The sequence below is a fragment of the Castor canadensis genome, chromosome 13, assembly GCF_047511655.1.
Source record: "Castor canadensis chromosome 13, mCasCan1.hap1v2, whole genome shotgun sequence".
Lineage (NCBI taxonomy): Eukaryota > Metazoa > Chordata > Mammalia > Rodentia > Castoridae > Castor > Castor canadensis.
Window position 1 is genome coordinate 70,191,544 of NC_133398.1, and position 263,834 is coordinate 70,455,377.

At 41.6% G+C, this 263,834-nt stretch overlaps 1 protein-coding gene across 3 annotated transcripts; it reads right to left on the bottom strand.

The window, feature by feature from the left end:
* Positions 1-39,205: 39,205 nt before the first annotated feature.
* Kank1 (KN motif and ankyrin repeat domains 1) lies at positions 39,206-243,468 on the bottom strand. 3 transcript variants are annotated; one of them, XM_074051971.1, is made up of 13 exons: positions 243,384-243,468; positions 163,154-163,279; positions 97,861-97,980; positions 64,684-67,359; positions 52,015-52,212; positions 51,287-51,395; positions 49,952-50,194; positions 48,504-48,591; positions 45,503-45,722; positions 43,269-43,411; positions 42,490-42,690; positions 40,616-40,714; positions 39,206-40,141 (listed from the first exon to the last, which is right to left on the bottom strand). In XM_074051971.1, exons 3-13 carry the CDS (start codon positions 97,895-97,897, stop codon positions 40,079-40,081), a joined length of 4,077 nt encoding a protein of 1,358 aa, XP_073908072.1. In that variant the 5' UTR covers positions 97,898-97,980; positions 163,154-163,279; positions 243,384-243,468; the 3' UTR covers positions 39,206-40,078. The 3 variants fall into 3 exon arrangements, with proteins under 3 accessions (XP_073908072.1, XP_073908073.1, XP_073908075.1); XM_074051972.1 differs by lacking the exon at positions 243,384-243,468 and adding an exon at positions 197,426-197,581; XM_074051974.1 differs by lacking the exon at positions 49,952-50,194.
* Between the last annotated feature and the right edge of the window lie 20,366 nt (positions 243,469-263,834).

The window sequence follows — 263,834 nt, forward strand, 5'->3', positions numbered from 1 at the left end:
GGCTGATTTTGTGTCACTTTGGCTAAGCCATAGTACCCACTTGTTTTTGTTGCTGTTGTTTGTTTGTTTTGTTTATAGATAGGATCTCACTGTGTTTCGGAGGCTGGTCTTGAACTTCTGAGTTCAAGTGGTCCTCCCACTTCAGCCTCCCAAAAAGCTGAGATTACAAGTGTGTATCACCATGCCCAGCTGCTCAGTTGTTTCATCCAACACTTGTCTAGTTGTTATGGTGAAGATATTTTGAAGATATAATTAATACAGCTTAAGTAGGTTACTACTAATAACATATCAATTAGTTGAAGACCTCTTAAGAGCAAAAACAAGTTTTTCAGAGAAGAATGGATTCTGTCTAAAGGCTGTAACATAGAAATTCTGCTTTGACCTGGGTGTAGCAGGACACATCTGTAATCCCAACATTTGGGAGGCTAGGGTGGAAGGATGGTGAGTTCAAGGCTAGCCCGAGCTATGTGCAAGATCCTATCTCAAAGAAAGAAAGAGAGAAAAAAAGAAAGAAAGAAAGAAGAAAGAAAGGAAGGAAGGAAGGGAGAAAGGAAAGAAGGGAGGAAGGAAAGGAGGGAGGGAAATAGGGAGGGGAGGAGTCATTCCTTAATTTCCAGCCTGTCACTTGCCCTACAAATTTCATGCTTTCTTATACCCACAAGTTACTTTAGCTAATTCTAATTCCTTAAACTCTCCCCCCCCACATGGTATGTGCAAATAGATGGATATATATGTATGTATGTTTACATATATAAAATCACTGTCTAAAATCATCTTGGATTACAAGGAAGAAAACAGAACTGAGTCTCTCTTGTGGCAGCCATTCTGCTGCCTGCTTTGACCCTAGCACAGTAGTGAGGTGATGTCATCACCTCTGCTTCCTGGATGAGGAAACTGTTAAAGTAAAATTTGCCCAAAGTGACAGAGCTGGAGCTGTGAATTGACAGAATTGACTCAACATCCCCGGCATTGAACTCCTTTGGTGGCCTACCCAGGCTCCCTGATGACAGAAGAAGAGGTTTCAGCCAGGCCTCATGAAACACTGGGATAGGACTCACTCCCTGATAGAGAGTCCATGACTGCTAGTGTTTACTGAATGCTTGCCTGACATTGCGAAGAGCGTTTTGTAACAGCCCTGAGAAGCATCTACTATTACTGTTCACCTTTTATAAATTAGTAGGCTCTGATTATTAAGTGTTCCCTGCTTAAGTCACAGAGCGATTACTCCTGCTCCTCTCTGTCCCCACCATGTGCCCAGGCTGGAAGCAGTGCAGAGACATCTTCCTCTGCAGTTGTTCCAGTGTCTAGGCAAAGTTGAACCTTGGGGAATGCTCCCTCTGCCAGTCCCCTTCTCCCTGCCACCTCCTGTCCCATCTTTACACACCCTTGGCCCTAATCCTCCCTATAATGCTGGTTGTCAACACAGAATACCTGGACACACAACCTAAGCCCCGTAAAACGGAATGGTGGGACTTTAGCAGGTGGGGAGAATTTCAGCAGGCCAGTGAGGTGTTGGGAGGCACTCACAGGCAGTGGCTGGCTCCCTTGGCTGGGGATGGAGGAGAATTTAACAAAGGTACAATTCACAGAGGTAGGAGGAGGGTGCGGTGTGGGGAAACACACTGGGGCTAGTGCCCCAAGGAGCAACTCCCCCCACCCCTTACCATGCCTGAAGAAGGAAGAGAGGAAGAGCTTTGAAGAAGTCCACCTGGCAGAGGCTGTGGTTCAGCAGACACCTGCAACAAAACTCTGGCCACCCAACAGGGAAATAAATCTCCTCCCATGCCCTTAGCTCCTCACCCTCCCATTTGTTAGGCACCACCCAGTGTCCACACCCAAGATATAGGTGCAGTCCATGGAAGGCAGATTAGCTAGGGCTTGGGGAGGAGTGCTGCAGCCCAGCGTAGCGGCCCTCTGTCATAGGTGAGCACAGGGCCAGTGATAAATGAGGTGCACAGTTCTCACTGAGTAGCTGGTAGAATAACGACAAAGGCCATGAAGGTAGGCTGCCTGGTTTGAAGACTAGCCTGCTACCTTGGTGACTTGGACAAGTGGCTTTCCTGTTCTGTGCCATGCCCTAAGGACAAGAGTAAATTCTCACAGCAGGGCATGAGGAGGATGTCAGCTCTAGCACCTGAACAAAGGCTGGCTGAATTCGCATCAGCCTATGACCTCCAAGTAAAAAGCAAGGTGTGTGTGTGGTGGGGTCACAACGGGCCCCAGGTACTTACACTGTCAGGGAGAGACAGACAGCCCAGGCTTTACAATGCAAGGTAACATGAGCTGTCAACTGGGAAGGACTTTCCAAAGGGAGAGTGATCTTGCACCTGGGCAGGTCAGGTAAGGGGTTTGCAGAGGAGGAGCCTTGAGCAAGGTCTTATGGAATGAGTTGATTCACAGAAGGTCCTCTCTACTAATTAAACCAGAACTTGTGTCCAGCCCACAGCAGGTAAACTGTTCCAGGCCTTTAAGGGAGGAAGGAAGTCCAGCTGGGGATTAAAATGACTGGTGTGTCATCACCTGGAAATTAGGGCTGAAGCAGTGCAACAAGAATCCAGTAGGTGGCATGAATGGGCCAGTAATTGGGAGGGAGTTCCATCTGTCAACGTTTTTGATTTATAGAGGTTCTTTGTTTTTTTTTTTTTTTCCTTTTCAACCCTTCCCCTCCCTTATTTAACTACAAAACCAGGGGAATCTTTACCAAATGGCTCATTCAGCATTCAAACACATCGTCATTTTTTTTTCTTATCCCCATAGAATTTTCTGGTCCAAATTCATGGATTCCACACATTTATTTCTATGTATACCAACTGTCCATTTTATGAACTATATGCTGTTCATTTCACCAATATAGTGACTAGCATCTTTGTGATTGTGATTTACCGAGGTTAGATTCTTTTAAATCAAGGCAAACCATTTACATTGATACAGCTAAGCATTTCCCAAGAAGCTTGAATACCTTGCAAGTATAAGCTCATGTGTCTTAGTCCATTTTGCTGCTATAACAAAATTCCATGGAGTAATTTATAAATAATAGCAATACTCACAGTTCTGGATCTTGTGAAGACCAAGGCCAAGGCAGTGGCAGGTTGTGCGTCCCATAAGGGCCTTCTAACTGTGTCCTACACAGCAGAAGACAGAAGAGAACAGAGCCATGCTCCCCAGCCTTTTTATAAGGGCCCCGATCCCATCCATGAGGCTCTGCCCTCATAACTTACTCACCTCCCAAAGGCCTCGCCTCTTAATACTTCCCACTAGTGATGAAGTTCCAACACATGAACTTGGGGGGCTATCCAGACATAGCGCCATGGCATTTACAGAAAGTCTGGTTCATGTTGAGATGAAGCATCCAAACCCAATTTTCACTATATTGCTTTCCAAAAGAAAGGTAAAAATGGAGTACACCTGAGTGACTTAATATGATCAATGTATCTCTGAATTAGATGCAAAATTTCAAGAGGCAGATTCAGGAGTGCTGTCTTTGGGACTCTATAGAGTTAATTTACTAAGGGAACAAACTGTAAATTTACTGTAGTTTGGAAGAGGACTATCCTTGGCAGTACTGGGGTTTGAACTCAGGGCCTCACACTTGCGAGGTAGACCTCTACCATTTGAACCACTCTACCAGTTGGAATAGGATTGTCCTTTTCATGTTTGGGTGGGCATTGAGAAGGTTAACAATTTCTTCTTTTTTTCTCATTATAGAAAGGAATAATATTATAGAAAGCATAAAATATTTTAAACTAAAGAAAAAATCATCCTTAAACCCAGCATCTCTGTGATAAGAGCTGGCAATGTGATATATTGCCTTTCTTTTCCTTATGCATTTTCATTCATTTGTAGAGTAGATATTAACTGTCTAATTTTCATTCTGGGAGCTGAAGATCCAAAAGCAAATGATAAATAAGAGTTCTTGATATCATAAACAAGAGAACAATTCAATGAACAAATGAAATAAGGCAAATTCCAGCCATTCCCTGCAGGATGGAGGAAATTGAACAAGGTATAAAGAGGCATGGGAGTTCTCATTCTTATATCAGGTGCTCAGGGATAGCCTCCTGGGGACATTGGTGTTGGCCATGACTTAAAGTGCTGGGAAGGATATAGTGTGTGACAAGAGGAGGAAGGGCATTCCAGGCAGAAGGAAGAGTCATGCAGAAGGCCAGATGGGCAAATAAGCTGGGTGCATTCCTGGGTGGCAGGGGAGAAGGTGGCTGTGGCCCTGAGAGTCAGGCAGAGGGCTGGATGCTTCGAGCCTGGGCAAGGGCGTAGGACTTTCTTCTGTTAATCATTGTATACAAATTTGTAAGAACACATTTATCATTCTGCTTTTTTCCCCCTTGACATTGTTAACACACTCGTGTCATTGCATATAGTTCAAAGCCATCATTTAAAATCAACACATACCATTCCATCAAGTAGATCCTCAGTAATTTACTTAGCCATTTTCCCCATGAAAGGCATCTCCTCTTAAAAATATCTCCAAGTGGTAATGTGCCTCACCTTATCTGCAATTTTTTCAGTCCCTTGGTCAACGATGAGTGGTCCAAAATGAATGAGTAGACAATTCCAGAAATAAACAATTCATAAGTTTTAAATTATTTGTCATTCTCAGGGTAGAGATAAAATCTCACACCTTTCCATTCTGTCCCAGCTGGGTCATGAATCATTCCTTTGGCCAGTGTATCCACACTGTATATGCTACCTATCCATCAGTCATGTAGTAGCTATCTGGGTCATCAGATTGTCTGTTGCAGGAAAGAGTAAGGGGGTTTCTGCAGCCACCCATATTCCATTAGGTGATTAAAAGGATGCTGATACCTGGTATGGTGGTGCCTGCCTAGAGTCTCATCTACTTAGGAGGCTGAGGCAGGAGGCTTGCAAGCTTGAGGCCAAAATGGGCCATTTGGTGAGACCATGTCTCAAAATAAAATTAAAAAGAAAAAGGGATGGGGTGTAGTTCAGTGCCTAGCATGGGCAGTACTCTGGCTTCAATCTCCCATACTGCAAAAATAAATAGATAGATAGATAGATAAATGAATAGATGGATGGATGAATGAATGAATGAAGAAAGAAAGAAAGACCCCAAACCAACAATGCTGCTATGGTACTAGGTTTCTGGGGGAAGATTGTTTCTTTTTGTGATCCCATGAACATGACTAGAACAATTTTATTGGGAAGCTTACTTTGTGACCTTTTGGAAGAACTTGGTTTTAATATAACTATCCCATCCTGTGAAAGAGCCAACCCCCGTCTTCAGAATTTACCTATGCATTTATGGTGTGCTTTGATTTAGTTGTTATTTCTGTCCGTGGTCACCTCGGGTCTGCTTAACCCCGTGACTGCTGTGTCAAAGAGCCTGCAGGATCAAATGTGCCCTTCAGAGAAGTGGGGTGCTTGGATATTTAGGGTCACTCACTGTGCCACTATGGGCGCAGGACGCCTGCAGAAACAGCTGTCTGTCTCAGCAGCTGGCAGCAACTAATTTACATTTTTGGATCTGCCTCTATTTTCTGACCAGTTTGCATTTTATTATAATATGAATTCTCCTCTGTGCTCTTTGCTCTTAGATTTCTAGTACTAGAAAAGACTTTAGAGATTATCCTAAATCCTTCATTTTTACACATAAGAAAACTGAATGTAGAGAAGTGACTCACCCAAGGTCATTCACCTGGTTGGTATTTAGATTTTTTTTTAAGCAAAAACAGACGTTTTGTCTTTATTGAAGGCCATGTTCCTCCAGGCAGATTTCAATGAGCCACCCAACCAGTTCTCCCCTGAAATAAAGAAAACATCTGTATGGGTTGGATTGTATCCTGTAAGAATTTACGTTTTGAAGCCTTAACCTCCAGTGCCTCTGAATGTGGTCTTATTCGGGAGTGGGGTCCTTGCAGGTGAAGTTAGTTAAGTCAATGTCATACAGGAGTAGGTGGACTCCTAGCTTAATATGCCTGACATTCTCAGAAAGAAGGGCAGACCAGCCAGGCCTGTGATGCACACCTATAACACCAGTTACTCCAGAGGCAGAGGCAGGAGAATCAAGAGTTCAAGGCCAGCCCAAGCAAAGTTACGGAGATCCTATCAAAAAAAACAAAATGCAGACGAAAAGGTTGGATTGTGGTTCAAGTGGTAGAGCACTTACCTACCCACATTCCTGGGTTCGATCCCCAGTACTACAAATAAATAAGTAAATAAATACATAAATAAATAAATGGGTAAATTTGGACACAGGCACACACAGAGGAAGAACGCCATGCGAGGATGAAAGCAGAGATCAGGTGATGGTCTATAAGCCAAGGTACAGCAAAAATTGCTAGTAAACACCAGCAGCTGGGAGAGAGCTGGAGCAACCCTTCTACCACTGTCCTCAAAAGGAACCAACCCTGCCTAAGCCTTAGTTTCCAGAGCTGTGAGGCAAGCATTTCTGGGGTTTGGGCCACCCAGTTTGTACACAACGATAGCAAGCTAATACAACATCCCATGCTTGTTGGGTATACACTGGATTAGAGAGTCCCAAAACAGAACCCCCACTAAGCCCAGAAATACACATATAATGCTGGGTGCTCCAGGCTCACGTCTGTTATCCTAGCCACTAAGGAGGCAGAGATCAAGAGGACTGTGGTTTGAAGCCAGCCCCAAGGACATAGTTCTTGAGACCCTATCTCAACAACAACAATAACAAAATCACAAAAAAGGGCACCACTTATCAAAGCCAATGGGGCTTCTGGAGAGTTGAATGTGTGGCTTTGTCTAACCATGGAGTGTCATAGACAGCCATGCTAGCCCATGTAATGCTCCCAGAAGGAGCTGGGGATGGAATTAAAGGATCCTGGTCTTTGTAGTTTTAGAGGGTTTTCTTTCTTCTTGACATCTTTGTAGTATAATGCATGGCAGTTATTTTTAATTTTGTTCCTTTTTTGTCTTGAGAGCTGTACCCTTATATTATGGGAAAAGCGATATTCCTGTTCAATTCTTTTGGAAGTTGTAGCTTCTTTTCTCTGTCCCTAGCCCATCTGTCTGAAGCCCTGCACGCCAGTGAGCAGTGATGGTATGGAGGGAGGTGAAAGGCAGTGAGCAAGGGGGACCTTCTTCAGTCCCCTGTGGCCCGATCACATGAGGAAGGATGACAGCAACATCCTGAAGAGCAGTAGACTGGCTGAGCTTGTTGGGTAGACACGACCAGCTTTCCCTCCCCAAAAGTTTGACAAGGAGGTGACCCTTTGGGGTGACTGATTCTTGGTTTCACTCAACAGTGAGAGTACAAAGTCTCAGCACAAAAATCAAGTCAGAATAACCTTTCGAAGCTTTTGCCCTATTAAAGACTACTTACCTGAGCTGGCAGGTAAAATTATGGCCTAAAGACGAAAACATGTAGACTGCAGGTGAAAGAATTAGAAATTAGATTTGTCGTTCAAGCAGAGAGCCCTTTGCCTGTCGGTGCTGTTGAGGGCACCTTCAAAGATCTTGGGCCAAGGGCACGGACGAGCTGGAAAGAGGCAAACTTTCCCCATGTTTCAGCATGGGTTCCCCCCTGGCCAGAAGAGCACAGGAGGGGGCAGCTTCGCTGAAAGTGCCCTGTTCCTTTGTGTATTAGTATTTTTTTCTTTAGGTGGCTCTAATCAGGATTCTTGTTGTCAGCCAGTCTCAGGTTCTGGTTTCTGGGATGCCTTTGCATTTTGAAAAGGAAGGAAAAGGGCAAGAATTACAAAAAGGCAGGTCAGAACCAAGTCATCTGGAAAACTCTGCCATATCACTCTGTTCCAACGGCCTCTGGAAGTGAAAATAATGGAACCAGTGACGTTGAATACCGAGCCACTCTGCATGACTCATTAAACTGCCATTTCCAACACTTTTGCCTCATGCTGTAAGAACGATAGAACCCTTTAACAATCTATACACTTAGATTCCTTTCTATCTGAAAAGCGTGCACTCAGACATGAGCACAGACATCAGTTGAAACATGGGACAGTTGTAATGGAGCTAAATTTGAGAAGCCACCAAAGCGTGACTTAGGTAGCCCGGCCTGTTAAATCAAGATATGCAATTAATTGCTACTCTTTTATTTATTATCTTTAATCCCTCATTGGATACAGTTCACTTGCTACTTCCTGGGAAGAGGCCACGGGCATAGGCAGGAATGAATAATTATGAAGCAATTGCTTTGTTGTTACAAACCTGGGCTCAGATGTAAATTCTAATCACTTCTTTTTTCCCAGGACAGCACTCTCTGAACTCAGAAGGGCGTTCATTTTCCCCTCCTTCTACCGCTGGTGGGCAGAAAGTCAGGCTTGTCCAGATCTTGGAGGTCACCAGTGTTTTTCTTGCCCTCACTAAGGAATTGGCATGTTCCCCCAGGGACTCATTGACGCCCTCCAGGCTCCTTAGTCACTTTTCTTATATTACAAGTAAAACTTGCCTTGGTGAGCCAGGCCTTACAGCTCTCTCACCCCACCTTTGACCTGCCACTTTCATTCCTGCTTCTCTCTCCAGGTCGCAAGCTCTCTGTAGATAAGGACTCTCTCTTTGAACTGCCCATGGGTTTGAGCAGAGCCAGGCTGGATTTCACGGCCACCAGGAAACCATTTTCCTTCCTGCTTAATCAGTAGCTTCCTCCATTGTTGGGATGTTGCCTAAAAGTCATTCTTTGTCTTTGTTCCCTGATAAAACATGTATTGTATTTTTTTTTGGCAGCACTGGGATTTGAACTCAGGGCTTCATGCTTGCCGGGTAAATGCTCTACCACTTGAGCCACTCCAGCAGCATTTTTTGTGTTGGTAATTTTTTAGGTAAGGTCTTTACGCCCAGGCCAGCCTGGACCTCAATCCTCCTATTTATGCTTCCCTTGAAGCTGGGATGACAGACACATGCCACAGCACCCAGCATTTTCTTAGTTGAGATAGCGTCTCTAAACTGTCTGACCGGATTGGCCTCAAACTGCAGTCCTCCAGATTTCCACCTCCTGAGCAAGGATCATGGGTTTCAGCTACTGAGCCTGGTCCACGCATATAGTATTTTTGTGGCAAGTTCGATGAAGTCAGCCTCAACTGTCTTTTGCAGGTATCTTGAATAAGTTTATACAATCTTAGTCTGAGAAGAGGCTGTGTAGGGGAGTAAGGAGAAGTGAGACAGGGCTGGGGGTAGACATCAGTGTTGGGGGAAGAGCACACATACTAGAAAGACCCAGACCATGGAAGAACAACTGTGGACCTCTCCAATATGGTATATTGGGAGAAAAGAATTAGAATAGATTGTAACACTTATGTCTCAAGATGCCTTTTAATTGAAAAACACACGATTCCTAATTATGAAAGTAATTGCTACTTCTTATAGAAGGCCTCATAAGGCACCTGCACACCCATGTTTATTGCGGCACTATTCACAATAGCCAAGTGATGGAAACAGCCAAGATGCCCCACCACTGACGAATGGATTAAGAAAATGTGGGGAGATTCCAAGATGGCGGCTAGAGGTAGGAAGCAGAAAGCGACCCTCCTATAGTGAAATCTTGGAGAGATGCTGGAGACACACTCTGCAGGCATAATCACCAGGAAAAGGCATAACTTTGACCCCTCCACATCTCCAGCCGGTGCAGAGAATCTCCACTTCACGTTAAACGGAGAAACGAGGAGGGCCCCCGGGGCGCCAGTGGCTGGTGCCCAGACAGCTTGGGAAGACGCGGACCAGGTGAGCTTTGCGGTACCGCGGTAGCCCCACAGACAAGCCTGGGCCAGAGCAGCATAGCCCCCTGGACACACTGACCTCCACCCGGGAAAAAAAAAAAGAGAAACTGAGTAATAAGCAATAAGAACAGTTAAGACACGCTGGAAAGAGGGTGGGGCGCCCTGAGCGCTGAAGATTGGGGGAAGGGAATCCTTCCCGGGACTGTAAATAAACAAGCCGGGCAGGCCGGAGAGGCTCTGGTGGGAGCAGGGCGCGCCCAGCAACCAGGAGCGGGGAAGCTTGTGAGAAGAGGGAAGACCCACTTCCCACGTGAACTGGAAACAAACATGGCGGCCGGCAGGAGCAGCAGCACCGCCCAGTAAGCAGGATCAGGAAAGCTGCTGAAAGTGGCAGTGGGAGGAAAACTTCAGAGGAGAGGGGCTCCCACATGAACTGTAAATAAACACGCAGGCCTGACAACGCGGGGCAGTGTCACCTTTCCCAGTGCTTGGAAAGGGGAAAGCATGTAGCAGAGGCTCCCGCACAGGAGAACTCTGAGCAAACAAAGCCTGTGGGACCAGGTGAGTGCTAGCCCACCCCAGAGATCTGCATAAATAACACCGCCAGCTACAGGCTGAGAGCAGCAGGCAGGCAAGCCACAGTTGCAGATACCACTCTCAGAACTGCCTCCAGATGCTTTTTTTTCTTTTTCTCCCTACCTTTGATGAGAGAACAACCGAATTGCATCTGCAAGCTGAAAAACTTACTGAAACTGTATTGCATTTGAACTGGGGACACTTGGTGGGGCTTGTGTGTGTGTGTGTGTGTGTGTGTGTGTGTGTGTGAGTGTGTAGTTTTGTTCTACTTTATGCATACCCTTTGATGAGACAACTACAGAACAACATCTGAGGCACCAACTCCAGGACTGGAGATTGAGACAGACACTCAAATTATTAAGACTGAAACTGCATTGCATATAAACTTGGAAGTTTTTTGGGTTTTTTTTTTAATTTTCTATTTTCCATTTTATTTTAATTCATTTTTATATATAGATATTACTTTCATTTACTTATTTTTTATTTTTTTATCTTTGATTTTCAATCCTCTCTCTGTCTCTCTAATGTCTGTTCAGCTTACTGTCGATTAGTACACTAACACTCCCTGTTTATACCTTTGAAACTCTCTTGTCTGATACCTTGTTCTGCATTCTCCCTCTTGTCTGTATATTTGTTTTCCCCTTTTCTTTAACTTCTTGCTTTCCATCTCAGCTCACTCTTCCATTCTAAATACTACCATTGTTATTATTACAAGCTAGAAAATACTTAATTACACACAGTACAGGGACAGTAACAACACCAAGGACAATGACGGGAAGACAGAAAAAACAGGGAAACCAGTTTCCCCACAGCAAAAAATTAGTACAGGAACCAGAGGGGAATGAAGAGAACAGAAACTCAGAGCCAGACTCCAACAAAATGAAGATAAACTATGCCAAAGGACCCAATGAAGCCCACAAGAATAATTTAAAAGAAGACATACTACAAGTACTCAATGAGAATTTTATAGAGATGATACTGGATAGGGTCAACCAAAATGTACAGGAGACACTCAAGAAATTCCAAGGCAATAAAAATAGAGAATTTGAAAAAGCAAAAGAAGAAATAAAGGAAACCATAGAAGCACTGTATAAACACCAAAGTGAAAGAGAGAACACAATGAATAAATGGATAAATGAACTCAGGACAAAAATAGACAACAATAAAGAAGAAAACAGCCAGGATATGGAAAACCTCAGAAAAAAGAACGAAACAGAACTGCAAAACTAAATGGAAGGCCAATCCAGCAGAATAGAACAAACAGAAGACAGAATCTCAGAACTTGAAGATGAAATGGTAATTAAAGGAAAAACCGAAGAACTATTAATTAAACAACTCAAGACATGTGAAAAGAAAATGCAAGAACTCATTGACTCCATCAAAAGACCAAACTTGAGAATCATGGGCATCGAAGAAGGAGAAGAGGTGCAAGCGAAAGGAATGCGTAATATATTCAACAAAATAATAACAGAAAATTTCCCAAATCTAGAGAAAGATATTCCCATACAGATGCAAGAGGCCTCCAGGACACCAAACAGACCAGATCAAAATAGAACTACTCCACAACATATCATCATTAAAACAACAAGTTCAGAAACTAAGGAAAGAATATTGAAGGCTGTAAGAGAGAAAAAACAAGTAACATACAAAGGTAAACCCATCAAAATCACAGCAGACTTCTCAACAGAAACATTAAAAGCAAGAAGAGTGTGGGGTGAGATCTTCCGGGCACTGAATGAAAATAACTTCAACCCCAGGATACTCTACCCAGCAAAGCTATCATTCAAAATAGATGGAGCAATAAAAGTCTTCCATGATAACTAAAACAATATGTGACCACAAAGCCACCATTACAAAAGATTCTGCAAGGGATCCTGCACACAGAAAGTGACACTCAACTTAACCATGAAAAGGCAGGCAGCACCAAACCACAGGATAAGAAAAAGCAAGATAGTAGAGAGTAACATCAAGTTAGGTACACACAATCAAACCTTCAAATAACTAAGACAACTAAATGGCAGGAATCACCACATACCTATCAGTACTAACACTTAATGTTAATGGACTTAATTCACCCATCAAAAGACACCATTTGACAAAATGGATTAAAAAAGAAGATCCAACAATTTGTTGCTTACAGGAGATTCATCTCACCGACAGAAATAAGCATATGCTTAGGATGAAAGGCTGGAAGAAGATTTACCAAGCCAATGGCCCCCGAAAACAAGCAGGAGTAGCAATACTTATCTCTGACAAAGTAGACTTCAAACCTACATTGATCAAACGAGATAAAGAAGGACATTCCATACTAATAAAAGGGGAAATAGACCAAAAGGAAATAATAATCATCAATCTGTACGCACCCAATGTCAACGCACCCAATTTCATCAAACATACCCTGAAAGACCTAAAAGCATATATAAATGCCAACACAGTGGTTGTGGGAGACTTTAGCACCCCATTATCATCAATAGATAGGTCATCCAAACAAAAACTCAATAAAGAAATCCAAGATCTAAAATATGCAATAGATCAAGTGGACCTAGTAAATGTCTACAGAACATTTCATCCAACCTCTACACAATATACATTCTTCTCAGCAGCCCATGGAACCTTCTCCAAAATAGATCATATCCTAGGGCACAAAGCAAGCCTCAACAAATATAAGAAAATAGAAATAATACCGTGCATACTATCTGACCACAATGCAGTAAAAGTAGAACTCAACAACAAAAGTAAAGACAAAAAACATGCAAACAGCTGGAAACTAAATAACTCATTACTTAATGAAGAGTGGATCATAGATGCAATAAAAGAGGAAATTAAAAAGTTCCTGGAAGTCAATGAAAATGAAAACACAACCTACCAGAACCTATGGGACACAGCTAAGGCAGTCTTGAGAGGAAAGTTTATAGCCATGAGTGCATATATTAAAAAGATTGAAAGATCCCAAATCAATGACCTAATGATACATCTCAAACTCCTAGAAAAACAAGAACAAGCAAATCCCAAAACAAATAGAAGGAGAGAAATAATAAAAATAAGAGCTGAAATCAACGAAATAGAAACCAAAAAAACCATACAAAGAATTAATGAAACAAAAAGTTGGTTCTTTGAAAAAATAGACAAGATCGATAGACCCCTGGCAAACCTGACTAAAATGAGGAGAGAAAAAACCCAAATTAGTAGAATTAGGAATGCAAAAGGGGAGATAACAACAAACACCATGGAAGTCCAGGAAATCATCAGAGACTACTTTGAGAACCTAGATTCAAATAAATTTGAAAATCTAAAAGAAATGGACAGATTTCTAGATACATATGATCATCCAAAACTGAACCAAGAGGAAATTAATCACCTGAATAGACCTATGACACAAAATGAAATTGAAGCAGCAATCAAGAGTCTCCCCAAAAAGAAAAGTCCAGGACCTGATGGATTCTCTGCTGAATTCTATCAGACCTTTAAAGAAGAACTGATACCAACCCTCCTTAAACTGTTCCATGAAATAGAAAGGGAAGGAAAACTGCCAAACACATTTTATGAAGCCAGTATTACACTTATCCCAAAACCAGGCAAAGACACCTCCAAAAAGGAGAACTATAGGCCAATCTCCTTAATGAACATTGATGCAAAAATCCTCAACAAAATAATGGCAAACCGAATTCAGCAACACATCAAAAAGATTATTCACCACGACCAAGTAGGCTTCATCCCAGGGATGCAGGGGTGGTTCAACATACGAAAATCAATAAACGTAATAAACCACATTAACAGAAGCAAAGACAAAAACCACTTGATCATCTCAATAGATGCAGAAAAAGCCTTTGATAAGATCCAACATCATTTCATGATAAAAGCTCTAAGAAAACCAGGAATAGAAGGAAAGTACCTCAACATTATAAAAGCTATATATGACAAACCTACAGCCAGCATTATACTTAACGGAGAAAAACTAAAACCGTTCCCTCTAAAATCAGGAACCAGACAAGGATGCCCACTATCTCCACTCCTATTCAACATAGTACTGGAATTCCTAGCCAGAGCAATTAGGCAAGAAGAAGGAATAAAAGGAAAACAAATAGGTAAAGAAACTGTCAAAATATCCCTATTTGCAGACGACATGATCCTATACCTTAAAGACCCAAAAAACTCTACTCAAAAGCTCTTAGACACCATCAATAGCTATAGCAAGGTAGCAGGATATAAAATCAACATAGAAAAATCATTAGCATTTCTATACACTAACAATGAGCAAACGGAAAAAGAATGTATGAAAACAATTCCATTTACAATAGCCTCAAACAAAATCAAATACCTAGGTGTAAACCTAACAAAAGATGTGAAAGACCTCTACAAGGAAAACTATACACTTCTGAAGAAAGAGATTGAGGAAGACTATAGAAAGTGGAGAGATCTCCTGTCGGAGACAAGGCTCCCTTTGTGAGCCATTCTGTCTTGACCTTGCCCACGGTTGTTTGTCCCAACTTCTCCATCTCCAGCACAAGATGGCGCCGTCCCTGCTTCTCTTCCGGGAGTTTACCTTGCCGCCGGCACGAACGTGCACCCTATCAGAATTCCTATAGCAGAACCAGCCAACCAGCCTGCACCTCGTCGTACCCCTCACTCCCTCAGCACATAAATACCCCTGTGTGAACAATAAAATTTTGCAGCTTGATCAGAACTCCTGTCTTGCTGTCTCCTTCGTGTCTCTTGTCCCTTCATTCTTCCCCTTCTAGGTTCGCTACCCACGCTGATGTGTCCTGCAGGACAGGACAATCTCCCATGCTCATGGATTGGTAGAATCAACATAGTAAAAATGTCGATACTCCCCAAAGTAATCTACATGTTTAATGCAATTCCCATCAAAATTCCAATGACATTCATTAAAGAGATTGAAAAATCTACTGTGAAATTTATATGGAAACACAAGAGGCCACGAATAGCCAAGGCAATACTCAGTCAAAAGAACTATGCAGGAGGTATCACAATACCTGACTTCAAACTATATTACAAAGCAGTAGCAATAAAAACAGCATGGTACTGGCACAAAAACAGACATGAAGACCAGTGGAACAGAATAGAGGATCCAGATATGAAGCCACACAACTATGAGCAACTTATCTTTGACAAAGGAACTAAAAATATACGATGGAGAAATAGCAGCCTCTTCAACAAAAACTGCTGGGAAAACTGGTTAGCAGTCTGCAAAAAACTGAAACTAGATCCATGTATATCACCCTATACCAAGATTAACTCAAAATGGATCAAGGATCTTAATATCAGACCCCAAACTCTTAAGTTGATACAAGAAAGAGTAGGAAATACTCTGAAGTTAGTAGGTATAGGTAAGAACTTTCTCAATGAAACCCCAGCAGCACAGCAACTAAGAGATAGCATAGACAAATGGGACCTCATAAAACTAAAAAGCTTCTGTTCATCAAAAGAAATGGTCTCTAAACTGAAGAGAACACCCACAGAGTGGGAAAAAATATTTGCCAATTATACATCAGACAAAGGACTGATAACCAGAATATACAGGGAACTTAAAAAACTAAATTCTCCCAAAACTAATGAACCAATAAAGAAATGGGCATGTGAACTAAACAGAACTTTCTCAAAAGAAGAAATTCAAATGGCCAGAAAACACATGAAAAAATGCTCACCATCTCTAGCAATAAAGGAAATGCAAATTAAAACCACACTAAGATTCCACCTCACCCCTGTTAGAATAGCCATCATCAGCAACACCACCAACAACAGGTGTTGGCGAGGATGCGGGGAAAAAGGAACCCTCTTACACTGTTGGTGGGAATGTAGACTAGTCCAACCACTCTGGAAAAAAATTTGGAGGCTACTTAAAAAGCTAGACATCGATCTACCATTTGATCCAGCAATACCACTCTTGGGGATATACCCAAAAGACTGTTACTCCAGAGGCACCTGCACATCCATGTTTATTGTGGCACTATTCACAATAGCCAAGTTATGGAAACAGCCAAGATGCCCCACCACTGACGAATGGATTAAGAAAATGTGGTATCTATACACAATGGAATTTTATGCAGCCATGAAGAAGAACAAAATGTTATCATTCGCTGGTAAATGGATACAATTGGAGAACATCATTCTGAATGAGGTTAGCCTGGCCCAAAAGACCAAAAATCGTATGTTCTCCCTCATATGTGGACATTAGATCAAGGGCAAACACAACAAGGGGATTGGACTTTGAGCACATGATAAAAGCTTTAGCACACAAGGGAGGGGTGAGGATAGGTAAGACACCTAAAAAACTAGCTAGCATTTGTTGCCCTTAACGCAGAGAAACTAAAGCAGATACCTTAAAGCAACTGAGGCCAATAGGAAAAGGGGAACAGGTACTAGAGAAAAGGTTAGTTCAAGAAGAATTAACCTAGAAGGTAACACCCACACACAGGAAATCAATGTGAGTCAACGCCCTATATAGCTATCCTTATCTCAACCAGCAAAAACCCTTGTTCCTTCCTATTATTGCTTATACTCTCTCTACAACAAAATTAGAAATAAGGGCAAAATAGTTTCTGCTTGGTATTGAGGGGGGTGAGAGGGAGGGGGCGGAGTGGGTGGTAAGGGAGGGGGTGGGGGCAGGGGGGAGAAATGAACCAAGCCTTGTATGCACATATGAATAATAAAAGAAAAATGAAAAAAAAAATAAAAAATAAATAAAACATCCAGGTCATTCTCTCTGGAGAGCCTGAGTAGACTCACAGCTGGGGAGGAGGCATCTCACCTGCAGGAGTTTGTGAGGGCCAGAAGGATGATTGCTGCCTCCAGGCCACTTCAGAAAGCAGAGACTGGCTCCTGCCACAAGGAGGAGATAGGTCTGGTGTCTTCTCTATAAAGTGCTCATCACTTCAAAAACCCAAAACATATCAATCAACCAACTACACCATAGCCTGAAGGAATCTAAGCCTTTAAAAAGAGTCTTTTTATTGTTTTTCATAGGTAGGTTTGAATTATCCTAATTAACTTTTTTTTTCCTATAGTACTGGGGTTTGAACTAGGGCCTTGCACTTACTAGGCAGACGTTCTACCACTCAAGCCACACTGCTAACCTTTTTGCCTTAGATTAGACTTCAGATAAGGTCTTGCAACTTTTGCCTGGGGCTCCCTTGGACTGCGATCCTCCTACCTCTGTGCCTCCCACATAGCTGGGAAAACATGCCTGGCTTGTTGGTTAATCCTGGCCTTTTGTGCTTTTTAGAATGTGAATATTGATACAGTGTTTCCTCACATATTATAAATGTACATTCCTTAAAATACAAAGAGCAAAATACAGAGAGAATCAGACCTTGTCCACACCCAGATGCTCGGGAGCCAGTGTGTACTCCAAGGAGCAGAGCGCCCAGGTCTGGGACACAGGCACAGAGGTGGCCTAGCTCACAAGGTGGGGGGAGGGGGGTCTCTACAACCTAATTCTCAGAGACTTTCTGGCCCTGTATTGGGTAAGGATCAATAGAGAGCAGCCTGTTGGGATTTCTGTGGGAGTGTCAAGAGGTCCTGTGTGGAGAACTACCTAAGTCTTGTCCCAAAGTAACTGCTCAACTCTCACCAGCACCCAAGGCTGGCCAGAGACTGAGGGAAAGGGACACTCAGGAGAGAAAACTAACTGCCACTGATGACATGCCCCCACCTCCCAGACACAAAGACCATCACTATCCTGAATTGACTAGTGTTCTGCTCAATGTTCACAAGGAACTTCCAAATGTGACCTTGTTTGGAAATGGAGTCTTTGGGTACATAACTAGTCTAATTAAGGTGACATCAAATTAGAGCTCCAACCCAATGCTTGGTGTCTTTGTAAGAAAAGGGAAGTGTGGATGTGGACACAGAGATGAGAAAGCCAGGTGACAACCCAGACACAGACAGAAGATGGCTGTATGAAGACAGAAGCCGAGGCCGGAGCAATGCAGCCACTAGCCAAGAAATTCAGGACTGCTGGCAACCACCAGAAGCTAGAAGAGGCAAGGAAGGACCCTGCCCTAGAGCTTCAAAGTCAGCATGGCCCTATCATCACCTTGGTTTCAGACTTCCAATCTCTAGAACTGTGAGATGATCATCTTTTTAAAATGACCAGTTTATGGTGGTTTGTTACAGCAGCCCTAGAAAACTCATACAGTCACTTGGTAGACCTCACTGCATGGAGTCTGCCTTATCCTGTCTTCAGCAAAATTCTCCCACTTTCTTAGAAATTTTAGCATGACTGAGATTAGGAAAAAAAAAGACTTTAAGGTTTTAAAAAATAGGCTATAGCTCATATCAGGTTAGTGGGCATGGGAGCTGACAGGACTACAATAGAAAATGCATCAGTTACCCGTGGACTTGGGAGTTCTGCAGCAGGAGCAGTGTCTACAGCTGCTTTCCCTGTGCAGGCGGGGGTGGGGGTGGGGCAATGGACAAGAGTAGCACCAGGCACTTCTTGGGCCATTTCTGTATGCCACATGCTCATCATCAGAAAGTGAGACGCCAGCACCCACAACGGTAGTACCCAGGTGCCAGATACACCTGCTTTCCCAATGTAGGCCCTGTGCCCAACCAGCAGGGCACGAGTGATGGGCCAGGGAGTGACTCACTCCTCATAGCATCCTAGCTGGGCATCGATCCCTTGTGCCGTCTGTTCCTCCATTTGCTCACCACATGTCTACTGAGTACCTGCTCATGGTGACATCGCATCTGGAATGAGATCTTCTGAAAGCAAGGTGGGCTGGCTGAATGAGAGGCAGGGCTGGAGGAATCCAATGATGGAGAATGGGACGACAGACTTGCCAATTGCGTGATGGTAACTGGGGGGTGGAAAGCCAAGCGCTTCTCCTGTTTGAAAAATCAGTCACGTGTAAGGCCTCAGCTGCTCAGTTTCCCTGGCGGGGAAGAAGTACATCCGTCCATCCAGGAAGCTGGCTGCTTCCTTTGGGGCTCTGAGAAGGTCTTAGCTGCCTCCTGATGACTGTTTCTCTTTGAATTCTGTGGCTGATTCCCATGCTGTGGCCGAGGGAGGAGCTAGGGTGACCTTGGAGACGGTGTTGCTGTCTGTCTGGGTCGAGACGGAGGTGGGACTGATGTGTCTACCTTGCTTCATTCCTTTGGGGGTAGTGATGGAGCCATTACCATTCCCAATGTCTGATATTGTCATAATATCCTCCTCTCCCCACCTTTCCCACCCCAGCAGAAGGCTTTAAAATCACAAGGTAAAATGCTATAAAATGTTTCTGCCTCAGGCTTAGACCAATAAGCTATTATACCCGAGTGCTGCAGGTGGGCTTCTAATGGTCCTTTTCCCTAGGCAAGGCTGCCAGGTCTGGATTCCATGCTAGATGAGAGTCGTCAGCACCAAACACAGTTGTGGAAACAGTGTCGGCCTTCCCTCTGTGTCTGAGCTCCGTGCAAATCATCATAGACGACAGTGCTTGATGGAGAGGCGAAGCCCTCCAGCCATCAGCACCCAGCCTAGCTCCAGCTGTGCAGGCCTAAGAGGCCCTCTCCCTACTCTGTGCCACCACAGGCTCTGTTCTCTTAATGTCCTCTTCTGTCTGCTCCAGGCTCTTATCGCACCAGTCACAGCATTTCATTTGCCTTCTTTCTTTCTTTTTCGTTTTGGCCTATAAATGTAATCATATCTCTCCTAAACTAAACAAAATAAATCAAAACAACAATAAACTACTCTTCTTTGATCCTTCATCCCTCTCCTCCACTCGTGTCCCCTCCTGTGTTCACTGGAGATGGATGGAGCTGATTTAGGGTCTCAGCGCTGTAGCTGGGCTACCAGCAGGGAATGACACCTACGGAAATGGCACTCGCTTTGTGTTGGGCACAGTGCAGAGGGATTTGCATGTTTCATCCCTTCTGCTCTCAAGGCAATAGGTTTTATAAAAATAAAAACCTTAAGCAGAGTTACTTGCTTAAGGTCACTGAGCTCAACCAATTTGAGACCTGTGCTCTTTGCCCCAAAGCCATTTAAGCCATGTGGCCTCTCTTTGAGTAAGATATAGTCTCCCTGTAAGTAGCCATTCTGGAAACTTCCCAGCACCTCTACATATAAGCGCTGATCTTGGCCAGAAGCCCTCAGCTTCCATTTCATCTATAAAGTGTGATTAGAAAAAAGAACAGTAATTACCAAGGGGGTGGGGCAGGAGAAGGAGAGGAATTGGACAGTGGACACCACAATACAGATAGGTAGGAGGAGTAAGTTCCTGAGTTCCACAGCTCAGTTTGGTGGCTCCAGTTTTAGCAGCCTCTGTCACATGAAGAGCTAGAAGGAAGGTTTGAAGGCTCCATACAGAAAGAAATGACAAATATAAAATGATTAATGATACAAGGACCTGATTTGGTCCTTACACATCCTGTTGAGCTATCACAGTGTACCCAGCAATATGTACGACTGCTAATGTGTCAGTTGGAAAGAAAACTGCAGACGCTAATACTCCTGGCTTCTTAGAGCTGTTGTTGAATGAGTAAAATGATGCCGGAGTGATGAGCAGGTGCTGAAAATGTTTAAGTGCAAATTGATATTGGTCTGCAAATGAGCGTTAATTCATTGTCACTGAGTCGGGTGTGTTCAGCTCAGTTTTGTGGCTTCAAGGTCCTGAGGCTTGCTCCGTGCTAAGTGCTGAGCAAAAGTGACCTCAAAAGAGCAGGTTTTCTGAGACTAGGAGTTCTAGGCCAGAGGTCCAACTCTAGGGATCCCACATGGGAGGTCTGGTCACACCTCAGGGTACTAAGTAATGGGAGGGGCGGAGACCTGTTATGTGGCACAGGCCCTCTGTGGCGAGAGGCAAAGCTAGCCCTTTGCCCCTCCTCAGGGTGCAGACACAAGCTTTGTGCTTAGAGGAAGAGCTGGGGCTGGGTCAGAGGTATGCATCTTTTTAAACCGTCTCTGCCACAGGTGTGGTCCGGTGGTTTTCAGGATGGTCAGGAAAGGATTGGTTAAAGGAATGGTGGTGCTGTCTGAGGGGCAGTTTTGTCTCTTGTCACAGATATTATTGATCAGTCCTGTCCTTCCTGGATTCCAAGATGGCTGCAAGGTGACTGCTCAGAGAGGGAGGCAAGGAGGCCAAGCTTTTTATGCTGCTTCCAAGTAACTTGTGGGCCCAAGTAAGGATCCAGTGCTTTTTAGCAAAAGCAGTTTCTAAGTACTTCCTATATTCCCTCTCCCTACAGAGATGCCTGGAGGATAACTGAGGCCACAGAGATGAGAACAGAGCTGAGATTTACTTGATGTTTTTCATGTTTCTGCTACTAAATGCATCCTGCAAACCAATTACAAACACATATAGACTCCAAATGGTACCCTCGAGAGTGGCTATGGTGGACTGACCATGCTCTTGGGTTCAGTCTTGGAAATAGTCCATTTCTGCAGGTGCTATGACTCTTTGGCCTTAAGCCTGCAAATAACACTGTAATCCAATGGGGTGTAGAAAGAATCGACATACTAGTGCCACAGAGGAGAGGCTCATCTGCCCACCAATACCAGTCTTAGTAGTGACTTGAAAGTTGCCCAGTGACCTGGCTCTAGCTCCCCTCAGCTGAGGTTCCAGCTTAGTACTACTCACACAAGATCCTGGAGGGGCACTTGCCCATGTCTTACAACCAAAGAATTATCCATCTATGAGAACCTCCTTGATCAACTTTCTAACCTCTCCCACAACAGATCCTGAGGACCCCAGTCTCACCTCTAGCATCTCTTGCTGCAGTTGGGGAATGATCCTGCCCGTTTAGAGAACAATGGGGAGACATGTATATCCGGGCACTGGGATGGGCCCACAGCCTCTGCCTCATGCTGAATCCTGAAGGAGCCCAGTCTCAGCCCCAGCCTCTCATGCTATAGTCAGGGAACTTTCCCACTTGTGCAGGAAGTGACTGGGAAATGTGCACCTATCTGGGTCCCTGGGGCAGGCTCACCAGCCTCTGCCACCAAGATCCTGGAGGGAACCCAATCAGTTCTAGCTTCCCTTCTTGCATTTGGGGAACTGTGAGACAAACCTGTTTGGGACACAGGGACAGGCTTTTATGCTCAGATCTCCAGTGAGCTTTTCTACACAGCCCAGGTAGTCTCCTCACATCTTCCCTAGGTACATCAGGCCAGGGTACTGCACAACCTTGGGGGACTTGCAAGGCTCATGGCAAACCTGGGCTTAAATCATTCTCTACTGCTGAAACGGCTGCAATGGGTATGGGCTGAAAGAGCCTAAGTTCCTTAGAAATTCTGGACACAAGTTTCTTAGACTTCTCTACTAAAGAAGGATGGGTACAAGTGTTGCCATAGTGTGAAGACTGGAAAACCTAATTCTTCTATGAGCAGACATCAATGCACATCCACAAGCATGAAGAACAAACAAGGAAATAGGACCTCACTAAAATTAAGGTGCCAGTGACCGACTGCCCCTAAAGGGATGGAGGTATGCCATCTGTCAGACAGAGAATTTAAAGTACCTGTTTTAAGAAATCTCAGCAAATCCCAAGAAAGGACAGAGAAACAATTCAGAATTTATCACAGAAATTAAACCGAGATTGAAGTGAAAAAACAAACAAACACGTAGGTCCTAGAAGAAAAGCATAACAAACAAAATAAAATACATTTGTTTGGGGATAAAGGGAACTAGAAAAGATAGCGTATGCTTGATATATTGAAATATTCTTGCTTTAAAATAGTTTTCACCTGCTTCTTCTTGATACTCTTCAACCTCCCCATTCATTCTGAACTTTGGTACTTCTATTGCCTGTTCTTAGATGGTCCAGCAGGGTGAAGGTTTAGCAGGAGCGGGAAGAGCTGTAATTTGTAATGAGATAGGAGCCATTGGTGGGTTCTTACCAGGGGAGTGACATGATCTGACTCCGGGTTTTACAGTCTCTCTGGGTAAGGCCCAGAATCACAGGGTACCATAGACAAGAGGGATGGCTTGGTCTATGGAAAGAGTGGGGAGGTGGTGACAAGTACCTACACAGATTTGGGCTATAGTGAAAGATGAGACAATGGAATTGACTGGTGACTCAGTCCTGAGGGATAGGGAAAGAGAAGGGGGTAACTCCTAGCTGGCCTAGAATGATAGTCTTTCTATTTAAAATATATACATGTGTACTTGTATTTTAAAAATATGAAGTATTCTACATAAGTGCATTTTTATACATCTTTATAAGTAGAGACATACACATTTTTATGAAGAAAGAGAGAAAGAGTCAGACCGAGACAGATGGACATAGTCAAAATTGTTAACAGTTGTTTTTCTTGGATAGTTGAGAGGCAGTCAAGGTAAAGAAAGGGAGTGCCTTTCTTTTTTTGGTTTTTGACCTATTTTGCTATCTGTTTAATTATTATTATTGTTTAAATAGATTATTATTAAATTATCTATTCAATTATTTTTCAATGACCATGTATTAATTTACCCAGGATGATATACACAAAGCTGTTAGCAATGGTAATGTCTAGATGGTGAGGATAAAACTTTTTCATATTTGTGTTAAGTAATTGTATTAGCTATCTATTGTTAATAACGACCACCACAGACTTAGTGGTATAAACAACACACACTTACTATTCTGCATTTTCTGCAGGTCTGGGCACCGCTGAGCTGTAGCGGTTACAAAGCTGCCATTCAGACAATGACTGGAGCTGTGGTCTCATGTGGGCTCGAGTGGGGAAGGATCCACTTCCTTGCTCACATGGCTATTAGCAGCAATGAGTGTTGTGTGGGTTGTCAGACTGAAGTCTTCAGTTTCTTGTTGGCCAGAGGTCACTGTCAATTGGTTATCATGTACATCTTCCCAGCATGACCTCTTGCTTCCTCAGAACCCAGGGAGGGGAGTCTCCTCACAAGAGTCATTTGGATGTAACATGATCACAAAAGTGGCAGTCTTTCATCTTTGTCATATTGTACAGAAGCAAGTCCCAGGGCCCATCCACACTTGGGTAGGGCCATCAAAATGGTAGGAATACCCAGAAGCTCTAATGATAGGAGATATAGAGTTTGTCTTCCACATTTATGTTCTGATAACACTTTATAGTGTACATGTAGCCTGTATAATAATGTACTATTTTGAAAATATTGTATTGAGTTTAAAAAATGTTTAAAACAGGAAATATCTGTTTATAAATGGCCATACAAGGGTTAATTTCTTTGCCAAAAGAATTTCCTAACAGGCACAGTGGCTCAAACCTATAATCCTAGCTACTTGGGAGGTGGAAATCTGGAAGGATGGTGGTTTGAGGCCAATCCAAGCAAGACGTTCTCAAGATCATGTCTTAGTCAGTGGCTGGATGAGGTGGTACATGCCTGTCATCTCAGCTAGTCAGGGAAGCACAAACAGAAGGATCACAGACCAGGCTGGCCTGGGCATACAGTGAGACCTTATGTCAAAAATAACCAATCCAAAAAGAGCTAGTGGAGTGGCTCAAATGGTAGAGCCCTTTCCTAGCAAGTTGAGACCCTGAGTTCAATCCCCAGTACTGCCAAAAAAAAAAAAAAAAATCTTAAGCAGGGCTGATGTTATATACCTGTAGTCCTAGTACCTGGGGTACTTGGGAGACTAAGGGAGGAGGAGGATGAGAGCCCATGAATTGCCAACATGAACAAAATAGCAAGTACCATCTAATTATGCTTCCTAAGGTGAAGTGTGTTCAATAATACTAACAGAAAAGACAGGACACACAGGACTGGGAGTGTAGCTCAGTGGTAGAGCCCTTACCTAACATGTAAGGTCCTGGGTTCAATCCCTGGCACCACATGCGTGCACACACACACTTCTTACAAAAAGCCCCCTGGGCATACTTCAAATAGGTGGTGAGGGGTCATCAAGGATTAAAGAAGAGAGGAAAACTTACTCCTTGCTGATGGGGCTGTGTCTGAAAGACTCTCTTGTCCTGATAATCTTCACAGGCTATCTTCAAGAGCACTTCCTCTGGAGCCTGTCCATAGCTCTGTAGCTATGGTGCTAGAGAGGAGAACAGCAACCAGGATGTGGAAAACGGGGTTCTAGCTTATAGCTAATTATTCCTATAACTGTCAGCAAGGAATGTAACCTTTCTAGGCTTCAGTTTTCTTATATTTAAGTAGGGATGAAAGTGGTACTTGTATCATTTTCTTTGGAGCCAGATGGGTGGTATGAATCAATTCATAACTACTTAGCTTTCTAGAAGTTCCAAGTCTAGAGTCTCTAGGACCTCATTCTGGGCCTCAGAGGGATTCTTCCATCCACAGCCTGTTGTCATTGCTACTTGGTTCAGGACTTCCTGTGGTGTAGCAAACTTCCCCCACAGAATGTCGATACTGTTCACAAGGACCAAGTCCTGCTTGGTCCCCCGAATGCACAGTTGTCTGGACTAGGGCTGGCCTCAAACCCAGCTGGGCCAATTAGTTTCTAGCCTTTGTGAATTTGGGCCTGGGACTGTAAGAGCAACTCAAAGACAGCCTCACCCTTAGCAACACCATCGTGTTTCTCACCTCCCTGGGCTCCTCAGAGAAGGGGACATAGGCATTGTGAAGCAAGTTGGACCAATGGCCCTAAGCTTCCTACCAAAACTTTTAGGTTGGCCATGTCACTCCATCTTTCCTTTGTCCATGAAGTGCTCCTTAATTTACCATGTGTGACACTTTATGGTGTTCCATTTACTTTTTACGACATGACACTCACTTGGCTTTCTAGGAGTTCGATGGTCAGGAGTCTAGAGGCGGGGGTTGGCATCACCCACATTCTACAGACCTAGAAGCTAAGGCTTGACACACTCAAGTCACTTGCCCAAAGTCTGAGCTGGTGATTCAAGGGAAATTAGGAGGCTGAGTCACTGTCTGTCTGGAACCTGGTGGTGCTTGTTCTCAATCACAGCCTTGAGGTTGGTTGAATGGTGAGGGTGGTGGCCACCTGGTGACAGGGAAGGAAGACTCCATGTTGCTCAGACAGTGGAATACTGAGGAGAATGCAGTATCCAGGTGTGGACACTAGGTGGCAGGGTACCATAGGGTAGATAGCTTCCCCCTGGCCAAGATCTGCCTCCTGTGTTCCTTGAGTCTTGCTTTCTGCATTCTTTAACATTAAGAAATGTTATGTCCTAGGGCTGGCAGAGTGGCTCAAGTGGTAGAGCACCTGAGGCCCTGAGTTCAAACCCCAGTACCACCAAAAAAAAAAGGGAAAAGATTTAGCTACAAGAAATGTTATGTCCTACTGGAAATCTTGAATTCTTTGATGTTAACACGAAGATAGGTGCAACTATTAAGTAGTTACCCAAATTCTAAAGGTTTCATATTTTATGGCAAGACCTAAAGGGGAAATAAAGACTGAAAAGTCAGTGTGTGTGGGGGGGGGAAGGCAGTGATATAGAACTACTGAAAAAGACAAGGATTCCATAAGATTGCTTTTCTTTTTTTAAAGAAAAGAATTTAAGAGGTTTTTTTTTAAAGAGATTCATTTAAACAATGATTCTTGCATATTAAATTTAGAAACATTTAATGATAAATTTCATTTAATTTTCATCCAGTATTTGAAAGAAATAAGACCTTTTAAAATTCACTTTTCCTTACTTTTTCTTCCAATTATGGAAAGGGAAGTTTATATGATCTCATTTTATAGGCGAGGAGTCCACTTCAATGAGGTTTTATCTTGGCACTATAGTATTTTAGAATACTATAGTATTTACTTTAATATTGAGACTTAAAGTCGTGTTGTGTTTCTGTAACTTTAGGCAAAACCAGGCTCGTCTCTTGACGTTGCCCACGGAGGGGATGAAGTGAGGGCTGGAGCTTGATTTGGTGTAGTTGCTCCAGGAAAACCCTCTTTCAACCCTCACCTCACTTTAACATGAAGCAGGGACTGTGTACTAGCCTAGAAGGGGTTTTTGCCTTTTCCAAAGAGTTCTGGAACTTGCTTTCAGAATGAAGCACCCCTCACTTTAACTTCATGAAGTCTGAAGCCTTCTGTTTTGCACGCCATGGTGGCTGGTTATTTAGACTTCCTTACTGAGAGGAAACACTTAGCAGAACTAGCTAAGGTCGAGCTTTTGGTCTGAGGAATGAGGCCAAAGCCATCCCACAGCTGTGCCAAGGCTTTCCTGTCCTGCAAGTCTGAGCCAGGCATGGGAGGCTGGTGTCTGGCTGTTTAGTCTCTTCTTAAACTGGAGGTAGGCTCCATGTTGCTTGCCTTCTCCCACATGTTGGGAGGAATGTATTGTCCTGGTCATCCTGCTGCTTCACCCCCACCCCCACCTGCGCTGACAAGGGTAGGACATCGGTTCTAACCGGGACCAAGCCTCCCTGGATCATGAAGATGCAGCGCTTGGCAAGGAAAGCAGCACTTGATGTTCACAAGTGAGAGAACCTTTGGACTGGACCACCTCCACTGGCTTTCCTGGGCCTCCAGCCCAGATGGCAGATTGTGGGACTTCCCGGCCTCAGCAGTCACAGAAGCCAATCCCCCACTATGCTTTGCCATATGTCCTGTTGGTTCTGCTTCTCTGGGGAACCCTGACTAATGGGGGTAGGGAATCGCAGAGTACATACAGAGCTAAGAGTGGAAGTTGTTCAATAGGGCACCAGAGAACAGTCTGGAACGGTGCAATTGGCGAGAAAGACAGTTCCCTGTCCTTGACTCACCCCTCCCTTGTGCGTGTATCACACTGGTTTCTGTGGCCCCATACTTCTGATATACAAGACTTTGATTAATAACTGGTGGGTAAGGTTAGCAACAGCTAGACACGTGAGGTGGCATTATATTTGGGCCTGGTCTTGCAGCCCGAGGCGTCCCCAAAGGGAAGGGCAGACACAAGCGAGTGTGGCACTTCGGAAGGGCACCTTGAGGGAGGCTTATCAAAGCCGCAGCCCAGGGTATGGCCGCAGGTAGATAAGTTCTGTTGACCGATCAGCTGATGTCCTTAGACTTGGTGGCTAAAACCCATGACCTAGGGAACCCAACAGCCACACTGCAAGGACACAGAGTCCCTGGGAGCCCAGCCTTTCTAATAATATCTTTTCTCCACAGAGTGTGGACATTAAGCATCCTTGTTTGTTTGACTGGGGCCACCAAGCCTCCCTCCTATGCCCACTCCTTAGGATGAGAGTGACATCCCGCCAGCTCGCTTTCCCACATGTAACAGGCTTGGGGGAAACAGCTGTGGCTTCTCAGTGGCTTTGGTTGTAGAAGTTTCTGTCTCTTGTCATCGAGTCCCATGAAGTAAATATGGCTAGGGCAGGGTTCTCGAAGCTTGTGTGAAACTTCTGGACTTCACACATTGCTGGCTGAGCCCTAACTTATAGTGACCATGGTGGGCTGGAGTGTGGGACTCAGTGACATTGTGCTTTGAGAGCAAGCTCCCCCAGCTTCAGACCATGTCCTTAATTAAGCAGTGTCTAGAATGTGTCAGGGAACCCAGGTGGTTGGAGATTCTCACTGCCCCGCAGCCCCTCCATCTTCATGGACAGAGCAGGCCGGCTCACAAGCCGGGTGGAACATGGTGCTGTGGATGTTTGTGTAACAGTCAGGTAGAACTCAACTTGCAATCTCTTCCCTGGGAAAAAAAACTTGTCTTCCTGAATTAATTTCTGACAAAGGACACTTTGGTTGACACTTCCTGTCTGGAATTTAAGTCATGTGTCTGGAATTTGAAGAAATTAAGGTTGCTTTGGTGAAGAATGCTGTTCTTTCTAGAAGAGGGGCAGAGATGGAAGGTGATGAGGTGTCAGGACTGTGGAACCTGATAGCCTGGCTTGGTTACTTTCTAGTTGTATGACCTTGGGCAAGTTGCTTGATGTCTCTATGCGCCTGTTTCCTCATCTTTGAAAAGGAATGATAATAGCGTCTGTGTCCCATATGGTGAGGGGAGAGTGGGCTAACGTGTTAAGAGCTATAACCGTGCTTGGCATGTGGCTAGTGTTATATAAGGGGATTTGATTATCTTTCACCATTAAAGCCAGAGCAGAATGTGAAATAAAAGGATGTCTAGGCAAGACAGGTACTCAGCAGCTTGCAGAAGTGACAAAATGTCTTGGCGCAGGAAGTGTGGCCCCTCTAAATCAGGCTTCCCACTAAGGAGCCGGGTAACTCTGAGCCTGTCAGAGCTTCGGCCCCCTCATTTTAAAGTAGAGTGGTGATAACAATTCGTGTATCCACCAGTAAGTGATTAGATAAGCAAAATGTGGCATAACTATACAAAGGAGTGTTATTTGGCCATAAAAAGTTATGAAGCTCTGCTGGATATGATGGTACACACCTGTAATCCCAGCCATTTTGCAGATGGAGAATCTCGAGTTCAAGGATGGTCCTGGCAAAGTTGGCCAGACCCTATTTCAAAAGGAAAATACAAACAAAAGAGTTGGGGGCATGGCTTTAATGGTAGAGTGCACAAAGGTCTGGAATCGAACTCCAAAAGTATGCAAAGAAAAAAATGAAGTTCTGACATGTTATGACATGGTTGAACTTTAAAAGCATTATGGTAAGTGAAATAAACCAGCTCCAAGGATGACTGTCACATGATTCCACTCCTGGTAGGAATCCAGAGTAGGCAAAAGCATAGAGACAAAAAGTAGAATCGAGGGCTGGCAGAGTGGCTCAAGTGGTCGATCGCCTGCCTAGCCTGTGTGAGGCCCTGAGTTCAAATCCCAGTACCACCACATCACCACCAAAAAAAAGAAAAACTAGAATGGAGGCTACCAAGCCTGGGGGAGGGGAAATGGATGGCTACTGCTTTGCTTCGTAGTCACGAGTTTAGGCAAGGAAAATGTCCTGGACGTGGATAGTGGTGAAGGTTATAGGACTCTGAGAGAACTTAGTTCCATCATTAGGTAGTGATAACATAAAACACTTTAAACTTCTACCCTGCTCACTATAAGGAAGGCCTTTGACTTGCGACTCACAGCACACACACACACACACACACACAGAGTTTTGTGAGGCGGTGCTGACCGTTGCTGTGTGCTGTGTTTCAGATTTGTTCAGTTTTGATAAACTCTGCGGCTGCATTGTGCAATGTCATGGGATGTCCGTCGTGGCCGCTAGGGGGAGCTGGTGGTCAGGCTGCACCCAGGAATCAATGGGCTGGATGGGGTTTGTTAGAGGTACAGTGTCTGCTCACAACCACTCACTCTCTCACACCCACTGACAGGCCCCTGCGGAGGGACTATGGTGCTCGTTCTCTTTAGTTAGCTGAACACACCTGTACGTAGTTAATTTGGTTTGAAGTATTCAAGTTGTTTCAAAATGTTTAATAAAGTATTTCTAAGAAACATGTACAAGCAGGGTGCATTGACTCACATCTCTAATCCTAGCTAGTCAGGAGGATGAGAGCAGAAGGACTACGGTTCCAGGCCAGTTTGGGCAAAAAGATAGTTTGCTGCGTTTGAGAGGATGGTGCCCCACACAGGGAAGGGCGCAGAACCTGTCCGGTGAGGTGCAACCTGTGTGTAGCTCGCTCAAGTCTCAGGGTGGCTGTCTCAGCAAATAAGTTGGGTGTGGTGGTGTGTGCCTACCATCTCAGCTGCAAAGGGAGCTGTAAACAGGAGGATCTCGGTCCACACTGGCCAACATAAAAACATGAGATCCTAAAGCAAGAAGGGCTGTGGGTGTGGCTGAAGTGGTAGAGCACCTGCCTAGCAAGCGTGAGGCCCTGAGTTCAAATCCCAGTACTGCCCCTCCGAAAATTACAGAACTTTTGAGTGAAAAATCCCCACATATTTTTTTAAAACACAGTAATAAAACATGATTGAGGAGGAATTGAGTGATCACATCCTGCTGTGAGGAATGGGAAACAGCAGTTGATGTGGTTAGATAACCTTTTCCTGGCTCAGTGTCCCCTGGGGGTGCAGCTCTAAATGCGTTCTTGTGTATTAGCCCTTGGGTTTTTGGCTCAGTGCTTGGAGACTCTTCTTCCAGGAGGGTGGAATTTGTCTTTTTCTTTTTTGCACAATGGCCCTTCTGAAGTGTGACTGGCCACCCTGTGACTTGAGTGAGCTACGCCCAGGTTGCCCCTCACCAGACAGGTTCTGTGCCCTCGCCTGTGTGGGGCACCATCCTCTCAAACTCAGCAAAGGTGGCTGGTTTTGCTGGCCATTTTGGGTGTTGGGAAAATGAGGCACCTAGACGAGTCCAAGAAGTCAGAGAGCCTGACCATTGTGATGTGGAAACCACGCACGAGAAGAAGACCTCTTCGCATGCAAAGCCAGCCATGCTGAGGACACCCTGCCTGCCCGGGGCTTGCTTCCTGAAGCAGATGTGAGACGTCACCTGCATTGGCCCAAGAGCACCTCAATGTTTGTCTAGTGAGAAGCCATGGGCCATCAGGTGTTTCAACCTTTCTTTGTGAGGGCAGGGGTCAGATCAGAGGCTGTTCAACCACACCATCTTCAGAGAGTGTTTGGGAATCGATGTAAGCCTGTCCTTGTTCTGTGGCCTCTGTGTGTTCCCTTAAGGCTGTTTCTCATGCTTGACCAAATCCTGCCTGCAGTGTGCTGAGCAGGCCAGAAGGGTTAAACGGCCCTTGGCAATGAGAATTCCTTTAACTTCCTCAGCAAGTGGTAAAGCTCTCTTCTCTCTAGCTTTGCCACCCACTTCAACATTCACTCACCCCAGCCTGGCCCAACCAGTGCCCAGCCCCCAGGTGACAGGTTAGGCTGGAGTCAGCTGTCCACACACAGGAAAGGTGATGCCCTTTAGTGTCAGCAGGAGCCTGGGCCAGAATTACTTGGTAAGCCTGCCTCGGGCAGTTTCCTGGGTGAGAATTCAGAACAGCTTGGGGAGCCAGCCCTTCCTGTTGGCATCAAGAAGTAGCCTTGGCTTGTGAACACAGTGCTCAGCTACGAGCCGAAGGGGACTGTGACGTTATTCATGCCGGGTCTCTCTTTGATTCTGTCGGCAGGAAACCAAAGGATGTGGCGATCAGATTTCCTTAATGCTTTCTGTGTGAGAAGGAGCTAGAGAAATCTAGTTCTCCCCTCAGTGTGCCTCCCCCAGTCCTTCTCAAAAATACCATTGGAAGTTAGCTCTGAAGATCCCACGACAACACTTTACTTTCAGAGTGTTTGGGTCACCCCCACCCCTGTCATTTCCAGGTGGCTCCATTTTCTCTCTCCCACTCCATTCACAGTCCCTGTGTGCTCAGGGGTCTACACCTCCAATCAGAGGATTCCCCAGAGCTGTGATCACCACAGCGATGGTGGCGTGGCTGAGAGCTTACATGAGGCCTGCACCGTGAAAAAAACTCCACGGACACCAGTTGATCTCAAGGGTGGACCAGAACTGCTGTCTCCAACCTTTCCCACAGGCTCGTGAGTGGGTGAAGAGATGTGTGTCCTTTGAACAACCCCAGAGTCCTAGCCAGAGCTATTACCGGGGGAGGATCCCACGTGAAGGATTTATTGCATTCCCAGCCCCAACCCTTCTTTCTGTAGCCAAGCACACTGAGATACAGCTTTGAGGTTTCTCTCAGTGAAGGGTTTCCCAATCTCCTTGAATTTGGGTTGGTCTTGTGGTTTGCTTAGGCCAGTAGAATGCCATGGAGACTCTGGGGTGCCAGTTTTGAGTCTAAGCCTCAAGAATCCTTGGCCTCTTGTTTCTTCCATCTTCATAGGGCCGTGAGAACAAGTGTAGGCTGTCTAGCTGGAGGTTAGAGTCACGCAGAACCTGACTGAAGTCACCTCCATCAGTGGGCAGCTGTGAGCAAGAGTGCTCTGAGCACCAGACACGAGAGTGAGAAGTACTTGGTGTAGGTCTTTGGAGGCCTCAAGGGCTGTCTGGGACAGAGCGTTATGTGGTCCCAGGTAACTGCCAGGCCCACTTAGAAATCAGAGTGGGGCACTCTTTGAAGAGTTATTAGAAGCAAGTTTCATCCTGAAATAAAACCACTTGCATTGCCCCAAGCTAACTTATCTTTTACAAGTCTTTAACTCTATAGATGTAGAAATGAGCACACGTGAGGGAAAAGGTCATTCTTTATTAGGTGTCAGGGAATGGGCAAGAGCGGGAGCACCTGTATTTCCAGACTTGCACAGCAATGGCTCTGCCTCGATGGGGTAGAGCTAGTTACCTTCGCCAAGTGGGCATCTGGATGAACTCCTCTGCACACAGGGGTTCGTGTGGGGACAGAGGGCCACATTAGTGGGTCATTGGTGAGTAAAGGCAGTGTTGTCTTTTCTCATTTTAATATGGATTAGAAGCACAGATAGGAATCTGGCAATTGTAGGATTATTGTCCTTTTCAGCTGAGTCCCTAAACTCTGACACATGAAGGTGAATCAGGTACTCTGCTCTGCTTTTAAAATATTATACAGACCAGCACCTGGAGCAGGGCTTGTAAGACACAAGTTCCAGGCCACGAGGTTATGCGTTTGGCCTTACATTCTGACAGTGATCGAAGGAGGCACCTTTGGTCATCAAGGCCTTCCATCACTCAGCCTCAGCAACTGCACTTTCTAAAAGTGAGTCTTGTGTCTGAGATTAATTTATAGGTGCGGAGGACACAAACAAGTTGGCTCCGGTTTCCCAGGAAAACACTGATTTCTATGTCTTCTTTCTCCCCTCAACTCTGTCTCTGAGCCCAGAGCCGGGGCATGCACTGGGCACCCCTCCACTTGGCTCCAGGTCCCTCGGGCCCTGTGACTTGCTGACAGATGCTCTGTCTCCGCGCTTCACGTGAGCATCCAGATTGGCCCCTGTCCTCGTTCCACAGAGGACCATTGTGCCCTTCTGCCCAGGGGGGGAGAGAGAACAGAGGGTGGAATTCAGAGGCGGCAGCTGAGAGGACAGCCATGGCACCCTCTCTGCTCTGCGCCTCCCTGGGGTTTCCAGAGGAGTCTGGCTTCTAAATGAGCATTCACTGGCGAGTGAGCCAGCAGAGAGGCTCTGCCCATGAGCGCAGAGGGAGGCGTCTTCTCGCCAAGTGAAATGTGTGGGGCAGTTTTCTTACAAGACTGCTATGATTCAACTCACGTTCTCCGGCCAAATTCTAAAACCCAATTCTGGATGAATACAGGATTTATAAACACTTGTACATTGTCCAAGCAGTAGAAAGAAACACTTGCCATTAGGCAATGACATCTTTGTGGAATCAGTTATCATTTTTACTTTTTTATTATTTTTTGGCAGTACCAGGGTTTGAACTCTGTGCCAGGTGCTTCTTAGGCAGGTGTTCTATTGCTTGAGTCACTTGAGTCACTCCCTTGGTCTTTTTTTCTTTTTTTTTTTTGTGCTTACTGTTTGGAAAGGGTCTTGTATTTTTGCCTACATGCGATAGAGGACCTCTTTGTGCAACCAGGTTGACACGCAGTAGACCCTTGGAGTCCACAGGTTTATGGTTCCAAGGAGACTGCCTTTGGAGGAAACCCTGGCATGCTCAGGACGCAGTTTGCATACGACGAGGCTAACGTGGGGCTTACAGTTCTTCTCTGCACCACCTGAGCTGAGTGATGCCCACACTGCAGTCTTTTACATCATGTTCCATCAAACCGTGTACAATATATCCCTGCATAAGGGGATTTATTTAACGTGTACCATTCTTGGGACTATTAAGAAAATAGTCATTCAGATAGTTTTGGGGTTCTGTGGCTGAGTTCCCAAAGACAGCTCTATTGCTGTTTGCAAATCAACTAAGTGATTTGGTTACAACAGTAACCCGCTTCCAGAACCCAGTTATGTATCAGGAAAGAAAACTAATTATGGTGTAGTATCAAGTCATCCCCAAACCTCACCATAAGGGTTATCCTTGCACCTGTAACACAAGTTGCCAAGGGACCTCTCCTCCACATAGTCACTCAGGGTCAAGGCTGATGGGATATGCATTTCAACACTGGATTCCTTGATCACCATGAAGGGGGTGTGGGATGGGGACTGGGATGGACACAGGATACAGTGAACTGTACACTGGCTCTTAAAGCCAGTTGATTGATGTGTCACTTCCACTAATGTTTCATTGGCAAAACTAGTCACATGGCCAAGTCTCATTTCAGAAGTGGAGGGGAAGTACATTCTATGCGTTGTGTCCAGTAAAAAGGATTGGAGGATATGAGAACAGCCTGCGGGCTAGAACCTGAGATTCTGTAGCATCCATCCTGGGCAAAGCTGTGCACTAACGTTACAGAGATGGCTGGGCCAAGAGCTTCTAGGTTTTCCATTTGTCTACCATCTCTCTGTTCCCAGTGAGCTTCAGCTCTACGCCCTCCATCCCAAGATTTTTTTGGTCAAACCTTTTTATTATTTTTTATTAAAAAGATGAAGTCAATATACATATATACAGAAAACACACAAATTACAAGTACACAATGTAATGAATGATCACAAAGTGAACGTAGCAGTGTAACTGGCTGCCAAAGGAATGGGGCTAGTTACCAGGGACTCTGCAACCCATCTTGGCTCCTTCTCAGGCCCTTTCTAGTCATCGGTTACCCCCCACCCCCGCCATGGCAATCCTCTCCCGACTTCCATCATCACACTTCAGTTATTCCTTTACACCCATTCATTCAACTTGTATTTACCAGCCAGGAACAAGAACTTCCGAATCCTGGCAGATGGTGTTATAAATCCAAGCACAAAAAGAAGATTCCATCAAGCTTCCTGTCAAGAGACTGGGTTTTCTGGAGGTGACAGTATTTTGGGCAGGGTTGAGGGTGGGTGAGTTCTCTGAACTCTCAAGGATTCAACCGAATTAGTGACTATTGTCCTTATTACCTATTTGTTTATACCCATCTCTATTTCTTAACAGAGCAGGTGGGACCACAGGCAGAATTTCTTTGCTGCCTGACACATGAGGGATAAATCTGCCCCACCCCCTCTCTGCTGACACTTGGTCTACATAGCATGGAGCTACCTGATACCACCGACGGAGATGGACTGTGAAGCAGCAGCACCTGACTCTCCAAGGCTTAGGTGAGGTTGCTGGCTCTAGGGCTGGGTAAACTGGTTCCTTCTGGGCTGGGGAATGGGGAACCAGTGTCACAGTTATTTTGTCTTAAATAAAGGATTGGCATTGGAGGAACAGGCATATTGCCTGTGAAGTTTCCCTCATCTGAAAATTGGGGATATGCCTCCATTCCTCTTGGCCATTAAATCATGAAAGGAGAGGCACTGGACAAATGGACTCCTAAAAGGCCAGTTCCTCCCACAATGTCCTCTAAGTCACACATTTCTGTACAGGAACGCACCCTCCAAATGGCAATTTGCTTTCCAGTCTCTCAGCAGAATCTTTGCCCAAATTCAGGATAGGTATCTCAAGAACACCATGACAAGCTGTGACTCCAGAAAGCTGACTGGTACTGTCCAATTCCACCCCAAAGGAAACAGCCAGAGCTTCAGTGAGAGGGCGTGGAGCACATGCAGATCTGGAACACAGCGGCCAAGGGTTCAGCCACATCCTTTTGCGGTAATAATCTTCAACAAAACATGCTTGAAATATATTTCTATAATCAGCTGGCTCTAAATTATAGCCATGCTGAATAAGAGCAGAGGGACATGATTAGGAATTTCCTTCTGTAGAAAGTAGAATGCAATAGTTTCTGGCTAAGGTTCAGTGCTTTTTAAAAAATGCTTTTGGTAAAAAAGAAAATGGAAAATTTATTATTATTATTCCAGTCAAAGCAATGGTTCATGGCCTTCTTCCTGAGCAGGAACAGCTCAGCTCTGTGAGGAAGTGAGAAAGGAGATTAAGTTGGGAAAACAGACCAAGAGCTGCCTGTCTGCTCAGCTGCTGTCATATAGGCACTGAGCTGTCTCCTCCCCCCGCCGCCCCACATCCCCGTAGCCATGGCTCCTGGCTCTCTAGAAACGACTATCCCAGGAGATGAAGAAATGTGGACAAAGAGCTCACAAAGGCTACATAGTGGCTCCATCTATGGAAGAGATGGGCTCCTGACACATCAAAGGTAACCAGTGCTTCTTGTTTTGATTCAGCTTTCACTTGTTTGGAAAAGAACCTGTGTAGGTTACCTCATAATTTGGCTTTTTTTTTTTTTTTCTTTTCAGTACTGGGGTTTGAACTCAGGACCTCACACTTGCTAGGCAGGAGCTATTACTTGAGCCACTCTGCCAGCCCCTCTAGTCTCATAATTTGGGAGTAACAAATTCTCAGTGTGGACCTAAGGCCACATCAAGAACTACCTGGGATGCTTGCTAAGGAAGCAGTTTCTCAGACCCAAAGAATCAGAATCTCAGGGAGCTGGAACATGCATTTCCCACCAGCCCCTTCAGGAAACTCTTACCAGTGCTGGGAAGGGAATGCTTCACAAAAGTACCAGAAAAACAAAGCGATTCATTTGCAGCAGGCTCCCCCGCCCCCAAAAGGACCCATCAGGATGTAAGGAAAGGTTATTGGTTAGTTGCTAATTATTTCCTCTGAGGGAACGATGGTAGTTTTCTTTCCATCTATACAGGTTATCTGTAGTATTCAGTATTACAAAGTCAGGAACAAAATTATTCTGAGTATTAACAACTTACAGGAAAAGGATCAATATTTCATGTATTTGTGGACTCTGCTAGTTGGCATGTCCCTGGTAAACTTCTCCAGAAGCAAAATACTTCCCCATGGTGAGGTTTGATTACCACTTTGGTCATAGGCAATAGGACAAATTGTCACTTTTACTTTCTTAACATCAAAGTCTCAAAGTTCCTGCCACAACATTCCCGTTGTCTTGGGGTGAATTCTAGACTTAAGCTGCTCCACTTCCAATTTTCTGGAAAATTGGCTGTCACCAAAAGGTTTGGCTTCCTCTTGGGCCAGCAAATAAAAGCAAGAGCCCCCAACCCTAGGCTGTCCTCACTTGGGGGCCTTGTGAAAGCCTCCTTTCACAAATCCTTTTGTGGAGCTGTTCCTCCATAAGTCACAGCTGCACCAATGGGGATAATCAGGCTTGTGTGTACAGTGTGTCAAGAGCCCAAGATAAAAAAGCATTCAAAGCGTGCAGTGTTATGAGAGCAAACAAGGTCCAGGCCAGTGTAGCCTTACCCAGAGGTTAGATACACATTGTATAAGACTTCACGCAAGATGAAACAAGTACTCATTCTCTTTTTCAAAACTGAGCACCAAAAATCTGAAAAGCAGGGTGCAGAAAGCAAGGATTCGTGGTTTTCATGCATTTTCAATTTTTTTCAGTTTTTTTTTTGTTTTTTGTTTTTCAGTGCTGGGAATTAAACCCAGGGCCTTGCATATCCTAGGCAAGTGCTCTATCACTGAACTACACTCCTGCACTTGTAATAAACATGCCTTTCCTTTCTCAGATGGAACAACGAGAATCCCCAGGACAACAAGCCACTCGAGAGATAGCCCTCTTTGCTCCAAAGGCATTTTGAGCCATTAAGCAGCAGGCAAAACAGAGACACTTCCCCTCACACACTGTTTTGCTCTTCTTTAATTTATTTTGGATGTATAGGAACTTGGGGCTTGAATAACTACCTGAACCAAAATATAGCCCTAATTCCAGAGCTAGCAAATCTGTCCTGGGAGGGCAAGAGCAGTTTAGGGGTCCCAGTTGCCGTGATCTCACTCTCACAGTTCACAGAAGAGATGGCATTTCTGTCCCAGAGGCCCCAAGCCTGCCTGATTCACCAGCACTGTTTAACAGCCCCCTCCCCTCTACCACTCAGTCTCTTCACTAAAAGATGCAGAGTTTCTAAAAAGTCTGCCCAGCTTCATCTCTCCTTTCTTGTCACTGGTAATTGTACCCAAAATTAGGGTCAGGGATTAGGTGCTTATGCACCTAAGAAGAATCAACTCAGAGGCTCCCTGGAAGTTACCTGACTGTTGAGCTGTGTCTAATAAGGTCTTAAATTTTAGCTTTGTGACAGGCGACCTAAGGACATGGAACTTGTGTCACCAGTCATGTGCTCTTAGAAGACCTGCCTCCTCAGAGCCTGAGACCAGCAGACCCTGCATTTGTCATCTGTCAGCGCTTGCTCCCAATGCTGTAACTCAGTAAAACCAGGCAGACACCTGTCAGCAATGAAGCAGGGACAAGCAAAAGAGCTTAATGAAATTTTATTTTGAAAATATGGCAAGAGTCTAAGGCACTTCAGACATTTAAATACATACAGGACCAGAGTAAATGTGACATGGTATAAAGGAATCCATAAAGAACTACGCTGCTTCTCTAGTGGCAAGTGGACAGCCAGTTCCTCTAACACAACTCAACCTTTATTAGATGCAGACAGGGTTGTGCAATTGTTAAAAATGTGGTCATGTTATATATAATTGAAAATTCTCTGTCAATTTCATAGATATCATTTATATAAAAAGCCATATCATACATCCACCTGATGTATGAAAACATTTCCTTTTTAAGTTTATATGGTATGAGGGTTCCATCTTCTATTTTTAAACCAGAAACTATCAGCCTAGGGCCCAGGTTGCAGATGACCAAAGTCATCTCAACCTTCTTACTTTTAAAATAAAAAAGACAAAAATTAACAATCATCACGGAATGGAATTTTGGAAGAGCTTTCCAATGGTTCCATAGTTAGTAAGTATAAATATTTGTGTGAATTTAAAAAATATCCCGCCAAGGAGAACCTGACACCACTTTGTGTTGTAGGATGAAGGGGAGAAGAAAGAAGTTGCCCTTTCAGGTTGGGTTACCATTTCCTACCACTGTACATAACGGAGCAGACTCAGCAGCCACAGAGACAGGTTCAAATGAGCCCTACTCAGAGGAGTCCTGCAGACCCAGGTTGGCAGTCTCCCCCCTTCCCTTACAAAGGCGTCAGCCTTAAGTCCAGGCCCTTATGCTGCTGTGGGCTAGTGAGCTCAGACATGGTCCATATACATTCAGTATCTGTCACCCCAACAGGAACAATTAGCAGCTTATGGGCATGTAACTGGAGGGCTGTTTGCATATATCAATCAAATGAACCTCGGTGGGTGGGACTAGGAGATGTCTTCCTTCCAAGCCGAGGGGTACCCTAGAGACCAGGAAAGGGAAAAAAAGAATGGAGTTAGTAAGTGACCTGAAGCAGATATGTCCCCCGTGTCATTGGAATTTGGTAAGCCACAGCCAGGAGAGCTGTGGCTGAGAAGTGGGGATAGATGACCTCTAGCAGCAGGCACTGCTCCAAGGCCAGCTGGGCTCAGTAGGCCCTGTCCAGCTGTCTGGGAAGTCAGCTTCCCTGTTGGCCTTAGGAGCACTGCCAGGAATAGTGACATGTATCTATGGGCTCAGCCTGTGCCATTTAGATAATTATACACAGAATAAAAAGCTCTATGTGAGAGAACTGTCCCAGCTCTCCTGGCCCTTAGGGTGGGGTAGAAATGATGAATTCTTATGCTCAATACTAAACTTCCATTTTCAGAATCTATATAAAACCGACGTCTCCTGTCAATTTCCTGAGGAACAAGCCTGCCCATCTAGTGAATTTCAGCCTATTTTTGACACTGACCGGAGACTGGGCTTTTGCGAAGTTAACATGGGCATACAGAAGAACAGCGATGTCCTTGTGTCCTGCTTCCAGGGCTATCGAGAGGGCGGTGCTTCCATCCTAAAGATAAAACAAAAAGAACAATGTTAGAGTTCTCAAACTATCAGGCAGCCAAAAGGTAACAAACCCTCTCCAGAAATTGATACGGACTCCCAAATCTAGCCTTTAGAAAATGTTTCTGGACCTCAAGTGCTGGGTCTGAGGATGCAGAGATGAGTGAGGCTGGCCTCCACCTGCAAGACACCTCTGCACCACAGTCCTCAAAAATAAAATGAGGGCTGCCCATGAACTCCAATTCAACCATCTTCCCCAACAAAAGGGGGCAGCAGGAAAAGAGGAGACAGAAGCATAATTTTCTTATAATTAAAAATGACCAGTACCATGGTGTGCGCTTGACCATTTGCCAAAGATCTCAAGTTTTTCTGGGAAGGTGCTGTGATCCTGAAGCCCTGAACACCTCTACTGAATGCTATAAAACACATCCACGTGTAAGCACTCAACCTGGTGGCTTGCATGCATTTATGTTACAGAAATACCAGGGAAACAATTACATAGGGGGAAGTATTCTCAGTGAATTGCTTGATATCCGTTAAATGGCAGAGATTTAGAAGGATAGAAAGGATCATCAAGGCAAAATGCAACATGGCTTATTTTGTGTCTACTCTTGCCATAAGGGTTCCTCTGGTTATTAGCAACAGGAAACGATTCTTATGTAGTTTGAATCTTCCAGTCCTTACCTCCCACACTGTGAATTCTGGGAGCTGCTGGCAGCTGGATATTTTCCTGCTCATTTATGGATAAGGAAGTGGACGATTAGCTGGGGTGGCCAGGATTTCTGGAAGTCCCTGTGGCTCTATGGAGTCTTATTACTAATCTACATGCTATCCTTTGCAGAAAGAGAGAAGCAAAGCAAGCAAACAACACCAAAATGCATGGAACAGACTGTTCTTGAGAAAAGGTAAGCTGGAACCTCGCTCCCCTGGGGGAGGTTAAGGGACGCTTATGTCCCTGCAGCTCCTGTGTTTTCCTGTGGGGGGAGCTGAGGGGCAGGTGCCAGGCAGCCCTCCAGGCCAGTAAAAACTGCCACTGGTTTGCTGTTCCTACTGGCCGGGGCCCTGCTAGATCTGAAATTGATAGCCAAGAGAGATGTTTCCCTTTAACTTTTTGGAATTTTGAACTGAAGGAAGCTCTGCTTCAAACCTGTGTTCCATAGAGATAAACTTTTAAAAACAGCACCATACCAGCCTGACTTCTATGACCCTTGGTCTGGGTGCCAGTTCTGTGCTTTCTGCTTATCAGTGCTCATCCCCTGTGTCCTGGAGTCACCCAGAAACATCCCCTGCCTTGGGTTATCTGGGAACAGGGTCAGCTTGGGAACTGGGTGAAGAGATTAGAGTGATGATGACAGGAATGGACTAAGCAGAAGGGTGAAAAAGGAGCTTAAAGCAGTCAAGATATTCTGTATCTTGGTGCTTGGGAAATGTCACAAGTCATTTGTGGTGGGAAAGTGTTTTGCCCAAGGAAAAATAACTGGTTTTGGTCACAAATGACACCAGCTTCTAATAAGTAATAATAACCCGGTTTTCCAGACTTCTCAGAATTTGCCTACACTGAATTTGACTCTGTAGTAAGAGTCTGTTTATTCCCCTTTAGGATACCAGTTCTCATAGGTGCCCAGAAATCACCTTCTTCCTTTTATGAATTTTGGGGTGGGGCCTATTTAGCTTTCTGCCTTTGGTTAATGACAATATCAGTTTACATAAAATAAACGCCGCTAAGCTGGGCCGTGAAGGGAAGTGACCTGATCTACTCGCAGACCCAGCGGAGATGCTTACATTGTCCTCCAGGTGGCCATTGCAGCCTGGCTGGGCCAGCAGCAACTTGACGATTTCCACGTGCCCATGCTCGCTGGCACACATCAGGGCGGTGGAGCCCTCGTCGTCCTGGATGTTCACGTCAGCTCCACAGGCCAGCAGGCCCTTCACCATGTCTATCCGCCCATGACTGACAGCCAGCATGAGGGCTGTCTGCCCCGCCTATGGGAAAAAATGATGGTAGACCTCAGAAAAACACAGTGAGTGTTCAGGGGGTGGCCTGTGGTGGGGGCAAGGAGACAAGGAATTGGGCATGTAGTTACTTGGGGAGGGGTGGTGGCAGGCAGGGAAAAACCAGGCTAGGAGTTAAGGAAGATCATAAAGTAAGGAGTCAGTTCTTCACTGCAGCTGAGGATCTATCACTGCATAGCAAGGAGCTAGACCACTCAGAAGAGGTACAACATTAAGCTGTGAACACATCCAGATTTGGGACTCTGGATGGCATGAAGACAGGACAGCACAGAGGTGATCAACACCAGGAATATGGTGAAGACTCACAGTCCCTTAAGTGCAGGCAGGACTGCACAGTTTCTCTGCAAACTGCCAACAGAGGGAAAGCCAGACAAAGGAGGGAGAGGGCTCCAGTATGAAAGCGAAGCCTGTGTGTTGCTGTTGTGTTTGGTCAGCAAGGACTAGGGGTGAGCAGTGTGCTGCCTGTGCTGCTCCATCAGCCTGGTCACATCAGGCTTGTTTGTGACCATCAGAGCAGAGATGGCAAGTATGGGAAGCCAGGCACTCACCTGACTGGCCTTGGCGTTTACATCCCCACAGCCAAAGAGTTCCTCAACAACCCGCATGTCCTTCTCTGCCTCCACAGCCGCCAGGGCAGCCAGCATGATGGGTGTGTATCCTGCCTTGTTCTGGTGATCCACATTACACATGTCTGCAAAGGAAGGGGTCTCTTTAGGGGGAGCCATCTCCTACCAACAGCAGGTAGACATGGGAGCTGGAGGTATGGTGTTTAGAAGAACCTTCTGAAATGGCACTGAGTGCTGAGGATTGAGAGTGCCTTGGAAAATGTTTTTATGCCAAACAATTTTTCCTTGTCTCACAGCAACAAAAATGCTTGTAGCTGGTGGTAAACAGCCTGTAGGTCTGCAAGGTGGTTCTGAGTAGTGGGTGCTCTGGAGAATACCCACTCATGTGGGATCTAGATGTTCCACTGTTCAGGAACTCACTGCTCTGGGCCAAAGGATGCAGAGAGTGCTACAGATGAAAGGAATGAGCATGGATAAGCACAGAGCAATGGTGTTGCCCACTTACCAACACTTCTCAGTCCTCAGTTCTGCAGCCCTGAAGTCCCTAAAAGCAGAACCTCAGTCCCATAACCTCTAACTCTAGCCCTTGTGGTCTAAGAGCAATACTAAAGCAGTAAGGCTTCCAAGAAACTGCCAGAGCCGATGAGCCAGACCTTCTCTAGTTTGTAATGCTTAGGCAAGTCTTCAGGGAATATAATGGTGAGTGTTGGAAAGCAAGAAAAAAGGTACCATAAACTTTCCTTGGGGTCCCAAGCCACTGCATACAAGGACATGATGGCATTTACAAAAGCACATAGTGTGTGCATCTGAGGTCCTCAGGATCTGGGCCTTTCAGTCCTGCAGATGCATCCAAGAGTCATACTTTGTGGAGTCAGAAATTCAGCCCATAATGGTGAGTAATAAAAAATGAAGCAAATAAAGTGATTAACCAAAACCATCCAACAATGGAATTAATTTAACTTGCCAAGATACCTATTCTGTTGTTCCAAGGGTATATAAAATTGTTCATTTTAGGAGCACCCTTGAAATCCTGTTTTTAACTGCCCTGGATATTATCCACTTCCCTATTTTAACAGTAACTTGGGCTGACATGATCGCCAGCTCTGTTTATAGTCTGGAAAGTCTGAAGGGAAGGAGGCCTAAAATTCCTTCCTGTCAGATAGAAGCAGTTATACCCTAACATGGGCACTAAGACAGCGAATAATAACAGACTGGGGATGAAGCTCAGTAGTAGAGTGTTTGCCTAGTATGCACAAGGCCTTGAGTTTGATCCCTGGGGGTGGGAAGAGAAAACAAACTGAGAAGAGAAAATAGAATCTGTTTGGATTTTTTTTTCCTCTGCATTAACAGAGTAGATAAAAATCAGGCCATCAGATTAACAGACAGTAAAGGAAAACTAGACAGTTTCATTGCATGTACTAAATCAGATGTTGACATTGTATCCTCATGAATTAGAGTGAGTTACTGTGAATTCTGTTATTAGTCACATACCTGAAGTAAAAATAGTTACAAACATAAAAATTTGGGGACTATATGTGTGTGGTGGGCTGCTCTGCTTAAGCACAAAGTTGAAAGTTCAACTCAAGGGGACCCTTCTTTTATGTACTGCTCCCACTTCATGTACAATGTAACCCTTGACTATATTCTGGAATGGCAAATTTCCACTATTTTCATTAATATAGTTCATAGTAATATAGTAATACACTTGGATTATGCTGATTCCTCAATACCTGTAGATTTTGGCAGGAACACTGATGATTCTACCATGGTTTCACTTGGTCCCCATCTTGACTAACACTTCTGCAAGTCACTGACTGGATAGTGGTCAGTGTAGAAGGACAAACTTAGCAGTCCACACGCAGAAAAGCTGTGACTCTGGGCTGTGAGCGGCATGCTGCCACCTAGGAGCAAGCCAGCCACGCCTGCATGATTCAGCACAGGACTGACTGTGAGTCATGTTTATTAGCAGGATACACCTCACTGAATGCAGCAAGCACACCTTCAAAACCTCCTTTCAAAATAGAGCTGGAATCTGTGTTGCCCAGTTTTGTTTAAACTTTAAGCCTCCTATGCATGACTCAAGAATGGTATTCTTGCCATGTCATGTGAAAAAGCAATGAAAGGGTTTTAGGATGGTCAGAGAATTAAAGAGTGGCTTCTCTGAGATGAGTCACGACCTGAGAGCTGCTAGAGGAAAGATGGGACAGCCACCACACCTGCATCCAGAAGCAGCTTGACGATCTCAAAATTGGAGTGGGACACACTGTAGTGGAGAGCGGTGTTCCCATTGCCATCAGCCATGTTGATGATGTAGCGGAGGACATCTGGGGAGACAGCCTCGAAAGCAGTGATATAGTCGCCCACCATGGCTGGCACAGCTGACTTCTGACTGGACACACGGAACCACTCGTGCTGGAGGGTGTTCAGACAGAACCTCTGCCAAAACACCAAACTGCATTAGTTCTTCTGTTTATGGACTTTTCTGAGACCCAGCTGAAATCCCAAGTCACCTGACCTTTTATAGTCAAAGCATGTGCAGTTAGGACCTGCTCTTAAAAGCAGCCTGAAATAACAAACTGCATACATTATATATTCTGATTTCTACAGAAGAGGCCATATGGCAGTACAAGAGCAATGGTTCCACAGCCAAGATTCAAATTTGGGCTTGGCTCCTTAGGAATTAGTGATCTTGGGAAAGTTACTTATTCTGCACCACAGTTTCCATGTCTGAAAAACGGGGATAACACCTCTCTCACAGTGTTTATGATGAGGATAAAACACTTATGCCTGGGACTGGACGTGTGGCTCAAGTGGTAGAGCAGCTGCTTTGTAAGTGCAAAGACCTGAGTTCAACTCCCAGTCTCACCAAACAAAACAAAACAAAAAAACCCACTTATGCCTGACTTGACTTTTGAGCTATTAATAAGAAATGTTGCTGGCCTTGCAAAAAATTTTCATAGAAATCAAAATGAAGTTGACTAGCCCACCCTTAATGATGCTGCTTTCTTCTGACCCGGACCAACTCCAATTCTTTAACCCCTGCACAGCACTAGGTTGGAAGACCACAGTGTGTAGTCAGGTGAGTCCAACTCCAGTGTCAAATGCGATAGACAGGGAAGTCTTTCTCATTGGGATCACCCACTCTGACTTCCTGGGACTGTGGACCTTGCTTCATGGATGATGCAGTACTGATGACGGCTATAATGCTTTTTACATGGGCCTTCTTTTATATGAATTTACCATTCATGTGTGCTTTGTCTATTCTTTAAAAGCTTAAAAATACATCAAAGAAACATGGAAAGCCTATGTGGAAAGTACCAGCACCCACAGGAAGTCCTCTTTCTACTGAAAAGGTAGGGTTGGAATTATGGAAGATTCATCTCTATAATTATCTTCCTGTTAATGATGATTCCATGTTGATCTACTCAATCATATTCTGGGTCACTCAAAAGGGATCCTGACCAGGAAAAGACTAGTCTAATTTTTCTTCTCTTCTATATCTAGATTTCTGTTTCTATGGAGTCATCACCTAGGAAGAAGGGAAATTATATCCTCTAGGCGTCCTATCTCTGTTTCTGCTCAGTAGTTGGTGTTCTGATATAATTATCTGACCCTGGCCTTAGGATTACTCACACATCCACACTTTTCAGAGCACAACACTTTTACAATGAATGAACATTTAACCAACAAAACAATGTATAGTTTACAGAGTATATGAATTGCCTGGCAATTCAGGGGACACAGAAATGTAATGACCACATAATCTACCCAGAGTGGTAAAACAAAAAAACTATATTACAGCAATAAAATCTGGGATCCTAAGGCACCCACTTTAAATGCATGCTACACCTAGTGGGATATGTTGACATTGCAGTGACATTTCATGGTTTTACTATCTGTGTCCACGGTTGAGCCAGGTATTTAGTTTGTACTGACAAATTCCAACCTGCAGTGCTATGTGTTCCCATCTGTAAACAGCACTGTCATGCTCCTTTTTTCAGCACACTAACTGGACGCCAAGATCCAACTGGCTCCAATGAATTTAAGTTTCCATAGCAATGTAAACAAATATTAGAAGACAGCATAAGTTTAAGAAAATGCCATATGATAAAGCAATATGACTTAATTGGAATAAACAAAACACGGATCTGTATCCAAGACAGGGATAATCTAGTTCTACAACTAATAGTTTAATCTAGTCGCTGCCGCTTTAGATGAGTTGCAATCTTCAGGGCCTCAGACATGGGAGATGGGTATGTGCCCTCATGCACTTCCGCCTCTGCTTGTGACACCCATCACCAATTTTAACAGAGTGCCAATTATATTTGTCATACATGAGGAAAACTGCTTTTCTAGGATTAGACAATTCCTTCTAGTTCTGCCATTTTGATTTCACATCTGCATCATCTTGAGGGCCTTCTAAGCTTGCTGACTTAAGTTATTTAGCATAAAATATCACAGAAATTGGCCAACAGGCAAAGATTCAAACATACATTATCGAATTAATGTGAGAGCCACATTTTCTCAGTGCACTGAAGGTAGAGCTGCCAAGAAGAGGGCTGGTCTGGCCTAGGAAAGCAGCTGCACATCCAAACCTCAGGGCATAAGAGAGTGACATATTTGGCAATGGCAAAATATTAACCATTGCCATGGAAATATTTATGTGTGCTAGGTTGTACCATGTGTGGTCACTAAGGCAACCACAGCCTTTGTGCTATTTGCTTCTGAATCTCTCAAATTGAGAAATGACAAGTGCAGTTATTTTTCTGTTTAAAAATAGTGGCTGCCTGCATTCCATATCAGAACATAATATGCACTTTCAGAAAGGAAAGGAATGCTGACTTCAGCCTAGATAGGTTTCTTTAAAAAAACTATGCTTACTTAAAGAAAATTCTGAAAATCCTTGTTTCCAAAAGGTTCTGTGGACATAAGCAGGGCATGTGGAAAAATGATGATTGCCTGCAATTAGTCCTTCCTTCTATCTGCAAGTATTTGCCTCATTGATACCTCCCACCCTAAGCAAAGTACAGAATAGGGAAAGGATATCCCGAGTGGCCTCAAGGAAGCATTCAGTGTGATCCAGAGGGCTGGCAAGCATGATGCTTACTCCGTTGCTTATGCTAGAAACAGCTTGATGGCAGGATACCCATGGTTTGAAAGTGAGGCCAGCTGGGTACTCTGTACAGACTGGCAAGAGGGCCTGTTGGTCAGACTCACCATATCTTTGCTGGTCAAAGCTTTGGGATCATTTATATTACTTTTCAGTAAGTTGCATGCGGACAGCATCTTTTCACTTAATTCATACCTGAAAAGGGGAAAAAATAAGGAGAGCTCAGGATTGCCTACAAAAATTATTATTTCCAACCCTACAGTCCTTTAAAAGGCAAGTGTTCCTAAGCCAGCCTAGGCTGATAGTGATAGCTGGTGGTGTCTCTAGGCATTTGTGATTGATGTCACATACAAAGCCAATACCACCAGCTGGAGCTCGAGGTCTTTTCATATGGGTAAGTTTGGCATTTATGACGTTTTGGATGATGGAATGATACTTGGGAGAATTTTTGCTCCTTTTGTTGTAAGTTTTTTGCTATTGCTTTGCTTTGCTGTGCTGGGGATCAAACCCAGGGCCTCACACATGCTAGGCAAGTTCTTAAAAAGACTTTCACTCTTACAAGATTGAAGAGGTCTCAATTAGCACATAACATCCAGTATGCTGACCAGGACCACACATCTGGACCCACATCTGGGGACTGAAGAAGTGTTTGTTCAATCCATATGAAAAAAATTAAGTCACATGACATGATAAATTGTAGCTCAATAAAGCTGTTTTAAAAAAACCAGATGACATGACATTTCAAATCATTTGAAAACACTTAGAAATATAAAATAGAAACACTTACCTTGCATTAATGCAGTAAATGTTCATTTGTCGAACAGAGGAAAGCTTTCTGAACGGTTCTGTTTATAGTTTACACAGTAAAAAACCATACTCAAGTTTACATCTTTTCTATCCTCTCCTGTTCTATGAGCATCAAGTCCATATTTGCTAATAGTCTCTAAAACATACTGCATTTTTAGGCACCAGAGTATTTGATATTTTATTTCAGCTGCTATTTGTTATTCTCAAATTCTCTGTGGTGTTCCTGACCACCCAATGAGCAACAAAACAGAGACATGTAGCTGCTACACATCATCCTTTCAACGATATGATCTTTGGTTGAGGCTAAACACCTGCTCCTCAAGCACACAGCGATCCTATCATAACTACTGACTCCTGCAGCAAGATAAATGACTAAAGACCAAACCTGAAATCTTAAAAGTGTGGTGGTCACCAAAATTTTCAAGTATGCCCTGAAATATAAAGTGAGGTATTCAAACAATGAAAGCTACAGAGGATGGTGGTTCCACATGTGAAATCAGATAGCAAAGACTTAAAGTTTCAGAAAACAAAGGAGAATAGATATAAGCTATTCTCTTTGCTATCCTAAGAGATCTAGGAGAGCCTGTACTCATATTTATTAGCATCTTGACTAGATGTGCACACCACTGAAGGAGTAGACAAGACCAAGCAAAGAGATAAAATTGCAAAATCTCTGAACCTCCAATTCTACTGCCAAAATACACTAAATGTGGGAGGGGTCAGGGGAGGGAAGGGGACGGTACCACACCTCTCTCTGATTTCCACCTTCTCAGGTTCACATTCTTGAACCTGCATTTCATCTTCCACCCTGGCAGACTTGAAACCTTCAATATTAACTGCATGGTGCCCTTCTGCCATTCCCCGAATGTCTTCGTCCTCCTCTTCATCCTCCTCTTCTTCAGGAGGATACTCAAGGACATCACATGCATCATCTGAGTCGGAAGAAGAGCTTTCATCTGAGCTGGAATCATCACTTGAGGTTGTTTCATACCTAGGTGGCAATTGGGATTTCAGGAGATGCAAGGTGTGCCCCCAAAGACTCAGTGACAGAAATTTCTATGAAGGGAAAGCTGCCGACTCATTCCAGAAATCTCCAGTGATTTAGATCCTGCACTTAGAAGTTCAAAGTAAAGTATCTGAATGCCTGGTTGTTTTTGAATGGGTTCTGACTTAGAAGGGACAAACTGAGTTGCCAACTGGTAGCATATACCACTTGTTAAAAAAAAAAAATCAGGGCACCACTGGCTTAGTACAAATCAAGAGGAAGCTCACTTTATGGAAACCAAATCTGCAGGTGCTCATTTTTTTTCTTTCTTTCCTTTTTTCTCTCTCCATTCTTCCTATTTTTCCTCATTCATTCTCCCACTGTCAAGGTGAACAGATTGCATAAGTAACCAACAGTTCCTCTGATGCACGTCCTTTAGAATCCCCTGGGCCACACCACTCCATAAAACTTTTATTATTTGGAAAACAGGCACCATCATGTTAAGTCTGGTGGCCCACTTTGCTATAAATACCCAATTCCACACTGCTGCTTTCTTGTATAGTAATCTGCTAATTGCTTTGATTCAGCTGTAGGAGGATCAACAGGCTTAACTATTTATGTGGGCCAATGGCAAGAGGAGGAACAAATAACTAATGAACACTCTATTGAGAAAGCAAAGAATTGAAGGCCTGGCTAGGTTAGTCTTCAAGTGAAAGGCCTACAATGCAGGAGTGTGTGACTGGGCCACAGAGCACTGCTCTCAGCTGCCTCCTTTTCCCTTCTAAGTTCTAACAGGTTAAGTGTGAGTTGCCCAACACAGTGAAGTAACCCTTCTGCCCACTGCTTTGTGCTGAAGACTATTTTTTTTCAGATCAGAGGTGAGATGTCAATTGCTCAGCTTCATCAGGCATCCTTGAAAAAGGATAGGAAGACGATGGAAGAAGAGAAGCCCAAGTGCACCTTTCTGAGGAGGGAATCGCCCATCACCAAGATATACAAGCATCTCAGAATAGACACCTTGAAATGTGACTTAAATAGGTAGGAGACAAAGGAGACAGACAGACGGTGTTGAGCTCTACCACCACCACTGTTCCTTACCCGCCATTAATGCCAACAAACTGAAGATTCTTTTTTGTGCCATTTGAATCTTTGTTCCCATCTTTCTTCTTCATGATGGACTTCAGAGTATTTTCATTATTTGTACATACTGTGAAAAAGTAAACCAAGGTGATCAAAATTAACATAACTTAACCAAGTTAAATGAATTTGTGATCTTTCTGTGCAATTCTTTTCCCTCCATGTTTGTGAATGTAGATCTTGGCAGGCATATATGAGAAACTTGCACAAAATCCGTTGGAAAAGTGTGCACATGCAAAAAAAAATAATTCCAAGTTCTAATAATAATGTTCTCTAAATGGAAAAATAATCCATTAGGACTTCCAGACATCACAAAACCAATGACAACTGGCATTTGTGTCAAACTTTACTGTTTATAAAGTGATGTCGTGTCTCATTTCATTCTCAAAACAACACTAAGGCAAAAAGACATGGATCGTTACCATATTTTTTCTTCAGCTAAGATAACCTAGAAAAAAATTTATGCCTGCCACAATGTGCAAGACTGAAATGTTGCTTATTTTTTTTTCATAATTTGCCATACCAGATAAATTCCCTTAAAGAGACTGCACAGCTTGCTTTCTCTGGTAACTTTAAAGATATTCTAGGCCTACCTGCCAAACAACTATATAATCTTTCTTCAAGGTCATCTTCTAAGGTACACATCACTCAACCGGGACATGGCAATGCTGACCTAAGTGCTGACATACCATAGAGACCTGCGGCTATCTGGTCATCTGTCAAGTTCGCTGGGCTCAGCATGCTTTCCTGAGAGGGGAAGTTGTCCTGGCTGCTGAAGGGCTTCCCGTCTGTGGTCCCCACCTCGTGTTCAGGCTGGGATGCCTGCATGCTTACCAGCCCTTCTGACTGAAGGCCTCCACACTTACAGGTATGTTCCAAATGATTTCCTGCCCAGAAAGAGAAGGGTATAGAGTATGTGATTCTAGGACCGGACAAAAAGAACTCAAAAAAAGATTCTTTTCTCAGGTGCTTGCTGCTTGTTTTCTTTTTGAATAAATGGCACTTACTTACCTACGCCACCTATTTGTGAACTTCCAAAGCCTCCTTGACTTTTCAACCCTCCTCTTAAAATCACACATCTGGATCTGCCAGATGTTGTCATTCTAGCAACTCCTTTTCTCTCTGCTGGCTTCTCCCATCTTCCCAGGCTCTGGGGGACAGGAGTTGTACCCTGCTGCCCCTCTGGCTCACTGCTGCAGAGTAATCACCCAGCTCTGATATTGTCATGACTTCACTGAGACACAACCTAGAGAACAGCCTTCCTATCGTCATGGCCTAGCCTGATACTCTGACCATCCATGGACTGGCACCAACTCACCTCTCCGCCTTCACTCCCAGTGCTCCTGTGGAATTTTTGGGAACAGGGACTTCATCCCAGTGATGGAACTGCTCTCTGTCTAGAGGGTGGGGGTTCTCATTTCTTGACAGCTGCCTTAGCTTGCTCTCTTGTCCTTCTTCCCATCTCCACATGGCCACACCCCCCCTATCACTCCCTCCTCAGGGCTTTCCTTAATCTCCTCAACTAAAAAACAACTTTCTTTCCTCTGAACACTCAAGCCTATCTTCTGTGCACTCTTCTGGGATCTATAATACAAGGTAGAAGATGGGTTTTGTGACTTTTAGAGTCCCTTCTAGACTGTAAATATTTTGAGGTCATGAAAACAGTTCTGGCCAACTCATCACATCTACTAGACTGCTTCTGCATGTTAGTACTTCATATTTTTGTTCACTGAAGGAGAAAAATTGGGTCAAATAATATTTTATTATTTATACTTACAGGTATACCATAGAATGTTTCAGTGTGGCTGATATGAAAAGATACAATATATGGCTAAATTTTAAAAAGCAAATAAGACCCCATATATTGTATAGTCCTTTTAAAATATAATAATATACATAGGAACATATATTGAAATTTTATCTGGAAGACTCTACCAAAATGAAACAGCTGTGGTGAGTTTTTTTTTTTCCTGAATTTGTCACTATTTCTGTAGTGCATATGGATTAACTATGTTCAAAATCACTCTTAAAGATAATTCTTTGGGGCTGTCGGCACGGCTAAAGTGGTAGAGCACTTGCCTAGCAAGTGTGAGGTCCTGAGTTCAAACCCCAGTTCCACCAAAATAATAATAATAATAATAATAATAATTCTTTGGCTTAGTAATTTGATATAGAACATACAGAAAAAGATAAAGAAGAACAGTCATTGTTGCCATATTTAAAGCAGTAAAGAGAGGCAGCCACTGTCTGCTCATAAAGAAACTAGTGACTGGGTGGATACACTGATACAGAATTCTGTGCCACCATGAAGTGCGTTGATACAGCAGGATACTTTTTAACAGAGTATAATACATTTAAAAACAGGTTATAAAATAGAATGGAGCAATTTTTAGTAACCATTATCTATCGGTACATATAGTAGAAAAGGTCTTGAAGGATGTTGTACAACATATTATTTATTTAACCTGTTTACACTGCCTCCCCACCCCCACCCCAATACTGGGGATTGAACTTGAGATGGAACCACTAGGCAAGTGCTCTACCACTGAACCTCACCCATTTCACACTGAGTTTTTAAGGCCAAAGAATTATAGCTTGTTACAATCTTTTTGTGTCTGCTATTTTCTTTCCTTTAAATTTTTTTGTTTGTTTGTTTTTGAGGCAGGGTCTCCCTATCTAGTTCAGCCTGGTATGGAACTCACAATCCTTCTACCATAACCTCCTCAGTGCTGGGATTATAGGTGTGAACTGCCACGCCTGACTTTATTTTATAAGGTATTATATTTATGATACCTTATAAATATAAGGTATTAACACAAATAAAACATTTAAATCTACTTATAATAGTATCAGGTGATAAGAATTTTATCATGGTTTTATCTTTTTTTTTCCTGGGGTTTGAACTTAGGGCTTTGTGCTTGTAGAGCAGGCGCTCTACCACTTGAGTCACACCTCCAGTCAATTTGCTCTGTTTATTTTGGAGATGGGATCTTGTGGACTATTTGCCCAGACTGGCCTCAAACAACAATCCTTCCAATATCAGCCTCTCATGTAGCTAGGATTACTGGCATGAGCCATCAGCATCCAGCCAGTTTTCTCTTTTAAAGTTTTGAAAGATCTCTTGGGTCTTTAGAAAAAAAGCAATTTAATCACCGTATTTTGAAGCAATCTGAAGAAAAAGAAATCATGATTAAACCTAAAGCTGTTTGAAGTTCTACAGTTCCTAATAATCACCTGGAATGTTTGCTAAAATGCAATTCCCAGACACCTGCTACCAGAAAAATCATTCTGTAAGTCTGAATGGGGGTCTGGCGATGACCATGTTTGACACCCTCAACCACAAGAAGTACTAATGCAGGTAGCCCCCCTCTGACTTGAAACAATGACACTGTAATAGGAAAGAGTAGAGGCAGATATAATATCCAAAATGAAACATCAGAGATCACCTACACTTAATGCTTATATTTCCAGCTATGAACTCTGAAGGTTACTGAGGTCTGAACACTTGCTCAGGCTCAGGGCTGGACTAGACTCACCTTTCCTTGTTTTGTGCATAGCCCTTTGTCCACTAATCAGCAGTGCAATGCTCCCTCCTCCATATCTGCAGGCTGGGGGTCCCCAGCTGTTTCTATCACAAAGCCACCTGCCTCAATACCCTACTGCATGTGCCCTCCACACAATACTTAATGCCCCGTGACCTGATGTATCCCTGATTGCAAATAAGAAATGTCCAGCCCGCCTGTGACTTACTGTAAGCAAAATAAACAGAGCAGCACATTTATCTTCATTTCCTCCTCCCCCACTTCCATTCATCATTACTTTGAAATTGCTGCATAACCTCTAAAAGGTCTTACTAGCTAATTCCTGAGTGCCAGAACACTGTTCCTACAGAAACACACTCACGGACCATTTTCCTGTTCAAGAACCAACAATTGTCTTTTTGATGCAAATGCATTGTTTAAACCATTACTGAAACCTTAAACAGACACAAAAGTAGATGATAGCAGAGTCATCCAGTACTTCAAGACGGGGATGTGTTCCGAGAAATGCATCCTTAGATGATTTGTAGTTGTGTGAACATCCCATTGTGCTGCACTTCCACAAACTAAAATGGCTGTGACGTCACTAGGAGATGCACTCTGTGGGACTGCCGTGGGGTGGCAGTCCATTGCTGATGGAAGCACAATTACACAGTGTGCAACTGTATAATCAACCTCTTTGTTCCCAATGCTAGCTTCAACCATAGTCAGACATACCTAGTTTTATATTTGTCCCTCCATCTGAATTATTGTTATCTTCATCCATACATTTCATTATATATCCCTAAAAGAAAGAGCCCATTGAACACAAACACATGAGCCAATAAACACTAAAAGCTGTCAAATTTGAAAAGATAATTCCATATGATCACCAGATATCCAGTCAGCATTTTAATTTCGCCATGGTCTCTAAAAAACAAAACAAAAAAACCCCACAACTTTCTACAGGGTATGAGAATCCTAGTCATATATTTCCATTGGTTGCTACAGTTTTTAGGTCTTTTTATCCATTAACTTTCTATCTTTCTAATTAAAGAAAAATATTTTAAAATTAGGGGCTGGTGGTAGAGTGGTAGAGTATGTGTAAGGCCTTGAGTTTGATCCCCAGCACCCCCAAAAAATGTGTGTATTTTTAAAGGTATGTTTTATATATAGCAAAATTCACACATTTTAAGTGTATACTTGGATGAGTTTCAGTAAATACCTGTGATACTATCTAAGATGCAGAACATTCCAGTAAAAAAGCCAGTAAACGCCCTCTCCAACCAAAGGCACCAATGCCCTGACTCCTCTCACCAGAGCTTAGTTTTGTAAACTAAGACTTTTTAAAGCTTCCACACTCATGGTCCATCCCTTCACGAGGCCTGAGAGGGTCCAACTTCTTGCCACTGGTAGGAGTTGTCCTGCTAAACTACACCACCCACCACTGTGTTCAGGGGCCCTTCGACTTCATTCTTCCCGGTCCCATGTCTTTCAGTAGTAGCCCATGCATCAGACATGGAATTTCAGCAAACTTCACATTGAGTTCTACCTATGCTCTTTGCAAGGCTTGGCCCCAATCTCCGCTATAGTCTTTTTCTAGCATACATTTTAGAAATCTCTTTGTCCGTCATTGCCCGGCAACACTTGCACTTACTGTCCAGACTTAAATATGCCCTGCCCCCCTTACCCCCACTGTTTTCTCAGCTTCAAGTGTCCCCTCTGTGGGAATGTGAGCTCCTGAGCCCCTGCTAGCTGTGTTATTTGGTGTCCTCTCCAGTGCTTAGAACAGTGCTGGACAATAGAAGGCCTTTAGAATCATCAGAATAAGGAGTAGGACTTTAAAAAAAAATACAGAAAAACTGAACTATCTGCTGGTGGGTCCAGGCATTTGTATTTTTCTTCTCCCTTCTTGGGAGGTACTGGAGTTTGAACTCAGGGTCTCACACTTGCTAGGCAGGCACTCTACTACTTAAGCCACACTTCCAGCCCTGATTGGTATTTTGCAGGTGATTTGCAGCTAGGATTGAGAGCCACTGAATTAAATTAAGCAAAATAAAACATGACTGCAGAAAATTAAGCACAGACTACCCTGTGGTCTCAACTCATCAACTTGGAAACTTGGACCCATGTTTTTAGAAATCACTGGTGGCTTAATTGACAGCCCTGGACCACCGATGGCTGATGTTCATAGTGAACACCAAATGCTACCCAAACAACAGTGATAAAACACCAGCAGTGATTCAAAAACACCCTGAGAGTTCTGGCCCTCTGGCTTAGGTGCTCAAGATTCCCACCAGGTGGCATCCCCAGCAAGTTAACAAGAGAGTAGGCAACCGTGAAAATTCTGTCTTGGTTGGGCTGTGAGGAAAAGACAGCAAGTGACAGAAATCTTAGTGTTCTGGAAAATGTGGAGCATTAATTCAATGAAGTCTGAAGAGAACACAGAACTTAATCTGGAGATACTCATAATAGCTAAGGCAGAAACTATGATGACAAGTAAGTAACTTAAAATGAAAACTTTACAATGGTCTGAACCTTAGGAATGTTAGAAGCAAACTATTTAACCAAAAAAATCATTCTATGGAAACTGGAACTGGGAGATTGCTATAATCTTCTCCAGTCTCCTCTATGACATTTATCCATCTACAATGAGATGGGCTGATGGACTAGACCAATGGGTTTCTAAATTTGTTACAAAATTGTACATTGTAAAAACATAGTAAAATGGCCAGATAAAGTGGTTTATACATGTAATCTCAGCTACTTAGGAGGTGTATATATACATACAGGAGGACTGAGGTTCAACACAAGCCTGAGAAAAAAGTTAGTGAGACCCCCACCCCCCCAGCTCAATAAACAACCTAGGAGTGGTGGTATACATCTACAGTCCCAGCTACTTGGGAGGCATAGGTAGTAGCACTGCAGTCTGAGGCTGATCCTGGACAAAAACATGAAACTCTATTTGAAAAATAACTAAAGCTAAAAGGGGGTAGGGGTCTGGCTCAAGTGATAGAGCACCTTCCCAGCAAGCCCTGAGTTCAAGCCCCAGTGTTGCCAGTTTTTTTTTTTAATGTATTAAAATAAGACTTTAAATGTTTTGTTCACAGATAGCAACTATTCTGGCATGCTATTTTTTTTTTTTTGAGGCAGCAGAGATTGAACTTAGAGCCTTGTGTTCACTAGGTACTCTACCACTTGAGCCATGCCCCCTGTCCCTTTTGCTTTTAGTTTGTATTCCTGGCCAGGGCTGGCTACAGATTGCTATCCTCTTACTTCTGCCTCTGGAGTAGCTGGGTTTATGGGTATACACAACCCACGCCTGGTCCTATATTTTTATTTACAATGCCAAGTGCTTTCTGAAAAAACTGTGCACAGTGTGGCCAGCTGAAAAAGTATGTTGTGGTGCGGAATTTTCAGTGAGGCATTTTGATCGGATTTTTAAAAAAAACATCTAGCATACTTGTCAACAATAAGTAGGACTGAGATTTCTGACTCATTATTGAAGCCTTCCAGTCATTTAGGAATTTTCCCGGAGTGTAACTAAGAATGCAAAGGGATCTGAAATAATACTTATAGTTTTTCATAAAGATAAAGGGCTGAGTTCCTGTTGCTCACACCTGTAATCCTAGCTACTTGGGAGGCTGAGATTGGGAGGATGGTGGTTCCAGACCAGCCTGGGCAAGAAAGTTTGCGAGACTCCATCTCAAAAAAAAAGTTGTCATTCCAGCAATGGTTGGAAGCATGAAATAGGAGGATCGTGTTTTAGGCCAGTCTGGGCAAAGAGTTAGACCCTATGTCCAAAATAATCAGCCAAAAGGGTTGGAGGCAAAATTAGAAATAAGGGCAAAATAGTTTCTGCTGGGTATTGAGGTTGGGGGAGCGGGAGCGGGCAGAGTGGGTGGTAAGGGAGGGGGTGGGGGAAGGGGGGAGAAATGACCCAAGCCTTGTATGCACATATGAATAATAAAAGAAAAAGGAAAAAAAAAAGGGTTGGAGGCTATGGCTCAAGTAGTAGAGTGTCTGCTTAGCAAGCTTGAAGCCCTGAGTTCAAATCCTAGTGCTACCAAAATAAATAAATTAAAGGCTTGAGCATGAATTCACCCTTTCGAGCCCAAATACTGGTTTGAACAGACAGTAGAGATTCCACCTTTTGGGGGTACATTGCTTTCCAGGGGAAGGTGTAACCGATGGAGAAGGGCTAATCCCTCTGTTTCCAGGCTGTCCTCTCAGAAGTCTGCCTGGAGGCTGAGGCCTGCAGTGGTCAAGATAAACAGCCAGCTCACAGTGGAGACAGAACCCAGAAAGGTCAGAGCTGCAGTTTAATCATTTCTAAGGCCATGTTGATATTTTCCTGGGAACATATCAGACAGCTGCCATGACTGTATCTAAAAGGGGGCGCTTGCTTAGAAATTAAAATGCTGGCGTGGATTAGGAATGAAATTCTTCCTCACCACAACCCCACCCATATTTAATTATATATCATCTCAAGACTTGACCCAGAAAACCCCAGCTGACAGGCTGCATTAACTAAGCGGGGTTACAATGTGCTCTGTGTTCTTCCCGATGTAGCCAAGGTCTCCTCTCCTCCCAAGACCTCAGGGACCTGGACTGCAGCGGAGCACTGAGCACTTTTTATTTGCATGAGTTGGTACCTAGCGTCCATGGCCATAGATGATTATTTACGTTCTGGATGGAAGGTTCTTCCAGATGTCTCCCTCTGTATTTCTATTTGTTGCTGCACAACATTTTGCATACAGTTGACATTTAATGCATAGCTTTCAAATGACATGAATAGTGCAGAATGTAAAGATCTTTACTGCAGTATGAAGGACTTGCTGCTTAGAAAAATAAGAAGTTGAAGTAGTCTTGCAAGATCAGTTACCACAGTTTTCATGTATGTCTGGATATCCATGAACTCAAAACCTTTCAGTTCTTAAAAACTACTGATCTTCATTCTCTAGCCTGAAATGATGTTAGGATTCATTCAGAGTAAAAGTGTCAAAGTAAATCCGCATCTTTTTCCAGAGTATGTTGGAATTCCATTAATACCTACTTTAAACAATCAGTTTAAAAGAGGAGAGGTCCTGAGTTCAAAACCTCAGTACTGCAAAACAAAACAAAACAAAAAACAAGAACAACAAACAAACAAGAAGCAAGATTTTCAAACAAGTATCATCTGAAAGGCTCACAAAGGTACAAAGGTGAGGGGCAGTGTTAAATCTTTGAAAACATTTCCCTCAAAGCTTTTTCCCCAAGGTCTTTAACTAATGACCTGGGTCTGCAATTTTAATCTTTCTTGGAGGGTCAGCTATCACTTTTGAGAATCTGATGAAAATTATGGACCTATCTTCAAAAAAGACCTAACACAAAACCATTCACAAAGCTGTGAACCTGACATTAAGAAGCTCTGCTCCCAGGGCTGGGGATATAGCTCCGTGGTGGAGTACATGGCTGGCATGTGTAAGGCTCTGGCCTCATGCCTAGCACCAGAGGAAAGGAGAGGGGAAGGAAGGGGAGAGAAGGAGAGGAGGAGAAAAGAAGAAAAGACGAAGCTGTGCTCTAAGGCCGTTTATTCTGACATTTCTCTGAAACTGGATCTGTAATGCCTATTGGGTGATGGTGGTGGCTGGAAACCTATGCATATTGAGAGACACGAGAGCTACTTTTACAGAAAAATCCTATGGGGAGGGGCCCTGGGAGAAAAAGCTAACCTGAACCTATCATTTGACACAGGACGACACCGGGGCCCACAATGACTCTCCAGCAACACTGTAAATATATTCCTAGGTCAGCCACTTCCAGAGAAGTCAGCTCTTCTGACTTTAGGCCAGTAGATCCTCTACCATACAACACTACTGTAGATGGTAGGGGTCCAGAAACACTAAGTTTAGGTTATTTTGATGCTCTTGTAGCATTTTTGAAAAGTGATACAAAAAAAAAAAAAAAAAAAAAGAACAACACTAACACAAGTAAGTGGTGTTATTTGGTAAATGAAGCAGGAGCCAACTAACTAAAAATGGTATTCTGTAACAACTTTTATTTCCTTGGTCTTGCTTTGGCTCAAATCTCCCTCTACAAACACTTTCACAGTTATGGGAATGACTTCAAGTTCATAAACTTTTTAACAAACTCAAGATAAGCAAGACTGCAAATATGGAAGCTGATTTATGAAGCAGTTCTGTTTGAGTATGAAAGATGAATTTTCTATAAATCATGCAGTGGGCAGTTAAGTTCTGTATCTGTATTTGTTCAGAGACAGTTACTTATTTTTAAAGTATTTGTAACTGCAAGTCATTTATCTACAATTTTCTCTCTAAAAGAAAAATATTTTTCTGTCTCCACCTCCCTCTTTCCAGAAGGAAAACAAAACACAAAAAACACACAACACAACATGGACCTACTCCTCAAATCAAAACAATCCAAAATCGATTTAACAGGGAAAATAAGCAGTACTTTCTGAAGTTTTTGGTGATGACAGAAACTTATTTCTCTTAGCTGGGCAAAACCCCAGCACTCAGTAGATTGAGGCATGATAGTTGTAGGTCAAAGCTTATTTCCTTTGAACATTTTAATTTGGCAAAAGAAATATTAAATACATCAAATTCACACTACCAGGAATTTTAAATTACTTTGCATAAAACCTTTGGTTACCACCAAATTCCAGCTGCATCAAAGCCATGACATTGTCTCTCAAATTGTGGGAAAATGTGACCCATTAGGTTAAAAAAAAATATACATAGGTAAACTATGCCTGATTCAAATTTAGTTAGAAATAGAAAGTATGTTTCTAAAATACATATTGAGTACATTGTGGGTCACGACACAAACACATGAGGAGGCTTCTGCTGTACTCTATGCTCTTCTGAACTGTTATAATTTATGAGCACGTACTCTTGTAATTTTAAGAAACTGAACAGGAGAGTTAGGCATTATGACACTGTTAACAATAATGCTTTGCATACTGAAGAAGTACCACCATCAAATCCTCAACTCCAGGAAAATCAGACAGAATTCTATGGTCTGGGCACTAATACTTCATTTTGAGTTTTAATACCGATTCTGAATGACTTTGGACTGAAAATTCATCATACTTATTTTGTTTTCCCACTTTTATTTGTAACATTTAATTATCTTGAAAAATTTGTTAGTTAGGGTGATATGATAACCTGTTGGGGGGAGGGGGGACACAGCTGGGAGACTACAAACCAGAATTGTGAAAATCAAAATTTGGATTAAAAACACTTGCAAATTTTTTGTTTGGCAATTGTTCTATACCTGCATTTCCATGTCTGGAAGTGGTAAAACAATAATGCCAGGCAGCTCTCATTGAGTACTAATTCTCTGTGCTGCAGACCACTCCATGCTGTGCTCCTGTGACTCACTTATGACTCTGTCCTAGTGGCAGAGAAAGAATCTGAGCCCAGACTGTCTGGCTTCAGAGCCCAAATTTAACTTCTTTAAAATATTAGATTGCATGAGTGATTATTTATGGTGTCTTTGGTAGATGTCTAACTCAAATTCCCTACTGCTATTTGGCAGGGAAAAAGTGTGAATGAATATCTTTCTATACTGCACTACACCTTTCAGTACAAGTATGGATCCTACACTGTGTGTAAGCAACATTTTATATTTATGGTGTGCACAGTAATCCAGAGAGTGCACTTTGACACACTTCATTTTATACAACTTGCAGGTGTTAGGGATCTTACCTTACCCTGTGAATAGTAGACATACTTTAAAAGTTGCTCTTGTGTGCTATGAGAGGGTCTGCCATAACACTAAATATGTGCCACTGAAAGTATTTGTTCTTTTGTTCATGAATGTTGACGGTCTTGTGTATTTCAGCTGATTAATTAGGTGTTTGTTTGCAGGGTCAGATCTATTCAATGATGTGTAGAAAGTCAGCCTGACTGGAAACAGACCAAAACACACTGTAGCATAGCCAGACAAAACTTTCTTCCTGGTCTCTATGGTTAGGGGTCACACACATGACCCCAGTGGTATAGCTATTATTGGCAAGAATGTGAAACACAAACTCCACTTTGGGGAGGAGGAAGGAAGACTGGGAAGAAAATGCTCTTATGATCCTCTGTGCCATCTATTATGTCTGGAGGTATTTAAGAATTTTATTTTGACTTCAACATCTGACATCATGATTTTTAAAAGGATGTGGAGGCAGACATACTAGAGTTACCTAAGACTTTGCTTCAGTCTACATATAATTTTAATCCTGTTTATTCTAAAATGATTGCCCTGTACATTTATTAGACTCTTTGGACTCTAAAAGGCAAAAACCCATCAGCTGTCAGGTTCAATTTTTTTCTGCAATCAACTCTTTGTTGCACAGCACAGATATTAAAAATTAATAGTTGCTCAAGTTTGAAAGTAGAAACCTGGGGAGATATAAAAAGGGTCTATTTCAATCAATTTTAATCACTGTCTTTTTGGGCTAGAAAAGGAAACAGACTTGATTTTTCATGGATGGCTTACTAAAGTCTATATTGCATATTTTCACAAAAATTTATTTTGCTACATTCCCTTCCCCAGGTCACCAGGGAACCAAGAGTAGAGCCGGTGATAGGACACTGTGTACAGGGCACCTGATACAGTGGGAAGTCATTTTAGTGGGGCACACAGGGAGATACTATATCAAAAAATCTCCTAGGGTGACTTCCCAATGACTCACTTTAGTTATAAAAAAAATAGAGATGAGCAGAAATCCCAAGGAATAAGAGAAAGAATGAGAAAGACAAAAATGTGTGCCTCCATCAAAATAAGTAGAGGGAAAAGACCCCCCATTCTCAGAGTTCTTGCTCAAGTGTTCCTATCTCAAACAGCCCCACTCAGGACCACAGGCACTCCCTATCCCCATACCTGGAGTCATGGACTTCATAGTAGTCACCACCTATGACCTATCCCATCACAGGTTTCCTGTCTATCGCCTGTACTCCTAACGAGTGCAAGCACTGTGGGGAAGGGACCCTGGCTCTGTTCACTGAGCTATCCTCAGAGTCTGCCTAAGCCTGCAATCCAGTAGGAATTCAATGATCATTCCCTGTATTATTGAATCAATGGACTACCTATCCCCGTCATAAAAATTTTAACTAAAAGCATTTTATGCCAGTATTTTTCATCAGTAATACACTGGTAACTGTGGGTACAAACAGAACAGAATTTAGGGGTAGGGTAGGACAGTTCTATATAAAATGAACAAGTGAAGAGTAGGCAAACAATGAGGCACCACAGAAAACTAGACACCCTCTGGGACAGGCAGTCCTAGCTTGTCTTCCTATGCTTGTCCCCAGCCAGAGGCCAAGGAAGCTACCAGATAATGAGAATAAACAGAGCTACTCATGGATTTTGATTCTTGGTTTTCATTCTAATCAATATCATTCTAGAGTTTTCTCCATATTCTACTAAAAAGTCTCCAGCAATTTAAAAAAAAAAATTCTTATTTCCTGGAAGGACATTCTCCCCCATTCTTCCTCCTGTGGTGACCTGAATGTGTCTCCAAGTGTTCATGCGTTGGACACTGAATGCTCCTGCCCTCATGCAAGGATTAATGCCACCACCATGGGACGGCATTCATTCTTTTTTCCAGGGCTCTCTGTCTCACCATGTGAAGCCCTAGATCTTATTACATTGGAGCAAGAAGACCCTTATCAGGTGCTGGTGGTGCCAGGTTCACCAGGTGCTGTGAACTTCCTAGCCAACAGAACCAAAAGCTAAATAAACCCCTATTCTTTGTAAGTTTCCCAGTCTACAGAATTCAGTTACAGCAACAGAAAATAGACTTGATCAACTTCTCATTTCAAGGTCCCTCAGGGTGCCACCTACCTGTGATTTTACCCAGACTGATTTCCTGGAAGTCGGAGTTCCGAAGCTCTTCAGTGCCTGCAGACTTCATGACAGAATTGATGGATGACAAGGTGCTGAAGAGCTGTGAGTTGAGGGAGCCAATTTGTGAGTGAGGCTCCCCAAAAGCTTCTGCCAGCTCGCTGTAGTTCTCAGCCAGCAGTGTCTGTTGCTCTGTAAGCAGCTTCTGCACCCGCTCAATGTAGTGATCCAAGCCAGTCATCATTCCAGAAGTAGCCTGTGGCTGGGGATCCTCTTGGAGCTCCCCTACAGGCTCGTCCCCAACACCCACGCTCCTCTTACTGCCTGTCAGTCCCACAGTCAACTGTGGAGGCCCACATGCTATGGTCCTCATTTTGAGGCCAACCAGATAGTTATCTTGAATATTTATCTGCCCCACGCCTGACTCTTTGGTTTTCACAGTGCATGGCTTATCAAACCCAGAATTGCCAGAAAGCACCGTCCCAACACCAACGGACCGCGTCTTGGTAGAGGAGTTGACATCTTTGACGCGGCCTTCTCCTACGGCCACGGTCCGCATCTCCACTGTCTGGGTGCAGGTCTGTTTGTCCAGAGTGCTGAGGAAAGTGTTGGTGCAGGATTCTACGAGGGTGGCTCTCTCGGTGTTGGTGGACTGGTCCACCTGTTCCAAAGCTGTACTGGTGTGCTGGCTTGTGGTATGAGGCACTGCCATTATGGCAGCTTCCACTTGGCCCACAGCTTCGGTGTTCATGCTGCGGGAGGTGCATTCCTTGGGACAGCAGATGGTCACATCAATGGAACAATCTCCACAACCAATGGACCGCACATCCTTGAGGTTCAAGTTTGTCTTGAGGAGTGTCAGGTCACTCCCAGATGTCTCTGTGTTGCTGCCTGTTTCACAGACGCTGACTTCCACACCCACACTTGCATCACAGGTCTCCACAGACCTCCCGGTGCCTCGGTCATGCATGTCCACCCTCTCCTTAACAACCCACCAGTTCATGGGCAGCTCGGGCCCCACCACTTGACTCTTGTGCTCGGGTTGGCAGGAGATGCCTACACTACTTGTTTGCACAGAGGTCCCAACACATGTGTCTACCATGTCCACATGACTGCCAACCATTTGGTCTCTGGTCTGCACCACTGCTTCCACCAACCTGCTGAAGACAAGTGGCTGGGCCACCATGGCTTTGTCAACTTTTTTCCTGGACCCAGCAGCCTGCAGTTCTTGTTTTAGTTTAGTCATCTCTCGGTCATGAGTGGTTTCTTTAAGCTGTACTTCCAGGCGGTAGATCTTTTCCTTTAAGGCATCTATGGTCTGCTGTTGCAGCTCAATTTCTTTGTCGGCTTCCGTAGTCACACCCAGCATGGCCTCCGTCACGCTGACCCCCAAATTCCTCATCTCAGTGACTGTCCCAACAGCTGCATCTTTGCAGGACCTGGAGCCCCTGTGGTATACAACAGTGTCTTTCATGTTCTCGTTGCCACCTACAGCCACAGACCGGCACTCCCGAGGTGGGCACTCCCCGTTCTCCCTGAGTTCTGTGGAAGCCTCACAGCTGCTGTCCTGTATCTTCTGCTCTAGCGCCTGCATGTCTGCTGTGAGCTGCCGGAACTCCTTGATTCTCTGCGTGCTCTGCTCCACACTCTCTATCTCTTCCTCTTCATAGTCAATATACAATTCCCCACCACTTCTCTGGGCCCGGGAGAGCAACTCTAGCTGGGATGCATTACCCGCGCTGTAGGAGCGTTTCCTCATGCCACAGACATCATTCTGGGAGGCAGCCCTCTGCGTTTTCAGCTGTGAGGCCAACTGCCGCTTCTCCTCTTGCAAGACAGAGATCTTTACCTGGAGCACAGGGATGGTTCGCACCTGCTCCTCCAGCTCCTTTAGGCGTTTCAGGGCAATGGCCATCTGCTCGCGGATGTGCTGCAGGTGCATGGGGCTCACATTAGTCACTGGGGTGGAGATCCCCGAGCTTAGTGGGCTGTGGCGGATGGAGCTCCCCATGGAGGAAGTAGTGACAGGTGCTGGGACATAGCCACCATAATCTCCATTGCCTTGGTATCCATTTTGAAGCTGGTGCATGGCAGGATTGTGGTTTCCAGAACCCATAAAGGAGGGGAGAGAGCTTGTGGAGCCCATGCCACCAAAACTGGCCAGCCTGGGCCTTCTGAATTCACCCGGTGTCATCTGCATGGTGGCTCTCTCCTGTTCCAGTCTTCTCCGGGTCTCCATCAGAGTCTTGGTGACATGAAGGTTGTGCTTTGGGAGCTGTGGTGAGGGAGGGGGCAGCTGTCGATTTTCTGGAATGGTAAGAAAAGTGGGTGAAGTGTCCAGGGGGGCAGGTGGCCTTGGGACTGGGGTTGATGTGACTTGGCTTCTGGCTAGCAGGAAGCTGGGACACTGCTTATTGTCATCACTGTTGGAGGAGGAGAGGGATTCAGTGGAAGTCCACACATCTTGCTGACCAGGTGTGGCCCTGGTTTCCGGGCACGGCACGGATGGCTTCCGCCTCTTCTGGATGTTCAGTTTCTTGATAGTGTTCCCCTTCTGGATGTCATCCACATATTTGACGAAATCTAAGTCTAGCTGATAACCATAGGGGGTTTCCACAAAATAAGGGTCTCTCTGTTCCTTGTCATGGCCTCCATTCAGAACATCATTTGCTTTTTCTAAGAGAGAGAAGAGAGTATTACAATGCCTGCATTACACATTTTGATAAAAACTATTTGTGTATGTTGTAGTGCAGAATGCTGGTATGACTGTAAGAACTGACAGAACTAGGTTCTAGCCCTGGATTTACAACCTAGCTGGTGAGCAATTTAACAAACTTCTCTGGACTTCAGTTTTCCTCTGGGTAAGAAAGGAGATACAAATATTATTTCACAAAGTGTTACTGAGATACCAAGTGCTGAAAGTAACCAGCAGACTAACAGAGTAGGGCAGAGCAGACCCATGAGGCCTGGGGTCATACATGGGTGTTGTCCCCCTTTCTGTAGGCTAGGCAGCCTTTCTAACAGGTGGCCAAGATCCACCTTGTATCTAACTACCTCTACAAGATTCCAATTAGCCCTGATGCACGTTTCCTGGAAAGCTGGGACACTGGAAACTGAGTGATTAACTCTTGAAGAATGGGTATGAGAATGCAGTCCCAGGACAGACTTCAGTTCTGCGCTGTTATCTCACACTGCATGGTTTTTCTCCTCTTAAAAATAAAACCAAACCCTCTCCTGACTAGAGGAAAGTTTTTCCACTCTGACTTCATTTTATCTTCTTGACAAAACCTTCACTATCTCAAGAACACTTGGTTTTATAGTTCTGATCAATCCAAACGGATCTAAAGGAGAATGAAAATAAGGGCAAACTTGTACTCTAACCACTGGATCATGTGACATTCAGTAAACGCTACTTCTGGCTAAACCAAACATGTAAAAAAGGAAACACAGGAACCTTTCACAGCATAGACCTTGCTTGTGACCTGAGCTATGCGTTTCAAACTTAAAAGCAAAGCCATTTTGTTTGTTTAAATTACAGAATTAGGTAATGTGCTTTTCTAGAGGAATACGAACAAGCTCTGTGTTTTCAGAGCTATGGAAAGGACTCCACAGCAGAGAATGGAAATGTAAGCCATCTGTCTCCCTGCAACTGTGTGGGTAATTCCTCCCCACCCCCATTTCCCCCAGTCCCGCCCATTGCTGTCAAGTCCAAGGACTTCCAGCACACTAGGGTTGCCTATCTGCCCGTCTAGCCTCTAACACTGCCACATGGCCACACATTACAGCTGACAGATAGCATGAATGCTTGAATGATCTTTTTGCCTCCATTTGTATCTATATTTTGAAACTTGGAAAGAAAGAAAGTACCAAAAGGGTGCCAGAGGAATTAAGAGGGTAAATATTCTGTGTGTCTCAATTTAAAACAATATTAGGAACAGGGCTGTAGCTTAGTGGTAGAGAACTTGACCAGCATACTTGAAGCCCTGGGTTCACTCCCTGCAGTGTACACACACACACACACACACACACACACACACACACACACTACACATACACAAACATAAAACCGAAACAACAGAACAATATTTAAAATAAACAAACTGTGTAGCTGCTAGAAGGCAGGCACTCAGATTCAATTCCAAAGCAGGTAGGCAATGAAGGTTCTAGCCTCAGCATGAACTGATCCAAAGTGCTTATGCTGGAAACTTGTGCTCATACTAACAGAATATGTCTCTTTCTTTTCTAACTTCCAGCTCCACATGGAGAACACGCGCACTCAAAATATGTGGCCAGACCTGTTTGCAGTGCTGTCTGAAATTGTGTAGTAAAGAGAAAGGGCAGGCAGGCTCGGGTGTCAGACAGGCAGACAGATCTCCCCAGCTAGCTCTCTGGGCCCCTGTCGGCCGCCAGCATGGAGTGTATCATGAGGATTTAGCCCACCCATTCCCCGAGCTCCTCACCTACCGTGTGCAGTGTACCCAGCTGGTTCGGTTCACTTACTGTGGCAGCTGCTGGCCCTGCCTGGGGCGCCCTTGTTCCTCACCCCGTAAGGAAAAGCCTGTCAATGTTCGTGTACACTGGCCAGCCCCGCATAAATACCATAGGCTGAGTTTTCACCAATGAAGTCTCTCTGTGGCTCCTGACACCACCCACCCCGGCCCACTCAGCTGTCCAGCATTCTCTGCTTTCTTATGAGAACAGGAAGCCCGCACCTCCTGCAAATGGTGCTTCTCATTCCAGTTTTGCCAGGAGTACAAGCAAAACCAGCGACGTGAGCATCTCACAGAGAGGCTCTGTCTTTCTGGGACGGCCACTACTTCATGAAAGAGCCTATGTTTGAGCGCAGACCCAGCAGCCTCAGTCTGTCACCTGAGGAAGGGCAGAGCCACAATCAGCCACTGTTCTCCAGGATCCCAGCATGCCAGGAGTCCCCTGGGCTCGCTTACCAGCTCCCTTCTAACACTATCTCAGAGGAGTTCACACCCTGGTGAGAGTTTCTCAGAGAAGATCAATAAAACCAAACCCTTCTCCGAGTACAGAGTAGTAAGTAAGCGCTTGTAAAAATAAATGTCCTGCCCAGACCATATAAAGAAGACACAAACTGACTCACACATGAAGCGGGGACATTTGGGCGAATCTCTCAGGGTTTCTTCACAGAGCTACTTTCCCCCAAGGCAGCACTTCCAACAGGAAAGGTGAGCTGATTCCCTGTCAGGACTTAGAATGCAGCTAAACAGCCACTTTCAGCAAATCTTACCTGGCCCTTTCTTGCTGTTGCTGATGTTCAGTGTGGAGAAATCACTCAGGGCCTGGGTCACACTGACCTACCCTCAAGTGAACTCTGGACTTTCTCTGGGAATCAGGAGAGGTTAGAATTTAACCATGTTAGTCTTGATCATTTCCCCATTCTGCTTAATCCAGGGACCCAGATGGCTTGTCACCCATGCTTCTTTCTCCAACAATGAAGAAACTGACATGTGTTCTCGAATCATCACTTGTACAAACAACTGTCCACAGTGCCAATTATTCTACAAGTACAGGAAGATCTCCAGTCTCATTATTTCTGTCTCCTGCTTCCCCGGATGTCCTTATACAGGTTAACAGAAATACAGCACTCACAAGGCCTGTTTTATTTCCCAACTTTTCCACATGTATGTCTTACTGTTCTGTGTCAAAGTATAAGGATCCTAAGAGTAATAAATTTATTTTTAAAAATATCCTTCATTGCTCTCCTCTACCAGCCAGTTAACAAGATGTGGGAACAGAGAAGATGTTTTAAAATCTTCCCTGAAGTCAGGCATGGTGGTATGCACCCAGCTGTGCAAGGAAGCCAAATTTAGGATCACGGTCTCTGCCTGTCCAGGCATAAAGCATGACCTTCACTCAAAACCAACCAATACAAAAAAGGGCTGGAGATGTAGCTCAAGTGCCTGCCTAGCATGCATGAAGCCCTGAGTTCAACCTTCCAATACAGACAAAAACAAAACCAAACCAAAAAAACTTCACTGGTGGAGTTCATAAGTGAATACGGTCACAATAAACTTTGAAAAACACCATATGTTCTGAGGCGTCACTGTTTGTTAAGATATTAGTGTTAAGGACATTTCTTACATGATGCTGTTTCAGTGATTATTTTTATGGGATGATTTTTATTTTTTTTACATTTTATAAATTTTTATAGCACATGGGTATTTGTTTATTTTTGGTGGTATGATGGGGGTTGAACTTATGGTCTTGGGCTTGCTAGGCAAGCGCTCTACACCTGAGTCATGCTGTCAGCCCTTTTTTGGGGGGTTGCTTATTTTGAGATAGGTTCTCCCTTTACGTTCAGGCCAGCCTGGACTACAATACTCCTATTTATGCTTCCCTACATAGCTGGGATGACAATAGCCACCATGCCTAGCTATTGGTTGAGATGGAGTCTTTTGCCAGGCAGGCCTCACACTTTGATCCTCCCATCGTGCCTCCCAAATAGCTAGGACTATAGGTGTGAGCCACTATACCCACAAGAAGTCACTGCAAAGCAAAACAAATTATGAAATGAACTCTGATAAAGTCCAAGTGGGTGTGGCATGAACGTGGACAGCCGTGACAAAGACAGCTAAATATTCCTCAGTATCCCCAGTCTTCACGCTAACAGAAGCCCCTGTTTTTAGATGGAAAACATAAAGTCAATATTTCCACAGGCTCCTTTAATATTACTGTGGAAATACACAGAAATGTCATGTAGCAATCCCCAGGAATCTCCCTCAAAAGACAGAGGAATAGTTCTTTGATTTCCCTTCTTCATTTCTTCATCTATCCTGCTACTTAGAATCCAGATGTGATGAATGGAACACTAGCTGCTACCTTGGACCGTGAGTTCACACCTAGGGATGGAGCAACAATGTGGTAGAAAGAAACTGAGTCTCAAAGGGACTTTATGGATCAGAACTGCTATAGCTGTCGTGAAGAGCCTACCTACTCAGTTTTATGTGAAAGAGAAATTTTGTTTTGTTTGTTTACTTGGAGCTCCACTGAATTCTAAGACATAGCAGTTTCCCCCCCATGTCCTCCCCTCATTATCCCCAAATTAAGCACTACATCTTAAAAGGAAGAAAAGCCAAGTGATAAATTGAGGAGGTTTCACAAGAATTTTTATTATAAAAACTGGTAAATTTCAAGAATAAGGAAGTATAAAAACAATAGGTTTTTAAAAAATCTTTAATTGAGTTATAAGGAGACTCTTAAAGTGGGACTAAAAGAACTATGTCTGCTTTCTCACAGCCAACTGGAGTCCTGAAAGTAATAACTTCCATGCAGACGGGGAACTGGAGGGCGCCCCGGGTTTATGAGAGTTTTCTGAATGTCTGGAAATGTAGTGCTGGAGTCCATACCAGGCACCATCTCTGCCATCAGTACATAACATTTACTGAAAACCGGGTACAGAAAAAGGTCCAATTCCACGGAAAGACTAGGAGAAGAATTGATGAGAAATAAAAGGATATACAGTCCAGCTAGATGGATGACAACGTACACATGAATTGAAGTCAGTTACAAAGATGCATCATGAACACATGATGGTAAGACGGTATGCAAACAAGTGACCAAAACAGAGTGGAGCTCCCAAGAAGCAAGTTTTGAAAACCACTAAATGATGAGAGAATACAAAGGAAAAGGAGGCAGGTGGAGGTGCAGGTGAAGGACAGGTGAGGTTACACAAGTCTTAGGGTCAGGAGCAGGGCAACTCTGTTGCACTTAATCACTGTAACACTGCTAATCAGGCTGGGAATAGAGGGCTAGTTAAAATGTTTAAAACCTATATGTGAAGTATAGACAAAACTAAAACTGTATTTATATGTTCAACTCACAATCAATATTGAGGCTAAAGGCATAATGATACCTAACATCCATCAGTATTCAATTACTACTTACCAGGTGCTGTTCTAGCAGCTGGTGACCCTGAGAATCAAAAGAGGTAAGGTCTGCCCTCTCACAGGGCCCACCATCTAGTGCAGATGGGAGTGCATGGAAAAGTAAGAGATAAAACACAAAGCAGAAGTGAAGCACAGAGGCTCAGAGGCAGCAGCATCACAGGAGGTCACTCCAGTGCATGAAGGGAAGTGGGCGGCCTGCAGGCAGTGGGCTGGCATCATCTGAGATGACCTCCCTCTTAGAAACCAAAGGTCAGAGAGTCCTTTCTCTTCCTCTCCTCCTCTAGCTCAGCCTGTCCAGTCTATAATTTGAAGTAAACAAATACCACTGTGCCAGCATCGATTAGAAACAACTCCCTAAGTCCAGACCAAAGTCCCATGCATTCAGAGAGAATGTCGATACTGACGCTGTTCCTACTCTTTATTTATGGATTTGCCTCCTGTGAGGTTAGCACTTTAGTGCTCCACGAGAGGGGGTCAGCCTGTGGCCTCAAGAACAGTGTGAACCTTGCTGGCACTTCTGTAGTAACAGAGTGAAATGGACATACAGCTATTTCAAAAATCATTTCATCTAGGGCTGGTGGAGCGGCTCAAGTGGTAAGAATGCCTGCCTAGCAAGTGTGAAGCTGTGAGTTCAAACCCCAGTGCTGCCACAAAAAAAAAAAAAAAAAAAAGAAGAAATCATTTCATCTAGATTCATAATACATTACATGACTTTAGTTTCTCCAGGAAACTAAACTTCTTGTCCAAATAATATTTGAAGCGATAAATGAAATGTACTCACCAGGAATTAGAAGTTTAGAGGGTAGGAAACTAGTCTGGGAGTCCTAACCTGATGCAGTAGTTCTCAACTGGATCAATTTTGTTCCTTGGGTGACATTTGGCAAAGTCCGGAGACGTTTTTGGTTGTCACTACTGTGGGGTAGTAGTGAGGAGAGTCTAGTTAGTAGAGGCTGAGGGCACTGCTGAATATTCCAGAATGCACAGGACAGCCCCCTCCTTCCTCCAACAAAAGGGTTTCCAGCCCAAAATGTCAATAGTCCCAAGGCTGAGAAAGCCTGGCTGGAGACAGCGAGCACAGCAAAAGCTTCATGTAGAGCAGATGAGATTTTGGCCATAGGAGCTGTGATCTTTAAGCCTTCATTTCCTAATGGGACTATGACACTATGCACAGTGACAGGGTGGCAAAAATGCCACTGCTGAGTAAGAAAGTGCTCAGGACTTTTCTATACGCTCTACTACGATGCACCCGTCTTGAGTATGAGTAAAAAGTACTGGAGCTTTGTGAAATACTGCATCCTGGACTTTCAAATGGACAAGCTTTGACAGTACTACTTTGTCTGTTCATTAGGATACAACAACTTCTTTGTTCTAGTTTTGCTACTGCTCATTCTAGGCCCAACTCCAGACAAAGGGCCCCATGAAGAATAATTGTCCCCATGCCACAACTGCCACACACACACTGTTCATGAGTTGTTCTTTACCAGATATTCTCCCTGACTGTTGAGACTGAAGAACTTTGCTAATTCCCACTAGTATATTGTCCGCTCTCATAGGAAGCACAGGACTTTGTCATTCCCAGAGGAGCATGTCATAGTTACAGACTCCCATCTACCAGGGGCAGAAAGCAGCACCCTGCTGTGGAAGCTGTGGAAGTCCACAGGTCAGCTAAGGCCTGGAGGCAGGAAGAAAACCAGCAGGATGAACCCAGGAGAGGCATTTTCTCAAGAATGATCGAGAGCCAGCAACTCAACTCCAGGAAGGGACTGTAGTAGAGTTCCAACAAAACTATGTCCTTCAGATCAGATTTTTAGTAGAAAGTATCTATGGCACTATTAGCATTGCTCTTTTAGACCCAACGGGCTTCCCTCCCTACACCAAACCTATGTGAGGAACACTGTTTGTCAGAGAACCCTCAATAGAGATGCTGGTAAGGTGAGTCGTTCATTCCTTATTCTGTTGTAAAACAATGTATAGCAGATGAAAATTTTTTTCTCGCTCTTGTATTTATCAAATAGTACTTTATTTTATTTTACTTGTGGTACTGGGTTTTGAACTCAGGATCTTGCTCTTTCTAGGCAGGCACTCTTCTACTTGAGCCACACTCTCAGCCCATTTTTTTTCCCGAAGGGCCTCGTGCTTTTGCCAGAGCTGGCCTCAGATTTCAATCCTCCTGCCTATGCCTCCCTCAGATTACAGGCGTGTCCCATCATGTCTGATTTGTATGGGGTCTTGCTAATTTTTTTCCTAGGCTGGCCTCAAACCACAATCTCCATCTCCCAAATAGCTGGGATTATAGGCATAAACCACGGTACCTGGGTTAACTTAATTTTATTTTTTTGAGGCAGAGTCTCGCTATATAGTCCGGGCTGTCTTTGAACTTGAGATGCTCCTGCCTCCGCCTCCCAAGTGCTGCAGAGTGACATTTAAACCTGCTCTTTTCCCTTCCAGATAAAACTCACTCATTTGTTCAAATGATGGGTGCTTAGGAAATGTTAGGCTCTGTTGTAAGAAGGTTGCATTCCTCTTCCCCATGGAGATACTGCTTATCTTAATTTCACTGATGCCTCCCTAGAGCTGTTCTAACTAGCTGCCCAACACTGCACGTAAATAAAGAAAGCAAAGTGTATGCACAAACGCATCAGAAATACCAAACAAACAGGTGCACCATATACAGACTCGGTTTTATTTACACGGCTAAGTTATAATGTGGTACTTAATATTTATAGATCTTCACAACTCTCTTTTTCTTTTTAATGTGGGAGCGGGGTTTGAACTCAGGGCTTCATGCTCACATAGCAGGCATTCTACCACTTGAGTCCATTTTGCTCTGATTACTTTGGAGATGTGGCCTCATGAATTATTTGCCCAGGCTGGTTTCGAATCACAATCCTCCCAATCTCAGCCTCCCAAGCAACTAGGATTACAGGTGTTAGCCATCAGCACCTGGCTTTACAGCTTCTTTGTCTTCTCCCTCTAGATCTTTAGATTTCCCCTTCCATGAGATCTCATCTCCACTTTTTAACCTGACCCTGCATCTGTTAACCTGCACAAGAACCCTACATCTTCCATTGGCTCCCATCACTACCCCTTCCTGTTATATCTCCATATTCCAAGTTTACCTGCTGGGAATATTCCCACACTCCATAAAAGAAGTGCTCATCTAAGGAAGATGTAATTGTCACACTGAAAGACAGATTTAATCTTTTATTCAGTAAGTATTTAAGAGCCTATCATGTGGCAAACACTGCTAGGTGCTAGGCAAAACAGCCAAGGAGCCTGTCTGGGTAGAACTTAGGAACCACAGGAGAAGACAGAGCAGTGTCTGCACAAATTAATAACAGCTGGAAGAAGTGTTGAGTGGGTAGAATTCAGGCACGATGCTAAAACCTCACCTGAGCAGGAGTGGGGGGGTGTTCCTCAGGAACCATATGTAAGATCCATTGGGCAGCCTGTGGGGCGTAGAGGTGGGAGAGCAGGATGAGACAGAGAGCAGACTGAGAGAGTAGGCTGAGGAGACAGCAAATGTGGAAACTGACACTTTTAGGAACTAAAAGTGAGGCCAAGAGGAGACAAAGCCTCAATCTGCAGGGCCCTGGGAGTCCCATTTTTGGTTCTTAGGTGCATTGGGAAGCTACTGAAGTGTTCTAAACAAGGAAGTGAAATGGTCACATTTGCATTTTTAGTAAGATTGTTCAAGAGTATATACTAAAATCTTAAATCCTCCATTAGGTTTTCCATGAATTGTTTGCATGAATTTTTCTCTCAGAATCATGAATTCCTTTGCAAGTGTGAATATTATCTATTCAGCTAGATACTAAGGTGCCATGGTATTAAACCACCTGATCTTGCCCACTGCCTACATTTGGGCCAGTTGGCTTATGACCACCCCTCAAGTATTTAAGAGAAAAACAGATGGCCTGATAGATTTCGGCTATTCTGCCCTGAGCTGGAGACCAGGATCCGGGCTCTGGATTTGTCCTCCAGGGCTTTATCTGTTACTTCACTCTACTACTGAAAAGGAAAATATTTTTCTTTAAGCCAGTGATGACTCACTGCAGACAAAAAAATGATGAGATTTCCTTTTCTGGAGATCATTAAAGCACAATCAATCTAATCTGGAAAGGATGAATATGGCATGAGTGATGTCAGAAAGAAAGCACTGGGTGTTTTAAGGGAATCCAGGCTCTGGTGGAGCCCTTTGAGATGTGAAATGCAGACTTGCACTGTATTTTGAGCCTCTAGGATGGAAGTAGCAAGTGTCTGAAGCAAAGATAAGGTTGGCCATAGAAGCAAGCAAGTCTTTGTGGAAGAAGGAAGAGAAATGACAGCATCATTTCCAAACCTTTCCACACTTCACCCATGCCTGACCAAGTGCATGGTGGAGAAAGCTAAAGGCCAAGGATGGGGCCTAGGGGAACTTAAGCTTAGACTCCCCAAATTTAATACTTCTAGCCACTAGTCTTTGCAAGCTGAATTTGTGGTTGACTAGCCTCTAGTCCTGGTCATTACTGTCTGCCTGTCCGATGAGGATCTTGTGCAGGGGACCCATACTGCCTGAAGTGACACATCTGGACCTCAGAGCTAACCCGACTGCCTGTCAGTTACTATTCTCAGTTGCCAGCACACATCAGATTAACTATATCAAGCCAGTGTCAGCAGTTTACTCAACATACAAACTCTTTTTGACTCTCACTGGCCAAATCATGGATAATTTGGGCATCAGGATAATATCATTAATGACAATAACAGATAAACTGAATCAACTAGGACTATGTGAGTCCATAGTGCTATAATAAATACAGGAGTGCGAACTATTTAATAGAGAAGAATTATGGAAGCAGAAAATTACATGTAGTAACTATCATAGCAGTGGCTGGTTTAAGCAGGAATTATCAATGGAAGCTAAGCTCATGCATGGAATATTTCCTACCAAAGATCAGGATATTGCAGTGGTCACAGAATACTTTACCACCAAACAGATTATCAATCCCAAAGGGGAAACTGATGAACCTTCAGTGAGGAAGTGGACAATCACCTGGACCAGGTGATCAAAGCTAACACCATGCCTCCAGCAGGTCCCTGTAAAATGCACCAAAAAAGAGCAAAGAATCACCTCTGCCAAGAGGGTGTGGCCTAGTTTAGAAACACTGATGGATCCCACTTCAAAGACATCTCACAAAGAAAAGGGCTCTATTTTTTAAATTGTCAGTCATGAAAAAAAGGAAATAGAACTGTTTCAGACTAGAGAGACATGACAATTGCATGTCTTTACAACACACACACACACACACACACACACACACACACACACACAAATAAACACACAAAAAGAGAGCAAATGTGGTAAAAGATTAACCATTGGGAAATCTGAACCTGGGTGAGAGAGCTGTGAGAGTTCTTTTACACATTTTCTGTAGGCTTGAAGTTACTTAAAAATAAACTTTAATTCCTTCCTTCCTCCTTCCTTCTCCTTTGCTTCCTGTCTCTAGGGTGCATGAACACAGCCAGACAGTCACAACTAAGACTCTGTCGATGCTCATTTTGCAAGTTACGCAGCCTGTTGCAGGGAAGGATGTCCTTGCTCTCCTGTATTGCATTTTGTTTGAGGAATTTTTATTTGAGGTATTTTTGGAAACTTGTATAGCTTCTCAATTTTCTTGTGTTCATTACCCCATTACAAAACAATAAAGCCCAAATCATCCTTTTTGTGACATTAGAAGTCTTCAATAATTCAGCTCCAATCTAGTACAAGCCTCTTTCACATCTACTTTCCTTTGCTCGTTCTGTTTCTTCCACCCAGAATGCACTTCCTCAGACTCTTCCAATTGTTAAAATCAGCTGTGTAGTCCCTAAGAGCCCACAGCAAATGTCACACCATTTGTAAAAACTTACCTACCCCCAGAAACTGGTCACTTTCTTCCCTCATTGTTCATTGTTCTAAAACCCTCTGCCTATATGTACTGATCTGTGTTATAGTCAGCAGGTACATACTCACCTCTCCTGTCCCCTGTCCGTAAGTGTTTTTGGGAGGCAAGTTACTTATTTGTGCATCCCTTGGTGACTAGCTTGGTACTCAGCACATAGCATGCTTAACATCTGTTGGGATGAAACACCTTGCAGCTAGGCATCTACTGATGAATAAGTGTGTAGAGGAAGAGCTGCAGTGATTAAAAGCAGGTTCTCTGGGGTCAGACTGCCTTGGCCACTTTCTGGCCTTTGGGAAGTTAGATTATATTCTAACTGGGGAAATAGTTAGATACATTCCAACTGCATCTCAGTGTGTGTGGGGCATGGAGGCTTGGGGATTGTATTACTGTTATTGGGTCACATGATGTAGTGACAAGATTTTTATACATAAAAAGAGAATTTGTGTGACTCCATGTTTTTTGAAGCTGCTACTAGACTACGACTAACCCTAACTACACATAACACAAAGTTTCATAATATAGCATGTGATGTGACTGAGTGAAGACAGAAATCAGTCATGGCAGCTGCCAGGCCAGGTGAGCTTAGGAGATAGAACCATCCCTCAACACAGCATCATTTTGGCCATGTTGTCAGTTCTCTATGGACATGACTTAAGAGGCCAGAAGCCAAGCAGCAGGTGAGTGTGAGGGGAAGAAAGTGCAATGGGTCAGCCACTGTTCTGGGAATGGAATGGCCCACATCTTACTAAAGATTGTGCTGGATCAGGAGACTTGTGAGGAGGTAGGCACTTTGTGATTTGCACAGAGGTCCTTCTCTCCAGTGCTCCGGGCTGACCCTAAGATGCAGCAGCTCTTCATCCAAAATGTGCCAGGAAATAGCCCGGATTCTATAGGCACCTCAGGGCTTGCTTTTTACCAGCCTAGTCCACGTTTCTCTCTAATACACCCTGTCTAAGAGAATTATAGCTGAAATACAGCCAAATTCATCTCACATGCAAAGAGGAGAACTAGCCTGGGGATAAACTTCCTTTAAAAACGACATACTGTGCTAAGCATAAATAGGAAATGTGCCAATCCAAAGGGTAATTCTGTGAAAAGCAGAAAAGATGTATAAGCTAAGACTATGTGACAGAAAAGGGCCTCATGCTTGCCAGGCAGACACTCTACCACTTGAGCCTAGAAAAGTCTTCTCTAGGGCTGAGGATGTAGCTCAGTGGTACAGCCCTTGCCTAGCATGTCAAAGCCCTGGGTTCCCCAGCACTGAAAGGAAGAGGAGGGGCGAGGAGAAGAAGAAAGGAGAGAAAAAGAAAAGATTTTTCTACTAAAACAGAATAAGCCTTTTTCTTTTGGAGGGAGGGGGTGGTGTGTGAAAAGCTGTAGTGTTTTATGAACCTCATTCCTTATTTTGTTTTACAGTGTTTATATTGGAGACTAAAACCAGCTTTAATGCACACCAAGCAACTCCCTATTAGAAAAACAGAACTCAGAACAAATGAATAAAGATGAACTTAGCAACAAAATAAGGGAAATTCTGGAACTTAAATGAACCATAAACTCAAAAACTCAAACCTTAACATATATGTAAAAGCTTTCATTTGTGCTACAATGACATCTTTAGGTGAAAGCCACAACTAAAGGTGAAATTTTCACTTAACCCAAAATCGAGTACTGAGTTATTCTTTCCAGCCTGTAACAGAAGTAAGTATTTTCATAACATACAGAGCTTGACTTTATATTTCACCAGTCTCCACCCAAACATCATGCTCTCCTCTCTCTTTCTTTTCTGGGTCTTCTTACTTACCCACCCAGAAACAAAATAACTGTGATTTTCAGCAAGCAGGCAGCCAAGTCGCAGGCATACTTCCCTCATCATTAAAGGGACTACACACATTAGCAGGCACAGAGCCCAGGAGCTGTTGATGAAAATTTATTTATACCCATTTGGAATTTCCTGACCAACTAACAGCCTGCTTGCCACTGGGTTTAATTCCAGGACACTCAGCATCAGTGAGACAGCAAAAGTTACCAGTGAACAAAACTGCTAGCATGGATTTTAGATACATGAATGTTGATCTAAACTATGGCTATAAAACTGTTCATCCTAGGAAGTGAAAAAGGCAGCCATTGTTCCCTAATTCTTCCCAATGACTTAGTCCCTCTCCCTCCAACCCCCAGAAAGGCTCCCATTATAGTTTGAACTATACATCTTGAGCTGCCTCAGGAGGGAGGTGATTCAGTCATGCTGACCCTAGGCTGGACTGGAGGCTTGTGGCTCCTCTGGGTTTATTCTTATTTGATGTAACATGTAATCTGAAGGCTAAAAACACTCACTATTTGTAAACCACAGACTCAAGCTTCCTCCATGTCTCCTTAAACATTTATCCAAATTAGATCATGTGACTTTCAAAGACATTCCCAGACAAGTGCATTCTGCTTTGGGTAATAACATCATTGAGCAAACTTTTTTGTTTCTGTTTTTAAAAGTTAGTAAGCAAATGTCCCTCTCAATGGTTTAAATTCATCACCATCAGGAAAGAAGGTCTTTTAAGTACTTGCCTCATCTGTGTCTAAGAACATTTATGTAGTCCCAGTGGAAGAAGATTTGCTGAATTCTGTCACAAGGCAAACAAGCAAAGCCAGTTCTAAACAATACAACAGAGACCAACAGGATTAGGATGACTCTTGATAGCTTGCCTTGGGTTTATTCTTATTTGATGTAACATGTAATCTGAAGGCTAAAAACACTCACTATTTGTAAACCACAGACTCAAGCTTCCTCCGTGTCTCCTTAAACAATGACAGTCCTTTTCAAACAAGGACAGTTACTGTGGAGAGACAAGGTTTTAGGAGAATCTACCTACTCTGCCTGGTTTCATTGGTTTGTCTTAGTGCCACACAGACGCCATCTTCCCTATTAACATTTTTATTCTACCTTCCCTCTTCAGATGACCATATAGCTGGCACAGATGCCTGATCATCTTGGGGTCAAGTGCTTTTCTGAATGAAGCTACAAAGACTGAACCTTTCAAGACCATGGCACTGATTTGGGCTGTTTTTTCACCAAATAAATCAACTGATTCAAAGAGAAATAAACTGAGAATGAAGCCTCAAGTGCCACAGACTTTGAAATACCAGGTCCCAATAATTCCAAATTATGCTACCCAATAACACCTCATTAAGTAGGAGATTTGAATTGGGTTCCCCTCACCCCCATTTTGCACTTGAAAAAAAAAAAAAGAAGAAACTTTTGGGGTATATAATTTACACACCATAAAGTTCACCCATTCTAAGTGTACAGTTTGATGAGTTTTAGCAAATGTACAGAGTCACATCTATTGCCACAGCCGTTTTGAACATGTCCATAACTCTAAATGTTTTATCATTTGCTTTTTTTTGAAGTTTTAGCAAGGATTTATCTTGGAATAACAGGATAAAGTAGAGAGAAGTGGGAGGAGGGGTTAGAGAAACATTTCCTGTTCCCCATGCAGGAAACGGGGGCAAAGACTTCTCATTCACTCTTGATAGGCATTTTCTTTGGTTTTTAAGTAAAATTCTGATATTATATAGTCACGTTGTTATATGCAAAGTTTTAATAGATTATATTCAAAACTAAGTATTAATATGAAAAAATTTGTTTTTAAAAATTATGCTAAGGAAAGCATCTGAATGTAGTGTTTCTTGATCTAATAAAAACATTCTGCTAAATTTTCATTCATAAATAATGTATTCTGGTAAGAATGTAGTTTGTTTCGTAAAGCAGTTGAAGGTAATTACTTTTGCTAACAATGCAGCTTGTAGCTGATTTTGTGGGTGTTTGCCTGTGAGCCTCTATGAAGGCGAGGTCCAGCAGAAAAAGTCATTGTATGCAAATGGATGTCTAGTCTTTTATCAGAGGATGGTGAAGGGTGGGGAGGGAAACAATTGAAAGTATGAGCTCCTTCTGCCTGGAAACCCTCAGTCACTAAGGTTCCCACTGCAGACAGAAAGGCACACCTATTTGCTTTCACACTCTCTTTCAACTTAAGAAGGAAGAAGCCAAATATTGTGGGAATAGGAGGGCATACTCTAGGTTGTTCCTCTGACAAGTGGGGAGCAGCCAGAAAAGGTGACTCTTAGAGAGAAGGGACACTCTCTCTAAGACTTGTATGATCCCATGCTGCTGGTATGAAATGGGCTAGTTGTTATCCCCATGTTGGCTTCAGAACTCTGGGACTGCAAACATGCACATCTGAACCCACAGTTCTGACACTCAACAGGATTAGGGGCAGGAACCTGGCCCCTCACCTAAAGACAAGACCAAAATTAAGTTAAAAGTGAATGGTAACATGGATTACATTGTGGCCACCTCAAGCTGCCTGTCTCCTGCCTGATACACATGCTGAATTGTACCCCACAGGTTTCTCCTCTTTGCTTTGGGTTTGGGTTTTTTTTTTTTTTTTTTTTTTTTTTTTTTGAGACAAGATCTCATGTAGACCTGGCTGGCCTGGAACAAGTATGTGCCACCTCATCCAACTTGTATGTAGATTTCACAGCACCCTCCCAGTCTCACACAGCACAAATACATTGGTTATTAGTCTTGCAACAGCCTGTCTGCATCCTGCTAGTCTTTCCTCTCCACCACTGTGCACAATTCACAAGTACTTTATACACACATGAAGTCTTTTCATCTTCATGGCAACCCTCTGAAGCAGGGATGATCACCTTGGCATTTCACAGGTGAGCTGGTGTTACCCATAAGCACACTTACTATCCTACTGCTACACCAATACTACATTGCACTGAATGGCCAGAGTCTGGGCACATTCTCCCCCACAGCAATTAGCAGGCAAAGAAAGGCGGGTAAGGGAAGGGAGCTGGCATTTCTGAAGCAAGAGGAAGAGATTTGCTTTTATCATTCCTTCTCCCTGTGAGATGCCCCCAACATTCTCAAGTAAAAGTCTTCTGGTTTGCAAGAACCATCCAAAATGTCAGCTCCCAATGGAGCTGCTCCTTATACCTTCCAGGCACCTCTCCCACTTCCATTCCCATTTGTGCACACACCTTACATCCTCTACAAACTCAGAAGAGCTGCATCCTGAGAACTTCAGGTGTCTAGGACACACTGAATTTCATGCCTTCTCAACGAGCCAAACTTGGAACATTTTTTTTTTCTTTAAAAGAGCTCTATGCACATGCCAGGAACTCTAAAGCCTATGCCCTCATTTCATAGGAGGCAGAACTTTTGCCACAGAGGGAAACCAATACTGACTTTAGCACTGCCATTCACAGAGATGGTGCCAAACCTGGAACCTCCCAGAGCTGGCACCCTGCACTAACAAACTGCCTGGGGTGGTTGGTTAAAAAAAAAAAAGCTACTGGCCTCCACACCCACCCATGAATCAGAACCTACTGGGGTGGGGCCCAGGCATCAGCATTTTCAAAGCTCCAGGATGAGAACCAGGATTTTAGTTATGCAGAGTTTGCAACTCTAAGAAGTTAGGGCCAAAAGGAGGAATCCCCTTATACAATGAGTACCCTCAGGGTCTGGGCCACAAGTTCAAAGACCTTTATGGTAGGGCCAGTAACTGAAAGGAAGGGACCTGAAGGGGGTCAGAGAGCACCTGTCCTTATTAGGTGACTGTGGCCATCCAGAAGAACATACACAATGATGCCAGATCTTGTTCTTTTCAAATGAAACTGAAGAAACTGGTATTTTTATATGGAATTCAGTAATTTTCAAAATATTGGCAATTGGTTCAAATTAAAACAATGGGTGGGAGAAACAGAACACCCCCTCACCTCTCTCCCCTCCCCCACAGGAGCACAGACTTTTTGACATCCCTTGGTGTTTGGATTTTGTTCCTGTTTCCATCCCCTTCCTTTTCTGACCTTCCAGCTGGCTACCTTTTCCTTTCTCATTTAAAACTGATTTTATTTTGCAAGTCTTTTAAGGGAGATAAACTATAACCCAAACTAGAAAAACCATTTTAAATTTATTGCATATTAATTTATCTCTCATGTTTACATTTAGCTCTTTAACTAATGAGATGTTTTATTTAAATAAAAAAGAAAAAAGACAACAACCAAGACAATACCCTAGCATTCCTACCACCACTTCTCTCTCATGTAAATGGATCTTGCAAAAACTCGACCATGAGTGTTTGTCCTTAAAAGAGACAGACTAAAATAGAATGCTCTGCTATCCTTCCTTGAGGTTCTGGGTTAGTTCTGCTTTATTGGAGCTTCCTCCCAATCTCTAAATAACTCATACCTTGTTGGGCTGCTTTTACTCCTCTTCTGGCCTCAGACTTTGTGATGGTGTGTGATTCCAAAAGCTGGGGGTCTGAGGAACTGTAATGAGGGAGAAGGGACCTGTAGGCTCCTTCTCCACTCATCTCTATCATAGCCTGGCCGGAGGGTGGGGGTGGGGGGTAAGGAGTGACAGGACTTGCAGGGGATTAAAAGGACAAGTCCAGCAAGGGCTCCATGCTTTCTCCTCGTGCTGGGTATGTAGCTCATACTGCTTTGGGTGTTGGAAGAGGACTCCTTTATATTCATGGATTAGCATGATTTTCTCTTAAGACTTAATGAAAGTGGTGATTTTCCCTCAGGAGAGGCCACCCCACACTTGACAGGAGAAGGGTGTGTCCTGGCAGCAGCAGGGTGTGATTCTTACCAGGAAAGCAATATTAGGAAAAGGACACTAACCCACGGTCCTATCTTAAAAGACTAAAAAAAAAAAAAAATTCTCTGTCTTTGTTATCACCAAAGTGTCTTTTCCTGAGCACATTTTAAGGGTTTACACTGGAGTCACACTGTTCTATACATTAGAAAGCCCAAGCTTTCTCCTTTGGGCTGACCCATGACTATTATCTTTATCAAATTAAAAATAAGAAACTGTCCTACAATATATTTCTATCCAAGATTTGAAATCAATACTTTAAAAAGTCAAATGACAAAGTGACAAAAGGACAGAAAAGACTGTGAATAATGATAATAAGGACAATGCATTTCCTCCCATCTTAAGAGGTGTATGGAGCCCTTCCTAAGAAAATAGTGGGAGAGAGTAGGGTAGGCCACCTGGCCATATCCCTAGAGATCACCAGTTCAGGTTCTTGTCCATAGTTCCAAGGGCCCACCAAAGTAGAGTGGATAATAAGCCTGGGGCAAAGGAACTGATTGGAACTCCACCTCCCTTCTCTCTGGTTGAGTTGCTAATAAGCAGTGAAAGGAGCAAATGAAACTAGAAAGAACTTTCCAAATTTCCATATAGCCCCTGATTAAACCCTTCCTGGGCACCTATTTCTGAATTCAAAGCATTTTACAGACAGTTCTATTTTAAGCCTGCCTGAGAGCAAATGATGGAGAAAAAGACATTACAACTTGCACAAGAAGAGGCAGATATGTGGCACAGTGAAAGCCACATGTTTGCTCACAAAAATACCCAGGTGAATATTCAGAGCATGAATTAACAGAGATTTGACTGGGTACTTAGGAGAGCAGGCTGGAAGAAAACTGCAAAGAATGGAGCAATATTAGACTTGTAAGCAGTAGAGCTCAATTCAGTTCCACAAATTCTTGAGCAGGCACTGGGTCTGCTTTTTTGCTCTGTATTATACACCCAGCATTAACCAGCACAAAGCAGGGGTTCTGCAAATAGTTACTGGTTGATGAGGGAGTCTTCTGATCTACAGAGTACTAAGCAAGGCAGGAGGGACTAAGAAGATAGCATGATTCTTGCCTTGTAAAACCTTAAAGGTTATAGATTAGTGAGGCATACATCCATAATTCTTAATTGAAAGCAAATGATGGGAACTATTTAATAGAAATACAAAGCACTTCTGTATTTAATAGAAATACAGAAGAGGAAGAGAGGAATCTCATTGGGAGTATTAGAACATTGTAGGGAAAGGAAAGAGTTGCAGGTCTCATAGGATAAGAGTTCTGGGCAAAGCCATGAGCAAAGCCAAGAAGCAGACACTTCTGCTGCTTCTTTGTACACAGCTAGACTCTTACTACAGAGGATTGGGAAGGCCCACCATGATGTCTATAGGCACCAGGACTGATGGAAACAGTGAGAGATCATGGTTTTCTGTTAACATAAGGCCCCAAACAAAAATTGTGAGTTAAGAGAATACTTGTAAAGTTAGTGAAAGTGAAAATATTTGGAAGAGATAGAAAAATAAGAGAACACAATGTCCACTGATCTTAATCTTGGTAGCCATCCTTAACAAAACAAAAATCTCAAAGTAGTGAGAATAAGGCAAAAGAAACAGCCAGCCGCTAGTCTGGCCCATTACACAAAAGAGGAAAAGGGCATTGCCCTTTTGCCAAATAAATCTCTGTGTGATCATTTTAAAGTGAGCAACTTAAATGAATGAACTTACTGAAGTAACAATGAGTTCCATACCATTCCTCCCAGGAGTTCCCACCTTAGATTCATCACTCTTTGGAAAGTTTATCACAGTGTCCAAGGGACAGAACACCAGTACTAAATGATTAATACCCCAGAGGAACCCCACCCCCCGCCAAACTCCCTTTACCTTTTTAGAAGATGTTGTCTCAGGATTCTTCATTTAAAATCAGTATTCTGAGGAGCTACGAATTCTAGCTGCTGATTTCTAAGTGCCCAGAAAAAGTGTGTAATTTGTGGGATCAGACGTGGGGATGCTCAGGCCTGCTGAGACTCCTTACGGGACCAGCTGATAGGTAACTGCCAGAGAGTTTATGATGTGGTGTGGACGTTTTCCCTCATACTGCCCAGCAGCTGTCCCTGGGGCAGATGTGGAAGCTGTGGAAAGCTAATGGAAAAATCTGGTGGCACAGGGCTTCGGTGTTTTGCAATTTTTTCCTGTAAGCTACATTGTTGGAATGGTTTGATGGGCAAACCATCCCTCCTCCTCCACTAGCCTACACACTTCCAGGTCTCCACCCTAGCATGTGGTGCAATCAGTGCATCATCAGGCTGATTCATTGCTAGAACAGGCGGGGCACCAGTGAGGGTACAGGCCACACAAACCCAGCAGGTACTTCAGCCTCCTCCATCAGGTCATGGGAAAACAAATCAGGCTTTGTGTTCACAGCTGGAGGGAAGCATGCCCCCCAAACATTTCCACAGTGTGTCTCTGTTTCGAATAAAGCATTCCAGCCAGTCAGTCTAAATTGCTGAAGGAAAGGAATTAAATCAGCTGTGCCTTGGTGGATATTTGGAACTAGATGAGGAGGCTACTGAGAGCAGAGGAAGAAAGAACTTTTTTGGTTTTAGTTAGAAGAAAGTAGGAGTTGATACACATGACTAGGGTTATAAAGACATTAAGAACTGGGCTTATGGATTATTGGAAATATTCTACTGTCTCTACCTTATATTTCTAATTTAAAATGTTCTCCTCCCACTTTTTTTTTTTTTTTTTTTTTGCTGAAGATTCATTTTTTGGTGGTACTGGGGTTTGAACTCAGGGCCTACACCTTAAGCCACTCTACCAGCCCTTTTCTGTGATGATTTTTTCAAGATAGGGTCTCGCTAACTATTTCCCTGGTCTGGCTTCAAACCACAACCCTTTTGATCTCTGCCTCCTGAGTAATTAGGATTACAGACGTGAGCCACTGATGCCCAGCTTTTTGCTGGAGATTCTTAATTGTACCTGCAGTACAGAAACACTCGATATGTCTTGGCGTAATGGACAGTTGACACAAGGTGAAAAGGCACTCAGAAAAGAGGGCAGGGATGGGAAAATTTGGCAGGAAAAGCTGAATCAGTGTTTTCACAAAATTATTTATAAAGCTGATATGATTTATTAACTCAACCAAATATTGTGAGACTAAGTCCAGAAAGCCAAATGACTATGCTTTGATTTCACCTAACAGAGATCATATTAAAAATACCAAAGATTCCTTGGAGAGAAAACTTCTTCCAATTAAATGAAATAAAAAAGGAACTAAAATAAGGGCAGGACTTATGACTATTAGTAGTGGATTGCTTCCATAAACAGTTACTCCAGTCCCATCTCCTTAATTAAAAATTTATATGGTGAAACTGTAACCAAGTTCTCAACCTCTGAATCAGGTGGGACAGTTGTCAAGAAATCACTTTAATCAAGACTACAAATATTTAAATTTCAGGATAAGAACAACTCCCAGGAACCCAGCAATTTGTCCCTTGGCAGAACTCTCCTGTCTATAGTTCTACTTTCTGCAGGTTGCTTAGAAGAACAGTCTGGATATTACAGAATATTGTTTAATTTGAATTTTAGTCATGGCTTGCTGTAAGAACTGCAACAATAAAGAATCTAGTCATTACATTTAACAAAATCCTCAAAGCAGCAGGATACTTATTTTTAAGTGATGAGATCACATGTCAGTATAGATCTACCAGCTGAGATTACTAATGGTGTACACACAAATGGGTCACAGATGTTTAAACTTTTGTTTTCAGACTTCCTAATGAGGTATAGCCCCAAAGCAGAACCCAGCTTGGCCTCTAAACTTGAGCATATTTTCCCTGAAGCATATGGAAATGAGTAAGCCAGTTAACAGCTCATTCCAGAGAGAAGCCAAGAAAGAAAAAGAAAATAATTTTTATTTGCACTGAGAATGTCTACAACTATTTGAATGAATCTTAAAATCTAAAAATTTATTTCTAGGTTGTGTCTTCTTTGGGGTTCTTATTAGAGCAGTCTACTCAGTGCAACTTTTAAATTTTTTGCCAGAAAAGAGTAAGAACTTATTGCTTTTGGGAATCTGAGTAGTATACTAATATTTTTCATGCCATATCAAATTGAACAGGTCTTTTACAAAAAAAAAAAAAAAAAAAAAAAGACTCCCAAAGCAGAAAAACTGGGAGCTTTAGTCATTCTTTTTCCTTCAAGCCTTTCTCAGAAACTGCACAAAAGAAACAAACTGAAATTATCCAGGACACAGGAAGAAGGCAAATCTTGGAAAAGGAAGCAAAATGGGCTGTACTTTTGATGGGCTCAGTTAGCCCACCCAAGCCCTTCAAGGAGGAGGGGAGAAATAAATGGCAATACTCACAATGTGAAGTCAGCCAGGGCACAGGCAGAGCACAGAATATGCAAATCCTTCTAGAAGAGCTGTTCTGATTCTTTGACTGGACTACCAGGCTCTTGGAGTAACAGCAACAACTCAAGTTCTTAACATAGCAAATCTCTCTGTTGGACTTTTGTTTTGTGTTTTTTCTTTCTCATTGGTACCTACAGAAGATGTGGGCAGAAATCTCCAGCTGAAGGATTTCTTTGACCAGCCCTGGGAACAGAGGACACCTGGATTCTATCCTCCTTACACGCAAGAAGGCTGGTACTCACTGGAAGACAAATCATCATTCCTGGGCTTAGCTGCAGAGCTAATCGCCTGTGTGAAATCTGATGCTTAACCCATTATGATTCGTGCAAGGTTTGGAGCAAGAATGCTTATAGGGTGAAGCTGGCTACAGGTTAAAACTCAAGTCTTGAGTGTTTGTAAAACAGGCAAGCCTCAGCAAGGGAGGGATATTCAAAACCTCTCCAGAAGCTGGAGGAATTCTAGGGTTCTGATTAACCAGACAAGCAACACTCTAAAACTCAGGGTCTCTTATTTGTAGGTGGTCTTGGCATTTTAACAGTTATGAAATTCAAAAGTAGCTACTTTGTACTTAAAAAAATAACAAGGTTCTCCAACATCACCACTGTAAGAAAATAAATTATTTCATTTATAAGCCTCAGTGTGAAATTAGCCTTCAATAGATTAATGGTTTCATTTAAAGTTGAAATACATAGTCTAAAAAATAAATTCAATAAGCAGACACATCTAATGTGAGGATGAAACTCATACAATGTAATAATATAAGTAATTAGGATGGGTTTATTAATTTGGATCAATGAAATAATGCACATTCAGAAAAGAAAACTATCAACATAGCTCCTATCACAGGGGATGTTTTATTTATAACCTTTCTACTTTCAGGTTTTATGTAGTTTCCTGAAATATATGTTTCCCTTAATGTGTTTAATCAAATCTTCAGATCCTAATTTTTAATGTTGACATACTACCCTGAACAAAGGAAAAAGACTTCCATATCCAACCCCTGCCTGAGAGAGCTTTAACAAGTTGTTTTTTGTTATCTGAGGAGAGAAAGAGAAGGATAACTGAAAGCAAAAAGACCCCCTCTAGCTTTTACCTATGTTTTTTATGTTAGGCAACTTTGTTTTGCCCTTTCAGCTCTTCAGATTGTCTGACCATACAATTTATGGGAGAATATAAGGCACAAGTAAGAAAACATGTTTTCACCCTATTACAAACTGAATCAAGAGACCCTGGGAAGTCACAGAGAGTATCCACCAATTAAAGCAACCCACTTCTAATCAACACATGGTCTGCCTCTGGGGCTGGGTAACTAGACGACAGGTCTAAGACTCACCACCAAGAGTATCAGGCAGCCATACTGTGTCTTTTCTTACAGAAGGTCTCAGGAAGTATCACGTAGGTTCCAGCCAGACTAGTCAGTGTAAAGTAGTTTTATGCCTGACAAACACCATACAGTTCCTGCTGTTAGGTTCACAGCAGTGGGCTCAGAGTTCTGTTTGAGAAATGCTCCTGCCCAGAAAAAATATTTACACAACCAAGAGGGGGCTGTGTGGTACAGCAGTGCTCTGTCTGCTCTGCAGGAGTCTTCAGCTCTGTCTGCTTGACCACATCTTATCAGTGGCCTTTGTACCTCATTTGAGATCATCATAGAGACAAAACCTACAGCCAAAGCACTGACCAGGCTAATGACATTCAAGCCCCACAGAAGTTACTGAAGCCATAAGAACAGCCATGTCCTTTAACCCAATTGTCCTGTTTCTGTGAATTTCACAGGAAATAATCAAAAAGGTGAGGAAAAATGACCAGGCAAGAGAATGTTTTCTGTATCCTTACTTCAATGAGGAAAATGTTTCCATACAACAACAACATAAAAGGAAAAATAATTCAACTGCTAGAAATAGTCTATGGAATAGTAAAAAGTCACTGAAAATAGTGCTTTGAAAATCGTTTTCCATGAAGACTTGGAAAAATGCAAAGAATGTTAAAACCAAGGGCTGAGTACCAAAATGTATGACAACTTCCTGAAATTATGTTCAAGCCTGCTCATCTGACGGGATAAGAAATACTACTAAAGGACTCATTGTGGATTTTTGAGTAATTCTCTATTTTCCTATCCAATTTTATAAACGCTATAATATTAATTTACATAACTGATTTTTAAATGCAGTTCAGCAAGTATCTTAAACACACATCTGGTGTGTGGAAAAAAAGATACATCTGTAAGAAGGGAAGGTATAATGAACCAGGAAAGGCAACGATACACAAAAACAAAGATGATAATGGCAGGCATAAGAGTCACTTCACAGTTCTCATCCATTCATTTCCCGTAAGTGCAAGAAGACAGTAATACAAATCTGGCACCAGTGTCACGGCAGGGCCAGACAGGAGGGCACCTGAGCAGGTGCTGACTAGATCAGGAGCTCATGACAGACAGCAAGACAAGGACAATGGCACTATCCCCTGATATCTGACTAGCACTTTGTTTTTATAAGTCAGGCACAGTGGTATATACCTGTAACCCCAGCACTCAGGAGGCTGAGTTCAAAGCCAGCCTGGAAAACCCTGTCTCAAAAAAACAAAAGAAAAAGTGTTTTTTTACAGCTACTTTTTTTTACTTCTTCCTCACAACCATCTTGTGAAGAAGATAGGACAGGTGTTATTATCTTCATCTGACAAATAAGCCACTTGTTATTTGGCTTCTAAAGGAATTCTAAGCTCTAATTAAAGTTTATAACATTAATTAAGTGTTTAGAGAGGTATCAATCAGTGTATCAGTTCACAACATGACTCAGGAACTTGGACAAAAAGCAGTCTGTCTCCATCTCTACAGCCTGAAGAAATACAGCTATTTTCCTAATCAGTGATTCCTGTTTACTTCCTTGCCAGCTATAAGAGAACAGTCAAGAGCAATTTATGATGTTCCTATTTCATTACATTAATAAAAGACATTACAGTCTTTAATAAAGTGTTTTAAATTAATGAATACAAAACTGTACCTGTCCAACAGAATTTAAGATCAAAGCCCTGGTGAAAAAGAGGTAATTCCATGACAGAGAAGAGACTGATGGGGTTAGATGACCAGGAAGAGGATATAATCTGCTTAGGGGTTCAAAGTGGAGCAGAAATGCCAGGTTTAGCAAATAAAAGTAGAATACCCAGTTAAGTTAGAATTTCAGATAATCAAATACTGCCCTTTTTTTGTTGTTGTTAGTACTGGGGTTTGAACTCAGTGCCTCACACTTGCTAAGCAGTCACTCTACCACTTGAGCCACTCTGCTAGCCCTTTTTTGTGTTGGGTATTTTTGAGATAGGGTATTGCTTTTTTGCCTGGGCTAGCCTTGAATCATGATCCTCCTGATCTCTGCCTTCCAAGTAGAGCTAGGATCAAATACTGCTTCTTCAGGGTAAGTATGTGCTCTGTTTTATCTGGCAACCTGTACACGGGAAACATCAACTTCCACTAGAATGTATAATCCTTGAGGGCAGAAATTCTTGCCTGTTTTGTTCACTGTTATATCCCTGCTAGAGAAACAGTGTCTGACACATAGTGGGTACTCAATAATATTTTCATTAGCACAGTTTACTTCTTAAGCAAGGTGGTGTGTCTCTGTTATACAACCTTTACACATTTTGTATGTCAGAACTACACCATAGTAAATTTTACAAATTATGGTATCAACTGCTGTTTCATTAAGATCAGTTACCCTTTTTCTGACCCATGGAGAAGTCAGAGTATTGACTTTTGAATCATCCCTCACCCAGTTTAAACCCTAAACAGGGGCTTGAACATGAGGTAATCAGTCGTTGGATGGACTCAGCTTCTGAGGGAAGGTACTGTTAACAATGTTTTTCTTGGCTGCTTCTCTTTGACTTCTTTAGACAATGCAAAGTATTTCCTTTGCCACTGTCCCAACTCTACTTATTTCTACTCTTGTTCTATGGACTCAAAAGCAGTGATTTTAGGGGTATGATTAGGGAGATCCTTCTGGGGCCCAACACATTTAGGGGAAGTATAATTTTAAAAATCATGTATAATACATTATCCTTAAAAATGAAAAAAAAAAAACCCCACATATACTTTACACTTAAAACTTCTATTAAAGAACCCAAGTAACTTATTTTTCTCTCATAGGAAAGACCAGTCAGTGGCTCTTGCTAGCTGTAAGCCCTCTTTATCCCACGATTGTGAGGGAGGGAAGGCTGATGTAGTTATGACCTGCATAGACTTTTGCATTGGGTGTTTTTAAACCACAGGCAGGTATTTCTTTTATAATACAAAATGGGGAGAGAAAAAGTAAAAGAGTAATTTTTATAAGCATATTCTCAGTCATGTGGAATATTTAAAATTTAAAGGCTGTATGGCAAGTGACCAAACCATTTGTTTATGGGTGGTGGTGGTACCAGTAATTCTTCCTTTTTTGTTTTTTTAAGACAATGCTACACTTCTGTATTTTAAACTGTCTATACCCAGCATCATACTCACATGTATATACAATGGTGTATACAAAGTAACTGAATGGCTAAGCTCTGAACAGATTTGCTTACAGGGATGATGGTGACAAGAACAAGCAAAAACCTTCCCATGTCTGATCCAAACACCTGTCTGCAATAACAAGTCATTCTCAGACATTCTGAGAGTCATAAATTAGAGAGCTTTTCTGTGTTTTCAGATTCAGAGCTCCAAACCAGTAGACAGGCCACCAGGTAGGGAGGAAAAGTTACAGCTGCATCATCCTCAGGAACAGGACAGGCCAAGTTGGAAAAGGAACTAGGACAAGTGGGATAGGTCTCTAACCCTCTGAAGACAGGATTTTGCCAGAAATACTACAGGGTCAGGGTCCTGGGGCACTAATAACCTCAAGTGTATAAACTGCATCAGGGGAGAGAGGAAGAGTCAAAACCTACCCACTATACTTGAGAAATTTCACAATGTTTCAGTCTTTTCTCTTATCAAATATTTTACTAGAGAAACAATAATCCTGATTTTTCTTATTTCACTTCTGTGCTGTCACATAGGGAAAATGATGATGATGAAAATTATAATGGCATAATTTCACAGGATTATTACAAGGACGGCATATGATAATTCAGGCAAAGCACTATAAGCGTCATGGTGCATACAAGTGTACAATGAGTGCTAGATATTGTCCTTCCTATCTTTATTATTGATAGCAGTCTGTTAGTAGACTCTATAAAAGTTCTGAGAAGCTGGGCAGTGGAAGGGACAAAAGAGTGGGTAGGTTAAGATCAGGTGTTCCAGAATAAACTTGTGTTTGGACAAGCTTGCCAGAGGGGTTACTTGCACAGCTGGAGATTGCTGAAACAAAAAGTCCTGAAATCTGCTGGGAATGCCCACTTCAGCATCTCCTCCTCCTGCTGCTGACTTTAAAGGTGCTATACATAGAGTTTACACAGCACATGTAAGTATACTTCCATTGTTTTCATTGGTCCTAAGCTTGCAGGTGGATATAACCACCAATGTCTTACACATGGAGAAACAGACCTGCCCAGTATTTCAATGCCAAGAGCTAAGCCTGGTTTCTAATTCAGGTCTCCTGGCACCAATTCTACACTCCCCTGGGAAACAATAATGTCATTCTAGGGTGCTCAGAGCCAGCAGAGTTGGGACCCTGGACTCAGGCTCTGGGAAAGAATTCTTAAATGGATGATAACTGCTCTTGTGGGGAGTGAATTATGAGACGCCTATGAGAACCTGACATAAGCACAGTTGTGCTCAGTGATATACAGGCTGAGTTTGGCAAGGCCCCAGCAACAGAAGAGAGCGAGAGGCAAAATGCAGCACAGCTGCTTTTCCTAAATTGTTTACGTTTAGAGAAGTAGAGAGCAGGTTTCTCTTGTTACAATGTCATGCCCCTGCTCCACCTCCTTGTTTACCACTGGATAAGAAAGACTCCCTGAAGGAGGACATGAGGTTTTTTGATGGGGGATTCAGTGATTGAAGGATTGATGGGAATTTGGTATGGAATGGTGGAGGACTGATTGGTTGGCTATGGGCTGCTTGTGAAGCTGCTGCTGCTGGCTGTTGTGTGTCTCCACCAGAGCAGTTTTCTGCACTGAGAACTTTATACATAGGCTTTAGAAAAGCTAAGCTAAAGAAAAGCTAAAGGGAACATGGGACAGTGCAAGTCTGAGGGCCAAGACTTTAAGAGAGACTAAAGAAAATGTGGGATAAAGCAAGTGTAAGGAAAGAGACTTTAAAGAACAGAAAAGAAGAAAGACTTTAGAAGTAAGGTTGTAAAAAATAGAAAAGAAGCAAAGTTTTAAAGAATAGTGAAGAAGTAAGACCTTAAAGAATAGAGAAGAGAAGAAGCAAAGTAAAAGAGGAGTTATTAGAGAAAAGAAGCAATGAGGCTGTTGTGCATCTCCATCTGAGCACCCAGCACACCTGGCCCCAACTTTCTGCATGTCTGTCTTCTATCATTTGTCATTTCTGCATCTCTAGTCGCCTCCAGTTAGGTCAGGAGAACCAGGAGCACAAGAAAGCTCACTACAGTTCTCATTCATTAGGCTATTTGGCAGATAACTCAAGCAAGGAATAAAACATTTGGCATGCTATTTTTCTTCTTTTATTAGTGTATATTAACTGTACAAAGGGATCTTATTGTGATATTTCCATACATGCATATAATGTAATTTGATCAAATTTGCTCCCATCACTCTTTCTTATTCCCACTCCCCTCTTTCTTAGGTACTTTTAAATGGTTTCCATTGGTCTATTTTCCTACATGCTAATGCAGTACTTTTGTTGTACTCACACAGCCCCTTCATCCTCTCCTTTACCCCCTCCCTTCTGGCACACCATTTTGGACAGATTGTCATCTCTGGTCATATGTCATCTCTTAGGAGGATTTTCTCTGAACTTTTTCCTGTAAATTTTTTTCCAAATCTGACATAAGCAATACTGGATGTTCAAACTATATAGGTCTCTAAAGTAAGAATCAGAATATAGGTCTTCATGATTAAAAATACAGCTTGATGCATAATCCCCTCTGGGCCAGGGTTCTGAGTGTCACTTTACAGAATATACCCATCTCTTCTTTCCTTTTCCTTTGGTTTGTATCATTAAATGATAGCTACTTGGAATTGGTTTTCAGCATTCAAAAAATGAGAAAGAAAGTGCAAGAAAAACTGAGAAAGAAGTGCAAGAGGAGTATCCCTTATACTTACACCAACATTCAGGATTCTACTTTTCCTTCTCAATACATCATTTGAACTGACTTAGTAACAATTCACACAACTGTTTTTGTAGCCGGTATTTAAACTGCTTTTGCTGAAAAGCATGGATTCCTTACTTAGGCCCATGGATTAACTAAAAGCAGGAGACGAGTTTGGCATCTCTGCCTCCATTTTGCATCTATCTCTGCATACCTTTCTCCCCTTGCCCCAATTCTTCCTCTACTTAAATCTAAAACTTATTTATATCTGTGCCCTGAAGATGGTTGAAGATGAACTGATGTGCTATTTTCTGTGGCATGCTTGTGCTACATAACAAACTCCTTTCTCTACCCTTCAAGTATGTCTTTTTATTTGACATACAGGGAAGAGTGGCTGGACCTGAAGTGTGAAATCCCAGGAGTTTGGGGCTGGGGCCTAGAACTCTGGTTTCAATTTTAGTACATAAATAAAAGGCTGGTGGAGTGACTCAAGTGGTAGAGTGCCTGCCTAGCAAGCATGGAGGCCCTGAGTTCAAACCCAGTACTGTTGGCAATAATGGTGCCGATAGGTTTCAGTTCTTACTGCACTCTTAAGCTTCTGTTTTCCAGAGTCACGGTCCTGCCTCCCAGGGTCACAGTCCTGCCTTAAGTCTAGCTTGAATCCTCCTTCTGCCCCAACCTCCAATCAGCATGAACCATAAGATCCTATCCAATCAGATCATGCCGAGTCTCACTGAGGGGTATTTAAGCCCCTGCCCTCCTCTCTCCCTCTCTCTCTTGGCTCTCTCTGCTCTCTCCCTCTCCCACCTGGCAATAAAGAATCTCTTGGCCAGATCACTCCTCTCCACGTGGTCATTTTGGGGCCTATATTTCCTTACAAGTACACCCCCACCCAAAAAAAAAAAAAACTTAGTACATAAACAAAGATAAAAGCAAAATTTCTAAAAAATTAATTAAGAAACAACAAAACCTCAACAGATAATTGCTTTGAAATCCTACATCTTGACAACTTTTTTATTATCTATCCATTCATTATTAAAAGAGAAGTAAAAAATTAATTTGAGAAAAGACATGCGTTTAACACACACTCCAGAGCCCAGTTACCTGAGGTACAGCCATTAACCTTTGTGATGTGAGCCATGCTGGCTTGAATCCAAGGAGGGTCACAGAAAGCAGTAAGGAGTTATGCAGATTTTATGCATCAAGTTTCCAAAGGCATTCAACCTGAAATAGTAAAGATAGCATCATCAGAATGGACCATTTAAAACCAGGAAAACACAAAATCTACAAGTTTTGTTTACAAAGATGACTGCTAATGGAGAAAGCAAAGAGGAATGAGGGGAGCCAGACTGAGGATCCAGGTGGTGGCTTAGGCGCCTGGCCCATGCCCATGGACCCACCACCCTCTAGGCACCAAAAGATCTCCAAACACAGAAGGCTTATAGGAAACAAAACTGGCTCTCCAGAGATGATTACTTTAGAAAGATGGTCTTCCAATGCAAATAACCTCCTAATGGGTGTCATTCCTTAGCACTATTCAAACTATTCTGGTGTTTAAACTTATCCTCCTTTACAAATACTGTTTCAACAATGTCATTTATTCAAATGCAATTCCAAAGAAGATCTTGCACCAAATTTTTAAAAAGGTAAACTTTGTAGAAATTCTTTTGAGATATCTTACCTTCCTTCCAGACAGTCACCTTTCTACAACAGAAATATGAACCAATAAATTCCCTCTTGAGACTAAACAAAACTTCAATTATCTTTCACTGTCCTGTTGGACAAATTTCAAATGACACAGCATGGCACACAGTTCTGAAACACGAGACTTAATGTTGAACACCACATTTCTTATTTTATATTGATTTTCTATTTAAAAGTTACTGCAATAAGACATATTACAATTGCAACATTTAAAACAAACAAAAACTAAACTGGGAAAACCCAAATACTGCTCTAACCTTTGGTTTTTAAAAATGCCTCTTGAAAAACATTGAAAAAGAAACTAAACAATAATACTCACAGAAATATTCCATTTCTGCTGTGCCCAAGGAAACCAGACCCAGGAAACCAGACCCAGGAAACCAGGAAAAAGAGCCTAAGAATTCCCAAAACAAGTGTCAACTGAGAGGTCCACATGACGGCCCAATAACAAGAGGATTCTAAAACATTTAACATAAACATACCGTACCCTAACGTACCCATTGAAGTCATGTAAGAGTTGTTAGTCATATGGTAACCTATTCAAAGTAAGTTGACTTAAAAAACCAAGATGATATAATGCTGATGACAGCTAACATTAATCCCTTACTGATGTTATTAAAATCTAAAACATCACATACTCTAAGCTACACCATGATTTTAAGTATCACTGATTTTTTAAAAAAATGATACCAATTAAATCCTAAACCCAATTTTGTTAAAAATGTGTACATGTATATTCAGACTTTAAGTTAAAAGCAATTAAAAGTAAATGAGCCAAAATGTTCACTATGGTTACAGCCGGGTGATGCAATGATAGATGATTTTAACTCCTCTTTTCCTTTTCTTTCATTTTTCTTTTTTTGGGTGATACTGGGGGTGGGGGGGTTAACTCAGGGCCTCCAGGGTGCTAGACAAGTGCTTTACCACTCGAGCCATGTATACCCCCAGCCCTTTTATCTTTACATATTTTATGAACTGGGTCTCACATTTATGCCAGAGCCAGCCTGGACAATAATCTTATTCATGCATGTAAATGGATGACAGTCATGCCCACCCTGCACAGCTTTTCTTGGTTGAGATGTGAGTCTCAAGAATTTCTGGGGGGGCTGGCCTCCACCTGGATCCTCCTGGTCTCCACCTTCTTAGCTGGGATTATGGGCATGAGACACTCTCTGGGCCTGATTTTAGCAACTTTATTATTTTTTAATAATAATTTATTCTGAAGTAATACCGCTATTATTGGTCTTTTCACATATATGTATATATACCTGTGTACATACACATAAATATTTGGAAACGTTAGTTGTGCTGTCAACTTTGAAAAATAGTATCCCAGTTTACCATGTTGAGTTGATATTTTACAGAAATTAATAGGCATGTTGGTCTAAAATGTTATTTTTTTCAATTTGTACAGGGGTAATATACTGTATTAGGTATGTAAGGTCTTAGTTATGTGGGTTTGATTACAAAAACTAATAAAAGTATTTTCTAAATAATGAATAAAGGAAATATCTAGACTCTTCTTGTCAGTTCAGGTTTTATTTGCTTTAAAAATCATTGGAGAAAAGTAAAAGTACTAAAAAAAAAACACTATACAAAAGGCAACCATCAGGCTACAACAGTTATGGAAATTATAAGATGTCAGGAATATGTGTAAATAAAAAGTAAGGAAAAGGAAATGGCTGATGGCTTTGATCACACAGGGTGAGAACTTGCTGCTTAGCTAGTGAAAATTTCCTCATTGTCTTCATTGTTTAAATAGGCTTGTGCCACACACAGTTCAATGCCAACTACTGTAGAAGCAGCTCTGTGCAAACTCAAAAGGATTCTTTCTTTTTGTCTTTTTTTTTTTTTTCTTCTCAAAAGCCACTTCTGATAAGCAGGCCCCCCTGCAGGCTCTTCCAGTTTATAGCAGAGGCTCTGCTCACTTGGAGAGACTTGGTTCTAAACCTTCCACTCCCTGCTGGTCTCCGTTTCTGGTTGGCAGCATACCAGGACAGGATGGCTCTAGTGTCTGAGTAAGGGGCAATCACCTGACATATCCGGGAAAAGAAGGGCACTCGTTCAGGTTCATGGCACTGAATTTAGAGAACAATAACCTCTGTGCATAGTTGCTGAATTAAAAAGGCTGGCTTTAGGGACAGATCAAGTGTTATCTTTTAGGAGTAAGAGTGACTGTCTATCAATGTCTGACAGGTACAGTTTTTTATTCTTTTTTAAATGCAGGGACTAGGAAGGCTAGAAGAGGAGTAGGGAAAAGAGGGTGTAAAAGAAAGAATCGCAGTTTCTTAAGTTATTCAACTAATTATACTTCTAAAAGCAAACAACAAAACCTAACCCAAATCCTGTTTACTGGCCCCTTGCTAGCTTTGTGTGTTTGGACTCTTGCTTCACAGTGGCTTGTAAATACCACCACTTAAACCCTAGAGGCCAAATAGAAGACAAGAAGAGACAAGCTGCATGTGTTGGGGGTGAATGAAGTATGTGTCAAGGTATTTGGATGGAGATGTGCCCAGAATTGTCCTAGTCAAGCTTCATAAACTTTGGCACAATATTCTTTCTCTCCTGTTATTGAACCTCCTTCACCTGGCAAAAGATCTTTATCTCAGATCCAAATTGGTCTGTCCCACCTTCTCCTAAACTGGACAATACAATCAAAAGAAGGAGGAAACCTAAAATTAGGAACTACAAGCATATCACAGTAAAGTAGGACACTGCTGCTGGGTGTGGACACTGGCATTGTCTGTGCAGAGAACAGTTGTGTACTATGTATCGATTCTCTCCAGTTACTGTTCATGTCTGACAGGTGGCCTCAAATTGTGAGGACTTGTTGTTCTTAATGACATGCAGATTGTTGTGTCAGTGCATTGTATAAACCAGAAAAGGTTTGGCCACAGCCCATTTCTTTGTTACAGATCAATAAACTGCCTCTTCTCTCCCTTGAAGGAAAGTGTAAACCAGTAAATCTTAAGTGGTACAATGGTGGCTTGGTTCTGCTAGCTGAGAAGAAAAAGCACTTCTTTGACTTAGGAAAAGACATCAACAGATAAAATAAAGAATTTGTCTTCTCTATTTATTTCAAGAGATTGGCACTGAGGAACATCTTAGCAGCTCCCCAAGTACAGTACAGCAAAAAATATAAATACTGCATGAGTTGACCCCAAAAACACATTAGCTGAAATGAAACAAATTCTGATAAATGGCTCACTAGATTTTTTCTAGGAAGACACCAACGAAAAAAATGGTTGGATGGAATTGAGATTTCATATATGCTCAAGGTTGGCAATGCTAAACAATTAAATGCCAACTGTATTGGTGAGAGCCATGGTAATGATGATGACAGTTAACCTCATTTCATACCTCATCACGGTTTCTTACTGAAATTCCAACTATCACGTACTGCTGGTCTTTAAAAAAAATACATCAGCAATTAAACAATGTTAAAATGGTTATTGGGGCTGGGAGTATAAGTTGGTGGTACAGCAGGTGCTTAACATGTGTGAGGCCCTGGGTTTAATCCTTAGCACCAAAAAACAAACAAACAAAATTACATTAGCTGTAGGATGCATCCTTACGTCCCATTTCAGGGATGTTCAAATCTGAAAAATCTTAGGATTGATGAGGTTGTATCATATTCAAGGTACTTTTTAACACACTTAATAGACATAACCTTGTTTACACCTCACAACAACCACACAAAGTATTACAACTCTTCTCTGACTTTATAAATAGGAAACTGAGGCACAGGGAGGGTTAGAACTTGCTCAGGTTACATAGGTAGTATGACTAATACTTGGAGCTAAACAACTGAGCTCCAGAGTTCATGCTTTTGCCCTGTGATTATGTGACTAGGAGTTAAAGCACTACTGTTCTCACAAAACAACCTACATGCACAAATAAGTGATGTCAGTGCCAGGTATAATGAAGCATGCCTGTAATCCCAGCACCCGGAGGTAGAGGCAGAGCCTGTAAATTCGAGGCTGGTCATGGCTTCAGTGAGACCTTGTTTCCGAAAAAGAACTGTGACTTCCCTTTCAAGGTAGTCACCTAATGTAGAGATGCATATTCTTACTGCAAGGATTCTTTGCTTGGATGCTTTTCAAACATAAAGTTATGCCTGAGAATTATCTGTAACATGTTTTGAAAGCACTCGTATTTGCAACCTTAGTTTTTGGGACACATGTTTAAGAGCATGAGGAAGTACTTCTATGACATGCAGGAAATGTCTCTCAGCATTTAACCACCACTCTTTTCTGGACTGCACGTGGTATTAGTGTGCTTTATTTTCAACTCTAATGTTCCTTAGACTTTATATGAATGTCACTTGACTCTTTCAAAAAATCAATTACTTTGGGCCAGGCACAATGGTTCATGCCTGTGATCCAACTACTTGGGAGCTGGAGATCAAGAGGACTGCAGTTCAAGGGCAGCCTAGTCAAGAAGTAAGCAAGACTCCATCTCAACCAATAAACTGGACATGTGGGCTGCACCTGTCATCCCACTATTTGGAAGGCATAAGATAGGAGGGCTGCTGTCCAAGCTGGCCAAGACAAAAACATGAGACTCTAAAATAAGTGAAGCAAAAGGGGTTAGTGGTGTGGCTTAAGAAGTAGAGTACCTGCCTAGCAAGTGAGCTTTCAAACCCTGAATTTAAACCCCAGTATTGCCCAAAACATTTTTAAAACAATAAATTAGCAAAAAATCAAATACTTTTTCAACTGAAACAAAACAAAATCCCCCAAACCAAAACATCATTTGACCACTGAGAATAGGCAGAAATCTCCAAATAGCAAGATAGGAGTTTCAAAAATGGATGGAACTAGGGCTGTATAACTGGAGTAAGAGCTCTGCCATTCAAAATGACAAATAATAAAAGAAGAAACAATGATTTTGAACTAAAAGTTCTAGAATCTGTTTTCCATGGCATAGTATTTTTCTTAATAATAAAATTAAGAAAGCAATATATTCACCTTTGTCTAAAATCTGGAAAAATAGAACATACCAAAACAAACAAACAAACAAACAAAAAAACAAAAAACTCCAACCAATCTCACAAACCTAACATAACCATTTTATCACTGGAGGCAATGTCTTTTCAATGTTTTATATGACTATATGAATTTTTTTTCTTTTATTATTCATATGTGCATACAAGGCTTGGGTCATTTGACCCCCCTGCCCCCACCCCCTCCCTTACCACCCACTCCGCCCCCTCCCTCTGCCCCCCACCCCCTCAATACCCAGCAGAAACTATTTTGCCCTTATTTCTAATTTTATTGTAGAGAGAGTATAAGCAATAATAGGAAGGAACAAGGGTTTTTGCTGGTTGAGATAAGGATAGCTATACAGGGCATTGACTCACATTGATTTCCTGTGCGTGTGTGTTACCTTCTAGGTTAATTCTTCTTGAACTAACCTTTTCTCTAGTACCTGTTCCCCTTTTCCTATTGGCCTCAGTTGCTTTTAAGGTATCTGCTTTAGTTTTTCTGAGTTAAGGGCAACAAATGCTAGCTAATTTTTTAGGTGTCTTACCTATCCTCACCTCTCCCTTGTGTGCTCTCGCTTTTATCATGTGCTCAAAGTCCAATCCCCTTGTTGTGTTTGCCCTTGATCTAATGTCCACATATGAGGGAGAACATAAGATTTTTGGTCTTTTGGGCCAGGCTAACCTCACTCAGAATGATGTTCTCCAATTCCATCCATTTACCAGCAAATGATAACATTTCGTTCTTCTTCATGGCTGCATAAAATTCTATTGTGTATAGATACCACATTTTCTTAATCCATTTGTCAGTGGTGGGGCATCTTGGCTGTTTCCATAACTTGGCTATTGTGAATAGAGCAGCAGTAAACATGGGTGTGCAGGTGCCTCTGGAGTAACCTGTGTCACAGTCTTTTGTAGTAATCAATTGCCTTACTACATTTAAATGATCTACAACGTCTTAGGATTTGGCACCAGGCACAGTTTTGTTTCTATTTTTGAGAAATAAGATAGCACTGTACCTTCCCAGAGGGTTACACACTCTAGTGCTGGAGGCACACACACAGACTCAATCAAAGGAGAAAGCAGTAGGAGAGCATACACAGTTCAATTCCAATCCATAATAACGTGGGCTTACTTTGCTCAAAAAGGGTAAGAGTGTCTAAGAAGACACCAGTTAAAGAATGAGTATTTTCTAGAGCAAGAAAGGCAGAAAGGCATCCCAGGGCGAAAGAATGGCCATGTAAAGGCAGAAAAAGTATAGCTGCTAGAGTACAGCACAGTGTGCTCACTATGGCACAGTCATAAATGAAGCAAGATGACACAATGAGACTCGTGCTAATAAGGCACCCAAAGGAAATGGATTCTACAAAAAACAAACTAAAAATACACCCATGTACAAATGTACAAGTGCCTCTGCCCTAATTTTTAAAATGCAAAGCTCAATTATTTTTCTTTAAATAAGCTAGTCTTTCAAGTAGGCATCCAAAAGTCTCAATGTAATTAAAAGTAACAGTTAAAAGCATGTCAAAGTATAAACTCTGGCCACAGTTCAGCACCATATTATCTTCCAGTGATTTCCAATATTGGCTCTTACCACAGTGAAAGTGGGGTAATATTAACCAGCTCTTTGTTGTTGCAACCAAATTGCCCAGTATGACCTAACCCTATTTGGCCTCTTCCAATCTAGCAGATAATTTTCTTGGTATGAGTGGGGGTAGAGGTGGAGGGAAATCTCAATAATGAGATTAAGATTTAGATTAAGACCTAAATGAGAATCCTAACAGAATTCTGTTTTTCATTTCTTATGTAGAAACAAGGCTGGGATTTTCTTTTTAGGGAAAGTTTATGCTGTGTTAGTCCAAACAGATACCTCTGCAATTTTATTTCTTATGGTAACAAAGTTAAAAAGCTGGAGGAGGTACTTTTATAATGCGACCAAATTAAAATGCAAATAATGGAGGGAAAGCATGGAAGAAGCAACAGTAAGTTCACTCATTAGGTCACTGGTTCATCCATTCATTCAATGGTTGCTCTTTATGGGCCAGGCTCTGTTTTTGGCACTTAGGATACAGCAATAAACAAAGCAGATATCCATCGGATCCTCCAAAATAAACTATCTAGAGACCTGCATCTGGGCTCAGAGAAAACTTAGTTTTACAGCGTGCTTAGTGGATTAATTATACTAAAAGCCAATTCCTCAGTCATCTGCTTCCTTGAGCCCAAAGTAGACATGGCTAAGTCTCACTGCTTACAGACCTCACTGCTCAGCCACATTCACTCTACATCCTGAAGGACACTGGTGTCTCCCCAGGAGTGTGCACAGGGGCTATGCTGCCAGTGAGCAGGTTAAAACCATCACGAAGGCTGCAAGTGCTTGCAGAGTTCCACGCTGGCTCTGCTCCAGCTGCGTTGCTGGGACCCACACAGCTTCCTGAACACTTAATGAGAACTGACATTTGCAAAGTTTCTTTCCAGGAAATTTTCCAAGGTGAAAGTTTATCAGATCACGATAACCTAGGCTGAAAACCAGCTGCTCTGCTATATAAAACAGAAGGGAGCACTCACAGTCTGGAGAACAGCCCCCAAATGAAAAATTAGAATTTTTTTTTTTTTTGCTGACTTTAGAGGAAAATAATTTTATGACTCAGTAGGGGTACAATGAAATGGTACTTAATGATTTCCTTTGGTCCATCTTGTAATAGGTTTAAGGAAAACAGATCCTAATAGAAATGTAAACCTTGGTTTTATAAATATGGCCATATTAGTAAAGTCTTAATCTTGCTAAGAAAGAATTCCTTCTGGTGGTAGTTTATGAGCTAAACCACTATTACTTTCACCTATTTAAACATTAAAGAACAAGAATGTAACAGCACAGTTATAAGCACATTCATTGGTAGTTTGAAAGGCTTTTTGGTCATTTTGTATTTTAATTATTTAAAATGTAAAATTCTTATTTATTACTGCTTTTGCGGAAAATTTCCCTTTAACTCCTATGAGTCTGGATTCTTATGTGACCATCTCTCAGATTACACTTAAACTGAACAATACAGGGATTGCCACTAAGAAAGTAGGGACCAATACAAATCCTCAAATTTTTAACCTTAAAATGGCAGCCCCCAAAGTGTAGTCCCCACAACAGCAGCATCAACATTGTCTTCTGGGATTTTGCAAGAAATGCAGATTCTCAGACCATCTAGGCCCTTCTGAATCAGGTCTCTGGGAGTGGGATCAAGCAATCTGCATTTAGGAGATTCTAGTATATTTCAAATGTTCTCAAACCACTACCTTAAAAGATGGATTAATGGGAGGGTAAGGGGAGAATCACACTCATTAGGATGGTCACTATCAGAGAACCAAAATAACAAGTGCTGGTAACATGTGAAGAAACTGGAACACTTGTATTATCTTCATGGATTGTAAAATGGTGTAGCTATGGTGAAAAATGATACAGAGGTTCCTCAAAAAATAGTAAGTGGAGCTACTAGATGATGCAGTGATCCTACTTTGAGTTTGTATTTCAAAGAACTGAAATAGGAACTTGAAGAGATTTGTATTCCTATGTTTATTACAGAGGTATTCACAATACAAAACATGTAGAAGCAACCTAAATGTACACCCACAGGTAAAAACATGTGGTCCATACATACAATAGTATTCAGCTTTCAACAAAGGAAGTCCTGTCACACAGATAGGACACATGTGGGCAAACAATGTATGTATGCTAAACAACCTATGCCACAATATTGATAAACTCCGATGATATTATGCTCCATCACAAAGAGTCATATGCTGCATGATTCCATTTACATCGGCATCTAGAACAACCAAGCTCATAGAAATATTAAGTAGAACATTGGTGCAGGGGATGGAAAGAAGGGGAAATAGGAAGTTGTTCAATGAGTTGAAAGTTTCAGTCTTACAAGATGAAAAAAAGGATTCTGGAGATGAAAAAGATTTTAGAGCTCCATCATACAACAAGGTACGTATAGTTAATAATATAGTACTGCAATGTACACTTAAAAGCTAAGAGTAAACTCATGTGTTTTTAGCATAATAAAAAAGGGCAGACTAGCATCTACTGCACTCCAGTCGCATTCGAGGTCAACCTGCCCTCCCTAGGTCATACACAAGATTCAGCAAAACTTGAATGTTGCTTTCCTTTAGTTGAAATAAATCTCACTTATGGTTTCCTTTTTTTTTTTAATACAGTGGACTCAAATATTCTTTGCTTTTTTATTGTCACAGTTTTCCTGCTGGGACAAGCACAGTACTCTCATGATTCTTTAAGAGCTTTGCTGACGTTTGCCTAACTAAGGTAGACAGGCAAATTACAGGCACATGGTGGAAGTAGCAGGGAAAATGCCATGGAGATATGTCATTTAATAATCAGAAGTGACTGTAAATCCTGTCACCTGCTTGCTCCCATCCTGCTAAGGGATGCTTAAGGGAATAACAGTACCAAGGCAGCCTGACCAATGATAGCCATTCCCAGGAGGGTTAGCCCTGTCCCCTGGCGAGCTTGGGAAGGAGTGAGAGCAAGGACCACCAAGCAATCCTAGCCAATTTCAAAGGTCAGAGGCCACAGCAGTGTCCTGATATCCAGTTTAGAAGGCAACCACTTCTTCCTTGGTCAGCTGTGGAAATGTTAACAGTCCAGTGAAGCAGAACCCACTGCTCACTCAGTGGTCCTGCCTCTTCTTGTCTCTCTGCTAACGGCCTGGGCAGCCATGATCTTTCTACTATAGCACAATAGGAAAAGTGCCCAAGGGTGGTGTCTGCCAGAGAAAAGGCTTCATCCCTGGCCCAGGCTGCCCGGTTGGGCTGAAGCCAGCATCCGAGCCTGAAATCCTGTCCCAAGAAAGCTGGCTCACCCGAGGGTGCAATCTGACGGCGCAGTTGGGCCAAGAGCTGAGTAGTTCCTGAAATGAAGGCCACAGGGCACTTAGAAACATTTGGCCTTCTGGGCTCTAACACCAAACAGGCAGAGTCTGGGGCAAGGAGGAGGCTGGAAGGCAAGATCCCGAACTCAGAAAAAGAGTGAACTTTGACATCCAATTATGGAGGTGCAGGGTAGGGCCTGTTAGTATGTGTGTATCACACTAACACAAAGTAAATAATATTTTTTTGAAACTATGAATAAATGGGTTAAGAAACAAAAACAAAATTTAGCCATCAAGAAAAGATATAAATGTTGATCATGGTAAACATGTATTAATTCTAATTTAAGACATCTGAAATCTCAATGTCATTGCAGGTGTTGTTCTACTCTATTATTAAAAAATACAGTAACTTAAGGGTTGATAGGCATGAACATGGGTTGGTTAACAGTTTTAGATCCCTTGCTACTGAAGTGTAGATCCCAGGACCTGGCAACAGCATCATTAACTTATTTAAAAAAAAGGCAGAATCTTGGGCCTCACACCTCCAGGCCCACAGAATACAGCCTGCATTTTAATAAGATCCTCACATGAAGCACTGGTCTCATCATTACTTTCCCCATCAAGTTATAAGTTTCCTTAAGGTTCCTGCAACCTTCCATCCTACAACCTACAGCAGTGGTTTGCAACCTTGGGTGATCATTGGAAATACTCTTCAGGACCCACCACAGACAAATGCAGTTACCTCCTGGAGATTCCTGCCCTCGGGAGATTCCGATTGCTATACCTGAGAGCTACTGGTCTGTTTCTGAAGTTCTCAAAGTTTAGTCACTGGATCAGTGGAATCAATATCACTAAAGAACTTACTTGGAATGCACATTTCTTTTTCTCTCTCCTACCTCATTCTCCCCCCACCACACACACACATAAATGCACACACAGTAACTATCCTTCTAAAAAGAGAGCTCAGAGAAATGCCAGGAAATTCTCAGAAGGCAGGCAAAATATGTTTTGCAAAATGTTTGTCACTTGAAACAAAGTGTTTGTTTTATAAGGAGGACTTGAGATTCATTTAAAAATGAGGGTGCCACCAGGAGATATGCTTCTAGGGCCTGACGGGACCCTATGGTCAAAGCATGAAATGGATAGGTAAAACATATTTTCCTGTGGTAAATAAATCCCACTGTTCTATGGGATGCTTGGAAGCAAACGATGCTGCATTAGGGTTTACCCAGTAGCTACAGTATTTCCCTCATAGTTGATAATACAGCATGTAAGACTCTTCTCAGGGATTCTGATTCCACGAGTCTGGCATGGGGATGAAATTTATATTTTTAACATATATCCCTAAGTGATTCTTCTTATCGGAGAGGCTTGGCCATTTGCATCAGTATCCCATGGAAACTTATTAGAATACATATTCTAGGGCTTTTCCCTGGACTACTGAATCAGAAAGTTTCCAGGTGAGCCCAGCTGTCCATGTAGTAAGAAGTTTTCTAGCTGATCTGAAAGCCACTGTACATGGCTTAGGTGATGACCATGGAATATCCATGTGGATAGGAACATAGTGGAGCATACTACAAGAATGAAAGCAGCTGTCTAGTATGCTGGGAGCTCTGAAAAGTATTACTGACTAGAAAGACAACTTAACAACAGTCAACAAAGAAATCAGGACACATGTAATGTGATAAGCTCAAGCATCTTCCTAGTAACCATCCTGATGTCTCTTTCCAGACTGTTGTTTTGGCAAGAAAACATACTTGCCACACAAAGTATGAAACAAGTTCATAGTTCTATGGAGTTCAAATAGCAAGACAGCTACTTGAGGACTTGGGAAGCAGAGGACAAAGGACAGAAGAACACAGGGACACCTTTGGAGGGTTCCTAAAATCTTCAAAATCCAACACACAGCTTATGGTTTTCAGTACACATGCATTGTTCAAAGGATGTTTTATTAGACATCCAAAGGACACCAGACCCAAGGAAATCAACTACCTCGGAATTTCCATGTATTTCATAGGACCCAACAACTTAAAGTTTTAAGGCATAAAGGAAAAAAAAAAAATCCTCTTACTTGGAACCTTCTTCTCTGGCCTAAGAAACTGGTGAGAACTGAGGCCATTGCCCATGGCACAGCTTAGAGATAAGTAGAGTGGCAGCACTGGATAGCCCAGGTGTCTGGGAACCATGGTTCATGGCCTTGAACTACCTACCTCTAGGACTCTGCAAAAGTTATTTAAATGCTCTGGGCCTCAGATTTTTTTGTACCTGGATGAACAGCCCTAATGACTTCCAACCCTGACATATATTCTGTGACTGTGCTCTTCTAAATCCTGTGCTCAAGGGGCATGCAAAGCTGTCTTGGATGAATGTTGCCTAATAAAGTAAGACCATATGGGATACTGCATATGGGTAAGCAGGACATAGGTCTTACCTCCAGCCCAAACTACTTCTGGAGCAGCTTTAGCATAGCAGGGACTCATTAGAGAACTCCCACCAGTTAATGCCAAGAGATGCTGAAGCACCCAGGCTCTGTCTCTCCTCTAACTCAGCTTCCACAGTGGCAGGGCACAGTCAAGAAGGAGAAAAAAAAAAAAAAGGTATGTAATTTCCCAATTCTTCCTTGTGCTTAGAGATGTGTGTTTACTCCCAAATGTTACTTTATAACTTTTAACAGTATATTAGAACCATCTTTCTGGAACAATAACTATTTCTCTTTTTAATGGCTACAGTTTTTTTTTTTATATTTAGTCCATATTTTATTTTGATCTTCATTTGTGGTTAAATATTTAGATTGTTACCAATTTTTTTCACATTGTAACACTTTAATGAATATGCTTTTACATTTAGCTTTGTTCAGCCATTTCCTATGAGTAAATTCCAAGAAGTGGGTTGGCAGGAAGAAAAGATGGAGCCTATATATATCATATAATATGGAAAATGTCAAGTTGTCTTACAAAAAAGTAGATATCAGTCAATTCATGTCCTCACCAAAGCACTGTGGGAAGGACAAAGAAAGTGAGTTTCAGCCAGGTGCTGGTGGCTTATGACTGTAACCTAGCTACCTGGGAGGCTGAGATTGGGAGGATCATGGCTGGAGGCCAGCTCCCCCATCTTCAAAATAACCAGAACAAAATGGACTGGAGGTGTGGCTCAAGAAGTACAGCACCTGCTTTGCAAGCATAAAGCCCTGAGTTCAAACCCCAGTGCCACCAAAAAAAAAAAAAAAAGGTGAGTTCCATTCCTAAGTTTATTGCTTTGCATACAGTAAACACAAATCCTTAGCTCACAGCAGTTTCTATTCTATAAAGCTTAACTCATGTATGTAATATGAACAGTGTTTATAAATAATTTTAAATTATCTCATCCACAAGTTTAAGAATTAAAAATCTTTGGCTCATTCAATACTCATTGCTGAATACAGGGCTTGATATGCAATAATTAGAACAGAGATGTGAATAAATTTTGGACTTCTGTCCTAAAACTGAAGAGTCTGTGTTAAGAGAAAACACTTAGTTAAGAACATAGTGTTCACACAAACTAGTCAGTAGTGGTCCCACTGCTTTATTTAGATATAAAACAAAAAAAAGGACAGCACATAACAGCAGCCTCTTTCCTAGGAAGCAGCAAGGAATGGAACTTTCCTCCCTCTTTATTTTCTTAGTCTCCTGCTCCTCCCCTCTATTCCTTTCCTTGTAGACGTAAAAGGAGCCAGCCATTGCGATTCCAATTCCAATTCTTTCCATGAGCAGGAATACCTCAAGATTTTTAGACTGGGAATGACATTTAAGCCCTCATTGTCTGCCCAGTCCCTCTGGCTCTAACCTCTAACTCCTCCTGACAGTGGGGGTCCTATTTGTGCCACTCTAACTTGTGTAAGGTGCAACGGTGACATCCAGAGTCAGAGCCAGCTGAGCATGCATTTCCTGACAACCTACTACTCTGTCATGTAGCACAGGGTTGGGGTCTAGCATCCTCTAGATCTGTCTGGAAACCAGAATTTTAGGTCACTATTCCAGACCTACTGAGTCTGGATCTGTATTTCATTAAGAGCAAAGGGTGAGAAGCACTGTTTTAGCAGAGATCTTTACAGCACTCTGCCTTGCTGGAGAGTAAAATGGGGGCTAGCACTAAAAATGTCCCATTCCATTGATTTTTCTTTATTCACATTTCTTTGGGGCTCATAAGCACAGAGACCAACCCTAAACTTCAATATAGCTGTCAACGGTGAAAGGCAGAGTTTATGCATTTGATTTTAACCAAGCATAACTTGCACTGAACTTTTTTCAAACTGCCCTGCAGTGAAAATATTGGAAGTGCATATAATAAAATAGAAAAGTATCCCCTTGGCCTTTATATACAGTTCCTATCAAGGCCAGCAGCAAGGGACAATTCCATCCCATTATATTGGGCACTACAAGAGTCACACAAAATGGCACCTTTCCCTTTGCTATGAAACACGGGCTTCTAGAATATTTTCTTTAAGCTTTTGGATTTTCATTCTAAGGGGGGGTGGGTGTCAGGGAGAATGAAGCAGCATAGATCCCCTTCACCTTACCTCCCTCCATGGCCTCGCTCACACCAGGGGAGCTGCAAGGTGGGGAGGGGACACTTTACACCCTTGTTGGGTGTCTGACATGGGTGAGTGATGGTCAAAATGGGATCAATACCATCTCAATGTGTATGCTCACAGAATGAACCCTTAATGGGCTTTCAGGAGGAATGGTGGTCTTCAAGCTCCAACATGCCATGCCAAAACCAGACAATATCAAAGCTACCATTTTGGCCAGGGTGAAAGAACAAACACATGCTTTAGTCTCAGCAGCTCATTAGGAAAGCTGCTATGGTGTGTAGCTGTAACCAGCCACTACTGTTTTAAATCTATAGCTTGCACTGCAAGGTGTTACTGGACCGGAGCCACACTTTGTAAGTCAGCTGTTATCACAGATCTTTATGATTCCACTGATTTATTTGCCAGCTCCTCATTTAATCTTCTTCTATGGCTTGAGATAGGGTGACCAGATAACGTAAGGTCCAAACTGGAAAAACTTCAACAGTACTAAAATGTGAAATAGATGGGGTTCTGGGATAACAGGCATACACATAAACGAGGGCTGTCTCAAGTAAGTTGGGACATTTCTCTACCTTGAAAGAAAGGAAAAGAAATGGAGGGTGAAGAGAATACTAGTGAACACAAATACTGAGAGATTACTATAAGATATTCTAGAAGCCAACTTTAACACAGGCATCTTATATGTATTCCTATGCCAGGAGACTTAATTCATTGATGAGGTATAATAAAAAATGCCATCAATCACGAGTCAAGTGAAATGAAGTGTCAAGTGAAGCCATGCTGTTCCCACACTGTCATCACCACTTAGTGTAAAAGCCAACAAATGATTCCTGGAATGAGGGGCTCCTACAAATGGAGTCTCAAACACTCACCTGGGAACTGCATCCCACACTGTGCAGCACTGTGTCCCTCACTTTAACAAGAGTCTGATGGATTATCTACATGGTCTCAGATAAACATTCTCCCAGCTTCTACTTTAAACTAAACACAACAGCAGACAAGTCCTAAGCTATAATTCTGCAATGTTGTCACCCACACTGTCTTAGTGAAACTCTAAAACAGCTCTGGAAGCCAAGCACAGCACAGTGGCTCAGGCATATAATCCCAGCTACTTGGGAGGCAGAAAAGTTCAAGGGCATCCTGGGCAAAAGCTTAGTGAGACCTGATCTCAATCAGTAAGCTGGGCATGGTGAGGCATGTCTGTTGATCCAGCTAAGTGGGAGGCTCATCATCTGAGACCAATTTCAGCAAAAATGGGAGATCTTCTCTGAAAATTCACTGAAGTAAAATGGGCTAGGAGTATGGCTCAAGCAGTAGAGCACCTGCCTAGCAAGTGTGAGGCCCTGACAGCTTTGTGAGACTTTCTCCTGAAACAGGTAAGGAAACTGAAACTCAGAGAAGTGAGCCCCACTTGGCACATGACCCTGTGACAGCTGTTTTTGTAATACTGTACTATTGGTTCTATCACCTTGCTCTTCTCCACTGGATTTAAGCTCTGCAAGTGCAATTACTACATCTCTCAGTTTCCTGAGTACCTAGCACTCACAGCCTAAAAGACCCAGTGCTCAAAAGCATTCTTAATTAATTAAAAATTATACATTGAATGAATGCATACATCCCATAAGAAAAATGGTATTTTCAATTTGTGTTTGTGGTTTCACTTTATGACCCAGAGAAGGCAAATCTTATATACACAGTATATTTTTAAAAATACATTGAGATGACCCTCTAATGAAAGAAAGGCACCTCCTGCCATGCAGTTAACACAGCTGGAAGGAAAAGAACACCCAGGAAAGTAGTCCTGAATCTTCCATTAGCTGGGTCTGAGTGAGATGCATATGGAAACAGAGGGTAGTGATGCCCTGGATCTACTACATCCTTTAGTTTCCTGGGTGATTTCCTTGGACTGTGATGGCATCTCTGCAAAACACTTTCCCTAAGCTACCCACTGAAGGGATCTTAATTGATGGTATTTCCTATCTCTGCTAGATGTAAGCACGGGTCAGAGGAACTACAGTTGCCCAGTTCTTTAGCATTTGCTGCTCTGAGTCAACGAGGAAGAAGTAGCTTGGAACCTGGCATGGGATTGTAGTGAGAACAGCTGTTCCTGTTGCTCACAGCATTGCTCCTTATTCCACACTGAGTCACAACAAGTAGAGTGCTTTCTCCTCAGACTCCTCCTGAGACTTAAAGAGTTAGGATTAAAACGTATTTGTGAAATGAAAGAGTATGGACAAACTGCACTTTATTTTCTGTAGGTTTTACCAGTTTGGTTATGCTTCATGGAAAAACAAAAAGCCAAAGAGTCATAAAGTGATAGAGTCTTTCTAAGTTTAAGTTTCTGTAGCAAGGGAAGAAATTTAAGTTTCCTATAGCAAGGGAAGTGATTTTTTAAAATGCTGCTTAAAAAGAATTGTGGGGGCAAACAGCTATGTATACTGTATACTTCCTACAGATACTGTCATTACTATAGCACAATACAATTATTATCGTTGAGAATAATGGAGCTAACTTATGAAGAGATCAGATCATACTCAATGTATGGTTTACGAAAGGCTGTAACTCTATAATCCATTTCAGAAAGTTTTCCAAATAAAATCATTAAAGTAAGGCAGGACAGAGAAGATACAATTAGAGGGGCAAATCTTGTGCCATTTGGAAGGCTCATAACTTATTCTCTGATGGAGAAATACAGGCTATGTATCACTATAATTTATTTTTAAGTACTTTTTTTTCCTTCTATCTCCTTGTAGTGCCTGGTGATATTCATGGATATTTTCCAGAGGTCTGCCTGACTGCCAAACGAATATTCAAATAAAACTTAGAAAAGCTCACAAAAGGTGAACAAGATGTGACACGGTAATTTTCTTGTGAGTGCAGGGAGTCTGCTCTCATGCTTTAGACCTCCTCTTATCCTGAACACCGACTAGTCTAGTACTCCACACACGAGATACATTCAATAAACATTTGTTGAAACAAATATCTGAGTTTTGTGGCTAAATTATGAAATAACTTCTGAACTCTTCATCTTATTTTCATTGTCAGACCAATGCATATGTATTAACTTTTAAATGTTAAGGATTTCCTTGTTTAAAAATGGGACTTCTCTTATTTCACTGATTATTAATTTAAGGCCTAATTCCTAAACTCTTAAATATTTCAGAGCAGAGAACTCAATTGCTTTTTACCAAGGTTAATGGAAATTGATGTTTTTTCTTAAAGAGGTTGAAGTCATGAGTCATAGAACTTATCATATTGATTGAAATCTTAGTGACATTAATTTCAAAATTGGTGCCTTGTTTAACTGTTTTCCCAAGACAAAATAACTTATTCTCCAGACCTACAAGATCCAGTCTATTTCAGTTCCCCCTGTTACAAAGGTTGAGAAGACCAGTATTAGTATAGATACTGCATGCAGAATAACCAGTGCAATCATGGTACGAATGATGTATGCACTATGGAATGACACACCACACACTGCACTGGAATATAAATGAAAGTTAAATCTAACACACTTATATTAAAAAATCCTTTGTTTTAAACTAAATTCTCATGGGAGAAAGGCCCCTAAAGTTTCACCTGTTATTTTTGGAATACAATAAATTAAACAAGTAAGGAAAGGGTGCAGGAGTGTGAATATGGTGGAAATGTTACGTACTTATGTATGAAAATGGAAAAATGAGACCTGTTGAAACTACTCCAGGAATGGGAGGAGGGATAAAGGAAAATGATGGAGGGGGTGAACTCAACTATGATATATTGTAAGAACTTTGGTAAATGTCACAATGTACCCCCAGTACAATAATGATGTGATAATAAAAAAAAAAGTTTAAATGACAAAAAAGATAATATATTGCAAAAATATATATGATATATATATATGATATATGCTGAGAAGAAGCATTTAAGGAGTTAATAGTGAAAGTTATTTTTAAATAGCAAAGAGTAGATCTTAAAACAATAGTTACAATAAAAGTTAGTCAGCAAAAAGATATTTGAAGGCAGTGGCTTTGTAAAGCTTATGGAAGTTATGAACCTTCTCACCAGAGAATGCAAATATATTTACACACACACACACACACACACACCAGAAAAGTCTGTATGAGATTTCAAAGGATGATGGAAATGGACAAGTGTCACTTCCTACTTTCAACACATCCTTGGTTCAAAGCTTTTATTTTAAAATACATACAACTACCATTTGTCAATGTATAATAAAACATTTTAAACTTTTGTTTGGAGTCATGAAACCTTTTCAAACTATGATCTAAGCAGGCACTTAAAAACGACCTTCCCTGTGCTATTTTTATGGTTCCAAATAAGCTTTCCTCTTTTTTTTTTTTTTCGCTTTGTTTACAAAACCAAATATATCTTGTTTCTTACAAAAATACATTAACATATTTAATATACAAAACTACAGAGTAGGAGAAAAAAGATAAACTTACAGAGTCATAAACATGCATCAAAAAAACTTTCCAGACCACCGTGGATACTCACCCTCACCGTCACTTCCACATTGGCTTTGCAGACAGGAAAGGTTGCCAAGGAAGGGCACAAAAATAAGACTCTAAAAATACCAAAAGGAGGCACTAACTTTCTTCCATCTATAGAAGCTCATTAGATAGAGTGTGGAGGGGAGGAGGGATGGATATCTATTTGCAGTGAAGGACTTAGAAGGTAATTCAGCTTTAGAAATTCAAATTCATTTCAAAGAATTACTCATCACAAAGCCTTGGCTTGAATTTTTCTCCCACAAAGATGGTCACTTCTATCAGTCAATCCAGAGAAATGCAAACCATCGCTCAGATCTGGTGGTCCAATGTGTCCAAGAACCAAGAATTTTGCATAGAAAATTTACAGAAGTGGCTGGCTACTATGGCTCAAGCCTGTAATCCTAGCTACTCAGGAGGCAGAGATTGTGAAGTCTGTGGTTTGAGGCCAGCCCAGGCAAAAAGTTCATAAGACCCCATCTCAACCAATAAAAAGCTGGGTAGGGTGGCACTTGCCTGTCATCCAAGCTACTCAGGGAAGCACAAATAGAAGGATTACAGTCCAGGTCAGCCCAGGTATAAAGCAAGGCTCTATCTCAAAAATAAAGCAAGGCCAAAAGGGATGGTGGGTATGGCTCAAGTGATAGAGCACTTGCCTAGTACATCAGAGGTCCTGAGTTCAAACCCTTAGTACCACCAGAGGAAGGAAGGAAGGGATCAGCACAACCAGAAAGAAGGAAGGAAGGGATGGAAGGAGGGAGGAAGGAAGGCAGGCAGGCAGGCAGGCAGTTAGTTATGTGTTGCCGATGGTAATGGAGATGATTTCTTTAGCCATTTCACAAGACAAACCCATTCCTGGAGAGGACAGCTAGCATTCCAAGAAGGGAGGATTGCCAAGATGGATGTTCTACTTTACTTCCAATGACCAATGCAAACATCTGATAAGGGGGATTCTAACACTGGTAACGACAATTAGGTAAAAGACTTCCATTTGTTTATCTAAAAAGACAGAGCACACATGTACATGCCCAGGCTGCCTTTAAATGTGTTGTACACATCACTGCACTAATTATCACTTCCATAGGGATTCTGGGTTCTTACAGCTGAATCTCTCACCATCACAGGCTCTTCCCTACACATTCTCCAGGCTTAAACTATCATTGATGGTAAATGGAAAATTGGTCTGGTCTATCAACCTGGCTCCTGGCAATGTCTGTTGAAAACTGACATCAAATTTAGCACTCCTTAAAAAAAATTCATTAAAACATAGGCAGACATTTAAAAATGCTGATGTGTGCCCATATAAGGAGTTTGCACTCAACTGGACAATCTCTTCCTGAACATTTAGGACGAGGGTGAGCAGTCAAGAGTCTTTAATTTCACAAAGCATATGATTCAGGAGGAGGACTTTTGGGTCTCTAACTCAGATGTGAAACTATCCTATAATGGAACTATCCTATAATGAAGCTATCCTACAATGAGCCATGGGAGACTGATACTGTCCAAAAGTCTGTAACCCCCGCATTCACATGTTGAGGTTATGGTATTAAGTGTAGTGCTCTTGGGAATTAATCAGGTCATGAGGCCTCTACCCCCATGAATGGGAATAGTGCACTTATAAAAGGGTTTGAGTACACAAGACAGACACTCTTATCCTCCACTATGTGAAGACACAGAGGTACCACTCATGAGGAATAGGCCCTTACCATATACTGAAGCTACTGGATCCTCAATATTGGACTTCCCAGCCTCCAGAACTGGGGGCAATAAACTTATGCTGTTTATAAATTACCCCATCTACAATATTTTGGTATAACAGCCCAGACTAAGACACAGACCATATCTAGAACCTGAGACACATACAGAAGACTGAAGGATGTGGCACTGTTTAGGAAATTGTCCACGATCAAATCTGCATGTGGAAGAGAGTGGATTCTGGATACACTGATTACTGCCAATGATAAGAAAGAGAGAAAATTAAAGGGAAGGTGTATATTTAAGTGAAATATAGTAGAATATATCCCAGCTAAAGTAAAATGACAGCTTTGAAGAAACTTACTGAATCAAAATGTTCAGCATCAGATTTGTGGGGGAAAGTATATTTTAAGAGTATTCTAGGCACCTCCTATAGGAATGTAAGACTTACACTGAGATGTGGTTTTTTTAATGTGCCATGCATTTTGTGTAGCTTCTAAATCATTAACTTTGTGAATATATTAAAACACACAGAGATAAATGTAGTCAAATCTATTTGCTCAGACTTAGATTAAAAGGAGTGATGTGCCTATCAGCTGTGAGAATTATTGGTGTCCCTGTATCTGTCTACTAGTGGTAATAACACAGTAAAATCTTACGGCAGAAGAATCACTCAGAGGATTCAGAAGAGGAATATTCACAATGACTTGAGGATCACAGGAATCTACAGAAGACAATGATAAGGAACCAAATGATTCTTAAAAGTAGAAGTCAAATTTGTTAAGTTTATGAAAGATGACAAAATCAAGTTAGTCAAAAGAATGGATAATTTAAAGTTTGCCTAAAACCTGGGAGTAAAGAACCAACACATTCTTTGCCAAATATTCAGCCTCAAATGGACAGGGGAACAGTTCACAGAGCTGGTATCAAAATGTAATTTTAGCCTGAATGCCTAGGAAACAGGTTTATCAGAGACTCTGATTATATGCATATCATGAACAAAACCAGAACTTCTCTGACACAGCAGAGAGGGACAAGCTACAGATATCATCTTGAAAAGCAAGATGATGACCAAGCGAGCAAAACCTCAGGAAAGGTGTAGGAAGAGGAGAACATACAAGGGCTACTATGGCTCAAGTGAGACTTTAACCAAGAGAGCTTTATTGACACCATGGGGCAGGAAGGCAGCAGGAGCAGCAGAGCCCAAGTCCACAAACTAACTGCCCACTCGCCCCCTCCCCCACTCCGTGGTGAAGTCTTGTTTGCAACTAGCTTCTGACACAGATGGTGAATCCTCTGCACTTTCACACCGTCATGCTGGACTGCCCACAGAATTCCAGACAGCGAGAGGAGACCGATATCTTTCCTCATGTTACTGGTCTGCCAACAGAATCCTTGATCTGGAAGAGTCTATGATGTATGCTGAATGTATTAAAATGTTTAAAAAGCTAATGTAAAGCTTAAAAAATTATGAAGTAGGTAGAGGAAGAACCATACAGTACCGTTCTTGGATAAGCAACGTTAATCTACCACAAATCATAAACAGCACATAGCTAAATCAACTTGTGTCTCACGACTCCTTTGCCCATATCTTAATGATTATCCTTGATAAGAACTTCTGGATCTTCGATTTTAGTATTTCCAATAGTTGCCAATACTATATAAGTTAGTACAGCAAACAAAGAGTATCTGAATGAGATATGTGGGATGGTTGATAACTTCCGTAGCCATTTTGCCACCATGGAGAGCCAATCTGAGGACACACATGCACCTGGAGGATGACAGAGTGGATTCATGGTAAAAGCCAACACCTCTCATATCACTGAGCCACTAAATCAATCAATCCCAAGAACTGCTTTCTGAACTTCTGTTTTAAAAAATATTAATTTTGGGCTGGTTCAAGTGGTAGCCTAGCAAGCATGAGGCCCTTAGTTCAAGTCCAGTACTGCCAAAAAAAAGAAAAAATATTAACTTTCCCCATGCTTAAGGCAATGTCCCCATCTGTCAAAATTAAGAGCTCCTTTTCAAGTCTATGATATGCTGGGGTCTCACATGAAACACTGTTGAGTACCTATGATGAGGGAAAGTATCTGAAAAGCATTTACCTAAAAAAAATTTAAATATATTAACATTAGTTATTTAATTTAAAGAAATATGTACTCATTCCTGGTTATTTCTTGGTTCAATAGGACAGTGCTTCTCCAAGTGTGGTCCCCAGTGTGGTCAGTGTTCTCGTGACCAGAGAACTTACTAACACAAATTCCCAGGCCTCACATCAGACCAGTGAACTAGAAATGCTTGGGGACAGGGCCAAACAGTTTTTGTTTGAATGAGTACATTAGTGATTCTGATGCATTATGAAATTTAAGAACCTCTGCTGCAAAGAATAATGACACCAGGTCAGTCATCATTAGTCACAATCATATTGAACTATGCAAAACAGGCTATGTAAGTACCATCCTACTCCCCAGCTCCTAAACAAAGTATTATCATAGGTGATGAAAAGTCAGAGAAAATAATGAACTTTCAGTAAGTGCTCACACAAAGCTTTGAGATTATTATTGTGGATAAATAATAAAATATCTTGTAGTACTTGAAGGAAACAGAAGATCTGGGAATAGCAAACTTGGAAAAAAAAGTGGAGAATTCTTCCAATGAACTAGAAGTCTTCCTGATATAATTGAAATTAAGAAGTTAGTAGAGCCAGGCGCCAGTGGCTCATGCCTGTAATCCTAGCTATTCAGGAGGCAGAGATCAGGAGGATCACGGTTTGAGACCAGCCCAGGCAAATACTTCATGAGACCTTATCTCGAAAAACCTTTCACAAAAATAGGACTGGTGGAGTGGCTCAAGGTGAAGGCCCTGAGTTCAAGCCCCAGTAAAGCAAAAAAAAAAAAAAAAAAGTTAGTAGAGAAGAGGAATGAAGTAGGAAGTGTCTAAAGGAGGGAGGGTGGCATATAACTGCATAAAATAAAGGACTAGGTAAAATATTCCTAAAGAGTACACTGACCAAAGGACCAGAGAGGGAATGACAAAGTCTGAGGTAAAAGGTAAAAGGTTCTGAGAAAGAAGCTGGCTTTCTGGACCTACAAGAAGGTTGCCCGCAAGTATAATGCTGACAAATGTTAAGGGTCTAGCAGTAGCTACTTTGCTGATGGGAACTCCATGAGCCTCCATGATTTCCTTGATATTGTCCTAAATGCTACTGATAACAGAGAAATGAAGAGATATTTATCACCTAGGCCAGGAAAATGTGAGAGAAAAGATGGATATTTAACCATCAATCTCTTAAGAAATCAGTACATACCTTGCATGATCAAATGTACTAATGATGAGAAATGTAAGACATGGCACCATTCTAAACACAAAACCTGAAGATTTTGAGATTATTCTAATAATTCTACACGAAAAGCATTTTGCATATGGAGACATAAGAGGAAAGTTTTCAGCCAGGCTGCCCATTAGCACAGCCTGGGAACATTTATGGAAAGAGACGGGTTCTTCTCCAGACCAAACCAGACTTAGTTCTGAAATGGTGCTTGGATTGACTTTTTTTTTTAAAGCTCCTCTAATAATACTGGTACATAACCACTTTTCTGAAAATATTAAAAAAAACAATGAAACTAAAGAAAATCTGAAGCCTATAAATCTTGTATAGAAATTGAGTTTGTGATTTCTTAAAAGGAATAAAAAGGAATGAGTGAATGAATGAAGAAAGGACATTATTAGACTAAATTCACATTTATTTTCTGTTATTCCATTAATATTTTTAGTATCCTAATAATGGAAAGTGATCACTATTATCCAATCTTAAGGACTAGTTAGTCTCAGAGGGGCTGGTTGTGAATAGGATGTAAGAACATTTCCTTCTGTAGGTTATATTATATTAGTTTTAACAATATTTCCGAGAAAATGTTTGCACAAATCAAGCCAGGGTTTGTGGTTCTCTGAAAAGTACACTAAGGAGAGATGTGGCTTCACACAGGCACCAAAGAAGCAGAACAGGGAGTGGTAGCAAAAGCTCCACGGAGCAAAGGGGACTTGGATTAGGACTTGGGGGATGTCCAGGATCTTCAGGGGTAGAAAGAAGGTAACCCTTGGTCCTTCCTATTATTGTTTATATTCTCTCTTCAACAAAATTAGAGATAAGGGCAAAATAGTTTCTGCCTGGTAGTAAGAGGGTTGGGTAGAGAGGGAGGGGGCAAGGGGAAGGAGGGAGAAATGACCCAAACATTGTATGCACATATGAATAAACGAAATAAAATAAATAAATAAATAAAGGTTTGGTGGTAGGCAGGCACAAGGACTTGCAATCATCATGAGGCAGCCAAAATTGCTGAGAGTAGGGAAGGGGAGGAAGAAATAAAAGGAAAAAGTCCAGAAGTTCCTATGGCTGACCCTCCACCTCTGCTCATTTCAGATTCGTCCCATAGCCAATCTGACTATGACTGGTTTAAGAACGCACAAGCAATTCAATTCCAGTCAATAAGATATAAAGAGACGTTCTCTCCAGTGAATCTCAGGAAAGTTTCCTTACTCTTAAAATTAAGGGACACTTGCTGGATCTGGATGTTGTACTTGGTACTTTTGCAGCCACTGCCTCTATGCAGAGCCAGTCAGAGGATGTACCAGACACAGAAGATGGCAGAGTAGAATAACTGTAAGAACCTGGGCCGCTGATGGTATCAGTGAGCCGCTAAATCAATTAACCTCAAAAGGTGCTCTCTAGACTTAAGTTATGAAAGAGATTTCTTTTGATCCAAAGTTTTCTTGGGTTTTTATTTGTCTCTAAAACATATTCAAACAATAAAACTAGAAAGATGAATCAGAGCGTATTCTTAAGGGCCTATAATCTAGGTTCAGGAGTCTGGATTTTGTGCTATGACAGAGACTTTATTAAGCAGGAGTCTTGTGACAAAGTGTGGCAGGGTTAGTAGTAACCAGAATGGCATGTAAAAAGGTTGAGTTATTTAACAAAACTCCATAAAAGAAGTTTTATTCCATAATCTTATGGGACACTAGAAGTAAGTGGGGGAAGACACCAACATTGAGCACAAAATGGTATAGAATCTCCTAAGATGTGGAGGGAAAGAGCTCACTGCTTCTGCCTTTTTGCTGCGCTAAACACCCACTTTCACTATCTCTGATGACGTACCCAGGCATACTCCTTGTGATAAAACAATTAGAAACCCTCAAAGTAGTTCTTTGGGATGGAAGTATTCCCTCCGCTTCCCCACTCATACAGGAGCAGCTGCATAATTAATTTCGAAAGCCCCATCCAACGGGAAGTCTTCCTCTTTTCACAGGAAAGAAGTTATAAAAAAAAAAATGAGCTGTTTTATTTTGCATGACCCTCCCTCCATCTGCACCCATTACAGTAAATGTACTAGGTAGTTATCTTCTCCACACTCCCAGTAATTATCTTCTCTGGCCAGTTTTTAAAATTTTCTATCCAACTTTCCTTTTAAGATTAACAATACAATTACCAAACCATTGGTACCTTTAACCTCTTCTTTCAGAGCCCCAAGGTGAAGAATAATTATCAAGGCAAACAATTACATTTCCTAATGCATCATCCCAGAGATCAAAATCTAGAAGAGCATGGAATTCAATAATTTTTTGGCCAAGAAAACCCGGAAAAGCTGGACCACACTAGTCTGCCAACTCATGTGAACAATATCTGATCTTAAAGGAAAATGCAAATCCTAACTTGATCAGGCATTGTCAAAGGTTTAACCAAATCAGTGATACTTGCATTGAGGGTCAAATGTCACATTTCATTTAAACTTTTATTAAGTGACCATTAAGGGCTAGGCACAATGCTCATCCTAGGGGGACAGGGATTAATGCCACAGGCTTTGTACTCACAGAAGATAGTGTGGTGGAAGGGAAGTTATTATGACATACTGGGTTAATTACCTCCCCTATAGGTTTGAGCTGAGAACTACAGAACCACAGAGGTGCAGAAGACAACAAACACTGGGATGTGGAGAAGGATCAGGAGAAGACACCAGCCCTGAAATGAGGCTTGGAGATGAGTAAGCTGGCCTGGAGGGGAGGAAGCACAATGTTCAAAGACGGCAGGAGCACAGGCAGAGACCACAGGATGGGGCGTGTATGAGGGAGTTATGGGATATTAAATATGCAAGGACTGGATGACTAAGGGCTTTGTGCACCAATCTGAAGAGCTTGTATCTTATTTTGAAAGCAATGGGAGTCACTGAAAGACCTGAGCTCTGACTTGGGTTAACAGGATTGGGTTAGATTTTAGGAATTATCTAGCTGAAATGAGGAAAATGACTTGCCCAGAGGAGGAGCAAGCAAAGAAATCCTTATGGATTGTTCTAGTAGGGAGGCAGAGCAAGAATTGGAAGGGTCTGGGCTGGAGAAGCCTCAGGTGTTCAATGATTGAGTCCAGGAGATAGCTGGTTCTCAAGAAAGGAAAGAAGTTCTTGAATCTTGGGGACTAATACCATGGAGACCATAAAATTCTGCAGTTAAGGCTGCTTATGAGGAAGTCCCACAAATCCTGGGGAGCTAATGTCCCATAACTTGTTTAGATAGTCCCGTTTGCTGGACAGAGTAGACTGTATTGTATACTTAATCTATTTCCAGCTCCATTTGTAAATTCATGCTATTTGTCTTAAGGCAAAGGAATTAAAAAAAAATCTGTGGATGGGTGTGATGCAAAACATATTAACACTCAACAGAAATGACAAAGAGAGACGCATATTCTTAGAAATGCTCATACCAAGATATTTCTTCCTACTAACCAGTAATAGCCTTACTTTGCTGTTTTGTTAATCACCAACCAAATTTTGACTAAGCTTTCTGCAGCCACTCTCACCTTCTTTCTTTTTTTTTTCCTTTTTCTTTTATTATTCATATGTGCATACAAGGCTTGGGTCATTTCTCCCCCCTGCCCCCACCCCCTCACTTACCACCCACTCCGCCCCCTCCCTCTCACCCCCCTCAATACCAAGCAGAAACTATTTTGCCCTTATTTCTAATTTTGTTGTAGAGAGAGTATAAGCAATAATAGGAAGGAACAAGGGTTTTTGCTGGTTGAGATAAGGACAGCTATACAGGGCATTGACTCACATTGATTTCCTGTGCGTGGGTGTTACCTTCTAGGTTAATTCTTCTTGAACTAACCTTTTCTCTAGTACCTGTTCCCCTTTTCCTATTGGCCTCAGTTGCTTTTAAGGTATCTGCTTTAGTTTCTCTGCGTTGAGGGCAACAAATGCTAGCTAATTTTTTAGGTGTCTTACCTATCCTCACCCCTTCCTTGTGTGCTCTCACTTTTATCATGTGCTCATAGTCCAATCCCCTTGTGTTTGCCCTTGATCTAATGTCCACATATGAGGGAGAACATAAGATTTTTGGTCTTTTGGGCCAGGCTAACCTCACTCAGAATGATGTTCTCCAATTCCATCCATTTACCAGTGAATGATAACATTTCGTTCTTCTTCATGGCTGCATAAAATTCCATTGTGTATAGATACCACATTTTCTTAATCCATTCGTCAGTGGTGGGGCATCTTGGCTGTTTCCATAACTTAGCTATTGTGAATAGTGCCGCAATAAACATGGGTGTGCAGGTGCCTCTGGAGTAACAGTCTTTTGGGTATATCCCCAAGAGTCTCACCTTCTTTCTATCTGAACTGAGCTTATGCTTCAATTATGACCTTTTATTATCATTTTCCCTTTGTTCTTAAAATGAGAACCCAGCCTCCACTTCTAGATGAGCCAATATATGCAAAATGCCTAGTAAAGTGCCAACAAATAGAAGCCTCCAGTAAATAAGTTCTTATTAGCAGCTGCATAATATGTTTTCCTCTCCCTGAATCATGGACTGGGTAGTCTGTTAGCCCAATTCTCCTCTTCAATGTGTTAGACTCATACTCTTGTCACAGACATACCAGGCTATCCTCTCTGACATGCTTGCACTACAGACTACAACTATGCAGCTATGTAACTGAGCTGTTTGGGGTCTTCAACCAGCAGCGGAGGAAGAGAGAATCAGGTGTCACGTGTTATTTATACATACTGTAGAGACCAATTCTGTTCTCTCAGGACATGTGTTTGGATATTTATAATTTGTTTGTATTATGATGTGGGAGAAAAAGTCATCGCTTTGCCTGCCAACTCATCTGAGTAGATGGCAAATGACTACTTTCACGATTTGTTTCTCCATTACATGTAGAAATAATTATTAACATTGTATTTCTGTCCCATGTGTGCAACCAGCAAGAAACCAAGCCAGGCAGCTGCTGTGGCGTCTAGGAGAAGGGTGATGAGTGGGATCCACTCTTAGCAAGTAAGTGAGCCAAGCCTCAGCTTGAGGGAGGAGGAGCCAGGAATGCCTGCTTAGGTCTCGAAAGCCAAAAAGGATGAAGGCAGGCAACCACATGAGCAGTCAGGAGCAACTCTCCTGATATAACACCATGTTTCATCAAATCAGAGAGCTTGCAGATCATAAGACCCAGATTATTTCTATACTATCTGGACGAAATGGACTTCCATGGCAACTCTAAGAGGCATCCTGATTTCAGATATGCTAGTGCATAAAAGTGTACATCTGGGAACAAAAACATAGGAATCCTCATATACTGTGGGCCCTTCACAGAAGTTATTCTGGGTTGAGAGCTAAGAATATCAAAATCAGAAGTCAATCAGAAACCAAAGTCCAAAACCAGGATGGGATTCAATAAGTGATCCACTAAAGGGAACAAAGCCACAAGGACTTGCAAGTCAGGAGCAGGTCAGGGACAAGCAGGCTGGGGCTAGACTATTGCAATACCCTCTTATTCTCTGACTTTGAGTCAGGAGAGAAGTAAAACAGAGAAAGTACCTCCTCTAGAATGCTGAGGAAATGAAACAAGCAAAAGTGTTTTGAACACTATAAAAGACTAACAGTAAAAATGTCCTTATTAATCCTGATAAAAACATTCTGAAGGCTCCTTTAGTCAGATTGTGTTTTCTTAATTTTTTTCCTTTAATTTTCACTTAGCAGAGGGCTGGACATAAATTAAGCCCTTAATAAGTCCTTATTAAGTAACTAAACAAATGCAGGCAACAACATCTGGCCTCAGCCCTATTTGGCCCCAAATTCCTAAGAACTGGTTACCACTAGTGCTGAAAATAGAAAGAAAGAAAAAAAAAAACAACCCATCAACCCAGGACAGGATGTATTTGTGCTTAAATAAGTACACAGTCCTCAAACATCCATACTTGGACTCCCTGAAACTTGTACTAACACAAAATACAAGTATCCTGGTGTTTTCAAAACACATTGAAGTTAGACTCCAGGAGGCAACTTTCCAATGAGGTCAACACCACAGAGGACAGGCAAAGCAGAGGACTGTCTGTGACTGGCAGAAAGACCATCAGCAGCAACAAAGTACCTTTGGAAGAGGAAACCAATGTTTAGCTCCCTGCACTATCTTGGGATCTGTTGGTCAGGCTTATTTACAGCGACAGATAGGGAAAGGAGGTCCACACCACAGCACATACTTGAAGGGATGGGAGAGAAGGCACGTAGCTGGGAGATAAAAAACTAGGGTGGAAGATGAGGGCTTCCAATCCAAATCTGAGTGGCCTGGGGACATTTAAGGGGGCCTTGTTGTTTAGGAGGGAATGGAGACTTGGTTTTACCTGTATGAACCCAAGCCCTGCTGTATCCTGTGCCTCTGAGTAGACTTGACCATAAAATAAAAAGCAGGACAAGAAGATAAAAGGCGTAAATTCACAGTGGACATCACAATTCCAGACATAAAGGACAGACGTGATTAAATGCTACAATGTACCCACACCCAACACAACAATAAAAAATAAATAAAAATTAAAAAAAAAAACAAAACAGTGCTCTATCACTGGAGGTGTAGCTCAAATGGTAGTGTCTGCATAGCTCAAGTGGTAGAGTGTCTGCAGAGCAAGCACCAAAAAAAAGAAAAGAAAGAAAGAAAAGGAAAGACAAGTGTTCTGTGCCATTCATTCTCTGTGTCCCACGTGTTGCTCTCCCCCTTCCCCAATTTTTGGTACTGGAGCTTGAACTCGGCTTTGTACTTGCTAAGCAAGCACTCTACCACATGATCCATCCCCTCTCTTTAGCTGGGAATAAAGGCTGGTAAGGAAAGAAGTCAAGTAAAAAAGGATAAATAAGTATAAAACCAACTGCAAAGAATCAAGAATCACAAAAGGAGTAAGTTGGAAAGTGAAAACACTGAGAAATCCTGGCATATAGCTGGAATACAAGAAACTAAAGACAAGGTCCAGAAAGTTGAATAAGCAGCTAAAAGTGGGAGATTAACAGGGTGGTGGGAGATGGGGGCAGGGTAGAAAGAGGGCCAATTTGTCACAGAGATTTCAAATGCCTGGTTTCACCCTAAGCCAAACACACTGGCACTGCTGATTTTAAAAGACAGGTCTGCATTTGACCGAGGAGGCTTGAAACATCTTTCCATTCATTTTATTCTAAATGCTTGTTTGATTAACTATTTCTGTTTGGGCTGTTTTAGTCAACAAATGTGGCAAGGCAGAAATGTATGTGTCTAAAACACATTTTTAAAAAGTGACCTCAAGTTCTGGTCTTTTCCAGACATTCATTGCATAAAAAGTTATGTAGAAATAAAATACTTTTAACAATGGATAACTACCAAAAGACCCAACCCACAAGTTTCCTGTGGATTAAAAGGGAAAAGAAAAACAAAAACACCCAGGTCTGAGGTTTGCTCAGGCATAAATGATATTTCTGGGAAACTTGGAAACAAGGTTTATTTCACCTCAGACAGGCTGTGAGCCAGCATTTTTGTTGGACTCAACTTCTTAAAGATTTAAATGTTTCCTATTCTCAACCTTTGGCTTACAGCTAAATACTTGGGGTTCTTATCTGGGGGCCCAACTTGATAAAGGATAGGGAAAATACATTTTGACAAATCTTTCTCATGCTCTGAGCAGTCTTTCCTTCACAAGGAAATGTGGCTCTTTGAGTTAATCTGCAAGGATTTGCTGCCAAAGAAGACCACATGAGTTTGTGGGGTCTGCCCGGGCACTAGCGATTTGAACTGCTGCACTCAACAGGGAGTACCTTGCAGACCACAGAGTATCTTACAAACTGTGTCAGGTTCATTATCATTGTATAATTCAGAAATTAAGGAACCAAAAAGTTCAATGGGTTGCTCAGGGGTATATAAAGTAGAGCTTATGCTGTCTGGCTGCAAACTTCTTATCCTCACGCAGAATGGTCATTCATTGGTAGTATAGTAAGGAACCTTTTCTTTTGAAGTCACAGTTTTAGAGGGAATATCGGCTTGTTGTCATTAATCCAGCTTTTAGGGTGTTTCTTGGGGTAGGGGGATCCAGCCTAATTAAGATATAATTAACAAAAATTGTAAATATTCAAGGTGTACAATATGATGATTTGAGATGTAAACAGATGATAGTGTATTGTTTACCACAATCAAATTAATCAACACAGCCACCACCACACAGTTGCCCTTTGCACAGTAAACAGAGCTCCACATCTTACTCACTTTATAACTGAAGGTCTGAGCCCTTTGACTAATACCTCCTCAAGCCACAGCAACCACCATTCAACTCTCTGCTTTTGTGAGTTCAACTTTCTTAGATTCCACATGAGTGAGATCAGACACTGTTAGGGTTTGAATATGAAATGTCCCCCACAGGCTCATGTGTTGAATGCTTAATCTGCCTGGTGGAACAATTTTGGGAGGCAATGGAAACTTTGGGAGGTGTGGCCTAGCTTGAAGTGGGTCACTGGGGGAGTAGGGGTGCGGTGCCTTTGAAGGCCCCTGGTCTCTGTTTTCTCCCAGTCTCTCCGTTTCCCATCCGCTATGAATGAAGTAAATAACCTGGCCCACCACACACTCCCACCACCATGATGTTCTGCCCAAGAGCATGGGGTAAAGCTACCATGGACTGAACCCTCTGAAAGTGGGAGACCAAATAAATCCTCCCGTGCTTAGGTTGTTTCTGTCAGGTATTTTGGCATGGCAACAAGAAAAGTAAATGACCCAATGTATGTGAATAAATCAATAATAAAAAAAAAAAAGGAAAGAAAAGCAACTAATACATACAGTATTTGCCTCTCTGTGTTTGCTTATATAACTTAATATAATATCCTGAGGTTCATCCTTATTGTCCCAAACAGCAGGATTTCCTTTTTTTTCAAGGCTGAATAATATGCCCATGGTGTGTGTGTGTGTGTGTGTGTGTGTGTGTGTGTGTGTGTGTGTGTGTGTGTGTGTAGTGACCATACCAATTTTTACTCCCATCAACAGTGTACAAATGGCAGGATTTCTTTCTTTTTTATAGCTGAATAGTATGCCTCAGTGTGTGTGCATTTGTATACCACACACTTTTAAATTTGTTATCTGTAAGTGATCACCTCAGTTGATTCCATATCTTAGCAACCATGGACAATTCTGCAATGAAATTGGGGGTACAAACATCTCTTCAATATGCTAACTTCACTTTCTTTAGATATACACACAGATAGATAAACCATGTAGTAGTTCTGATGTCTAAAGAAACCTTCATACTGTTTTTCATTGTGACTATACCAATCTTCATTCCCACTAACAGAGTACAAAGGTTCACTTTACTCCATATTTTCACCAGCACCTGTTATCCCTTTTTTTTTTATCCTTTTTTGTTTTTGAATAGTAGTCATCTTAAGAAGTATAAGGTGATATCTCACTGTGGTTTTCATTTGCATTTCCCTGACACTGAATGATGTCAGCATTTATTTATATATCTGTTGGCCATTTTGTTTTCTTTTCAGAAACATCTATTCAGGTCCTTTACCAATTTTTTCTGTGCATGGAGGCAGTAATGGGGTTTGAACTCAAAGTCTTACCCTTTAACTGTATTTACTATATTAGGGAAAGGGACCAGGAAAATGGATCCTGTGATGGGATCACAGAATTCATTGTATGATCTTTTGCACCATTTGAATGTTTTACCAAGTGCTGTATTAATGACAGCTGAATTAATAAAAACAGAAAAGTGTCTAAAAAAAAAAAAAAAGTCTTACCCTTACTAGGTAGGCACTCTACCACTTGAGCCACTCCACCAGCCCTCCTTTACCAGTTTTTTTAAATTGGGTTGTTTTCTTGCTACTGACTTGAGTTCATGATACATTTTGGATATTACCAAAAATACATTACCATATTACAGATGGTTTTGCAAATATTTCTCCCATCCCAAAGGTTCCCTTTTCATTTTTTAATAGCTGAAAAAACACTTTTTTTATTGTTTCCTTTGCAGTGCAGAGTTTTTAAGTCTGATATAGTCCCACTTGTTCATTTTTGCTTTCGTTACTTATGCTTTTGAGATCATATCTAAAAATTCATTGCCAAAGCCAATGTCAAGGAGCTTTTTCCTTGTTTTTCTTCTAGAAGTTTATAGTTTCAAGTCTTAAATTTAAGTCTTTAATCTATTTCTAGTTGGTTTTTGAATATGGTATAAGGTAACAGTCCAATTTTATTCTTTTGAATGTGGATATCCAGTTTTCCCAGCACCATTTATTGAAGAGACTATCCTTTTCCCATCGTGTGTCTTGATTGGGATGGTTCTATACAGCTCTCCAGGTATTTACAAGATTCATTTGACATTCAAGGAATTAGTCAAGCACTAATCATTTCCTCCCATTGATTTTAAGCTTCTTCCAGGGCAGAGACCATTCCCTAATTGTCCTTGTAGCTATCTAACACCACAGTTAGAACAGTGCCCCATTACACAGAGCCTGAGAAGAGCGGGAAGTAAAGAGATACATGGATTATTAGCTTCTCAGTGCTCTAAGCCAAAGTCTTTTTGGAGACTAAAACACAAGTCATTACTTCTAAATAAATTTAATTAGGTTTTAGGTATTCTTTGATCCAAATTATACTATTCTGTGTCCTTTTTATTTTTCCATTCCTTATAAATTCCCATGACACAACAGAGCAACAAGAGCTCTAAAAGCAGGCTGTATCATGAAAAAGACCCTCACTATAAGCTTTAAAAAGGGCTAGAAAAATTTTAATAAAAAATAAATTTCATATACACATTTTCTTCTTCTTTTCCCACCTTCCTTCCTAACAGGCTTTAGCAACACCTGAAATCCTCAGAACAAACAGTGCCATTGACAGAACACTTGGATGTCTTCATCTCCCCTGTCTGGGCTGTACCCCTTCCTTTGGTGAGGGCATATTTGTCCCATTACCTTTATCAGTAAAATTTTTACCTAAATATAATAGGTTCCTCAAAGAGTCCAAGGGACTTTGAGTAAGGAGCCTGAAAGCAAAGGATAACAAGTCAAATACCCTAGATTTCTGGTACTGAGCATTCTGAAAGCATTTTGGTATGCTAGCCCTTAAGTGAGTTTTTAGAGTAGATGGGAGTTAATAAATTGGAGAATGTCATTCAAGATGCTTAACTCTGGTTGATCAAACCAATTTTCAAACTGGGTATCTCTTTGATCATGAATAAAATTATTAATTGTTGTCATTGAAAAAAGGGATGCTATTATTCCACTGACCTTTATTGTTACTAAATTCTACTCTATCCCAATATTTAATTTAAAAGTTATTATTACTAGGTTAGGGATATAGCTCACTGTAGAACCCATGCTTAGCTTGCTTTTCTTGCAAGGAATTAGTTTTTGCACACATTGACCCACAAAATTAGGTTTTAGGTGATAGGCTATTTAAGAGTTAATGTCCGAACCCAAGGAATGGTGGGAAAGGAACAGGATGTGGATAGTGATGCCAAGTAGAAGACACCAGTGTGCCTGAACAAAATTGTTTGGCCTGCTTAGACCTAAGCTAGACAGCTTATAATAGAGCAAAAGAACTTAAACCAGAAAATATATATTTAGACAAACAATCCCACCCACGGAACAGCTTGCTTAGTATACTTTTAAATTATAGCAAATTCTCAGTAGTTTAATAAGTTTCAACATTTAATATGGGAATATACTGTATATAAGAAAACCTGTGGTCTGTGGGTATCCACAAATTGAAGGTGAAATTGTCTGTGAGTCATCACCCATTTTTATCCCTTGCTGAATGATGGAAAACTGTTATGATTATAGTACCTCATTTGACTCTAAAAGAAGGACAGATCTAGCTATTCTGAAGTAATGTTAGCTCTTTGTGTAAGTTCTGACACATTTTCAAATTTTAATTCAACTGGCCAATCAAATCTGATTACATGTGAAGGGACAATTCATACATATCTCAAGGAAGAAGGTGCTATTAAATCAGCTTATCCTCAACTCTGCAGTCTTTATTTAACCCTTCTCTGCACTCTCCGTGCTCAACCACTTCAGCCATACCCAGTCCTTTTGTACCTTCAGTTTGCTTTTCAGATAGGGTCTCATGCTTTTGCCTGGGCTAGCCTAAGACCATATTCCTCCTACCTCTGCTTGCTGTGCAGCTGAAATGATAGGTCCAAACCACTACGCCCAGCTTAGTGGTTGAGATTGGGGAGGGGGAGGGCGCTCACTAATTCTTTCCCCAGGCTGGCCTCAAACTGTTCCCAATCTCCACCTCCCAAGTAGCTGGGATTATAGATGGGAGCCATCCCCTTAAATCAGTCTTTAAAGAACTATGTCCTGATAAATATTTTGAGTGTGACATAATTGCTTCTTGATTTTAAACATGTGATGTGGAACTGAGAATGCTACTGTTTTCTCAATGAATGCAGAGTTTTATAATGCATGGGGTCTAATCTGTGCATTTTATTCTTGGGAATATAGTTCTCTTGCCAGAGGAAGGTGAATTCCATGGTAGTATTCAGGATGGTGTCTGTGTGTAGGGTGAATTATAGCAGGAGGCAGGTGGACCATACTTCTTTGATAACTGCCCACAATAAGCTCGGCATCCGGAAGGTGATTCCATAAATATTCTTGTCTGACAACAGCCAGGATTCATTTCATTCTCCATTCTGCCCACACCCTCTTTCCATAAGATAGTCCATTCTATAAATAGGTGTTTCCTTCTTTACAAAATGGTAAGTCTTAAGTGGAGTCTACTCCTGTGAGAAACCCGAGCAGGAAAGAGGAAAGCAGAACAAGCAATCTGAAGTGGGCATACACACATGTCAGGAACTGGCCTGCTGATATGAGTCTGTGCCAAGGAAGATAGGTGCAGGGTGTCAGCCTATCTGCCACAAAGTTAAGGTGGGAAATACAAGCCTGGGAAGTGGTTTTTCCTACCAGCCCATTTTCCTGTGCCTCCTCCCAACCAGATGAAACTAGAGTAGCTGGCTCCTTTATCACCATCAAGTAGCTGTAAAGGTGACACTGGGCTCTGCCTGCCAGGCTGAGTTCAAGATTAAACAGATCATAGCTTCAGGGTCCCCCAACTTCTTCAGCCAGGGAACAAAGTTAATTAACTACTTCTCAGGATAAACCCACATGAAATAGGGCTGAGATTTTGGAGAAAATTAAAGAAAATAAAACCTAGGTTATTAAGACATTTGCCACCCCTCATTCCTTCTCCTCTATCCTTCTGATTCTATTTATCTTTTGAAACAAAAGAAACCTCTGGATTTGAAAAAACAAATGCCAACAAGTATCAACTGAAGAATATAAATTAATAAAAGAATGGACATACTAATATTTTAAGTTATTCCTTTAATGCCAAAGTATGTCATAAATTCTTTACTATGAAATGTTAGCAGAAACGCCATGTATTCCAAGAGGAAGCTTTAAGAGTAAGCATGGAACTTCACCTTGCTCTCATTTTCTCCTCAGCCATGAAGAGAAGCAGTTACACATAGGCTACTTCATCGACAGACTGAGGTCAACAATGAGCTGAGCTGCAAAGACCAACAGTGGACATGGAGCATGAGTCTGAAACTGCCATTTATTGTTGAAAGGCACTAAGCTTTTGGGTCTGGTAGAATAACTGCTATCTTCATTCATATTGAGAGTTTTACATAGTACACTTAATAAGGCTTGGATGGATTGATGGGTGAGTGGGTGGATAGATGGATGAGATATTCCAATGGTGAAATTTGGTATCAAGTAAATATAAATCAAATTTCTTTACAGGATATAGAGTCAAGTAGCTTTTAGATTAAATGACAGCTTAGAGAAGAGACAAACAAAATAAAGGTTTTATAAATTAAAGATCTGGGTTATTCAGAAAGATAGTAACTTAAGCAGTGATTAAAATGTCTAGCAATCAGCACAAGGTCTACCATCACTAGTTCAAGTTGTTCCAGACATGAGCTGACAGAATATCAACTAGGCCCAAAAGAAATTGCTGTGGTTTTCAAAAATAGCTTCACTTCAGTCCCCATGGATAAACCTTACAGTGAGATAGTTTTAGCAACTGGAGTAACCCAAATAAGTTCCTACACTTACCTGAAAATACCACCTTTTTGACTGACAAGTTTTAGCATTAGACAGCATTTCTTGACTGCGTATCAGTCAGGGTTGGTGCTTGGCTGATGTTGGGTGGGGAGGGAACATAACATGATGGTTGCAGGAGGCCCTGCTGATCCTTACTATGAGTAGCTTCCTTAGGTGGTTGTGCCTGATGGGCTTGCTTGGGCACGTGAATGGTATCCACTCAGCTGTCGCACATGTGTGTCAGTTGGTCTTATCATCGGAACTTGGCATACAAAGGGGGAGAATTAGGCCAACATTTTCCACCTGGATTCAGGTGGTGTTTTCCCTATTTTCTCTTTCATTCCTCATGGGCGTTTAGTTAGGCCAGGTGCCACTTGGCCTATCTTCTGCCACTATCTCCTGTCTTTACACATCAAAGGGAATGTGTAAACTCTGTTCGTGCCATATGGTGACCTAACCTATATCCAGAACTGGGGTTAGCTGCACCAATGCAAAGAATAGCCAGAGAAAGCACACTGAAAACAACCAATTAAGCAAGTCTTTATCTAGAGTATGCGCTATGGGAACGCGCCCATGCTGAGTACCCTGAGAACAAATGGGAAATCCTAAATTCCAGTCCTTAAGTACAAAGGTTTTTAGTTTAGTCAATAAGAAAAGAACATGAGAGAGGAAAAAAGACTCCATTCCTCTCCTCAAGTAGCACAATGAAGAAATAAATAGCATATGGATATGCAAACCACCCCAGCTAAGGCACTTCCCACTGACAAAACTTTTATGGGAGGGAAAAAGGGATGCCAGGAAAAGGAAGCGCATATAATGCCACATGGGATAAAAGAGCGAAAACTATAATTTCTTCCCAAGGTGTCAGCTAACAGTTCCAGTTAAAACACAATAAAAGATTCTGCACAGATCTCAGAAAAATGATACTAAAATTCATAAATTCATACATGACCATAACTTTCAAAGAACATTATTTAAAAAGAGAAGGGGGAAGCAGCAATGGTGAAATTTGGTGTCAAGTAAATGTAACTGAAATTTCTTTACAGGGTGTAGAGCCAAGTAGTTTTTAGATTAAATGAAAGCTTAGAGAAGTGACAAACGAAATGAAGGTTTTATAAATTAAAGATCTGGGTTATACAGAAAGATAGTAAAGATGATTTATTAACCGAACAAGACAATAAATACGAGGAAAAGTATATGATAGGTTTATAAAACAATGTACAATGCTGTATTAAGTAAAAGCTATGTTAATATAGAGTCAACCAGAATTGGAATCTAAGAATAAACACAAATGAGTAGAGGTTTAAGGTGACGGGGTTGTGATTTTTTTAAAATATAAAGAATAAATGTTTTTATAAAATCCTATATCCACTGGTATTCCATCATATATACCAGAACCTCTAGACCAGCAGTTTCCACACACAGGAAGCAGTTCCCCTCCCAGAAGGCACAGGAGATGTGTGAGATGTTACTGGGTGATCATGTCTAATGGCCTGTCTGGCATTTAGTGTACCAGGACCAGGGAATAGGACAAACACTAATTTTTCCAGAACTTTTCAAGTGCAAACCAAGACATACTCTAAAAATCCTAAAACTCAACCAAATATCATTAATTAAATACCACTAATATTTTAAGTCATTTTCTCATTAAAAAAAACCCAAAACTATGTAATCTCTTCCCAAAGATAGAAATGGGGAAAAGATCTCACATAAACAGAGAAAACCACCTCACTTCCCGAGAGAGGGTGCAATGATTTCATGCTACAGGTGGTAAATGAGCAAACACTGAAGATCTAAAAATTATCTCCAACTACAAAAAAACCCCCATTTTGGATCCTTGTCAATATACCATTTTTCTACAGCTGCATCCTCAGCAATGGTTAGTAACTCCTGTCCTGGGTTTAAAAGTTCAAAGAGAAAATGCAAGGATGGTAGCTGGGAGCCCTGCAGACTCCAGCATGACCAAGAGCTAAGCACACTCCAGGCAAGTTTGCTCCTTGTGGAAAGTGGCCCTTCTGTGCCACCCAGAGATGCTTGCTATGTGTATGTAGTATCTTCTTTTGGGATCCAGTGAAGGGGAAGGAAAAGGTGGAAAAATATTTTTTCAAGTAAGGCGTAGAAGTGAGATCCTGTATGCTCAATTAAATGGTTTTCCTAACTTTTATGCATTTTCAGTACTTCAGAGAGTCATGAATACATGTAACTTCCAAAAGGCTGCTGATACTGCCATCTAGTGTAGAAAGCATTTTTTACAAAGAAAGTCACAAAAACTTAAGAGCAGCTGGGACTACATTTCCAAAGTTGATTTCAGGAAATATAAGTACCCTGTTTTTAATCTCATTTGAGGTATTACATACTGTATATTGAGAAGAGGGGGAAAAAAAAGCTAGTGATAGGAAGTTTTGGGTCTGTGGATTATTCCATTTGGGAATTAGCAAAACTTCGAAAATGAGCACAATGGGGGCATACAAGCAAACTCTATTTTCCCATAAAGGACTAAAGGCTCTGCTCCATGTCCAGCAGTGACTGTTAATCTGTCAGCGTGCTGCTGCTGGCATGGCCCACTCATCCCCATACTGTGATTACTTGAGCTTTTCCTGAGTCAGTAGCGTATTTAAGCTTAAAGACCCTGTTAACTAAGCATCTGGTCACATTTCCTTGTTTGTCATGACTGTGAGGAAGTAGAGCCAAAGAACTGGCTATTCCAGCGTGTTTCCAAGGCATCACACCATATACAAGCTATCTCTCTATTCTCATTTCTTCTTCATGCTAAGTTTCTGTCTGTCCCAGTGTCTTCACCCACTGATTTTTATTTTATTGTGCATGCCTTTTGAGTCACTGTAAGTTTTTTCCTGAAAGAAGACTGGTTACATACAAATAAAACACATTAGTGATGCTTGCTGCGTTTATGATGCTTGTATTGGGATCCTGATCATGTAATCATAGCAGATGTATGTAGATATCACAGGCAATGGTGATTCCTGTCCTATGTGACTATTAGACCTCTCCATTACAAGAACTTCTGATGGCCAAAGTACTGCCACCATCAAAGAGATTACTCACTTATAACTGCTATCTTCTTCATATTCCAGAATAGCTTCCTGAGATGTCTGGCTTAAATAAATTTCTGCAGGTTCTTCAACCGAAGGGACGGCTTTCTTTCTTCTCATCCCACAAATCCACTGTCTCACTGTTTCCGCACTCTGTCCCATTCCCAGACAGTCTGACACATCAATTCCAACTTATGAAGTTTTTTTCATTAAAGCTTTTCTTTTTTACAATAAAGGCTTATCTGAAGGCAGAACATAAAGTGTTACAGCAATGGTAACATGAATTACATGAAGATGACAACACTGAAATCTGAAGGCGCTCTCACACAGACACAAAGACTACATGGCCTACCTTATCACCACTCCAGGGCACTGCACACTTATCCAAGGGGGCCTACATGCTGCTGAACTGCTTCCAGTTGTGTTTAGAAAATGATGTCCAGTAGAGGTCATCACTGGGACACCTCAGACTCTGCACTGAAATTCCCTTTCTCCTCTCCAATAGTTAGATATTAGAGAAAATACAGATCGCAAAAATCACATTCATCCTACTCTCAAGTGTCACAATATTGGCTCTGTGTTCATTCTCTCGAATTGCCAAAAACAAAGCCACTGATAGTTTCCATTAGCAAAGTACAGTAGAGAAGACATGGTGGGTGGGTGTGGGAGAGCCCCTGAGTAACAGGTGTGTTCAAGATGCAAATGACTGAAGATTTTATTGTAAAACATTGTATTTTTTTATAGGTACAGGCATGTACACATGAGTTAGATGGACGAGGGGACAAAGAGAACTGAAATTTACTAAAGATAAATTATTAAAAAGGCCTAGGGAACTGAGCAACAGTATCAAATGAAGGTCAGATAATTACATCCAAGGTTCTGAATTTTAGATGTATGCCTATGTAATGAGAAAGACATTCTGTTTTATTGAAAATGATATGAAACATAACATCTTCAGTGGCTTTATCTGTAACTGTACAGAGAACACATGCTAAGATAGGTCTGAAAAGCACAACAGACAGCAGGCAAGGGTCTTGTGAGTTGTTTTTGTTTTTTCAGTACTGGAGTTTGAAATCAGGGAGTCACACTTGCTAGGAAAGCCCTCTATCATTTGACTCACACTTCCACCCCATTCTTGTGGTTTTAATTCCAAGTTTAGCATCCCTTGAGGCCTCTACTTCTTCACATGCTCTGGAAATAAAGTCTAGCCACTCAACTTTACAAATCAGAAACTAAGCTACAAGGTCAGAGAGGAACTCAGCCCAGGGAGTAGACCTGGTTCAGTGACAGAGGTCTGTGACTTACTAAAACATTCCTTAGTTTTCCTGTTGTTTATAGCAGACAGCTGTGGACCAGGCTCAATACCAGCAAACAGAGCTCTGGAAACTGACAACACAATATTTAAAGGCCAAAACACCATCACACACATCAGGCCACCTTCCTTTTGGATATGGGGATAGAGACAAGGGCAGGAAGCAGAGTGACATGGCACCTAGTGATAATCAGGCCATAATGACAAAGTAAGACAGCATGGAACACAGAAGACCCTTTCTTCAACGACAAAGAATTCAAAGCAATCCAGTAAAATAACCAAGCAGAAGAAGACCATGACTACCTTCTATGGGCTCCTTAAAGAAGTTAACCATTTGTAAAGAGCAGGCTTACACAGTGGCCTTTCCCTCTTCGCTCAGCTGCAATTCCCAGGAAAATGGGAAAGATCACAAACCTGAATTCTGCCTGTGGCTCTACACTGTTAACACAAATCTCAAAGACACCTAGTTCACAGACATGCAAGTCAGAAAAGCTGTCTCAAGCTACCCTCCCAGGCTTCAACAGCCTTCTGATGCTAGCCATCCCTCCAGTTCCTGTCTTATCTGCAAGGATTTTTCAATTATCCTTAAGCCCAGGAAAGCTGGAGCCTGCCGGTGCCAGCCAGCCATCTCTTAAGGGGGCTGGACATCACTTGTAGTCTGACACTTTACAGAGGCTGCATTTTGTCAAACCAGCTGCTTCATCACAACACTGGGCGCCACGACATCTTATCAAGAGAGTGAACAGATTCCATTTTTAAAATCACACAGCTAAACCAGTACTTCTATCAGGACCTCTTCCACCCCTCAGAACCGTCTTTTCTCATTCAAGTTATAATGTGCTTAGGGTTTACCATGGTTGATTCAGCAAAGTAGGACTAAGGTCTGGTAAACAATTTTTTTTAACCTCATATAGCTCTCTATCAATTAGAGTAAATATATTAGAATTGATTTATTAGGACAATTGCGTATTATTTTATAGTTTTGATAACTATAAAAGTGTTTAACAATATTCAGACATACTCACTTCTATGACATGGTTATTCTTATGAATTTATTCCAAGGAAATAAATTACTATGACCTGAACATTTTACTGCGGTGATACCTAAAGTGGCAAAGAATTAGACACATTTAGACACCATCTAAATTTTTAACCTTAAAAAGATGGTTTGTAGATTATGGTACATTATTATACCTGAATATTATTTATTATTTATAATTATAATTGTTCATGAATGGAAAATCCTGACACCCCAAGAAAATGCAGATTTCCAAATAAAAATTAAATCATGAAAGTAAGATGTAAGTTAAATACAAAAACAAGATTAAAAACATTTATTACATTAGCATGGTGATACTTATAGGCAATTTGGAAGTATTTTGTTAATTTTTTCTTTAATAAATACATGCAAAATATTTGCTAACCAGTGGTCTAAGGAAAATTAACTTTGCCACAGTTAACAAACTAAGATATTAATCAAGCAAAGATATCTCTACTTTATTTGGAATTAATTTTATTGAGATTTATAAGCTTTTGTTTCTACTAAAGGAAATGAAAGTACCAATGAATTAAAAAGCAAAATACATTTAGCAGAATCAATGTCTACTGAATCTATTTAAAATGGATTTGTTGCATCTAGCAACTGAATTTAAGGAATCCCCCAAAGAATTTACAAATAAAGCCCTTCAACTTATAGGCAATAAACTTATCAAATGCTTTCTAGACTATAATACTGTACGGGCTTCATAATAACACGACCATAATTATCAGTTAAATAACATGGCAAATTTAATTAGTCAAAGCCAACTGCTTGCTAGCTGTGGTTTCCTTCTCTCTATACCAACTTTCTCTTTGGGTTCTCAGCACATGAGGATTTTAAATGTTCTTCATAAGAGCTCAAGTCCCAATGGGCAGCTGACCAAGGAAGAAAGCAGGAGGACTACAGTGACTCTTTAAGCTAACAAGAGGACATGCCTATGTGTTACTTCCCATGCTTCCATCCAAGAACATGCTGTATTGAAGCGATGTGAATGACTACATCTATTATGCCTTATCCCACTCAAAGTCTTAACACTGGCTTAGTTCACCTCCCTTGGATACAATCTGACCATCAACTGGGGTGGAGGCTCTTAAGTAACTTTATGAGTTGGCTTCATCTAGGTAGCTTCTTAGGTATGTCATCCACACCCTAATAACTGACAATCTTTGTCAACAGTTTTCAACTCTGTTTATCCCGTTGGCTGGATGAAAGACACACTGACCAAATCAGCCTGGGCAACAGCTGTACTCTTCAGTAGCACCCTCAGATAACTCTACCTTGTAAATGTCAGCTAGCTTGACAGGTCTCATGTGCAAACACCCTCAAGTTAACCAGCTTAATCTCACATGCTTTGAAACAATGGTATTTTTGATATGTAACATTGGCTAAGAGATTTTTTTAAAATTATTTCTTCTAGATCTTTAAGAGAATACAAAATATTGATAAGGGAGAATTGGTGTATTATTATGTAGAACATGATACATATCAAATAAAGCCATTAATTTGCTATAATTTTGAAAGTTTTATATTCTTTTCTTCAAATATTTCACTGCATTGGATAGATTACATGGGAACACACAGATTATCAAAAGAAAAAACAAATGTTTTAATGCAGCCAGCCAGGTAAGGATGCCAGGAACATCAGAAACAGTGGCTAAGGGGCTTCCAGAAGATCAATCTAATTTCAACACTACAGGCATTTCAGTGTTTTATTTTTCTTCTTTGCTTATTATTCTTGCCATTCCACCATATTTCTTCCCAAAACAGTAAATTAGGAGAACAGGGAAGGGGAGAAGTTACAATGGCTCTTATAGCTCTGGAAGTAAATTTTTCTAAATCTCTACATCTGGGCTCAGCAAGCAGAACAAGGCTGGCCCTCCTGGACCAGGATGAGGCATGTGTGCAGGTGTGTGCAGCTGATGCTGGGGCTATGTGGAAGCAAGACTACACAAGAACCAACAAGCCCTTGGGAGAGGTACCAACCAAACCTGTGGCAAGCAGGTATAACTATCCCTTTCAAATGGAATAGGATATGCCAAGTTTAGCCTCGATGCCACCCTAAATGAACCAGTGACATGCCAGGAAAGTGAAAGGGAGCGGTAGTATACTAGTTATCATGCTAAGACCATGTTTTAAAGAATGACCCATGAAAACTCATAAAATTAGAAATCAAATGCCAGCCCCAAAGTTATCATTGGGCATAAAACACTTAAAAATCTGAGTGGACAACCAGCTTGCTCTTAGTGTTTTAAACCCACTCAGTAGCCAGCCTCACCTAATCCAAACCTTCTAGAACACAAACTCCTTGAGACTTTGTTTCAAAGGCATTTTATTTTTTTCCCTCTCCTCTTATCTTCTTATCATAGAGTAAGAACAGTGGCTGGCGCTCAGTAGGGCCTCAATATAGATTTGATGATTTGATGAATAAGCTTTAAGGGCTCACTAATTCTGACTTCCTCTTGAGCTGCAGTTGTGTGAAAGCATTGACTTATATTGCATGTATACTGCACCTTGCAATTTAAAAAATTGTTTTAGATTTCTTATATAATATATGTTTAAACTGATGTGCTAGTGTTAATTCTATACAATTGGCTGAATGGTAAAACTCAGAATCAGAGTTGACTGTGTAACAGAGCTTGTCTAACCACCTCCTTCTCTAATGAGGAATCTGAATCCAGTGCTCTGTGACAGTTTGGATCCAGTATCCATCCCCTCAAATGTTATCTGGTGTATGGATACCAGCCAGTCCCATCACCAACTCACTCTCCCCACACTGTCACTGCCCAAGCCACAATAAAACAATTCTCAACAGACATTCATCCATTTGCAAAACACAATTCTAGGTACAGCAACTCTATTGACTAGCTGCTCATTTCCCCATATTCTGAGGCACTGAGGGACAGAGGCCACTAGAGAGGTTCCCCTATCTATCTCTTCTTCCCATACTCTTCCATATTGCTAGCCTCTACCATCTGTTCACTTCCCAGGTAAATCTGAGCCTGCTGCTTCCTCTTGTAACCCAGAATTTTACCATGCACGGCTGTACATCATTCATTATGTGGTCTCTCCACTTCTCCAGCTGGAGAGAAGAGTTCACAGGAAACAGCAGTTCATTCGTGTGTAATGCTCTCCTTACTACCTCTACTTCTCTGTTCAGGCTGACCACTCTGCCCACCATGAGAGGGTTTGGGATGTAGGCCCTGCCTCCTGAAAGAAGCCCTCCCTGGTGCCCCCTGCCTATTTTAGAGGCCTGCTTCCCTCTAACCAATGCTTAACTTCAAAGAGCTGAACATACTGTTGACGTTTTGCTTTTATTGGTTTGGTTACGTAAGTTTGTATACTGCCACTCTTCCACGGAGCCTTCCCTGATCGCTACAGACATACAGAGCATCACCAGCTCCCTGATCACCACCACAGCACAGACGTCATGCACAGCACACGCTCCACGACTGCCAGGGCAGACTCAGCTTTCTTCCCATGCCTTAGTATTTCTAATGCAGGAAAAGTAGAAACAGGTCAACGTCCAACACCAGGGACAGCTCAGCAAGAACCATGACAACCATGACACAGCACTGCACTGGAATGTTGTATTCCTCATAAAACCCACTTTTCTATGATTTCTGCCTATTACAGAGATACTTAGATAATGTTGTGTGGAAAAAGTTCACAAACAGGAATGGTGGTACGGATATTTAAAAAAAAATTTCTTGATACACACTTATAAGGCATTTTAGAGTTGTATAAACTTGACATTAATGAGCACAAACTATTTTTAGCTTACATTCATCGTATCAAAACATCTTAAATGCTCCTGCACTTACTATGTGTCCAGAGTACTCTCTCTACCTCAGAAACCATCAAAAGCATCACAACCACCAAAGGCCATACGTCCCACTTTTAAAGTATCATTGTTGCTTTAAATCCAAATTCTCAAAAACACACTTTCAGAAGCTTTACTCGACATTCCATACCTGCTTTGAAACACACCCTACCTGAGACATCAACACATCATGTCACTTAACAGCCTATCATTAACCTGACCTCTGTGCCCTGAGCTTTTCCAGAAGCAATGGATTCAGGCAGTAGGGATGTTAGGCCAAGCCATGCAGTTCAAATAAATAAAAAGGGAGGATGAGAATGAAAAAGAGGATGCAGGGAGAATGGTTTCTGTTGCTCTACCATTGCCCAGTACTGGGTGGGGCCTTCTCCTGGCAGTTCCTGCACTCTGTAAGAAGGGCAGAATTCATTCTCCTTCCACAAACACCTGAATTTCTCATTGTACCAGGGTCACTAATTAAATGTTCTGAAATAAAGAAATCTCATGACAAGAGACAGTTGCAATTTCATAACACATTTGACTCTAGTGAGGCAAACTCCAGTGTGTTCTACTTATGCTAATTTCCCCAAATTTTTATATTCAATTATAGCAACCTTTTCCTTGCTATTTAATTTTGTAGTCAGGCTGTTGGTGTAACTTAAGATACTAAGTGGTAATACGATACTTCTCAACACCAACAACAAACACAGATGAGGACCAACTGTTCCTTATCAACATGGCCATTTCTTCAACTGTTAGTCCAACAGTAAGAACTTCCTTTGAAACACAAATTATAAATGGGTCGTTGCATTGCCTGCCTCAGAGACATGTATAGCAAATACACAACAATTAGTTTGTTTCATATTCTAAACATCATTAACATGATGGTCACATGCTTTTATGGTCAAACAGAGCCAAAGAGTTTCATGTTTAAGTAAATTGTGATTGCTGTGTTTATGATCTCCAACATATCCCTTCTTAGCCTAAGAAGGGAGCTTTCAGACTACATACACTAGATAAGTCCTGTAAGTTCCAAAAGTTAAGTTCCAAGTTTTAAGAGCAAAACCCTTTTGTATCTCAAGCCCAACACCCATGACCCCACTTTTGCAGAATCTGTAACAAGGGTTTTTAATTGTAGCCAGATGAAAATCTCCTCCTTTTCTTCTTCTTATTCTTATTTATTTCTTTCTTCCAAAGGAACATCTCATCATGAATCCTACACAGGTAAGGGCTTTTAGAGATTTAGGAAGGATAAATGGGATGGGGGAGGGAGTAGTCTGAAGTCATGGCTTTTAATTTATTCCAGATAAGGTCCCAATTATATCATTGCACTCTGTACAATGTCACTTAGGAACAGGGTGAAGCCAGGGCCATTTATAAAAAAGGTGAAAGTAGTTAGAACCAACTCATGCTTACAGTCTACACATTGTCACGTTAGTGCCTTATTTCCTCTGCCATTTAGTATAATACTTGACCAGCTCAAGGCCTGAAGTTGCCATCTACAGGAAAGAAACAAAATTCCAGAAGAAACCAATTCAGCTTTAAGAAAAGGCATGATTTGCTGGCACAGTGGCGCACACCTGTAATCCTAGCTACTCTGGAGACACAGATCAAGAAATTGGAGGTTTGAGACAAGCCCAAGCAAAAGTTCATGAGATCTCATTTCAACCAATAAAAGCTGGGGGTGCTAATGTGCATCTGTCATCCCAGCTACTTAGGAAGCATAGAGGGATCCCAGTCCAGGCCAGGCATAATGGTGCAACCTTGCTCAAAAACTAACCAAAGAAATAGGGCTGGGGGCATGGCTCAAGTGGTAGAGTGCCTGCTTAGCAAGTGCTTAGACCGGAGGTTCAATGACCAACTCTGCAAAAAACAAGAAGAAGAAGAAGAAAGAAGAAGAAGAAGAAGAAAGAGAAAGAAGAAAGAGGAAGAAGAAGAAGAGGAGGAAGAAGAAGAAGAAGGAAGAAGAAGAAGAAGGAAGAAAAGAAGAAAGAAGAAAGAAGAAGGGAAGAAGAAGAAAGAAGGGAAGAAGAGAAGAAGAAGAAGAAGAAAGAAGAAGAAAGGAAGAAGAAAAGAAGAAGAAAGAAGAAAGAAGAAAGAAGAAAGAAGAAGAAGAAGAGCAAAAGAAAAGGCATGATTTTACCATCATTACTTGTCCTCATGTCTAGTATTAGGAGGTTTCTATTAAGATTGGATGAGATGATGTTTGTAAGTTGCCCACTGAAATGTCTGGCAGGTACCCATTTAACGATGGCTATCACTGGAACCCTCATCATTACTCATCATTACTTACCATGTCTCCAGGAAAGAGATGGGTAAAGAACCAGAATAATTAGAACAATTATTTGCCTGGTGTTATGAATATTACCTATGACTTTTACCTTACGACAGAAAAGCATCTATGAACAGTTACTCCAAAGTCAAGATTCTCCAAGAATCTTGCTGAGGACGAAGGGTATAGCTTAAGTGGTAGAGTGTCTGCCTAGGAAGTGGGAGACCCTGAGTTCAATCCCCAGTACCAGGAAAATAAAAAAAAAGAGAGAGATAATGTTGCCGAAATGAAGGGTCACTGACAACAACCCACCCTCCTTCCTAAACATAAGTTAATGGTAATAAACATGATAAGACAAAATAAAACAAGCAAAACCCAGACAAACAAAATTCTAAGCATGGTAAATTCAAAATAATTTTGGATTTTTTTAAAGAGAAAAATTTAAGCTAGTGCAATTATTCTTTTAATAACAGGATCTAAGTAAAATATTCTTCTGTCAAGAGCTAGGAAAAGGTGGAGAAGTTGATAACTGATGGAGAAACTGTTCAGAATAAAGAAGCACTAAATGTTGATGCGATGTTTCTCTACGCAACACAGTCTACAGGCATCAAGAGTGAGTCTTACAATACTAACCTTTAAATTACAGACAACACAAATGAACTGCTCTGAGGAAACTGCCTGAGTGATCTTCCAAGGATTAGTTAGACCTACCTCAAGTTCTTCAAAGATCTCCTCTACTGCAGAGACAATGTACACATGCACAAGTCAGACTCAGCTGGCCGAGTTTTTGAATTGCAAATACATGGACACCAGGCTTTATTTGTTAGCCAGGATTTGAACCATAGTGACAATTAACCCCCTACCTCCCCAACTTCAAGTGTATCAGCAGGGGGAATACAGAAATTTTTATAAATGCCAATCCTTGAAAAGGATTCATCTTTTAAATCCAGATATAAACCCACTCTTCTATCTATATTCTGGTTGGAAAAGCAAGAGACTTTCTCCATGGATAAGAAACAGGTGACAAAGCCCAAGAAGGAGTTTTAATTAAAACAGAGTAAAATAATTCCAAGGATAATTACCAAATTATCACTGCAGATGCACACACCCTGAAACCACTACAACCCTCCACCCACACACGAATGTGCCCTGACTCCATGATTTATTTTCACAGAAACTACTATTCAAAAGAGATGTAATGGCAGAAATCTGAAAAATTACAAAGGAAAAGGGGTCACAGTAGAATCTTAAAGCAAGATCTATTCTACAAGAATTAAAAGCATCCAAAAAAAGTTACACTGGATCCCCAAGAAGCCCAAAGTGCTTCTAAGAAATAAAAATATTTTATCGATATTCTCTGACTGCATGATTTTATACATACAATCATAAGAATCATAATATATGTTACATATATATTATACAAATAATATATACATGAATATATATGTAATTATATACATGCGCAAATATAATTTATTAAAAGTTCTATGCAAAAAGCAGCCAGGTGCCAGGGGCTCATGCCAATAATCCTAGCTATTTGGGAGGCTAAAATTAGGAGGGTTGTGGTTTGAGGACAGCCCCGGCTAATAGTTCACAAAACCCTACCTCCAAAATAACCAAAGCAAAATGGGCCAGAGGTGTGGCTCAAGCAGTAGAGCACCTGCTTTGCAAGCATGAAGCCCTGAGCTTAAACTCCAGTTCTACCAAAATAATAATAATAACAAATAATTTTTAAAAAAGAAAGAACATGGACTGCGGGTCTGGATGCTGAACAGAAAAGGAAATTAGTGAAAGGTCAGATAGAATGTTATGTCCGCAGTTCAGCTGCAAGTATCATTCTACTTTAAACCTCCTGATTTTGATAATGATGTATGAGTATATGAGTTAACATTGCAGGAAATCAGGTAAAAGATATATGTGAACTCTGTACTAGCTTTGCAGCTTTCCTCTAAATATACCATTATTTCAAAGTAAAAAGCAACTTACTTATTTTCTCGTTGGCAATACTGGGGTTTGAAGTCAGGGCCTTTTGTTTTCTGGGCAGGAGCTCTACTGCTTGAGCCATACCTCCAGCCCTTTTGCTTTAGTTATTTTTCAGATAGGATTTCCTGTTTTTTGCCTAAGGCCAGCCTTGGACAGTAATCCTCCTTTCTATGCCTTCCCATAGCTAGAATTACAGGCATGAGCCACCATGTCTGAGTGTTTGTTCAAATGTTGCTAACTTTTTGCAGGAGCTGTCCTTGACCTGCAGTCCTCCCAATCTCCACCTTCTTAGTACTGGCTTTACAGGCCTGAGCCACCACACCCAGTTAATACACCTTAATATTCAAAAGTATCTGTAATTATGGATCTGAGTTTATGGAGTGCAAAAAACCCACAAAACCCTCATAAATTCTCTGTTCATTTCATTATATCTTAAGATATTCCACAACATATTAACAATCTCAAGCTAATTAAGAATTTCAGATTTCAGAGTGCTTCTCTCTAACTTTAATCCTTGGCAGAGCTAGTTTCCCATCTTGAAATGAAAATTCAATATTAAGGTGGAGGATTTAGAGACTTATAAAGTCAAAAAGAAATCATAACTCCTATACTTTTAATCATCCATCCTCCTAGTCTATTATTTACCCCATAATTCCTACCAGAAAATGAATGAAGTTTTGAAGAACGAGTTATTCTCAATGTAAATCTCCAGCCAGCCTCTGTCAATCATGTTAGCCTTTTCCCCCTAGTTAGCCTTTTTCCACTTCCTGCCTGAAAACTACACTACTATTTAATTGCTTTGTGACTTCTCATTTTATTAAGAGGCAGAAAAACATAAAGAGCTAAAACAAGGAGATAAGCCCATTGCCATAAATTGTCCCCTTAAGCAATGAAACTTGCCTCTCTAGTGTAATAAGGTGGGCACTGTGAATAAGCCCGACAAGTGCAATCGTGCCTAAGTCCATGGCCCCCATCACTTACAGCCAGCCTTGCAGCTCCTGGGCTGCGGGGCCATACATCAGAGTCTGGGACAGTCACCGCACACTTCCTACAGTCGGTGTGAAGGGCATGGCCAGGAAGTCAGTCTGTCCTCCACCCTCACTCACACTGAACTTATGTCTGCTCTCATGGGGTAAGAAAAGCAAGAGAATCATAGAGACAAAGTTATGAAAAATTTTATATCTCATTTCCTGGGAAATAAAACTCTGTTATAACCCAGCACAAACATCCTAGCTAAGAACAATCCACTCCTCTCCCACTCAAACACTTCCTGTCCATGTCCTCCATGTCTTCTGCTGCAGTGAGATAGAAATCATTATCAGATTATGCCACATTCCAGAATGTGACTGAGCCCTTGCCCTCTAGAAGACTGCATCTAGGGAGCTGCAAAAACCAAGCGGGGCTTGGTGTTTCAAAGCCCTGGGAAAACACCAACTGATGACTTCTCTAGAATGCTGCCAGCCAAGAAACAAAGGCTTCAAGTGTTTCCAAAGCCACCCATTGATGTGTACAAGAAAGTGGGTTTATGATACTGTTCAGAAAATCATGCAAGTTCATAAGTAGGGGAGAGTGTGTGCAGTGTCCAAAACATCCACTAAGCATAAAACAGGTCAGGAATGATAAACCAGGAAGTAGGATGCGTATGTCGATTTTTTTTCTGTATACATGTCTTCTACTGTTTCATTATGTGACAGTGGCCATATAGTACTTTTGGCATTAATTTTAATTTAAAAAGTTAAAATATGGAGAAGAACAGTAACCAATATTTTCCAAACCAAAAAAATCCCATAATAGCTTGTCTGCCAAAGAAATTTTGCCCCATATCTAGAGGCAAGAGGCAGTTCAGGAAGAGTCTTTTAGTCATTATAATGTTTATAATGTTGAAGTTTCCTGGTTCCAGTGATTTTTTTTTTAATGGCAGGCAGAATTATCTGAAATAATTTAGCAGCATTAGATATTGAGCCAATGGTGCAAGTCCATAAGTCAGAAATATTGTTTTCCTTCCTCTTAGAAGTGAGGCCCTGACTGACCCCCAGAACATCTTTTCTGGGTCAGCACATTCATCAGGAATTTGGCTCAAGTCTATCAACAGTTTCTGCATTTCCTTTTTTATAGAGGACTACCCAGGGAGAGAAAAACAAACAAAACCCCCAAAATCAATATCATAGTCCCCAAGCATTTAACCTGAGTTATAACCTTACAAAAATTGGACCACGCATAATGGTATACTCTTGTAATCCCAGCTACTTGGGAGGCAGAGATAAGGAGGATCATGGTGAGAGGCCAAACTGAACAAAAAAGTAAATGAGACCTCATCTCAACAAATAAGCCAGGTGGCACACACCTGTCATTCCAACTGTATAGGAGACATAAGTAGAAGGATGGTGGTCCAGGATGACCCTGAGCAAAAATGTGAGACCTTATCTGAAAAATAACTAAAGCCAAGAGGGCTGGAGGCAAAACAGTAGAGTCCTCGCCTAACAAGTGCAAAGCCCTCAGTTCAAACTCCAGTACCGTTAAAAAAAAAAAAAAAAAGATAAGTAAAAAAATAAAAACTGGCTGCTCATTTGGGGAAAAAATTAATTTTGATTCCTACCTCAAATCATATTTCAAGACAGGGTTCAAGCATGAAATGTATGCAAATGGAAAATAAAATCATCAACCTATACTAAGAAAAAGTAGGTAAATTTCTGTGAGGTCTTATATTTGGGATATTGCTACTGGCTCACTCTTTCTATAAATCCTATACACAAAGCAATGGATACCCCACTGTAGACACAGCCCCAACCCCTGTGGAATTGTAGGTTAGGGAGAAAACAGGAAAACAGTGAATAAAAATAACAATTGTATACTGACCAATGCGCAAATGGAAAAAGCCAGTGAGAGAACACTGCAAGAAATGACCAGTGTTGGACAGGAGGGTACAGTGAGGTGAAATTTAAACTAAAGTTGTGATGAAAGCAGTAACAGTAAGAGTTGATGTGCATTTGTGTGCACAGGGAAGTTTTCCAAGAGCTTTGCATGATTTAACCTACTTAGTCCTCCTAGCAACTCTAAGATGGGTACAATATTTATGATGATTCTACTTTTACAGGGGAAGATCTAGAGTTCTCACTCCAGAACTGCCTCTCTTGAGTAGTCAGCACAGGAACTGTGTGAACACTAGTGGGGTGTGTGCATGTATGTTCACGTGTACGTGTGTGAATGAGGTGTGCATGCATGCACATCTATGTGCACACCCACGTGCATGTTCCAAGCAGAAGAAGATCACGTACAGAATCCCAGAGTCAGAAAAGAGGTTGACATACTCCCTAAACTGAGAGGAGGCCAAGGGCTGGAACACTGTGTTTGAGGGTGAGTGACAAGAGGTGGGGCTAGAGAGCAGGCACAGCCAGACCATGCCACACCCTGCAGGCCCTAATGAGAATGTCAGGACCAGGACGGGAGAGGCAGGGCTGTGCCAAGATGGGATCACACCTGAGATGATTACTCTGTATGCAGCCACACTGTGGGGTGCAAGTACCAGGCATTCTTTCCTACTTAGTTCACATGGAGATTGTAAAGGAAGAGACTTGATTGCCTAAATTTGAACATTCATAGACATTCAAAAACACTATATATGATCCAAAGCCAAAAAAAAAATCAATAACACTTTTATAATAAAAGATAGCTTTAAACAAGATGCTTTAAAATAAAAACACTCCAAAAGAGACCCACATTATTGAAAGAAATAAACACTTACTTAGGGTGAAAGGCTGGAATAAGATTTACTATGGCCCCCGAAAATAGGCAGGGGTAGCAATACTTTTTATATCAGACAAAGTAGACTTCAAACTTACATTAGTCAAAAGAGACAAAAAAGGTCACTTCATACTAATAAAAGGCGCAATACATCAAGAGACAATAGCAATTTTCAACTTATATGCACCCACTGTCAGTGCACCCAACTTCCTTAAACATGCTCTAGAGGACTTAACATCACACATGGACCCCTATAGATAGGTCATCCAGATAAAACACCAACAAAGAAATCCTAGAACTAAATGACACCATAGATCAAATGGACCTGACAGATGTCTACAGAATATTCTACCCAGCAACTGCAAAATATACATTCCTCTCAGCAGCCCATGGAACTTTGCCCAAAATAGACCATATCCTAGGGCACAAAGCAAGTCTCAACAAATATAAGAAAACTGAAATAACCCCCTGCATACTATCTGATCACAATGCAATAAAACTAGAACTCAACAACAAAAGCAGCAGCAGAAAATATGACAAACAACTGGAGGTTGTACCACATTGCTCAACAATCAGTGGGTCATAGAAGAAATAAGAGAGGAAATCAAAAAGTTCCTAGAACTTAATGAAGATACAAATACAACCTACCAGAACCTATGGGACACAGCAAAGGCAGTCCTAAGAGAAACATTTATACTGGTGAATGCATACATTAAAAACCCAGGAAGATCTCAAATAAACAACCTAAAGCTACATCTCAAACTTGTAGAAAACTAGGAACAAGCTAAACCCAAAACAAGCAGAAGGAGAGAAACAATAAAAATAAGGGCCAAAATCAATGAAATAGAGACAAAAAAAAAAAAAAAAAAACCCAAAGAATCAAACTAAACAAAAAGCTGGTTCTTTGAAAAAATAAACAAAATTGACGAACCCCTGGCAAATCTGAGTACAATGAGGAGGGAAAAGACCCAAATTAGTAAAATCAGAAACAAAAAAACGGGAGATAACAACAAACAGCAAGGAAATCATCAGGGACTATGTTGAGAACCTGCATTCAAATATATTGAAAAATCTAGGAGAAATGAACAAAAATTTCTAGACACATATAACCATCTAAAACTGAACCAAGAGGATATTAATCACCTAAACAGATATATAACATGCAATGAAATCGAAGCAGTAATAAAGAGTCTCCCAAAAAAGAAAAGTCCAGGACCTGATGGATTCTCCACTGAATTCTACCAAATCTTTAAAGAAGAACTAATACCAACACTCCTTAGACTTTTCCATGAAATAAAAAGAGAAGGAACACTTCCTAACTCATTCTATGAAGCCAGTATTACACTCATCCCAAAACTGGAGAAGGACACATCCAAAAAGAACTACAGGCCAATCTCCTTAATGAACATTGATGCAAAAATCCTCAATAAAATAATGGCAAACCGAATCCAACATCATATAGGAAAGATAATACACCATGACCAAGCTGGCTTCATCCCAGTGGTGCAGGAGTGGTTCAACATACACAAATCATTAAATGTAATATGGCACATTAACAGAAGCAGAGATAAAAACCACTTGATCATCTCAATAGACACAGAAAAAGTTTTCAATAAGATTCAGTACCATTTTATCATATAAACTCTAATGAAATTAGGAAAAGAAGGAATGTACCTCAACATTATAAAGGCTATATATGACAAACCTATAGCCAACATCATACTTAATGGGGAAAAACTAAACCATTTCCCCTAAAGTCAGGAACTACACAAGGGTGTCCACTCTCCCCACTCGTGTTCAGCACAGTCTTAAAATTCCTAGCCAGAGCAATAAGGCAAGAAGAAATAAAAGGAATACAAATAGGTAAAAAAGTAGTCAAACTATCCCTGTTCTCAGATGACATGATCTTATACCTTAAAGACCAGAAAAACTCCACCAAAAAACTCCTAGACACCATAAACAGCTTCAGCAAAGTAGCAAGATACAAAATCAACCTACAAAAATCAGTAGCCTTTCTATACACCAACAAGATTCAGATTAAGAAAGGATATAGGAAAACAATTCCATTTACAATGGCCTCAAAAAAATCAAATACCTAGGAATAAACTTAACAAAGGATGTGAATAACCTCTAAAAGAAGAACTACAAACCACTGAAGAAAGAGATCTCCAATGTTTATGGATTGGTAAAATCGTCCTAGTAAAAATGACTACACTACCAAAAGCAATCTAAATGTTCAATGCAATTGCAATCATAATCCCAATGACATTCATCACAGAGATTGAAAAATCTACCCTAAAGTTCATTTGGAAACACAAAAGACCATGAAAAGCTAAGGCAATACTAAGCAAAAAGAGCAACACTGAAGGTATGACAATACCCGACTTCAAACTATACTACAGAGCCTTAGCAATAAAAACAGCATGGTACTGGCAAAAAAAACAGATACAAAGACCAGTGGAACAGAATAGAGGACCTGGATATCAATCCACGCAGCTTATACCCACCTAATTTTTGACAAAGGTGTCAAAACATACAATGGAGAAAAGACAGCCTCTTCAACAAATGATGCTGGGAAAACTGGATATCTGGCCTACAGAAAACTGAAAGTAGCACCATGCTTGTCACCCTGTACTAGTACCAACTCGAAGTGGATTAAGGCCCTTAATATCAGACCTGAAACTTTGAAACTAGTACAGGAAACAGCAGGGAATACACTGGAAGCAATAGGCATAGACAATGACTTCCTCAGTAGAATTCAAGCAGATCAGAAACTAAAAGAAAGGATTAACAAATGGGACTACATGAAATTAAAAAGCTTCTGCACAACAAAAGAAATGGTCTCTAAATTGAAGAGCCCACCCACAGAGTAGGAGAAAATCTTTGCTAGCTATATATCAGACAAGGGACTGATAAACAGAATATACAGGGAGCTCAAAAAAATAAACTCCCCAAAAATCAATGACCCAATAAAGAAATGGGTAACTGAAATGAACAGAGCTTTTTCAAAGGAAGAAATCCAAATGGCCAAAAAACACACAAAGAAATGTTCACCATCCCTAGCCATAAAGGAAATGCAAATCAAAACCACACTAAGATTCTACCTTGCTCTTGTGAGAATAACTACCATCAAGAACACCACCAACAAATGTTGGTGAGGATGCAGAGAAAAAGGAACCCTTATACACTACTGGTGGGAAGGTAAGCTAGTACAATCACTATGGAAAACAATATGGAAGGTCCTTAAAAAAACTAAAAATAGAACTGCCATATGATCCAGCAACACTTCTAGTGATATACCCAAAGGAATGTGACTCAGGTTATTACAAAGACACCGCATGCCCATGTTTATTGCAGCACTATTCACAATAGCCAAGGTATGGAAACAGCCACAATGACCCACTACTAACAAATGGGATTAAGAAAATGTGGTATTTATACACAATGGAATTTCACTCAGCTACAAAGAAGAATGAAGTTTTGTCATTCACAGGTAAATGGATGGAACTGGAAAACATCATCTTAAGCAAAGTTAGTCAGGCTCAGAAGGCCAAAAATCACATGTTCTCCTTCATATACAGACCTAAAACAAATGTAGCAATATTGTTGGACACAGGTAACACTAGGGGAAGACTGCACATGGGAGGGATAAGGCAAGGGAAGTAAACCAAAAACTTGAATGTGGTTGACGTGTTCACTGCATAGGAATGAATATAGCAATCTTAAACTGGCAGGGGTCTAAGGGGACTAGGAAGTGGTGAAGAGGACTGATGAACCAACCAATTTGGGTTGTAATACACACATGCATGGAAACAACACAAGGAATCTCCCTGTATAGCTATCTTTATCTCAAACTAGCAAAAACATCATGTTTCTCTTATGGTCTTTTATGTTTTTTTTCTTCAAAATCAGCGATCAGGAGGGCAGAACAGGCTCTGATTAGAGGTGGGTGGGGGGATTAGGGGCAGGGAGGAGGTGGCAGGGAAAGGGGTGGGAGGATGAATATGGTACAAATAATGTATACACATGTATGTAATGCAAAAATGACACCTGTTGAAACTGTTCCAGGAATTGGGAGAGAGGGGATGAAAGAGAGCAGTGGAGGGGGTAAATTCAAGTATGATATATTTGATACATTTTAAGAACCTTTGTAAATACTGCAATGTGCTCCACCCAACACAACAATAAAAAAAAATAATAATAAAAACACTCTCATAAATTAAAACCAAAGCTGGCAAACAATCCTCTACAGAAATGGGCAAAGAGCGTGAACAGAAAATTCACAAAAGAAGAAATACAAATGGCATACAAAAACATTCTTCTCTCCCTAACACTCAATATTTTGTTTGTGTTGATTTTTTAATTTTTTTTTATTTTTTGGGAGTACTGGGGTTTGAACTGAGGGACTTGCATTTTTTTTTTTAATGCTGTTTCTTTTCCAGTGTTAGGGGTATAAGAGGCTGACTGCACATTGTTGGAAGGATTGTAAACTGGTTCATTCTTCCAAGAAATACATATTAAAACCTCTTTCCTAATTTCATAAGGAAAAACGTCAGAGTGGCCTCAAAAATACAGTTAGAATGATACACATTAACCTGCTTGTCCATACTTGTTAAGTACAGTACATTCTTACAGTAAAATCTTCATCCGCCCTTAGTTATTACATAGCAGTGACTACTGCTGTGGAAAGAGGTTTACAATTTGTCAATTGATAAAGGCAGGTGGCATTTTTGTACTTAAAAATCTTATTTAGATATATACACATAGAAAAGAATCAGGAAGGGTATTAACAGTGGTGATTTCATGGTGACATGACCATGCATTTTAATATGTCTTTCTTATTTCTCACTATTTCTTTAATTCTACTGCCAATATATATTGCTTTTAATAATAAGGAAAGTTAAGCAAAAAAAATTAGGACATCATAAAATGAGAATGGAGACATGCTAAATTGTCTATTAGAGCAATCATGAAGAGGAGACTCGGACTGGCAATGGTAGACGGGGGATTCTAGAAGCATCTAAGAGGTCCAGATCACTTCCTCTCTGCCATCTTCCTGCTTCCCCTACCTGACTCAACAAAGGCACGGCCCACAACAATGGCTTTTATAGCCAAACACTGAGGACTGTCACTCCTTGTTTCTCCACTGGTTCTGAACCCACGCAACCATTCATGCAGGCATAAACATTGTCACCGTAGACTTAACTCTTGAACAAAACATAACCCAGGCTGACAGCACAGACTGACAGCCACTGTGGCATCTGGAAACAAGAAGGTTATTCAGAAGGTCATTTCCTCTCATCCCACAGGCAACTAAGAAGTGTTGCTTCGTGATCTAGACCCTGTGCTGCTCACATGCTGAGCCCATGAAGAAACATCCTGGCAGTTGCAAACATGTGGCCAAGACATCCTCAGCGGGGATGACCTCCAAGAAGCACTCCTCCTGTCTCAAAATGGATTTTAAGTGTTCCCAATAGAAAGAAATGGTGTGTTTGAGGTGATGGGTATACCAATTGCCCTATTTGATCATCACACATTGTATACATGGATGAAATATCACATAGGTACTTAAGTTATGTGTCAGTTTGACAACATAATCCCTTCCTTTAATCCCCACACCCCCATAGGCACTGAGATCCCTGCCCCCACAATTTTCCCCTCTCTTTATGATTTCTTCCCCCTCTCACTCTTCACTGATTCCTCCCTCACTTTTATTAGTCCAGGTATCCTTATCTCAACTCCAATGTGCCTCCCAGGTAGCACCTGCATTTGCACCTTCTTCTCCAGTAAATCTCCAGACCTGGCTATCCCCACAGTTCTTACTTGTCAGCATGTCATTCTGCCATGAAGCATCAAGAGTGAGGATTAAGGATGTACAGTAACAAAGCCTATAATACACACCAGCTCTGCCACTATTTCCATTACCTTAAGTGAGCAAGTCACTTAATCCTCTATGTCAATTTCCACCAGGTTAACAACATCTGCTCCACCTCCTCACAGGTATGTCATGAGGAACAACTGAGATCATGTGTGGGAAAGTGCACTGGGAGCTATTAAGCTCTTTAACATTCTAGTTATTCCTGTTACTACTCTCCCTTCATTGTCCTTGACCTCTCTGTATTAACACAGGCAGGGATGGTTATTTGTAGTCTTCAAGTTGGTCACAGTTAACACTAACAATATTATAATGTCAGTACTTTAGTTTCCACTGTAAATTACTAATTTAGTATAGTCATATTTCATTCAAAACAGGCAGAACCTTTGTTTTTAAATTAGATGAGCATGGACATCTGGAAGCCAGTAGTAGTGGTAGTAGCCAAAGAATTACTGAGCACATGCCAAGAGTCAGGCACCATCCTAAAGTGCTTTACAAGACAGGTTTCATTGTTACATATTTCCATTTTACTGCTGGGGAGACTAAAGGCACATTAACACAGCCATGACCTTGAAACAGGCATCTCACTCTAGAGCCCATGCCTTTATACACTGTCCCATAACTCCTTCTATGACAAAGTAGGTTCTAGACAAGAGGCCACTAGAGTATTAGAGGCAAGAGATAAAAAGAACAAGAATGCTTGAGATCTTTAACAACAACCAACATACATCCTTACTCAAATTGTAACTATGAATGTTGCTAAGGGCTAAGAGATGCCATTCAGGCATTTCTATGTCCTAATGCTGCGAATATACACTGGTATAACATTAAGAGAAACCAATCAGCAGAGTGGATCATAATCTTATAGCTACAGCAACAAAGAGAAAGGATGGACAAATGGGATTACATAAAACTAAAAAGCCTCTGCACAACAAAAGAAATGGTCACCAGATTGAAGATGCTGCCCACAGAATGGGAGAAAATCTTTGCCATACATCTGACAAGGGTTTAACAACCAGAATAAACAGGGAGCTGAAAAAACTAAACTCAAAAAAAAAAAAAAAAAAATCAATGACCAATGAAGAAATGGGCAAATGAAATGAACAAAGCTTTTTCAAAGGAAGAAGTCCAAATTGGCCAAAAAACACATGAAGAAAAATACTCAACATCCCTGGCCATAAAGGAAATGCAAATCAAAACCAGGTTAAGATTGCATCTCACTCACAGGAGTGAGGCTACCATCAAGAACATAAACAACAACAAATGTTGGTGAAGATGTGGGGGAAAAGGAACCCTCATACACTGTTGGTGGGAATGTAAATTAGTACAACCACTACGGAAAACAGTATGGATGCTCTTTAAGAAACTAAAAATAGATCTGCCATATGATCCAGCAATACGACTCCTAGGGATCTACCCAAAGGAATGTAAGTCAGGTTACAATAAAAACACCTGTACACCCATGTTTATTGCAGCATTATTCACAATAGTTAAGCTACAGAAACAGCTAAGATGCCCTATAACTGATGAATGGATTTAAAAAATGTGGTATTTATATACAGTGAAATTTTGATCAGCCATAAAGAAGAATGAAATTTTGTCATTTGCAGGTAAGTGGATGGAACTGGAGAACATAATCTTAAGTTAGCCAGGTTCAGAAAATGAAAGGCTGCATGTTTTCTCTCCTTTGTGGAATATAGACCTAATACAAATACAGCAATATTATGAAAATATTATTATCATACTAGAGAGCGGTCACTAACAGGAGAGGTAGGGTAAAAGAAGGAAGTTAAAAAGGTGAATACGACATACATACTTTCTATACAAGAATGAATATAGAATTTTGGTGCTGAAATCACTATAAGAAAGGGACTAAGGTAGAAAAGAGAAAAATAAAGGGGATGAACCAATTCGGGTTATAATACATACATGCATGGAAATGTTACAATGAAACTCCTTGTGTAGCTATCTTATACAAGCAAAAATGTCTTTCTTCAAAAACAGAGATCAGGAAGGTAAAACAGGTTCTGTATGGGGGTTGGCACCAGTGAGGGTTAGGGGGGTGGATATAAGGGAAAGGGTGTAGGAGGGAGAATATGGTAGAAATACTATGTACTAATGTATGAAAATGGAAAAATAAGACCTATTGAAACTACTCCAAGAATAGGGGGAGGGATAAAGGAGAATGATGGCGGGGGTGAATTCAGCTATCATATACTATAAGAACTTTAGTAAATGTCACAATGTACCCCCAGTATGATAAAAATAATAATAATGTTTAAAAACCTGAGTCTCACTGACTCAGCTATATCACTTGTGGTAACAATTCATCCCAGGGAAATAATGATGGATGTGTATAATGAATGCTCATGATGATGCATCTAAAAGCATATAAAGAGAAACAATATAAATATCCAACAATAAGAGATAGGGTTGAGGAGCACTGTATACCTGTAAAACTGAATATTACGCAGTCATGTAGAGTGATAATGTAGAAGAAAAGGAATAAGCATTTTGTTAAGGAAAAGAAGTATGTGTAACAGCCCAACATATGGGCTTTAGAGTCTGACTAATTCAAGTTCTGAGAGGGTTTATCATCTGTGTGAGCATGGGCAAGTGACTTAATTTCTCTGAATCTCAATTTTCTTATATTGTAAATGGGGATAAAAATACCAACCTCAAAAGTTTATGACCATTAATAAATTAACATACATAAAGTGATTGGTGCAGAGCCTAGTACAGGGCAAGCATGTGATGAATATTAATCATTTGCAAAACTCTAGTAACTTAGCTAGGTGCATGGCACAAGACTGTAATCCAAGCTACTTGGAAGACTAAGATGGAGAGCATCACAGCTTGAGACCAGCCCAGGCAAAAAGTTCACAAGACCCTATCTCAATCAATAGCAGGGTGGCAAGTGCCTGTGATCCCAGATACAATGGGAAGTGTAAAACAGGAAGACTGCAGCCCAGGCCAGCACAGGCAAAAAGCGAGACCTTATCTCAAAAAGAGCTGGGGGTGTGGCTTAAGTGGTAGAGTGCCTGCCTAGCAAGCATGAGGCCCTGAGTTCAAACCCCAGTACTGATCAAAAAAGAAAAGAAAAAAAGTCTAGTAAATGTACATACACACACACATACACACATACATCCTACACACACTACAAAAACAATGAAATCTTAATATTATTTCTGAAAGTGGAGTAAAAACTTTTTTCTTTTAAAAATCTGTATTTTTAGAACTGAATAAAGCTAGTAATACTAATATTTAAGTATCTCCATTTTTTTTCAAGTAGCCATAATAATACTTCTTTTGATCTATTAAGCTTTTCTGGTATAATCCAGTCTATGCATATTGTGTTTATGGAAATGAAATACTTTTACTGATCTAATCTGAAGACTAATACATTTTACCTTTATTCTTCATAGTCAAGCAGCCAATCATATTTCATCCTATATAAGCCTTTTTTGCACTCTTATCCATTTGCAGAGTAAGAACTCTGAATGGATTATTCAAACATAAAAAGGAGGGGAAGAGAATGGATACATGTCTCTAAAATGCAAAGTCAAAGGAGACAAACATGACAAGTTCATGATAGTTATAGAGTAAAAAGTATATTGTACCTTAATTATGTAAGGTCAGAAATTACTGCAGTAAATATTTCAACTCCATGGACAACTTCCTTGTGCGGTCAAAAGATGGAAGCACTTCAGTAGCTCAGCAGTCCACCCAGTAAGGTGACAATCATTCTGAAAGGAAAAAGAATCTCATTGAGGGAAATGTAATGGAGCCATACTGCTTTCTAGGCTTCAGGCACACAGCAGAAGGGAATCAATTATTAGAGACAGCTATGCATTTTGGAAATCAAAGTACAGCTGCGCCACTTCCCTGCTTGGGCAGGGAAGGTGACAGGACAGAATAAAAGCTTGTTGAGGATAGTACAAATGCTGGTCTCTTTGTTTCAGGAAAAAGATAGGTTCCCATTCTCATAGTGACTCACCATCATTTCAAAGAAAAGGACTTGATCCCTCACATCTATTCTACCCTCTGTGTATTTGCTAAGATACACAGATGTCAATTCATGTACACCACCCAATCTTTATATTTTATCTCTGTCATTTCACACTCAGACCACTCCACCACAAACACTGTGACAACAGTTTCCTGGGATTGAAACCTGGACACTGTTTTCAAGCGATGCCTCTCCATCATTCCCATTCCAAGATAAGTACCCACCACCTTCCCTTGAATGTCCTGTTCTTTTTTACCACCACCCATGCCACCACTACAACCAAATTCATTGACATATTAACAGCCTGTAGCCTGGCCCCTTTCTGCAGATCTCTGCCTCCACTCTCTTGTAAAGCAATTGCTTTCATCCTATTACCTATGCACCCATGAACAGTTCCCCTGTCCCTGGGGGTCTCAGTTTTTTGGACTGTACAATAAAGACCAGATTTCAATTTGCTTTGAAGTTACATGTCCCCAGGGGCATGAATCCTGCTCCAGCTATTCTGCAGAACTTAGACAAGTTATACCTGCTCTGGCTGAAACTCAGTTTGGCTATGTATAAAATGAGAATTATATCTATCCCTAAGGTTCCAGTAAGAATAAGAACAGCTAGTTCTTGTACCTTACAGATCACATGGCAAGTACTCAATAACATTAGTCATTCCCATCCCACCTTGCTCTAAGGCTCTCTGGCTTACAACTTCCAAACACAACATTCTGTTAGATCCATATCCTCAGTGTAATGATCAGATATAAACTCCTCTGCTGGTTTTCAGTTCTTCCATGAGCTAGTACTACCTTGTTCCTCCAATTTCCAATAAACACCTTCTGTTCTAGTCAGACTAACCTGAGCATTTTCCAAAGAACACATACTCTCCACCTTACATAAGCATCTATCATCTCCCCTTGTGAGATAACAGGCTTTCTCATCCCTTCTTGAGGTACAGCTGGTATCTATGGCCCCAGCAATGCCCACTTGCCACACAAGCTAAGTCTCATACACCACCTTGAATACTGATGTCCACTGATTATTTTAAGTTAGCTTTTTCACTTCAGGGTAGATAGTATTAGAGTTTTTATAAATCAATTACTTCTTGAATCAGTTCTACCCATGCTTTTTCCCAACTGACAGGCCCTTGCACCTGAGGTCAGATTCTTTTACTAGAAAAGATTGTGAAAGTTTTAATGTAAGAAATGAGAAATGCCTGAGGAGACAGATACATTTAACTTGACTTAAACATTACATAAAAACATTACCCCACTCCATTAATATGTATAATTTTCATGTACCAGTTAAAATAAATTTAATTTTTAAAAGAATCTTTAATCAGTTCCATCCTTTTTATTTGTGTGGAAAGGCTCACAAAGGAGCTGGTTCCATCATTAATAGATAGACAATTCACAGACAGTCTAATGGCCTCTGCACGGAGTCAGGACAGGAGTTCAACGGTATGCCTGCCAGAATTTGTGTCAAAGCGACCATATTCTAGTTTCAAGTACGTTTGTGTCTGTGTGTGCGTGTCTGTGTGTGCGTGTCTGTGTGTGTGTGTGTGTTGGAGATCAAACTCAGGACCCTTCACATGCTCAACAATGAGCTACACTTCCCAGCCCTCAAATACCATTTTATGATCAAACTCTCAATAGTAAAAGGATGACTTACCATAGAGAAAGGTAATTGGTTACTATATTTTGACCACAAAGATGATGGGTGAAGTCCCAGGTCTAAATGAAGGTTCTAAGGGAGAATGAGTAGAAGACAACAGTGAAGGGTCACAGGAATTGGAGAAAGAATCCATGAAGGAGAAAAAGAGTACTTATGATAGAAGAGAATGACTGCAACAGTGGAGAGGCATATAAACCCCAAAAGAGATGAGCAATATGTCAAACCTGTGGGTGGGAACTAACCAAAAGCCAATGGCCTTAACAATTATGGGGCAGGTCACCGGTGCAACTGACCTCAGGGCAATTTTCAATATGGCTGACAAAGGATATGCAATGCAGGGAGCTGAGAAGAAACAGGGAGGCGAGCAGAAGGAAACATCCTGTCTAGAATGCTGATTACTGGATCAAAAGGATTTTGCAGCTAACCCTGAAGTTTGCCTGACTTAACCCAATAAAAACACATCAGATGCTCTTCTTCCCCTGCCCATACCTCTCCAGTATATTTTATCACTAAAATGAAACCCTGACTATTTCACTGGCCTATTTGCAGGATTAAAGAAAATTCAGATAAGGATAGCTATAAGGTGGGTGGACTCACATTAATTTCCTGTGCGTGGGTGTTACCTTCTACGTTAATTCTTTTAGATCTAACCTTTTCTCTAGTTCCTTATCTCAACTAGCAAAAACCCTTGTTCCTTCCTATTATTGCTTATACTCTCTCTTCAACAAAATTAGAGATAAGGGCAAAATAGTTTCTGCTGGGTACTGAGGGGGGGGAGCGGGAGGGGGCGGAGTGGGTGGTAAGGGAGGGGGTGGGGGCAGGGGGGAGAAATGACCCAAGCCTTGTATGCACATATGAATAATAAAAAAATAAATAAATAAAAAAAGAAAATTCAGGTAAACTTATGAGTCAAAGTAATCATCACAAGAACAAAAAAAATTGTTGCTACTTACTAAGTAACAGGTGCTTTATTCTTCCAGTCCTTTACTATGAAGCCTATCAGACAGGCATTATCATTCCTCTTTTACAGACAAACTGGAATAGATATCCATAAACTGTAAAATGATAATTAGATTTTTTGACAAATAAGTTATGTGCTGCCCCTAAAGACTTTATTCCGAGCTTCTTTTTAGTAGCATATCTTCCTTAGATGTAATCCCAGAGAAGACGACTCCAGTTTTTCCTCCAGAAGTAAAGGGTAACTGTGGCACATCCTTTTAAGTTTCTCTAGTAAGCTCTCTTCTACCCCTTCCTCTATTAAGTATCTTTACTATTGTTATTCTGATAAGAAGATACATATTTTTGGCAAGGAACCAAGGCTACTTTATTGGTCACTTCAAGCTCAATCCAATGACAAATGCTTTCCTTTCCTCCAAATATCCTTAAAGGTAACTTCAGCCACTTATAAGTTAGCGATGTCCTTAGTATCAGCACACACTTGAATCCAGGCTTTTGTCAAAGGCAAAGCACACTCTGCTCTATAAATATTTTATGTACAGCCTGTACTGAAATTCCAGAAGAGGCCTTTACAGAGTCTCCGTAACATGCAAATCGCCCAAACAGCATATTTTTATGAGTGCTGTGTTCAGGTTTTGCCATCTCCAACAGGGGTTCCCTTTATTTAATTTTAATTATCTCCCCCCTGCAAAGGTTTTTATTTGATTATTTGTTTTAATGTATTGGTTGTTCTGTGGGCAAGGCAGCATCTGTAGTAAGGGCAAAAGGAGATAGCTGAAACTGTTTGCACACAAAACACATCTAGGCACTGAGGATTCTGAGGGCAAAAGTGCATACTGTGTGAGCCTAACAGATGGGTTTTTATGAAGGATCATTCATGGAACCAAATTACTCATTATCACAATAGGAAAACACATACTTTTATGATTTACTAAAGATGTATAGATAATGCTTAGAAATTTGAAGGCTAACACTTGTGGAATAAACAAATTTCCAAATTGGCTTTGGAGAGCCAGCAAAATGTCTCAAATTCCCCTGCCACTTTGGGACAGGTACAGCCCCCTGAAAGAGGAAGTGGAGCCGATGCCTCGAGGTAGGGATCTGGTCATGGGAAACTGTGGCTAGGTGACCACAGAGGAAGCAGAGCCTACCACATGGCCTGGCTGCAGTCAGCACTTGGATAGTTACTGACTCTGGGGCAGGAGGCATTCTCAGTACCGTATGCTTTTCTGTCTAAACTTCCCTCGCTCACATGGTAGAGGCTCTGACTTCCCTGTTTCAGGGAGGTTGTGGTGGCCTTCCTTAAGCAGGAAGGGGTCTGAGAACTGAGCAATATCACCCAACAAGGAGGAGATTCTTGGAAGAGAATAAGTGTGGAATCAAGGACAGTAAAGGGCCACATGCTCTCGGGCTGCATCTCAAATGTGCAGGGGCTCCAAGAGAATGGCTGGAATCTAAGCTTCACTCCTACATGTGGCAAGCATCCTCCTGGCCTCAAAAATGAGCAATGTGAACACATTACTCAAGGGACCTTCCCGACATCACCACATGAAGTAAGGACAAAGGTTGACATAATCCTAGAAGGGTGGTGTGGGAAGAAGGCTCAAGAATAACCAAGGTGAATTTTCCGCTACTCCAAGAAGTAGAAGCTTATAATCAAAATTAAGTCAACTCAGAAAAATGCCATGATCCTTGCAGCTCTAGTTTGTGTGCTGAGATTCATTCCTGATTCAAATCAACAACTGCGTGAACAAATTAACAAACGTGGGAAGAAAGGTTCATACCTAGTAACCTACACATTTTTCTTAGTTCAATGTCATTGACTTCATCTGTGTGCCAGACTGACATGCAGAATAAAGGACACTTTTAGACTAGACAGATTCATGAGACTGCGCGTCACTACTGCTGTTTAAAGGCTCTGTGCTGACAAGAAGGCATCACTGGAGGCATGGGGTGCTGACAGCTGTGAGGTCTCATGGGGTGGAGCCACTTGGAAAACTAACCACAATCCATGACACCGATTCACTGTGTGGCCTCAGGTTTTTCAGGACCAACATTCAGATTTTTTTGGATCCAAAGATGATTACTCCCTCAGAGTGTGGGGTTAATGAATAAGCCCACTGCAACAGGCTAACTGCTTGCCCCTTCTGTGCAAGCTATTTCCCTCTCTGGGATCTTCTGACTGTGCCAGAGTGTCAAAGGCAGGCTCATCATAACACCTCCTTATGCACACTCACCCTATCCAGTGGATCACAGGAACAAAGATCCAGTCTGAGAGGGGGGTGCTTCTCCCTGTGCCAGGCTGACTAGAAGCAGGTAAATCAGGGACAGGTATCTGGACAGTCAGCAGAAAGGTGAGACTGAAGCTAAGAGAAAGAAGCAGGGACAGTATACAGGTACAATCCTTTAACTTCTGTGTGTGTGTGTGTGTCCCTCCAATACTGTGCTTGCTAGGCAGGTGCCCTACCACTTGAGCCATTCTAACAGCTGTTTTTCTATTCTTGATTCCAGGTTTCCTCTGAGGATCCTGAATTCTTGGCAATATTTCAGGATCCTGACAAAATCTTACCTAAGTTGGTCTTGATCCCTGCAGCCAAAGATTCCCAGCTGAAAATCACCTTTTCCCTGTTATCCCGTTACCAAGCTAATAACCAGGTGTGCTAGGAGCCCTGAAGCAAAGGGTAGGGTGAGGCACTTGGTGGAGAACCAGCCTGCAACTGGAATACCTCTCAGTGACTAGGTCTCTCCCTCCAAATCCAGTGTACCTCCCCTGACAAATTTTGCTCATCAATCCCTATTTTTTTGAGGCTTGCATGCTGAATGCTTCTTCTGATTTTTTTCTATGACTGTATATTTAAACCTTGATGTAGTCAGTTTACTCCTCTGTGCTTAGCTGCAGACATTTTATTAAATCCAGATGTCACAGCAAAACTCTACAGTTATAAAGGGTGCAATCCTGTCAGCCCCTTCCCCTTTAATGGGCTTCTCATCTTAAAGATGGCATTTTTAACTTAGTTAGGTATAGCAAGATATATTTTTAAACTGTGATACTCTCCTGGGGGGGATACAATTAAAATAGAAATATTTAAAATTTCAATAGAGAGCTCCAGAAAGTTAAAAAAAACTTTTCTCTTTTAGAATTAATCAGAAATGAGATGTTTAACAATGCTACTAATATACATAATTTTTATCCTCCATAGCAAAGGCCAATTTTTTTTTAATTTTAAGAAACTGCTTAAGGAATAAGAGATATTCAGTCATCCATAGCATACTTCCTTACTCAATATCTAGATATTAATAAAATATGCAAAATAGAACAATATTTCCTACTTTTTAAGAAGTAAACCACCAGAAGGTGGTTTCTTCTCCTTTGGGGGTCAGCATAAAGCTCGGTCTGTCCTGTAACCCATAGCACTCCAGGAAGGAGAGGCTCCATGTGTTCCACTGTTCCTCCCTCCTTTATCTCCTGGAGGAGATGGCCACATATAGGGCTGATCTGGGGAGGTAGAAGGGGCCCCCACTGTACTCTGAGTGCAGTCAGGTAAAAACTGGCAATGAGCACTCTGTCACATGCCTTGGAGGGTGCCAACACGAGCTTTGTCATGCTCCTACTCCCGAAGTTCAATGTGGATCAACTTTACTTGCCAGAAAACCACAATAAAAAGCACCACTTAAAAACTCCACTTCTAGACATCTGTACTTGTTTACTGGGGCCTTACAATAGCCAAGTATGGAATCAAACAAGGTCCATTGACAGGTGAATGGATAAGCAAAATGGAGTATATATACGCAGTAGAATGTTATTCAGCCATAAAAATCCATGAAGTTTGTCACTTGCAGCAACATGGGTGGAACTGGAGGACATTATGGTAAGTGAAATAATTCAGAAGCAGGAAGATAAGTACTATTTTCACTTCTATGTGGGAGCTAAAATGTTGACCTCATAGAAATAGAGCGTAGAATAGTGATCAGTAGAACCTGGGCAAAGTGCTGGGGAGGAAGGGCAGTGAGAGGATGGCTAATGGGTACAAGGAGTAAAGTTAGAATAGGAGGAATAACTTCTAATGGTTTCTACCATAGTAGGGTCTCAATGGTTGACAAAAATTAATTCAATATTTTCAACAGCTAGTACAGAACACTTTCAATGTTCTCAAAACAAAGAAAAGATGTGTCGTACATGATAGAGATGCCAGTTACTCAGGCTTGGTCATTATACATTGCATTCACATATTGAAATATCACACTTATTTTTGAACATAAAAATTTTACTTATTGTACTTAGCTTTCAAATCCATGACAAAAAAATGTTTTATCTATATACATAAAATTACTTAAATTGTTTTACTTATTAGACCACTTTAATACATATCATGTACACCTATAGAAAAAAGCAATACACAAATATTAAGATTTAAATATAAGCATGTAGACAAAACACATCAATATTTATGTCTTCTAAACCTGTTTGATACTATATAAATACATATAATTCGTATCAATTAAAAATAAAAATATATTTTTAAAAATCATACTTTTGCCTACAACCAACAGTTCTCAAATGCTAGCATTAATCAAAATCCCCTGTAGGGATTGTTAAACCAGATTGCTGGGCCGCACCTTCAGAATTTATGTTCCTAAAAAATTCCTGGTGTTGCTTCTGGTCAAGGGACCATGTTTTGAGGACCTGTACCTTAACAAAGAGAGTTGGAAAGGCAGGCACGAGCTCCCTATGGTATCTTCAGGTTACTAGCATGGCAATCCATTCAAGAGTTGTTTACCAAGTACCTGCTACATGTTAGCCATGGGGAGTAATAGTGGTTTTGGAGAAAGGTAAGGTTCCTCCTTCCCCTCTCCCACAGTCTGAGATAAAAATTGCTGTTTCAGGAGGAAGCATCAAGTTGCTCATGAACCTTTCTATATCTCCAATGCGAACTGGAACACACAGCCCCCAAAAGGAAGCACAGTATCAGCTCTCTGTCAACCAGAGAACCCAGGCAAATAGCTCACGCTGTACTTGAGACCGATGTACATCTAGAACACGATGAAGTACCACAGCACACTGGGTTGGGCAGAGGAGACTGAGCACAGATCTACTAGAAAACCACACAGTGCCTGGCAGAGCAGACACAACTCAAATACCAGTTCTGTTTCTGCTTCCTTTTCTATCTTCTCTTCACACCCTGAAAAGTTGGCCGTGGGGTTCTAGTTGTCTACAGCATTCCTCCAAGGAAACTGTCAGCTACTTCCATGTCTGTTCACATGGAGACCCCAGGGACTCTTATCTTTAGAGCAGGTCTGAACACTTCAACTGATACAATTATAAAAAGCCAGTGGTTTGCAAACTTTATCCTGCATTAGAAGTATGTGGGGTCTCTTGGGGATATACCCAAAAGACTGTGACACAGGTTACTCCAGAGGCACCTGCACACCCATGTTTATTGCAGCACTATTCACAATAGCCAAGTTATGGAAACAGCCAAGATGCCCCACCACCGACGAATGGATTAAGAAAATGTGGTATCTATACACAATGGAATTTTATGCAGCCATGAAGAAGAACGAAATGTTATCATTCGCTGGTAAATGGATGGAATTGGAGAACATCATTCTGAGTGAGGTTAGCCTGGCCCAAAAGACCAAAAATCGTATGGTCTCCCTCATATGTGGACATTAGATCAAGGGCAAACACAACAATGGGATTGGACTATGAGCACATGATAAAAGCGAGAGCACACAAGGGAGGGGTGAGGATAGGTAAGACACCTAAAAAATTAGCTAGCATTTGTTGCCCTTAACGCAGAGAAACTAAAGCAGATACCTTAAAAGCAACTGAGGCCAGTAGGAAAAGGGGACCAGGAACTAGAGAAAAGGTTAGATCAAAAAGAATTAACCTAGAAGGTAATACACACGCAAAGGAAATTAATGTGAGTCAACTCCCTGTATAGCTATCCTCATCTCAACCAGCAAAAACCCTTGTTCCTTCCTATTATTGCTTATACTCTCTCTTCAACAAAATTAGAAATAAGGGCAAAATAGTTACTGCTGGGTATTGGGGGGGGGAGGGAGGGGGCGGAGTGGGTGGTCAGGTGCAGCAGTACCTGCATGTGGTGCTGACTACTCAGGAAGCAGACATAGGAGCATCACAGACCCAGCAAAGTTAGCACAAGAGCCTATCTGAAAAGCAAACTAAAAGCAAAAAAGACTGCGGGTATGGCTCAAGTGGTAGAGCCCCTGTCTAGCAAATGTGAGGCCCTAAGTCCAAAACCCAGTACTATGATGGAGAGGGAGAGGGCTCACACTTCCAGAGTTTGATTGATAGGTCTGGGGTAGCACCTAAGAATTTAAACTTCCTCAAAAACTCTTTGGAGTGCATGATGCTGACCCAAAGATCACACTTTGAACACCACTCACTAAATTTATGGCTTAAGCCACTGTCTTCTTGCTAGTAATTGGAACACTGCTCTGTAATTAATTAATTACACAAAATCCAGTTCTCTATATGAAGTACTAAGAATGTGGCTTTTATCACCAACTGTGCAACTGACATCAGGCATATGCTGTACTTCCTCAGCACTTTAGCTTTCCATAGGTAAATGGAGAACACTTTTTTCCACAGCATAATGAATCTCACTGAGGGTGATTACTATGTAGCTTACAAGATGTTACTTACTCTCAGCTGCTGCCTGGCCTCTAAAAGTATTGTTCACTGCCTTAATTGAAATAACTTGCAAAATTTAAGAAAAGTATCATAGACTCCCTGCGTCATCAAGCATGGTAAGAGAGACCCAAAAGCTTTGTTATTCGTTTTCTTTTCTTTTTTTTTTTTAGATAAAGCCTAGCAAATGTAATCCTTCCCAAAATTCAAATAACCTAAGACATTGTTCATTTTTTCCTCATGAAAAAAAAATTACTTCAGTCAAGTTCCGCTATGTGAAGAGACAGTGACAAATACAGGTTTCAATTTAAAATACATATACACTTACAGGCTTTTGTTTTGTTTTTGTGGTACTAGAGACTGAACTCAGGGCGAGAACTTTTGCTTTTAGCTTGTCTTTGAAATAGATTCTCACTAACTTTTTTTGCCCAAGTTGGCCTTAGACAGAGATCCTCCTGCCTCAGCCTCCCAAGTAGCTGGGACTACAGGTGTGCCAGCCCCACTTAGAAAGCTGTCAATAAAGCATTACAAAGGCTTTTTCCCTGCTGAGTATAGAATGGCAGAGCTGCTCATTTCAATTTTAACGATTGTATAAATGCCATGCTTCCACCCAGGAAGGAAAGAACAGGAAGCAAGGTCCATTTCCATGGAACACCCTACTCAATTCATTCAAATAGTAAAGTGCACCAAGGAGGGCTGGATGTGGTGCTCACACATGTAATCTCAGTTGTGTGGGCGGTGTATGTCAGCTGAAGCTGGCCTGGAGGAGAAAGAGTGCATGACTCTTTCTGAAAAAATAATTAAAGCAAAAAAGAGTTGGAGGCATGGCTCAAGTGGTACCGCACTTGTCTAGCAAGCGAGAGGCCCAGAGTTCAAACCCCACAGCTGCCACACACACACACACACACACACACACACACACACAGTGCACCAAAGAAATGTTCTCTCAAGCCTCATTAGCTCTCAGAGCTCCACAAAGGCAGCTGGCATCCTGCCCACTCCCCACCCTCCTGCCCCTTAGCCTTTAGGGACTGAAACAGGGGCCGAGCCCTCCTTTCCTAAGAGAGGAGCAGGTTGTAGGTGGGCCTTCCAAACCTTTGCAGTCAGAACACAAAGGCCACACAATGCTTGTGACCAATGATTTCTACAGAAATGAAGACCAACTCAGGTTACCCTGGCCAATACCCTGCAAGCACCAAGCTGTGGGGGTTGGGTACAACCCATTAATCAATCCCCTGTCTTGCTCTGCCCAGCAACTGCTTGCTTACTGCTCTGAGCCACTAAATAAAGTTAGCTGCACTCACGAAAACAAGAATGGCTTGTAGATAGCCAACCCATCTAATAGTAAACCTTTTCAAAGTGTGCATGCACCTTCTAATGTAGGAAGACTGACCGCCTAACATCAGCCACTCCCACCACAATGAAATCATTTCTCAATCTTTTCACTCAGGATTTGCAAGGCAAACATCAATCAACGGGTGGGATGAGAGCTGAGTTAGTCAACTCTCAGTCAATCATTTTAACATGTCTTTAGAATAAAAACAAAACAATGCCTCTGATTTAATCTGTGCTGTACTCACCACCTTTCCTCACTGATAATGGTTAATGTTAGTGCTGGCTGAAAGGGAAAACTATCCTAATTTTTATGTATTAAATTTAGACACTGATAAGGCAGCAATTTTATTATTCTAGGCCCTCTGTAGTTATAAATTATCTTTTATTCCTAGATTTACAGCTTATCCTTTGGTGATGACATCAACTCAGGTAGCACTTAGCTAATTACAACAGTGGCACAGCAGCAGTTTGAGTCCAAACATCAGATTCTCCTCCACCTCTGCCAGAAATTTAATCTGTGATAACTTGAATACTATTCTCAAAGCAAGCGAGGAGAAAAAGAGACTTCAGAAACGTAAACTTGACTGGATTAGGACATACAATGTGGTAACGATGGAGACTGCTAAGTATGAAAAGGCAAGTCCTGTAGACAGCTACCATTGGATCCAAACTCACCTCTCTCTAGCCCAGTAGTCTTTATTTCTGACATTTTCTGATATAAAGATGGAAAGATGGAAGACCAGTTTGCCAGAAATAGACTTGTCGCTTCATCAGTTAAAACATGTATTGATACAAAGAATGCAATAACATATTAAAATTTTCTGCTTAAGACATAAACCCCTTTTAAAAGCATGAAGACATTTTTAAATTATTTACTGCACATATAAGGCAGAGATATATTATGGAGGGAAACACTGACTTCCAGTTCTGCCTTGTTTTAAACTGAATTATCTGAAAAAAGGAAAACAAGCATTTCTTCCTAACCACTCCTGTGGGGTGGCAGACATGAATACCCAGCCACAATGTGCCCCAGTCAGTAGCTCTGCTCCTGGACCCATAGGGAAACCGTGAGTGTCACTTGGTGAACTTAGGATTTGACTTATGACACAATGCTAAAGAACAAAAATCTGAGTCCTTACCAAACATTTAAGCATTTTCCTACAAATTCATATTTCTCTCTGAATAATTTATCTAATGCCTTTGGTGGGGGAGGGGGGTGGTGGGTAGTACTGGGGTCTGAATTCAGGGCTTCACACTTGCTACATGGGTACTCTACCATGTGAACCACTCCAACAGCCCTGTCTATTGCCTTTTAAACGAAATGATTTGCTCTAAATTTTTTGATACAATAAGGAACACATCTCATTCCACGTGTTTGTTTCTCACCCAAGACTCTATATTCCACTTACATGTTTGATAGTCTTCTAAAAAAGCCAAATTGGATGAGTCTCTAAATGTAAATTATATGAGATTATACATGCTGAGAGACCCAAGAACGTATTGGATTGTCACACACTTGTGCATGGAAGCAATGCTAGGAATCTCTGTATAGCTATCCTTAACTCAGCTAGCAAAAATGCTTTGTCTTTCTTATTATGCTAATGTCTTCTCTTCAACAAAATTAGTGATAAGGGCAGAACAGGTTCTGCCTGGAAGCGAGGGGGATGTGGGGGAGAGGGAGGGGACGGGGAGCAGGGGGGAGAAATGGCCAAACAATGTATGCACATATGAATAAATGAATAAAGAAAAATAAAAGAACATATTTTGGTCATTCCTTTCCTTTTAAAAACATGTTTTTGTTTTTTTAAATCTAGTGCTGGTGATCAAACTTAAGGCCTCATGCATGCACTCTACCACTAGGTACATACCCAGTCCAAATGTGTTCACACACACCACAAATTAATTAATTCAAAGATAAAAGTGAAGTATGGCTACATCCTGGCCTTTTTTTTTTTTTTTAAAGTTATCCACTCTGTTCAATATTATGTGTTTGCCTTTGCTAAATCCTAATAAGGAATACACACACACACACACAACTCCCTTAAGGCTGTTTCTTTTATTATTATATTTTTCCAGTGTGGGTGTTCAGAATTTCATTTAACACAGGCTCCAGCATTTAAACAAGTCTGTTAACATGTGTTGTCACGAAACACCATGCAACATCACAACCATCACAACCTCTAACAATCGCCAACCACCTCCCCGCAGAAGGCTTTCTATGGTATATATATATACATCTGTGTCAAGTATCACTGCTGGCTTTGGGAATAACACCTGTTAGTGTGGAGAAAACACCCAGCACCACGTGGTCCTGTATGGAGCCTTCTGTCTCACCCCAGGCACCAGCTCCACAGGCAGATGGGACTTGCATACTTTGTTGGAGTTGCAAACTGGTCCCATTTTTTTAAAGTTACCAATTTAGCAAAATGGATCAAAGGTCTTTGACATGATTACAGTTTCTGCCTTAAAAATAGGTTTATAACATTTTTGTTGTTGTTGATTTGAGACAGATCTCAAAAACATAACCCAGGCTGGCCTCAAACTCAAGATCCTCTTGCTTCAGTCTCCTGACTGTGGGGATTATAGGCCTGAAACACCACACCCAGCTTTATGTTTGTAACTTCTTTTTTTTTCTTTTCTTTTCTATTAACTATTACATTTATTACCTTTGCATTTTTAAAATTTTTTGTTGTTGTTCATATGTACATACATTGTTTGGGCCATTTCTCCCCTCTGTTCCTCCCCGCTTCCTCTCCCCATCACCTCCCTTGCTTGCAGGCAGAACCTGTTCTGCCCTCTTCTCCAGTTTTGTTGAAGAGAAGGCATAAGCAATAATAAGAAAGACATAGCGTTTTTGCTGGTTTGAGATAAGGATGGCTATACAGAGAGAGTCCTAGCATTGCTTCCATGCACATGTGTATCACAACCCGAACTGATTCATCTCTACCAGACCTCTTCACTACTTCCCAGTCACCTTCCCATATTGACCTTTGTCATTTTAAGGTTACCAGACCTAAAACAAATGCAGGAACTTTTTTGTTGTTTTTAACTTATGATCCCTCTTTTTGCCTCTAGTAACACACAATAAGGAAATAATGTTCATTTAAAAAAACTCCCACACAGATTTATTTATTGCCTCCAATACTCCATCAGAAGTCAGAAACTTAAATTATTAATTGTTGTATAGACAAGCTTTACAAAGAACTAAGCCAAGAGAACTTAAATGACTTATTAAATTCACATGAAAAAAAGAAACATAACTTAGTCACTAATAATGGATATAAGTATAAATTTACAAATGTTTAGTATGTACGAAAATCATGTAAGTTAACAGGGGCAGGTGGAATTAAAAAGAAAAAATAAGTCTCCAGTGCCCAGTTTCCATAATTAATTGTATTAAACAGGATGCATCCAGACTTTATCAACAGCATTAAGAAAATTGTTTCTGCCTTTTATGAAGATGAAAAATCCTCTAACAGATTAAGTTTCTGATAAAAGTGCTCAGAGACAGGGTCTAGGTCAGAGGTTAGGCTTCTAGGGACCCATGTCTTGACAGGCAGGCTGTATGCCAGCTGGGCCCACTGGGCAACAGTGCAGCCAGACAGCAAGACTGTTATTTCAAAACTGTTGTGCTAGGAAAACTAGTCAAGGGCACATTGAGGACATCATGTTTTCATAGGAATGAAAATACAGCTACAGATTTGAAAAATTAAACCTAAGTTATCTTTACAAAGATAACATTTTTCCCAAATGTGCACAAGCACATACACACACACCCCCAAGTCATATTAGAAGAATTCAATAAATTCTACAAAGTATCAATGATACACCATTTTCTGAGCACAGATTAAAACAAAATCATAGAAATAACAAGTCTTAACACAATACATGAAAAATTATTCTCCTAAATAATTACTGTTTGGAAGAATATAAATCTGATTATAAAATCATTTTGAAAATACATAAATGCTTGGGGCAGAGAAAGAACACAATTAATGAACACAGAAACCCTACATATCAGACCTTATGGGATCTGGCGAAGAAGAAAACAAAGAGAAATGCAAGGCTTAAGTAATTAAAATAATTGAACTACATATCCAAATGAGAACAAATACTCAATTTGTTTGAAAAATGGGTACAAGCCAAGTACTTCAGTAACAATGCATTAAATAAAAGAAGAACAGAAATGATAAATCCAGCACTTCTTTAAAACCCCCAAAAGGTAAATCTCTTGTAAGTCTGCATGACAGACATATGACTATGAAGAGAAATAACAAAAGTACTGTAACATACTGAGGACAACAAATACACAGAAACGAGGAACCAGGTTTTTTAAATCAGTCAACACAACAGAAGGCAGGAGCCCTTGAGAGGCAGGTGCTGGGTCAAGCAGGTAGAAACAGTATCAGATGGACTGAGAAGACAGCTCTTCACTGATAACCTCCCAAATCTGTCTGGATGAAACCCCAGGCCTGGGGAAGCATGGACCTGTCCATTCCATCTTCAGGGTAGGTCAACAGGGAGGCAGGCACTCACACACTGCCACTGGGGTGGAATTTAGTCCCGTTTTTTTCAAGGAAATCAACTCGGTAAAACATAGCAAGAATTTTTTAATGTGATTATAATTTTTTAAATACTTCAGATATGCTAATAATGCTTTGAAAAAAAAAAATCAACCCACAGACTTAGGTACAATTGCAATCACTCTACTATTATAACTGCAAAATTTCAGAAAGTTGATCATTAAATTATTATCCAGATAATAAGCAAGTTTATGAAAGTTTTTTTTTTTGGTGGGGGGACTGAGGTCTGAACTCAGGGTTTCATGCTTGCAAAGCAGGCACTCTACCACTTGAGTCCCACATCTAGTCCATTTTGCTCTGGTTACTTTGGAGATGGAAATCTCGAAAACTATTTGCCCAGGCTGGCTTTGAACCATGATCCTCCTGATCTCAGCCTCCCAAGTGGCCAGGATTACAGATGTGAGCCATCAGTGCCCGGCTATGAGGATTTTAAGATTAGGAAATACTTAATGTATAAAGTTGAAAACTGGGGGACTGGAGGAATGGCTCAAATGGTAGGAGTGCCTGCCAAGCAAGCGTGAGGCCATGAGTTCACATGCTAGTTCCCAAAAAAAAAAAAGGGTATGAAGCTGAAGAGATTAAGCAAACAAACACAAATGATGGGAAGGAACAACATCTGCATTTGAATGTTTTTGCCCTTGGTGTAAAGACAGCCTTGCAAGATGGATTTAAACTTAAATGTGGTAAGGATATAGAAGATAATTCAGTTAAAATGTTTACAACCAGCCAGGTCCCATGGCTCACCCTGTAATCCTAGCTACTCAGGAGGCAGAGATCAGGAGGATCACAGTTCAAGGCCAGTATGGACAAACAGTTCATCTTGAAAATACCCAATACAAAAAAATGACTTGTGGAGAGGCTCAAGTGCCTGCCTAGCAAGTGTGAAGCCCTGAGTTCAAACCTTGGTACTGCGGGAAAAAAAAAAAAAGCCTACAACCATATTGTTAAAAAGAAATGTAAGCTATTCTCACACAGGATTACTTTCTACCTCACACCACACTAGTCTTCAACTGTAGTCAAATTACTTAAATTTGGAGCTATTCTTTTTTTCTGTGACATAGGAATGATCATCTCCATAAACCTGACAGGGATCCAAAGAAAAGAATAAGAAGGTGAAATGTTAAACTCCTCTCCTCCCCTCCCTGCCCCTCCCATCCCCTCTCATCCCCTCCCCTCCTCTCTCTTCCTTCTTTTTCCTCTCTCTGGCTAAATTTTGCTCATGCTGGACAGTTCTGGGCCAGCATTTAAAGTTCACCCTAAATTCAATACCACTGCACCTCTTAAACTTATGAACAGCTACAACTTTCTATACCTCGGGAACATATTTAGATGGGAAAGTCTGACTCCTAACAAGTTCAGGCATCTCTCCAGGTAGCCAATAAGCTCTGACATGAACCAACACTACACCAAAGCTCCATAAAAAAGTGCTGCTATGGGTAATGAGGGGGTGGGGGGAGAGGGAGGGGGCGGAGTGGGTGGTAAGGGAGGGAGTGGGGGCAGGGGGGAGAAATGACCCAAGCCTTGTATGCACATATGAATAATAAAACAATAAAAAAAATTTAAAAAAAGAAGTGCTGTTATTGAAAAGAAATATTCCCATGAATGCACAATAGGTTTCACATTCCCGTAATGTGCTTTCTTTATATGGCACTTCCAATCTAGGAAATACGGGATCCCAGTCTATGCAGAAGTGACTTAGAAAAAACAAGTTGTGTTTTGCAGAGGACATCTTTAAAATCCTCCCTGCACCAGGCTGAATGGGAACAAACCTGAAACCATTCTTTAGGCATAATTTCTCCATTGCAAAAACTACTAAATATCAAAGATAAAGCTGTTAGCATTTTCTCCCTAGGAGTAATTAGACACAGAAGGTAGCTGAGCAGAATGGACCTTTATAGGAGCATAAATGGCCTCCAGGTCTCTGGCTTACCTAAATTACAAAGTTTGCCTCACCATACCTCATAGTCTTTAAAGGGGTTATAGGCACAGAATTGCAAAGGAAAAACAGGAAATCAGACTTTTGTCTCTCTTCTCTACTTACAGACATGTTTGTGTAATAGTGAGGTTGATCACCGTCCAGCCTCACCAGGCTCTTTCTCAGTAAAGATGTCTCCACACCTTTGCTGCCACAACAGCCATGTTTGTGCCGAGTGACACTGTCTCCCACTTAACACACATGGACTTCCCCCAAAAAGAACACAAAACTAAGGTTGTTTATCAAACACATTCATGTGAGTGGGCCTGACATGGAATGGTAAACAGAGTCAATCAGATCTTGACTCCCAAGAATTTGGATGAATAAGAATTTGAGGAATAAGCAGTTAGTGGTGATGGAATCTGCTGAAAGGGTGGTAGAAGACAGAAGAGGAGTCACAAAAAGCCATGGTACAAGCTCATTATTATGAGGTCAAAAGTAGGAATGAGAAGAGGGATAGAGTGTGCCTTTTATTTTTTTATTAGCATAAATTAACTGGACAAAGGGGTTTCACTGTGATATTTACATGCATATTGTATATAGTGTGCCTTTTAGATAGTAGCTAATATTTAGACAGTAGCCAACATAGTTATCTGTATGTTTTTAAACACTGCTTTTCATCTCTTATTTTAACATTGCAACTATGTGTGCTTTATACTGTCAGCATAAAAATATCAGAGGAAGTTATCCCAATATAGACATGTACATGTATATCATTTATAAATGTCTGTATTGAGGATATGTGCTCAGAATGTTTTGTTTGAATGGGAGACTTCTATCTTGACACAGCAGTGCACTTCCTATTACACAGGAAGACTGAGGTGACACCTTCCCAGGAATGGGTAAGACAAAGACCCTGTTCTCCAAGAGCTCACAGGCCATCAAGTGTCACAGACTGTAAAGGGAGCACCTATGATTTCTATTGGGCTCCAGTAAATACTCATTTAGCACCCATGAGTGCTGAGTTATTTTATATCATTTTCTAGTGACAAAGACACCACTGAATTTGCTAGGCCAGTGGTTCCTAAACACTTCTGGACCACAGGGTAATTTGAGATTCTGTTTTTTTTTTTTTAATGGAACATCTCCCTAGGAAAAGCATACATAAATACAATTTTGAATTCAATTTCATTGATTCCTTTCACCTAAAGCCCAAGGATAAGAAACTACTGGTTTGACCTTTTATTTGAAAATACAAAGGGAGGGGGCGGGGGGGGGGAAGGAGGGAGAAATGACCCAAACATTGTATGCACATATGAATAAAAAAGAAAATACAGAAACTGCATATAATCAGGTAATCCTAAATTAAATGAGTATTTGTTTTAAAAATGCAAAGTACTTATTCATAGGTTTCTCTTTTCAGTAGCAATAAGCGATATCCCATCAGAAATAAAAGTTAATTTTCTTATTCTCAAGTGCCATGCACAGAACTGACACAGAGTATCACTTCAGTTACACAATGGTTGTTCAGAGTTCCCAGTTAATGGAATACTCAACTTGTAAGACCAAACACAAAACACAAAGAACAGAAATGTAGACAAAGTTGCCATATTAGGAATGTGGATAACAATTAGTTTCCTAGCAACAAAGACTTTGGTGAGAATGAAATATAAAACAAAATTATTTTCTATGAAGGGTCAATAAGTAAAATAAAATCTGATACAATATTTCATCTATTTCTTTGAATGATTTTATAAAACAGCTACAGAACACAGGCTTAATTCTATCTGTTCTCTTAAACAATCAAAAAAAAGTACTTGAAAATAAGTAGAAATCACCTGAAAATACATTACCTAGCAATCTGAGTGATGGGAGGGTTAGTGTACCTCAGTTTCCCTATTTATAAGATACAAACAGCAGTCCTTGTTCCACAAAGATGACAAGCACATGTTTTCAAGGGAAAAACATACTTTTCATTGTTTTATAAAAGTTCAGGCTATAGTCTACATATATTTTCTTGCACTCATTCAATAAATATTAAGTGAACTGCAACTATGAGCCACACATTAAGATGACAAAATCAGGTAAAATCTGACTCAGTTTCTTCTTTGATGAAGCTTAATCAGCTCTACCCATTAGAAAGATTTAAAGATAAAAGTTCCATTAGCTGATAATGACAACTAATATTTATATAGTGCTTTGCACATCATTAAGTACTATCCTACATATCACCTGATGAAATCTTCACAGTAACTCTTTGAGAAATGTGATAATTGATCACTGATCTCATTTATAGGTTAAGAAACCAAGGCTCAGAGCACTCTAGTGGTTTGAGGACCTCAACACTCACACCATCTCACTGGAGTTGAGGTTGGGGCCAGGAGGCTAAAATATGAACAAAATCAATTTGAGCACTCTACTAAGAACATGACCTGGAGAGGCCTTTTGTCTCTTCCCTTCCTCCCTAGAAGCAAAGCTCACTCTGTCCTGGCAGTGTGCAGAAATATAATTGACTTATATAAATGATAAAATGGTTACTTTGCTGAAGGACCTCTTTAGTATTTCTATCATACAAGCAATCTCACGGCACTGTGTTGTAGCCTGCCATACACCTCTCTTCACTAGTTGATTTCCTCAGTACTTTTTGAACAATGCAGAAATTTCTAGCATTATTTTTGCTACCAATCCTTAACAGTTAATTTGCTACTACAGTAATTTATATAAGACTAAAACATGACAGATGTAGATATAGAAACTCTATACTCATGCAAAAACTTTCACAACATTTTTGAAGGGATCTTAGATCAATGTCCAACATTCAACCCAAAAATTCCTCCTATAACACCTCTTATTTGGGGTAATCTGACTTAACAAAGCCAATTCATACTACTTGTAAGGCAGTTCAGCAGTAAGTAGCCAAAGCCTAAGATGGATGGATGGATGGATGGATGAATAGATAGACAGATAGACAGACAGATAGATACAGCACTAATTTCAACCCAGCTATTCCACATATGGAAATACATCCTAAAGAAATACTCAACAAGTACATAGTAATGAATATATTTCAAAGATGGTTGCTGTAGTGTCATTTATGATACTAAAAAATGGAAATAACTGTCAAGGGATGTCAAGAACATATTAATATAAAGGAATGCTATTGCAACCATTAAAACTGATAATATAAATTTATAAACATATGAAAAGATGTACAGGCTCAATCTAGTTTAAAAAGAAATGGGCACTATTAAAAGCAATTTATTAGTATATGCTATATAATTAATAGTATATGCATATATATATATATATACATTATATATTATCTCAATTTCATATGCACATGAAAAATCTTAAATTACTGAAATAGAAAAGCATGTTGCACTTATATCTATCAAAAAGTTCCAATTCTGCCCTCTGAAGCTGAGAATGATGTCTGCTCTCCTTTCAATGCCTTTCAGCTCTTCCTGGTAGAGCACAGTCTCTAGTCCATTTACCTCCCTGCTTTGCCCTCTTAAAATGTAGAGTTTGTTTGAAAACAAGCCTTTGGAGGCAGCCAAGTCAAGGAAGAACACAACAGGACGATTATCTCCTTGCTTCTGAATGCTGTCCCGTTAGTGCTGCTGGAGGCCGTCAACAATGTCAAATGGTTGGCCAAGACCTTAAATCTCTAACAAGGACTGCTATTGATCCAGGTTTCTGCTCTATAAACATGCAATCCCTTCCCCCAACTCCAGAGTCTGACTCTGTGTTTGCTTCTGTCGATCATCGCCTTCAGCTTCCAAAGCCTTTTTCTACTCTGATTTCTGATATCCAATTGCTTAGCTTCTCTTTCAAAACGGAGATACAAATTTGGCCCACCTTTCTTTATCAAATGCCATTCTTCTCAAACCAATACCATGCCATTTGGTAAGGCTACTCAGACCATTTTATTTGATGATAATTTAAAATATTTTTATAATACATGGATATGTTAAAAATAAAATAGAAAGTGGATTCAGTTGATTGGAAAATATAAGACTTCAAAGCCCTTTAGCTTCTGGCTAAAGAAGTCTCCCTCCACACTGCCCACCTCTGCACCTTTATCCCTCTACACCCTCCAAAGGTATCAGTTTTCTTCTTCCTTAATGGTACCTTGATGAAAAATAACTAAAGTAGCACTGGCAAGGCAGTGAACAGTGCAAAGTCAAAAGGTTAAGCAACATGCAACACAAATATGTATCATATTATAATCAAGCCCATATCTTTCCAACTTATCTATAAAAAATCCGAAGAAACTTATTAAAAACTTGATTTTTTTCTGCTATTTCCTACTGATGACATTACTCAAACTTTTCTTCAACAAGCAGCTGATTTTGAAAGGAAATGAAGTTAGATTAGCAAGGGCATGTCCTTGGTGAAGCATGTGGACTTAACCACACCTCTTTCCCAGGTAACTGGGACCAGTCCTTGCCCCCTCCATTTCCTCCATTCCAGGGTTATTTCACCTTCTCTTTAAAGGCACTGATGGTGAAGCAGGCTAGAAATAGGAAAAGTTTGGGGTTCATGTAGGTTGCCTGGGGATGGGCCAGACCACCCCCACCTAGCTGGGAACAGCCCATGCCCCTTCCCCTTTGCTTATTATAGGGTGAGACCCTCCTGGCCTGCCTCTCCCCGTGGGGTAGTGTAGGTAGGTTTTAAAGGCATCTGAAAAAGAAAAGCACTCTCTCTGCCAGCAGACTCTACCTGTGCCCCCCCTTGTATTTCCCTTTCCTAACTTTTAATAAATCCCATTTACATTCACGTGTTCTGCTTGGATTCTTCCATGGTGAAACGCAAGAACCAAGGTCTTCTAAAAATGTTGTTTTGCCATCAACAAAGGGACCAAGATACAGCTCAATGGCAGAATGCCTGCCTATAGGCACTGAATGAGGATGTAAGAGAAAACGATAAGTGAGATAGAAGCTTATCTTCTAGGAGGAAAAAGATAAAACATACACAAATTCCTACAATACCAATTGCTACAATGTAAAAGAGTAGAGGAAATTTCCAGAAGCAGGGAAGCCCTGGCTGCAGAAAGGAATCTGCCCTCTAACTGGAACAAAGTAGGTATGAAGGGGAATAATAAAGATCTCACTGGGGAACATGGTAGACAGCAAAACCATATTTAGTACGAGAAAACTAAAATCTTGCTAGGGAACCAACTTAAAGTTTTCTTGGCTACACTTAGAAAAATGTGTCATTTTTGGTTGGGTGCAGTGGCTCACACCGGTAATCCTAGCTACCTGCAAGGCTGAGTTCAGGAGGATCACAGTTTGAGGCCAGCCTGGCCAGATAGTTCATGAGACTCCATCTCCAAAAGTCCAGTCTGGAGATGGGCTGGAAATGTGGCTCAAGTGGTATAGTGCCAGCCTTGCAAGCACAAAATCCTGAGTTCAAACCCCAGTCCCACCAAAACAACAACACACACAAAACCATACAAAACCATAAATAAAATAAATGGAAAACACAGATCTTCATTATTGATAGGTTCCATAGTTGCGCACTAAAATTTATTTGTGACCCTAAATCAAACCATGTGCAGAGAATCTAAATACTTGAGTCACTGTGCATCCATCCATATCCCCAGCTGAGGCCAAACAAGGCCACAGTCTACCTTCTTCTTTCAGCTCCTCCACTGTAAACAAATACCTTTTTTTTGTGTGTGTGTGACACTGGAGTTTGAATTTAATACTTTGCACTTTTTTTTTTTTTTGTATTTTTGTGCCTTTTTTTGGTGATTCTGCTGTTTAAGATAACCCCCAGCACCTAGCCAATGTGCTGTCTTGTGTTCCCTAAGCACAAAAAGGCCATCATGAGTCTTAGGGAGAATTATTTATTGTGCTGTTGGGCATCAGTTCAATGTGAAAGAATCAAAGTATATATTAAATGAGGTCTCCTATTCATATTGCAGAACAGCTCTGAATCCTAGGTCTATGCCTCCTTGCTATTCTTCTCTTTAAGACTCTCCTAAATCTTTTCCCCAGCTTTTTCAAATGACCAGCCCATTCCAGACCTGGTGTTCTTATCTTCTCTCTCAACACCACGCTAATGGTCTCTTTATACCTCGATTCCTTCACATGCCTCCCATCTTTGTATGGGTCCAGTTACAAAAGTTATTCCTTAATTCCCTGGTGGTCTTAGCCACTTTTTGGGCTTCTACCCTGTTTTTTTCCTTGCTTGAGGATTACATCAATTTTGCAAGCCGTATTCTTCATTTATATCTGTGGTCATATTTTTGCCTGTTTAAAACTCACTTTTCAATAGCTACCTAGTGAGAATTCCCTGCATAAATTCTAGGGCATGAACATTTTCTCCATTATCATTTAAGGATACAGTGATATGAAACAGATGATATAAAAATAAAATTAAAAAAAAAACTCCTGAAAGGATCGTGAAATTCCATATGCATTTTTGCTTTAATTTTTAAAGTCTTTTATTATAGAAAACTTCAAACATTTACAAAAGCGAAGAGGATATATAATGAATCCAAAGTGCCCATCAGTGTGCTGCAACAATATTTTGTCAGTCTTTTCCAGCTATTCCCTCATTTTTTATATTTTTTGCTGTAATATCTTAATGCAAAACCAAGATAACGTCTCTTTTTACCAATAAGAACTTCCGTGTGCATTTATCACTGACGAAGACATTTGTTTGTAACATAACCACAGTGCTATTATCAAGTCTAACAAAACTTCTAATTTTTTGTTATCATCAGTCCACATTCAAATGGACAGTTTGTTATCTCAAACTGTCATTACAGTCAGTTTGTTCAAATAAGAATCCAAACAAAGTCCCCATACCACATCTCATCAGCTGAGACAGTATTTGTGGCTAAGCAGAGGGATCAACTCTGAGTTTGTAAAAAGAGAACAGCTACCCAAATAAAAGAATTAGAGGACTGGTCCAAGAAAGTGGGGTGAAAAAGAAAATTAAAACTATTCAGGAGTGTTGTGTATCAAGGCAAGACCCAGAAAGTACCAAAGGCGCTAAGAATTTAATTTGAGTAAGGAAAGTAATTGCATCAATTATTGAATTATCTTAATGGCACAAGGACTTTTGCTAGGGAGAAAAAAAAAACACTTCAGATCAATGGAGTAATGAAAAACAGCTGTCAGGAAAAGGAAACCCTCATAGTCACTGTATCCAATTTATTTCTTTCCCCAAATTTGAGTTTTCATAAGCACACTTGTACCTCAAGGCACTTTGATAATTACACCACAAGTCCAAAATGATCACAGGTACAAGTTTATCTTTTATTTTGCCAAAGAGACCTCAGGAAAAAAAGGCTGAACGATAGATGACAATGGTGTAACTATCTCTTGGGTTCTTTTCTATCTATTTCTTGAATTTTTCTTGAAAAAGGAAAATGAATATGGCCTAATATTTAGGATGATAGCTAACTGTACAGATTATAGGTCAGGCACTTCACAACCACCTGTGGTAGTTACTAAGATCAGGCTTATATTAGCAGATGTAGAAACTAAGGTTTTACAGTTAAATGACATTGTTAGGGTCATATCTAACAACTAGCAGCACTGAGACTCTATAAAACTGGGCTGAGTCTCCTCCCATCATCTTCCCTCTTCCTCCCTCCCTGTCTCCGCCCCCTCCCTCTCATGTGTGTAGGATTGCTGGGTTTGATGGAACCCATGCTAGTCAAGTACTCTATCATAGAGCTATACCCTCAGTCTTTTCTCTCATACTTTTAGGAGGCTCATTATCAGAAGTAACTGTGGAATTCCCCCTCCTTCTAAAATAAGATTGTTTAAAATGCTTCTGTATTCAATCATATTTCTTTATGTTCCCCTCAAGCTAAGCCAAAACAGAATCTAGAAAAGGAAGAAATAAGAGTTTCAACTTTGCAGTAATATTTTAACTAGAGTAGCATGATTTAAAATGTAGGTATCTTAAGTATAGCTCTGAAAAAGTTTAATGATTACTTTAAACATAACCAGTGATGTCTGTGTACACACAAGTTAATGACATTATTTTAACATCAGAAAGGTTAAAAGTTATTTTGTTTTGTTCTAAGTACAAGGGGCTGTCAGCATCTCTATCACCACTACAGGGTAATTTTAGCATTTCAAAGGAATTTTTCCCTAATTGTATTTTGAGAAATACATTTTTTAAAACCAGTATGCATGAACCCACAGATCTTGTCAAATCCAGTATTTCATATTTCAGTACAAGTCTAGACACATCAAATCTGAAAGAATTCCTTAAGGCTTACTAAACCAGCCTCTGCAATTTAATTCCAGCCAACTATGAATCTTACACTTGTAGATTATTCCAGTTAATTCCCAGTTACTGCAAGAGGGAGAGATTCGGCCAAGCCTTGGGCACTGAAGCATTCCAAAGGAGGGCCAGCTCCACAGTGTCCAAACTTGAACTGATGCTTTACCTAACTGGTATCTAAATCCTGATCTATGTTCATCCATTTGACTCATTTAATTTAGCAAGGTGAATGGCGATGCCATATACCTAGCAGAATGGAAGAATTTAGTCATCATACAGAAGACACAATGTGCACTGTGCACATCAACATCGGGTGCCATCACGTGGATGGGAGGGAGGCAGGGGAGAAAGGTGTGTCCATCATCAATCCAGTGGTGGTTCCATGGAGTCACTGTTCCACCCGGACCCTGGTAAGCATTAGATTTCATTCTGCATTGGATTGTGGATGTGGCTGGGCTAGAAAACAGCTTTCTAAGGGATTAGCTACTGATTCATCTCACCTCATTAGCACTTAATATTGTCTAGTGACTCTGTGTCTTACCACCTACTAATGGTTCTCAAAGTGTGGTCCCCAGACCACCAGCAGCATTACCCAGTGTTGACAGCTTAGTCACATAGAATGAACCTCAAAATGCTCAGGTAACTGTAAAACATTTCTGGGTGTTTCTGGAAAAAGTTAAGAAGACCACCCTCTGGGTCAAGTGACAGAGCATTGGCCCAGCATGCATGAGGCCCTGGGTTCTATTCCCAGTACTGCATAAGAAACAAAAGAAAGAAAGAATAAGAAGGAAAGAAGGGATGAAGGGAGGGAGGGAGGAAGAAAGATAGATAGATGGCCTTCACCAATGTGGACAGACATCATCCAGTTCACTGAGGACCTGAATGTACTAGATACTAAGCATGGCAAAAGCACAGTCTTGTCTTGGAGCTTCTCTTTTCTCTTGCCTTCAGACACCAAGGTCTGTAATTCTCAGCTGTCAGTCTGGGACCAGGACTTACACCCAAGGCCACCCTGGTTCTCAGTCCTCAGACACGACACCATTATACCAATGGCTCTGCCGGTTCTGTAGCTTCCACCTGGTAGATCATAGGACTTCTCAGGCCCCATAATCAATGAGCCAATTCCTATAATGAATCTCCTTTTACATCTATACAAATACACACACACATATAATAGGATACATATACATTATCTATTGTTTCTGACTGAAAACACTTCTCAGGCCAGCCCAGACCTCCTAAATCAGAGCATCTAAGGCCTGATTGCTGATTGGGCTCAGCAATCTGTGCTTTACTTCAGCCCTCCAGGGTTTTCAAGTCTGAGAACCACTGCTAAAAATAATTTGTTTAAAATGATCGATCTTTCAGATTGCCATTGCATTTGGATTTAATCTCCATTAAACCTATTAGGTGCAGTTTATTTTACTTATTTATTTTAATGTTCCTTTGAAAATAAAGTCAAATAGAGTGAAGCTTTGAGTTTACCAAAAGTTGAGTGGAACAAAATAATTAATGTGAAATTTAGCAACTGGCTTCCATTCTCCCCATCCTTGGTCTCTGGGACAAATCCTTACGACAGTTTGTAAGGAAGTAACTTCATTACATCATGTACATTCACTTCATCTCCAGCCACACATTCTCAGCACCTAAGGGGACTTCCATGAATTGTCTAAAATGAGCTGGACTCTGAAACCAGAATGCCAGGATGAGAAACAGTAGGTACTCTGAAAATGAGCTGAAGTCTCAGCTTCATTGCCTCACATGTAGGAACTCTTTGAAAACTCAGCCAGTTACTTTAAGCCTCAGTTTCCCCAAATGTAAAATGAAAATTATCATACAACCTTCATCATAGAGAAGTTATGAGAGTCAAAGATGTTTAGAGCCCACTGTCCAGCACGAACAGAACTCTTAGTGCACAACAGTAATTTTATTTATCTTAGCTAACTCAACTATTCAATTTTAAATACTTCTGAACACAGTAAGTGCTTAGAAGGAAGAAGTGGTAAACATTTAAATTGCTTTCTACATAGAGCACCTGAAAAATGATTTTTTTTGGTGGGATTGGGATTTGAACTCAGGGCTTCCCACTTACAAAGCAGAAGTTCTACTGCTTGAGCCACAGCTCCAGTCCATTTTGCTTTGGTTATTTTTGGAGATGGGGCTCTCACAAACTGTTTGCATGGGTTGGCTTTGAAAGGCGATCCTCCTGATCTCAGCCTCCCAAGGAGCTAGGATAATATAGGTGACAGCCACCAATACCTGGCTTGACAAATGATTTCTTCTAAATAAAGATGACAAAGTTACAATTGCATTCATTTCTAACAAAGGATGTCAAGGCAGAAAAATAGTTCTTTCTGCAAATAAAAACAATGTATGTAGTATGTAGCTGCAAACACCCTGATCAAGAGAAAACATCTCAGAATGTTTTCTTTAAAAATTCCTGAACTGTCATGGGGGGAAAAGCCAAGGCCTAGTACAGATTTGAGCAGATTAGTCAAGAATGTGATCAGAAGAATTGAGGAAACTACATTTGGCAATACTGAAGTAGAAGGAAGGCAAAATTCCAGGTGTCCTTGGGTTCATTCAAATGAGTACTTCCCTTTCTTTTTGTGGCTGATAGATGAATATGAGAACATTTTATAGTATAACTGAAAGATCAAGAAGCCACATGGGAAGAAACAAGTCACCTAAGGACCTTTGGAATATGTGCTGGTTTGCTGTAAGCATCATTACCAAATACTGTTTAACAAACGCTGAGGAGGCTTTTGTAAAGGTCTGAGTTCAAGTCCTGGCTTGGCCATTCACCAGCTAACTGACCTTAGGCAAGTCCCTGATCTTCCTAATTGAACTTCCTGCTTTTACTTCTGCCTCCCTCCTGACAATTCTCACATAGGTCAAAGCTCCTTCCTGCTTCAGGGCTTTTGCATATGCTATTCCCAAGGTTCCCCTTCAGAGAACTTTGGCCCAGGCAGCTTTATTAGTCAGTCGGTAGGTCTCAAATCGCTTCTCGGGAATGCCTTCCTTGCCTGGGCTACCTTAGATCCTCATATTCCATACCTCCTTTACTTATTTTTGTAAACTTCTGTCATCATTTTTTGTTTTTTCTATTTGTAGGTGGTACTGGGGTTTGAACTTAGGGCCTCATGCTTACTAGGCAGACACTCTACAACTTAAGTTGTAGTCATTTTTGCTTTTCTGGTTATTTTTGAAATAGGGTCTCAGCAATCCTTCTACTTATGCCTCCTGCTAAGCTGGGATGAAAGGCACATGCCCAGTTTGTTATTGTTCTTCTGGAGATGGGTTCTCACTTACTTTTTGCTCAGGCTGGCCTCAAATTGTGATCCTCCTGATCTCTACACTCAGCTTTATGCATTATAAGAGTATTGACCATTTCTAACATTCTATTTAGTGTCAGTCTGTCTCGAGAGACTGAAAACTGCATGAAAGCTGCATCATGTCTGTTCTCTGCTGTTTCTAGCACCAAGCACAAGGTCTGCAGCACAGGAGAGAGTATAATTATAAATAGTCCTCCGGGCATTGTCTCAGCAAGCCAGAGTAGCCATGTCACTTCACAGAGTTAAGAGATAAATGCACTTCTGAATTACGCAGCTTCTCAGACATGCAAAACTGCCAAGTGAGCGAGATAAAGTCTTTCAGCATTGTTCCGGTTTCCAAAGGAGAATCAAGAAAAACTGAAAAAACTAGTAGGGTGCTGGTGGCTCGTGCATGTAATCTTAGCTACTTCAGAGGCTGAGATTGGGAGGTTCAAAGTTCAGATAGCCCTGGAAATAGTTCCAGAAACCCCATCTCCAAAATAACCAGAGCAAAATGGACTGCAGGTGTGTCTCAAGCAGGAGAGTGCAGGTCCCTGGTTTGCAAGTGCAAAGCCCTGAGTTCAAACTCTAGTCCCATGAACCCTCTGGATTTAACTTCAGATGAGCAGTTCTGGGAATCAAGACTAGTATACAGAATCTGATCTCAAACATCATCAGGAGCAACAACTCTATGTCCCATCTAGACAACCTGAATGAAAGAGGGAAACAGGTTGGGTGTGGTGGCTGTTACCTGTAATCCTTGCTACTGGGGGACAGAGATCAGGAGGAATGCAGTTTGAGGCCAGTCCAGGCAAAAAAATTCGCAAGATCCCATCTCAACCAATAACCTGGGTGTGGTGACACATCCCAACTACTGGGAAAGTGTAAATAAGAGGATCACAGTCCAGGCCTGCCTGGGCACAAAACCTGAGACCCTATTCAAAAATAATGAGAGCAAAAACGACTGGTGGGGTGGCTTAAGTGGTAGAATGCCTGCCTAGCAGGCATGAGACCCTGATTTCAAACCCCAATACTGCCGAAAAAAAAAAGAGGGAAACAGACAAATCTGTTTTCTACTTGTCCTCATTCTTCTCACCTAATCTTTCCACTTTCACTGTAACTAGGAAATCCCAGGGGGAGAGAAAGCAGCTGCTTGGGCTTCTTACCACCACTGTGGCTATACTGAGCCTTGCAAGTCCTCTTAACCATGACTTGCCATCCCTCGCTGCATCCTGCTCCTCACTCATCCCCATCACCTTTGCATCCTGGCTTTCTTCCCTGGCCCATTTCTCCTCTCCAGCTCTCTCTCTCAACTTCTCTCAAGATGTGAGGCACAGGGATACTGCAGAAAAGACTGGATTAAAGATGCCTGGAGCTACACTAGAGAAAGTGCTAACACTTGGACATCATTCCAGAGTCTAGGAAAAGAAGAAGAGTTAAGTTAAGAGATACAGCTTAGACAAAGAACGGAAAAAGAAGTACAATAAAATGAAAAACTGAGAGAGAAGAAAGTGGAGCCTCTCACTCCTAACAAGCTGTTATCTTCTGGGGCTGCTGGCTGTTGCCTCTCACTTCTAAGAGAGAGTTTCATCCAGCAGGAGCCCAAGTCCCTTCCATGGTGTTTTGAGAACATGGCTTATCTGCTCTTGCTATTCATAGGAATATATTATTTAAGATCTGCAGTCAGGCTTATGTACGAATGTGGGGAGATAAGAATGGTTAGCACCATGTTAGTAAATAATAGGAGGTTTGGTTTTGGAGGTATTTTTGTAATAAACACCTTGAAAGCTTTCATAAAACCCAGTTAAAAATCGAAACTTCCCTTTAGAATTACCAATATCCCAAGTGATACTAAGAACCATTTGGGATACTAAGAAATGATACTAAGAGGGAACCTGCCACAGATTAAGTCTGCTAGTTTCTCCCACCTGCAGAGAGAGTGGGTGAGTGAGTGTGTGCTCAAACAGGCACTTGAGATTCTGAATACCCTGTGTCCACTCTAGTGAGATGATGACTGCTGACATCCCATACCAGAAAGCAAATCCTTGCCTTTTTTTTTTTTTGTGGTACTAGAGTTTGAACTCAGGGCTTCACACTTGTTACTACTTGAGTCACTCCACCAGCCCTTTTATGTGTTGGGTATTTTTTGAGATGGGGTCTCACAAACTATTTGCCTGAGCTGGCTTCAAACCATGATCTCCTGATCTCTGCCTCCCGAGCAGCTATGATTACAGGCATGAACCACCAATATCCAGTTAAAATTCCCAGATTTACATGGAGAAAAAAGACTAATATTCACCAAGTAAGTTTTCCCCAATGTTAAATCTACTTTGCATACTTCCCCAGGGAACTTTCTGACCCCACTACTTTGTGTGTGCCAAACCCTAACCCCAATTATGGATCATTTTACCCTCTGGAAGCTATCAGGAAATGAAAGCTGTCCCAGGAAGAAAAAGGCTTGTTTCCTCCAGATGGACAATAGCCAGCACCTGCATGTGGGATTTATTTCCCAGCTTCCTAGTTCCTATGTGGTGGAGTCACTGCCGCCTGCACCCCAGAGAACAAAAGGAGAAAGAACAAAGGAACCAGGTGTCTGGGGCAGAAGGAGGCTGGAGTGGCTTCTTGGTCACTCCCCACAATGCAGCCTGGGGCTTGAGGAAGCCAGGTTGCTCCCACCTCAAGCTGTGTGTTGTGACAGCTGTTAGAGCAGGAATAGGAAAAGGAAGGGAAAACAGTCCTTTCCAAGCACCACCCAGTCAGTTACTCTGAAGGAAGGAAAGCTGTAATCATGAAACACAGCCTGTCTTAAAAGTCTGTGGACTTTCCGCTATCAGCTTAGTTTGATCCTCCATGAACAACTCCTTGACAGTTCTTTACAAGAGCCAGCCAGGCATGATGATGCAGACCCATAATTCTAGCACTTGGTAGGTGAAGGCAGAAGGTTTGTAAATTCTAGGCCAGCCTAGGCTACAGTGAAAGACCCTGTCTCCAAAACCTACAACAATAAAAAATAAGCAGAAGAAATTTAAAATGAGCTCAGTCAGCCGTAAGGATCCATCACAGCTTGCTAAGATTTGCTAAGCACTTTGCCATAGGGCAGTGTGTGATGGGGAGGCAGGGGTAGGTAGCGAGAAGGCTAACACGCAGCCATGCCCACTACGAAATCTGAGACAAGATCTTGCTGAAGAGATGGGGAATTTGCCACTCCCTCCAGAAAATTTTGGAACAAGAGACCCCAAAGAACCATCAAAGTAGGAGAGAGAAAGCAATAAAATTAGAAGGAAAGTTGAAAGTTCGGGTATGTTCCCTTTCCCTTTATTTCCCTATGGAAGTAATAAAGGACCAATGAAAAGAAATTTCTTTAGAATTACTGGTGGAATTAAAAGGAAAATATTAACTTTACATTGTTTCATCTATAATTTGGTGCAATATATTGTTCTTCAACCAGATTACACAATTTCTGCCACTCACATAGTTGCACTTAATTTTCCCCCTCTTTTATTTTTGTTGTGTAAATATAACATGGTCATAAGAAAACATTTTAAAATGCTGATCAGAAAAAAATTTAATTCCCAGAGAAACTTTGTTACTATCTTATTATATCCTTCCATATTGTTCCTGTGCAAACATATCCATATAAGTTCATGATGGACATAGTGGGGAGTTTATAAAAATTTGCTCATACTATACCTATTGCAATTTTTTCACATAATTGACTAATATTGTTTGTGGAAACAGGTATAGATTTGTTTACATTCTCTTTTCAAACATTCTTGGTAAATATTCCTGCTATTTACTGTACAAATACACCTGGAAAGCACACAGGGGCATACACATATACATACATACATGTGTGTATACATACATGAATGTGTTAAATATACCTGCTGCTGAGGGCTTAAACCAAGTTCACCTATGGCAATTTAAAAACTCAGGGATTCTCATCTGTTAGTAGCTGGCCGTAGGAAAGCTCTGTACAGTCAATAATAAAAATAAAAGTAAGTAAGACAGGGGATAGAGCATCTCAATTACCACTTTCTCCTGCAGCCTACGGTATGGTCGACAATGACCACTGATATTACAAAGACATGAAGATTCTCTTACTTTCCCTTCAATATTTATCCATAATAAACATTCTTTCCTTGAGGAATTATAAAGGATTTTTAGTACACGTAATAAAACAATTTATTTAAAAACACATGATAAATAATTTGCTTAACCATAGAAAAGCATATGCTATCATAGTTATGAATTTCACAGTTTGGAGAACTTAGAAAAACAGGGTAAACACTTATCCATACTTTTGGCAGTCCTCAAAACACACATGCACAAAAACAGATGTTAGATGATTGAGGTTCCTTTTTTTCAAAACAAAAAAAATTTTTTTTTTTTTGGACAGGTAGTACTGTATGCTTGCTAACATACAAGAAGATGCTGTGAAATGTGCAGAAACATTGGGGAATAGCTGAATCTAGTTAAGCGCCTGACCTCGCATAGCTGTCATATTTGTGGTGAGAGTTCATAGCATCCATTCTCTTTAGGTTTTCAAGAATGTCACCATGCTGTGTCAATGATCTCTTCTGATTTATTTCTATCTAACTGTAACTATGTATCCTTTGACTAATGCTTGCCCCAGGTTCTTAACTTCATGATCAAAGACTTTGCCATAATTGGAAATGTACGTCAGCATTCTTTAGCCTAAAACTTCCCAACCACCTCCACTTTCCGCTTTTACAGCCTGGACTGTAGGCCGCTCCAGAAATGTAAAAGCTAACATACAGTGTGTTTTACTTCTATGGAGCTGTAACCTAGTAAGGCAATATGTACACAGATACACACATCTATCATTTGCTCAGTGACACTCAGCATGCAGGAGAGAATTCTTAGAGCATTAGTCCTCCTTTTTAAACCATATGGAAGACAATTTAATAGAAAGAGGCCTAAAATCCACCTGCATATCTATAGTAATTAATTCAGAAGACTGATGTCATAGTTAACATGCCAGTGGCTCGTTGTAATCATCCCCCTGACTGCCATGTTTAAATTAAGACACTTCCTGTTCTTGCTTCACACATTCTCATTGTCTTACACACGCTCTTTGCCAAATCTTTAGATTCCAGCTCATTTTCATTCTTTCAAAGGTCTTAGATTTGCATTCAGAGTAAGATATTCCTAAAAACAGAAAACACACACAGACTGTTAAACTCACCCAGGATTTCCCAAAATTGTTCTGTGAACTGAAGTCCTTCTCCATGGACAAAATGTTACAGTCTATTTTTTTGTTCATTGGACCCAAGACACAGCCAGCCTCACATCAGAGGGGCTCACAAAATTTAGCCAGCAACCTTTTGTACCAAGCACAACACAGATTATCAAATGAGCAGCCAGTCTGTCCTAGGGATTCTCATGCTGCAATTTGAGAAGGCTGCAAAAGGACACCGGGAACTGCTAATTAATTCTCCTCCTCCCCATCAGCCGCAAGGTTTCAAACAACTGATCTGGGAACACAGTTTTGACATTGTTGAGATAATTGATTTGTTCCCAAAATGCTGGGAGAGCTGTTGCAACCCTATCTGGTGAGAACCATTTGTATTCTTTTCTTCTCAAAGCCAGAAGCAAGGCTTGCTTCCAAGACAAGGAATACTTCCTATCTTTTTTTCCCAAGCCTGGCAGTCAAGGGGCTGGCTGGCCATGCATGAAGGCCTTATCAACCTGGCAATGAATCATGGGTTACTTTAGATTAGCTGAAGCAACATCTCTTGGTTACCAAAATGGAATTTCCCGACCCATACTGTTAAAGTACAGATGCCTTACAATGTGCTGGGAAACAGAAATGAGGATACAAGATTACTTTCCATTAGGGATTTATTGGGGAGAAGTGGGGAGGTAGGGTGGTGGGGGAGGCAAGATGAAAATTACCACAGGCAAATGCAGCTGACTACCCTCCTCTTCACACCAAAGATCTCCAATGGTTCAGGTACCCCAGGGTTCCTCAATCTTTGCACAACTGACATTTGGGGATAGTGATTTGTTGTCAGGACTTCCTGTGCACTGGAGGGTGTTTAGGAACATCCCTGTCCTCCCTCCTCAGGCCTGCCAGACAACAGTGGCACCCACCCTCCCTGCATCAACTATAACAACCAAATGTCTCTCTTGGAGGCAAAACTATCCTGGACTGAGAAGTGATGGCTTACCTTAGGCTGTCATGCATGGAGGTGCAATGTGCACATTGAACAAGTGCACCCAGCTAAGGTGGCACATGGGAGATGGAGTCCCATTCATCTGCCACTCACCAAGCTGTACAACCAGGGACTGTATCTATCAGAAGGGATCTTTCCTTCTAATTTCTTCTAATGCCAGAAAAGCTCCATTCAGGCCAGCACAAATACTGCATCTATGTAGGCTGTGGCTCCAATTTCACTTCCCACTCACTCCTGGACCCTCTGTTCTGGGCCCAGTGGCCATCAAGCCACCGAAACAATGCTTGTTGCCAAACCCAGTAAACTTGATACTCATTGCACCACAGGGCAACCATTCCCTCCTAGAAATGCATCCATGAAGCCTCTGCCACCCTTTCTGCCATTCAGCCTTAGCCTCCTTTGCAGGCTGCTCTTCAGAATTCTGCTTCAGCCCTCTTCTGTGCTTCCATCCCATGAGGTGATCATACTACCCCACAGCAGTGGCTAGCATCTATATAGAGAGATTTCCAGAGTGTGGCTGGGCACAGTGGTACTTATTTATAATCCTAGCTATGTAGGAGGCAGAGATGGAAAGATCACAGTTGGAGGCCAGCTAGGAAAAAAGAAAGTTAGCAAGACCCTATCTCAGCAAATAAGCTGAGTATGGTAGTGCATTGCTATACTCCCAGTTACATGGGAGTGAAGGTAGTTGGATCATGGTCAGAGGCCTATCCTGAGCAAAGGACTGAGACACTATCTGACAAATAACTAAAGTAAAAAGGGCTATAAGTATGGCTCAAGTGGTAGAGGGCCTGCCTAACAAGTGCAGGACCCTGAGTTCAAACCCCAGTACCTCCAATAAAACACTAAAAGAACCAAACTCAATTTATTGTATTTTTCCTCTGTTTTCTGAACGTTAAACACAGAGTTCCAAGTGACATTTCACTTTCAATGACCCAAAGACCCTGGAACTCATCTGTTCATAAGTGATGAACTCACCGTCACCACACCCACTCAAGCTTCCCCTCACTGACCAGCAGCTGGGTCCTCTTAGGAACCTGGGCCCACACTGAACTTCATTCCTCCCTCTCTCCTTTCCATCAGTTCACAGCGACTCTACTACTAAACATCCAACCTGCTCACCTTTCTCTAGCCCATGGCCACTGCCCTAGCCCAGGCCACTGTACATCACACCTGGGTACTATTAGAGAGGCTCACTTCTCAGGCCATGTCCTCAATGCTGTGTGTTAATATGGATACTGAGCTGTACTTCCACATCAGAGCACTTACTCTGCCTAGTTTTCTATTTCCCAAACAATCATACAACATCTCCACTTTTTGCCATCCCTCAGCTTCAATGTCACTTATTCTTCCACGTGGTGTTGGCTGTTCCTTTCATTAACTGACAATCTCAAATACATTACAGCTCATCACCAATTACACAGAATGTCCTTCTCTGTACCAGATGCTAGGCAGACATCAAAATACACACATGACACACAAAACCCTTGAGAAATGTATCATGGTAGAGAAAACAATGCAGCATGAAATGTTTACAGGAATGAGCATCCCTAAACTGAAAACCTGAAATCTGAAATGCTCCAAACATGGTATCACAAGTGGAAAATTCCAAACCTGACCTCATGTGACAGATTCAGTCATAATGCAGGCACACTAAAAACACTGTATAAAACTACTGTCAGGCTATGTGTGTAAGATGCACATGAAACATAAATGAAGTTTATGCTTGGACTCAGGTCCTATCTCCACTCTATCTTCATATTATATATATGCAAATATCCTAAAATTTAAAAAAATCCAAAATCTCTCTGGTCCCAGGCATTTTAGATAAGAGATACTCACCCTATATTTATAAATGCACAGTAATACACCTAGCCTGAGAAAATAGTTAGGGGACACGAAATTGAAACATTATCAAGATTAAGTAGAGATGGTAGGGGATCTCCTAAAAAAGCCCAGGATTTGGACTCAGATTTTGAAGATCATAAAAACTAACTTGAGAAATGTCAATGCTTGCAATGATCAACTGTGGTTTTTTAAAATCAGAATTTATCATATTTTTCAAGTGAAAACTTTGGTGGTTAGTTGTCCTTTGCTTATTTTCTGGTGGCTCTGACCATGGGACACAAAGAGTCATTCCTTGGTGTAGTGAGACCAAGTCTTAAAGATCCAGGACAAGCAAAAAGAAGCACATACCAGGCTGGAGGTTTTCCAAACATCAAATTCTTCAAAATATATGCAATTATATAGAAAAGTCAACAAATAGGTTGAGGAAAAACTTTTTCCTACCTTAATGATACTTTTGCATATTATGATTATCTTATTAGTTTTGCCACTTTTACCCCCAGTTGATAAAGATGCAGTTAGTGAATAAAAACTGAATATATTTACAATATACAACACTATGTTTTGATGTCTGTATACATTGTAAAATTATTAAATCAAGCTAACTGATCACCTCACATACCTATCTTTTTTGTACTGAGAATAGTTAAGAGCTAATATCTTAGTCATTTTCAAGTCTACATTATTATTAACTATTGTCAACCTGCTATACAATTAATCTCCAGGATTTATTCATCCTAACTGAAACTTCATATCCTTTGCCCAGCATCTCCCCCAAATCTCTCTATCATCAGCTCCCAGCAACTACCACTCTGCTCTCTGCTTCTGAGTTCAACTGATTAATATTCTACATACAAATAACATAATGCAACATTTGTCTTTCTATGCCTGGTTTATTTCACTTAGTACAATGTCCTCCAGATTCATTCATGTTTTCAACAATGATAGGACTTCCTTCTTTTTTAAACGGCTGAATAGTACTTCATTGCATATACACATACACCAAAATTTCTTTACCTTGTTGATGGACACTTAAGTGGATTCCAAAGCTTGGGAATAATGCTAGTATGAGCATGCAAGTGCAAATATTTCTATGAATTACTGATTTCAATTTCTTTGGATACATATCCAGTAGTGAGAATGTTGGATTACATGGTAGGTTCTCTAGTTTTCATTTTTTAAGGAACTTCCATCATGGCTATTTACATTCCCTTCAACAGTGTATAAGACTTCCAGTTTCTCCACATCTTTGATGCTTGTTATTTTCTGGGAGTTTTTCTTATTTGTTTGTTTGTTTTGTTTTGAAACAGGGTCTTGATATATAGCCTAGGTTCAAACTTGCCATCCTCTTGTCTCTGCCTCCCAAGTACTTGGAAGATTCCAGATGTGTGCCACCACACCTGGCTCTGTTTTTTGGTAGTAGCCATGCTAATGTGTGGGACATGTTATCCCAACATGTTATGGTTGCTCTGCATGTCTCTGATGCTTACTGATATTAAACATATGTATATGTTCTTTTGAGAAATGTCTACACAGGTTATTTGCCCATTTTTAAAGCAGGATGTTTTATTGCTACTTAAGCATCTGAGTTCCCTACATAGTTACGATGCTAGCCCCTTATCTGATGTATCATTTGTAAATATTTTCTCCCATTCCACAAGTTGTCTCTTTGCTGCTGTTTCCTATGCTGCGTAGTTTTTTAGTCTCATGCAGTTCCACTGTCTATTTTTGCTTTTACTTTTTGAGGTCATATCCAAAAAAATCATTGTCCAGATGAATGTCAAGAAGCTTTTTACTTATGTGTTCTTCAGGAGCTTTCACAGTTTAACGTCTTACATTTAAATCTTGGAAATTTTGAGCCAATCATTATATGGTGTGATATAAGGATCCAATATCATTCTTCTGCATGTGCACAGCTAGCTTTCCTAACAGCATTTATTGAAGAGTTGTCCTTTTCCCATTCTCTGCTCTTGACACCTTCATTAAGGATCAAATGACTGTAAATACGAAGATTTACTTCTGGGCTCTCTATTCTGTTCCTTTGGTCTACATGTTTTTTAATGCCAGTTCCATGGTGTTTGATTACTATAGTTTTATGCTGTATTTGAAAATCAGAGACAGCATGATGCTTTCAGCTTTATTTGTTTTGCACAACTTTCATGATACAGCAAAAATGGTTCTAAAAGAGAAACTTACAGTGACAAATTTCTACTTGACAAAGAAGAAAGCCCTCCAATAAGGAACCTAGCCTTACACTGCAAGGAAATAGAAAAAGAAGCCCAAAGGCAGCAGAGGAAGGGCCATCATAAAGATCAGGGTAGACATAAATGAAGTAGAGACTAGAAAAACCATAGAAAAGTCAACAAAACTAAGAACCTAAGAAAAATGAGCAAACCCAAATAAATAAAAGTACAAATGCAATAGCAGATATTACAACAGATACTGCAGAGGATGGTAGGAGACTACCATGAACAATAGATAAACCAGAAGAAATGGATAAATTCCTAGAAACATATAACCTGAATCATGAGGAGACAAAGTCTGAACAGACCAATAACTAGTAAATAGGATGAACCAGTAATAAAAAGTATCCCATAGGAAAAAAGTCCAGAACTTGATAACTTTACTGATAAATTCTATCAAATAGCTAAAGAAGAATTCATGCCAATGCTTCTCAAATTCTTCCCAAAAACTGAAAAGTGGAGAACACTTCCAAACTCATTTAATGAGACTAGCATTACCCTGACATCAAAGACAGACAACAATCCTACAAAAAAAAAAAAAATTATAGACCAATAAACCTGAACACTGATGTAAAAAAGCCTCAGCAAAATACTAGCAAACCAAATTCAATAGCACATTAAACAGACACCACAATCAAATGGGACTTATACATGTTATATAAGGATGTTTAAATATATAAATCAATAAATGTGTTATACCACATTAATGAAATAAAGAGTAAAAATCTTATGATTATCTCAACATGTACAGAAAAGCATTTGACAAAATTCAATATCCTTATATGATTAAAAAGACTCTCAAAAAGTTAAGTATAGAAGCAATGTAACCTCACCATAATAAACACTATATATGACAAACTCACAGCTAATATCATACTCAAAAGGAAGAAGTCAAAACCTTTTCCTAAAATCAGGAACAAAACAAGGATACCCACTCTTGCCAGCTCTAGTCAATATAGTCATGGAAGTCCTACCCAGAGCAACAAGGTAAGAAAAAGAAATTAAAAGCATCCAAATCAGAAAAGGTTATATTGTCAGTAAAGTTACAGGATAGAAAATCAACTTGCACAAATAATTGTATTTCTATACACTCACAATGAACTATCCAAAAAAGAAATGAAGAAAATGATCTCATCTATGATAGCATCAAATAAAGAACACTTAGGAATAAATTTAATCAAAAAGACCAGAGATCTGTAGAATGAAAACTACAAATATTTATTTTAAAAAAACTAAAAAAAAGAAAGCTATCTCATGTTCATTGATTAGAATATTGTTACAATGTCTACACAACTCAAAGCTATCTACAGATTTAGTACAATCCATATCAAAATGCCAGTGACATTTTTTCAATGAAATGGAGATGGAGAGGCCTTAAGTTGGAATGGAACCACAATATACCCTAAATAACCAAAGCAATCTAGAGGGAAAAAAAAAAAAAAAAAAAAAATATATATATATATATATATATATATATATAAAATATATAAAAACTGGAAAAATTTGAACCAATAACATATACAAGTATCACTTATGAAGTATTTACTGTGCCAGATGTCTTACAAATATTTCCTAATTTGATTCTTTTAACCATCCTTGCAGGAAGTATTGTTATTTCCATCTTACAAATGGGAAGACTGAGGATCAGATCCCATCAGAGATGGAATTCAAACTCAAATCTGACTCCTAACCTTAGTCCTGAGCTGACTTTCACACAAATAGCTAAGCAAAAACAAGCCAAAAAGCATTTTACAAAAAGTACCAAACTGCCAAAACTCACCTTAGCAGGGATCTATAATTAAGCTAGGAATGTTCCAACTTGAACTAGTAGCTGTCAAGGTAGTTTTAAAAATAGCTTTCGCCTAAGGCAAGACAAACTTATTCCGTACTTGAGATTGTTTTGTCAATCATGGAGTAACATTTACTGAAAAGCTGTAAATTCCCTTCTTTTTCCTGGAGAGTGAAGAACAATCCCAGAATGAAATTTTTTAAATAGAGAACATGGTCCTCGGCTTCTTGCACAAGCTTCCTGGTCAACTGCCTAGGAGAACTGCACATTTACTGAGCCCTTTTTACACAATACACTTGTTTGGCAACACCATCTCTCTTAAATACACACAGGCATCCTAACTTCGTGCTATTATCACCTCTGGTTTACAGATAAGAAAACAGAGGCTAAGAGAAGTCCTAACCAAGCCTGTGTCCTGCATACTCCCTGCCGCACTGATGCAGCCACAACTCTGCCATTAACTTGTCAACGCTGCCTCAGTAGCTCTGCTCCAAGACAAAAAAAGGATGACACTTTAATAAGGTGTGGGGAACGAGCAACAGCAGCAGGTGTTTGGGCCCACATGGGGCAAGTTGCGGCACTGAGTGAGAAAATTAAAAGAATGCACCCTTCTCCTTGGAGATATTTAATTTAGTGAGAGACATCTTACCTACCCTGTTCAATTTGGGGCTGTGGAATTCTTTACAGCAGGGCTGTCCTGGGCATTGCAGGATGTTCACCAGCATTCCTGGCCTCTGTTCTCTTGATGCTGCTAGCACCTCCCTTGAATCACGATGGCCAAAAAATGTCCCCAGATATTGCTAAATGTTGCCCCCAGGGGGTGCAGTTCCCAACCTGCTGAGACCCAGGAGCTGAAACCACCCAGCATGATTATTTCATGTTATTTCAGGGACCTCATCTTACTTAAGTTAGTACCTGTTTTCAGGGTTCTTTTTCAATATATTAAGACAGAATCAATCAAATGCAGAATTATAATCTTAAAAGAGAAAAGAGGGTGCCTCAAAAATTACTCATTCATCAAGGACATTAATGCATTTGAGAGACAATGTTTACATTCTCCTGAGCCTGTGGTTTGTTGAAAAATTAATTTACCCCATTCATGCTTTGATCTTCTTGCAAATTATTTCCTGAGACATGATTTAACTTGTGAGAAACCAGCGGGGCTAACCAGCTGTCAGATTGAAACTGGCATCAAATTCCAGGTGTTTTGTGGAGAGGGGGCTCTGGTTCCCCCCAAGGAGACCCTGCATAGTAGCAGACCAAATGCCACAGAGGGGTCCAATGTCCCAGGAAAGAATAGAGAATCAAACGACAATGCAGCTTAGCTTTGTCTTCAAAGAAGAAAAAGCCCTGTAGGAGGTAATTCAATTTTATAGACCAGCACTCGTGTTTCAGTTATGAAAAGGTGCTTTGTGGATGTTTTAATTTTACTTCTTTAATTCACAATAAGGAGACTAGTCAAAACCCAAGTGTTCTTCTTGCTTCTCTCTCTCACTTCCTTTGAGGAGGGGGCCACCAGTCTTCCAGCAGCTCTTGCTCATCTCACACCTGTCCTGAAAGTTGCGTGCTCCCAGCCAAGTGAAACAGATGCACCCTGAGTAAAATGCTTGTATTAGAAACCTCATGCTCCACCTATGAGTGTCACTTGCAAACTAAGATCTGAAAGTTAAGTGAATTATGTATTTACATGTTACCTTGCACGAGGGCAGGAAAGTGCACCCCCTGGTGATGCTAATTCTTGTACCTGAGAGCATGTTATGGACATGGCAAAAGTGGCTCTGCAGATGGGACTGAGTTAAGGACCTTGAGATGGAGAGTGTTTCCTGGATTTCCCATATGAGCCCAATCTAGTCATGAATCCTTATAAGGATGGCAGAAGATGAGGCAGGAGAAATGTGAAGTGTAAAAGTGTAGAAACCACTGGTAGCTTTGAAGATAGAGGAAGGGGTCACAAACCAAGGAATGCAGTCAGCTTCCAGAAGCTGGAACAGCAAGGAAACAGATCTCTCCTAGAACCTTCAGAAGAAACCAGCTCTGCTAACCCCTGGATTTTACTCTAGGGAGACTCACATTAAACTTCTGATCTACACAACTGCCATATAACAAATGCGTGTTTTCAGCACAAGAATGGTTAATTTCTATTACAGCGTGGCTGGAAAACTAAGATAGACTTTGGGTGTGGAAGTAGAATGCTGCTAGAAGAAATATTGAAGAATGTGGAAGTGGCTTTGAAATTGGACAGTGGGTGGAGCGTGGAAGAATTTGGGGGACATGATAGAAAAACATTCAGACTTCCTTGAATAGACATGTTAATAGAAATTTGGGTGTTGAAGACAGTGAGGACTTGTAAAGGAAAGTGGGACAATGGAGAGAGCATAAACCACCTTAGAGAATATCCACTCTGACAAGAATAGAGAAAATCACAAATACCACCACTTTATTGCCCAGATCTGCCCATGATGCTTGAAGAAAGTGAAGCTCCAAGATTGAGCAAGACACCAAACAACCCTGGGGGACACCTTTGGCTCCCAGCAGCTTACTGTACAGTCTTTCTCATTCTACCGTGAGTAGGTGGTTGTCGTTGGGATGCTACTATATCCCAGCCATGGGACCTGGAGTTAACAAACTTTCTACAGCTCACTCAAGGAAAAACTTTCAGTACAGTGCTTATACAGCAGTCACTCAAAATATGAGTTATTTTCTGCCTAACCTAGAAGGGAAATGACTACTCAAGAGGAATATGCCCTCCTCCACAGGAAAGTACGTGATAAGTCTTTTCCAAGGAAAGACTCAGGACCTGAGCAAAAGAAAAAAAGGAAACTGGCAAATGTAGGTGATGTTCAGGAAGCCATCATTGATAAGTAAACCCAAGGCAAGGTTGGGGATTCAATAGGGCTGGCTATTCCAAAATACAAGGGACACAGGTACTGAAGCCTGGGGAAGCTGCCCACAGCAGCAGAGAAAGAAAAGGAGGTTGAGCTTTTCTCTGGGTGACTCTACTGCTGGAAACCTGCCAACTGCAGTCTGAGAACACTTAGCAGAGTCACTGAGCCACTCTCTGTGCCAACTTGGACAGGAAGTGATGCACTGGGTTCCACGGTCATGAAGCCAGAAGGAGGGGGTGAAGGGGCATCCTCAAAGAAAGACATCATTTTTAATTCTCTGGCCTGGCTTCCTACCTCAGGCTCCCTTATCCCCAGCCTCCATCCATCTCCATCCATGGAATTGTAATATACTACTCAAATCAAAGGATAATTGTATCTGCCTGGGCAAGGCAAACCCAAATGTTATAGAGACTCATAGAATTGTTCTGCGTAAGAAGAAACACAGTTTTCTTTTCCTAATATGTTTTTTTTTCAACACTGATACTTCTATAAAGTTTCTAGGAGAAGGTATCACCTCACAGAAGAAAGGCACTGAAAGTACTGCACCCTGTTAGTCTCTTTGCATGTGAACCCTTGGGTATAAAGGACAGTAGCTCATTTCCCAGGATTAGCAGTCAAGAGTAAATGTCAGCCAGGAGGCTACTATATAACTAAGAGGGGGTAAGTCACCCTTGGAACAATTAAAATAAAACCAAGTGAAAAATAATTAAATCATTTTCCTCTAGCAGTATTGTAAGACATACATATTCACCTACCAAGACAGTCAGCATTCTCTGTTTAAAAGCAGCATTTTCCCCCTTCATTCTTTCAAGACGATCTCCTAATGCCTGCTAAGAAGATATCACACATTACATCTTCCTGTTGATAGTAACATCCACAGCATAAAGCATAGACTTTGTAACCAAAGCACTTGTACCCACTGAGCACAATATGGCTTTCAAAACAGAACAAGCTTCAAAAGTTCTCCCAATAATCCCATTGTTTGGGCGCGTGAACTGGGAGAGCATACATTTCTGCATTACATTTTCTGAATTTCCAACAGTTGGGCTGGTCTAAAGGCTCATTCTTCCCACTCCTACTAGTTATTACTCAATGCCCTTTCCAAGTTAACGAGATAGGCCGTTATCAAAGCAGATACATTATTTGGGTGTGTTAGAGACAAAACTGGCTCCTATCTCTGCCCACACCTTACCCTGCTCCCTTGCTACAAACCTTTGCAAAGGCCTGTAGACAAAAAAGCAAAGTGGATAAAAAAAGAAAAAAAGGGTTGGGTGACATATTCTTATCTCAACCCAAATCTGCGGAATCTGGGAGTGTCAGCTGATGAAGCTCCAGGTCCTCCTAAAAGGAAGATGGGCCTCAAGATTGTGTTTTGCTTTTCCCAAACATGGGAAAGGGGAGGCATTGCTTGGAGACAATTAGATAATGAACTTAGCTACTGAAAACAAATTCCAACCTACTTTTCAAAGAAGAAAACAACATCACGTGCAGAAACTATTCAGAGCTCCCATGACCTTTGCATCTGTGTCATCCAGTCCATCCACCCCAGTTTTAACTGATTGAACCCCAAAGACCAGCCTCTCTAATCCTTGGCTTCTCACCAGGCAGTGTCTCCTCCAACCAGGACAGTCTGGACACCAAATATCAGGATTCAAATGAGTTAAATGTCCAGAGTTAAGTGATCTTAAGAGTGTTTTGGAGGAAAGATATACACATACATAGGTGTGTGTTTATAGTTTATGTCTACATATACACATATGTATGTGAATATACTTATATATGTGTGTAATTTTTTTCCACTTCATATGCCCTGTCCAGAGGCAGAAGAGGTTACATATATTACATATATACACTGTGCCAAATCCTTCAATGCATTACAGATCATCTTCTCTATGTCCATCCTTCAGATGAGACAACTGAAGCTTAGAGAAAGTAAACAACATGCCTGAGTCACTAATTAGCAGGTCTAAAACCTGAACCCAAACTTCTGCCCTTAACCCGGATTAATACATACATATGTCATAATAATGACATACAGTGAAGCACAACAGATTCTAAAGTCAGCTATGATTCCTCTACAACAAATTTTACTGGTAAAATAAATGATGATCTTCTTTTTCAACAACCTGTGTTTGAGTAAGAACACCTCACACACTCAGCTTTGCCTCTGACTAGCAGTAAGTCAAAGCATGTGCATGGTGCCAGCTTCAAAATGATGCAAATACTCCAAAGACTTTCCTCTTCAAAGATCATTATCACTGCAGGACAAAATCCAATCCCCAAACCACTCTGACCTGCAACTCCATGGTGCCAGACGTCCCATGATCTTCCACACATCCCCCTGCCTCCCAGCACAGCCCCTCTTTCCTCCATTCTGCAGCTGTGTGCATGGTTTATCACACCACAGCAGTCAGTTCAGCTTTCTGGCCAAGATATAAGAAAAATAAGTTTGGCTGAGACACTATAGTTGGTAAGAAAATCTTTAAGCCACACTCCTCAAATCTGGAAGTTCATTGCACCATAATAAAATTCAGTTTCAGGCTGGAGGCATGGCTCAAGCGGTAGAGTACCTTGTCCAGAAAGCATGAAGCCCCGAGTTCAAACCACAGTAGCACTAAAAAAACAAATAAAACTCAGTTTCACCCACTCCCAAGATGCTCCAAAACCATGGTGAAGAATGAACTTTAGCCCTAGGATAAGGCTTCAGCAGCACTGGATGCTCAAGCCAAGTGAAGACTTTCATATAGCAAATGTTCCTGAGTACCAACTGTATATCTAAACTTAAAAATAAGACAGAGGGCTGGTGAAGTGGCTCAAGTGGTAGAGCACCCGCACAGCTAAAGTAAGTCCCTGAGTTTAAATCCCAGTACCACCAAAAAAGGAGGAGGGAGGAAGAGGAGTTAGTGTTTAATGGGTGCAGTTTCTGTTTAAGACGATGAAAAGGTTCTGGAGATGGATGGTGGTGATGGTAGTATGTACAACAATATGAGTGTACTTAACACCACTTAACTGTACACTCAAAAATGGTTAAAATGGCAAAAAGAAAAAAGAGCTAAGGAAAAAAGAGTACTCTTGAGTCACGACATACACTGTATACGGTGTATACAGAAATGGGGCCAAGTTTCCTTCGAGTCCTCCAAGGAGAGGACTGACCACAGGGACTCAGGGTGGCCATCTGTTATTTTAGTCTACTCCGCAACAGCTCTGTGTTTATGTTCGTATTTAATTCCTGAGAATTAGACAGGAGGAGGTTAAAGTTTATTTATTTATGTATGCATGTATTTGTTTGTTTATTTATCTATCTGTTGAAACAAGATCTCACTATGTAGCCCAGACTGGCCTTGAATTTCCAATCCTCCTGCCTCAGCCTCCCAAGTGCTGGGATTACAGAAGAACCCCAAAACGCCTGGCTCAATTACTGTTTGGAACTAATGTGACCTGAAAAAGTTTTTGAAATGCCTCATTCACAAGCAGCATACCTGGTCGTCAGGCGGGCATCTCAGCAACTCCCCTTCTCCCTCGGTGTCATGATGTGACACCAGTATTGAGCTCACACAGACATTCCTGGCAATGGGTTTTCCCATTTTATGTGCTGCTTCCAAAGTAACACTGAGGAGAGACACTAAAAAAGACTACCATGGTCCAGAATAAACCATCTCTGGGTCACTACAGTACCTTTTCCACTTCAGGCAAATGATAGCTTTCCATAGATGTTCATAGAGGCTCTGAGGTTGCTGTGCCCCAGGTCACTGCTGTCGCTATGTGGTCATCACCTGAGACCGGACCCAGAGTTCATGTCAAATGACAGAGTCCCCACAATCGAGTCTCTTCATCTGACTAGGGATTTTGCTTTGCAATTATTGGCCTGTTCAATCTTCTTTTTTTTTAGTTCCCCAGGGCTGAATGTTCTGATTTGTAAGCCAATCTTGATCCCATAGATGAGTAATTTCTTAACCTTGCTATAACATCTTGTTTCTCCCTCATTGGAAAAAAGGGGGAAAGAAAAGAAACCTGAGTTAAAACTCTGACCTTTACCACCCTAGATCAGTAGACTCCTTTTGAGTTATAAAATCCTGATCTATTTCCTTTAAAAGCTGTATGATTCACTTTTAAATTCCACTATAAAATTGATAGCTAACATCAACATTGATAATATCTACAATAAGCCTAATCTTCCCAAATACAAAAATATTCTTAACAATTAGAATACTGTTGCAATTAAAACATGAATAAGTAGGCAAATCAATAGAACACAAAAGTCAAGATAGGCGCACAGATGCTTATGGGACTTAGTATATGATGAAGATGTCACTTCCAGACAAAGAGGGAAAATGGGTCATTAAATTGTTTAGAAAAACAGAAGCCATCTGGGAAAAAAAGTACATTGGGATCCATACATACTAAAATACATTCAAGATGGATAATTTAAATATAAAAACCAAAACCAGGGCTGGCGGGTAGCTCAGTGGTAGAGCAGGTGTTTAGGATGTATAAGGCCCAGGATTCAACCACAGATACAAAAACAAAGGAACAAACAAAAACAAAAAAATCTGAAACTCACAGAAGTTGTAAAAGAAACCCTAGACAATTGAAAACAAAACTAGGGGTAGGGGGTGGGGAAAGTCTTTTTTTCTTTATGACATTCAATTCAAAGTCTTTAAAATAAAGAGTTGATACATTCATCTACATGGAAAAACACAATATAACCCAAGTTAAAAGATGAACAATAAACTGGGAATAGCTCTAATTCTCATCACAGATAAGGGACTTAATTTCCTTTTAAATAAAGTGATAGAACAACACCTAACAGCCCAAGAGCAAAGCATGTGAATAGTTCATATAAATAGCTCTCATATACTCATGAAAAGATACTCAACCTCCTAAAAGAAATACAATTTAAAACCACTTGAGATACCATTTTTACTTGGCAGACTGGAAGAGATTAAAAAGTTTTGTAACACACCACGTCGGCAAGGATGCAGGCAAACAGACACTTTTGCATGGAAGCCCAGCTTCAAAGGAAGACATTCAGGACAATATCTATGATAAGAACAAGTCCACATATCCTTTCACCTGGTGACTCTGCATTCATCACACATGCCATTACCACATGTGAGCAAAACAATGTATGTGAAAAGCTATTCCTGTGGTGCTTCTGGACATGTGACAAAATCAATGGGAACCCAACCAAAAAAACATGAAGAATCCATTTAAAATGCTATGCTGCTATGTTTAAAATGATAAAATTAAACTATAGGGAAAACAGTACCAATATGGAGGAGTCTTGAGACATACGGTAACATGAAGAAAGCAAGGAACATAACAATATGTAAGGTAAGTTCTTATCTATGATTTTAAAGACGGAGATGATGTGATCACACCACACACATGACAGTATCTGAAGAAGGAACACCAGTCACCTCCGAGAAGGGAATATAATGGCTACTGTGGGATTGGGAGCCTTTTTTCACTATTTTATGTTTCCAGCTCTGCGGCATGTATTCACCATTTGAAAAAAGCAAAATGGAGTAAAGCCAAGGAAATCACTTTCAGTAAAAAGTTAAGGAAATACTTCAGAAAATGAAATTTTAAAAAACACAGAAAACGGGAAAGATTTTTTAAAAAAAATCAGAGGATTGTATCTGAAGAACTAACATTTAAAAACAGGAATTCAAAGAAGAAGGGGAAAGTATCAGAGATAATTCAACAAATTTTCTAATGACTGAAAAACCTAGGTTGCTAGATTGAGAAACCACTATGTATCAAGAAAAATGAATGAAAAACGACCAATTACAATTCTTGGGACAAAGAGAAGATCCTAAAAACTTTTCTAGAGAAAATGGAGGGGAAACTCTACCTCTTCTTGCTTCTATTTTTTTTTTCTATAAAAAGCTAGACCATGAGGGAACCATCTCTCCAAAGTTCGGAGGGAAAATGATTTCAGTATTCTGATGTGGATACTTCACCAAGCTAATAACAGTGAGAGGAAAGAGGGAAAAAGATAATTCAGATATGCCAAACCTCAAGTTCCTATAAGCTTTCTGAGAAACTGTTGAGCAGAGTCCTTACAAAAACCAGAGACCCTGAGAGACCACAGGAAAGAGGATGCCAAGGGAACAGGAAAGAGAAAGGCAGGATCTCTAGAGTGTGTCAGGGGTCAGTTTCTGGAAGAAAGGACAGACAGCTACCCTGAAGAGTCCCATGAGGAGAAGAGGGTCAGGCTTTAGTTTGGGGGTCAATCGGTGAGAAGTACATAAAACCAACAAGCAAACAAAACTATTATTAACTCTAGGAGAGAAAAGCTCTATGAGGAAGGAAATGTCATTGAAATTACCTATCTCAGCTGTGAATTATTTTCATAGTCATGATAATATAAATATTAATGTTCATCAAATGAAAAACCACACTTAGACAAGCAGTGTTGGGGGAAGTTATGAGTTATAGCTTCATCTTCCACAGTTTGAAGACAATAAATAATAGCCAAAATTGGAATTTTTTAAGTTCAAAAAATGGTAGTCTAACAAGCTTTGTTAAGATAACTGCCATTTGCATGGGTCTAAACCAGTAATATATCAGCACTTTTTGTGATTCAATGACATGAGAAGAAAGACATAAATGCAGTCACCTCTGACAGGAAAGAAGGGGTAAGTGTGAAACGTGCAACAGAGAGCAACTGTTGTCCCCTACAGGCTCTGTAGAACGACTTGGCTTTTTAAAAAACACAACATACATAGACAAAACATTGTAAAAAATTTTATAGAGCTGATCTTCAAGAGTTGTTCACACTTGAGAACCAAACCTGCTTGTCTGCACTGCCCCAATTTAAAAATGTGTATTTCAAACAGCAGCTAAGAAGAGTTAATGGACTCTTCCAGGTCACTGTTGCTGATTCTCCTACCAACTACTGCCTGACCTGTGGATCTGACCCACAGTTGTCCCCTGTGGTCTCATTCACTGGGAGAAATGTCTCAGAGATGACACCAGGATGGACACCTTTCTTGAAGGGTTCAAGACTTTTCAGGTTTTCTTATTAACATAATATATTTTATAATTCCAAAATAACTAAGAAAAAAATTCAAAACAAAGATTTTTGGAGCTGGTGAAATGGCTCAAGTGAGGCCCTGAGTTCAAACTCCAGTGCCATCAAAAAGAAAAAAAATTTCAAAACCAAAATAACTAAGAGGATCACGAAATAAATCAGAATGCCCAGTACTTTATGTTTTCCAGAACCTCATTCTCCCAAGAGCTGGAATTAGGGATGGGCGTGGGTTTGCATGCAGTACTTAATTGACAGCAACCAGAAAACTGAACTAATTTGTAAGAACCAATAGTTTTAGGTAAACATGTTTTAAAAAATAAACAGAAACTATCAATCCTCTGGGTGACAAATTCAATGTGTAAAAAAACTAGCTGTGCGCTTTCCCAAATGGGTCACCATGAAATCAGTTCTCAGGGACAGGCAGTCACCAGGGGAGCAGGACACTGGCATAACCCCTGTGTCTTCCTGTCCTATCACTGTGCTAACATCAGCACCTCCCTGCTTAAGTAAAAGTACAGCTCTCATTAGTGATTAACTCAGAAATATGAACTTCTACAGATTTTTACAAGCATCTGTGTATCAGAACTTCCAACAACTGCCCAAATTCTAAGAGATTTCTCTAAAGACTTCAAGCAAAGCTGAGGTTCCAAGAAGATGTTTGCCCTGTGGCTTTGGTACCACCTGGAACTACTCACGTGTGAAAAGCATGCACTAGGATCAGTTCTTATGTGTCCAGGCTAAACACGGGCATTAGGTACTCCTTTCAAGTTTTAGCTAACAATTGCTTTTAAGGAACTGTGGCAAGAAATACTTCAAAGGGTATTCTATTTGAAATTAAGGGCCTTGTATTTAAGAAGAGGTGGAGACTGACTAACCAAACAGTAGACAAAAGTGGTTTACAAGGATGTTAATACTTGTATTGGCGCAATTCAATCAAACAGAGGCATGCAGAAAGCCAGTGTATTCAAAATTGCTGTTTCAGAACATTGATCAAACCAGCAAAGGGGCACAGTACCTGACAAAAAAGCTAAAAGAAAACCAGCTATGGCCAAGACAAACATTTCGGTAATAAACGACTTCTCCTCTTTTGTAAACTGGATTTGAATTTTTAATACAACCTTCCCAAAAGTTACTTGAAGGGTCTAACAACAAAAGGCTGAGTTACTGTCAAAAAAATACACAAAGGCACCACACAACAAGTTGTAATCAAGTAAATGCCAGAGAGAGGGGGAGGAGGAGCAGGGTTGTATTATTTCACCAACATATTTAAGCAAATTACTATCACAGCTGAACATAAAACTTTAGTCCCTCTCTGACATCCTGGTAGCCAGAGCAGAGAAAGAAATATGAGGAGTCATACAACTTTTGTAATGAGGGTAAGACTGTTCACCAGGGAAATAAATGTTTTCCCAACAGTGAACTGAAACACGTACTTCTTCATATGAGGGATTCTGAACAGCACGGCAAATTTTCATCAGCAGTTCACTCAACGACAAATATCTATGTAAATGTCATCTGTGATCCTAGGCTCTGATCTAGCAGCCTGATGTACATTAGCCAACACCAGACAATAACCCTTGCCCTACAGTGGCCCATATTCTACAAACATAACAATGCAGTAAACAACAAAGTTAATGGGTCAATTACATAAGGCATTACTGATTGATTCGTGCACTGGAAAAAAAGGATAAGCCAGCAAAGGGGAGAAGGGAGTGTTAGGAAAAGGCAGGTTATACTGAGTAGTCATGGTATTGAGGTGAGGAGCTAATGAAGACACGAAGATAAAGAGCCAGCAGCTAGTGTAGAGAGCCTTGGGGGAGGCACACGGACATGGCTGAGGAACTGCAAAGGGGTAGGGGTCACAAGAGAAGACTAAAGAATCCCAAAGAACCAAGTCAAGGGCATCGTGGATGTCACTATGAAACTTCCTGGTATGGAAACAGGGATCCAGCACAGGGTTTGAGCAGAGAAGTACCCCAATCTAACTTTTGTTTTTAAAAGATCATTGTCAGAAATGGACAAGGGGAGAATCAGAGAGAGCAGTTATGAGGCCAATGCAGTAATCCATGTGCAAAAGGATGGGGACAGTGGATAGAAGGCAGAGGAGGCAGGGACTCCATGTATTTTGAGGGTGGGTCAACAGGATTTGGTACTGGATTGAATGTGGGGTGTACAAAAAAGGAAATAAAGATGATTTGAAATGTTCTAGGTTTTGCCATCCATCCCTAGAGAAGTTGATGGGAAGAGTCAGTTTGGGAGAAATCAGGAATGCATTTTGGTGGATATGAGTTTGATGTAGTCATCAGGCTTCCAGGTGGCATATGAAGAAGTAACTGGATGTGTGGAGTAGAGCTGGGGAGAGAAGTCAGGCTAGAAAAAGTAAATGTGAGAATGACCAGAAAATCAACATTGCCTAAAGCTATGACAGAATGAGGTCACATAACAAGAGGTCTATAGAAAAGCGAAGATCGAGGCCTGAGTGCCCTTGAACCTCCCAAAATTAAGGCTGAGGAAGAGATGAGGAACCAGAAAAGGAAGCTGAGGAGTAGCCAGTGAGCAAAGAGGAACACTGAGGTGTGGAAGATTTTGAATATTATACACCTGACCCATCAATAACAGCAATACGCATGACGGCAAGTGAAAGCTGAGGGAAGGCACTGCTAGGAAGAGGCAGCACAGCCATGAGGGGATGAGCTTTTGGCCAGTTCTGACTTGACTGCCATAAGCTGTTAGCACCCAGAGAGGGGCAGGGAAGTGAAAACCAACGGAGGTCGGGGAGTCAGCAGAGCGCCAACAGGTACACACTGCTAGCCCAAGTAGTATATCAGGGTTTGGAGAGTGAGCTGTGTTATATGTAAGCCAAAGTAGCCTGTCAAAACTCCAACTCTAAATTTAAAAGTTAACATGAAGTCCCTTCCAGATCTGTGCTCCCCATTCTGGTGTTTACATTCAGCCAGCTCAGTCCCATTCCGGGTCCCCCACCTAAGAGCAAACCCTGGGACACACTAGCAGCCCCTTCCTCATTAGCAAAAGGGTTTGGGAGAGTTTCTTGCCTTGAGTCTGAGTACTGGGACAGAGATCCCAGTTCCTCCAAGCACATATACCTGCTAGGATAAACAACGAGACTAGGTGAGCCCAGAAAGGAGTGGGATCTAGCTGTATGTGTGTGTGTGTATTTCATAGACCCAGGATCTTCTTAAAATTTTAACTGCATGGAATAAGAATAACATAAGTATTTATACCCAACCTTGTTCTAAAATGATTGAGGCAGCTTTTAAAACTAGATATAATTACATTTATCTTAATTTAAGAAAAACAGAAAAAAAAAACTAAATTCAGAACAAGTGAAAATGTCTTGAAATCGTTTACAAAATTTGTATTATTCAATAAATCAAGTATGTTCCCAAGAAATGTCCCAGCATTTACTATCAAGGCCTAGGACAACTTTTTCATTGTCTCTTTAAAGAAGAGCTGCTAAGAGATGCAAAATGGACAGCATTGTGTGAGGGTTTCTGTTATTTAAACTATTCCTTATCCCTTAATAATGTAAGCCGAGGGCATGATACATGCTGATTCAAAGAAAGAACCAATACCCTAATGGAACTGTTAGGACCCGGAATCCTATTCCCCCGAGAGACAGAGAGCCAGGCGTGAATGCAATCAACAAAGCAGAGTTTATTGGGCTGGCTAGCCAGGGTCGAGCTCCCACACGGACACGCAGGACCGGTTAGGAAAACACGACCCTGAGCCTCTTTAGGGGAAATCTTATATAGACCACGGTGGCGTGCATATTTTCGTTATCAACATTGGGCAAGCAGGCAGAGCACATCTTGCACGTACCTCACTGCTTATCTTATCTACACGGGGTGTTTGGTACTGGTTTCTCCAACAAGGGGGTTGGGGCCCGCTGAGGCCTCCTATTCCTTTCACACAACAAGGGGGTTGGGGCCCGCTGAGGCCTCCTATTCCTTTCATTCCCCCCTTTTCTTACGGCCTAAATTGAGGAATCATTCTCAAGGGGATGAAGAGCCTGATATTGTTGGCGGAGGACCAGAAGTTGGATAGTATTAATTCAACTTTTGACAAAAGTCATAAGTCGGTTTAGAATCCAGGGTCCTATGGTAACAAGTAATAGGATGATTATTATTGGCCCTGCCAATGCAGATAAAAGGGTAGCCAACCATGGGGACTGGTTAAACCAAGACTCGAACCAGCTTTCCCTGGCCTCTTTTTTTCGTTTTCTTTGTTTCAGACTCTTTCGAAGTTTAGACATGGAGTCACGAACAACTCCGGTATGGTCAGCGTAAAAACAACATTCTTCCCCTAGAGCAACACATAGTCCCCCCTTTTGGAGGAACAACAAGTCCAGACCTCGTCGGTTTTGAAGTACTACCTCAGACAGAGAAGTGAGGGATTTTTCTAGGTGGCTAATGGAGGTTTTTATTCTCTCTATATCTTTGTCTATGGCTGTGCGCAGCGAAGACATCCCTTTATGTTGAGTGGCCAGGGAGGCTATGCCGGTCCCTGCCCCAGCCACCCCTAAGCTAAGCAGGGTAGCAATGGTTAAAGTAGAAATAGGCTCTCTTTTTTTTTTTTTTCCTTTAACCATTTTTGTATTCCAGTGTGAATATAGACTCTCCTCTGAATGATAGAGGATGCGGGGCAGCACAGCCACCATGACACAAAATTCTTTGGAGCTGTTAAACACCTTAGTTGATAGGCAAGGGGTGAGCCTGGACCGTGAGCATAGCCACCATCCCTTGCCCTTTGGAACTACCCATTTAATAGTGCTGCCCCAGTTGTTGTTTTCTTTTGTAACAACAGTACACAAACCTTGTCTATCCCTTGGCACCTTCCCTAAGCAGGTTCCTTGGCCACTTATCTGTCGTATGGTTAGACCTCTTTTATGGTTTCCCCAGGCACATTGGGTGGGGTTGTCACTAGTTGAGTTATCATAGGTGATATTTAGCCCTATTGCCTCATAGAATGGGGGCCTCACATTGTAGCACAGCCAGCAGGAGGTAGTCATGCTAGGGTTGGTGTGGTTTAACGTCAGGAATGCAGCGTCTACCAGGTCCCAGAGGGGGTCTTTAGACCCGGTCCTGAGACTGGGTTTTGGGTTTCCCCTGGGAGGGCGGGTTTCTAATGGTCTTGGAGTTGCTACATTAACCAGAGCTGTGGTAGAGGAAAGGTGGTGAGTTGTGGAAGGTCGGGGAGGTGGCTTTACATAGGGTGGCCTAAGTACCCTATTAGGGCCTACTGCTGTGGATGGTGGCCCTGTGGGCTCAATTTTTAATCTGACTACTATGGTTGAGCCAGGATATCCAGTTGTATAAAACACAAGTCCCCATACCTTTCCTTGTATCCACCCAGGGGTGTCCTTTTTGCCAGCCTCAGTGAAAGTGACCTTGATTCTATCTAGATCTGTGGGCCAGCAACCCCGGTTGGAACTCGGAAGGCTTCGGCCCCCAAAACCTGTGCCCCCCATGAAAATCGGGCCCCCCCCACTGCTGCCTCTCCAGGGTGTTATCCTTGGTGCCCCATTTACAAATGCAAATGTGAGCAGGTCTGGCTTTGATAATGCCCATTTCGAGTCACCATCGTTAGATGTGACGCATGCCCATGACTTACAGAAAGAGTGTTGTATCCCCCCACAGTCTTTGTTCTTTTGGTGCCCTGGGCAGGCATAAAAACCCCAGCGTCGAGCTATGTCCGGGGCGGCGGCCTTGTAGGCAGGATTGATGTCTTTGAAGCAGAATTGTAGTTCTGGCCACCAAGTTCCCAATGGGGCGGTGTGAGTGGTCTCGTTGAGGGTGGTGTGTGTCTCCCCATCGGTAAGTATCCAGGTTTGTTTATAAGGCTGGTGAGGGTTGGTTTCAGCAAGGCTCCCGCTCTGAGCAGTGAGCAGGATCAGGGAGATCATCCAGTTTATTCGTGTTGGTTCCTGAAGACTCTGCATGTTTTTGGGGCTGCAAGAGCTTCAGCTTCAATGGGTTGTCTGGGTGCCGCCGTACAGTCCACTCTCTGGCCTCTTCGTGTTTTTGATGATTGGCTCGACGCACGTGGGAGTAATGGATCCAGGGTCCGATGCCGTCAACCTTGAGGGCGGTAGGGGTAGTAAACAGTATAACATAAGGTCCTTTCCATCTAGGCTCTAAGGTTTTGGATTGATGCCTTTTAACCCATACCATGTCACCCGGGACTATGCCATGTTCCGGAGCCGGGTCCCTCTTAACAGCGTGGTATGCTTGAATTAAGGGCCAAATCCGTTGTTGCACTTTAGCTAAAGCCTGCAACATGGTCAGGTAATTTGGGGCCAGATCACCTAGTTCTGGGCTTAAGGTCCTCTGAATGATGGGGGGGTGGAGCCCCATACAAGATCTCAAAGGGGGTTAGCCCATGGACATAAGGGGAGTTCTGGACTCAGAAGATGGCCAAGGGAAGGAGCGTCACCCAATCACCGCCAGTCTCCAGGGCCAATTTGGCTAAAGTCTCCTTTAGTGTCCTATTCATCCTTTTTACTTGCCCTGAGCTCTGGGGGTTATATTCACAATGTAGCTTTCAATTGGCCCCCATAGTCTGGGCTAGTCCCTGCAGGACTTTACTAACAAAAGCCGGACCGTTATCTGACCCAATTGCCTCGGGCACCCCATATCTGGGTATGATTTCCTCTAGCAAAGCCTTTGCCACTACCTGACTCGTCTCCTTCTTTGTAGGAAAAGCCTCCACCCAGCCTGAAAAGGTATCTATGAATACCAGCAAATATTTGTACCCAAACTTTCCCGGTTTTACCTCAGTAAAATCCACTTCCCAACTTCTTCCCGGAGCCCTCCCCCGTTCCCGAGTACCTGTATGGTGCCCCTCCCTTCGTCCTGGTTTCATGATTGTGCAGCTGGCACAATCTTCCACAATTTGGCGGATTGCTATGGTCTGGTTCGGAAATCGGAGCTGCGCAGATGTCAACAGGTCTAGTAATTTTCTCCACCCCAAATGGGTGGACTTATGTAAGTTAGCCAACAGGAATCGTCCGAGTTTTTCAGGCAGAATTAACTTGCCTTCCAAGTCGCTTTTCCATCCGTCTTCCCCTTCTCTAAAGGGGGAGTGGGCTCTCATCCAAATGAAATCCTCTGTGGAGTATTCTGGTCGGGGGGGTAGCGGAGGGAGCTCTGGGACTGGCACGTCTATCGCCGCAACCGTGGAAGGTTGCCCTGTCTCCATGGGAGGACTCACCATTGCTACTCTCTTTGTTTTTTGATCTGCTCTGTTGTTACCGACAGCTTCCGGCGTCTTGGCAGACTGGTGGCCTGGGACATACATCACTGCCACTGCCTTCGGTTTTTCCACTGCCATTAATAGACGCTGGACTTCGACTAGGTTCTTTAGATGTTTTCCTTCTGTTGTGCGGAATCCTCTTTCGCGATAGATGGCCCCGTGGACATGGATGGTACCGAAAGCATAGCGGCTATCGGTGTAGATATTGACTCGCTTTCCTTTTGCCCTCTCCAGGGCCTCTGCCAAGGCAATTAATTCCGCTTTTTGGGCTGATGTTCCGGGTGGGAGGGCGCTGCTCCATACCGTATTTCCTTCTTGGTCGACTACAGCTGCCCCTGCCCTTCGGGCTCCATCTTGGAAAAAACTGCTTCCATCCGTGTACCAGTTTAATTTGCAGCCGGACAGGGGGGTATCCTTTAGGTCAGCCCGTACCTGTGTAACTTCGGAGAGGAATTCTTTGCAGTTATGGACAGGTGTCTGCAGTTCCGGGTTAGGCAACAAGGTGGCAGGGTTCAGGATTACGGGATCTGTGAATGTGATCCGAGGGGAATCCAACAAGAGCCCCTGGTAGTGGGTGAGCCTGGCATTCGTCATCCATTTCCCAGGGGGTTGTTTAAGGATTCCCTCCACCGGGTGAGGGGCCGTTACCCAGAGGGCCTGTCCAAAGGTTAGTTTATCGGCTTCTCTCACCAGCACAGCAATGGCCGCTATGATGCGGGGCAGGGGGGCCATCCTGCCGCTACTGCGTCTAATTTCTTGGAAAAGTATGCCACTGGTCTCTTCCAGGGACCTAGCTGTTGGGTCAAGACTCCTTTGGCTACCCCCTTTTTTTCATCTACAAACAGAGTGAATGGTCTTGTAGGATCTGGCAAGGCTAAGACAGGGGCCTGCAAAAGAGCGTCTTTTAGCTGATCAAAGGCCTGTTGTTCTCTCTCTCCCCAACTCCAATCTGGAGCTTCTTTGGTGGCCTCATATAGGGGTCTGGCTATTTCCGCAAATCCTGGAATCCAGAGTCTACAGAACCCTGCGGAGCCCAGGAATTCTCTCACCCCCCTAGTGGATGTCGGGGATGGGATAGCCAGAATAGTCTGTTTCATGGCATCAGTCAGCCATCTTGCCCCATCTGCAATCCGATAACCCAAATATGTCACTGACCTTTTACAGATGTGAGTTTTCTTGGCACTTGCCCGATACCCCAGCTCACCTAATTCCGTTAGCAGGTGTTCAGCAGCTTTGATGCACTCCTCTCGGGTTTCTGCCGCTAACAGTAAGTCATCAACATACTGTAATAGAGTGACTCGTGGGTAGCTCCAGCAAAAAGGTTCCAGGTCCTGGCTCAGGGCCTCATTAAACAGGGGGGAGAGTTTTTAAATCCTTGCGGCAGTCTGGTCCAAGTGAGCTGTCCGGATTGGCCCTCATCTTCTTGCCATTCGAAAGCAAATAGCAGCTGACTAATTTCTGACAATGGAATGCTGAAGAAAGCATCTTTCAAATCAAGGGTTGTATACCATACTTGCGAGGGGGGTAGGTGGCTGAGCAAGGTATAGGGATTCGGAACGGTGGGATGAATGTCCTCGGTCCGCTCGTTTACCTTTCGTAGGTCTTGCACAGGTCTATAGTCCCCGCTTCCCGGCTTTCGGACGGGGAGCAGAGGAGTATTCCAGGCAGACTGACAAGGCCGCAGTACTCCTTCCTTTATTAGCCTGTGGATATGAGGGGCTATGCCTCTTCGGGCCTCCTCAGGCATAGGATACTGTTTCACCCGAATGGGGAGAGCAGAAGCCTTCAATTGTATAACTACGGGCGGGAGGTGTTTGGCGAGGCCGGTTCCCGCGGTCTCTGCCCAGGCCGTGGGAAATCTTTTTACCCAATGAGTCATGTCCCCTCCTGGTTCCTGTTGACTCTCAAACAGACGATGCTCGTCAGCCAATGATAGGGACAAGACATGAATCGGGCTCCCTTCTCGATCACTCACAATTATTCCATCTGGTTCAAAATGGATATGGGCCCCTATTTTGGTGAGTAGGTCCCGTCTGAGCAGGGGAGCGGGGCTCTCAGGGACGACCAAGAAGGAGTGTGTGACCTGGTGTTTTCCTAAGTTCACCTTTCTTTTGGTAGTCCATGTACATAACTGCGTACCGGTGGCCCCCTGAACAACACTTGTTCGTGCCGTGTTCAAAGGTCCACGTGCCTTGTTTAAAACCGAATATTGGGTGCCGGTATCCACCATGAACCCCATCGGCTTCCCCTCCACATGTATTGTTACCCAGGACTCGGGGAGGGGGTCCGAGCCCCGTCTCCTTCAGTCCTCTTCTCCGGCTAGGAGGACTCTGGCCTGCTCTACTGCTCGTTCCCTTTCCCTGTTCTCCCCCGGTCTCCTTCCAAACCCTCTTCTTCCCTTTAACTTAGGACATTCTCTCTTCCAATGCCCAGTTTCCTTACAGTAAAAACAGTGTTCCTTATCTGGGGTTCTGGCGTGGCCCCCTCCCCTGGGTTGGTCCCGGACACCCGCTAGGAAAATACGGGCCATTTCTCTCTGTTGCTTTCGGTTTTCCTTAGCCTGGAACTCCTGGTCCTCCTTTCTCAATTTCTCCTGGGCCTCCCTGTCTTCCTTTCTCCGTCTTTCCTCCCTTTCTTCTGGAGTTTTCCTAGCGGTAAAGACCTTTTTCGCTACCTGTAGCATTTCCCTTATAGTCATCTCCCCTAAGTTTTCCTGTTTGTTGAGTTTTCTCCTAATGTCTGGAGCTGCCTGATTAATGAATGAGAGTACCACAGCAGACCGGTGGAGGTCCGCCTCAGGGTCAATAGGGGTGTACTGACGGTATGCCTCATAGAGGCGCTCTAAGAAACCGGCCGGGCTTTCGTTTTCCCTTTGAACGACTGCTTTCACTTTTGCAAAATTGGTGGGCCTTCTAGCGGCCGCTCGGAGACCGGCCATAAGAGTCTGGCGGTAGATCCAAAGACGCTCCCTACCTTCTGCGGTCCCAAAATCCCAATCAGGGCGGCGTAGGGGAAAAGCCTCGTCTATGGCAGGTTGGAGAGTTGTGGGTCTCCCATTATCCCCCAAGACGTTCTTCCTCGCTTCGTTGAGGATGCGCTCTCGTTCCTCCGTCGTAAAAAGAGTATTGAGCAGCTGATGACAGTCATCCCAAGTGGGACGGTGTGTATGCATGATGGACTCCAAGAGATCTATGAGACACTTGGGGTCTTCAGAAAAGGGCGGGTTCTGCGTCCTCCAGTTATATAGATCACTGGAGGAGAAGGGCCAGTACTGAAACTGTTGCCCTCCTCCCGGTCCCCCTTGGCCCACCATCCGGACTGGAAGTGTAGGGACAGTTTCCTCCCCCTGTGTTGATGAGGGGGGCCCGTCTTCCCCTTCCCTTTCCCGGATCCCTCGGCGGCGAAGTCTTCGACCCATTCCTCCTCCTGCTGCCAGTCCTGTCGAGGAGGATGAGGAAATTTCCTCCTCCGGGGCATTGGCTTGGCTAGGGGGAGTCATATATGGAGGCGGCCGATCTTCCTCTGCCCCTGCGAGGGATGGGTAAAGGGGGGAACTCTCTGGTAAGACTGGAGATGGTGAAGGAGATGCCCTAATTTGAGGACCGGTCAAGGTGGGAAGAGGAAGTTTTTCCTCCTCCTTTATGACCAAGGCGGGCGTGACTGGGGTTTTAGCCCCGGGGACTGAACTGGAGGGGTGGGCCAGAAAAACTGTTAACCAAGGGGGAGGGTTCCTCACCAGATCCTCCCAAACCAAAATGTAAGGAACTTGATCTGGATGGCCTCTATTGTCTGGCTGAAAAATGACTGCTTTAACCTTAGTGATCATGTCTAGGGAGAGGGAACCTTGAATGAGCCACCCGACTCCAAAGGTGGGCCACTCTGTAGAACAAAAGGTGTCGAACTTACCTTTCTTGATGACCAGACCCACATTTAAGGCCCTTTCTTTAACTTTTGAAAAGTGAGAAAGGATCAAAGACTTTGGGGTTGTTTGTCCCTGTCCCATTGTGGAAGGAGAATCAAACACCAAGAGAGAGAGAACAAAAAGGGTGAAGACAACAAAAATTCCACACACACAAAACACTCTCCAGCACTCGCTCGGACCGGTCCTTTTCTCACACTGGTGCGCACCCCATTCAACCTCCTCACCGTCCAACTGGGATATCAGGCCGAAAGTCCACTTGACGGGTGGTCGGTCGACTAGTTTAATTAGTTCTTCACCTGGCGCCAGGGTTCCTAAAATGCTCGAGCCCAAATGAGAGGAAAGCCTCTCCCAATAGGACCCTGTGGTCCTCTTTGCGAGATTCCCAGAATGAATCTCCCTGGGGATTGGCCGAATCCCCGCCGCGGCCCAAATGGAACACTCAAGTTCCTCCAAATGAGGGTCTGGGATCCCCTCCCAATGCCTAGGACTTGGGATCGCCCCTGCTTTCTCGCAGGCAGGTCCTGTCTCTCGAGAAAATGAAATCTCGGTGGAACCTCCAAATGTTAGGACCCGGAATCCTATTCCCCCGAGAGACAGAGAGCCAGGCGTGAATGCAATCAACAAAGCAGAGTTTATTGGGCTGGCTAGCCAGGGTCGAGCTCCCACACGGACACGCAGGACCGGTTAGGAAAGCACGACCCTGAGCCTCTTTAGGGGAAATCTTATATAGACCGCGGTGGCGTGCATATTTTCATTATCAACATTGGGCAAGCAGGCAGAGCACATCTTGCACGTACCTCACATCTTGCACGTACCTCACATCTTGCACGTACCTCCCGCTCACATTCCTCACATTCTATATGCCCTAACCGAGCCCTGCCGCATTGCTTATCTTATCTACATGGGGTGTTTGGTACTGGTTTCTCCAACAAGGGGTTTGGGGCCCGCTGAGGCCTCCTATTCCTTTCACACAACAAGGGGGTTGGGGCCCGCTGAGGCCTCCTATTCCTTTCAGAACTAATGTGTAAAATCCTTCAGAATTTCATGAAGGAATGCTATTTCACAAACTCTAGTTTTCACTAAGAGTTGGGCAGGTCAACTGCTCAGGAAGAGTCCAGAGCTCAGCAGCCTGTGTCACCAGTGGAAGGTTGGTCCACTTTAGAAGTCAGCCAAGCAGAAGAGATCTCAACATTCTCATGAAAATTACAGGACCTATCCTAGACTCCTGCCTAAATAAGGGGTCTGCCTCCCCCGACATATCATACAAACGCCTGCTGGGGAAGCTGTAGCAACAGTCAAAATGTCAGAAGTTCTGAATCACCCTGACATGCAGGTGTTAAATAAACAACTGAAGCACTGAAGTTCTGTACCTTACATCACAGTATGTCATTTGCCATCTTTCTTCAAAGAACTGACTTTACACTTTTCAAATGATAAGGTATAATAAGCAACAGCTCTACAATTTCACTTTTTAAACACAAATGCCAGAATGGATTTTATTTTATTTTCATTTTCAAATTTTTATTTTCATTTACAGGCTTCATTTCTACCTTCTCTTGACAACTTTATCCACCTTTAATTGGTCGCCAAAGCCATATCAATACAGGCAAACAAACAAAAATTAGTTGACCAATAAGACAGCAACATGTGAAAAATCTAGATTTAAAGAAATGTAATTTTTCTTTTTTGGGGGGTGGGACTGGAGTTTGAACTCAGTGTTTAAATATAATTGCAAAGCAGGCACTCTACTTCTTGAACACGCCTGTCGTCTGTTTTGCTTTGGTTATTTTGGAGATAGGACCTCACGAACTACTTGCCCAGGCTGGCCTTGAACTGTGATCCATTCTATCTCAGTCTCCCAAGTAGTTAGGATTATAGGCGTGAGCCACAGGTATCCAGAAAGATATGTGATTTTTTTTTTTCATTGCTGAGGATTGGAACCAGGGCCTAAGATATGTAATTTACTGACTAAAATACAGATCTAGACTCTAGAGAGACAAGTGGAAAGTTACTAAGTTGTGGGTACAGCTCTCTAGCTCATAAAAAATTAATCAATCGTATCCAAAAAGCAGACCTTGTTTTCCATATCTAGGCAGATTTCTGAGGCCATATTTTCAAAATAAAACCCCAACTGCAAATTTAATCAACTCTAAAAACTTGTTTCTGAATTGGCATAAAGGCCATTAAACCTTTTTGAATTAAATATGGTTTTCCATTATGGTAAACTATGTTTTGCTGCCCTCCCTAAAAGAAGTTTCTACCACTCCCCATTGTTACATGACTTATAATGTTTCCAGATGGGAGAATTAATTACACTTCTCTAGCCATTGTTGGCACACTTAGCCATATGACTTGCTTCAGCCAGCTGAATGCAAGTAGAAGTGACATTCAAGCAGAAGAGTTAACAGCCATGGATGGATTGGTCATTTCCTTTCTTAGCCTCTGCCATGAGAGTATGTCCCAAAGTGGGGCTGCTCACACACTCAACCCACATCTAAAATAAAGATCCTGGCAGTGGAGCCTCACTGTCATGTTAGAGATGAACAAGAAATAAAAATATGTTGGTTTAAGCCACTGAGCATCATCTAGTCTAAGGTGAATGATGAAACCACAGCATTTTAAAAACTGTTTGAACAATCAGTGAAATATTAATACCTAGAGCAGCCTAAAGAAGGTAGACTGATGTGCAGGTCTTACTGTCAGTGAATTTTCAGGATAACTATTTGCATAATAAATATAATAAACAGAAACTAACCTCTGCCTTTTTCTAATTACAGTTTTTCCCTTATAAATATTGCTTTAGGGGAGAGAGAACACTTAAGCCACTGGTTTGGCTGACCTTTAGAAGACCTTGACAAGAACAATAGTAAGTTCAAAGAAGACCTGGTCCAGCAACTCACCCTTCCACAGGCATGTAATTAATGTCTAACTGATGGGGGATAAAACAAGCATCAAGGTTATAAACTTAACTGGCAAACCAGTCTCCTGGCAAAAGGAGGAAATATAATTGTCTGCGATTTTTATGGGATGTAGAAATCACTTAAAAAAAAAAAAGTCCCAAGTTCTCTTTTAGCTTTTTGTATTAGTTTCTGCCTGGAAATCTTACCAAGATTTGATGACTAATTGTTTTTCAAATCATCAATTAATACAGAGCTCGATGAAAATTGCTAGAGCACTTAAAACTTTTTATCTAGAAGCCAAAGAAAAATAACACCCAAAGTCAAGACTCTTTTCATAGCTATTCTGATAAAAACACACATAAATTTACTTAAAACCCAATTTCTGCAGGAAAAATACCCCATAACACCTCTTGAAAATTTGTGGTGGATCTTGGCAAATTGGAAAATTGGAAAGGAGAAACTCAGGGTACTTACTAGAACTAGACTGACAAACTGTCATACCCAGGGGCTATGGTGAGAGTCAGTTTTAATTGGGAGAGAACATCTGAGGGGAAAAAAAAAGGCACAGTTGTAATGCCCACTATAAAAAGTTCAAGGGCAGTGCTCAGACACCACATACATAGGCCAAGTCTGGGTTCACAGACCATCCAAAATGTCCAGAGTCTGGGAGAGAGATATGCTACGCTCTGCTTTGTAAAGTCCTGAATCTGGTGGCCCACAGTTCTATCAGTGTTAGCAAGAACATAACAGATGCAGGACAGCTATGTGAATTGCTAAATTCACACCAACTTAGGACCAATATTCCTTGTAATTTGGTACAAAGAGTGGTGACCAGAAAGTATAAATTTTCATGCATTTAGGAAATTATCCCACAACCTCAAATGATGTAAGGGCACTGCTCCCTCTACAAGACTAGTTTGTGGTAGGTCTTCGTAAGACCATTGCTAAGGAAGAGCTCAGCTAGAAACAGGATCAAGCTACTAAGATGCGCTTTTGGAAGCACACATGAGAAAGCCTGATTTAGTTCAGAAGGGACAAAGAATTCCCTGGGGACACTCTTTACTCAATCAAAACAGTGGCTGGAAAAGTCAAAGAAAGCAGAAATGGGGCAAGAGAGCATGTGAAAGGATGGCAAACCTTTCCTCTCCACCCCTACCTCTCTTAAGAAAATCCATCCATCCTTAGACTTGTCTGCTCTATTTTTTTCTACAGGAGCTTAGCCTCTGACCACAGCAGACTGGACCATGGTAGATTTCTATCCCCAGAGGAGAAACAAGGAGGAATAGCTAAGTCAGTCAGGAGAGAAGGCTAGAAACTCTGAATTTATAACGTCTAAAAAAGGACTATGGTTTAAAATGGAAAGTCGTGGACCAGCTGGGCCCATGCTCTTGGGTTCCACTGCGTTCCTTCCAATGTGTTCTTGTTATTAGTGCTGGTTTGTTTAGTCAATCAGTTTTTTTTTTTTTTTGGCAGGGGGGGGAACAATATTCCATATTTACTTAATTTATTTTATTTTAAGTGATTTATTTAAAATTTTGTTTTAAGATGTTTGATCTTAGTAACTTTTTAAATTAAACAATTAGCACACATACATTAATGTACATAAATCTTAAATGTTTGTCTTTATGAATTAATTCTTACAAACAAAGCACTTACATTGCCGGGTGCTGGTGGCTCATGCCTGTAATCCTAGCTAATCAGGAGGCAGAAATCAGTAGGATAAAGGTTCAAAGCCAGACCAGGCAAATAGTTGGCAAGACCCAATCTCCAAAATATCCAACACACACACACACACACACCCCACATGCCTGGCAGGGTGGCTCAAGTGGTAGAGTATCTGTTTAGCATGCACGAAGCCCCAAGTTCAAACCTAAGTACCATCCAAACAAAACAAAACAAAATCTATGTTATCAGTACCTAAATCAAAGATACAGTACATTACCAGGCCCACAGGAGTTGCCCCCATCTCACTCCTCAGTACTTCCCTGCTCCAGTTCTTGCTCTGCTCTGGCTTCTGTCACCATAGTAAGTTGTCTCCTCTTGAGCTTCGTATGAATGAAATAATACAACATGTAGCTACTTCTGGCTTCTTTTACTTGATATATCATCTCTGAGATTTGTCCATGTCATTCTGTAAAGCAGTACGTTGCACTTTTCTGTTGCTGGGCAGTACTCCATTGATGAGCTATACCACAATTGTCTTTCTTTTACCATTGTGAAGATTTAGGTTGTTTCTAATTGGCACTATTATGGATATTCTTTCATTTGTTTGTTTACTTTGCTTTGAACTCAGGGCTTTGCACTTGCTAAGCAGGCACTCTACCACTTGAGCCACACCTCCAGCCCTTTTTGCTCTAGTTATTTTGGACATAGGGGCTCACTTTTTTTTTTTTTTGCTAAGGACAGTCTGAACTGCAATCCTCCTATTTTAAGCTTCCACCATGTCCGGCAATTGGTTGAGATGGGGTCTCATGAACTTTTTTTGCCCAGGCTGGCCTGAAACTGTGACCCTCCTGATCTCATCCTCCCAAGAAGCTAGGATTACAGGCATGAGCCACTGTAACATCTGTAACTCAGATGTTACAAGCATTCTTATAAATGTTTTTGGTGCACATGTATGCTCATTCCTATTGAGGATGTATGTTCAGGAGTGTAACTGCTGAGTCACAGGACATGTGCTCAGTACATGAGTTATAATTCCAAATTGCTTTCCACAGTGGTTAAACCATCTATAGTTCCACCAGAGCGTGAGACTTTGAGCTTCTCTATGTCTGGGTTAATATTTGGTTACCAGGAATATCTTATTTGTTTGTTTTTTAAATTTCAGTTATTGCAGGGGGTATGGATTGGTATTTCATAGTAGTCTTAATTTACATTTCCCTGATGAGTACTAAATGCTTTTCGTTCAATTTTAACACTGACTTTTATTTTTCTTACTGATTTGTAGTTGTTCTTTACAAGTTCTGGATAACTTTGTTAGAGAAATGTATATGACAAATATTTTCTTTATGATTTGCCTCTTTTACTCTCTTAACTTGCACTGCTGAATGAGAGCTCTTTTTTTTTTTGGTGGGACTGGAGTTGAACTCAGGGCTTTGTGCTTGCAAAGCAGGTGCTTTGCCACTTGAGCCATGCCTCAAGTCTATTTTGCTCTGGTTATTTTGGAGATGGAGTCTCATGATCTATTTACCTGGGCTGGCTTGAGCCTTGATCCTCCCAAACTCAGCCTGCCAAGGAGCTAGCATTACAGGCATGAGCCACCAGTGCCCAAGGAAAGCTCTTAATTTTAATGACTATGAGAACAAGCAATACTTTTTGTTCACATGTGCCTCTGGGTCTCCCCAGTCAAACCCCTGCATTTGGCTGATGTAGTGAATGGAACCAAGCCTTCGGGTGAGCCCTGAAAGTATAAATACAATGTAACCAATAGTGTGCCCATAGTTTATCAAATGCTTAACAACCAATAGTGTGCCCATAGTTTATGCATGACACTCTGGAAACCTTGTTACAGATGATGAGTGGTTTGCACCACAGGCCCTTTGAGCTCCAGCGGAGCTCTGCACAACCAGCATCCTATAGGTATTTCTCAGAAAACATGGTCAAAGCACCAATTTGGAATCCCAAAATGAATCTCATTACTCCTCATCCCAATTCTCTACTAGCCAATGCTCTAACCTCAACAGCTGCCCAGCAATCCATCACCAGGAATCCCTTAATCCTAAACACCAGTATAAGTCCTATGTGAGTGTAAGGCTCACACATCTATTATCTCACAGATCTTCCCAGCTCCTCTGTGACATAGCCTCATTAGTTCCACCCTGCAAGCAGAAAAAGATTGTTCTGCTCAGCAAACTTGGTTAAGAGGTTATAGAGAGAGGAAGGTGATGGTACTTCAGGGAGTGGGTGTGTCCTATAAAACCCAGGTGACCTAAGCCTGGTTCTATCCTTTTACTTCCTGCCAGAGTTCTGCTTCTCTGGTCCACTGTGGTCTCACTAGAGTTACAAATCTTTCCCTGCTCCTCTGGCGAGAAGCACACAGGCAGCTCTTTGGAGATGTTCCTGCGGAGTTTTAATCAGGAAATCCTATATCCTGAGTCTTCCTTCTTCACCTTACCTCCCTGCCCCCCCCCCATCCCTTGCCCACAAACTCTTCAGGACACATTTAACATGGCAAAATGACATCCATGCTTCTTTCCAAACACAGAAAAGCAAAAGAAACATGCCCAGCAAGAAACAGTAGAGTCCAGACCCTAGGATCCAAGTTCCTAGTCATTGTATTATATTCAACTAGACTCCCTCAACCTCCATTCCCAAAATAAAGGTATAAATGGTGAACAAATGAGGAAGGAAAAGCTACCCTGGGATCTTGAGAGTCATGGAGAGGGAGGGAGATGCTCAAGGTGAAGCTGTTTGCATGGATTTGGTGCCCCCAGCCTCACCTGCAATACAGACAACAAGTGAACAGCAGCTTTAAGTGAGGACCTAATCAGAAGGGCCTCATTTACAGGTAAGCACAGTTAGATGTGAGGCTAGAGGTTCACAACCTGTTTTATTAAAGGCTCCCAAGAAAATGATTTACAAATTTTATAAACTTCAGACCCCTTAAGCAGTATTTCCTCCTTTTGCTACTAAAGCTGACAAAACAGGAAACAGTCTTTTCCACTGTACCAAAAGTACTTTATGGAATGGTCTGGGGCTAGTCAAGAGTCCTCAAGGCCTAATTACTCATTTTTTACATTAAGAGGAGAATCACTGGCACACCCTTCCCGACAGGCAGAGCAGAGTCCAGACAGAACATAACTTCTGTTTCTGAGTGAGAGGGGTTCAGGTTCTCTGGAAAAGCTCCAGAGCACAAGGGCTTTCACTAAAGGGAGGCAAGACCTTCCAATAAGGTTTTCCTGTTTCCCCCAGTACCCAAGCTGGAGTCTTCTGTTTCCTGAGCATGGCTAAAATGAACCTGCAAAAGAAAAGTTCTTTCTCTATTATCCTAAAAACTGATCAAATTCTCCTGACTAAGCAAGTGCACTGAATATTGGAAGCATAAGTTGTAGCTCTCCTCATGACCTGGAGTTCACAGAAGGAAAGGAAGGTGTGTGTTGGAGGGAGTGGTAGAGAACAAAAACCAGGTTCGGGTGCACACTTGGCAGGTGGGGTCAAACCTCACTAGGACAACTCTCTTTATAATGTAAATGTTTAAACTTTAGCTAAGGGAAGCAGGAAATTCCTCCTCACCTAAAGGTAGCCACCACACAGTGGGCACTAAGCCAGGGTAACGGTGAGAGGTGTTAGTGCCTCAGGCAGACCCAACTGCCTTAGTATGCTACTGATAAAATGACACATGTGCATTCAACAAACATTTCTGACTGCCTGTGAAGGTCAACCTAACTACTCCACCACCACCACCACCACCACCACCACCCCTGCCACACCATAAAAAGCCCTGCTATTCCTTAAGCCAGTGTCTCTGTGCTGGCCTCCCACCCACATTTCTGTCATTCCCCGCATCATGACAACTCTCAGATGCTACTCTGCAGCCACAACTGCTCTCCTCCCCCATTTCTGGGAAAAAACTTAGCAGAACACAATTAAGTTTACATGATCTCATGGGGCTCTAGCCTTGAACTCACTCAACTTTAAAAAGTTTAAAAAAAAAATTTTTTTCCTAAGCAGTCAGTGATTTGAACTGCTTCTCCCAAAGTTACTGAAAGCATGCCAAGGCTGAGAAACTTTGTGATGAAGTAAGTATACGTCAACCATTTCTCTCCCAACTCTTTCCCTGCTAGGAGTTCAAACTCCTCTCACCCATGAATTATAATTCTGAAAAGAGGCAATGCCCCAAAGGTCAGGGCCTGCATTCCCCAAGACCCTTTACACTGTGACCCAGGATTTACTCTTGCCCAGTGGCTACACAGTACCTCCACAAGCCTCACAGGTGTGCCAGACCACACAGCATTGGCACCTTGCTCAGCAATACCCCTAATAGCATTTAAGGGAAGAGAGAATATATGCACAGAATAAGAACAAATTATGTGCATTGTTCAAGAGGCACACAATCTTTAAAAAGAATCATACAAAGTAGGTACCCTGAATAGAGGCTGAAGGAAGAAATTTCAAAAGGCCAACAAAAAAGAAATCAAAACAAGTTCAAGCACTCTAAATCATAGGTAAAGTTTCCAAGAAAACTACTCATTTTATTTTCTAAGAAGTAGGAAAACTTACAGCTCTGCCATTGAAACTTTGCAATAGCCAACTTAACCCTGGGTTGTCTTAAAACTTAAAAACAGAAGTCCCTTCTGCTTTTCCCCTTAAAAAATAATGTATCAGATGTTTTCACACATATGTGGAATCTAGAACTAAAATGAGGATGACGATAATTATAATAATGCGACATAAATGTTAAAGGCAGATACTGTGGGGAGGGATCCGTAGGAGGAGAAAGGAGAGGGGTGAAGAGGACTGAACAATGCTACAATACACACACACACACACACACACACACACACACACAATAATGAAGGAAGACAAGATAATGAAACTCAGCAAATACTGTTTGAAAAAGGTGGGGAGAGGGGCTAAGGAACTCTAATAGAGGCGGTGAACATGTTCAAAGTACACTGGAATTATCACAATGAAACACCTTTGTAACAAACTATTAATGTATGGTAATAAAAACAGTAAAATAAATAAACAACAATTTTAATTATGCATCAATTTTCTTTCATAGGTTCATGTGGAAATTTGATTCCAGGCCACTGCAAAGCATGACTCAGATAAAAATGTCACAGTGAAAGGCAACAATCTATCGATTTAACAAAACAGAAACGCTAAAACAGCATGATCAAAATTTCAGTTTTCAAGCATACTGATTACCTTAATTATAAAAATGAGCAGGGTTTGTTCATAAGTTTCAGCTCTTTAAACCTTTAGTAGATATAAATTCCTTGAAAAAAAGAAAAACCCATGGGAAATGAATTTTTTAGTATGGCGAAACAGAAGCACTCAATCAGTTAAGTAACTTATATAAAGTCTCTAGCTTTGTTGTTGTTGCTGGTTTTTGAGAAAGGGTATCACTACGTAGCCCAGAATGGCCTCAAACTCACGTTCTTCCTGTTTCAGCCTCCCAAGTTCGGGAATTACAGATGTGCACCACCACGCTCAGGTGTAGGTGAATTCTTTATCTGGCTTAGCTTTTTCTATTTTACTGTGCTAACAAGTAAAAAAAGAGTTCAAGCCTTTTTTGATTAATTAAAATAAGATGACAATAATAAGCAGTGGTGAGGATGTGAAGCAACTGGAACTCACACCCACTGCTCAGTATGAACCGATAAAACCACTTTGGTGGTGTCTGCTCCAGCTGAACTGGATGGGCCAACAATTCTACTCCTAGGCACAAATCCAAAATAAATGTGCACATATGCTCACCAGAAAGCATGCACAAAATCACTCATGACTGTACTGCTCATATTAGTCCAAAAGTGGAAACAGCAGGATAGTCACACAATGGAATACCATACACCAATGAGAAGGAACAACCCAAGACCACATACAACAACATGGATCAATCTTAGAAATATGACATGCGTCAGGCATGGCGGCTCACACCTCCTAGCTACTCAGGAGAAGGAGATCTGGAAGAATTAGGTTCGAGGCCAGCCTCCAGGCAAAAAGTTTGTGAGATCCCCATCTCAATCAAAGCTGGGCATGGTACCACACACCTGCCATCCCAACTGCTTGGGAAGCATAAATAGGAGTAGAAACCAATTATTTATTCTTAGTTTTCCTCAAGCTTAAAGAACAAACCTCAGCTGCACATGGTGGCACATGCTTGTAGTCCCAGCACTTGGGAGGCTGAGGCGGGAGAATGGAAATTTTGAGGCCAGCCTGGGCTACATAACAAGCATGTCTCAAAAAAAAGAGTGAACCAGTCAGAATTACCAAGAGAAACATGAGCAAATTCTAATTTAGCCAAACACATACTGCAGCTATCAAAAGATGTGCCTCTAAATCAAATCAAACTTATATAAAGAAACATCAAATGTAGTTTTATCTGCAATATGCAATAATTGCAAACCAGCAAGAGAAATAATAGTCTTTAGGTGCTCCTCAGGGGCTCAGATAATAGAAAAAAGGATTAGTGTGTCTTCTGAGAGTTAAATTAAGCCCCACTGCTCAATTCCATTAACTAAATGAATTAAAAAAAAAAAAACCCTCCAACCGTGTTCCAGGGTTCCTGACATGCTCTATAATGTATAATTGCCTGCAATTAGCTGATTGCTTCTGTAATGAGAATAGCACAAGGACAGTGGTTTCCAACAGGTCCTTCTGTGTGCGCATCCACATCCATGCTCACAGTGTACCTGCTGCAAGGTTCTTCTTTAGTGAGAACAGCATTTGCTTCCAGCAGTCACATTATATTGTGGCACTTATATAGGCAAAGTACAAAGAAGGAAAAAGCAAACAGGTCTGAGTGTAAAAGCCAAAAAGGAAATAAGAACTGTCTGGCACACTACCTGCTAAACTCACCAAAGGTAGGTGCTCACAGACAATCCCACCCCCAGTAGCTAGAGTGTTTCAGTAAGAGCCTCACCATCAAGCTCCCAAATTCAAGGCAAATCCCTTGTTTTTCTTCATTGCCTTCCCCCAAATACACACACTCTCCAACAGATCTGAATTTTCAAAGCTCTACAGTCTTGTAAAGAATGGAATGCAACATTAAAATCATAGAGAAAACTGCTGATGGTGTGGCTCTACTGGTAGAGTGTCTGCCTAGCAAGCATGAAGCCCCAAGTTCAAACCCCAGTGCTGTCAATCAATCAATCAATCAATGACCAAAATTATAGACGACTAAAAATCATCAGATAAAAACATAATAAATAAAAATTGGGAGGCGGAGTAGAGAGAGGTATGAGGTAATATCAATTCCACTGCTTCCCTACAAGGAGTTAACAGATATTGTTAAATTTGTGAAATCAAACATAAACTACAGCAGTTTAAAAAGAAGGCTGCAAATTCTTTAACACTCCTCCCAACAAGAAGTGGGTCTATGTCCCCTCCCCTAGCATCTGAGCAGGTGCTGTATCTGGTCCAACCAAAACAGTGTGTAAAATGGATGTTACATAACATGTGAGGCAAAGTCATAAAAGGCCATGAAATGTTCAACTGGCTTATCGTGGGGTGTGATGGTTAAATTTATGTGTGAACTTGGAGGTTGTTTTTGGAGGAGGTTAACATGTAAATTTGGTTCTAGGAAGAAAAGCACATCACCCTCCATAATGTGGACAGGCCTCACCAATCAGCTAAAGGCCTGAAGAGAACAGAAAACTCAGCCTCCTTGAGCAAGAACGAATTCTCCAGCAGAACTTCCTTGGTTTTCATCTGTACCGTGGGCTGCATATGCTGGCCTCCACTACAGATTTTAGACTAGCAAGCCTCCAAACTTGGGCGAGCCAGTTTCTTATTTGAAAAAATTCACACACACACACACACACACACACACACACACACACACACAATCACCATGTTTGTGTTGTGGTCAGCAGTCAGTACTGAGCCAGCCCTCCAGCTGCCCCACTAGCACATAAAACCCAGAGTAAAATGTTCTTAGACCCTCCAGAGAGAGGTCCACAACAACTGGAGGCCACGAGCTGAATCATCCAGCCATACCCTGTCCTGAGCCACAATATTCAACCATCTTTAAGTCACTAAATTTTAGGGTAATTTGTTTTAATAACAGCCACCAGAAGACCTAAAAACAGAAATTGCAGTTATCACATTTAAAGAATTGTGGTCCAGCTGGGATCCGAGAGAAGTGATAGCTTTTAGTGTTCATTTTAAACCCTTTCTTTGTTGTTTGCAGTAGTCACACTGAGAAAGAATTAGAAATTTTAAAATTCAGCAATTAAGAAATAGTCAACATAGTGAACGAGCCATTCTTCCAAGTGTTCTTGATGCTGGGCAGGTCTGTGAGGAACTCAATCAACAGAGTTAGTTTGAACTCACTTAATCCTCACAGTAAACCCTACAAAGGAGGTGCTTTGCTATCCCCATGGATTTTTTTTTTCTCTATTAATTTACTTGCTTATTGACATTTATTTTTGTGGCGCTGGGGTGTGAACTTAGAGTCTGGGCTTGCTAGGCAATCACTTCACCACCTGAGTCATACCTCAGTCCTGTTTTGTTTTGCTTTTTGAGCTGTGTGTTCCACTCTGTAGCCCACGCTGATCTCAAAGTTGGAATCCTACTGTCTCAGCCTCCTGAGTAGTGAGGAATTATAAGCCTCTACCCCAACACCAGCTTATTATTCCTGTTTCACAGATGGGAAACTGAGGCACAGAGAGGTTCAATAACCTGGCAAAGGTCACACAGCAAAAGACAGATCATAAATTCCAATTAAGTGGTCTGAGTCCAAAGCTACAATATTTACACAAAGATCATCAGGCTTACTTGGCAGTCAAAACTCAATGGACAAAGGACACAATCTCAAATTGCCATTGCCCTGGCTCTCCAAGAACGTGACTGGCCAGGCTGTTATGTGTGAAGCAGTACCAACCACCTTCCATTTTCTAAAGCTATTGCCCAAATGGGATGCACACTTTTCTAGCCCACTCCCCCAAAATATCACCCAGCTCCTTTCCTCAACATGAACTTCTCCCTGGTTCCCGCTCTAAAGTGAGCCATTTGTACCAATATCGGGGAATTCCATCCTTTCTGTGTCTTTCTCTCTCTCCACCTGCTATGAACTCTGAGGGTTTGTCTCTGAACTACCCCAACACAGCCTCACATGTGAGAGAAATATAACTACTGTTTACTAACGCTAACAGATATTGGCTTATTCTAAATGAAGGTTTTATTTATTTATTTTTTGGTGGTGCTAGGGTGTGGACTCAGGTCCTCATGCTGGCAAGACAGGTGCTCTCTCACTTACATGAGCCACTCCACCAGCCTGTTAGGGAAATTTTCACTGAATTTTATCTAAGATGACAAGGTGGAGGGGAGTTAAGAGCCACAACTAGGCAAAGCAGCAGTCCACCAATCCTAATCTCTGCAAAAGCCCCAACAAACCCACAATGCTGTCTTGCATGTACAAAACAGCTCTCTCCCAAGAGCTCCAAGTAACTTTGGCTGCCTTTATATTAGTTAGGTTGTTTTACCATCCTCCAGAAGAGTGGCAGGGAGCCCAGCCTCACTCCCACCATCAGAGAGGCTCACTTTCTCCCTCAGAATGCTCAGTGGTCCCTATCTTCAGAGAGATCTGCTCCCCAACCAATTTCTGAAGACCCCATAAAGTTCAGCCTATGTCTTACTGTGCAAAGAAGCCACTCTTCAGCATCCAGACAGGAAAGATCTCCTCTGATTCAGAACTCAAATAAGCACAATATTTATTGAAAAGGTTAAAGTCTCCTTTTTCATGTAGAAGAATTTTACCTGGTATTTTAAATTTTATATATAATTTCTGGACAACAACAAGAACAAAAAAGAAAAACACTACTTGATACTGAGTCTTCTTTTATCCCCTAAAGCTTCTGACTCAGCACCTCTTGCCACAAGTATTACATAAAGAAAAACTGCACATGATAGGTAAATGAAAGTGCAAGAGAAGTTCAAGTTATGTTATTTGTAAAGAAGCTATCTGGGTTGACCTCACCAGAGTTTTCAGAACTGCAAGTTAAGTTGCTGTATTAACAAATTAAAGATGTACTTAATCAATTCCACCCTAGTTCCTAGCACAAGTCAAGCCTCTGGCTAGCAGTGTAACAATAAGGATTCAGAACCATAAAAAAAGGGAAATACCTATTTTATGGGACATACGAGAAAGAGAGAAAAAAACTGTATGCACAAAGACTTTATCTGCACCAATACATAGTAAAATTCCAAAAATTAACACACATTTCCAATGATGGTATGATTATTATTACATGAAAGTAATTAAAACTTCAAGGAGACTGAAAGAATGTTAAGATAGTATGTTAAGAAACAATGACAAACAATGCAAAATGGGCTCTGGAGGCTTATGCCTGTAATCCTAGCTACTTGGGAGGCTGAGATTGGGAGGATCCTGTTTCAAAGCCACTCCACGAAAATAGTTTGCAAGACCCCCCAAGTCCAATAAGCAGAGAAGACAAGACTGGAGGTGTGGCTCAAGTGGCAGAGCAACTGCTTTGCAAGCACAAAGACCTGAGTTCAAACCCTAGTCCCACCAAAAAAAAAAAAGAGTATTAGACCCATGACTTCATACAGACAGACAGAAACACTGCTACAGATCTGCTTTTGCTATAGATCTGCCTTTACAGTTTAAGAAGGCCAGGACAGAACTCTCCTACACCACAAAACCACTTTGGAAATCTACTTGACCAAAACTTCTAACCTGAACATTAGTTTGGAATTCAGAATTCTATTCCTGAGTACACACCCAGTATGAGTTTGCATATGTACACATGTAGGTATGCTCAAAGTTGTATTTGCCACAGATAAAAACTGCAAACTGCTCAAATGCCCTTCAACCCTAGATTAAATAAACTATCATACTGTTAGACAATGGAACATGAGGTAGCCATGAAGATGACTGAATATTATAGCAGCAACATAGGTGAGTCTTGCAAACAAGATTGTAAGAAGATGTATGTACCTCATGATTGCACGTATAGAGCATAAAAGCAGGCAAAGCCGATCTACAGCTGGCAATGATGGGGTCTGGGGCTGCACTTACAACGTTGTTTTTTGATCTGGGTACTTGTTATAGGTTATTGACTTTGTGACAATTGGTCATGTTGTAAGTTTATAATCCATATATTCTGAATAGTTTAATTTTTAAAATACTTTAAAAAGAAAAAAAAATGAGATGGCATAAGCCAAGTTGCCTATGCCATAGGCATAAAATTTCCTGTAACACTCGCAATCAAGGAGGCTTCTTTAAATGATTGGGGGTGCAGGAGAAGCATAGTTTGGAGAACTTCAACTCTGCCCACTAACACTAATTTTCAAAACATGCACAAGTAATCCAACAAAAGCCAGGTGGAGTGTCTCTTGGGAAGACCCACTTTGCTGCTTCTGAAGGTGCAGCCCCCAACAGACCTCACCTCCCATTCGTGCTGCCCCACACTTCTAGTCATTCCCCACCTCCCTAATTCCTCCTCCTCCCTGGATGAGCTCATGAACTCACCGGACTATTTGTGAACAAATGCTGATTCGCACAAAATAATGAGCCTCTATAAATATCTGTGGTTTCTTTCTTTAGGCCCCGTTTGAACGATTTTTTTAAAGTATTTTTAAGGGCTGGAGTGTAGCACTTATTCATCCCAAGCAAAGAAAAAAAACAAAAACTTTTAACCTGCAGTCCTTTTTTGCCTAACACCTCTCCCAAACACACACACACACACACACACACACAGCAGAACTAATGAATGATTTGTGGATGAGGCAAATATAGAGCACAGACAGATCACCAAACGCACCCCTGGGGTTTGGATAAAACGCATTCCCAATGTGTGTATCTTTAAAGGAGCAATTATTCCTCCACAGGCCGCTTCTCCTCCATCCTTAGACTTTTTAATCTCCCCACAGGACTGCCCATACTTAATTTTTCTTCAACTGACTCAGCGCACACAGCACCTTTGCCCAAACCAATTAACAGTAAAAGGACCAACGTGAATCATCTCTCTTGTCACTCAATCTCTATCACAGGTAGCTACCTTAAAAACTAAGGCGTAGGAATGAGGAGGCAGAAATGGGAACGGATTAGTGAGAACGGGGTATGGGGGGAGGGGCAATGAAAATACTATGGATGATTGACTGCATAACTTAGTGAATATACTAAAAGCCACTGAATCATGCACGTTAAGAGGGTACATTTACTATATGTTTATTACATCTCAAATGTTTAAATAAAACCGAAGTGCCCAATATTTTAGTAAAAAAACACTGGATGAAAAGAGACACTAGCAGATAGACAACTAAGGACCATCTAAAACTCAAGGCGAATAAACTAAAAGTAAGCAAGGAAGCCCTGATTTCCACCCAGCTGAAGAGGTGGGGAGTATGAAGGTGGGCCGAGGAAATGAACGATTATATATCTGAGTGATTAACCTTCCCCGGTTAATCTTATCCTATAGGGTAACTCATTAACACTACCACGAGCTGGCACTCGGCAGAGAGACATACAGAAAGTGAGCGCTGGGGGACGCCATTGATTGTTGCCGCTGGCACGACCAAGGCCTTCACCAGATCACCCTGTGCGGCACAGCTCTCGCAGACCTGCAGGACCTGCCACGAAAAGTTGCCTCCAAAAGTTCCACGGCAACCCAGAGGAAGGGGGATGAACAATCACGCGAAGAAGTGGACTGCCTTGAGGGAGTGACTGCCGAAGTGACACGGAAGAGGGAGCGTTCAGGGATCAAGTCCGTTTAAAGACGCTTGCACTCTCCCTGGAGCTGACACCGCAAGTACCCGGGCCGGCCTGGGCGGTCCCCAAAGGCCCGGAGAGCCTGAGCGATCACACCCCTCCCCCACCTCCTGGCCCTTGCAACCCGGGCCAGAGTCATCTCGGAGTCGGCTGAGGGCGACCCGAGGCCACCTGCCGCTCTAGGGCGGCGGATAAAGGGGTCCTGACCGCCACTCCCTCTAGGGGAGAGACGCCTCAGAGAAAGTTGCTGCAACCCACCCCGGGCTAAGCAGGGGCCCGGAGGCCACCCAAGGGCCAGCGTGCGGGGACTTGGGGTCGGGAGGCACCACACCTTCCCGCCCACAAGCCCGGCCCATACTTCCCGCTGCCCGGAGCCCCGGGCGCTGCGCTCCCTCTCTGAGCTGCACCGCCGCAACGCACGCCAAACTTGGCGACCGTGGAGGCGAATCCACCTCTCGGACCCCCTCCTTGGGACCGCCCTGAGGCCGCCGGGGTAACCCGGCGAGCGGGAGCCCGCGGGTCCACCGCCACGGTCGCCGTGCGTCCCCAGCGCGCGCCAAGTTTGCTGGACTAGGCGCGGGGGCCGGCCAGAAGCAGGAGTTGGAGATTGGGCCCCCCTCCCCGAGCCAACCCGGCCAAGGAAAGGGGTGCAGCGCAGCCCCCCGCGCACTCACCTGCAGCAGCTCGCCGGGACCAGCGACGCGGAGCGGGCGCCTCGCTCGCGGGCTCTGTCGGCCGCGGCCCGGAGCTCGGGGGAGGGGCGGGGCGGAGGGGCGGGGCCGCGGCCGGCAGCGCCAGAATTAAACCCGGCGTGCCGCAGCTGCGCGCACCGCAGCCTCTGCCAGGGCCGTCACGCCGCGGGGCCAGCACGCCCCACAGGCCGCGTCGGGACTCCTGGAACGCAGCGGAGTCTGGGGGACCCGCTGCCCGGCTACGTCCGACCCAGAGGAAACCCGGCTTGGCGCGGCGCTATGTACCCGCGGAACCGGCCCAGTGCGCCTGCGTGCCGTCCGGACTTCACCAGGCCGGCAGGGCACCTACGTGCACGTCGGCCTCCCGCCTCCTTGGTGGCTTTAATTTACCAACCCCCGCCACTCCCCGGAGAGCGAAATCCGTGTCTCCGAGTGAGAATGTGTGGTTTAGCATCTTTGACCCGGAGGCGAGCTTGGCGCGCGAGATGTCTCAGAGAACACCTCCGACCTAGCGCCCTTTTAATGTCCCCTTCCTCCACGCCGCTAAGAAATTTTGTGGCCCCAGGAGGAGGACTCTTGTTGCTGGTGCCGCCTCAGAACCGTCTCTGGGGCGGCCAGAAACCTCCCGCCACCCCTGGCACCGCACTGTCCACGGTGCATTCGCCCTGGTTCAGCAAACGATCTGAGATTTCAGTGGAAAGGAGTCCTCTTTCAAATTGAAGATGGCTTGGCTAAAGAGACTATGGACGGGATGATCAACTGTATGAAAGCCAGGTGTTACCAAGACAGACATAATGCCAGCTCTCCAACCACCACTGATTCTCCTGAACCCATGCACCTAGCGGGCCTGACACGTGTCACAGTCTTTTTGTAAGCGTGTTAAAAGGAAGAGTCATCAAAAAGTCATAAGGCAAAATGCTGGCCTCTGGAGAAAAGAGGCGGTGAATCAATGCTTCCTTACAGTTCACTGCCAAGCACACCTGCAAATTCCTAAAACTGATGCACCCCGACTGTGAGCAAAGGGCAGCCCAAAAGTAGTCGGGACAGGAAGTATCATTTTCTCTGTCCCTTTGGGAGCTCTCTGGGTGACAGTAAGCAAACCCTTTCCTCCTCTGGGCCTCTGTTTCGTCATCTGTAAAGCAGGGTGTTTGGATTCTGTAGATACTCTCTGAAAGAAACAATGATTCTATGAAAGGGGAATTATTCCCATTTGGTAATAGGTGGGGAACCAGAAGCGGAGGAGTTCCTGCACTGAAAAACAAGTGTCTCTGCCTCCAGAATTCCCAGCCTCGACTTCTCTTTTGTTTCTCTTTAACTTTTTTTTTTTTTTGGTGGTTTGAACTCAGGGCTTTGTGATTGCAAAGCAGGTGCTCTACCACTTGAGCCACACCTCCAATCCGCTTTGATCTTGTTATTTTGGAGACTTGGGGGGTAAGGGGGTTCTCACTAACCATTTGCCTAGGCTGGCCTTAAACAGCAATCCGCCCCATCTCTGCCTCCCAAGTAGAAAGGATTTACAGGCTTGAGACTATTCGGAGATCAGCAGAAGAGTCAGTAAACATTTTTATAAACTCAAAAGGAAGCAAACCTGATCAATAAAAATATGGCAAAGCCAGGTACCTATGACTCATACCTGTAATCCTAGCTACTTGGGAGGCAGAGATCAGAAGGGTCTTTGCTGAAGGCATGCCCTGGCAAATAGTGAGACCCTATCTCCAAAATGGACTGGAGGTGTGGCTCAAGTGGTAGGTAGAGCGTAGGCTTTGCAAATGCAGATTCCTGAGTTCAAACCCCACTCCCACCAAAAAGAATTCTCAACACAAAAAAGGGCTCGATGAGTGGCTCAAGTGGTACAATGTCCACCTAGCAATCATGAGGCCCTGAGTTGAAACTCCGGTAATGTTGCCCCCCAAAAATTGTATATATGTACATATACATATATGCACATGTGTATAACTGTATATGCATGGAAAAAATAGATTGTGGATTTTTAATGGATTTATATTCGAAATTTTACTTTAATTGCTTTAAAAATTAAGATACAATTCATACACTGTAGAATTTACTCTTCAAGTGCACAGTTCAATGATCTTTAGTTATACTCACCAAGTTACAAACCCTCATCATTTATTCCAGAGCAACTTCATCTTCCTGATAAGGAACCCCATACCCATTAGCAATCAACTCCCCATTCCCTTCTTCAGCCCCTGACAGCCACTACACCACTCTCTGTCCCTGGATCTGCCTATTCTGGGCATTTCATATAAACAGACATAACAGTATCGGGCCTTTTGGGCTGGCTTCTTTCACTTAACATAAACTATAAGGCTCACCCGTGCTAGGGTGTTTAATCATTCTTCATCACCCTGGCTCAAATGTACCATTTCTCAGTGATGAAATTATCCTGAAAAGCAATCACAACAAAAGAACAAGCCTTTTTGGAGTAGAATAGTTTGCTAAGTGAAACATTTCTTTGAAGCATAACATGCAAAGATTGTCGAACACATCAATAGTGATTTTCACAAGTTTCCTTCCTCACCACATCAGGCAATTAGTTGTGTGTGTGTGTGTGTGTGTGTGTGTGTGTGTGTGTGTGTGAATACCTGTATCTGGGAATGATGAACCACATATTAACTGGACTTCTAGGAAAAGACTTGTTCAAACAGAGGTGTTTGAAAGAAAATACCATAAAATATATACAAATCTATACAAAAATAAAATTTAGCAAATGTGGTTGCTGACATCCATAATCCTAGCTACTCTGTGAGGCAGAAATCCTAAGAATCACGGTTCAAGGCCAGCCAAGGTAAAAAGTTAGCAAGACTCCATTTCAACCAATAAAACGCTGGATATGGTGGTACATACCTGTCATCCCAGGTCCCTGAGCCATAAATAGGAGGATCACTGTCCAGGCCAGCGTAGGCATAAACATGAGGCCCTATTCAAAAAATAACTACAGAAAAAAGAGCTGGCATTGTGGCTTCAGTGGTAGAGTACCTGCCTAGCAAGTACAAGGCCCTGAGTTTAAACCCCAGTGCTACAAAAGAAAAATCAAAATTTATACACACAAATACAGACTGTGCGTAGTAGTGTTGGCAGTCCAGGGAGACATGAACAACTGTAAAAAAGCAGTATTGAATCATAACTGCCAAACTCACTGTATTCCATGATATTCCACTGCACTGATGTGGAACCTCCTCCTGTTCTCGTCACAATAAGCACAATTATGGCCAGCACCTCCCCGTAAGCAGTTCAGCTCTCTGGTGAGATGTGCATTGCATTAAAAAGTGATCTCTCAGATTCTCATGAATCCCTTCCCCCCCTACTACATATAACATACAAAATCCATGGTCATTGACTGTTTCTGTTACCCATAACAGCAGGTCAACAGCAAGCTATCTGGAGTTAACCTTGGGGAGGGGAGAAGGCAGTCAAAAATTAATTGGGGCTGGGTACCTGTGACTCATGCCTGCAATCCTTGCTATTTGGGAGGCCAAGATTGGGAGGATTATGGTTCAAGTCCAGCCTTGGCAAACAGTTCGAGAGACCCCATCTCCAAAATAACCAGAGCAAAAATGGACTAGAGTGAGGCTCAAGTGGTAGAGTTCAAACCCCAGTCCCACTTTTGAAAAAAAAATTAATTGGGGTTTTTCCATTGCACAAGGGTGGTTCCCTCAACACTTTCATTGTTTGAGAGTGAAAGGGAGGAGTGAGGATAGGTAAGACACCTAAAAAATTAGCTAGCATTTGTTGCCCTTAACGCAGAGAAACTAAAGCAGATACTTTAAAAGCAACTGAGGCCAATAGGAAAAGGGGACCAGGAACTAGAGAAAAGATGAGATAAAAAAGAATTAACCTAGAAGGTAACACACACGCACAGGAAATCAATGTGAGTCAACTCCCTGTATAGCTATCTTTATCTCAACTAGCAAAAACCCTTGTTCCTTCCTATTATTGCTTATACTCTCTCTACAACAAAATTAGAAATAAGAGCAAAATAGTTTCTGCTGGGTTTTGAGGGGGTGGGGGGGAGAGGGAGGGGGCGGAGTGGGTGGTAAGGGAGGGGGTGGGGGCAGGGGGGAGAAATGACCCAAGCCTTGTATGCACATATGAATAATAAAAGAAAAAAAAAAAAGAGTGAACTGTACTTCCTGTGGTTCTTTTGTGAAAGGTTCTTCTATTGTTCCTGACTTTGAGTTCAGGTCTATCTTTTAAAAATAGCTGAGTAATCTATCCTCCACTTTTTCATTGTCTGATAAATCAACTTCATTTGTTAACTTTTCTTCCATATTACTGTTTCCATATTTGAATTCCAATTTAGAGCAAATAAAGTTTCACTGGTTTTTTTCTCCTTCTTTCCTTTCTGTGTGTGTGTGTGTGTGCATGTGTGATAACCGAGATTGAACCCAGGGCCTTGCATCTGGTAGGGAAGTCCTTTACTACTTGAGCTGTTCTTCCAGCCCTTTTGTATTGTGCAACTTCATGCAATATCATCAGTTATCTTCTGTGTACCAGAAATTGTGTGCAAACAGCAGCGGCCAACTGTTTAACTTCTCAGGCCTCAAGTTCCTTGTTTGTAAAGTGGATGTACATAACACCCACTGTGCTTCTTTCATCCAGTTGCAATAAGGACCAAACCTCCCAGAGTGGGTTGGACCAGAATGGATCTTAGGTACACTGTAGCTGGGAATCTGATACCTTCAGTGTCCCCTACAGGCCCAAGAGGGAGCATGGCAGCAAGGAGGTAAATCAAAGGGGAGTGAAGAAGATCCAGGCAAGAGGTTTTCAGAGTGAAACCAGACCTTTGGGATAGGTGGGCTTCAGGCAGGTCCTAGAAGCAATTTTCTTCTTTGTACTCTTCATTTCTTCTTCTTTTTTTTTTTTTTTTTGGTGGTACTGGGGTTTGAACTCAAGGCCTCATGCTTGCCTGGCAGGTGCTCTACCACTTGAGCCACTCCACCAGCCATTTCTCGTGTTGGGTATTTTCGAGATAGGATCTCTCAAACTATTTGCCTGGGCTGGCCTTGAACCAGGATCCTCCTGATCTCTGCCTTCTGCATAACTAGGATTACAGGCATGAGCCACCAGTACCCAGCTTCATTTCACTTTTTAAAAAATGGCACAATTCTAATTGAGAGGACTCCCCCCTCTCCCTTTGGAAAGTTTTTGTTATAGTCAAGTGTTTTGCAGAGTCATAAGAGACAGGGTTGTGTATGTTTTGAGTATTAAAGGGAGATCATGGTGACCAAGAGGGATGTATGTGTATAAGAGTGAGTCATGTGCATACCTGAACAACAGTGAGTCTTCTCAGAAAAAAGGTAACCTGGGGCAGGGGTGTGCATTTTGGGACAGCTGAGTCATCACCTGCAGATCCTTTTCCAATGGAAGAAACCCTTGGAGGCTGTAGATTTCCAGAGGGAACTTGTATGTTCCCTCACCTTTGCTCCAGACCTTATGCCACTAAGGGTAGTTCTTTCTAAAAAACACTTGTTAATATTATAAAACTCAATCTGCAAGTGACAATGTGACCCTGTGGTTTCCTCTTCCCAAAATAATGCTGAAGGGTCTCTCCTTTGGTGAAGCTAAAATAGAGAAAGCAGAAGGGGGTGACCATAACTGCTCTGCTCCTAATCGAGGTTATACTAGCTGGTCTGCCATTTAGCCATAACATTACAAAGCTTAGGAAATGAATGCAAAATAATCCAGTGGCTGACTTGTAAGAAAACAAGTAAGACAATTATTTTCTAATGTAGAAAGAAAATACAACCTAACTTATTGCAACATATAATAAGATAGCCCCAGTTCCTGGTTCATGGAAGCTACTGTTTGAAAAGTAAAGGACACATTGATTATTTGCCTTTAGTTATTTTAAATAAGGAAGATAAGACTCAGTTTGCATTAGGCTGAAAACCTATATGAATAAGTTTTCTGTGTTGCTGATAGACACAACCCTCATTCAGGAAATTCATGCTAAGAGTAATCACTATTCATAATTATAATCACTATATCCTTGTGGCTATTATAAAATATTTATATCTCATTCAAAAGGTATATGACATTCTACTAGGATCCTAAGTAAAGGGATTAGATGCACAACCTGTCCCGCTTAATTTAGAGTATTATTTATTTACCAAATGTTTATGGGGGGCCTATTCTGCCTTTATTACTGGGTTAAGCTTTAATTTTTGAATTTTGAATTTTTTGGCAGTACTGGGGTTTGAACTCAGGGCCTTGTGCTTGCTAAGCAGGTGCTCTACTACTTGGGCCATACCCCCAACACCTGGGTTAGTCTTTATAAAGGACACAAAGATGAATAATCCCAAGAAACTATATATCCTTTAGGGAAAAAAAAAGTATGTGTGTGTGTGTGTGTGTGTATAACTTCCTATCCCACATACACACACATGTGTAATACAGAGTATGGCTTGAATGGTATAAAATGTTATAATAAAATAAGAACATTTTAATAACACTTTATTGAGAGATTACTTCTGTGCTTAGCACTATAAAAAGAGATTCCGTAAACTACTCACTCCTCCTGTGAGGTAGTCACGATTATTATCTATAGCTTATGGAAAAGAAGATGGGGGCTCCAGGAGGATTTGCTCTCTGCAGGAAGCTAAGTGCTAGAGGCAGGATTCAAATCCAGGATGCTGGAGAGCAAAGCCAAGACTCTACCCTAATAACTTCCATCTGGGACAGTGTGTGCATTAGGTTGCAGCTGTTTTGGTTTTGTGTCTTTAATTATGTCTGTGATAATATGTTGAGCTGAGTTAGTGGACTGAAGCCTTCTCTCTCGTGGCAAGGAAACCCTGATCCAGTGATCTTTTGATCTTGACCTCACAGTGCCCTTCTCTAACCTGGTGGCTTTCAAACATCTGAGCCATCTTTTGATTCTCAGAGCCTTTTCATCAAACTTCTAGTGGGAGATAAAAATGAGTGTTCTCTAGTGCAGCTGAGTGGTGGGAGAAGGAAGCAACCTCCCATGGGAGGTGAGTCTTTGAGGGGAGGAAAGGAAGATACCCCATGTTTGACTGAGGATTATCACAGCTCAAACCTAATGAGGAAAACTGGTGTCAATAAAACCTGTCTTGTCACTAAGCGTTAACACCCTCCACCCTCTGTACCATGGCAGGGGAGCATCTGCTTCAACAGATTTACAGCCATGGACTAAATGAATTTCAGAATTAATCATGCTTAATGCTCTTTGATAGCTCCCTTCCATGGAGACCATCTTTAAATATTAAAGACGGCATGCTTACCTGGTAGTCCTCACAGCCTTGCAGGAAGGTGGACAAAGCTGAAGGCTGAGCATCAGAAGCAATGAATCAGAGAAAGCCAAGCTGGAGGAATGAGACGGCTCTCTGCTGGGACAATGACTAGAGGTCAGGGGCACCCTCTTTGAAATTCTGCTTTGACACTCAGAACCAAGGTCATTATTTATAGGACTTTTCTAAGGTGTTTTTGACTACCATCGCTTCTCTATTTCTCTAGGAAATACAGAATTCTAGAGAGCTATTCTTATTGTCTAAACAAATAAGTTCACCCAGCTCCTTTCACCGGCTTCTCTAGATCATCAGAATGGTCACTGGCTTATCTAATTCTCGCATGTGTTCAATGTTTGTCCATAGTATGTGTACTTTAGAACTTGCCTCTCTGTTATCTTTTAATGTATCTAAGGGACCTAGTCTATTTAACTCTCAGGCCATTGCCCAGCTAATTTGCATTGTTTTTATTGTGGTAGTTATTATTTTGAAAAACTGGAAATAATCTAAATGCTCTCCCATAGAGAATGATTGAGATGGTTTGGCTTAGCAACAGGGTAGAATGTTGCACAGTCAATGCAAATGCTAGGAATCTCATACTGTGATAGTCAGCTTTCTGTCACTGTGACAAAATACCTGAGGAAATCAACTTAAAGATGGAAAGATTTATTCTAGCTCATGGTTTCAGATGTTTCAGTTCATGGTTACTTGGCTCTACCAGGCAGTGGTGAGGCAGAACATCATGGTAGGGAACATGTGGTAGAGCAAGCTGCTCACCTCCTGGTGTCCAGGAGGCAGAAAGAGAGACAGGAAGGGGCAGGGCTCCAGCATCTCCTTTAAGGACACTCACTACCCAATGACCTTCTTCCTCCAACCAGGCCCACCCCCAAGCATTTCTACTTCCTCCCAACTGCTCCATCAAGCCTTCAACACAGGCGCCTTTGGGAGAAACTGCAAACCCCAGCTAGAACACACTCCATTGGTACACATGCAATAATCTTAAGGGAAAAAAAATCAGATACAAAGTAGAGTATATACACTGATACCAACCATGTAAAAAATGAATGCTTGTAAACTACCAAAAGCCAGCAATGATCTTTAAAAATAAAAAGTTATAGAAATATGTGTAGGTTTAGTAAAGTTAATTACACACACACACACTCACACTCACACACACAATCTATTGATGCAGAAATAATTCCAGAGTTTAGCAACTTCAGACAGCAACCATTTAGCAACCATTTATCATCTCACAAAGTTCTCAGGGCAGGAATCTTACCTACTTAGCTCAATGTTTCTGACTTGGGGTTTCTAATGAGGCTGTAGTCAGCACAACAGTAGGAGCTTACATGGTGGGTCATGCCTGTAATCCTAGCTATCTTGGAGATGGAGATCAGGAGGATTGCAGTTTGAGACCAGCCTGGGCAGAGTTCCTGAGACTCAATGGCTGGATACTGTGGTTCATGCCTGTCATCCCCAGCTACTGGGGGAAGCATTAATAGGCTGACCTGAGCATAAAGTAAGACTCCATCTCAAAAATTAACCAATGCAAAAAGGGCTGGTGGAGTGACTCAAATGGTAGAGTACCTGCCTAGCAAGCGCAAGACCCTGAGTTCAATGCCAGTACCAACAAATAAATAAATAAATGTCAATGGGGATGTCTGTCATCTGAAGGTTTTGCCAGGGCTGGTAGATCAACCTCCAAAAAAGACTCTGACTTACACAGTTGTTAGCAAAAACCCAACCATTTGGACCTCTCCACAGGGGACCTCTCAATGGAGAAGCTGATGACATGGCAGCTGGATTCCCCCAAAGCAAGTGCTGAGAGAGAAAATGTGAATGACCAGAATGGTAGCTGCAAGGTCTTTTATACTGTAAGTTCAGAAGTGACACACCATCACTTCTGTTATAGTCTGTGATCACCTAGACCAACCATGGCACAATGTGGAGGGCACTGTATGAGGTGTGACTACTCAGAGACAGGGATCATGGAAGCAGAAGCTTGGAGACTGTTTACTAGGCTTCCACAACTGTATTTCCTCAAATGCATGTTTCCCTACTAAATGTACATTTCAAACAGACATTAGAATAGATATTTCAAAATATCTAATCCTTCTAATTGTTACACTTTTCAAGACAAAATGTAGTTGGTACTTTCTACATGCCAGGTGATATGTGAAACTTTTTATATGCAACCCTCCCAACTCTAAGGAGGAACTTACTAGTTGTCTCATTTCATAGACATGGAACTTGAAGCACAGAGAGGTTAAGTAACCTTCCTAAGCATATCTATCCAGTCAGTAAGGAAATCAGAATCTGAACTGAGTTACTCAGTTAGGCACACACACCATCACTAACTCTCTTGTTTCCCTCTACTCATAGGTTTTGGAGTTAAATGTCAACCTATCCATGCTTTATGAGTTGAGAACTATGACTCCATGTAAGTACAGTTATTCCCAGAATAAGCCAAGTTTCAGACTGGAGGTTAGGCTCACTGAGTCCTTTATCAACACGTATGACAAATGGTAGTAACTGTTCTGTCTTGTCCCCTACTTGCCTCTCCCAGCACTCTGGCTCCCTGGCTATCCTCAGAATGTTCCAGAGGTGCTCCACACATGCTCCTGCCTTAGATCATCCGTGCATGATGTGCCCCTTCCCCCAGACGAGCATGTTCCTCCCTTCCTCTCCTGTCCTCAAATACCAACTTTCTAGACAAGTCCACTGTCACCATGGTCTTTAAAATCACCACCCCAGCCCTTCACATACTCTGATCTTTCTTTCCTCTTCCCTTCCCACAGCATTTATCACCAACCACATCTTAATTATTTCATTTAATATGTTTACATTTCTCTCTGTACCAGAATGCAAGCTCCATGGGGCAGGAATTTGGGTCTGTTTTGTTCACTGATAATCTCTAGCACTCAAACAGTGCTGGTACACGATATGTGTTTGACAACACATGTGTGTTGAATAAGTCATGAAATAACCACACGGGGCTTAAAGTATTTTAGTATCAGAGTAGCTCAGTTGAAAATTGAATTTATTTTCCAGCCTTACTTCCTTAAATTTGATAATGATGTTATCTAAAGATTTTTGTCAGCCAGGCACCAGTGGCTCACATCTGTAATCCTGGTTACTCTGGAGGCAGAGACCATGAAGATTGTGGTTTGAAGCCAGTCCAGACCAATAGTTCAAGAGACCCTATCTTGAAAATACCCAACATAAAAAAGGGCTGGTGGAGTGGCTTGAATGCTAGATTGCCTGCTTAGCAAGCATAAGGCCTCAAGTTCAAACCCCAGTACCATAAAAAAAAAAAAATCAAAAACATATTTCTGGAGAAAATTGTTTTCTTTTAATGAACATTGTACATCCACTGCCATATTTGTCCATTTTTAAATTAGAGGAGATGTACTGAAAGTGGCCAGAAGCAACAAAAGCTATAGAAACAGAAGATAAACAACCTATGAGATAAACAAGGTCAGGATTAAAGTATTTCCCCTGCCCAGGTAATGGTTGTTTCTTCTGTGCAGTGACCCTATAAAACCTGAGCAAATATTTATTTTTGACATAAGAAGTCAGTTAAGCAAAGGAAATTTCATAATGAATGAAATGAAAGACTTCCTTCCCTTATTTATTCTGGGTAATCTATTGATTTTTAGTATGGTTTTATTTCCCCAGACATAAGAGGTATTGTTTGATGAAAAGTCAGCATTCATTCTACCTTTGCCCAGCTCTACCTGGAATGACTTACTATAATCTTGCTTATTTTAGAGTGTCAATAAACCAACTGACTGTGTCGTCAAAGAGGGTCTCATTGACACTCACCTTTTATTCCTCAAACCCACTGATCAGATCAACTAGAGTAGTAATGACTAAACTTTATTAGATATCTGTTAAGTGCTAAGTGTCATGCCTGTATTATCTCTAACACTTTCACCAACTCTGTCAGGTACCCATGATAGTTATGGAGCCCAGTGAAGTTAAGCAATTTGCTTAGATCACACATCTAGGACCACAACTCAAACCAAGATCATCTGTGTGATTCCAAAATCTGGGCGACATTCAAGGGGCCACTCTCTGGCCCTAATCATTAGAAAACTTACATCTGGGTCCTTAGGCCAAAGCATGAATACATTCCTGAGTTGTGAGGCCTAACTTTTGATTTTCTTGCCCTCTGCATGACAAATGTCAAAGCAAAGCAAAACACAATGGAAGCAGGCTGAACCCCATGCTGGATTTTCATTTTTGGAACTGTTGAGAGACAAATCTAGATAAATCTAGAAAGTCCTTATCCCCTGGCTCAATCAAGCACATTCTCCCTTTCTGCTGGACTGACTGAACCTGGGTGCTGCCCTGTGCTCACTGAAGCCTTGCCACAGGCCAGAGATGTGGGAGGTGTCCTGTGTCACCTTTCTGTGCTCCACTCAGCAAATCAGCAGCCTAGTGCTCCCAGATAACAAAAGAGGAGCAAATTTTGGTCATTTTATACCCTTTATCTTACCTTTCAGTACCTCAAACTTGATTCTCAGTGCTTGTGACTGTGGGTTCAAAGAAGGGATGAAGTAATGGATTGGAATGAGCTGTGCCATTTAACTGACTTTTCAGGGCACATAGGAAACAGTATTACAGGCTCTTTTCACTTTGTTGAAGAATGGCAGAATCACAACAAAAGTGCACAAATCTGGAGTGCCTCCAAGAGCAGAGGCACTGCTCACCCTCAAACCAACCCTGAGGAGTGCATGGCTTTATGCTCATTATATATGTGAGGAAACTGGTTCCAAGAAATTAGTGAAGGCTGTACAGCTAGTCCAAAGCTCACCAGGGCTCTCTAAAAGGTGGGAACTTTAAACTACTGGCTGCCTGGTCACAGCTGTGTCCTGCAATGCCCTGTCTTTCCACAAAGGGGGAAGTAGCAGCTCTCAGCAGGCACATCAGTGCAGAAGCAGGGAGGCATCACTGACTTGAATCTACCAAGCTGAAGGTGTAACTCCAGTGATGCAAACTGAAACCCTCCCTGTCTCCCTCCCCCCATAGCAGGTAGATCCGTTGGTGGTAGTAGTTGGTGTTTTTCATGAACACGAATGCCTTTCGTGACATCTTCTCTCCTGTTCATACTGCTTTTTTTTTTTTTTAATAACCCTGATATCTTTATCCACTGATAGCTTTTTAAAATAACACTGATAACTTCATACCTGTATGTTACCTGTGTGGCTCTAAAAGATTAGATTCTTTAGATTCTCTGAAAGAATTAGAAGGTTGTCAGGAGTACCTGCCTTGTCCCCTCCTCCAACCCATAGTGTCAGGAGATCTGAGTAGAAAACAGGAAGAAGACGTTTTTTCATGTCACTAATGTGTTTTGCGGGAAGCTGTGGTCTTCAATTTTATCATCAATGAGGCTGTTAGAGATTAGGGACCTAACCATTATCACATACCATTGTGTCCACCTAACTTAATCCTCACATTCTCCTCACTAGGTACACAATGATACAGTTCCCAGTTTATAGTTGAGAAAACTAAGGCTCAAACAGGTACATTACTGGCCCATCCAGTAACATAACATCCAGCTGTAAGAACGAGGGTGACACCCCTCCCTCTTCTCTGTTCTCATCCTCCCTGGGTACTAGAGTCAGCTGGGAGCCCTTAAGCACACCAACATGATTCAAACCCAAATCTCTGGAGTTGGGTTGAGGCATCCGTAGTGTTTTGGTTTGGTTTGGTTTGGTTTAGTGTTTAGGTGACTGAAATGTGAACATGCTGCGCCATCTGATATGTAACACAAATTCACACATCAAATGGGTGTTTTGTTTGGAAGATGGAGGATGCTTGCATCCCAAGCTGGGCCAGCAGGTGACTCTGGGAAGTCAAGCATGGGCATGTTCACACATCTGCATGAATGGTACCATGTGAACTAGTGCTGTGTAATGGTTAATGGCTGTGCAGGTCTAGTCAGTTTCTGCAGACAGAGGATTGGATTTGAATCCCTGCACCTGTCAGTTGCATTGCTCTGAGCATGTTATTTAAGCCCTCTGAGCCTTGGTTTTCTCATCTTTAAATAATGAGAAATAATGGTGAAGCCATTTGTCACCACGCACTACCGACGGCAATCGGCACACCGTCAAAGGCATACACCATGTAGCTTAAAGGACATATTCAAAATCTGAAGAGAGATTCTGCCTCCTCCATTCTGGTAACCAAGTATTGAGCATTCCCCTCTTCATTTGAAAATTGAAGTCATTTGCCTCAGTGAGTTAGCACCAAGGGTAATTGTCCTAGATATGAGCCAATATCTATGTAGATAGTTTATAAGCAGACAGTGGGGTAGATTGTGGACCAGGCACATAAAAGGGAAGCCCTAAGTGTTCTGACTACAGGTGGGGGACCCCCCTAGGGCAATTGGGTCCCCCTTAGGAAAAGCTTTTGGCTCCTGATATCCAGGAAAGGTGCAAAAGGTGAGAAGGAGGGGTAGAATAGAAAGGGTGGCTGAAAGCCAATTTTAGGATATGGGGGGAAAGTGGGGGGTTCCCAAGGAGGCCAGCTAGACCTGCTGCTGCTCCTTGACTATTTTGTTCATATGATTATCATCTGAGAAGGCAGCTTCCCATTTATCTGAATGTTCATCCCTTTAGGCCCAACTCAAGTCTTGCTCTTCTATGGTTTCTAGAGGAAGGTTAGCAATACTTTCCCTGAGACTGCAGGCTTTTCTCCTGATGTTGTTAGTTGCCTTTAAATAAGCACATCTTATTTTAAATTAGTCTTTATGTTTTTGTGGTGGTAGGGGTTGAATCCAGGGTCCCACACATGCTAGTCAAATGATCTACCACAGAGCTACATTCTCAGCCCTAAAAATATTTTTGAATTCCTAGAAAATGGAAACAATATTTCATACTTCTGTTGAACTCCACCCTCCCCTACCATAGAGGTTAATGCAAGAGTTTGACTCAATAGATAAAAGTACATTGCTTTTATTCATGACCTCACCAAGCTCTGAAGTCAAAATGGCTTAAGGATCTTCTAGTTTAGTAGAGGCAAATGTCCTTTTGAGCCACAGGCCAAATCCTTTCAGAAGTATTTCATTTGGCCAAGTCAGTGCTTTTTAGATAAAGAAAAAATCCTGAACCTGAATGCCTGTAGGTGGCAGGTGCCTGTCCAGTCCTCTGTCGCCTAGCTGCTTCTAACATCTGATGATTGCACACACTTGATTTGTCACCGAACCCCTGAAAGTCACTTCGGTTGATGAGCTCTACTTTGAGTTCTGCTCCCCAAATCCTTGGATCTCCCCCTCCCAGCATCTCTGAGCTTTCAAAGGTAGGGGGATTTTGAGGAGTATGTTCCACTGGTGGAAAACTCTGACTGGATCAGTTCCCCCTAGATAAAGTCACAACTGAGAGTCACTGGCTGAAATTAACCTGCTACACATTAACTATTTTACATCCTTCAGGGAGCTGGCTTTTTACTGCAGAATGCATTCCCCATTCCCATCATCCCCCCTTCCCATTAGCAGGTTGATACAGCCTTTCAGATGCCTTTCCCAACCTGTTCTTTAGGAAGAAGGCATGTGACTGGGAACAGCATTTGATGGTGGCCCTCTGAATATGGCCTTTAAACTTTCCCTTTATGTCCACCTAACCTTTTTCACTTTAGATTTCTCAGCCATCTTGGAATAATCTTACATCTGACCAGCTCATTAGACTATGAGTGATTTGAGAGTTCAGGATGCACTAGCATCCCCAAAAAGCTGTAATGTGAGTATGTGATAGATCTAAATTGATCTTATCTCACTTGGCCTAGACACTTTCACAGCTTTATGCTGCATGGAATTGAACTTGTGCCTGAATGAACAGGAATGCAACCCTGATAATTATTTACCAGGTGGAACGTATTTTTTGTGTTTCTTTCTATCTTAAGGGAACTCTGTCAAGTGTCTGGTTCTATTTTGACGGAGGGGACTGTAAACTTGTTATAACCTGATGAGGAGAAAACAAATCCCATATATTTTTTGTTTTCAGGAAAAATCATGTCCACATGAAGGGCCATCTGGAGAAGTGGGTGTGTAATAAATCACTGTTAGCACCAATTAGACTTACAAGGGGCCCAGTTATTTTCTTGCAAGTAGAAACAGGAAGAAAAAAGCATTGGCTTCTGAATATTGTCATGGACTTCTTGTGGGAAAGGCAAGGTCAGGAAGACCCCAAGCTGTCAGTCTGAGAATAAAGGAGCTGTTCTATTGGGAAATGGAAATCTGAATTCTTCTTTTCTTCTTCAGCTGTAGTGCTCACAAAAATCAATTTTTTTTATCATGTAGGTTTTGTTTGGTGGAACTGAGATTTGAACTCAAGGCTTGAGCCATGCCTCCAGTCCATTTTGCTCTGGTTATTTTTAGAGATGGGAGTCTCATGAACTATTTGCCCAGGCTGGACTTGAACTGTTATCCTCCTGATCTCAGCCTCCTAAGTAGCTAGGATTACAGGCATGAACCACTGGTTTATGTAGCTATTCTTGTATACTTTTAAAAGATATGGTCTTTTGCAATGTGTACTAATCCATGATTTTAATCAAAATACAGGTTTCCTAGTTAATACCTCTTAGTAGCTCAATCACCACTGGTAAACCACATAACTCCCTTAGCCTCTTCTTCCCCATTTGGAAAGTACAGCTAATGGAAATTACCTAGCATGGCTGAGCACCTGGTACCAAGGTACACAATAAACATGATTTTCCTTTGCTTGTGAGAAAAAAATCAAAGTCTACATACAAGTAATATAAAGTAGCACAAATTTAAACACCAAAGTAATTAGATAACAACCTAAATGTTAGACAATGGACTGTTGAAATCAATTCTCTGTTGTATATATTGCCCTTCTTCTATTAACAAATTGTACCCTCTTGTTAACCAGAAAGAATCACTGTATCCCAGCTGTTTATGCAATGATTGATCAGGCATAGATACATGATCCAATATGAGTCAAAAAGAACTTAGATTTTTTTTTCTACTGAAAAGAATATCCTCCCTTTTTGGTGGAGAGTTGAATGATTGACATTCATATTTGCAGGTGGTATGATCCCCATCATATAGAGAAGTCTGGAAAATGAGCAGTGAAGAGCTCTGGTGACATCAGTTCCTGGTCTCTAGCACTGCTTGGTTCTTGCAGTTCAATGGGCAATTCCAGTATTTTTTCAATTCTCTTTTCCCTTAAGCTCCTTATAGTGTCCTTTATGTTACTTGCAACTGCAGGAATTTTGACTTACAACTTATGAATCCAGTCACCTTGATAATTAGGAAGACTTCATAGTTGCATGCAATTTTGGGAAATTTTCCAAATAGCAAAAGAAAATTATGTGAATGATAAGTGTTGCAGCAATTCAAAATAATTATGTACATGCAAAATAAGTGGAAAAGAAATATCTTCACATTTTAATAGATGTTTAGCATGGGTGTTGAGTTGTGGGTAAATTTTTTCCCCTCTCGTATAGTGGAGTTAAAAATTACCAAGCCACATTTATCTGAACAAAACAAATGTGATTCACTCAGCTTTTACACCTGACTCATTGGCTTCATATGCACATCCACCATTGCCTCTTTGGATCTGAAAGAGTTTTGTTGCTGCTGTTACTGTGGTTCTAAGGATCAAACTCAGGCCTTTGTGCATGCTGGGCAAGCACTAAACCAAGCTTTACTTTCAGCCCTTGGTTTGTGTTTTGAATTAAATGGGTAATCTTTTATTGTTTCCAGCCCTCTTTTCCCAGATGGTTCTGTGGTGTATTGAGGTGGCAGTGTGTGACTTTATGACAGGAGGAAATGTCAAGTTTTAGATTTGTATACCCTTATCCTTATGCTTCAATCAGTGTTGGTGCTGGCAGTTCTTAGCCATGTCTCTTGGGTACTTGGCTGACTTGTACTGCTGACATCTGTACTTTGGGGGAACTGTAGCTTTTTCTGGCTCAGTCAGGGCTCAATGGTCTTCCCTTGTGACTTGTTCCCAGCCCCCATCTTGACACTTGTGTAAAGGACACTTAAAGCATTCACACAGACCCTTTGATAAATCATATTGTGTTGTTTTTGTCTTAGTTGTCAAATGATCCTTTATTAGCTTACTTTCCTGTGTGGCTCATAGCATCCCACCATACCACCACTGATATCATCGATGAGGTCATGAAGATAGTTGCCTTCACAATTGCAGCCTATAGATTGGGCAGTCTCCAGGATCTCTGTAAGGTTTCAGAGAATGCTTTGACTAAAGATTGGTGCTCCATCTGTCAGGCACTGTCAACAATCTCATCAAAAGTGATATTTCTAGTCAGGTCCTGGTGGCTCAAACCTATAATGCTAGCTGCTCAGAAGCAGAGATTAGGAGAGTAGCCTGAGCTACCCCAGTGCAGCACGGGAGGGGAGGGATGATATTTCTAGTGCCAGAGGTGTGGTTCAAGCAGTAGAACACCTACCTCACAAGCACAAAACCCTGAGTTCAAATCCCAGTACTGTCAAAAAAAGAAGGAAAAAAAGTGATATTTCCATTGTGCTTAATGTTTTTCCGTGTCTTTTGTCTTTGATTCTTTGAGAGTTTTGATGCTCAGGGCAGAAGCGAAAGGTCTGAGCCTATCTGTTCTGTTCTGAATGGTCAGTTTCCCTGTGATCTTTTACCCTTTACATCATTGGTTGCCTTGGCAATGCCATCACCACCCTTTCTTGGAGACAAACCTGAGGGGAGGAGGATCGGTGGAGGGAGGATATGACTTTGGTCTCATTGGGACTGATCTTGGGCAGCACTGTAGCTGGGACCAGGGTCGGATGAACACAGATGCAGTGAGCTGAAGAACGCTCCACCTTTGCTTCTTTACGACAAAAGCTGAAGACGGGCTGTTACGATTCTCCTTCCAGTGCTACATGTTGGCATAGGGCACATGTGAGAGCCCTATCACAAGTGTCAACAAGGAGCAGGACACACAGTCCCTCCCTTTGGGGATTCCCTTCCCTCAATGCATCTACCAGCCCTGATCTCAGCCCTGGATGGAGAAAAAGGACACAAAAGCCTCATTGTCTCCTCCAACCTCTGTCTTTCCTTTGGCTTGAAAAAAAAAAAAAAAAAAAGTCCCACCTTCATGTGTATCAAGGACATCCTTTATGCCAAACCTCAGTTCTCTCTACCAGGGCTTTAGAGTTCAGGTTCACTTCCTTCTGACCCTTGATATGTTAATGGTGTCTACAGGAATTTAGAAAATTCTTTTCTTTTTTGGCACCCTCTGACTTTTAAAGATTGTGTTTCTAGAAACTCCAATTTGAAAGTTAAAAGCATAACTGCTGCAAAAATCTCAAACCTCTCTGAGGCAAGAAAAGATCCTTTAGTCTAATTAAGGAAAAAGTCCTTCACAAAATATAAAAAAGAAAAATATGTTTAGATATATTATCCTTTCTACATTCATACATTATTTCTATCAGATCCTTTACCTTTTTGCCTATCACCCAAACTCTGTGGCAACCGCTCCCCAAATAAAATGGAGTAATAATGGATATTGTTTTTTAAATGCTTATGGAACTGTCAGACTAATGTGCTTTTAAGCTTTACAATGAGCTTGTAGATTTCATGTCCCCACTGAACAGAGAAACTGGACTTTAGAAAAGGTGACCTATACAATGTAACAGAGCTAATTTGAGGGAGAAAAGGCCTTTGGAAAACTTATTTGTATCTTTCTGCTTGTTTTCATTTTCTGTCAGAAGTCACACATTTTATTCAAATGTTGCAGATTTGAGGCTGGTGGTAAAGCCCTTGCCTAGTATGAGTAAAGTGGGTAAAACAAACAAAAGCCAGAAAACAAAACCAAGATAAACAAACAAACAAACAAATACATAAACACTGCAAATGTCAAACCATAAAAAAAAAAGAAATTAAAACTGAAAAAATAAGCCAGGCCTCATGGTTCATGCCTATAATCCTAGTACTCAGAAAGCAAAGATCAGAAAGATCACGGTTCGAGGGAGACCCTATCTCAGTCAATAAATAGCTTGGCATGGTAGTCTGTGCCTGGCACCCCAGCTATGCAAGAGGCATAAACAAGAGGATTGCCTTCCAGGGTAGCCGGGGTATAAACACCAGACCCCCATCCCAAAAATAACCAAAGTGGGGCTGGTGATGTGGTTCAAGTGGTAGAGCAAGAGCAAGCCCTAAGTTCAAGACTTCAGTAATGCCAAAAAAAAAAAAAAAAAAAACCCAAAAAACCCCAAATATCAATTCATTAAATAAGATAATGTTGATGCTTAGAACACTGCTTAGAAATTACTGAGCACTCAATACATGGCAAGTATTATTTATTATTGCTGTTTCTACTGATGACCAGCAGGTAAGTATTTTAGTGTGCGCAGAAGCTAGACCATCATGGCTGAATCTGGGTACAGGTTGGTTCTTCAGCAGCTGAGGAGGAGAGTTGGGAGGACAGGAAATCCTGACTGAGAGGGTAACATGAAGCTGGACGGCCCCTTTTCTTTTGAATGGCAGTGCAAGTGACCTGGCATCTTACTCAGGCTTTACCAATAAATACTGTGCAGAGGCCATTCAAGGTCCCTTCTGTGGTCCAGTTTCCTTACCTTGAAGATGGTGGGTGTGGACAGCATTGGATGATTGTTGAGGTTTCTTTCCAATGTGAGGAGTCCTGGAAAAAAATGGTATCCTCAGAGATGGGAGACTCTAGACAGCTCAGGCAGCCCCATGGAGCTTTGCTGGCCACCAGTGTCTCTCTGCCTCTTGTCCTCTTCTGATATCCCCCTGCTCAACCCTAATTCAGGGGAGAAAAAGGAATGTAGTGACAGAGAGAAAATGGAAATGGGTAGTAGGAAAGTACGACAAAGTGGCAGATGATGGGGATAGTGGAAAGACCTACACATACACTTTTGAGAAAGGATACAGGAAAAGGCAGGGGCATTAAAGAAAGGACATTAATTTCTTTTGTTCATCACATAATATAACAACCGATATTTATAAGTGTTGTCCTAGGCCTGGCACCTTGTTGAATGAGTTACATGCAACATCTCATTTTATAGATGATTGAGAAACTCAGCCTGCCATGTTAATTCTTTCCCCAACATCAATGATTAGTTAGGGACAGGACTAGGACTTGAACTCAGTCTCTCCAACTCCAGAGCTTTTTTCACAAACGCTAGTCCATACTGCTTCCCTGC

Bases quoted from the DNA above. Each gene is read 5' to 3' on its own strand.
- Kank1 (XM_074051971.1), bottom strand. From the start codon at position 97,897: ATGGCTCACATCACAAAGGTTAATGGCTGTACCTCAG. The intron at 67,360-97,860 runs GTAACTGGGCTC...TCTCTCTCTTAG, and splicing joins GGTTAATGGCTGTACCTCAG to AAAAAGCAAATGATGTTCTG. The intron at 52,213-64,683 runs GTAGGTGGCACC...CTTTCTGGGCAG, and splicing joins CAGTCTGGGTAAAATCACAG to GAAATCATTTGGAACATACC.